At 39.4% G+C, this 288,358-nt stretch overlaps 9 protein-coding genes and 2 long non-coding RNA genes across 23 annotated transcripts; 4 read left to right on the forward strand and 7 right to left on the reverse strand.

The window, feature by feature from the left end:
* Positions 1-21,899: 21,899 nt before the first annotated feature.
* On the reverse strand, positions 21,900-102,067 carry LOC134814512 (uncharacterized). The gene is made up of 79 exons (XM_063822664.1): positions 102,017-102,067; positions 101,761-101,832; positions 101,392-101,477; positions 101,161-101,269; positions 100,929-101,049; positions 100,587-100,765; positions 100,247-100,343; positions 99,894-100,020; positions 99,495-99,572; positions 98,831-99,098; positions 97,349-97,431; positions 96,383-96,449; positions 95,318-95,468; positions 90,737-90,835; positions 90,220-90,305; positions 88,749-88,862; positions 82,947-83,045; positions 81,848-81,979; positions 80,691-80,810; positions 80,172-80,299; positions 79,848-80,016; positions 79,602-79,695; positions 79,120-79,252; positions 77,842-77,966; positions 77,642-77,713; positions 77,236-77,348; positions 72,503-72,679; positions 72,146-72,315; positions 71,555-71,647; positions 71,134-71,239; positions 70,735-70,837; positions 69,965-70,077; positions 69,568-69,674; positions 69,322-69,399; positions 69,050-69,143; positions 66,844-66,953; positions 65,812-65,971; positions 64,022-64,129; positions 63,551-63,682; positions 62,722-62,814; positions 58,006-58,164; positions 57,489-57,580; positions 57,225-57,317; positions 56,776-56,857; positions 56,469-56,528; positions 54,971-55,067; positions 54,170-54,268; positions 53,833-53,955; positions 52,681-52,844; positions 43,580-43,721; positions 43,284-43,391; positions 42,561-42,693; positions 40,493-40,652; positions 39,649-39,731; positions 39,210-39,354; positions 37,742-37,879; positions 37,497-37,618; positions 35,220-35,331; positions 34,944-35,016; positions 34,557-34,687; positions 33,910-34,023; positions 33,570-33,701; positions 33,322-33,419; positions 32,505-32,616; positions 32,268-32,357; positions 32,042-32,132; positions 30,920-31,054; positions 30,645-30,788; positions 30,181-30,290; positions 29,896-30,045; positions 28,115-28,212; positions 27,811-27,909; positions 27,524-27,662; positions 27,147-27,236; positions 26,639-26,775; positions 26,368-26,441; positions 25,720-25,838; positions 22,396-22,524; positions 21,900-22,260 (listed from the first exon to the last, which is right to left on the reverse strand). The coding sequence occupies exons 1-79, from the start codon at positions 102,054-102,056 to the stop codon at positions 22,100-22,102; spliced, it is 9,144 nt and encodes a 3,047-aa protein (XP_063678734.1). The 5' UTR covers positions 102,057-102,067; the 3' UTR covers positions 21,900-22,099.
* A 3,258-nt stretch (positions 102,068-105,325) lies between these two features.
* LOC134813725 (NECAP-like protein CG9132) lies at positions 105,326-144,169 on the forward strand. The gene is made up of 9 exons (XM_063821593.1): positions 105,326-105,329; positions 115,775-115,878; positions 119,506-119,606; positions 137,871-137,987; positions 138,921-139,002; positions 139,625-139,727; positions 139,991-140,171; positions 142,705-142,828; positions 142,985-144,169. Exons 2-9 carry the CDS (start codon positions 115,778-115,780, stop codon positions 143,037-143,039), a joined length of 864 nt encoding a protein of 287 aa, XP_063677663.1. The 5' UTR covers positions 105,326-105,329; positions 115,775-115,777; the 3' UTR covers positions 143,040-144,169.
* Positions 112,642-114,294, reverse strand: LOC134814092 (uncharacterized). Its single transcript, XR_010160095.1, has 2 exons — positions 113,592-114,294; positions 112,642-113,222 (listed from the first exon to the last, which is right to left on the reverse strand). It is a non-coding gene; the product is annotated as an uncharacterized LOC134814092 (long non-coding RNA).
* An 82-nt stretch (positions 144,170-144,251) lies between the features above and the next one.
* LOC134814012 (transcription initiation factor TFIID subunit 1-like) lies at positions 144,252-150,601 on the reverse strand. Its single transcript, XM_063821972.1, has 7 exons — positions 150,500-150,601; positions 150,079-150,281; positions 147,846-148,058; positions 146,495-146,728; positions 146,258-146,359; positions 145,810-146,033; positions 144,252-145,595 (listed from the first exon to the last, which is right to left on the reverse strand). Exons 1-7 carry the CDS (start codon positions 150,521-150,523, stop codon positions 144,544-144,546), a joined length of 2,052 nt encoding a protein of 683 aa, XP_063678042.1. The 5' UTR covers positions 150,524-150,601; the 3' UTR covers positions 144,252-144,543.
* Positions 150,602-155,928: 5,327 nt separating this feature from the next.
* Positions 155,929-163,298, reverse strand: LOC134814158 (uncharacterized). Of its 2 annotated transcripts, none has more exons than XM_063822196.1 (3): positions 163,185-163,298; positions 161,067-161,498; positions 155,929-156,175 (listed from the first exon to the last, which is right to left on the reverse strand). In XM_063822196.1, exons 1-3 carry the CDS (start codon positions 163,234-163,236, stop codon positions 156,048-156,050), a joined length of 612 nt encoding a protein of 203 aa, XP_063678266.1. In that variant the 5' UTR covers positions 163,237-163,298; the 3' UTR covers positions 155,929-156,047. The 2 variants fall into 2 exon arrangements, with proteins under 2 accessions (XP_063678266.1, XP_063678265.1); XM_063822195.1 differs by having other exon boundaries at positions 155,930-156,178.
* A 26,224-nt stretch (positions 163,299-189,522) lies between these two features.
* On the reverse strand, positions 189,523-192,959 carry LOC134814203 (uncharacterized). The gene is made up of 6 exons (XM_063822266.1): positions 192,847-192,959; positions 191,957-192,364; positions 191,353-191,480; positions 191,098-191,211; positions 190,752-190,922; positions 189,523-190,043 (listed from the first exon to the last, which is right to left on the reverse strand). Exons 1-6 carry the CDS (start codon positions 192,866-192,868, stop codon positions 189,921-189,923), a joined length of 966 nt encoding a protein of 321 aa, XP_063678336.1. The 5' UTR covers positions 192,869-192,959; the 3' UTR covers positions 189,523-189,920.
* A 2,241-nt stretch (positions 192,960-195,200) lies between these two features.
* LOC134813887 (glutamate carboxypeptidase 2-like) lies at positions 195,201-210,825 on the forward strand. The gene is made up of 19 exons (XM_063821785.1): positions 195,201-195,270; positions 202,171-202,276; positions 202,433-202,582; positions 202,776-202,893; positions 203,030-203,155; positions 203,367-203,547; positions 204,009-204,116; positions 204,357-204,466; positions 204,586-204,730; positions 204,911-205,002; positions 205,615-205,754; positions 205,892-205,975; positions 206,147-206,235; positions 207,613-207,724; positions 208,295-208,446; positions 208,584-208,671; positions 209,078-209,173; positions 209,795-209,909; positions 210,383-210,825. The coding sequence occupies exons 1-19, from the start codon at positions 195,219-195,221 to the stop codon at positions 210,461-210,463; spliced, it is 2,145 nt and encodes a 714-aa protein (XP_063677855.1). The 5' UTR covers positions 195,201-195,218; the 3' UTR covers positions 210,464-210,825.
* A 398-nt stretch (positions 210,826-211,223) lies between these two features.
* Positions 211,224-212,922, forward strand: LOC134814187 (uncharacterized). The gene is made up of 4 exons (XM_063822244.1): positions 211,224-211,367; positions 211,838-211,963; positions 212,139-212,181; positions 212,497-212,922. Exons 1-4 carry the CDS (start codon positions 211,340-211,342, stop codon positions 212,639-212,641), a joined length of 342 nt encoding a protein of 113 aa, XP_063678314.1. The 5' UTR covers positions 211,224-211,339; the 3' UTR covers positions 212,642-212,922.
* Positions 212,923-213,014: 92 nt separating this feature from the next.
* On the reverse strand, positions 213,015-214,598 carry LOC134814339 (ATP-binding cassette sub-family C member 4-like). Its single transcript, XM_063822437.1, has 3 exons — positions 214,540-214,598; positions 213,901-214,387; positions 213,015-213,698 (listed from the first exon to the last, which is right to left on the reverse strand). The coding sequence occupies exons 1-3, from the start codon at positions 214,596-214,598 to the stop codon at positions 213,387-213,389; spliced, it is 858 nt and encodes a 285-aa protein (XP_063678507.1). The 3' UTR covers positions 213,015-213,386.
* Positions 214,599-229,204: 14,606 nt separating this feature from the next.
* Positions 229,205-237,985, reverse strand: LOC134814094 (uncharacterized). 12 transcript variants are annotated; one of them, XM_063822112.1, is made up of 13 exons: positions 237,871-237,985; positions 235,835-236,317; positions 235,276-235,725; positions 234,781-234,933; positions 234,213-234,677; positions 233,853-234,005; positions 233,285-233,749; positions 232,925-233,077; positions 232,357-232,827; positions 232,032-232,109; positions 231,476-231,940; positions 230,725-230,809; positions 229,205-230,551 (listed from the first exon to the last, which is right to left on the reverse strand). In XM_063822112.1, exons 1-12 carry the CDS (start codon positions 237,956-237,958, stop codon positions 230,730-230,732), a joined length of 3,504 nt encoding a protein of 1,167 aa, XP_063678182.1. In that variant the 5' UTR covers positions 237,959-237,985; the 3' UTR covers positions 229,205-230,551; positions 230,725-230,729. The 12 variants fall into 12 exon arrangements, with proteins under 12 accessions (XP_063678182.1, XP_063678183.1, XP_063678184.1 ...); XM_063822113.1 differs by having other exon boundaries at positions 232,357-232,821; positions 233,285-233,755; XM_063822114.1 differs by having other exon boundaries at positions 231,476-231,934; positions 233,285-233,755.
* Positions 237,986-263,819: 25,834 nt separating this feature from the next.
* On the forward strand, positions 263,820-274,895 carry LOC134814188 (uncharacterized). Its single transcript, XR_010160113.1, has 3 exons — positions 263,820-263,845; positions 273,490-274,056; positions 274,215-274,895. It is a non-coding gene; the product is annotated as an uncharacterized LOC134814188 (long non-coding RNA).
* Positions 274,896-288,358: the final 13,463 nt, after the last annotated feature.

The raw sequence follows: 288,358 nt of genomic DNA on the forward strand, positions 1-288,358 counted from the left end.
TAATATGTTTGTTTGATAGATTAAAATGGATAAGGATACCTGGACTGAAATATCTGTCAAAAATTTGAGGAAGGGGGATATAAGAGTCACAAAATTTTAAGCCCATTTCCGTTCTTGTCGTTCATTCAAGAGTTGTCCATCTTCGCAAATAATTAACTATGAAAACAACCCAATACATTGTCCACCACATCACCCTCCGCTGACGACGATTAACACATGTTTATTGAAAGCTTCTACAAGTTAAACTATCGTACCACTTATATCTTTTTAACCCAACTCCATTCAGTAATAAGACTGCTTATGGCATTAAAAGTGATGCTGTACAATACACTTGGGCCGGATACTATCTACTCGTCGTTGCCTCATTTTTAATAGGAGACACAACCATTCTCATAGCATCATAGCTAACTCTAAATCAGTAAATTGACTACCAAAATTTTTCCCCTCAGTTATCAATTTATCAGGGGGGGGGGGGGCATAAGACCATAAATGGTGGATAAATCTGTAAATTGAGTAGCAAAATAGCATCATGTCCCCTCAAGATATAAGAAATGGGTTTGTTTTTGTAATTTATAGGAAGAGCAATATTGATTCTGTTACCCTCAAGTATGAGATCAAGTAGGATAACATGTAACAATGAAGAAAAAAGAAATGATGATGTGATACAACTTTAATGCACCACAATTATAGCTCTATTTCCTTTCAGTCGTTTTAAAAATAGTTATCGCAAATACTTGATTATGACAACAACCCTATATCATGATGAGTACGGTAACAAAACTGCTTATGGCATTAAAAGTGATGCTGTAAGATACACTTGGGCCGGATACTATCTATTCGTCATTGCTTCATCTTTAATAGGAGACACAACCATTCTCATAGCATCCATAAAGTACAAGGCCTTTAAACTTCACCGGGTCATCATTGTTGTCATCCAGCACATAGCAGTCTGTGACCTGATTGTATCTGCTACCTACGTTCTCCCAAAGTTGGTCTCTGTCATCTCTGATAAGTGGGTGCTAGGAAACTTCTTCTGCTACTTGTACTCCTATGCACAGTTCTATTCAAACATGACGAGTGTGTTTCTCATCTATGCCATGACAACTAGCAAGCTGCTCCTTCTGAAATATCCCCTCCAACTTGGAACAACCACTTTGAAGAAAGCACACTTGATCTGCGTGACATGCTGGTTGGCAGCTTTCATCTTACCTGTGACGCTCCTTCTCGTAGATAAACATGATGTTTTCTTTTCGTATTATATAGGGGCTATCAATGCGAATATGGTTTCTCGTCAGAGGTTTGGCACTATCTGAGGCCTTGTGTGGCAGTGCTATTTGGATTCATTCCAACATCCCTGGTTGTATTAACCACCATTTGTTTGCTGATTGAAGCCAAAAAAGTTGTTTCCCGGAGCAGAGAAAGTTTGAAGTGGCAGGGGATCGTGACAACAGTCCTTACAGCGACAGTTTTCTGCTTGTCCCTCCTACCATACGTTGCTTATTTGATCGGGGAATCTATCGTTGGTGTAGATGACAAGAGCAAGAGTTCATTCCGCACCACGTTTTATGAAGTTGCACTCTCACTCCTGTCTTTAAACACCATCAGCAACTTCTACATCTATAGTCTGACCGTGTCTAGCTTCAGATCATTTATCTGGTCGAAAATGCAGATGTCTTATCAGTACACTATCAACGTAACAACTTCTACAAGTCACGGTAATAAACAATTTAAGTAGAATATTAATATTATTGATGGTTATTTATCAACCATATTGTCCTGACAGCGGATTTTAATTGAATAGAGGTCGTTCACATATTACGACCCCCTCCCCCTCTGTAATTATTTTTACACATAGCTATTGTGTCAAAATGACACTAGTGTAATCATTTGGAAACCCCCTCCCCCGTGGCTGATTACGTAATATGTGTACATCCCCATAGCTCCGGATACTTTATATTAACAATGATGTATTTTGTACGGTTATTTTTTCAGGAGGAAGGGCGAGAACCGTACAGAACCAAGGAAGGGCGAGAACAGAAGCGACCACTGGAAACGTGAATGAAGGTAGTCAACATATATATCGTCTCGCTTTATATATAGTAAGATGAGCCGGGCAAATTTTTGAGATAGGCCTTTAAACATTTTTTATTCGAATTTGAAATTCGCGGACCTCAAAAAATGATCCCTACAACATATCCTGAAAGTATCAGGGTGATAGCTCAAAAAATATAGGAGAGGATAGATTTTTAGACTCGATGTTCAGGGCACGTGATCAAAAATCGCTCACGCAATAAAATTACACCCCGACCCACAATTACACCCCGACCCCGAGCCCGACCCCTAGCCCGAGCCCGAGCCCGACCCCGAGCCCGACCCTGACCCTGAGCCTTACATTAACCAATTAAGCTGATTGGTTAGTGGGAACTAAGTTCAATTGGGTTCAGTTGCCGGTCACCCTTTAAAATAGTTGTAATATTCCTGCTAGTAGAACTGTGATATAAGATCATTTTATACATTCCTAAGACCAGGCGAATTTGAAAACAATTTTCTCCCAACTGTGTTATCATATTATGATTTAAACCTGTTACTGCGTAGGAACCTACAAATCTGTAAATTGAGTAGCAAAACTGCTCTATGTCCCCTCAAGATATAAGAAATGGGTTAATCACAAGATGTATAGACCATTTCCGTCCTTGTCGCTCATTCAACAGTTGTTCATTTCTGCAAATACTTTATCATGCCAACAACCCAATATTATGATGATTACAGTAATAAGACTGCTTATGGCATTAAAAGTGATGCTGTAAGATACACTTGGGCCGGATACTATCTATTCGCCTTTGCCTCATCTATAATAGGAGACACAACCATTCTCATAGCATCCATAAAGTATAAGGCCTTTAAACTTCACCGGGTCATCATTGTCATCATCCAGCACATAGCATTCTGTGACCTGATTGTATCTGTTACCAACATTCTCCCAAACATGGTCTCTATCATCTCTGATAAGTGGGTGCTAGGAAACTTCTTCTGCTACTTGAACTCCTATACAACGTACTTTACCAACCTGACAGGTGTGTTTCTCATCTGTGCCATGACAACCTGCAAGCTGTTACTCTTAAAATATCCCCTCAAATTGGGAACAACCACTTCGAAGAAAGCACACAATTCTTATATGAGACACCTTTATGTAGTGTGTTAATATCATGTCATTGAGTTTTGTTCTTTACATATTTAATCACTATTCTGTATCGTTTTTAAAGTGTCTTACTATGTTTGAGTATAAAAGCTTTTCTATCGTAATCAATCTTCCAGTTAACAGAACTTCATCTTTAAAATTCGAGTAAGTTAAGGTCAATTACAATTCCGATTATGAAATTTCGTGTGATTTCATTTTGTGATTTTATTATTTTTTTATTATTGAAATCTACGGTAACTGTAGTTTTAATATGTGTTACAAACTATTGCCAATACTTAAATAAAAACTTAATTAAGTTCAATTTTTGTCAATTTCTATCTCTTCTCGCTCAGCCCTAATTTTGGTCCTCTGTCCTATGCCAAACTTAATTCAATATTTTGATCATATTAAAAACTGGAAATAACGACAATTTTGATCTTTATTCTTATTTTACTTGTTTACTCTTGTTATCCTACATCAGAAACCTGGAGGGATCTTTGACGGTCAACAACGGTAATATTTCAAAAAAATGAATCTTTTAAATAGTTGTAATATGCGTGTTCCTTTTAGTAGTTGTAATATAAGATCACTTTATACATTCCTAAGACCCGGCGAATTTGAAAACACTTTCCTCCCAAGTGTGTTATCATATTATGATTTAAACCTGTTACTGCGTAGGAACCTACAAATCTGTAAATTGGGTAGCAAAACTGCTCCATGTCCCCTCAGGATATAAGAAATGGGTTAATCACAAGATGTATAGACCATTTCTGTTCTTGTCGCTCATTCAATAGTTGTTCATTTCTGCAAATAATTTATCATGCCAACAACCCAATATTATGCCGAGTACAGTAACAAGACAGTGTATGGCATTGAAAGTGATGCTGTAAGATACACTTGGGCCGGATACTATCTATTCATCTTTGCCTCATCTATAATAGGAGACACAACCATTCTCATAGCATCCATAAAGTACAAGGCCTTTAAACTTCACCGAGTCATGGTTGTCGTCATCCAGCACATAGCATTCTGTGACCTGATTGTATCTGTTACCTACGTTCTCCCAAGGATGGTCTCTATTATCTCTGATAAGTGGGTGCTAGGAAACTTCTTCTGCTACTTGTACTCCTATGCACAGTTCTATTCAAACCTGACGAGTATGTTTCTCATCTGTGCCATGACAACCAGTAAGCTACTCCTTCTGAAATCTCCCCTTCAATTTGGAACAACCACATTGAAGAAAGCACACTTGATCTGCGTGACATGCTGGTTAGCAGCTTTCATCTTACCTGTGACGCTCCTTCTCGTAGATATACATGATGTTTTCTTTTCGTATAGGGGCTATCAATGCGAATATGGTTTCTCATCAGAGGTTTGGCACTATCTGAGGCCTTTTTTGGCAGTGCTATTTGGATTTATTCCAACATGCCTGGTTGTAATAACCACCATTTGTTTGCTGATTGAAGCCAAAAAAGTTGTTTCCCGGAGCAGAGAAAGTTTGAAGTGGCAGGGGATCGTGACAACAGTCCTTACAGCGACAGTTTTCTGCTTGTCCCTCCTACCATACGTTGCTTATTTGATCGGGGAATCTATCGTTGGTGTAGATGACAAGAGCAAGAGTTCATTCCACACCACGTTTTATGAAGTTGCACTCTCACTCCTGTCTTTAAACACCATCAGCAACTTCTACATCTATAGTCTGACCGTGTCTAGCTTCAGATCATTTATCTGGTCGAAAATGCAGATGTCTTATCAGTACACTATCAACGTAACAACTTCTACAAGTCACGGTAATAAACAATTTAAGTATGAATATTAATATTATTGATGGTTATTTATCAACCCTATTGTCCTGACAGCGGATTTTAATTGAATAGAGGTCGTTCACATATTACGACCCCCTCCCCCTCTGTAATTATTTTTACACATAGCTATTGTGTCAAAATGACACTAGTGTAATCATTTGGAAACCCCCTCCCCCGTGGCTGATTACGTAATATGTGTACATCCCCATAGCTCCGGATACTTTATATTAACAATGATGTATTTTGTACGGTTATTTTTTCAGGAGGAAGGGCGAGAACCGTACAGAACCAAGGAAGGGCGAGAACAGAAGCGACCACTGGAAACGTGAATGAAGGTAGTCAACATATATATCGTCTCGCTTTATATATAGTAAGATGAGCCGGGCAAATTTTTGAGATAGGCCTTTAAACATTTTTTATTCGAATTTGAAATTCGCGGACCTCAAAAAATGATCCCTACAACATATCCTGAAAGTATCAGGGTGATAGCTCAAAAAATATAGGAGAAGATAGATTTTTAGACTCGATGTTCAGGGCACGTGCTCAAAAATCGCTCACGCAATAAAATTACACCCCGAGCCCGAGCCCGAGCCCGAGCCCGACCCCGACCCTGACCCTGAGCCTTACATTAACCAATTAAGCTGATTGGTTAGTGGGAACTAAGTTCAATTGGGTTCAGTTGCCGGTCACCCTTTAAAATAGTTGTAATATTCCTGCTAGTAGAACTGTGATATAAGATCATTTTATACATTCCTAAGACCAGGCGAATTTGAAAACAATTTTCTCCCAAGTGTGTTATCATATTATGATTTAAACCTGTTACTGCGTAGGAACCTACAAATCTGTAAATTGAGTAGCAAAACTGCTCCATGTCCCCTCAAGATATAAGAAATGGGTTAATCACAAGATGTATAGACCATTTCCGTCCTTGTCGCTCATTCAACAGTTGTTCATTTCTGCAAATACTTTATCATGCCAACAACCCAATATTATGATGATTACAGTAATAAGACTGCTTATGGCATTAAAAGTGATGCTGTAAGATACACTTGGGCCGGATACTATCTATTCGCCTTTGCCTCATCTATAATAGGAGACACAACCATTCTCATAGCATCCATAAAGTATAAGGCCTTTAAACTTCACCGGGTCATCATTGTCATCATCCAGCACATAGCATTCTGTGACCTGATTGTATCTGTTACCAACGTTCTCCCAAACATGGTCTCTATCATCTCTGATAAGTGGGTGCTAGGAAACTTCTTCTGCTACTTGAACTCCTATACAACGTACTTTACCAACCTGACAGGTGTGTTTCTCATCTGTGCCATGACAACCTGCAAGCTGTTACTCTTAAAATATCCCCTCCAATTTGGAACAACCACTTCGAAGAAAGCACACTTGATCTGCTTGGCATGCTGGTTGGCAGCTTTCATGTTACCTGTGACGCTCCTTCTCGTAGATAAAGATGATGTTTCCTTTTCGTTTAGGGACTATGGATGCGATTATGGTTTCTCGTCAGAGGTTTGGCACTATCTGAGGCCTTTTGTGGCATTGCTATTTGGATTTACTCCAATATGCCTGGTTGTATTAACCACCCTTTGGTTGCTGATTGAAGCCAAAAAAGTCGTTTCCCGGAGCAGAGAAAGTTTGAAGTGGCAGGGGATCATGACAACAGTCCTTACAGCCACAGTCTTCTGCTTGTCTCTCCTACCATTCGTCGCTTACCGTGTTGGGGAATCTATCGTTAGTGTAGATGACAAGAGCAAGAGTTCATTCCACACTACGTTTTATAGAGTTGCACTCTCGCTCCTGTTTTTAAACACTATCAGCAACTTCTACATCTATAGTCTGACCGTGTCTAGCTTCAGAGCATTTATCTGGTTGAAAATGCAGATGTCTTATCAGTACACTATCAACGTTACAACTTCTACAAGTCATGGTAATACAAAATTAATGTATGAATATTAATACTATGGATATTTATTTATCAACCCTATTGTCCTGACAGCAGGTTTTTAATTGAATATGGGTCGTTCACATATTACGTAATCACTTTTTGGGCAATTTTCAACCCCCTCCCCCTCCCCACTCTGTTATCATTTTTACACCTAGCTATTCAAATTACACTCACGTATCTGCCAAAACCAACATGGCCCATGTGGAAGGGAGCCTTGACGTTGTTTATCACTCGGATATTTTATATTAACAATGAGGTTTTTTTGAACGGTTCTTTTTTTCAGGAGGAAGGACGAGAACAGAACCGGACGTTGGAAACGTGAATGAAGGGAGTCAAAAAACTCCAGTTTGATTGTGATACGGTGACCCAGAAAATTATTAGCGACATTAGAATACCATATTTGAAGAGACGTGTAGCAGAATGTACTAAATTTCAAAAACAATGTAAAATTTGATATCCGGAATGGTTGTAAAAAAATCGTAACTTAATTACAAAAAACATAAACTAATCTAGAGAAGTTTAAACTGCACCAATGTTTCGTGAACACTGTGTAAACGTTTTGATTGTTGTTTTACGTTGATTTACCTATTGGTGGTCAGATTGTGTCTTTCAAATTAAGCCCAAAAACAATTCTTATATGAGACACCTTTATGTAGTGTGTTAATATCACGTCATTGAGTTTTGTTCTTTACATATTTAATCACTATTCTGTATCGTTTTTAAAGTGTCTTACTATGTTTGAGTATAAAAGCTTTTCTATCGTAATCAATCTTCCAGTTAACAGAAATTCATCTTTAAAATTCGAGTAAGTTAAGGTCAATTACAATTCCGATTATGATATTTCGTGTGATTTCATTTTGTGATTTTATTATTTTTTATTATTGAAATCTACGGTAACAGTGTTACAAACTATTGCCAATACTTAAATAATACTTAAATAAAAAATTAATTAAGTTCAATTTTTGTCAATTTCTATCTCTTCTTGCTAAGCCCTAATTTTGGTCCTCTGTCCTATGCCAAACTTAATTCAATATTTTGATCATATTAAAAACTGGAAATAACGACAATTTTGATCTTTATTCTTATTTTACTTGTTTACTCTTGTTATCCTACATCAGAAACCTGAAGGGATCTTTGACGGTCAACAACGGTAATATTTCAAAAAAATGAATCTTTTAAATAGTTGTAATATGCGTGTTCCTTTTAGTAGTTGTAATATAAGATCACTTTATACATTCCTAAGACCCGGCGAATTTGAAAACACTTTCCTCCCAAGTGTGTTATCATATTATGAGTATTGCTGAAAGCACAGTGTAAGGCCTACACGGACCGCCTCTATGAACCTGTTACTGCGTAGGAACCTACAAATCTGTAAATTGAGTAGCAAAACTGCTCCATGTCCCCTCAAGATATAAGAAATGGGTTAATCACAAGATGTATAGACCATTTCTGTTCTTGTCGCTCATTCAATAGTTGTTCATTTCTGCAAATAATTTATCATGCCAACAACCCAATATTATGCCGAGTACGGTAACAAGACTGTGTATGGCATTGAAAGTGATGCTATAAGATACACTTGGGCCGGATACTATCTATTCATCTTTGCCTCATCTATAATAGGAGACACAACCATTCTCATAGCATCCATAAAGTACAAGGCCTTTAAACTTCACCGAGTCATGGTTGTCGTCATCCAGCACATAGCATTCTGTGACCTGATTGTATCTGTTACCTACGTTCTCCCAAGGATGGTCTCTATCATCTCTGATAAGTGGGTGCTAGGAAACTTCCTCTGCTACTTGTACTCCTATGCTCAGTTCTATTCAAACCTGACGAGTCTGTTTCTCATCTGTGCCATGACAACCAGTAAGCTACTCCTTCTGAAATATCCCCTCCAATTTGGAACAACCACTTTGAAGAAAGCACACTTGATCTGCGTGACATGCTGGTTATCAGCTTTCATCTTACCTGTGACGCTCCTTCTCGTAGATAAACATGATGTTTTCTTTTCGTATAGGGGCTATCAATGCGAATATGGTTTCTCATCAGAGGTTTGGCACTATCTGAGGCCTTTTTTGGCAGTGCTATTTGGATTTATTCCAACATGCCTGGTAGTAATAACCACCCTTTGTTTGCTTATTAAAGCCAGAAAAGTCGTTTCCCGGAGCAGGGAAAGTTTGAAGAGGCAGGGGATCGTGACAACAGTCCTTACAGCCACAGTCTTCTGCTTGTCCCTCCTACCATACGTTGTTTACAGTGTTCGGCAATCTGTCGTTAAAGTAGATGACAAGAGCAAGAGTTCATTCTACACCACGTTTTATAGAGTTTCACTCTCGCTCCTGTATTTAAACACCATCAGCAACTTCTACATCTATAGTCTGACCGTGTCTAGCTTCAGAGCATTTATCTGGTTGAAAATGCAGATGTCTTATCAGTACATTACCAACGTGGAAACTTCTACAAGTCATGGTATTTAATTATTGATATATGAATAATGAATATTAATACTATGGATATTTATTTATCAACCTTATTGTCCTGATAGCGGGTTTTTAATTGAATAGTGGTCGGTCACATATTAATTAATCACTTTTTGGCCAATTTTCAACCCCTCCCCCCTCTGAAATCATTTTACAGTATCAAAATTACACTCGCGTATCAACCAAAACCAACATGGCCCATGTGGAAGGGGGCCTTGACGTTGTTTACCACTTGGCCCTGCATCCGAAGCTGACGGTCGGCCTCCACTAATAGCTAGTGTGTCAAAATTACACGAGCGTAATCATTCGGAAAACCCCCTCCCCCTTGGCTGATAACGTAATATGTGAACAACCCTATAGCTACGGATATTTTATATTAACAATAAGGTATTTTGTACGGTTCTTTTTTTCAGGAGGAAGAACGAGAACCGTACAGAACCAAGGAAGGGCGAGAACAGAACCGGACGTTGGAAACGTGAATGAAGGGAATCAACAAACTTCAGTTTGATTGTGATACGGTGACCCAGAACATTGTTAGAGACATTAGAATACCATGTTTTTTTTTGTTTTAAGATACTTTTAGTATTATTAGCACAATATTGAATATACTCAATTTGAAAAACAAGTCTTCATCATTTCAAGAATGATGAATATTAATACTATCGATATTTATTTATCAACCTTATTGTCCTGACACAGGGATTTTATTCGAATAGCTACGGATATTTTACCACGAAAATAAGGTTTTTGTACAGTTTCTTTTTTCAGGAGGAAGGGCGAGTGGCAGAGCAAGCACAGGAGCGACCACTGTACGAAATTTTGATATCTGGAATGGTTGTAAACATATCGTAACTTAATTACAAAAAACAATAACTAATCTACAGATGTTTAAACTGCACCAATGTTTCGTGAACACTGTGTTAACGTATTAGTTGTTGTTCTACGTTGATTAACCGATTGGCAGTCAGATTGTGTCTTTGAAATTAAACCCAATAACAATTCTTATATGAGACCCCTTTATGTAGTGTGTTAGTATCACGTAACACGTTATTGAGTTTTGTTCTTTACATATTTAATCGCTATTGTTTATCGTTTTTAAGGTATCTTACTATGTTTGAGTATAGGAGCTTTTCTATTGTAATCAATATTCCAGTTAACAGAACTTCATCTTTAAAATTTGGGTTAGTTAAGGTCAATAACAATCCCGATTATAATTAGGATATTTCGTGTGATTTCATCTTGTGATCTTATTATTTTTTATTATTGAAATCTAACTGTAGTTTTAATATCTTTTTCAAACTATTGCCAATAATAGAATAAAAAACTTAATTAAGTTCAATTTTTGTCAATTTTTATCTCTTCTCGCTCAGCCCTAATTTTGGTCCTCTGTCCTATGCCAAACTTAATTCAATATTTTGATCATATCAAACAACAATTTTGATCTCTATTCTTATTTTACTTGTTTACTCTTGTTATCTAACCCAGAAAGCTTAAGGGATCTTTGACAGTCAACAACGGTAATAAAAGCTTACATGGTGGCATTTTTCAACGTTTTCTTATAAAAATGGTTCAATATGGCGTCGTATGTGAATAGAGTACGAATAAATCTACTTTCATACATATTTTCGTTATTTAATATTTTTTTCCATCGGAACAGCGGAAAAGTAAACAACCTTACAGATTATGACGCTCCTACCTGACACTTAAAACTATAATAAGTCACCCATCAAAATTCAATGACCAGCTTCATTACCAATTTCAGTGTTTCTTGTGAATTTGTTTTTGTAATTCTTAGGAAGAGCAATATTAATTCTGATACCCTCAAGTTTGAGATCTAGTAGGATAACAGTTAATTATGAAGAAAAAGAAATTATAATGAAATATATAATAGGTCTGATGCACAAAATTTATAGCTCATTTCCGTTCTTGTCGTTCATTCAATAGTTGTACATTTTCGAAAATACTTTATCATGCCAACAACCCAATATTATGATGATTACAGTAATAAGACTGCTCATGGCATTAAAAGTGATGCTGTAAGATACACTTGGGCCGGATACTATCTATTCGCTTTTGCCTCATCTATAATAGGAGACACAACCATTCTGATAGCATCCATAAAGTACAAAGCCTTTAAACTTCACCGAGTCATCATTGTCGTCATCCAGCACATGGCATTCTGTGACCTGATGGTATCTGCTACCGTCATTCTCCCAAAGATGGTCTCTGTCGTCTCTGATAAGTGGGTGCTAGGAAACTTCCTCTGCTACTTGTACTCCTATGCACAGTTCTTTTCATACCTGACGAGTATGTTTCTCATCTGTGCCATGACAACCAGCAAGCTACTCCTCCTGAAATATCCCTTCCAATTTGGAACAACCACTTTGAAGAAAGCACACTTGATCTGCGTGACATGCTGGTTGGCAGCTTTCATCTTACCTGTGACAATCCTTCTAGTAGATAAAGATGATGTTTTCTTTTCGTATAGGGGCTATCAATGCGAATATGGTTTCTCATTAGAGGTTTGGCACTATCTGAGGCCTTTTTTGGCAGTGCTATTTGGATTTATTCCAACATGCCTGGTTGTATTAACCACACTTTGTTTGCTGATTGAAGCCAGAAAAGTCGTTTCCCGGAGCAGAGAAAGTTTGAAGTGGCAGGGGATCGTGACAACAGTCCTTACAGCGACAGTCTTTTGCTTGTCTCTCCTACCATACGTTGCTTATATGGTTGGGGAATCTATCGTTAGTGTAGATGACAAGAGCAAGAGTTCATTCCACACCACGTTTTATAGAGTTGCCATCGCGTTCCAGTCTTTAAACACCATCAGCAACTTCTACATCTATAGTCTGACCGTGTCTAGCTTTAGAGCATTTATCTGGTTGAAAATGCAGATGTCTTATCAGTTCGTTATCAACGTAACAACTTCTACAAGTCATGGTAATAAAACATTTATGTATGAATATTAACACTATGGATATTTATTTATCAACCTTATTGTCCTGACATCGGGTTTTTAATTGAATAAGGGTCGTTCACATATTACGTAATCACTTTTTGGCCAATTTTCAGCCCCCTCCCCCTCTGTAATCATTTTTACACATAGCTATTGTGTCAAATTACACTAGCGTAATCATTTGGAAACCCCCTCCCCCTTGGCTGATTACGTAATATGTGAACAACCCCATAGCTACGGATATTTTATATTAACAACGAGGTTTTTTGTAAAGTTCTTTTTTTTCAGAAGACAGGGCGAGAACTGTACTGAACCGAGGAAGGGCGAGAACAGAACCGGACTTTGGAAATGTGAATGAAGGGAGTCAACAAACTCCAGTTTGATTGTGATACAGTCAACCAGAACATTGTTAGAGACACTAGAATACCATATTTAAAGATACTTTTAGTATTATTAGCACATAATACTCAATTTCAAAAACAAGTCTTGGTATTTAAATATTGTTTCATTTCAAGAATGATGAATATTAATACTATCGATATTTATTTATCAACCATAGTGTCCTGACACAGGGATTTTATTCGAATAGCTACGGATATTTTACCACGACAATAAGGTTTTTGTACAGTTTTTTTTCTTCAGGAGGAAGGGCGAGTGGCACAGCAAGCACAGAAGCGAACACTGGAAACATGAATGAAGGTAGTCAACAAACTCCAGTTTGATTGTGATACGGTGAACCAGAACATTGTTAGAGACATTAGAATACCATATTTAAAGAGACGTGTAGCACAATGTATGAAATTTCAAAAACAATGTCAAATTTGTTATCTGGAATGTTTGTAAACAAATCGTAACTTAATTACAAAAAACATAAACTAATCTACAGATGTTTAAACTGCACCAATGTTTTGTGAACACTGTGTTAATATTTTAGTTGTTGTTCTACGTTGATTAACCGATTGGCAGTCAGATTGTGTCTTTCAAATTAAGCCCAAAAACAATTCTTATATGATACCCCTTAATGTATTGTGTTAATATCACGTAAAACGTTATTGAGCTTTGTTCTTTACATATTTAATCACTATTGTTTATCGTTTTTAAGGTACCTAACTATGTTTACATAGAAAAGCTTTTCTATCGTAATTAATATTCTGGTTAACAGATCTTTATCTTTAAAATTTAAGTTAGTTAAGGTCAATTACAATTCCGATTATGATATTTCGTGTGATTTCATTTTGTGATTTTTTTATTTTTTATTATTGAAATCTAACTGTAGTTTAAATACGTTTTACAAACTATTGCCAATACTTGAATAAAAATTAATTAAGTTCAATTTTTGTCAATTTGTATTTCTTCTTGCTCAGCCCTAATTTTGGTCCTCTGTCCTATGCCACACTTAATTCAATATTTTGATCATATTAAAAACTGGAAATAACGACAATTTTGATCTTTATTCTTATTTTACTTGTTTACTCTTGTTATCCTACATCAGAAACCTGAAGGGATCTTTGACGGTCAACAACGGTAATATTTCAAAAAAATTAATCTTTTAAATAGTTGTAATATACGGGTTCCTGCTAGTAGTTGTAATATAAGATCATTTTATACATTCCTAAGACCTGACGAATTAGAAAACACTTTCCTCCCAAGTGTGTTATCATATTATGATTTAAACCTGTTACTGCGTAAGAACCTACAAATCTGTAAATTGAGTAGCAAAACTGCTCCATGTCCCCTCAGGATATAAGAAATGGGTTAATCACAAGATGTATAGACCATTTCTGTTCTTGTCGCTCATTCAATAGTTGTACATTTCTGCAAATACTTTATCATGCCAATAACCCAATATTATGATGATTACAGTAATAAGACTGCTTATGGCATTAAAAGTGATGCTGTAAGATACACTTGGACCGGATACTATCTATTCGCCTTTGCCTCATCTATAATAGGAGACACAACCATTCTCATAGCATCCATAAAGTATAAGGCCTTTAAACTTCACCGGGTCATCATTGTCATCATCCAGCACATAGCATTCTGTGACCTGATTGTATCTGTTACCAACATTCTCCCAAACATGGTCTCTATCATCTCTGATAAGTGGGTGCTAGGAAACTTCTTCTGCTACTTGAACTCCTATACAACGTACTTTACCAACCTGACAGGTGTGTTTCTCATCTGTGCCATGACAACCTGCAAGCTGTTACTCTTAAAATATCCCCTCAAATTGGGAACAACCACTTCGAAGAAAGCACACTTGATCTGCTTGGCATGCTGGTTGGCAGCTTTCATGTTACCTATGACACTCCTTCTCGTAGATAAAGATGATATTTCCTTTTCGTTTAGGGACTATGGATGCGATTATGGTTTCTCGTCAGAGGTTTGGCACTATCTGAGGCCCTTTGTGGCATTGCTATTTGGATTTACTCCAATATGCCTGGTTGTATTAACCACCCTTTGGTTGCTGATTGAAGCCAAAAAAGTCGTTTCCCGGAGCAGGGAAAGTTTGAAGTGGCAGGGGATCATGACAACAGTCCTTACAGCCACAGTCTTCTGCTTGTCTCTCCTACCATTCGTCGCTTACCGTGTTGGGGAATCTATCGTTAGTGTAGATGACAAGAGCAAGAGTTCATTCCACACCACGTTTTATAGAGTTGCACTCTCGCTCCTGTTTTTAAACACCATCAGCAACTTCTACATCTATAGTCTGACCGTGTCTAGCTTCAGAGCATTTATCTGGTTGAAAATGCAGATGTCTTATCAGTACACTATCAACGTTACAACTTCTACAAGTCATGGTAATACAAAATTAATTTATGAATATTAATAATATGGATATTCATTTATCAACCCTATTGTCCTGACAGCGGGTTTTTAATTGAATATGGGTCGTTCACATATTACGTAATCACTTTTTGGGCAATTTTCAACCCCCTCCCCCTCCCCACTCTGTTATCATTTTTACACCTAGCTATTCAAATTACACTCACGTATCTGCCAAAACCATCATGGCCCATGTGGAAGGGAGCCTTGACGTTGTTTATCACTCGGATCTTTTATATTAACAATGAGGTTTTTTTGAACGGTTCTTTTTTTCAGGAGGAAGGACGAGAACAGAACCGGACGTTGGAAACGTGAATAAAGGGAGTCAACAAACTCCAGTTTGATTGTGATACGGTGACCCAGAAAATTATTAGCGACATTAGAATACCATATTTGAAGAGACGTGTAGCAGAATGTACTAAATTTCAAAAACTATGTAAAATTTGATATCCGGAATGGTTGTAAAAAAATCGTAACTTAATTACAAAAAACATAAACTAATCTAGAGAAGTTTAAACTGCACCAATGTTTCGTGAACACTGTGTAAACGTTTTGATTGTTGTTTTACGTTGATTTACCTATTGGTGGTCAGATTGTGTCTTTCAAATTAAGCCCAAAAACAATTCTTATATGAGACACCTTTATGTAGTGTGTTAATATCACGTCATTGAGTTTTGTTCTTTACATATTTAATCACTATTCTGTATCGTTTTTAAAGTGTCTTACTAAGTTTGAGTATAAAAGCTTTTCTATCGTAATCAATCTTCCAGTTAACAGAACTTCATCTTTAAAATTCGAGTAAGTTAAGGTAAATTACAATTCTGATTATGATATTTCGTGTGATTTCATTTTGTGATTTTATTATTTTTTATTATTGAAATCTACGGTAACTGTAGTTTTAATATGTGTTACAAACTATTGCCAATACTTAAATAAAAAATTAATTAAGTTCAAATTTTGACGGTCAACAACGGTAATATTTCAAAAAAATGAATCTTTTAAATAGTTGTAATATATGGGTTCCTTTTAGTAGTTGTAATATAAGATCACTTTATACATTCCTAAGACCCGGCGAATTTGAAAACACTTTCCTCCCAAGTGTGTTATCATATTATGATTTAAACCTGTTACTGCGTAGGAACCTACAAATCTGTAAATTGAGTAGCAAAACTGCTCCATGTCCCCTCAGGATATAAGAAATGGGTTTATCACAAGATGTATAGACCATTTCTGTTCTTGTCGCTCATTCAATAGTTGTTCATTTCTGCAAATAATTTATCATGCCAACAACCCAATATTATGCCGAGTACAGTAACAAGACTGTGTATGGCATTGAAAGTGATGCTATAAGATACACTTGGGCCGGATACTATCTATTCATCTTTGCCTCATCTATAATAGGAGACACAACCATTCTCATAGCATCCATAAAGTACAAGGCCTTTAAACTTCACCGAGTCATGGTTGTCGTCATCCAGCACATAGCATTCTGTGACCTGATTGTATCTGTTACCTACGTTCTCCCAAGGATGGTCTCTATCATCTCTGATAAGTGGGTGCTAGGAAACTTCCTCTGCTACTTGTACTCCTATGCACAGTTCTATTCAAACCTGACGAGTATGTTTCTCATCTGTGCCATGACAACCAGTAAGCTACTCCTCCTGAAATATCCCCTCCAATTTGGAACAACCACTTCGAAGAAAGCACACTTGATCTGCGTGGCATGCTGGTTGGCAGCTTTCATCTTACCTGTGACGCTCCTTCTCGTAGATAAACATGATGTTTTCTTTTCGTATAGGGGCTATCAATGCGAATATGGTTTCTCATCAGAGGTTTGGCACTATCTGAGGCCTTTTTTGGCAGTGCTATTTGGATTTATTCCAACATGCCTGGTTGTAATAACCACCCTTTGTTTGCTGATTAAAGCCAGAAAGGTCGTTTCCCGGAGCAGAGAAAGTTTGAAGAGGCAGGGGATCGTGACAACAGTCCTTACAGCCACAGTCTTCTGCTTGTCCCTCCTACCATACGTTGTTTACAGTGTTCGGCAATCTGTCGTTAAAGTAGATGACAAGAGCAAGAGTTCATTCTACACCACGTTTTATAGAGTTTCACTCTCGCTCCTGTATTTAAACACCATCAGCAACTTCTACATCTATAGTCTGACCGTGTCTAGCTTCAGAGCATTTATCTGGTTGAAAATGCAGATGTCTTATCAGTACATTACCAACGTGGAAACTTCTACAAGTCATGGTATTTAATTATTGATATATGAATAATGAATATTAATACTATGGATATTTATTTATCAACCTTATTGTCCTGATAGCGGGTTTTTAATTGAATAGTGGTCGGTCACATATTAATTAATCACTTTTTGGCCAATTTTCAACCCCTCCCCCCTCTGAAATCATTTTACAGTATCAAAATTACACTCGCGTATCAGCCAAAACCAACATGGCCCATGTGGAAGGGGGCCTTGACGTTGTTTACCACTTGGCCCTGCATCCGAAGCAGGGACAAAAGGATTTCGCGGCGATTTTGGCCAAATTTCGCGATACCGCGAAATTTAACAGGCTATACATTAAACTATACATAAAATTTGTCGCGGAGAATGGAAATTTCGCGATTTCGTACATGCCGCGAAATCCTTTTGTCCCTGATCCGAAGCTGACGGTCGGCCTCCACTAATAGCTAGTGTGTCAAAATTACACGAGCGTAATCATTCGGAAAACCCCCTCCCCCTTGGCTGATAACGTAATATGTGAAGAACCCTATAGTTACGGATATTTTATATTAACAATAAGGTATTTTGTACGGTTCTTTTTTTCAGGAGGAAGAACGAGAACCGTACAGAACCAAGGAAGGGCGAGAACAGAACCGGACGTTGGAAACGTGAATGAAGGGAGTCAACAAACTTCAGTTTGATTGTGATACGGTGACCCAGAACATTGTTAGAGACATTAGAATACCATGTTTTTATTGTTTTAAGATACTTTTAGTATTATTAGCACAATATTGAATATACTCAATTTGAAAAACAAGTCTTCATCATTTCAAGAATGATGAATATTAATACTATCGATATTTATTTATCAACCTTATTGTCCTGACACAGGGATTTTATTCGAATAGCTACGGATATTTTACCACGAAAATAAGGTTTTTGTACAGTTTCTTTTTTCAGGAGGAAGGGCGAGTGGCACAGCAAGCACAGGAGCGAACACTGTACGAAATTTTGATATCTGGAATGGTTGTAAACATATCGTAACTTAATTACAAAAAACAATAACTAATCTACAGATGTTTAAACTGCACCAATGTTTCGTGAACACTGTGTTAACGTATTAGTTGTTGTTCTACGTTGATTAACCGATTGGCAGTCAGATTGTGTCTTTGAAATTAAACCCAATAACAATTCTTATATGAGACCCCTTTATGTAGTGTGTTAGTATCACGTAACACGTTATTGAGTTTTGTACTTTACATATTTAATCGCTATTGTTTATCGTTTTTAAGGTATCTTACTATGTTTGAGTATAGGAGCTTTTCTATTGTAATCAATATTCCAGTTAACAGAACTTCATCTTTAAAATTTGGGTTAGTTAAGGTCAATAACAATCCCGATTATGGTTAGGATATTTCGTGTGATTTCATCTTGTGATCTTATTATTTTTTATTATTGAAATCTAACTGTAGTTTTAATATCTTTTACAATTTACAAACTATTGCCAATACTAGAATAAAAAATTAATTAAGTTCAATTTTTGTCAATTTGCTGACAGCCCTAATTTTGGTCCTCTGTCCTATGCCAAACTTAATTCAATATTTTGATCATATTAAACAACAATTTTGATCTCTATTCTTATTTTACTTGTTTACTCTTGTTATCTAACCCAGAAAGCTTAAGGGATCTTTGACAGTCAACAACGGTAATAACAGCTTACATGGTGGCATTTTTCAACGATTTCTTATAAAAATGGTTCAATATGGCGTCGTATGTGAATACAGTACGAATAAATCTACTTTCATACATATTTTCGTTATTTAATCATTTTTTCCATCGGAACAGTGGAAAAGTAAACAACCTTACAGATTCTGACGCTCCAACCTGACACTTAAAACTATAATAAATCACCCATCAAAATTCAATGACCAGCTTCATTACCGATTTCAGTGTTTCTTGTGAATTTGTTTATTTAGAATTTACATAATGGAATGATGTCTATACGTGTAAATTCTAGCATGGCAAAAAGCCCTGCGTTTGGCGTTTGACCAGTGGACAAAAGTTCGCACATGACCTGTCACTGCGTGGGAACTGGGTACAACTGCCGAGTGCCGGTAGGCCTCTAAGTCTAGGGAACCTATAAATCTGTAAATTGAGTAGCAAAACTGCTCCATGTCCCCTCAGGATATAAGAAATGGGTTAATCACAAGATGTATAGCTCATTTCTGTTCTTGTCGCTCATTCAATAGTTGTTCATTTCTGCAAATAATTTATCATGCCAACAACCCAATATTATGCCGAATACGGTAACAAGACTGTGTATGGCATTGAAAGTGATGCTATAAGATACACTTGGGCCGGATACTATCTATTCATCTTTGCCTCATCTATAATAGGAGACACAACCATTCTCATAGCATCCATAAAGTACAAGGCCTTTAAACTTCACCGAGTCATGGTTGTCGTCATCCAGCACATGGCATTCTGTGACCTGATTGTATCTGCTACCAACGTTCTCCCAAGGATGGTCTCTGTCATCTCTGATAAGTGGGTGCTAGGAAACTTCTTCTGCTACTTGTACTCCTATGTAAGGTACTATACCTACGTGACGAGTATGTTTCTCATCTGTGCCATGACAACCAGCAAGCTGCTCCTCCTGAAATATCCCCTCAAATTTGGAACGACCACTTTGAAGAAAGCACACTTGATCTGCGAGGCATGCTGGTTGGCAGCTTCCATCGTACCTATGGCACACCTTCTCGTAGATAAAGATGATGTTTTCTTTTCGTATAGGGACTATGGATGCGATTATGGTTTCTCATCAGATATTTGGCACTATCTGAGGCCTTTTGTAGCATTGCTATTTGGATTTACTCCAATATGCCTGGTTGTATTAACCACCCTTTGGTTGCTGATTGAAGCCAAAAAAGTCGTTTCCCGGAGCAGAGAAAGTTTGAAGAGGCAGGGGATCGTGACAGCAATCCTTACAGCGACAGTTTTCTGCTTGTCCCTCCTACCATATGTTGCTTATTTGATCGGGGAATCTATCGTTAGTGTAAATGACAAGAGCAAGAGTTCATTCCACACCACGTTTTATAGAGTTGCAGTCTCGCTCCTGTCTTTAAACACCATCAGCAACTTCTACATCTATAGTCTGACCGTGTCTAGCTTCAGAGCATTTATCTGGTTGAAAATGCAGATGTCTTATCAGTTCATTATCAACGTAACAACTTCTACAAGTCATGGTAATAAAACATTTATGTATGAATATTAATACTATGGATATTTATCAACCTTATTGTGTCCTGACAGCGGGTTTTTAATTGAAATTAGCTACGGTTATTTTATTCTAACAAGGTGGTTTTTTGTACAGTTCTTTTTTCAGGAGGAAGGGCGAGAACCGTACAGAACCAAGGAAGGGCGAGAACAGAACCGGACGTTGGAAACGTGAATGAAGGGAGTCAACAAACTCCAGTTTGATTGTGATACGGTGACCCAGAACATTGTTAGAGACATTAGAATACCATATTTAAAGAGACGTGTAGCACAATGTACGAAATTTCAAAAAAAATGTCAAATTTAATATCTGGAATGGTTGTAAACATATCATAACTTAATTACAAAAACAATAAACTAATCTACAGATTTTTTAACTGCACCAATGTTTTGTGAACACGGTGTTAACGTTTTAGTTGTTGTTCTACGTTGATTAACCGATTAGCGGTCAGATTGTGTCTTTCAAATTAAGCCCAAAAACAATTCTTATATGAGACCCCTTTATGTATTGTGTTAATATCACGTATCACGTTATTGAGCTTTGTTCTTTAAATATTTAATCGCTATTGTTTATCGTTTTTAAGGTATCTTACTATGTTTGAGTATGAAAGCTTTTCTATCGTAATCAACATTCCAGTTAACAGAACTTCATCTTTAAAATTCGATTAAGTTAAGGTCAATTACCATTCCGATTATGATTAGGATATTTTGTGTGATTTCATTTTTGATTTTATTATTTTTTATTATTGAAATCTAACTGTAGTTTTAATATCTTTTACAATTTACAAACTATTGCCAATACTAGAATAAAAAATTAATTAAGTTCAATTTTTGTCAATTTGCTGACAGCCCTAATTTTGGTCCTCTGTCCTATGCCAAACTTAATTCAATATTTTGATCATATTAAAAACTGGAAATAACGACAATTCTGATCTTTATTCTTATTTTGCTTGTTTACCCTTGTTATCCTACATCAGAAACCTGAAGGGATCTTTGACTGTCAACAACTGTAATATTTCAAAAAAATGAATCTTTTAAATAGTTTTAATATACGGGTTCCTGCTAGTAGTTGTGATATAAGATCACTATTTATTTATACATTCCTAAAACCCGGAGAATTTGAAAACGGTTTTCCCTCAAGTGTGTTATCATATTATGATAATGGATACGCAATAATGTAATCACAATTTCATGAAGGTAGCAATTTCCAAATGATTTTTATTGAGTAATGACTAGCTTATGATTGATAATTTGTTGGGTCATAACGTCACAAATTGGGTATCATATTTTAGGGTTCAATTCCCAGGAGATAAAGATATCAGCCGAGGTCTCATTTTGTTGAGTAATAAATGAAATATGGATAATAGAAATCAAAGTGTTGCGCAACTCGAAATTTAATACCGTTTCTGAACGATGTGAAAGTCGAAAGCGACGATGCCGGTAACGTTGCCAATAGGAAGTACGGTTTGAGAAAGGACGTTGGTGACGTCAGTGGGGTCCAGTACCACGTGCAATAATTCCTGACCACGTGCTATGAGCAGTCTGTGATCTGGCTCTGCGGGGAGATGTTTCGTTGATAGTTGGGTCTAATAACATGTTATTATTGAAACTGATCGTAATTGTAATTGTAATTGTAATTGTAATTGTAATTGTAGTTGTAATTGTAATTGTGATTGTAGTTGTAACTAACCAATGCACGTGACCCCATCCTCGTTGAGCACAAAGTGAGAAGTACACCCGCACACTCTCGTCAGGTCTGGTTTTGCAAAACACAGATGTGTGCAGCCTCCGTTATTTGAGGTGCAGCCTGTCTTTATACCTGGTGTTGTTTAAAGTAAAAGTTATGAAAGTGGATAATAGTCACACTTTTTAAGAAACACCCTGTGCAGTGTACGTATATATAATACTGGTTTAAGATAAGGTGTTTTGTAGATTGTGAGCGGGTATATTTGAGAAGCTGGGAATATCAGGAGTCTGGACTCTGGAGCTGGGGAAGATGTTATTACCTGTTGGTTGCCGGGAGGAGTGCACAACTTTAATACCGTGATATTACCTGTTGGTTGTCGGGAGGAGTGCACAACTTTAATACCGTGATATTACCTGTTGGTTGCCGGGAGTAGTGCACAACTTTAATACCGTGTTATTACCTGTTGGTTGCCGGGAGTAGTGCACAACTTTAATACCGTGTTATTACCTGTTGGTTGCCGGGAGGAGTGCACAACTTTAATACCGTGATATTACCTGTTGGTTGCCGGGAGGAGTGCACAACTTTAATACCGTGTTATTACCTGTTGGTTGCCGGGAGGAGTGCACAACTTTAATACCGTGTTATTACCTGTTGGTTGCCGGGAGGAGTGCACAACTTTAATACCGTGATATTACCTGTTGGTTGCCGGGAGGAGTGCACAACTTTAATACCGTGATATTACCTGTTGGTTGCCGGGAGGAGTGCACAACTTTAATACCGTGTTATTACCTGTTGGTTGCCGGGAGGAGTGCACAACTTTAATACCGTGATATTACCTGTTGGTTGCCGGGAGGAGTGCACAACTTTAATACCGTGTTATTACCTGTTGGTTGCCGGGAGGAGTGCACAACTTTAATACCGTGTTATTACCTGTTGGTTGCCGGGAGTAGTGCACAACTTTAATACCGTGTTATTACCTGTTGGTTGCCGGGAGTAGTGCACAACTTTAATACCGTGATATTACCTGTTGGTTGCCGGGAGGAGTGCACAACTTTAATACCGTGATATTACCTGTTGGTTGCCGGGAGTAGTGCACAACTTTAATACCGTGTTATTACCTGTTGGTTGCCGGGAGTAGTGCACAACTTTAATACCGTGTTATTACCTGTTGGTTGCCGGGAGGAGTGCACAACTTTAATACCGTGTTATTACCTGTTGGTTGCCGGGAGGAGTGCACAACTTTAATACCGTGATATTACCTGTTGGTTGCCGGGAGGAGTGCACAACTTTAATACCGTGATATTACCTGTTGGTTGCCGGGAGGAGTGCACAACTTTAATACCGTGTTATTACCTGTTGGTTGCCGGGAGGAGTGCACAACTTTAATACCGTGATATTACCTGTTGGTTGCCGGGAGGAGTGCAAAACTTTAATACCGTGATATTACCTGTTGGTTGCCGGGAGGAGTGCACAACTTTAATACCGTGATATTACCTGTTGGTTGCCGGGAGGAGTGCACAACTTTAATACCGTGATATTACCTGTTGGTTGCCGGGAGGAGTGCACAACTTTAATACCGTGATATTACCTGTTGGTTGCCGGGAGGAGTGCACAACTTTAATACCGTGATATTACCTGTTGGTTGCCGGGAGTAGTGCACAACTTTAATACCGTGTTATTACCTGTTGGTTGCCGGGAGGAGTGCACAACTTTAATACCGTGATATTACCTGTTGGTTGCCGGGAGGAGTGCACAACTTTAATACCGTGTTATTACCTGTTGGTTGCCGGGAGTAGTGCACAACTTTAATACCGTGTTATTACCTGTTGGTTGCCGGGAGGAGTGCACAACTTTAATACCGTGTTATTACCTGTTGGTTGCCGGGAGTAGTGCACAACTTTAATACCGTGATATTACCTGTTGGTTGCCGGGAGGAGTGCACAACTTTAATACCGTGATATTACCTGTTGGTTGCCGGGAGGAGTGCACAACTTTAATACCGTGTTATTACCTGTTGGTTGCCGGGAGGAGTGCACAACTTTAATACCGTGTTATTACCTGTTGGTTGCCGGGAGGAGTGCACAACTTTAATACCGTGTTACTACCTATTGGTTGCCGGGAGTAGTGCACAACTTTAATACCGTGATATTACCTGTTGGTTGTCGGGAGGAGTGCACAACTTTAATACCGTGATATTACCTGTTGGTTGCCGGGAGGAGTGCACAACTTTAATACCGTGATATTACCTGTTGGTTGCCGGGAGTAGTGCACAACTTTAATACCGTGATATTACCTGTTGGTTGCCGGGAGGAGTGCACAACTTTAATACCGTGATATTACCTGTTGGTTGCCGGGAGGAGTGCACAACTTTAATACCGTGTTATTACCTGTTGGTTGCCGGGAGGAGTGCACAACTTTAATACCGTGATATTACCTGTTGGTTGCCGGGAGGAGTGCACAACTTTAATACCGTGATATTACCTGTTGGTTGCCGGGAGGAGTGCACAACTTTAATACCGTGTTATTACCTGTTGGTTGCCGGGAGGAGTGCACAACTTTAATACCGTGATATTACCTGTTGGTTGCCGGGAGTAGTGCACAACTTTAATACCGTGATATTACCTGTTGGTTGCCGGGAGTAGTGCACAACGTTTATACCGTGATATTACCTGTTGGTTGCCGGGAGGAGTGCACAACTTTAATACCGTGTTATTACCAGTTGGTTGCCGGGAGGAGTGCACAACTTTAATACCGTGATATTACCTGTTGGTTGCCGGGAGGAGTGCACAACTTTAATACCGTGATATTACCTGTTGGTTGCCGGGAGTAGTGCACAACTTTAATACCGTGATATTACCTGTTGGTTGCCGGGAGGAGTGCACAACTTTAATACCGTGTTATTACCTGTTGGTTGCCGGGAGGAGTGCACAACTTTAATACCGTGTTATTACCTGTTGGTTGCCGGGAGGAGTGCACAACTTTAATACCGTGTTATTACCTGTTGGTTGCCGGGAGTAGTGCACAACTTTAATACCGTGATATTACCTGTTGGTTGCCGGGAGGAGTGCACAACTTTAATACCGTGATATTACCTGTTGGTTGCCGGGAGGAGTGCACAACTTTAATACCGTGATATTACCTGTTGGTTGCCGGGAGGAGTGCACAACTTTAATACCGTGTTATTACCTGTTGGTTGCCGGGAGGAGTGCACAACTTTTATACCGTGTTATTACCTGTTGGTTGCCGGGAGGAGTGCACAACTTTAATACCGTGATATTACCTGTTGGTTGCCGGGAGGAGTGCACAACTTTAATACCGTGATATTACCTGTTGGTTGCCGGGAGGAGTGCACAACTTTAATACCGTGTTGTAACTCATCTTCAGTAGGAAGGAACATGTCGGGAGTTCCATCGGGGTAATCCCATGTCATCACACTCTTCTTATACCTGAAGAGGATAACACGTCATAGAAGTGCACTTGTCACGTGATGAGATGCACTTGTCACATGATGAGATGCACGTGTCACGTGATGAGATGCACGTGTCACGTGATGAGATGCACTTGTCACGTGATGAGATGCACGTGTCACGTTATGAGATGCACGTGTCACCAGATGAGATGCACGTGTCACGTGATGAGATGCACGTGTCACGTAATGATATGCACGTGTCACGTGATGAGATGCACGTGTCACGTGATGAGATGCGCGTGTCACGTGATGAGATGCACTTGTCACGGGATGAGATGCACGTGTCACGTGATGAGATGCACGTGTCACGTGATGAGATGCACGTGTCACGTTATGAGATGCACGTGTCACCAGATGAGATACACGTGTCACGTGATGAGATGCACGTGTCACGTGATGAGTCGCACGTGTCACGTGATGAGATGCACGTGTCACGTGATGAGATGCACGTGTCACGTGATGAGATGCACGTGTTAAGTTAATGTTTGATATCAAGATAAACTGACCAGTCGCTCCAGAATATGGTCCCCAGATATTGGTCGATCGAGAAGGGGTGTTCGACGTGTGTTGAGGACAAAATCTGAGGAATAATTCGTAAGTTCCAGCAAATCAATAGAAAATTAGCCCCGCGTATTACGACTTATAATAAAACATTTTAGATTTATATATAGATAATTTATATATAAGTTTATATATATAGATAATTGAACAGTACTTATATTGCTCTCCTCGAGATAAAATATTTTATCTGACAATGATAATTCAATGAGAATTTACCTGCATTTCTGTCCCATCAACATTCATCATTCCGATAAGATCTCTGCTGGCATCAACCCATATCAACTGACCAGTCTCCAAGTTAATACTGAGACTGTTTGGCCAGGCAAGTCCTTGTTGTGCTAACACCTCCATATCTGTGTGAGAGTTGAGGTTAAGTTGGAAACTTAGTCGAAGTGAAGAAGGAATAAAAACAATACCATAATCTAGTACAGACAGATCCGTGTGCAATAATACCAGTAATTGTTTACTTACAATTACAGTAATTGTTTACTTACAATTACAGTAATTTTTTACTTACAATTACAGTAATTTTTTACTTACAATTACAGTAATTGTTTACTTACAATTACAGTAATTGTTTACTTACAATTACAGTAATTGTTTACTTACAATTACAGTAATTGTTTACTTACAATTACAGTAATTGTTTACTTACAATTACAGTAATTGTTTACTTACAATTACAGTAATTGTTTACTTACAATTACAGTAATTGTTTACTTACTAGTTCCATCAAGCTCCATCTTCGCGATAAACGGGAAAGTTCCCCAGTCAGCCCAGTAGAGATAGCTATTTATGGGATCCACGCAAATACCTGATCATTAATTAATTAATTAATTAATAAATAATTTAATTAATTACTTATTTAATTAATTACTTAATTAAATATTTTGTACAAATTACAATTGAAGAGATGATGTACTATTTTTTGTGGTCGATTCAATTGTATTTGCTTATAAAAGGCAAGGAAATATTATGATTATACAGACTTCACCTCATTGTCTTTAAATTTTATTATTTTCTTTAATACTGTAATACAGAAACGGAAAAAATGTCAACAAGGTCTAATATAAACTAATTGTTACCGTGATTAACACTTACCCCTCGGTTTGCTGAGACGATCAATGTAGAAAGATCGGCGATATTCTCCGTCTAAGGTGGCCACTTCAAACCTGCTGGTGTACGAGTCTGACCAATACAGATTTCTGTTTATCCAGTCAACTGCCATTCCGTCAGGTGTCTAGTAAAAAAAGGATTTTATTTTTAAAAGTCAGTTATTTACTAGGTTAGTACGCGGTGGGGAAGGAGGTACTTGATTGATGATTGATTTATTTTGTAAGCCAAATTAAAGTAAACATACACACAAGGAAATATTCTACAATACTGACCACAAGTCCGTTCTCAACGACAACCTCTCTGTTCTCCCCCGTCATGTCCGATCTGTATATCTTGTTGTCCTTGACATCCGTCCAATAATACTTCTGATCCTGTGTTTGAGAGAATGTTAAGATTTGAAAAAGAGGTAATATTTAAAAAGAGGTAATATTTAAAAAGAGGTAATATTTCATGTGTTATTGATACTCCAGAAACACAGTCCATAGAACATAATATCCTTTATAATTAACATAAACAAATTTCGACAAATAACAAAGGATATTATAACCTAAAGAAAAGGAAAAGAGAAATATTGACCTGCAGGTCGTAATCCACGATAACAGCCTGAGTAAGACCACTGAGTACTTCTCGAGCTTGTCTGGTTTTTATGTTAACAGCCATTACCTTGTTCGTTCCTGTTCAATTCACAATGTTAGGTTAATTAATACAGGTGAGCTAACTTCATGCTAACTTCATAGAGAGCGAATCAACAGTTAATCGCATTTAAATTGCAAAGTCTCTACGGGTATATGCCTCACAGAATGGCCAAAAAAAAGGAAGGTCTCTCAAAATCACAAAACACACTTTATTTCAGTTTTTATCTCATAAGAAGCTAAGTTGACACTCATATTTTTCTTCCCGGGGGTTGATTTAATCTCATAACCATTTTTTCTTTGAGAAAAATTGGCCGGAAAATCTTCCTCCAAAAAAACATGCCTCACAGAATGGCCAAATCTCCACACGTTGTTAGAAAACCTATTAAGGAATGGGGTAATAACCTAAAACTCACGAAAAAACTGAGCTGTGAAAAATTATTTCACAAAAAAGAAAAAACGCCTCACAAAATGGCCAAAAAAAAATGAAAACGAGAAAATTTTATTTTTCTAAAACCTTTGGCTCTTGTTTCAGGCATGCTGCTGGTATTAGTATGCCTTGTTAACACCCCCATATAGGTGAAATTTCTTAGAACTGAATAAAAAGGGCATAATTTCCTACACCAAAAATGGCCATTTTGTTCATATTCCCTGATTTCATGATTTATAACCTTCATTCGGCTGTAAAAACACTCCATCTGGGGTGTTACTGTATGATAAATAGCTTGTGAATACTTTAGACTTATTGTTTCATTGAATAAAAGGAGTTTTAAATTTTGGCCATTTTGTGAGGCATATTTTGGCCATTTTGTGAGGCGTTTAGCCATTTTAGCATTTTTTTCCTTCCTATATTGAACATTGTTCGTTTTGTTTGATGAATACTATTCTTTAAACATCTTCTGTCATACTGGTGCCAGAAATTCTCACCAAAATGCAAACTTAGTTCAAAAATTTGAAAACAAATTTTGTGAGGCATATTTTGGCCATTTTGTGAGGCGTGTAGCTATTTTAGCATTTTTTTCTTCCTATAATGAACAATGTTCGTTTTCTTTGATGAATAATATTCTTTAAACATCTTCTGTCATACTGGTGCCAGATGTTCTCACCAAAATGTAAACTTAGTTCAAAAATTTGAAAACAAATTTTTCAGTGCTCAAAATTTCTACATAAACAGTCATATTTATGCCAGAAAATGTGGTCCTAGTTAATGATTTCACCACAGGAAGTGTTGCCAGAAGACTTTTGTTTCATATGGTATCCACAAAACCTACCAGTCTTATATAAAAAATTAGTTACAAAAACATTTACAAATTTGGCCATTCTGCGAGGCTAGCCATTCTGTGAGGCATTTACCCGTAAGTAATTTATTACATACATCATAATCAGTTTAAAAAATATAAACCCGATGGGTACTCCTAAAAAACATAACTTTTAGTTAGTTATGTTGTTATGTTGTTATGTTGTTATGTTGTTATGTTGTTATGTTGTTATGTTGTTATGTTGTTATGTTGTTATGTTGTTATGTTGTTATGTTGTTATTTTGTTATGTTGTTATGTTGTTTGTTATGCTGTTTTTTATGTTGTTTGTTATGTTATGTGTTATGTTGTTTGTTATGTTGTTTGTTATGTTGTTTGTTATGTTGTTTGTTATGCTGTTTTTTATGTTGTTAGTTCTTTTGTTATGTTGTTTTTATATTTGTTATGCTTGTTATGTTTGTTAGGTACCGGAAACAAGAAGAAGAGGGTCAGCTCCACAACTCTTCTGATCAGTACTGAGAGGAACTGTCCCCCCACAGCCACAAGCCGGGCTCTCGTCTGGTTTCCCGAAACAGAACTCTTCGCACCCATTGTTATCTCCCCCGCAACCGTTACCAGCTGTTGGGGGTTCAGAGTTACTATGGTAACCGTTGTAAGGATCAGTGTTGCACGTATCCATTCCTTCATTTCTTAAGAATTATGGGAAACAAACAAATACTATAGATAAACTGCCAACAGAACAGCGACTAGTACCTGCGAATTTTAGAGGGGTGTATAGTTTGATGTCAATGCTTTGACCCTGGACAACATTGCCGATGTTGATATTCACTACTCCTCCAGCGGGTTTAAACGTCCAAAGTCGCCTGCAAATGTGGAATACGGAGAAATACTTGCATTAAATACAACCTTTTTTTTATTAAAATTTCTGATTGTTTCTGAATAGACTCAGTGAAGACAGATTCTAATGGAAATAAATAAAATCCATTAGAATCTGTCTTCACTGAGTCTATTCAGAAACAATCAGAAATTTGAATAAAAAAACTATCAAATCATGAGACTCAAAAACACTACACGAATCCATCAGATTAAATACAACTGTTAAGACGTGTCAAATATAAGTGAACGGATTTCAGGCCAGAGTATCATGAATATGTGATGCTCAATTCTTTGATTATCTAATTTTTCTATAAATTGAGAATGATATCAAATCACAATACCCGTCAGTTTCAAGCCAGATAACGTGGTCACCGTACGCAGTTATTTTAGTAGGGTTGAAGACAGTAGTCATGAAGGAGACAGGGTCAGTCCTGTTCAGATCACCCGACATGATTTGGGTTGAGTCAGCTAGCGTCCAATATAACCTTGCGAAGGAGATCAGGATTGTTTAAAAATTGGAAATGTTGATCCATATTGACTATTTTAGATGGAAAACATATCTTTTAAATTTGCGAAGAACATATAAAATGATGTAGATTATAAGATAAGGACTGACTTGTTTGTGTCTGTGTCGAGAGCCAGGCCTTGTGGTTCAGCAGATAGAGTGTACAATGACACCCTGTTATCCCCGTCCAGATCAGCCATCTCTATCTCATACTCCTCCCCGTTATATGTAGTGTACACCAACAATCTAGCAGTATTATATTTAATAATTATTAATTTATATAATAATTAATTATTATATTTATTTATTTCATAATAATATCAACCATCTCTATCTCATACTCCTCCCCATTATATGTAGTGTACCCCAACAATCTAGCAGTATTATATTTAATAATTATTAATTTATATAATAATTATTATATTTAATAATAATATCAACCACCTCTATCTCATACTCCTCCCCGTTATATGTAGTGTACACCAACAATCTAGCAGTATTATATTTAATAATTATTAATTTATATAATAATTATTATATTTAACAATAATATCAGCCACCTCTATCTCATACTCCTCCCCGTTATATGTAGTGTACACCAACAATCTAGTAGTATTATATTTAATAATTATTAATTTATATAATAATTATTATATTTAATAATAATATCAGCCATCTCTATCTCATACTCCTCCCCATTATATGTAGTGTACACCAACAATCTAGCAGTATTATATTTAATAATTATTAATTTATATAATAATTATTATATTTAACAATAATATCAGCCATCTCTATCTCATACTCCTCCCCGTTATATGTAGTGTACACCAACAATCTAGCAGTATTATATTTAATAATTATTAAATATAATAAGTAATTATTATATTTAATAATAATATCAGCCATCTCTATCTCATACTCCTCCCCGTTATATGTAGTGTACACCAACAATCTAGTAGTATTATATTTAATAATTATTAATTTATATAATAATTATTATATTTAATAATAATATCAGCCATCTCTATCTCATACTTCTCATTATATGTAGTGTACACCAACAATCTAGCAGTACAAGGGTATTATAATTAATAATTACTTACTTGAAACTGGTTTAATGTTTTACTTTTATTAGAACAATATAGCTCGCATTGTTAATAAGTTAGTTGAAATACAAATAACCGCACTGAATCAAATATTTAATTTCAAGTGAATGGCCTAATGTATTACCCAGCACTAGGATGAACTTGTAGAAAACTGGCTCTGTTCAGTCCAAATGTTATGAGAATCTTGGACACTGCTTTTTTACTGCTAGCAACACCTGAACACATTGATATACATAGTTAAAGTGTAAATTTATAACTGGTGTAATATCTAAGCAATATTCCTGCAGCGAGGCACAGGCCACAAACATAAAATTTAAACTTTTTATACGTAAACTTTACGTAAACTTTACCAATTCTTGATCTTGCAGAGCCCTCGATGAAGTAAACATTGTCAGCAGCCCAGTCGTACGCTATACTCGTCACGTCAGTCACATTAGGATCTGAAATCACAACAAATGTTAGGTGTTTTAGTGGCTAATACTTCACTATTTCACTATTTCACTATTTCACTATTTCACTATTTCACTGTAATAAAGATCACTATTTCACTATAATAAGTTCGATAATATGATGCGGTTACCACCAACCTTTGTGGATTATATCGTTTCTGGAGGAATTGCCTCTGACAATAGCTTCCTTAACTGTGCTGTACCAGAATGTGTCCCTTCGATCATAGTCAAGGTCAAAATGTGACAACCCCTGAAATGAAAGTGTGTGCAAATTGGGATACCAAGCAAAGTTAGATGTCAAAATTAACACTACTACAATTATTATAACCATTACACAGGGTGTCCAGGTGATTTTGATAATGAAATCTATGAAATCTATGAAACTCAGAAAAGATCTATGAAATCTATGAATATTTCCATTCGAGCGAAGCAAGGTTTAATATTCTGCTCGAGGTCCCCGCTGGCGAAAATTCTGTTGTTTTTACCCTTTTTGTCCTATTTTTTAAAGCAATTTTTGGTTTTTTTTGTTGAAAAATCTGAAAATCTGATGTTTCTATTATATCAAAAATCCGTCCCAAAATCTATGAAATCTATGAAATCTATGAAATCTATGAAATCTATGAAATCTATGAAATCTATGAAATCTATGAAATCTATGAAATCTATGAAATCTATGAAATCTACGAAATCTACAAAATCTATGAAATCTATGAAATCTATGAAAACCGATGTACCCGGACACCTTGGGCTTGACTATTTTACACTACAATTTTTCATTTTTTTATGTATCGACCGGGACCGTTTGTTTTGGCCGGGACAGGGACTGGTAAAAGGGCGCCGGAACCGGAATGTTTGGGTTTCTAAAATTAAGTTGTTAAAGAATTTACAATCTTATTCAAAATTTTACTTCGGTTTATCCTGATTTAAGTTTCAGCAGGAAACTAATGAAACGTACCAGAAGTATAGGAACAGGCTGGCCACTCTCCGAGGTACTGTCAGTCTTGTAGTTGTAGAGATTACCATCCACACGTACCAGTAGGAAATCTTCTGACTCTGGGACAATTCTTTCGTTACTCCGAGAAGTAATCGTAATCTATTAGTTAACCATTTACCATAAAGTCTTTTTTTGTGAATTCATAAATGATAGTTGCTATAAAAACAGTGGTAACCAGTGGTAACTAGTGGTAACTAGTGATAACTAACCGATACAGTCCTTGCCGTTGGCAGCGAGGAAGTAACCCGAGTGACAGGAGCAAGAAACTCCCTGTTGAGCATCAGTAACAGTAACATTGCACACGTGACTACAGCCTCCGTTATCTACCATACATAACCCGTCTGTAATGATAAGGTAAGATAAGGTATATAAGGTAAGCTGGTATCTACTATACACAAGGAAATATTAGCTGGTATCTACCATACACAAGGAAAATATGAGCTGCGGTCTACCATTTCAAGATAAGATAAAATTTGAGATATTAGAAACGATTACTGTTTATCTTGTCTGATAGCAGCACGGATAACAAGTTGTCATGGTAACACTCACTGCATCCGTTAGTAAGGGGATCTTGAGGGTAACCATCAGGACAGAGACAGGACACAGTGGCCGCCTCACCAGGGATACAGAAGTAGGGACACTTCTGGCACGCCGCCAACTCTTCTGATTGTAGAATGAGAGGTGAGAACATTTGTAGAATTGGTTAGTAAATGTTCAATATTACACTCAATGAAGCATTATGTACGTTTAGGATGTAGTACTGCACCCTACTGAAGTACTAGGGTTTAAGGGGGAACCTCCCCCCCCCCCCCCATCCCTTAAACAAGCAATCGAGTTGTGACATTAACCTGAATGCGTGAGTTACGACTATCATATAGCGATAGCAGAAAATCGTTAAGAAATGGGAGCGAATTATTGAAATCTTCTCTTTACTTGTTCATTCCATAAATTTTCTGTCGTATTAGATACAAGAAAGACGCCACAAAATGAAGAATTCGTTATAATTTTGTATGAATGAAAAGCATTAATACCTTGATTTGAAGCAGCAACAGCAAGCTTAAGGGGGGAACCCCCTCCCCCCCCCCCCTTAAACAAGCAATCGAGTTGTGACATTAACGAGGGGAAGGTTAGTATATTACAAACCACCACTAATAAGAAGACTTTAAAGTACTATAACACCCATTCTGATAACATACCTTGATTTGAAGCAGCAACAGCAAGCTGCACAGTGAGAGGGGACCCGTTAGCACTTTTAAACAGGGCCTTTACAAGGTCACCTGTCTTTCTTATCCGATACACACCCTCACTTGTCCCTAACACTACAAACCTGTAATTTAGCACTCTCTAGTGGGTGAAACTACTATTTTAAATTATTTAACTCACTATCTAGTGACTACTTACGAAAGCAAGGGAGAGCTACAGGACAGTACTTTACTCGGGAATATTATGACTGGGATAAAGTGGTGGATTTTGGAAAATTCCGCCATATTTTTCCCGGTCATTAATCTTCCCAGTAATAAATTAACCCGCTATAATATTCCCGAGTAAGGTAAGCTATTTCACAAATAATCGAGCACACTAACTTTTGGGGGATGGTGATGGAGGAAATGGTAGAGTTGGTTATTGTTGAAGTGCTGATGTGGTCGATCTCTCTTCCTGACAAGTTAGAACTGTAAAATTAGCAATTTCTCTCAAATTGACAAGGGTTCTACCGGCCGATATTTTGAAATCATTTTCAATTCCAACATTTGGCTGAGTTCCAACTAAAACAATTTGAAGTCTGAACCTCTGAGTTTATTTGAGTAGTTCGGTAGATCTGTTAAGCTACTGAGTATGACAAGAGCTAAATCATATCTTACCTTCGAAGTCGAGCACTTTGATAACACCGAAACTCTGCACAACGTACAGTTTGTTATCTACTTTATCGACTGCCATACAGTTTATGGAGCCTCCATTGCGTTGTGTGAATATCTGAGGTAACTAGTGGTAACTAGCATAGTAACCTAGTAACTAGCATAGAAACCTGGTAACTAGCATGGTAACCTAGTAACTAGCATAGTAACCTAGTAACTAGCATAGCAACCTAGTAACTAGCATAGTAACCTAGTAACTAGCTTAGTAACCTAGTCACTAGCATAGAAACCTAGTAACATTGCGTTGTGTGAATATCTGAGGTAACTAGTGGTAACTAGCATAGTAACCTAGTAACTAGCTTAGTAACCTAGTAACTAGCATAGTAACCTAGTAACTGATGTCCTAGTAACTAGAGGAACCGAGTAACTTAGCTATAACCTAGTAACAGATGTTAGTTTAAACCTTTCAATTGAATTTTTGGGGAAAATAGTAAAATTTAAGTAACAGCATAAATAATCCCCTTTTAAATAGCTAGTTACCAGTAACTTTATGCAAGGTAAATTATTAACAAGCATGTAAACTCAGGTAACCTAGCATGTCCGAGTATAAATAAAGAACTGTATCTAGAATGTTTTAACTAAGTAATACATACTAACCTAGTAACTGCATGGTTTTACAGTAACTTAATGTAATAGAAACTTGCATAGGGAACCAGTAACCTTCACACTCAGACCTAGTACTAGTCATTTTCATGTTACGATTATTGGGGGGGCAAAAATCAGTAACCAAAATAATAATTTAACAAGTGCCAAACAGCTCCAAATTACATAGATGTCATATTGAAGATAAGGACGTTACGAAATAGTGTCAAATTCACCCACGTCGCCTAAGAATTTGTTATTTTAGACAACTTTTACAAAACAGTGAGTCGAGAAGGGAGCCGCTAAAGTGCCGGAATACAACCTGGCTGTTTTAGTTATGTTTAATACTAAAAAGGTATATCCAACATCATTGTAATGAGTTTAAGCAAACTTAGATAATTGCTTGAAAAACACGTTCAGGTAACTTCTACCACGGTTAAACTCGCTTTCCCTACACTCAGACCTGGAGTTTAGGCATTACCCTGAAGTGATAACGACTACTGGAGGTTCCCTCCGAGTACAGACAACCAACGGATAAAGTAAACTAGTGCATAATCAAGCCCGGAACTAAAACTTACGATGTCGATAATTGCAATGTGGCACGGCTATATGTAGGTCATAATAATGTAGTGTTCTATATGTCCGTTTAGATAATTTAATATCACTGTTCGAAAATTCACTGTTCCACAGAATGAAAAAACGTTCTAGAAATTCATAGAAAATTATTGTTGGGTCTAACGTTACTGCTGATTTCCAACGAATATTATGCAATTGATGTCTCAAAAATTGGAGTATATGGATTTTACTCTTTGCATGATAACAATACTCTTAATACATTCTTGAGATCCACTTCAAATAAATTTGATTACAACTGTAAATAATCTGAGAATCCAATTTGATTCACATCTCGCAAATACCAACTCTGCAGAAATCTAATCTATGGAAAACAACCTCATAATAGCATATTCTGAATAATTAGCAGAATACTCTTGCAGAACCCAAGATCTGATTTTGTCCCATTTCTAGAATAATCTGGCAAATTTTAGTCTTCCAGACCAACAATGCTTGGTAATATCTGCCGCAATATGGCAATCACATAGTATACCTATAAACTTAGTAGGATCCTAACACATATAACTAGATAAATCCATCAGCTTTGTGTGGAAATCTGTGAGTTATTCACTATAATGCGTTATTTAGCAATTGCGCTTAACTGACTGTTTTTGGGCTAGCCATAAGGCATACAATTTACTTATAACCGGCCATTATATTGATACAATCTATAAGATAGAAAGGTTATTAAAGTATAGAATACTACCCTATGGCTTATAGAAAAGGTAAAGCTTCAAATACTGATTGTTATGGCTTCGAGTAAGAATTATGAATTTTTAGTAGTTTGTAGCTAAAATAATCAACCATATGTAAAATTCCAATTTTCTCGAGTTATTGTGTAGTTACCGTAGGTCTTTTAAATTGTTTGAGTCTTATTTTTTGGTCAAGCAGTCTACAGAACACCTTTCAGACATATTTGGATGGTACTAACATGTCTAATATAGCCTGCCCCCCTATTCTGGCCCACTGTGTAATTGCACTGATACACCCAGGGTGGGATAGAAAGTAGTGTCAGAATATACTACCCACCGTGTCAGCAGCTAAGCCATATTCCATGTTCTTTTTCTTCACGACCAGTTGATCTGGGGTGTGTTCTACAAAGAACATGAGTCCGAGAGAGGGAGCCAACCGCAAATGTGACAGAGTCGAGCCTGGTCATGTTACTAGTTATGGTGTGTAAATACTAAATAGTCGTGTTATCCAACTTGTTGTGTCATGAACGGTAAGAAAACTTAGATAAGTTGTGATGAAAAAGCGGATAAACATTTCCTTACCAGGACTGGTGTAGATGGTAGCGTGGTATCCAGGCATGTAAACTTGGATTGTGTTGTAGGAATCACCACCTGAAGGTGACGTCACCACCCAGACCTGACCTGAGGTGTCCACCTCCACCGAGCTGACAGACACGTTCTCTGGGTAAAGTCACGTGTTAGATAATAATGTCACGTGTTAGATTATAATGTCACGTGTTCGATAATAATGTCACGTGTTAGATAATAATGTCACGTGTTCGATAATAATGTCACGTGTTCGATAATAATGTCACGTGTTCGATAATAATGTCACGTGTTAGATAATAATGTCACGTGTTAGATAATAATGTCACGTGTTAGATAATATAACGTGTTAGATAATTTCAAATAGAAAATATTTTCTGGGTCTACTGTTACTTTGTCTATGATTTCCAACACGTTTTATTATGACAAATCATTGGGCAGCAAACTAAGGAGTACTGAGTAGGGATCTTTAGACTCCCTTTCTGATACCAATCTCTGCAGAATACCAATCTCTGCAGAATACCAATCTCTGCAGAATACCAATCTCTGCAGAATACCAATCTCTGCAGAATACCAATCTCTGCAGAATTCCAATCTCTGCAGAATACCAATCTCTGCAGATTACCAATCTCTGCAGAATACCAATCTCTGCAGAATACCAATCTCTGCAGAATACCAATCTCTGCAGAATACCAATCTCTGCAGAATACCAATCTCTGCAGAATATCAATCTCTACAGAATATCAATCTCTGCAGATTACCAATCTCTGCAGAATACCAATCTCTGCAGAATACCAATCTCTGCAGAATACCAATCTCTGCAGAATACCAATCTCTGCAGAATACCAATCTCTGCAGAATACCAATCTCTGCAGAATTCCAATCTCTGCAGAATACCAATCTCTGCAGAATACCAATCTCTGCAGAATACCAATCTCTGCAGAATACCAATCTCTGCAGAATACCAATCTCTGCAGAATACCAATCTCTGCAGAATACCAATCTCTGCAGAATACCAATCTCTGCAGAATACCAATCTCTGCAGATTACCAATCTCTGCAGAATATCAATCTCTGCAGAATACCAATCTCTGCAGAATACCAATCTCTGCAGAATACCAATCTCTGCAGAATACCAATCTCTGCAGAATACCAATCTCTGCAGAATATCAATCTCTGCAGATTACCAATCTCTGCAGAATACCAATCTCTGCAGAATACCAATCTCTGCAGAATACCAATCTCTGCAGAATACCAATCTCTGCAGAATACCAATCTCTGCAGAATTCCAATCTCTGCAGAATACCAATCTCTGCAGAATTCCAATCTCTGCAGAATACCAATCTCTGCAGAATACCAATCTCTGCAGAATACCAATCTCTGCAGAATTCCAATCTCTGCAGAATACCAATCTCTGCAGAATATCAATCACAAATAAGTAATAATAATAATATCTTGTATCTAACCAGCAATAACTGTGGCAGCATCCTCATCAGATAGTGTCGTGTCGCTGTAAAGTGCACGTGTGACGTTATTCCACCAGTACACGTTATTTGCACGTGCAGCTATGAGGCTGAACCCTCCGGCTCTCCCTGGCAGCACGTTAAGGCCCTGGAAAGAGAGGTTAGCAAAAATGAGATAAGACATTATATTGATAAGCAGTTGAGATAAGAGAATGAGATAAGAGATTATATTGATAAGCAGTTGAGATAAGAGAATGAGATAAGAGATTATATTGATAAGCAGTTGAGATAAGAGAATGAGATAAGAGATTATATTGAAAAGCAGTTGTCAGAATACCTCCCTCTTGGTATAGAAGAAGGTGCAAGCTCAATATGGTGTTAAGTCCTATCGAAGTATACAAGTATGATATTTTATAGTGTAGACAGAAAGTAGAATCACTACCTCGATGGTAGCAGATATCTTGTCCTCTGAGTAGTATCTAGCTAGTCTACCGTACAGTGATATTACTACCTCGTAGTCCTCATCTGAAATATTATGTAGATTAGAACTGGGGGGGGGGGGGGGGATACTAGGTAGGGTTTATAGGAACTGTTATCATAATATCATACCTATGGAGTTAGTGTTAAGTTAGCATTAAGGGATGATGGGAAGGGGTGGGGCACAGTGGGGCACCACACTAAGAAGGGGGGACATAGTGGGGCACTACACTAAGAAGGGGGGACATAGTGGGGCACCACACTAAGAAGGGGGGATATAGTGGGGCACCACACTAAGAAGGGGGGACATAGTGATGTACCACACTAAGAAGGGGGGACATAGTGGGGCACCACACTAAGAAGGGGGGACATAGTGGGGCACCACACTAAGAAGGGGGGACATAGTGGGGCACCACACTAAGAAGGGGGGGGGGGCGGGGGCACAATGGGGCACCACACTAAGAAGGGGGGACATAGTGGGGCACCACACTAAGAAGGGGGGCATAGTGGGGCACCACACTAAGAAGTGGGGCACCACACTAAGAAGGGGGGACATAGTGGGGCACCACACTAAGAAGGGGGGACATAGTGGGGCACCACACTAAGAAGGGGGGGGGGGGCGGGGGCACAATGGGGCACCACACTAAGAAGGGGGGACATAGTGGGGCACCACACTAAGAAGGGGGGCATAGTGGGGCACCACACTAAGAAGTGGGGCACCACACTAAGAAGTGGGGTACCACACTAAGAAGGGGGGCGGGGGCACAATGGGGCACCACACTAAGAAGGGGGGATATATAAATACTCACGGAAACAAAGACCAGTAGTCTCATTGAAAGATAACATCTCATCACACAGACAGTGAGGAGTGTTGGAGACTGAGTCTGCGATACAGAGTCCGTTGTCACAGTAACCGGCTCTATCACATGCTGTGTTACCGTTATCACACTCCCAAACTACTTCCAGCACCTACAACATCTTGTTTAGATCTTTACATTTTAAACATTTTAAACATTTTGGTCCGGGGATATACTTTAATATATACTTTAATATATTTTAATATACTTTAATATACTTTAATATACCTATATTATCTCGAATCTCGATTCAAACTTTGGCCGTTTCATTTCTTTAAAGGCCTATAATGTATAGATTAGATTTGCCTTTCATGCAAAGTTAGTCTTGTTCAAAGATATTGATACTTGACCAATTTATGGGCCAAAATATATCAAATTTGGTGCATATTCCCAAATATGGGCATATGGTTTTTGATTCATAATTTAGCCATTTTTGTCCAGTCTCGATGAAAATTCAAATACAAGTTCAGGGGACCACTAGCTACAAGTAGAGCACCTTAAAGCGGGTTTTGGGCAGGGGTGTAGGAATGATTTTCTTCATGGGGGGGGGGGGGGGGGGGGGGGGGGGGGGGTGCAAATTCTAAATATTTTTTGGTGCTTCGCCACAGACTTAATTTTTTGGCGCTTCGTGAGAAAAATATTTTCGGCTCAGAATGATCAGGGTAGCATGAAACATGAGCAAAAGTAGTTTTCAAGAAAACTTTTTCAAGAAAATTTTTGACTTTGAAAATTTTTGAATTAAAAAATTTTCAGTAAAAAAAACCCGAACATTTTTTTTCCCAAAAATTTTTAGAAACCTAAATTAAAAAGTTGGCCCTTTTTGGCCCCTTGCCCAGATTTCATGGGGGGGGGGGGGTGGCGATGGCCCCCCTGCTCCCCCGCTTCCTACACCCCTGGTTTTGAGCATTTTTAGGTGGTTCTGCATAATTGGGCCAAAAAGGGACGAGATATGGGCGCGGCTGCCCTGTACGATTGATGGATATTATATCTAGCTAGCTACAGACCACTCATTTTTTTAGATTTTCTTTAAGAGAGGCTGGGCCTGGATGGCCCACGAGAGGATAGAAAGATGAACTAAGACAACATACGAATAGTCTCTAATTCTCACATCGGTCTTTCTGGTCGAGCTCCTTGGGCACAATTAGGCGTTAGGTGCGGTTTGGGAAATTGACAGTAGTGGTGATATGCTGGTTGTCAAATATTTCATTGACTGAGAGGTCCTGGAAATATTGCCCCCTTATTTGGGCGATAGCCGGGCACTGACCGAGAAAGTGTGAGACACCGCACATAGGACAAGCACTGATGCTTGATTTGCCAATGAAGTGAAGGTGTTTTTGAAGGCCACAATGTCCCGTGATAAGGTGCACTGCAGTTCTGTAATTTTGTCTGTTGTTGCTAAGTGTAGTGTTAAGGTTTTTGATGATGTTGACGTGTTTGCAGCCGAGTGTCGTTTTGGTGTGTCTGGTACCATCAGTTAACCACAGTTTCCTGATGCAGTCTGGTGACTTTGTCGTTGATCAGGCGTTTGATGAAGATTGTGAAATTGAAAACTTGAAAATGGACCCACATTCACTGGTTGTGCCAAGCTTCGCCAGTTCATCTGCTTTTTGTTTCCCCACAACCCGCTTAGTCATCGGCCACCGCCTAATAGCTAGTAAATAGCCATCAGCCGGCCAGTGACCACTTTTGAAGTTCCAGCTAGTGACCGCCTAGTAGCTACTTTTAATTTTAGTGACTACTAGCATTTGTGTTGCTAGTAGCTGGCTAGTGACCGCCTAATAACCCCTTAGTAGCCACTCTTAATTTAACAAAGAAGCTAGGTATATTAAAGTATATTAAAATGTAGATTTTTCCCCGATTTTGACCCGGGGATATACTTTAATATGGTTGCCCCCCCCCCCCCCCCCCCCCCCCCGGGAATTTTCTACTTTTCCTTTGCTAGCAGGACTAGCTAATAGCACTAATAGCTAGAAGGACTTGTTATTAATGCTATGGAAAGAAAGTAACAAATATTAGCTACCTGTCCTGGGGCACCAGTGCACTCTCCCACACTTCCATTTAGTGTGATATTACAGGTAGACGCCCCAACACACATTGTACTGATCTGTCCTGTGATGTCTTCTGTGCACGTGCTCGTACCAGTTCCGCACGTGCTGCAAAAAGAGAGATCAGTTTCAAGCATGAAGTGATCAGTTACAAACATGAAGAGATCAGTTACAAACATGAAGAGATCAGTTACAAGCATGAAGTGATCAGTTACAAACATGAAGTGATCAGTTACAAACATGAAGAGATCAGTTACAAACATGAAGAGATCAGTTACAAGCATGAAGTGATCAGTTACAAACATGAAGTGATCAGTTACAAACATGAAGTGATCAGTTACAAACATGAAGTGATCAGTTACAAACATGAAGTGATCAGTCACAAACGAGATAATATCTGGTACCATCTGATAATATTACTCAAATATTACTCAAATAATTTGCGGAGGAACTTGAATAAGTCAACTTATAAATTTGCGAACCTAAAAACTAGTGAGGCTTCAGGTTACCTGATATGGGGTGAGGTAAGGATGGTAGCAGTGACTCTAGTTAGTGGATAAGAGGTAAGTTACCTGATATGGGGTGAGGTAAGGATGGTAGCAGTGACTCTAGTTAGTGGATAAGAGGTAAGTTACCTGATATGGGGTGAGGTAAGGATGGTAGCAGTGACTCTAGTTAGTGGATAAGAGGTAAGTTACCTGATATGGGGTGAGGTAAGGATGGTAGCAGTGACTCTAGTTATAGTTCCTCCAGACACAGGACAAGAAAGCATTTTAGTGTCACTCGCACACGACCTTTCTAGTATCCTGAGATGTGACGTTTTGTAGTAACTGGGTACAATTGTAATATGTATAAGATATTAATTACACATATTACTTTTTAATTATATATAAAAGATTTGTTTGAATTTGAGAAGAAAAAGTTTGTTTAACGGAATTATGATCTAATATAAATAAAAATTATAAAGCCTTGCAGATAACCGAGTGATATTTACCCTTTAGGACGCTGATCTTTGTGCACCACCTTAATACCAGTTAACATACTCTCAAACTGTACAGTGAGCGTTCCAACCTTCTCTCCTGTGTACTTGTTCAAAGTCACTACATCGGAGGAGTCTATCACGTACAGTAGATCTCCTGGTAATATAACTAGAGTTACGAGCTATCACGTACAGTAGATCTCCTGGTAATATAACTAGAGTTACGAGCTATCACGTACAGTAGATCTCCTGGTAATATAACTAGAGTTACGAGCTATCACGTACAGTAGATCTCCTGGTAATATAACTAGAGTTACGAGCTATCACGTACAGTAGATCTCCTGGTAATATAACTAGAGTTACGAGCTATCACGTACAGTAGATCTCCTGGTAATATAACTAGAGTTACGAGCTATCAGATACAGTAGATCTCCTGGTAATATAACTAGAGTTACAAGCTATCACGTAGAGTAGATCTCCTGGTAATATAACTAGAGTTACGAGCTATCAGATACAGTAGATCTCCTGGTAATACAACTAGAGTTACGAGCTATCACGTACAGTAGATCTCCTGGTAATATAACTAGAGTTACGAGCTATCAGATACAGTAGATCTCCTGGTAATATAACTAGAGTTACGAGCTATCACGTACAGTAGATCTCCTGGTAATATAACTAGAGTTACGAGCTATCACGTACAGTAGATCTCCTGGTAATATAACTAGAGTTACGAGCTATCAGATACAGTAGATCTCCTGGTAATATAACTAGAGTTACGAGCTATCACGTACAGTAGATCTCCTGGTAATACAACTAGAGTTACGAGCTATCAGATACAGTAGATCTCCTGGTAATATAACTAGAGTTACGAGCTATCAGATACAGTAGATCTCCTGGTAATATAACTAGAGTTACGAGCTATCACGATACAGTAGATCTCCTGGTAATATAACTAGAGTTACGAGCTATCACGTACAGTAGATCTCCTGGTAATATAACTAGAGTTACGAGCTATCAGATACAGTAGATCTCCTGGTAATATAACTAGAGTTACGAGCTATCAGATACAGTAGATCTCCTGGTAATATAACTAGAGTTACGAGCTATCACGTACAGTAGATCTCCTGGTAATATAACTAGAGTTACGAGCTATCACGTACAGTAGATCTCCTGGTAATATAACTAGAGTTACGAGCTATCAGATACAGTAGATCTCCTGGTAATATAACTAGAGTTACGAGCTATCAGATACAGTAGATCTCCTGGTAATATAACTAGAGTTACGAGCTATCACGTACAGTAGATCTCCTGGTAATATAACTAGAGTTACGAGCTATCAGATACAGTAGATCTCCTGGTAATATAACTAGAGTTACGAGCTATCAGATACAGTAGATCTCCTGGTAATATAACTAGAGTTACGAGCTATCACGGTACAGTAGATCTCCTGGTAATATAACTAGAGTTACGAGCTATCACGTACAGTAGATCTCCTGGTAATATAACTAGAGTTACGAGCTATCACGTACAGTAGATCTCCTGGTAATATAACTAGAGTTACGAGCTATCACGTACAGTAGATCTCCTGGTAATATAACAAGAGTTACGAGCTATCACGTACAGTAGATCTCCTGGTAATATAACTAGAGTTACGAGCTATCACGTACAGTAGATCTCCTGGTAATATAACTAGAGTTATGAGCTATCACGTACAGTAGATCTCCTGGTAATATAACTAGAGTTACGAGCTATCACGTACAGTAGATCTCCTGGTATATAACTAGAGTTACGAGCTATCACGTACAGTAGATCTCCTGGTAATATAACTAGAGTTACGAGCTATCACGTACAGTAGATCTCCTGGTAATATAACTAGAGTTACGAGCTATCACGTACAGTAGATCTCCTGGTAATATAACTAGAGTTACGAGCTATCACGTACAGTAGATCTCCTGGTAATATAACTAGAGTTACGAGCTATCACGTACAGTAGATCTGCTGGTAATACGACTAGAGTTACGAGCTATCACGTACAGTAGATCTGCTGGTAATATAACTAGAGTTACGAGCTATCACGTACAGTAGATCTCCTGGTAATATAACTAGAGTTACGAGCTATCACGTACAGTAGATCTCCTGGTAATATAACTAGAGTTACGAGCTATCACGTACAGTAGATCTCCTGGTAATATAACTAGAGTTACGAGCTATCACGTACAGTAGATCTCCTGGTAATACAACTAGAGTTACGAGCTATCACGTACAGTAGATCTCCTGGTAATATAATTAGAGTTACGAGCTATCACGTACAGTAGATCTCCTGGTAATATAACTAGAGTTACGAGCTATCACGTACAGTAGATCTCCTGGTATACAACTAGAGTTACGAGCTATCACGTACAGTAGATCTCCTGGTAATATAATTAGAGTTACGAGCTATCACGTACAGTAGATCTCCTGGTAATATAATTAGAGTTACGAGCTATCACGTACAGTAGATCTCCTGGTAATATAACTAGAGTTACGAGCTATCACGTACAGTAGATCTCCTGGTAATATAACTAGAGTTACTATCACGTACAGTAGATCTCCTGGTAATATAACTAGAGTTACGAGCTATCAGATACAGTAGATCTCCTGGTAATATAACTAGAGTTACGAGCTATCAGATACAGTAGATCTCCTGGTAATATAACTAGAGTTACGAGCTATCACGTACAGTAGATCTCCTGGTAATATAACTAGAGTTACTATCACGTACAGTAGATCTCCTGGTAATATAACTAGAGTTACGAGCTATCAGATACAGTAGATCTCCTGGTAATATAACTAGAGTTACGAGCTATCAGATACAGTAGATCTCCTGGTAATATAACTAGAGTTACGAGCTATCACGTACAGTAGATCTCCTGGTAATATAACTAGAGTTACGAGCTATCAGATACAGTAGATCTCCTGGTAATATAACTAGAGTTACGAGCTATCAGATACAGTAGATCTCCTGGTAATATAACTAGAGTTACGAGCTATCAGATACAGTAGATCTCCTGGTAATATAACTAGAGTTACGAGCTATCAGATACAGTAGATCTCCTGGTAATATAACTAGAGTTACGAGCTATCACGTACAGTAGATCTCCTGGTAATATAACTAGAGTTACTATCACGTACAGTAGATCTCCTGGTAATATAACTAGAGTTACGAGCTATCAGATACAGTAGATCTCCTGGTAATATAACTAGAGTTACGAGCTATCAGATACAGTAGATCTCCTGGTAATATAACTAGAGTTACGAGCTATCAGATACAGTAGATCTCCTGGTAATATAACTAGAGTTACGAGCTATCAGATACAGTAGATCTCCTGGTAATATAACTAGAGTTACGAGCTATCACGTACAGTAGATCTCCTGGTAATATAACTAGAGTTACGAGCTATCAGATACAGTAGATCTCCTGGTAATATAACTAGAGTTACGAGCTATCACGTACAGTAGATCTCCTGGTAATATAACTAGAGTTACTATCACGTACAGTAGATCTCCTGGTAATATAACTAGAGTTACGAGCTATCAGATACAGTAGATCTCCTGGTAATATAACTAGAGTTACGAGCTATCACGTACAGTAGATCTCCTGGTAATATAACTAGAGTTACTATCACGTACAGTAGATCTCCTGGTAATATAACTAGAGTTACGAGCTATCAGATACAGTAGATCTCCTGGTAATATAACTAGAGTTACGAGCTATCAGATACAGTAGATCTCCTGGTAATATAACTAGAGTTACGAGCTATCAGATACAGTAGATCTCCTGGTAATATAACTAGAGTTACGAGCTATCACGTACAGTAGATCTCCTGGTAATATAACTAGAGTTACGAGCTATCAGATACAGTAGATCTCCTGGTAATATAACTAGAGTTACGAGCTATCAGATACAGTAGATCTCCTGGTAATATAACTAGAGTTACGAGCTATCACGTACAGTAGATCTCCTGGTAATACAACTAGAGTTACGAGCTATCACGTACAGTAGATCTCCTGGTAATATAACTAGAGTTACGAGCTATCACGTACAGTAGATCTCCTGGTAATATAACTAGAGTTACGAGCTATCAGATACAGTAGATCTCCTGGTAATATAACTAGAGTTACGAGCTATCACGTACAGTAGATCTCCTGGTAATATAACTAGAGTTACGAGCTATCACGTACAGTAGATCTCCTGGTAATATAACTAGAGTTACGAGCTATCACGTACAGTAGATCTCCTGGTAATACAACTAGAGTTACGAGCTATCACGTACAGTAGATCTCCTGGTAATAAACTAGAGTTACGAGCTATCACGTACAGTAGATCTCCTGGTAATATAACTAGAGTTACGAGCTATCACGTACAGTAGATCTCCTGGTAATATAACTAGAGTTACGAGCTATCACGTACAGTAGATCTCCTGGTAATATAACTAGAGTTACGAGCTATCACGTACAGTAGATCTCCTGGTAATATAACTAGAGTTACGAGCTATCACGTACAGTAGATCTCCTGGTAATATAACTAGAGTTACGAGCTATCAGATACAGTAGATCTCCTGGTAATATAACTAGAGTTACGAGCTATCAGATACAGTAGATCTCCTGGTAATATAACTAGAGTTACGAGCTATCAGATACAGTAGATCTCCTGGTAATATAACTAGAGTTACGAGCTATCAGATACAGTAGATCTCCTGGTAATATAACTAGAGTTACGAGCTATCAGATACAGTAGATCTCCTGGTAATATAACTAGAGTTACTATCAGATACAGTAGATCTCCTGGTAATATAACTAGAGTTACGAGCTATCAGATACAGTAGATCTCCTGGTAATATAACTAGAGTTACGAGCTATCAGATACAGTAGATCTCCTGGTAATATAACTAGAGTTACGAGCTATCACGTACAGTAGATCTCCTGGTAATATAACTAGAGTTACGAGCTATCACGTACAGTAGATCTCCTGGTAATATAACTAGAGTTACGAGCTATCAGATACAGTAGATCTCCTGGTAATATAACTAGAGTTACGAGCTATCACGTACAGTAGATCTCCTGGTAATATAACTAGAGTTACGAGCTATCACGATACAGTAGATCTCCTGGTAATATAACTAGAGTTACGAGCTATCAGATACAGTAGATCTCCTGGTAATATAACTAGAGTTACGAGCTATCACGTACAGTAGATCTCCTGGTAATATAACTAGAGTTACGAGCTATCACGTACAGTAGATCTCCTGGTAATATAACTAGAGTTACGAGCTATCACGTACAGTAGATCTCCTGGTAATATAACTAGAGTTACGAGCTATCACGATACAGTAGATCTCCTGGTAATATAACTAGAGTTACGCTATCAGATACAGTAGATCTCCTGGTAATATAACTAGAGTTACGAGCTATCAGATACAGTAGATCTCCTGGTAATATAACTAGAGTTACGAGCTATCAGATACAGTAGATCTCCTGGTAATACAACTAGAGTTACGAGCTATCAGATACAGTAGATCTCCTGGTAATATAACTAGAGTTACGAGCTATCAGATACAGTAGATCTCCTGGTAATATAACTAGAGTTACGAGCTATCAGATACAGTAGATCTCCTGGTAATATAACTAGAGTTACGAGCTATCAGATACAGTAGATCTCCTGGTAATATAACTAGAGTTACGAGCTATCACGATACAGTAGATCTCCTGGTAATATAACTAGAGTTACGAGCTATCAGTACAGTAGATCTCCTGGTAATATAACTAGAGTTAGCTATCAGATACAGTAGATCTCCTGGTAATATAACTAGAGTTACGAGCTATCAGATACAGTAGATCTCCTGGTAATATAACTAGAGTTACGAGCTATCACATACAGTAGATCTCCTGGTAATATAACTAGAGTTACTATCAGGTACAGTAGATCTCCTGGTAATATAACTAGAGTTACTATCAGATACAGTAGATCTCCTGGTAATATAACTAGAGTTACGAGCTATCACGTATAGTAGATCTCCTGGTAATATAACTAGAGTTACGAGCTATCACGTACAGTAGATCTCCTGGTAATATAACTAGAGTTACGAGCTATCAGATACAGTAGATCTCCTGGTAATATAACTAGAGTTACGAGCTATCACGTACAGTAGATCTCCTGGTAATACAACTAGAGTTACTATCAGATACAGTAGATCTCCTGGTAATATAACTAGAGTTACTATCAGGTACAGTAGATCTCCTGGTAATATAACTAGAGTTACTATCAGGTACAGTAGATCTCCTGGTAATATAACTAGAGTTACTATCAGATACAGTAGATCTCCTGGTAATATAACTAGAGTTACGAGCTATCACGTACAGTAGATCTCCTGGTAATATAACTAGAGTTACGAGCTATCACGTACAGTAGATCTCCTGGTAATATAACTAGAGTTACGAGCTATCACGTACAGTAGATCTCCTGGTAATATAACTAGAGTTACGAGCTATCACGTACAGTAGATCTCCTGGTAATATAACTAGAGTTACGAGCTATCAGATACAGTAGATCTCCTGGTAATATAACTAGAGTTACGAGCTATCACGTACAGTAGATCTCCTGGTAATATAACTAGAGTTACGAGCTATCACGTACAGTAGATCTCCTGGTAATACAACTAGAGTTACGAGCTATCACGTACAGTAGATCTCCTGGTAATACAACTAGAGTTACGAGCTATCAGATACAGTAGATCTCCTGGTAATATAACTAGAGTTACTATCAGATACAGTAGATCTCCTGGTAATATAACTAGAGTTACGAGCTATCAGATACAGTAGATCTCCTGGTAATATAACTAGAGTTACGAGCTATCAGATACAGTAGATCTCCTGGTAATACAACTAGAGTTACGAGCTATCAGATACAGTAGATCTCCTGGTAATATAAGTAGAGTTACGAGCTATCAGATACAGTAGATCTCCTGGTAATACAACTAGAGTTACGAACTATCAGATACAGTAGATCTCCTGGTAATATAACTAGAGTTACGAGCTATCAGATACAGTAGATCTCCTGGTAATATAACTAGAGTTACGAGCTATCACATACAGTAGATCTCCTGGTAATATAACTAGAGTTACTATCAGGTACAGTAGATCTCCTGGTAATATAACTAGAGTTACTATCAGATACAGTAGATCTCCTGGTAATATAACTAGAGTTACGAGCTATCAGATACAGTAGATCTCCTGGTAATATAACTAGAGTTACGAGCTATCACATACAGTAGATCTCCTGGTAATATAACTAGAGTTACTATCAGGTACAGTAGATCTCCTGGTAATATAACTAGAGTTACTATCAGATACAGTAGATCTCCTGGTAATATAACTAGAGTTACGAGCTATCACGTATAGTAGATCTCCTGGTAATATAACTAGAGTTACGAGCTATCACGTACAGTAGATCTCCTGGTAATATAACTAGAGTTACGAGCTATCAGATACAGTAGATCTCCTGGTAATATAACTAGAGTTACGAGCTATCACGTACAGTAGATCTCCTGGTAATATAACTAGAGTTACTATCAGATACAGTAGATCTCCTGGTAATATAACTAGAGTTACTATCAGATACAGTAGATCTCCTGGTAATATAACTAGAGTTACGAGCTATCACGTATAGTAGATCTCCTGGTAATATAACTAGAGTTACGAGCTATCACGTACAGTAGATCTCCTGGTAATATAACTAGAGTTACGAGCTATCAGATACAGTAGATCTCCTGGTAATATAACTAGAGTTACGAGCTATCACGTACAGTAGATCTCCTGGTAATACAACTAGAGTTACTATCAGATACAGTAGATCTCCTGGTAATACAACTAGAGTTACGAGCTATCACGTACAGTAGATCTCCTGGTAATATAACTAGAGTTACGAGCTATCAGATACAGTAGATCTCCTGGTAATATAACTAGAGTTACGAGCTATCAGATACAGTAGATCTCCTGGTAATATAAGTAGAGTTACGAGCTATCACGTACAGTAGATCTCCTGGTAATATAACTAGAGTTACGAGCTATCAGATACAGTAGATCTCCTGGTAATATAACTAGAGTTACTATCAGATACAGTAGATCTCCTGGTAATATAACTAGAGTTACGAGCTATCACGTACAGTAGATCTCCTGGTAATATAACTAGAGTTACGAGCTATCAGATACAGTAGATCTCCTGGTAATATAACTAGAGTTACGAGCTATCAGATACAGTAGATCTCCTGGTAATATAACTAGAGTTACGAGCTATCACGTACAGTAGATCTCCTGGTAATATAAGTAGAGTTACGAGCTATCAGATACAGTAGATCTCCTGGTAATATAACTAGAGTTACGAGCTATCAGATACAGTAGATCTCCTGGTAATATAACTAGAGTTACGAGCTATCACGTACAGTAGATCTCCTGGTAATATAACTAGAGTTACGAGCTATCACGTACAGTAGATCTCCTGGTAATATAACTAGAGTTACGAGCTATCAGATACAGTAGATCTCCTGGTAATATAACTAGAGTTACGAGCTATCACGTACAGTAGATCTCCTGGTAATCTAACTAGAGTTACGAGCTATCACGTACAGTAGATCTCCTGGTAATATAACTAGAGTTACGAGCTATCACGTACAGTAGATCTCCTGGTAATATAACTAGAGTTACGAGCTATCACGTACAGTAGATCTCCTGGTAATATAACTAGAGTTACGAGCTATCACGTACAGTAGATCTCCTGGTAATACAACTAGAGTTACGAGCTTTCTTTTGGTAATATAACTAGAGTTACGAGCTTTCTTTTGGAAATATAACTAGAGTTACGAACATTCTTTTGGAAATATAACTAGAGTTACGAGCTTTCTTTTGGAAATATAACTAGAGTTACGAGCTTTCTTTTGGAAATATAACTAGAGTTACGAACATTCTTTTGGTAATATCGCTTCAGTCACGAACATTTTTTGAGATCATTATATGACTCGATAGGTTTACAGTTTTTAAACCGATGAAGCTTAAATATGAAAATCTTGAAGAGTTTCACTCACCGGAGACGTCTATCTTAGTAGCAGCCATGTTGGTTGGTAACATAAAGTTCATAATCTCGTTACCATGGTTACTACCACCACTGATATCCAGAGCAGATATGAAGTAGTCACCACTCTCTTGGTAACTGTAGTACAAGACGGACTCTCTCACGTCCACCGCCAAACTACAGCGAGGAGGTTAAATTATAGTTGGTTACTAGGTCTAAACATTTCCGCTACAAAAACTAAGTTAACCAATAACAACAGTTGTCATATCGAATAAAATAATCCCACTCAAAGACTCAAGACATGAAATAACATAAAAACTCCACTCCGAGTGGTTTACAAAGAAGTTACCTCCTGGGTTCGACCACAGTGCGAGTAGTTAACTTGAGAGGAGTAACTTACCTCCTGGGTTCGACCACAGTGCGAGTAGTTAACTTGAGAGGAGTAACTTACCTCCTGGGTTCGACCACAGTGCGAGTAGTTAACTTGAGAGGAGTAACTTACCTCCTGGGTTCGACCACAGTGCGAGTAGTTAACTTGAGAGGAGTAACTTACCTCCTGGGTTCGACCACAGTGCGAGTAGTTAACTTGAGAGGAGTAACTTACCTCCTGGGTTCGACCACAGTGCGTGTAGTTAACTTGAGAGGAGTAACTTACCTCCTGGGTTCGACCACAGTGCGAGTAGTTAACTTGAGAGGAGTAACTTACCTCCTGGTTTCGACCACAGTGCGAGTAGTTAACTTGAGAGGAGTAACTTACCTCCTGGGTTCGACCACAGTGCGAGTAGTTAACTTGAGAGGAGTAACTTACCTCCTGGGTTCGACCACAGTGCGAGTAGTTAACTTGAGAGGAGTAACTTACCTCCTGGGTTCGACCACAGTGCGTGTAGTTAACTTGAGAGGAGTAACTTACCTCCTGGGTTCGACCACAGTGCGTGTAGTTAACTTGAGAGGAGTAACTTACCTCCTGGGTTCGACCACAGTGCGAGTAGTTAACTTGAGAGGAGTAACTTACCTCCTGGGTTCGACCACAGTGCGAGTAGTTAACTTGAGAGGAGTAACTTACCTCCTGGGTTCGACCACAGTGCGAGTAGTTAACTTGAGAGGAGTAACTTACCTCCTGGGTTCGACCACAGTGCGAGTAGTTAACTTGAGAGGAGTAACTTACCTCCTGGGTTCGACCACAGTGCGAGTAGTTAACTTGAGAGGAGTAGCCCCGAATCGGAGGAGAAGAGAGTACACTCCTCCCTTGTCTCCTCCGGTGTAATCAAACACTGTCCAATACACCTCTCTGACACGGAGAGATTAGATAATTGAGAGATTAGATAATTGGGTGATTAGCTAACTATGTTATCTTCTAGTCTAATTTTCAAATTTTATTTAAAAAATGTTTCTATTTAAAAAGTTTAATCAAACTTTATCAAGACAAGCTTATGGAGTTCCAACAAGGTGATATAATATCATGATCTGGAATATATTATATAATATAGATATATCAAGTTTACCCTCTATAAGGGTTGACAGCAAGACTTTCTGCGTTGCTCAATATTGTCTCTATATATCCAGTTTGTTCCACGTCCACATACACACTAACTCTGTGTAGCCTGGGATGTTGCTAGGTTACTAATGCGGTTACTAGGTTACTAATGCAGTTACTAACGCGGTTACTAATGCGGTTACTAGGTTACTAATGCAGTTACTAACGCGGTTACTAATGCAGTTACTAGGTTACTAATGCAGTTACTAACGCGGTTACTAATGCGGTTACTAATGCGGTTACTAGGTTACTAATGCAATTAGTAACGCGGTTACTAATGCGGTTACTAATGCGGTTAGTAATGCGGTTAGTAATGCGGTTAGTAATGCGGTTAGTAATGCGGTTACTAGAGCGATAATTAGGTTACTAGTGCGGTTACTAGGTTACTAACAACTTCGCAATATCATTAAAAACGGAGGTTTAAATCTGATTTTAAAGCAAACTCCCAATTATTACACCCCAGTTCCATGGCCGGATATTATGCCAAATTATTAGACGGAGATCGTCTACTGATATTTCTCCGGATATTTCTCCGGTTTGCAGTTCCACGACCGGAGACCATCTACGGTAATTTTGTTGATTCTGTATGAATTAATCTCCGAGAAATTCCCGGAGAGCTTCATCTCCGTCAAATACAGTAGACGGAGCCGGAGAATCATCTCCGGAGATGATCTACGGGAAATGGACCTCCGTCTAATAATTTGGAATAATATCCGTCCATGGAACTGGGGGGTTAGTATATCTCAGATGTAAACGTAATAAAACTGACCCGTCAAGAGAGGACACGAATATCCCCAACATAGAGTCCAGCCAGACGATTATCTTGTTAACCCAGTCATATCCTACACTCGTTATAATTCCACCACCTGACAAACATACACTTTAAGTCATAATGTAGTGTGTAGTAGTGGTATAGTAGTATGTAGCAGTGGTATAGTAGTATGTATCAGTCGTATAGTAGTATGTAGCAGTCGTATAGTAGTATGTAGCAGTCGTATAGTAGTATGAATCAGTCGTATAGTAGTATGTATCAGTCGTATAGTAGTATGTATCAGTCGTATAGTAGTATGTAGCAGTCGTATAGTATTATTTAGCAGTCGTATAGTAGTATGTATCAGTCGTATAGTAGTATGTATCAGTCGTATAGTAGTATGTATCAGTCGTATAGTAGTATGTATCAGTCGTATAGTAGTATGTAGTAGTTTTATGACGCATGAACGAGGAAAGTGGTTTTACACAAGTAACGAAATTCCACCTCATTTAACTAAACTAGAGAGGGAGAATAACAGATTCTGAAGAATCAAGTAGTATGTAGAGTAGTAGTAGTAATGCTAGTTATAGAGTCTAGACAGGGGAGCCCTCTATATAGTAGACTTAGTACAACTAATCAAACTCTCAGGAGAGTAGTGATCAGTCATTTCATTTGAATAATTAATCCCTTGAGAATTAAACAATTCTCTGTAAATTATTTGGCGGTCAGAAGAAAGCTAAGTAGGGGTGCGTTGCTTTAAATCATGGTTAGAGTAAAGATGGGATTGCAGTGGATTCAAAGATTAAATAATGGTTTTCAAGAGTGCTCGAAGATGAAATCAGTATAAGATATTGAATAAAATGGATCATGAAAAGAATAATCCAAAGCATTTAATTTAAAACATTTAAAAAAACATTTAATTTATTAAACATCGATAATCATGGCATGGATATTCTAAATTCGGATACGATAGATTACATTTTCATTTGTAAATGTAATCTATCGTTTTTTTTTCGTCTGTTTTAAATTCACAGCAGAAAACAACAAAAATAAAATTCAGCGAAGCAAATCAGCTTAATCTCAGATTCACAACAAAACTCCTGTTGGAGAAGAAACAAAAAACTAATTGAAACAGAATTAAGTGAGTGACTCCCAGGAGGTCTGGCAGTTTGCCAGGAGGTCTGGCAGTTTGCCAACAGGTCTGGCAGTTTGCCAGCAGGTAAACTGCAAAACCTGCTCAGAGCCACTCCTCTACCTTTTGAGAACAGGTAAAATGAGAAAACAACAAAGTTTCTAGTTATTAATCAGATAACACATGGAACTTAGATTAAAAGATTAAACAGGTAGCTGCTTATAATCTAGATGGCAGAATATGATGCTATGTGTAGTATAGCTGAAGTGATCAGCGTATAGCTTGTTCTAGCTGGTTCATAGCTTGTTCATAGCTTGTTCATAGCTTTATAACCAAGCGAGTACTAGAGAAGCAGATAATCGACACGGAAAACAGACAACCTACCAATGGTGAGAAACACTTGAGGATCAGAGCCGTCAAACAGGGCTCTCTTTAGCTGATACCCTGAGTTGTTACTCGTCGTCAAGACGACGCATATCCCACGTGATAATTTACCCCACGTGACAATCTTACACTGGTGATTGATGCATTTCTATCCTTACAATTACATCTACATTTACACTCTTTCTCCTATAATCCGGAAGCTTTTATCTAAAGATAACGTCAGGAAGTGGCGATCAAATATTCAGTATATCTGACGGGTAGTCATGTGATGAAACCAGTCATGTGATACTGATAACAAATATCATACCTTGTCTGATGAAGTCATGAGGTGAAGAACCGTCCACTCCGGCTGCACGTATCGCTCTGTAGTTTGGCTCTGCCCATATAATCTGGGGGTGTGATGTTTAAGATGTAGCAAGATAAAATGTTATCAATACTAATAATCTCAATGTGTGTGTCTGTCTGTGTGTCTGTCTGGTTTGTTGGAAATTTCCTAGCGGTTTACAATAAGATGTAGCAAGATAAAATATATTATGTAGTAATAATACAATGTGTTTTAGTTAGAGCAGCTCCTATCTTACTACTCAACTGATAAGGATATGAGAATTAACAGTAAGTTGCGGAAATACCGTTATAACAGAACAAGATAGTAGACATATTGAGCAAAGATAAGGATGAGAACTATCCATAAGTTGCGGAAATACCGTCATAATAGAACAAGATAGTAGACATATTGAACAAAGATAAGGGTGATACCTGGTCTGTAGGCATCATCTCTGACATGGCGGAGTCGGTGTCTCGAGTGTAGATGAAGTCAATGCTGGCTATCAGACTCTCATCCTGCACTATCTGAAGTGAAGGAGAAAATATTTAGGGGGGACTAATTAGGGTGGAGATTATCGGCTAAAACTTCTTTTTTCATATAACATATTTTCCACAACACTGAACTGCTAATTTAAAGATTCCTTAATAAAGTGACCCCCCACCCGGCCCCCCTAATAAAGTGAGCTGTAACAATACCTGGTCCATAAGAGTAGCAGTTTCTAAATCTCCTCCCAACTCGAAGAGTATCAGGCTGTTAGTAACTGATAGCAGCAGATGTTTGTGTTTTACTGTAACATGTGATCAGATAAGAAAGATCTGGAAATCCAGTGGAGTAACGATCTAAAGATTCATTATTATTAATTATTGTTAATAGTAACCTACTGAAAATGCAAACTTTTAGGATTAATTTAATGTCGAGTGTAGTTTGCTACCCCCACTCCCGCCCCGGAACTAAACTCACCACACTTGATACCGAGAGTTTGCTACCCCCCCCACCCCCCCCCCCCCCCCCAGAACTAATACTCACCACACTTGATGCCGAGAGCTGAGTCTGCTACACCCCCCCCCCCCCCCCCCAGAACTAAAACTCACCACACTTGATACCGAGAGTTTGCTACAACCCCCCACTCCCGCCCCAGAACTAAAACTCACCACACTTGATACCGAGAGTTTGCTACCCCCCCCCCCCTCCCGCCTCAGAACTAAAACTCACCACACTTGATGCCGAGAGGGTCCAGATCACCATCACAAGCGCAGCTCCTCCCGGTGGGGTTTACCAGGCACAGTCCCACACAATTCCCGTTATCTACACCACAGGGGGACAAGGTACCCGGACACAACCAGGTGTTGGCACCAGGTGAAGGGTACGCTTCTGAAACACAAGGATTTATATAGAGAAGATTTGTTCAAGGAGAAATGCAACAACTTGAATTCCGTTACGTATCATCATACAGCATTTCTTACTAATAGGTAGTAGTATAATTGCTTTTGCATCGTTTTATTGAGCTCGCTTATCAGCAAATTTATCTACTGAGCAAGCATTACCATCGGCTATCTCTGTGTGTATACATATTGTCTTGTATATACATTACTCCATGGTTACGAGTTCTGAGAATGATGGCAGTGAAAAAGTTAAGATTATCATCGGGAAGCTTATTGATAAAGCTGAAATGCACGTTAGACCGGTTATTTCTGCTTTTGATAATTCTCAGTCGTGTGCAGCTAACGCTAAGCGTTTTGATCGGTTTTCTCTCCCAATACTTGAAAATTGTGCGGAATTCTTAAGAATTTCTCTCGCTGACAAGGACAATTTCAAGATATTTACGAAGAAATCACTTATGGACCGTCTTTATTGTGGTTTCCAAGCTTTGATGCCCTCTAAATGTGCGGAATGTAGTGAGGACTATGTGATCGACCACGAGCCAGATGATGCACCATGTTTCACATGTTTTCGGTGTTTTAAAGGCTCGCACAGCTGTGAACGGAACACGCTACTTCATCAGACCATATCAGCGATGAACACTCCTTCCGGCTTTGTGTGGCTATGTGACACATGTTACAGTGCTGTTGATCCGATCGAGTCCAGAAAGACAAGATCACGACATACATCTGCTTCAGATAATAATAGGAGTGGAGCTCAATCCAACAATTCTATTGGAGGAGATTTTTCTAATATCATCACCCCCTCTGGAGATGGGATGTCCTCTACCCACAACCCCCAACAGCAATTCGTGTCTTTCTCTGAAGAGAATTCAAATCAAGGAACTGAAAGAATCTGCCAGAAGTTCTTGAGCTGGAACTGTCCGCACGGAATTAGCGGAAAGAAGACAGTGAATGGAAATTGTTGTCCCCTCAAACATCCCCGAGTTTGTAATCAGTATAGAGTGTCTGGGTTTACTGGTAAGAAGGGATGTATAAAGGGTAAAAACTGTGCATTTTTTCACCCTGATATTTGCAAGGTAGCACTCGAAAGAGGATCGTGTCTCAACAAAGAATGTTCCAAGTTTCACCCCCTTTCTTGTAGAAAGAAGAAAAAGGAAGAACCCACTCGGGACAGGAATCAGAGATCCGGTATGCAGACAACCTCTAACTATAAGTCTAACTCTTCTTCTAGTTCGAGTGGTTTTTTAGAGCTACGAGACTTGGTCACGGGGATGGCGGCCAAGTTAGCAGCTCTAGAAAAGAAAATGGATCAAAGTGCCCCGTCCTCAGTGTGCCACCCTCCAGCACAACCAGCGGGACAAATGTTCTACCCATCCCAAGCAGCTCCTGCGATGATGAGTTTAGGTGTTCCCAGGCTACCCCAGCACCAGACTCCCTTCTCTCTTCCCTCCTACTTCTAAACGCTAGGAGCTTAAACCCCTCCGCTAAGAGTGCCGGGAGGTGGAAGCTGCAGGACCTTATAGGTCACTTAGACGAGAAGCGACAGGACGGACACCTGTTTCCTTTTATCGCCATCACAGAATCCTGGCTGAAATCATACCACCATGATGCTCAGTTAGAGGTTCCAGGATACTCTCTATCTCGGTGTGATCGCAGTAAAAGGAGTGGTGGGGGAGTTATGCTGTACTCTCTATCTTCTATCCCAGTCTCCCTATCAGAGAGTTTTGATGATAGTGTTTGTCAGGGAATCATCAATCTCTACCCCTCTGCTAAACTCTGTGTTGCAGTGGCGTACAGACCTCCTGATGCAACGGCCGCCAGTTTCTCAAAACTATTGGACAGCTTTACTCATGTTATTGAGAACTGCGCTCCGAGCGACTACGACCTCTTCGTAACAGGGGACTTTAACTTACCACAGGTGGATTGGGAAACGCTCCAAATCCGAAGTGGGGGGACATCAGACTCCAATCTCTCCGCTCAGTGTTTGATACGGTTTATGTCCACTCACCTGCTCAGCCAGATGGTTACAACCCCGACCAGAGGGAGCAATGTGCTGGATCTGATAATGTGCAACAACGATCGGCTGGTGTGCGATGTAAGCTGCGAAGCTACAGAAATGTCCGATCACAACATGGTTAATGCTCTCCTCTCTTTTAACCCTGCATTACTCGAGGAAGCTAAGCTCACGTATCTGGACGAAATGAACTTTCGGGCTCTAGATTTTAACCATACTGATTTCGAGGAACTTAACGAAGCTCTCAGTAGTGTGGACTGGAAACAGGTTCGAGGTTCCACTACCTTTGAAGAATTTCCGATAAATTTTACACGTAAAGTGCTAAACGTTTGTCTTGAAAATGTCCCAAGGAAACGACCTCCTAAAGGAAAACCGAATGTCTACAACTCGCTGAGAAGGAAGAAGTCCAGACTCAAGAATCGTCTTTCAGCGGCAGAGTGCAGCGGCGACCATGCTCGAATGAAACAGCTTGAAGACGAAATCGGATTAATCAGCTTTGAGATTAAGGAAGCTATAGTACACCATTTTGATGAGGGCGAAAGGAGAGCGGTGAATAAGATAAAAGCTAATCCGAAATACTTTTATTCCTACGCGAAATCGTTCTCCAAAGTAAAGCAAAACATCACAACTCTTCTTAATAGTGAAAATAAGCTTGACACAGAGAAGAAGGATCTTGCGAACATCCTCCAGACTCAGTTTTGCTCAGTCTATAGTGACCCCAACTGCCCCTACAAATCCATGCCTGAATTTGCGGTGCCGCCCATTACTTGTCGAGATAAAGAACTTGTCCTCACTCTCGACCACGTAAAGGACGCTATATCGGAACTAAAGCTTGACTCTGCACCGGGACCCGATGGCATCCCCTCCATCCTGCTGAAAAGATGTACCTCTAGCTTAGCGGTCCCTATCTATCTCATCTGGACAGAATCTATGTCGTCTGGCATCGTCCCAAGCTACTACAAGACCGGATATGTCACTCCTCTCTTCAAGAAAGGTAGCAGATGTGAAGCTGTAAACTATAGACCTGTGACGCTGACTTCCCACGTAGTGAAGGTGTATGAAAGGGTCGTCAGAAAGCACATGACCCAGTACCTTGATTCTAATGATCTGTTATCGGACAAACAGCACGGATTCAGGTCAAATAGAAGCTGTCTCACCCAAATGTTGGAGCACTTTGACGACATATACGAAGGTTTCACGAAAGGAAATGACACCGATTCAATCTACCTCGACTTTGCAAAAGCTTTTGACAAAGTCGACTTGGATCTACTTCTTCTAAAGATGAAAAGATATGGATTCCAGGAGAAGCTCTTAAGATGGATTCAATCCTTCTTAACTGGTCGTGACCAAGTTGTTGTCGTGAACGGTGTGCATTCAGACAGCGCTAAGGTGTTAAGCGGGGTGCCTCAGGGCAGTGTTTTAGGTCCACTGTTCTTCCTGTTGTTCATCAACGACCTAGAGGACGTGGTTAAGCATTCTAGAGTGAGCTTCTTCGCAGACGATACTAGGGTTTCCAAGCAAATTAGCTGCCTTGAAGACTGCCAACTTCTTCAGACTGATCTTTACAGCATTATAGATTGGTCCCTATGTAACAACATGAAGTTACACGAGCAGAAGTTCGAACTCCTAAACCACCTACACAATAAGAGGAACTTATCAAGTGAACTTCCCTTCTACGTAGAAAGTCTCCTCTACAAGGTTTCTAGTGACGTCACTCTATATCCCGTAGAAAACGTTAGAGACCTTGGTGTAAAAGTGTCAAGCGATCTGAGCTGGTCTAAACACGTCGGGGATATGGTCACCAAAGCTAGAAGTAAACTGTCTTGGGTGTTCAGTGTGTTTAAGACACGGGATAAAGTGGTTATGATGACCCTCTACAAGTCTCTAGTCAGAAGCTTATTGGAGTACTGTTGTCCGCTGTGGGACCCAGTCAAGACGACAGAGATTCAGCTTTTGGAGGGGGTCCAGCGTACCTTTACAAGCCGCATTGGTGGTCTATACAGCTTAAACTACTGGGAGAGGCTAGCTCATTTGAAGTTAATGTCCCTGCAACGGAGAAGGGAGAGATACATCATCTTGATGATGTGGAAAACGTACCATAACGTTGTTCCAAATAGCTGTAGCATCGAGTTTGTGGAAACATCCAGATATGGCACTAAAGCAGTTGTTCCTTCTCTATCAAAGTCGAGTTCGATGAGAAACCAGACACTGTACGATAGCTCGTTCGCAGTAAAAGGATCCAAACTGTGGAATAAGGTGCCGAGTGAAGTGAAAGCCGAGAAAACGTTTGCCAGCTTCAAAGTCAGTTTGTCGAAGTTTCTTGCTTTGATACCGGATAACCCTCCGGTTTCCGGTTATACGTGCAGCTGGTCGAATTCCTTGGTAGACTACACGCCATCACGGTGGTCAGACATCTGATGACCCTTCCTGCTACGAGGATAAACCTTACCAAGTTACCAAGTTACCAAGTAAGTAATATTTCGGTAGAACTATTGCGGTAGAATAATTTAAACGCAACGAAAAATATCTAACCAGCGTGATTAATAGTATGAGCTAGGGATCCAGTGAGTTCAATGAGCTTGTGTTCACCGGACACTTTTCCTTTCCCAATAGTTAGAGTTTCACCTGGAGATGTTAAATATCAGGGTCTTGTAACTACTATATAATACACACACCAACAATACTTGTTGTTCACCCCCTAGTATAATACCTGTAAAATATCAGTTACTGTAAAATCAGCACAATATAGCGGCACAGATTTAGCTCAGCTCAGCACGATTAATAACACACTAGCGGCCCCCACCCCGCGCGGTGGGGTAGCACCCCCACACCACTATTGTTTTGTTAACAACTAGTTTAATTATCTGCCACTGAGGCTGCTTTTGTAGCATGATTAGAGACATCTCGATTCTCGAACGCGATCAGCAATAGGTAATCAGTTTGGTAGTTAATTTTCATCAGGCGATAAGAAATCAGAAATCAAGGAGGAAGAATTGTGCTCGAAGAAAGCGATTTTAGGAGGAAGCTAACATGCAGAGATAAGAAGATATGGTTTGGTAATTATGTTATAACAGTACTTATCGTCGATTTAAGTAATTATTTATCATGGGGGGTCGGTATTAACATTTTTTAGAACAAGAATCTTCTAATCTTATATCATTACTGATATAGTTTTTCTAAATTTCTGTTCTTTGGAGATAATCGTAGGTTATCTATTGCGGACTGAATAATTAATGTTAGCTGGGTTTTTTAGCCAGAAGATTGGCTTTTCACAAATAAATCAATCGGCAAAGGTGTCGAATCATTCTTGTGTTTAGAGACACGGCAGTAAAACACAAGGAAATGTTTTTTGAGGGCCTACTTTTCCCGTTGGGACACAGCGTCTGCAACCAGGATATCTCGTTAGCAACACTGGGAAACAACTCTCTGCCCGATCGCAGTGTGAACTTGTATAGCTTCTTTTGGTCCCGCTCATATGTGACCCCGCTGCAGTCTGTGGACGTGTGAATATGTGTTAAAGTGGTGTTAGTTAGTGATGTTAGGAGACAAAAGATATTTAAGAAATTTCACAAAATTGTAGCAAAGAGTTGAAACCATTAACCAACTAAAACGCATCTCAAATAAGCTATAACTTCTTTACGAGACATTACCAGTATAATTAATTAATTAATTATAATTACCAGTATAATTAATTACCAGTATAATTAATGACCAGTATAATTAATTACCTTTATTTATAATTATTAATTAATTAATTATAATTACCAGTATAATTAATTAATTAATTATAATTACCAGTATTTATAATTATTAATTAATTGATTATAATTACCAGTATAAGTCTGACAAGCGAGTTTAGCAGCCTCTAGGTTCCTGTATCCCCTCCTTTTCCCTGTAGTGTATCCAGCAAGATAGGTGGTGCCGTGTCGCGAGTAACATACTGTGAAGTTACTTTAGCATTCAGTTACCTTGGTTACTGGGCTGCTACTATGGTTACTGTTAAAGATATGTGGTGCCGTGCCGCGAGTAACATACTGTGAAGTTACTTTAGCATTCAGTTACCTTGGTTACTGGGCTGCTACTATGGTTACTGCAGCAAGATATGTGGTGCCGTGCCGCGAGTAACATACTGTGAAGTTACTTTAGCATTCAGTTACCTTGGTTACTGGGCTGCTACTATGGTTACTGTTAATCGTGCCGCGAGTAACATACTGTGAAGTTACTTTAGCATTCAGTTACCTTGGTTACTGGGCTGCTACTATGGTTACTGTGGTGCCGTGCCGCGAGTAACATACTGTGAAGTTACTTTAGCATTCAGTTACCTTGGTTACTGGGCTGCTACTATGGTTACTGTGGTGCCGTGCCGCGAGTAACATACTGTGAAGTTACTTTAGCATTCAGTTACCTTGGTTACTGGGCTGCTACTATGGTTACTGTGGTGCCGTGCCGCGAGTAACATACTGTGAAGTTACTTTAGCATTCAGTTACCTTGGTTACTGGGCTGCTACTATGGTTACTGTGGTGCCGTGCCGCGAGTAACATACTGTGAAGTTACTTTAGCATTCAGTTACCTTGGTTACTGGGCTGCTACTATGGTTACTGTTAATCGTTACTATGACTGTTTCTATGGTAACTTTTTATAAAGTTATAACTGATTAAGTTATCAACATCAATTTTTGTGTGATTTTGTGTGATACCGAGTAGAGATACACAGTTTTTAAGATGTTTCTCGTACATGTTAGATTAGTGCTATTATTAGACTGGGTACTGTCGTTAGAACAAGCAGGCTTGGGAGATAACTGTAAAACTCAATAACTCATGAGTTATTAGCTGCTGTTAGCCTTAATTAATAATTAGCGATGTTAGCCTTTAAAAATGCTGAAGCTGTTGGCCGTTGGTCGCTAGTTTATAAATATTAACCTTTCTAGTGGGAACGTACTAAGTAATCTTGGTAAGTGTTCGGCTTTTCAACCCCGACAATTCACTAGAGTATGAAAGTCGGGTCTCAAATTTGCAATTGATTAAGAACTGTTGAATAAGAATGAGAGAGTATTGATTGCAGTCAGACAAATAACATGAGTATTTAACTTACAGCGAAGGGTGTATGTAACCTGATAAGCTTAATGAAAAAAGAGCGGAGCAAACAAGCCATGCTTTATTGGAGAAATGTACCAATACAATTAAATTAAATAAATTAAATAAGTCGCTCCAGACTCAATATAAAACTGCGAAATACACTATTACACTGCATTTATAAACACTTTATAAACATTTATAAACTGCAGTTATTCTTACCCACAGCTTTACCAACCATCACTTGTTCAACTTACAACACGACAATCATATCGATAAACTTAGTATATAAATATACTTGGTAAATTAGTATTTAATTTACGTATGCATACTTGGTGTATGAATATTCTGATGAAAAACATTTAAATCGCTACTTCAGAATGTGGTCTGACGAACAGCTTCTCGACAAAAACAGCGCCCTAGTTAGAACACAAAGTAACACTGAACGTGAAAACACAACGTGACGTCATGACAACACCGCGTGAGTTCAACAAAACATCACGCGACGTCACCACAACCCCACGCGTTGCCAAGCCACGTGACACTTACCGCCATGCGTGATATAGAAGTATTTGACGTAGTCCATGTCGTTTCCCGGGTAGATCTGAGCGGGGAAGGTGACGGTGTTTTGTGGTTCGTTACTGTCCCGGTTAAAGAGCTGGAGCGAGCCTCCTGATATCACCAGTTGGAGGTGCTGCTCTACATTGTCCTGGGGGTGTTAGTGTTAGTGGTAGTGTTAGTGTTAGTGCTGCTCTACATTGTCCTGGGGGTGTTAGTGTTAGTGGTAGTGGTGTTAGTGGTGTTAGTGCTGCTCTACATTGTCCTGGGGGTGTTAGTGTTAGTGCTGCTCTACATTGTCCTGGGGGTGTTAGTGTTAGTGTTAGTGATGTTAGTGTTAGTGTTAGTGTTAGTGTTAGTGTTAGTGTTAGTGTTAGTGATGTTAGTGTTAGTGTTAGTGTTAGTGATGTTAGTGTTAGTGATGTTAGTGTTAGTGTTAGTGTTAGTGTTAGTGATGTTAGTGTTAGTGATGTTAGTGTTAGTGTTAGTGTTAGTGTTGTTAGTGTTAGTGATGTTAGTGTTAGTGTTAGTGTTAGTGATGTTAGTGTTAGTGATGTTAGTGTTAGTGTTAGTGTTAGTGTTAGTGATGTTAGTGTTAGTGATGTTAGTGTTAGTGTTAGTGTTAGTGTTGTTAGTGTTAGTGATGTTAGTGTTAGTGTTAGTGGTGTTAGTGATGTTAGTGATGTTAATGTTAGTGATGATAGTGTTAGTGTTAGTGTTAGTGGTGTTAGTTACTAGTTAGTGATGTTAATGTTAGTGATGTTAGTGTTAGTGTACATTGTCCTGGGGGTTTATTTTTAAATGCGCTGTTCAAAAAGAAAGGAATATGTTGTCTTTCCAGCAAATCATAAAGATAATTAACATTAATTGTTGACTCTACACTCTACAGGTACATTAACCCATAATAACACGACTTTAATGGAACACTCATAAAGATGTTACACTCACAGATGTAACACTAAAGTTGACATTAGCGGGGGACCTAATTAGTGACCTAATTACTAATAAAGATGTTAGACTCACAGATGTAACACTAAAGTTGACTTTAGCGGGGGACCCCTGGAACCCGATGTAGAAAGTGTTGTGTAGAATGTCGTGATCAGCAACTGGCTCTCCTTCACGGTAACAAGGTCCTGCAGAGATTACTATTAGTTTACTATTAGTTTACTATTAGTTTACTATTAGTTTACTATTAGTTTACTGTTAGTTTACTGTTAGTTTACTATTAGTTTACTGTTAGTTTACTATTAGTTTACTATTAGTTTACTGTTAGTTTACTATTAGTTTACTATTAGTTTACTATTAGTTTACTATTAGTTTTTACAGTTAGTTTACTATTAGTTTACTATTAGTTTACTGTTAGTTTACTATTAGTTTACTATTAGTTTACTGTTAGTTTACTGTTAGTTTACTATTAGTTTACTATTAGTTTACTATTAGTTTACTATTAGTTTACTGTTAGTTTACTATTAGTTTACTATTAGTTTACTATTAGTTTACTATTAGTTTACTATTAGTTTACTATTAGTTTACTGTTGGTTTACTATTAGTTTACTATTAGTTTACTATTAGTTTACTATTAGTTTACTGTTAGTTTACGATTAGTTTACTGTTAGTTTACTGTTAGTTTACTATTAGTTTACTATTAGTTTACTATTAGTTTACTATTAGTTTACTGTTAGTTTACTATTAGTTTACTATTAGTTTACTATTAGTTTACTATTAGTTTATTATTAGTTTATTATTAGTTTACTATTAGTTTACTATTAGTTTACTATTAGTTTACTATTAGTTTACTATTAGTTTACTATTAGTTTACTATTACTTTACTATTAGTTTACTATTAGTTTACTATTAGTTTACTATTAGTTTACACTTTACTATTAGTTTACTGTTAGTTTACTATTAGTTTACCATTAGTTTACTATTAGTTTATAGGTTACTATTAGTTTACTATTAGTTTATAGGTTACTATTACTATTGTCATTTGTAAGATAGTAATAAAGAAAATTTAGAGATTCACAAATAATCTAAAAGGAAACAAATAACCTAGTGACTGTTACCATGACATTTAATGACAACAACTAACCTGGTGACTGTTACCACGACAACAACTAACCTGGTGAGTGTAACCACGACAACAACTAACCTGGTGACTGTTACCACGACAACAACTAACCTGGTGACTGTTACCACGACAACAACTAACCTGGTGACTGTTACCACGACAACAACTAACCTGGTGACTGTTACCACGACAACAACTAACCTGGTGACTGTTACCACGACAACAACTAACCTGGTGACTGTTACCACGACAACAACTAACATGGTGACTGTTACCACGACAACAACTAACCTGGTGACTGTTACCACGACAACAACTAACCTGGTGACTGTTACCACGACAACAACTAACCTGGTGACTGTTACCACGACAACAACTAACCTGGTGACTGTTACCACGACAACAACTAACCTGGTGACTGTTACCACGACAACAACTAACCTGGTGACTGTAACCATTACAACAACTTACCTGGTGACTGTTACCACGACAACAACTAACCTGGTGACTATTACCACGACAACAACTAACCTGGTGACTGTTACCACGACAACAACTAACCTGGTGACTGTTACCACGACAACAACTAACCTGGTGACTATTACCACGACAACAACTAACCTGGTGACTGTTACCACGACAACAACTAACCTGGTGACTGTTACCATTACAACAACTAACCTGGTGACTGTTACCATTACAACAACTTACCTGGTGACTGTTACCACGACAACAACTAACCTGGTGACTATTACCACGACAACAACTAACCTGGTGACTGTTACCACGACAACAACTTACCTGGTGACTGTTACCACGACAACAACTTACCTGGTGACTGTAACCATTACAACAACTAACCTGGTGACTGTTACCATTACAACAACTTACCTGGTGACTGTTACCACGACAACAACTAACCTGGTGACTGTTACCACGACAACAACTAACCTGGTGACTGTTACCACAACAACAACTAACCTGGTGACTGTTACCAAGACAACAACTAACCTGGTGACTGTTACCAAGACAACAACTTACCTGGTGACTGTTACCACGACAACAACTAACCTGGTGACTGTTACCACGACAACAACTAACCTGGTGACTGTTACCACGACAACAACTAACCTGGTGACTGTTACCATTACAACAACTAACCTGGCATCTGATGATCTGGAGATAAGAATGTGAGATCCATGAGAGCCGTTCCGAAGGACATTAAACTTGTAATGTTTGTGCCGTTCTTGTTTCCCTGTGTGTGTGTTTGAGAACATTAATGTATTTGATATTTGTGGTTTGTATTGGGCAGTTTTCATGAGAGTCTTTCTCATGAAAACTGCTAGAATAGAATTCACAGTTGAAAGTTGTGTAATTAAGCTTCTAATTCGATAAAACACTACAAAATTACCTTTTTTTTATTATTAAATTACCTTTTTTATTGACTGTGAGGTCCAGTCGGTAAAGTACAAACTGTCGTCAAAATAGTGGAATCCGTAAGGGTGTTGAATCTGAAACAGTAGTTACTTCTTTACTGCTTTAGTTAACTTTAAATTTATTTCATTTATATTAATGCTTTCAAAGTATCAAAATTCACAAAAGAGCTGACAACTGTTTACAGTGATGGAAAACAATTAAAGATTAAAATGTAATCTAATATTGGAGATGTAACTACTGACGTTTTCAGAAGAAACAACTCTTCTGTCCTCTCCGTTTATTGATACACTCTCTATAGTATCCTCCAGTGCATCAACCCAGTACAGTTTCTTCGTCTCATAGTCCATGGCTGAAACGGAGTGATGTGAGATGGAGAAGGAGATTTAAAAGAGATAATTTAATTAAAGCAGTGAGTTATGAGTAATGCAAATCCTGTATCTGGTCTATAGATTAAGAGGTAGCCGATACGGTTTTACTTTTATCACCTCAAAACTCTATCAAATGCACGTGCAAAACTGGCAATAATGGTGTGACACTAACCAAGTAATGCACGTGCAAAACTGGTAATAATGTTGTGACACTAACCAAGTCCATTATAAAATGCACGTGCAAAACTGGTAATAATGTTGTGACACTAACCAAGTCCATTGGGCCAGCCTAGTCCCGTGGTAACCAGTAGAACCTGGTCAGTCCCGTCCATAGCAGCTCGTCCTACTGCAGCGTTAGTCCCCCAGTCAGTCCAGAACAGATACCTGGTCACAGGTAACACAGAGTTAACACACAGTTAACACACAGATAACACACAGTTAACACACAGTTAACACAGAGTTAACACACAGTTAACACACAGTTAACACACAGTTAACACACAGTTAACACACAGTTAACACACAGATAACACACAGTTAACATACAGTTAACACACAGTTAACACACAGTTAACACACAGTTAACACACAGTTAACATACAGTTAACACACAGTTAACACACAGATAACACACAGTTGACACACAGTTAACACACAGTTAACACACAGTTAACACACAGTTAACACACAGATAACACACAGTTAACATACAGTTAACACACAGTTAACACACAGTTAACACACAGTTAACATACAGTTAACATACAGTTAACACACAGTTAACACACAGTTAACACACAGTTAACACACAGATAACACACAGTTAACACACAGTTAACACACAGTTAACACACAGTTAACACACAGTTAACACACAGTTAACACACAGTTAACACACAGTTAACATACAGTTAACACACAGTTAACACGTCAGACCAGCCCGGAGAGGGGGGATAAGAGGGGGTGCGACTATTATAGGTCCTATATTTGATTCAGATTAATGATAATGATCATAAAACTAATGTGTTGTACAATAAATACCTGTCAAGAGGAGATACCAGAATTGCCCGGGGTCTGTCTAAACCGGTTATTTTCAGGGTAGCTTTGTTACTCCCGTCACTTGACTTTGCAACAAATATGTGATCTGAAAGGAATGTGATGGAGTTCAACCATCATTATTGATATGTTGTGCCTTGTGGGTATCTACCAATACGTTCCTTTTATAAGATGACGAGTGTTGCTATATTGTTTAGGCAGCAATATTACCTGGTAATATCCGTAAATATTAGTAATATTATTAGTAATTATTAGTAATACTATTAGTTAATATTAGTAAATATTAGTAAATATTGGTAATTATTAGTAATTATTAGTAATTGTTAGTAATATTATTAGTAATTACTAGTAATTATTAGTAATATTATTGGTAAATATTAGTACCTGGTCCGGTGTCTGTCCAGTAGATATTCCTAGCCACCCAATCTACTGCTATACCGTCTGGAACATGAAGATCAGACATAATCACCCTCATATCACTCCCATCCAACTAAAAGAGAAGCATTATTAAAGAGTACTTTAGTCAGTTTAAATATTCTTTAATTATTCGAGCTAAAAGAGAAGCATTATTAAAGAGTACTTTAGTCAGTTTAAATATTCTTTAATTATTCGAGCTAAAAGAGAAGCATTATTAAAGAGTACGTTAGTCAGTTTAAATATTCTTTAATTATTCGAGCTAATATTTGGATGGAAATTACTATTTTAGTGGTTGGCTGTAAGTGTAACTAGAACAATTATTTGATCTACGTTCAGTATTATCTAGATATCTCTACTTCTAATTTGAGAATATTCTTTATGTACTCACATTAGAAGAGGAGATAGTATCTTGCATAGAGTCGCTCCAGAACAATCGTCCTGCTCTGAAGTCTATATCCAGACTCACTCCACTTGATATCGCCTGGGATATTATTAGTAAATATTAGTAATATTATTAGTAAATATAATATTACAAATATTATATCTAAAGTCTATATCCAGACTTACTCCACTTGCGATTGTTTTACTGCGTTTTTACTTTTCCCAATCAAGTTAATCTATGTGAAATGTCCACAACTTTTCTATGGAGTGGAATAGTATCGAGTGATATCTTACTAACCGGTGAAATGTCCACAACTTTTCTATGGAGTGGAATAGTATCGAGTGATATCTTACTAACCGGTGAAATGTCCACAACTTTTCTATGGAGTGGAATAGTATCGAGTGATATCTTACTAACCGGTGAAATGTCCACAACTTTTCTATGGAGTGGAATAGTATCGAGTGATATCTTACTAACCGGTGAAATGTCCACAACTTTTCTATGGAGTGGAATAGTATCGAGTGATATCTTACTCACCGGTGAAATGTCCACAACTTTTCTATGGAGTGGAATAGTATCGAGTGATATCTTACTAACCGGTGAAATGTCCACAACTTTTCTATGGAGTGGAATAGTATCGAGTGATATCTTCTGAAGAGAGCTCCTCTCCAACACAAACATGGACAGTTCGCTCTCTACACAGAGTGAAGAGTTGTTAGGGTCGGGTTTGTACCAGTCTCTACATGCACACTCTACCTCTCCACCTTCTGCAGGGTTACATTGTTAACTAATGACATATTGTAACAATATTATTGTTATCTTGGAAGCAATATTGGAGACGTGTTAACTAATGATGAGGACTACAAGCATGTCATCTAGTTAAAGTAACATGTCTGATCTTTAAAGGATGGACCAGTAATAATAATAATACTGGTAACTGATTTAACAACTAACCAGATATACTGCAAGTGTGCTGGCAGCCCCCGTTATCATGCCCACAAGGGTCCTGGACACAGTCCCTCCCGTTCTCCTGAAGCTGGATGTTCTGGGGACACGCACACTGCACCCGCTCCGGGGTGTAAAAACAGAAGTGTGAACAGTTCCCGTTATTCGTACCACAGTCGTTGGTATCTGAGGGAGCGAGGTTGTTATTAGTGAGCTAAAAGGAGGAGATTTAGGCAATTCTGAGGGGGGGGGGTTATTATTAGTGAGCTAAAGGAGGAGATTCTGGCAATTCTTCCTTTCCTTTTATTATGGTTTTATTAAAATTGGAAGTGTTTTTTCATTCCCTGCGGCGCTTAATGCGTTTCTGACTTTAAATATTGTGTGGACAACTTTCTTTTGTAGATTTTGTGCACTCTGTAGCTGTGTATAACTTAAAGAGCGATTCTAGTCAGAGGTAAAACTAACCAGAGGTGAGGAGTAATTTAGCAAAACAGATGATACAAAGTATTATCATTAAAGTGAGGATTTTACGGTGAATAAACAACTGACAAACTGAAAAGCAATCTATTTGGTAGTAACACAACTATTTGGTAGTAACACAACTATTTGGTAGTAACACAACTATTCGGTAGTAACACAACTATTTGGTAGTAACACAACTGCTAGAAGGAGCGAAGGATCATGTACAGTAAACTAACAACATGAAATGGTAGCCTATATAATTATTACAAAGAGCATAAGTACACGTGCTATCTTATCAGTACACCCAGGGCTACAGGTGTGTCACTTCTGTCCTGTAACCACTCCTCTCAGTTATGTAACCACCCCGCTTTGTTCTGTCACACAGGACGGTTCATTGATGTTTTTAGAACCGCCCTGGGAGAAGTTAGACTGTGTAGTCTAATAGGTTATTTTCTAAGTTCTTTACTATTCTCTATTGCTTTATTTTGTTTAAAACTTAAAGGTTCTTGTTACAGTTCTATAATTTATGCGGTTAAAAGTAATATTAATACTGTGTGTACTGGTAATATGTTATTGTGTGGCTATGGTCTGCACTCTGCATAGTGCATCATTTTACAGGTTTCAGGAATCCCTACAATTTTTGTCTTGACAGTGACAATAATTTTACACCAAATTCGACCGGAAGCACTATTTAGGTGCGATGAAATAGCAAAATTTGCTCTATTTTCTGCATTTTTTGTGTCACTATGCAATAAAATGAGATACAGGATCGCAGAAACTACCGAATCTACACTACTACACATAGGATGTACGTTGAAGCCTCAGCAGCCCGGGAATTATATACAATAGAGATTTCATGGAAACAGCTAAGTGTGTTCACCGTAAATGTAGCCGAAACGTCTGTACAATACATGATGTATTTCGTTTTACAGTGAGTGGAGACTCTCATTTCGTCCCGACTCTATCTGTGGAACTAACCAATCAGAGCAATCTGTGGAACTAACCAATCAGAGCAATCTGTGGAACTAACCAATCAGAGCAATCTGTGGAACTAACCAATCAGAGCAATCTGTGGAACTAACCGATCAGAGCAATCTGTGGAACTAACCAATCAGAGCAATCTGTGGAACTAACCGATCAGAGCAATCTGTGGAACTAACCAATCAGAGCAATCTGTGGAACCAACCAATCAGAGCAATCTGTGGAACTAACCAATCAGAGCAATCTGTGGAACTAACCAATCAGAGCAATCTGTGGAACTAACCAATCAGAGCAATCTGTGGAACTAACCAATCAGAGCAATCTGTGGAACTAACCAATCAGAGCAATCTGTGGAACTAACCAATCAGAGCAATCTGCGGAACTAACCAATCAGAGCAATCTGTGGAACTAACCAATCAGAGCAATCTGTGGAACTAACCAATCAGAGCAATCTGTGGAACTAACCGATCAGAGCAATCTGTGGAACTAACCAATCAGAGCAATCTGTGGAACTAACCGATCAGAGCAATCTGTGGAACTAACCAATCAGAGCAATCTGTGGAACTAACCAATCAGAGCAATCTGTGGAACTAACCGATCAGAGCAATCTGTGGAACTAACCAATCAGAGCAATCTGTGGAACTAACCAATCAGAGCAATCTGTGGAACTAACCGATCAGAGCAATCTGTGGAACTAACCAATCAGAGCAATCTGCGGAACTAACCAATCAGAGCAATCTGTGGAACTAACCAATCAGAGCAATCTGCGGAACTAACCAATCAGAGCAATCTGTGGAACTAACCAATCAGAGCAATCTGTGGAACTAACCGATCAGAGCAATCTGTGGAACTAACCAATCAGAGCAATCTGTGGAACTAACCAATCAGAGCAATCTGTGGAACTAACCAATCAGAGCAATCTGTGGAACTAACCAATCAGAGCAATCTGTGGAACTAACCAATCAGAGCAATCTGTGGAACTAACCGATCAGAGCAATCTGTGGAACTAACCGATCAGAGCAATCTGTGGAACTAACCAATCAGAGCAATCTGTGGAACTAACCAATCAGAGCAATCTGTGGAACTAACCAATCAGAGCAATCTGTGGAACTAACCGATCAGAGCAATCTGTGGAACTAACCAATCAGAGCAATCTGTGGAACTAACCGATCAGAGCAATCTGTGGAACTAACCAATCAGAGCAATCTGTGGAACTAACCAATCAGAGCAATCTGTGGAACTAACCGATCAGAGCAATCTGTGGAACTAACCAATCAGAGCAATCTGTGGAACTAACCGATCAGAGCAATCTGTGGAACTAACCAATCAGAGCAATCTGTGGAACTAACCAATCAGAGCAATCTGTGGAACAAACCAATCAGAGCAATCTGTGGAACTAACCAATCAGAGCACTCTGTGGAACTAACCAATCAGAGCAATCTGTGGAACTAACCAATCAGAGCAATCTGTGGAACTAACCGATCAGAGCAATATGTGGAACTAACCAATCAGAGCAATCTGTGGAACTAACCAATCAGAGCAATCTGTGGAACTAACCAATCAGAGCAATCTGTGGAACTAACCGATCAGAGCAATCTGTGGAACTAACCAATCAGAGCAATCTGTGGAACTAACCGATCAGAGCAATATGTGGAACTAACCAATCAGAGCAATCTGTGGAACTAACCAATCAGAGCAATCTGTGGAACTAACCAATCAGAGCAATCTGTGGAACTAACCGATCAGAGCAATCTGTGGAACTAACCAATCAGAGCAATCTGTGGAACTAACCAATCAGAGCAATCTGTGGAACTAACCAATCAGAGCAATCTGTGGAACCAACCAATCAGAGCAATCTGTGGAACTAACCAATCAGAGCAATCTGTGGAACTAACCAATCAGAGCAATCTGTGGAACTAACCAATCAGAGCAATCTGTGGAACTAACCAATCAGAGCAATCTGTGGAACTAACCGATCAGAGCAATCTGTGGAACTAACCAATCAGAGCAATCTGTGGAACTAACCGATCAGAGCAATATGTGGAACTAACCAATCAGAGCAATCTGTGGAACTAACCAATCAGAGCAATCTGTGGAACTAACCAATCAGAGCAATCTGTGGAACTAACCAATCAGAGCAATCTGTGGAACAAACCAATCAGAGCAATCTGTGGAACTAACCAATCAGAGCACTCTGTGGAACTAACCAATCAGAGCAATCTGTGGAACTAACCAATCAGAGCAATCTGTGGAACTAACCAATCAGAGCAATCTGTGGAACCAACCAATCAGAGCAATCTGTGGAACTAACCAATCAGAGCAATCTGTGGAACTAACCAATCAGAGCAATCTGTGGAACTAACCAATCAGAGCAATCTGTGGAACTAACCAATCAGAGCAATCTGTGGAACTAACCAATCAGAGCAATCTGTGGAACTAACCAATCAGAGCAATCTGTGGAACTAACCAATCAGAGCAATCTGTGGAACTAACCAATCAGAGCAATCTGCGGAACTAACCAATCAGAGCAATCTGTGGAACTAACCAATCAGAGCAATCTGCGGAACTAACCAATCAGAGCAATTTGTGGAACTAACCAATCAGAGCAATCTGTGGAACTAACCAATCAGAGCAATCTGTGGAACTAACCAATCAGAGCAATCTGTGGAACTAACCGATCAGAGCAATCTGTGGAACTAACCAATCAGAGCAATCTGTGGAACTAACCAATCAGAGCAATCTGTGGAACAAACCAATCAGAGCAATCTGTGGAACTAACCAATCATAGCACTCTGTGGAACTAACCAATCAGAGCAATCTGTGGAACTAACCAATCAGAGCAATCTGTGGAACTAACCAATCAGAGCAATCTGTGGAACTAACCAATCAGAGCAATCTGTGGAACTAACCAATCAGAGCAATCTGTGGAACTAACCAATCAGAGCAATCTGTGGAACTAACCAATCAGAGCAATCTGTGGAACTAACCAATCAGAGCAATCTGTGGAACTAACCAATCAGAGCAATCTGTGGAACTAACCAATCAGAGCAATCTGCGGAACTAACCAATCAGAGCAATCTGTGGAACTAACCAATCAGAGCAATCTGTGGAACTAACCAATCAGAGCAATCTGTGGAACTAACCAATCAGAGCAATCTGTGGAACTAACCAATCAGAGCAATCTGTGAAACTAACCAATCAGAGCAATCTGTGGAACTAACCAATCAGAGCAATCTGCGGAACTAACCGATCAGAGCGATCTGCGGAACTAACCAATCAGAGCAATCTGTGGAACTAACCAATTTGTGTGGAGGCGGAGTACCAGTGAATATCAAAGGGTTGGTCCTGTGAGAACATTTGAGAAGCGTCCGAATACATTCTGTATCCTGTACTGTTCGTCTCTGTGTTAGACCTGCAATTCAACATATTACCATGTCTTATATTACCAGAATTTGTTATTCTTCTAGATGAAAAACTCGAATAGAACAGAGTAAACAACTTCATATAAAAAACAGTGGATAAGATAACGCTATTAGGTGAGAGGGGGATCGTTGATCGTTCAGGTGTTACTCAATCACTGACGGGGTTTCTTGATTACGCCAGTGTTATGTTGTAAAGCTACGATGAAGGGGTTCTAGAAGTGCCCAAAACGTGATCACGTGATACGTTGATGGTCTCCTGTAGGAATGTAATCCCTCTACTCACAATAAGACTTGCAGTATAGCCTTGTGTTTCCAGTCAGTTAGCAGTATCTTGTCTCCAGCTCCTTCACCAGCTCTGGGAAAGGTTTTCAGTCAACAAACATTTTCAGGAAAATTATAAACATATAAAATAGTAACCCTTGAAACGGAAATACGCTAAATTGAAGTGAAGGAAAGTGTAAGAATGTAAGAAGTGAGGGTAACCTGTCTCTGTAGAAGGTAAGTGCGAAGGAATGTGTAAGAGTGAAGGAGGTGAGCAGTTTTCTGTTTTTTCCGTCCGTGTCCACTCTCTCCAATACATCCTCTTTAGCGTCCACCCAGTATAGAACCTGTTGTAGCGCCATGTTAAGGACATAGTGATCACACTTACTCTAGTAGCAGGGGGGGTTGAGTACTAGAGTAATAATAATAATAGTGGTAATCACACTTACTCTAGTAGCAGGGAGGGGTTGAGTACTAGAGTAATAATGATGATAGTGGTAATCACACTGTTACCCTCATACTCATAATATTCCGTGGAAGTACTCATTTGTCCTGTCCACAAATTTACCAAAACATGATCTCAAATTTACCAAAATAAGACCTCAAATTTACCAAAACACGACCTCAAATTTACCAAAATAAGACCTCAAATTTACCAAAATAAGACCTCAAATTTACCAAAATAAGACCTCAAATTTACCAAAATAAGACCTGAAATTTACCAAAATAAGACCTCAAATTTACCAAAATATGACCTCAAATTTAACAAAATAAAACCTCAAATTTACCAAAATAAGACCTCAAATTTACCAAAACACGACCTCAAATTTACCAAAACACGACCTCAAATTTACCAAAATATGACCTCAAATTTACCAAAACACGACCTCAAATTTACCAAAACACGACCTCAAATTTACCAAAATATGACCTCAAATTTACCAAAACATGACCTCAAATTCATCAAAACCCGACATCAGATTTTGAAAATCCGACATAAAATCTACCAAAATTCAACCTCAAATTGACTAAAACCAGACTTTTTGAAACCCGAGGTCAGGCTCCTGTATGCCCCCCACGTGATGCCCATATAAGGAGTCCCAGGATACCTCCGAGATGACTATTATATGCTAAATTAGGATTGTGTGGTCGTTTTGTTGGCTACAAATTCACTGCATATTTATCATATCTTTCCATAAACCAGGTAACTGATTTACATGACTTATGTTTGGAACATTTATCTTGCAATATTCGTAGGCTCAGTCATTGTTCTATTCCCAGTAATTTACCTTTGTCTTGTATTTAAATCAGAAAAAATGGTGTTTATTGTTGTTGTTGTTGTTGTTGTATTCTCAGTGCTTTTGAGCTTTAAAAGGAATGGTGTTTGTTGTTGTTGTTGTTTTTGTATTCTCAGTGCTTTTGAGCTTTAAAAGGTTTACAGTATGTGGGCATATTATATATTCGTCACTTTCAACAGTTTTGTTGCGAAGGAGTAAGTACCTGGTTATCCCTGTCGATGGTGAGACCGTTGGGCCAGGAGATATTGCCGCTCTCTATTTGTGTAACATTGGAACCGTCTAACCAAGCCGAGTAGATCCCACTCTTAGAACCCCAGTCAGTGAAGTACATCTTACTGAGAAGTGAGGTGTTAGTAAGGTGTTAGTAAGGTGTTAGTGAGGTTTTAGTGAGGTGTTAGTGAGGTGTTAGTGAGGTGTTAGTGAAGTACATCTTACTGAGAGGTGAGGCGGTGTTAGCAGAGAAAGTTAGATTTAGGGTAGTAATACCTACAACTTAAATAGTGGAAAGCAATTTCCTGTAAAACCGATATATATATATTTCTTGAATTTTAGATGTTTAAACAAGTCAAAAATCAGATTAGTAGCCAGCAATCAGCATGAACGAAGAATTTTAGAGGAGCAATTAATCAATTGTAGTTGGAAAGCGAGTGAAGAGTGTCTCCTTGTCCCTGTGTGTTAACTTACCCTCTCTTGGGATCCAAAACCAAAGCTCTAGGTTTGTCTGTTTCCGCAAAAGAGTGGACAACTCTAGAGTAGCTGCCGTCCGATTTTGTCGCTCCTGTGGACATTTTCATCTTATTTGTATGATTTGGGGAGAATAGGACGATAACAATAACAGAACCGTTTTATTGAAGTGTAACCTCGTGATCTCCATCATTAGATAATATAGCTAAACATGGAGCCGAGATAAAAGTAATCAGGGGAACTCACCAATCATTTTAGTTCCCATATCAGTCCAGTACACAGTATCAGTAACCCAATCGTAGGCTATACCGTCAGGTGTCTGTAGTCCTTGGTCCACTATTTTAACAGATGAGTTACCGTCGATACTGGCAGCAAATATGGCATCAACCAGCGTGTCTGTCCAGAATATCCGACCCTGGGGAAAATGTGAAATTATCTGAGAGATGATTATAAAGTTTGCTAAAATTTTTTGACATGATTAGTGTTGCATTCGTTAAAATTTGATTGTTTGTGATTTAGAATGAATAGCCTGTTACTGATCAAACCAGTTAAATTAACCAAATAACTCACATTTTTACTGTCGAAGTCCAGGGCAACCACTTTACCCTGTACAGCAACTGATGTTTGCTGGTGCGCAGAATCTCCCAGCGGGGACACTTTCCAGATTTTATGTTTAGTGGCAAGTAACAGGTAACTCTCTGAAATTAATGAGTTCGTTCCAAGTACGATAGTTTATTTAGGTTATCATGCGACAGTTTCTCAGAATTTGTTTGAGCAGTTAAATGACTAAATATTAAGATCTAGGGGATGCGCATGTACGTAATTGAGCAGTTGCAAGGAGTACAGTTCATTATCACAACAGCGCATTAGTGATCTATATTTATGTTATTTTGTGCCAGATGTTCCCATATAATATACATTGCGCATCTTAAATGTGTTATACCCAATTCTTAAAGATCTCAGAAGATTAATATTAAACACTCACAACTTTTCAATACTGTAAATTGGCCAAAGCCCAAATGTATTAAATTTCTGTGAAATGTATTATATAACCTGTAATATAATCTGTGAAGTGGACTGCAGACTAACCTACACACTTCCCATTGACCTTTTCGTAGAAGTCATCACAGAGGCACACAGCCTGTCTATCCTCAGACAGGGTACACCTGTGCTCGCAGCCTCCGTTACCCTCCTCGCATGGTGACTTTTCTGTGGAATAAACTTTAAGTTATCATTTACGTAGCGTGTTGGTCAGGTTTATCAAATTTATCTCTGTCTGTAACAAACAAATTACGTTTTGCATAATTGCCCGCGCTTTCTCAAACTCCGATGAGTAATATGTCAAATGTAGTCAAAGTATTATGCAATATATCATTTAAACATTATCAGTAGAGACTACAGTATAAAACCGACTGTGTGTAATGTTGTGTGTATAAGTTGGAGCTTCACACCGCTTTTACACGCAGCCCCCTAAATAAACAAAGCACATGCACGTGACCTATCGACCTAATGACATGGACAAGCGCGAGGGTAATGCGCGCGTCAGCAAATGTTGTCAATGAACTTTACATTTGGGTAACAAAGAAAATATCGCGCGTTCCAGAAGACCAAGAAATAATTTCTCGAGCGAAGCATTTTTTAAATGCCTGATTTAGCGTTAAACTGCTTCTAAACTGTTCATAAGTGCTAAATAAGTGTACTAATGTATCGTAGCAGTGTTTGGAAGGACTGAAGCGGACTAGAACCCTTATAGAGGTTAATCCAAAGATACAGGCTCCAGAGGGCCAAAAAATTGAAAATTGTTTGGCTTTAAATCGTCAAGAAACAACAGATGTATTTTTGGAAATATTTCATGTAGGATTTCTCAAGGCTCCATCCTTTGGAATAGCCGATAATCATTTACCCCTTGTTTTTAGAAATGATGAAATACCTTCCTGGTTGATAGAACAGATGGAATTTATCAAAGTGAAATTCTAATTTGATACGTGTCCAACTAATTCTCATAACACTAGATTTGGAATATTTCTCTAAAACCTTTGCAGAATCGAAGATACTCCTGCAACAAAAATGCAAACAATGCAGAAATGGAATTTCTAGACACGTCAAGCCATACTTCTGACAAGTCCACAATTACACTTAACAGGCAAATCGTGCGACTTTACACCGACATGGGAAGGTAAAATCGTGTAACAAGGTACCGGCCAACAATGTTTCTAGACTTGAAGAACAAGCTAATGTGAACTAACCACATGTGTTACGATTGGTGGGATCTATATTCACTCCATCTGAACAGCCACAAGTATACAGCTGGGTGAGATCTCCGGTATTGTAACAGAAATGTGAACAGGGATTCTTTGGGGAACACGCGTTTGTAACTCCTGTAAATATGTAAATATTATGTAAATATTATGTAAATATTATGTAAATATTGTGTAAATAAGTTAGCATTATTTACTAAAAGTATTATTCAGTTTATTTTAAAGTTGAAATAAATTTAGCCGTATTGATAAATATTAATGTTGATACATTTTTCATACAGTGTGATGATACTTTGTGAGTGTGATGTGTGTGTGTGATGTGATAATTACTACTTTATTTTACTTTATCAAGATGCAGCTACTATAATACTGTGAGGTAATATTGACAACACGAACCTCATGTAGATCAGTATTCAGTAATTACATAATCATAAGATTGGCACAATGCCAAGTGAAGGAGGATATATTGTTCACTAAAATTAAAGTGCTTTGTGTTTGGATATTGATCTGCTGTATATTATGGAAACAAAGTAAGTTATGAGCTGTATATCATGGAAACAAAGTAAGTTATAAGCCACACCGAGTAATGTACTGAGCATAACAACTTTTTCTGTGTTGGTAACAAATGAAATGGAATGAAACATGAGATCTAAAGCAAAACTTAAGAATAAATTTCAAATTTGAAAGTATGTAGGTCACGCGGGGGTCGATATTAGAAGAGTAAAAACTACACTTAACAACTTTGGGCAGACGTTTGTCACATGAATGTCGTGGTATTCGTAAAATTGAGTCAAGAGTTGTTGTGCCGTGAATTTGAGTGCAAGTTGCATTGTTGCAAGTACCACTATTTTAATATCGACCCAAATTACTAAATATCCTTGCTTAATAAACACACTTAATACGGTACCACCCGTATTAACACTCAGAATTGAGTTGGATCATTTTCCGATACGAGATTGGGGACGGGTTCTATAAACAAACAGACGTGAGATCATATTTTAAACCAATCAAATGTTAAAATAGAGGTCTGAGCCCTAAATATCCTTGTTGTCAGCTTAATTGCTGTAAAAACAATAAGTAAACTCACCCAGAGTAAACGTTTCCCCGTAAGTAACGATGTCCATTATAATGCCAAAGCTGGTGACCACAGTTTCTGCTTCTGTACTGTTATCTATCGGAACCTTCCCTGAAAATAACTCATGTTATCCGATACAATTGTAGGCATATACATTTCAAAAATCCTGTATAAACATTCAGAATCACACAAATCAGAATAAACCGTTGACCCAAACTTTATGTTGAGTATTTGGCTCAGGTCTATCAGACCATGAAAATCATGTACATGTAATTAACATTATAATCCATAAACCTGTGGTGCCTCACAAATATAAACCCACGTACAAATATGATTTCTGACTACATTCCCAAACCTTTCAATGTGAAGATATCGGTGATTTAATGAACATGTGTAATTTAAGTTATGATTGATGTTTCAAGGATCAGATAGAAAATTCATTCGGCCAACTTCAAGTTTCCGATTACTTCAGTTCTGAACATCAGGTTGATCACAGGTTGATCACAGGTTGATCAAAGGTTGATCACAGGTTGATCAAAGGTTGATCACAGGTTGATCACAGGTTGATCACAGGTTGATCACAGGTTGATCACAGGTTGATCACAGGTTGATCACAGGTTGATCACAGGTTGATCACAGGTTGATCACAGGTTGATCACAGGTTGATCACAGGTTGATCACAGGTTGATCACAGGTTGATCACAGGTTGATCACATGTTGACCACAGGTTGAGCACAGGTTGATCACAGGTTGATCACAGGTTGATCACAGGTTGATCACAGGTTGATCACAGGTTGATCACAGGTTGATCACAGCTTGATCACAGGTTGATCACAGGTTGATCACAGGTTGATCACAGGTTGATCACAGGTTGATCACAGCTTGATCACAGCTTGATCACAGGTTGATCACAGGTTGATCACAGCTTGATCACAGCTTGATCACAGGTTGATCACAGGTTGATCACAGGTTGATCACAGGTTGATCACAGGTTGATCACAGGTTGATCACAGCTTGATCACAGCTTGATCACAGGTTGATCACAGCTTGATCACAGCTTGATCACAGCTTGATCACAGGTTGATCACAGGTTGATCACAGGTTGATCACAGTCCACCTTGAAGGAACAGGTCAAGCCACTACATAGTATGTTGGCACTTCTTCTCCTTACCCACATTTCTCCGTGATCGGAACAGGATCATTACTTAGAATCGATTCGACACTCATGACTCAGCAATATAATCATTATACCTTAACATGCCTTAATATATCTTAACATATCTAACATCTTACTCCATCCATTTCTCAAACCTACCAGAAGAAATCACTCGTATTGATAATTTGATAATTTGCCAAATGTAATTTCGACTTTACTGCACATACTATGAGGTTCACTAACTTAACTGCATCGCCGCCCCAAGTGTAGCCTCTAACTAGTGTTATTTCACACTAATCACACACTTATCACACACTAATCACACACTAATCACACACTTATCACACACTAATCACACACTGATCACACTAATAACCACGTAGTGCTCACACCATGTGATCACGTGACTCTACTACAATATGTAATATAAATCATCATCATGTCAAATTTGTTCAACTCATAGTGTAACATAAACATCATAGTATATCAATGTTATATAATCACATATGCAATGAAATAGCAACATATTTTGGAGCGCAGGCCAGTGCCTGGTGTATGTAAGTGTAATCTAGCACAGCTCGCCTTCTCGCCCCGTTACAATTACTTACAAACTATTTCAAAAGTATTCTCACCTCCTGACACCGCAGCGCACAATATTTGGTATTCCCTTGGTATTATATGTGTTCTATTACTTACAAACTATTTCAAAAGTATTCTCACCTGACACCGCACAATATTTGGTATTATATGTGTTCTATGGAGGGATTAGTAAATCAATGAGTGGGCTATAAGTGAGGTCATTGAAGCTCACCTTCACATTATCAGGTACATATTATAGTCTATAACTTATAGAATTCTGTGGAATATAACTGCACAATGTAGGATCCTTACAATGTAGGATGCTTATAATTTCTTAATATAATATTTCATATCCTACCCCTTTCACACGGATAAATTTTAAGCCAGTATTCTGACTCCCAAAAATGTCTTTTAAAGGGTCCTTAAAAACATCTGAATCTTTTGCGTTAGACCTTACTAACACCAAGATAAGCCCAGTCTAGATAAATTAGGATAAAACAGGCTTTCGTTAAAGTTGACAGCCACGCTTCACTTCACCAGGCAGTCAAGGTTATCTAATTTAGAATCTGTATATTGGGTATATGATAAGTGCTATACCAGCTTTAATTAGGTTTAGATGTATCATTGATAAAGGAAATCACGTGTGAGAAAGGAAAGCACGTGTGAGAAAGTGTGAAGCAAAAATACTTTCGAATGTGGCACCGTATTACGGGTGACATCATGCTGAGATAACAGTGTATGTAAGGTATGTAAGGTATGTAAGGTATGTAAGGTATGTAAGGTTTGTGTGGGGTGGTTTGTTGTGAACTTGAAATACCAGGCAACCACGTCACGTGACAGTTATATGCAGCTGGTTTGAATTAAACGAGAATAATCACAGCTCAAAGAATGAGTATTTATAAATAACCTTACAAATAAAGTTTAAACTAGTGAAGATATTTATCATCCCTCTCAAAAAATGAAATCCAATAAGATTTTCCGGTATATAATTAAACTAAGTTTTAGAAAAGCGCTGTTTTAGAAAAGGCCAGAGTTAGGTATCTGTAATTTGGTGTGTACGATATGTCATTAAATGTGCAGTAACTTAATTAGAAATGTAGGAGTTTGTGTTGTATGTTGAGGGTCTGCAACTTAATAACGTTATTATCGCTAACGTCACCGGATAATAATTGTTTTAGATGTAATGAAATTCCGACACCTCGAATCTGAATATTCTCTATCAAATGATCAGACTTTAAAAATATCACCATATAATATCGCTTCAAAAAAGAAGCCGCGAAATAAAGCCGGCTCTGACACAGACTTAAACTACACTTAACCTTCCTTTATATCTGTTCCATCTTGTACGAGTACAGAAAGCACTAAAGCAGACATGTTCCGTATAACAACCGGCCTATTATCAACACGCCAGGAGGACCCCATTATCCGGGACCTTGTCAAAGGGTCTGTCCCTTGCCCCCTGCCCCCTGCCCCCCTGCCCCCCTGCCCCCTGCCCCCCTGCCCCCTGCCCCCCTGCCCCCCTGCCCCCCCCTGCCCCCCTGCCCCCCTGCCCCCCTGTCTCCTGTCCCCTCACTGTTCGTGACTGCACTTGTGCTGTGTAGGAAGACTGTGTGTAAAACTGATTATGGAGGAGGATTTAAAGTTGGCCAAATATTGATTATGTAATATGTGAACGACCCCTAACACATTTATTTTCACATCAATAACCTTCAACCCCTGTCCCCCTGTCCCCCTGTCCCCCTGTCCCCCTGTCCCCCTGCCCCCCTGCCCCCCTGCCCCCCTGCCCCCTGCCCCCCTCCCCCCTCCCCCCCTGGGTAGAGGACCTCGTGCTCTTCATTAGACTGGTGTATTTAGTCGGGTAGTCTACGTGATGTACTCTGGCCCGGATATTTTTGGCTAGTCCTTATTAAAATATCTGAGTAAAGCGAGTAATGTCATATCCTTAAAGTCCTAAGAAGGAACACTGATCACCGGATACACATACTTCAAACCCTTTGGAGCGTTGCAGCCGAATAGGGACATTATATTGGCTTAAACTAGCTAATTAAAACTAGCTGGTTAATTGGCTAATCGTCTCCAGAGCTAATTAGATATTGAATAAGGTTCAATAATTTCGGTTACGTAATGGTTAAACTTACAATACACTCTGAAGCCAAGAGTTGACATAGCAACAAAGAGTAGTCCTCCAATCTTTTCAATCGAATTATCGGTACTCCTCTTAAATGCTTTAAGCAATAAACAATTGAATTTCCTGAATCATATCCGGCCCAATGCCACGACCAACGACCTCAACTTAAACTTGAAATATTTTCTGGCACTGAAAACTATATAGATGTTTGAAAATCATGCATGTTCATGCTTGGTTTCCGACAAAGTCCTATAATATATTAGCACCATCAGATTTCCGGCCATCGCAGGGATCACGGGACAATTAGTTTTAACTTATAGTGCGGAAATGTAGGATAATAATAGCCGGGCAAGTTGCCAGTTTTGCTGGGCCAGTTGCCAGTATTACAAGGTGATATATTTATTTTATTCAGATACCGTATGTATTACATCATCAGACCGTAGCACAGGTTTCCTTCTCCCCGTTCTTCACAAGGATGTATCATAATTAAGGGGCTATAGTGTAGACTGGACTAACGGTTGGGGGCTAGTTGTTAGTCACGTGGTTGCTATGCGGGTCACGTGGTTGCTATGGGGCTAATTCATTGGTTGCTGCAGGAGATGAGGAATGGTTGGTAGGCTGCCAGGGGGGTTTAATAGAGTCCTGCATAACCCTAATGTAGACAGGAAGGCGAACAAGGTGTTACTACACTCCTTACTTCTAATTCTAATTGCTACACACACGCCTACTATAATTACTATAATTACTACATTATACTACTATAATTACTATAATTAATATAATTACTACATTATACTACTCTAATTACTACATTATTATCCCCACCTTGGATCATAAAACCTACACTGAACTGAGGTGTACGTAGTTTTACAGCTGTGGTGGTGATTTGTCAGCGGGAAATCTAATACTCCCTCTCTTTCTAATACTCCCTCTCTTTCTAATACTCTTTCGTTTACAGTACACGATTAGAATATTACATTCCGACTATGGAGAAGACAGAACAGCGTTTTATTGAATGCAGTACGGCAGTGGTCTGAATAGAGGTGGTAGTGATACTGCTTATACTACTGGTAACTGGTTACTACTGGTAACTACTGGTAACTACTGGTAACTACTGGTGACTACTGGTAACTACTGGTAACTACTGGTAACTACTGGTAACTACTGGTACCTACTGGTAACTACTGGTAACTACTGGAGTACTGGTGACTACTGGTAACTACTGGTAACTACTGGTAACTACTGGTAACTACTGGTAACTGACACCATGTACTACTTGCACAGTCAAATCTTTACTTACCGCCTCACTCGGTTCACTACTAGTTCACTACTTTTTCATTGCTTTACCCATCAGATAATTGCTTAGTGTACAACCAACCACAAAACTCCAGTAACTAGAGCTTGACTGTGCCACGAGGAAAAGAAGCTTTTTAAGTGTATGATTTTGAGAAGAATTACGATGAAGACAAATTTGTAAGATCAATTCGGTAATTTTTTCAGAAGAGCTTTTATTTTTATTGTGAGCAGTAAACATGTGACTAGTAAGAGTTAAAGTTGTACTGCATTATGGGGTTCGTTATCTTATTATCATAGTTACAGTTACACAGTTAGCTTAATATCATAGGCTATTCCTGTGTTTATCTATAATATAAATAATATGTAAATTCTAACATTTTGAAAGATGATGGTGGTGTGTAATTTATTGAGCTTTTTCTTCATTTACAACCAGCGTGAGTTTTGAATTGAGTATGTTTCACAATCACTGTCATTAAATCTTAAGTAGTATAAAGGGTATCTAACGGTTACCAAGGTTACAAGGAAAAATAACAAGACCGGTAATCGTTTTCCCTTATTACTAAATTCCAGAAACCCCCAAACAACATACCAATTCTCTTCTTACTAATTAATTACTAATTACCAATTCTCTAATTACTAATTAATTACTAATTACCAATTCTCTTCTGCTGCCAGTCACTCCAATAGAAGTACCCATCTAGGATGGAGAGACTAAACCCCTGACTCCCGTAGAGTTGTATCACTTCTCTTACCACGCCGTCCTCATACCCTGAAAACATAACTGTTAAAATTCCCACACTTTTTTATAACATTTACTGATAACAGTCTTAAAGTTACTAATAAAAGTCCTAAATGTTACTGATAACAATCTGAAGTGGTTACCCTGACAACCCTAACAATCTGAAGTGGTTACCCTCATGCAATTAAACCGTACAAATAAATAACAACTAAAAGTAACCTGTAGTAACCTGTAGTAACCTGTAGTAATAACAACTAAAAGTAACCTGTAGTAACCTGTAGTAACCTGTAGTAATAACAACTAAAAGTAACCTGTAGTAACCTGTAGTAACCTGTAGTAATAACAACTAAAAGTAACCTGTAGTAACCTGTAGTAACCTGTAGTAACCTGTAGTAATAACAACTAAAAGTAACCTGTAGCTTTAGTAACCTGTAGTAACCTGTAGTAACCTGCAGTAATAACAACTAAAAGTAACCTGTAGTAACCTGTAGTAACCTGTAGTAACCTGTAGTAACCTGTAGTAACCTGCAGTAATAACAACTAAAAGTAACCTGTAGTAACCTGTAGTAACCTGTAGTAATAACAACTAAAAGTAACCAATAGTAACCTGTAGTAACCTGTAGTAACCTGTAGTAACCTGAAGTAACCTGTAGTAACCTGTAGTAACCTGTAGTAATAACAACTAAAAGTAACCTGTAGTAACCTGTAGTAACCTGTAGTGACCTGTAGTAACCTGCAGTAATAACAACTAAAAGTAACCTGTAGTAACCTGTAGTAACCTGTAGTAATAACAACTAAAAGTAACCTGTAGCTGAAGTAACCTGTAGTAACCTGTAGTAACCTGCAGTAATAACAACTAAAAGTAACCTGTAGTAACCTGTAGTAACCTGTAGTAACCTGTAGTAACCTGTAGTAATAACAACTAAAAGTAACCTGTACTAGTAACCTGTAGTAACCTGTAGTAATAACAACTAAAAGTAACCTGTAGTAACCTGTAGTAACCTGTAGTAATAACAACTAAAAGTAACCTGTAGTAACCTGTAGTAACCTGTAGTAACCTGTAGTAACCTGTAGTAACCTGTAGTAACCTGTAGTAACCTGTAGTAATAACAACTAAAAGTAACCTGTAGTAACCTGTAGTAACCTGTAGTAACCTGTAGTAACCTGTAGTAATAACGACTAAAAGTAACCTGTAGTAACCTGTAGTAACCTGTAGTAACCTGTAGTAATAACGACTAAAAGTAACCTGTAGTAACCTGTAGTAACCTGTAGTAACCTGTAGTAACCTGTAGTAATAACAACTAAAAGTAACCTGTAGTAACCTGTAGTAACCTGTAGTAACCTGTAGTAACCTGTAGTAACCTGTAGTAATAACAACTAAAGTAACCTGTAGCCATGATCTGATCGGTGTACGCGTCAATCCAATAGACTATCTTGTTAGGCATGTCCAGTGCAATTCCATTAGGTTGACTTCTGAAGAGGGTTTAGAGTTGTGAAATAAGGAGCCTCAGGGTGAACCCCTAGTATCATGACAGTCAGTCAGTTTAGATATAAACATGACATGAGCATGGGAAGTTACAGTACCATGCCTCATGATATAGCAGAGTAGCGGGGACAGCTAACAATAACCCTTAATTAATCTTTGTTTAATGTTAGTTCCTTAGAGTGCACTGAGACAATTAGTCTAAAGAAATACCAGTAACACCAGTAAAAGGGGGTTTCAGGGTTTCATTGAGGAGCACTAGTCACTACCCAGCACTAATTACTAATTACACTAATTGGGAGCACTGCCCAGCACTGACGCCTTTAAATCTTTAATCACAATCGATTTAGATTTGTAAGCTGAACAGTGAGGTATTATTATATTGTAAACTGTAAAGGGTGTATAAGATAGAGGACGTTACCCTGATTCGGTGAGGTTAGCTAGAACAGTGAGGTTGGCTCCAGATAGTTTAGACCGGATAATCCGAGCGCTAACTCCCCGGTCACTCCAGAATACGTACCTGTGTAATGTTATTAGGTGCAACAAATAAGTAACGGTAACTTTAGGTAACGCCAATAGATAACGGTAACTTTAGGTAACGCCAATACGGTAAGTAACGGTAACTTTTGGTAACGCCAATACGGTAAGTAACGGTAACTTTTGGTAACGCCAATAAATAACGGTAACTTTAGGTAACGCCAATACGGTGAATAACGGTAACTTTTGATTTCGCTTTAGATGTTTGTAAGGAAAACAAAAGAAAACAACAAATATAGTAAATAATAATTTATTGTACCTAATTTGTAGTGACCTTCAATTATAATCAATATGCTTTAGTAGTGTGCATGTAATTAGTAGTAACAATTAGTGTAATTAGTGTGTGTAATTAAGTTCTAAAGTTTTAAAAGCCTGTGTAGGTGTTACTTAATTACTTTCAGTACAGTTAACTCTATTCTGAAGCGTTAGGATGAGATAAAAGTGACAGTTATTTACAGAGTGTATAATAACGGTCTGTAGTTGGTATTACTTAAGAACAAATCATTTAGCTGTCTTAAGGGGGCCGGGGGGGGTCTTCATCAAAATTCTCTCGAAATTGATTTTATAGTTGTTTCTGATAGAGGGGAGTGATATCTATCAGCTGCTTTTGGTCCCATGGAAAAATATTGTTCCTAGCCAAAATTATCGCCAGTCAAAGGTCAGCACTTATGTGTAATTGTATTGCGCGAGCGATTTTCAATCGCGCGCCCTGAAAATCGAGTCTAAAAATCTATCTTCTCCTACATTTTTTGAGCAATCACCCTGAAACTTTCAGAATATGTTCTATGGATCATTTAGAAGATATCTGTCGAGCCGAATTTTGAGATAGGCCTTAGAAGATTTTTTATTCAATTTTGAAAATCTTGGACCTGGAAAAATCGTCAAAAAATGAGGTCCAAGATTTTCAAAATTAAATAAAAAATCTTCTAAGGCCTATCTCAAAATTCGGCTCGACAGATATCTTCTAAATGATCCATAGAACATATCCTGAAAGTTTCAGGGTGATTGCTCAAAAATGTAGGAGAAGATAGATTTTTAGACTCGATTTTCAGGGCGCGCGATTGAAAATCGCTCGCGCAATACAATTACACATAAGCGCTGACCTTTGACTGGCGATAATTTTGGCTAGGAACAATATTTTTCCATGGGACCAAAAGCAGCTGATAGATATCACTCCCCTCTATCAGAAACAACTATAAAATCAATTTCGAGATAATTTTGATGAAGACCCCCCCCCCCCCCCGGCCCCCTTAAGTTATTTGCTAACGTTTAACAGTGTTCACACACTATTTGGTTGAGTGAGATGGTTGCAAAGTGGACGTAACGTCACCATTCTTATTTATAAACCACTCAAAAGTTACGCAACATTGGAATGTGTTGCGCTGTAAATTACTGTTCCAAACACTAAACGTGTTGGCTTACAAACGTGGACAATAATATGCTTGTTTTGAAGTGTTTGATAGTAATTTGCTTGCGTCCTTTAAGTAGGTACTGTATAATGTGTTTTAGATGTTTTACACAAATGTTTATTAGAATAATATGCAATGGAGAGTTTAGAGAAGGTAGAGGAAGAAAAATAAACTAAATTAGGTGATCCCAATAAACCGCTCAGTTCAAATAAAGGTCTGTTGAAACATGCATGAATCTCTATCATCACTACATTTGTATCGGAGTTTATTTTCAACACTTCAATGTTTCGTCGCACGACATTCCTCATCGCTAATACACAAAAACATGCCAGCACGCAACAATAGAATATGTTGCACTGCTGCAGTGATTTAATTAGGAAAGTGCGGCAATTAATTAGCAGAATGATAGATGTAGCCCTACAAGATAATAGTATTTGTGATAACAATGTCTGGAGTTGTGAAGGGTATCTATTCCCTGAGGAATAGGTGGAGTCATTGTCGCGTTGTGTCTACTAAACATACGGTACTAACTACTGCAGTCAGCTATCTCATCATACAAACAATCACACATTTCAGAGGGGCGAGACAAAAAGTTCTTCTTTCTAAAGCCTAGTTATAGAGTCCTTCTTTCTAAAGCCTAGTTATAGAGTCCTTCTTTCTAAAGCCTAGTTATAGAGTCCTTCTTTCTAAAGCCTAGTTATAGAGTCTTTCCTTCTAAAGCCTAGTTATAGAGTCCTTCCTTTTAGTCTAAAGCCTAATTATAAAGTCCTTACTTCTGAAGCCTAATTATAAAGTCCTTCCTTCTAGTCTAAAGCCTAATTATAGAGTCCTTCCTTCTAAAGCCTAATTATAGAGTCCTTCCTTCTAGTCTAAAGCCTAATTATAGAGTCCTTCTAGTCTAAAGCCTAATTATAGAGTCCTTCCTTTCTGAAGCCTAATTATAGAGTCCTTCCTTCTAGTCTAAAGCCTAGTTATAGAGTCCTTCCTTCTAGTCTAAAGCCTAATTATATAGTCCTTCCTTCTAAAGCCTAATTATAGAGTCCTTCCTTCTAGTCTAAAGCCTAATTATAGAGTCCTTCTAGTCTAAAGCCTAATTATAGAGTCCTTCCTTTCTGAAGCCTAATTATAGAGTCCTTCCGTCTAGTCTAAAGCCTAGTTATAGAGTCCTTCCTTCTAGTCTAAAGCCTAATTATAGAGTCCTTCCTTCTAAAGCCTAATTATAGAGTCCTTCCTTCTAGTCTAAAGCCTAATCATAGAGCCCTTCCTTCTGAAGCCTAGTTATAGAGTCCTTCCTTCTAAAGCCTAGTTATAGAGTCCTTCCTTCTGAAGCCTAGTTTAAATAGAGTCTTTCCTTTTAGTCTAAAGCCTAATAATAGAGTCCTTCCTTCTAGTCTAAAGCCTAGTTATAGAGTCCTTCCTTCTAAAGCCTAATTATAGAGTCCTTTCTTCTAAAGCCTAGTTATAGAGTCCTTTCTTCTGAAGCCTAATTATAGAGTCTTTCCTTTAAGTCTAAAGCCTAATTATAGAGTCCTTCCTTCTAGTCTAAAGCCTAGTTATAGAGTCCTTCCTTCTAGTCTAAAGCCTAGTTATAGAGTCCTTCCTTCTAAAGCCTAATTATAGAGTCCTTCCTTCTAAAGCCTAGTTATAGAGTCTTTCCTTCTAAATCCTAGTTATAGAGTCTTTCCTTCTAGTCTAAAGCCTAGTTATAGAGTCCTTCCTTCTAAAGCCTAATTATAGAGTCCTTCCTTCTAAAGCCTAGTTATAGAGTCCTTCCTTCTAAAGCCTAGTTATAGAGTCCTTCCTTCTAAAGCCTAATTATAGAGTCTTTCCTTCTAGTCTAAAGCCTAGTTATAGAGTCCTTCCTTCTAAAGCCTAATTATAGAGTCCTTCCTTCTAAAGCCTAGTTATAGAGTCTTTCCTTCTAGTCTAAAGCCTAATTATAGAGTCCTTCCTTCTAAAGCCTAGTTATAGAGTCCTTCCTTCTAAAGCCTAGTTATAGAGTCCTTCCTTCTAAAGCCTAATTATAGAGTCCTTCCTTCTAAAGCTTAATTATAGAGTCCTCCCTTCTAGTCTAAAGCCTAGTTATAGAGTCCTTCCTTCTAAAGCCTAATTATAGAGTCCTTCCTTCTAAAGCCTAGTTATAGAGTCTTTCCTTCTAGTCTAAAGCCTAGTTATAGAGTCCTTCCTTCTAAAGCCTAATTATAGAGTCCTTCCTTCTAAAGCCTAGTTATAGAGTCTTTCCTTCTAGTCTAAAGCCTAGTTATACAGTCCTTCCTTCTAAAGCCTAATTATAGAGTCCTTCCTTCTAGTCTAAAGCCTAATTATAGAGTCTTTCCTTCTAGTCTAAAGCCTAATTATAGAGTCCTTCCTTCTAGTCTAAAGCCTAGTTATAGAGTCCTTCCTTCTAGTCTAAAGCCTAGTTATAGAGTCCTTCCTTCTAAAGCCTAATTATAGAGTCCTTCCTTCTAAAGCCTAGTTATAGAGTCTTTCCTTCTAAATCCTAGTTATAGAGTCTTTCCTTCTAGTCTAAAGCCTAGTTATAGAGTCCTTCCTTCTAAAGCCTAGTTATAGAGTCCTTCCTTCTAAAGCCTAATTATAGAGTCTTTCCTTCTAGTCTAAAGCCTAGTTATAGAGTCCTTCCTTCTAGTCTAAAGCTTACTGACTGAATTGTGTTATACTGCTATAATGACCAAACTGCTATATATATTATATAATGACCAAACTTACATTCTGATTGTGATAGAATAAGTCCTAATTCCAAAAGACAAAACTATAGTTATGTCTGTGAATCTTATGTTGCACGTACAATACGTTTATCATGTTGCACGTACAATACGTTTCTCATGTTGCACGTACAATACGTTTCTCATATTGCACTTACAATACGTTTCTTATGTTGCACGTGTAATACGTGTATCACATTGCACTTACAATACGTTTCTCATGTTGCACGTGTAATACGTTTCTCATGTTGCACGTGTAATACGTTTATCATGTTGCACTTACAATACGTTTCTCATGTTGCACGTGTAATACGTGTATCATATTGCACTTACCCGTTTATTGGGTCCACTTTGACACTCCTGGGACTGTCCCCGAATGTAGCGAGGGTCGCTATCTCACTTCCGTCGTTTGTGATAACTACCAGTGAGTTACTGATATCGTCAACAAAGTAGATGTACTTGCTTATCCAGTCTATACTCAAACCTGGGGTATTTAATATTTTATCACTATTCATTAAATAATTAATATCATTAAATGAATTTCATTTCTCAGTGGTGGCTCCACTCAAACCTGGGGTATTTAATATTTTATCACTATTCATTAAATAATTAATATCATTAAATGAATTTCATTTTGTTAACTCAAAAATGTTTTTCTAGCGAGTTATGTTGAATAAAACGTATGATAAATAACGAAAGAGGCAGTGTTAATGTATGCCATGGCAGTGTTAGCATAAAAGAAGTTTGAATCTTGAAACAAGAGCTTCTGAGTACTCCACGAAGAGTAGTAGTAGTAGTAAGTAGTAGCTAGTGCTGGTAATGTGTAGAGTAAAAGTAAGTGAGTAAAGAAAAAGGATTGTTTTCAAAGTAAAAGGATTGTTTTCAAAATATTACTGCTGTCTCACGAGTCATTATTAGGACTCACTCCAACGTATATTCAATACATTTTTCGGTACACTCATCATGGTCACACATTAAAACTTATGATTCCATCGTTTAACTCTAAGTTTGGTGAGCGAAGCTTCTCAGAGGTGGCTCCAAAGATCTACAACCGTCTGCCTACTACCATCACATCAGCTGAATCTCTGGAATCCTTTAAAGCATTTCTAAAAACTTTCTTATTCAAATTGTCTCAGCATGAACTTTGTCACTGACCGATTTTGGCCTATATTAGTTCTTCTTTAGTGTTAGTTCTTTAATTTTACACTTCACTCTTTGATTTTAGTATGATCGATATATTTTCAAGTATATGATAAGATGATAGCAGTCCTAACATTTATCATGATAGTGTCTGGGATGACTAGATGAAACACTGAGTTTAAGTGTATCTTAATAGTGGTGTTCTTAAACTTCAATTTATTATTATTATAAAGTAGGAAAATGTAGGTTAAAACTAACCTGAGGGTTGTCCAACATTTTCTCTGACTATAACAGGACTCGCTCCTGCTTCAACCTTCACTATTTGCTGAAATTATATTTATGCTTCACTATTTGCTGAAATAATATTTATCCGTTAAAATAACCTAAGCAATAAAATATGATATATTTTTCTTCAAATTGCAAACTTTAAATAAGTTTAAGTAATCATAATTTTAGTCCTTAACTTAATATAACTTAATATAAAGATTAATATAAATATTTCCTCATTTACCACATTGACTAACATGGTGTTGTGTCAGTCCCTAGGTGGATAGCCAGCAAAGAGGTAAGAATGTAAGGAATGTAACAACAATGTGAATAATGTGAATTATGATCCCACACGCCACCATCTGTTTAACAGAACAAATTCAGGCTCACTACACATGGTATCTAACAGATGTTTATGTAAAATAGCACAACAAAGTATACATAATTAGTTTATAAATAGTATATCATATTATATAATATGTAGAAATTGATTGATAGATTGGTGGAGCACCACCCGGACAATTAGGAGGTACTCGGCACTAAAATGTTAAATTGCAATCAATTTTAAGGTATACCCACATTATATGTTAATATAATAACACTACCAGGAAATCAAAATAATTCTTATCTCTCACATTAATTTAGAACAGTGACACAGGGTCTGAAAGGCACAGATACTATATCTAGTATATAGTTGGTTAGGCAGACTATCTAGTATATGTTATATAGTTGGTTAGGAAGACTATCTAGTATGTTATATAGTTGGTTAGGCAGACTATCTAACTTATTTTATATAGTTGGTTAGGCAGTCTATCTAACTTATGTTATATAGTTGGTTAGGCAGACTATTTACTTATTTTATATAGTTGGTTAGGCAGACTATCTACTTACAGAATATCTGATGTCACTCCAGTACACAGTGTTGTATATAGTTGGTTAGGCAGACTATTTACTTACAGAATATCTGATGTCACTCCAGTACACAGTGTCAGTCAACTGATCGTAGTCTATACCAACTCCTACTTGCATCAGATCGTCTCCTGGTTATGTGAACTTCAGTTAGATTATAAAAGTAAGGGGTAATGTGAACTTCAGTTAGATTATAAAAGTAAGGGGTAATGTGAACTTCAGTTAGATTATAAAAGTAAGGGGTAATGTGAACTTCAGTTAGATTATAAAAGACTCTATCACACGTAAGGGGAAAGATTGTTAATATTGATTACTGACTATACACTACCTTACAAGACTTTTTTATAACGTACGAAATGCGACGGTTTTCCCGAAATTTCGCCATATTTTCGGACCGCCAAAATTTCGGTCGTCGTAATAGAATCCGTCGCATTATTTTTAGCTTATTCCAATAATTGTGGCTTCATCGATTAATTTTGTTCTTAAAAAGTTGGTGATATGATGGTGGGACAAATAAACACAATATTCCATGATGAATTTAATGTCAAGTAATACGTTTTAAATTTACAATAAATTACATTTATGTGCTAACATAAACGTCTTATAAGAGACTAAGTCAAGATAAACAATTTAATACCAAACTCAATAAGTGAAACTGAAAGAGTCGAGCCGGACCCCTATTAGAGGAAGATGAAGAAATCAAGTTTCATTTTGTTTCAACATGATTTTACCGATTTTTAGAAAATTTTGAATTTCCTTTGTGTCAGAAAACAAAATGATGAAAAATACCCTTATTTTCTGTGACGTCCGAAATGTGACGGTTTTTGTTCAATTTCGCCATATTTTCGGACCGCCAAAATTTCGGTCGTCGCAAATTGGTCCGCCACAAAAATGTCTTGTAAGGTAGTAGAAAATACAACACGCGGTATTCCTTAATTTCAGTTTAAACATCTCTTTAATTAACAATTATTTCTCATCCACTGACTTTACTTCTACATTTCACACCGTTTACTATTGCAATCTCCTCTAGTGCTCCTTTATTCAGATATTTTGGCACTTTGCCAATGTTTGCGATAATGACCTCATAAGCGCAAATCCAGGCCATGTGTATAATAAAACATGGCCTCGATACATTGTTTATTGTATATTGTATACATTGTTTATTGTATAGGATGAACAATACCGCCCTTTAACTCGTGTATCGTGTATTTTTAAATTCTGTTTTGCATACTTTGTTTACGGACTGTCGGGACTGTAAGCTACGTAGCGTAACAGTAGGGGATTTTTAGAAGGCGGTTTATTCATGTTTACATTACTGCGGTTTAAGTGCACGTTTATCTTTTTGAAAACGCCATACGTACGCGATATCAAGTCACGCATTGAATACTAAACAAAAGGATAACAATAGAAATGAACAGCTGTAATATCACTAATGATTAATAATTAATAATCTCACCAAGTCCTAGAACAGGATAACAATAGAAATGAACAGCTGTAATATCACTAATAATTAATAATTAATTAACTCACCAAGTCCTAACACAGACTCCTGTTGAGACTCCAAGTCCACAATAACAACACTCAGCTGGTCAGTATAGAGCAGAGTCTGTGTACCCTTAGTGCACGTGCCAGTCTCCACATCCACATGGTTACCTTCCTGACACAGACACACTGGACTTGTGGTGCCGTTGTTAGAGCTGGTCACACAGAGGAACTCACAGGTTGTGCTGTCACATGGGTTAGGTTGCAGGGGGGTCAGCTGGTAACTGAATACTGATACTGCTGGGATGTCTTCTAGCTGGAGGGAATATTTGATTTTGTTTATCTGATTTTATTACGGGTTATTTGCTGATATATTAGATCATACAGTAGTGATCTTAGTTGAAGTTGGCCCCTGGTATGTGATTTAGAAGAAACTGGATGATGTATTGAACTGGACGTAAAGAAGTTGAGAGAGGTAAACTGACAATATCAAAGAGGCTTTAACTTAATTAATTAACTTAATTAATAATTTAACTTAATTAATAATTTAACTTAATTAATAATTTAGCTTAATTAATAATTTAATATTATTGAGAATGATATGCTTTTAAAAATAAAAACAAATTCACAAGAATATTTTATCCGATTAACATAATTTAAAAGACAATTATTTTAGTAAAAGCTCGCAATGAATAATGATCTTTTAAACTACCTCCAAGCCCATGAACTGTAGAGGCTGTTGGATTATCATTCCAGAGCTCTCAAATCGTGTTATCAGTACTCCATTCTCCTGCAGAAAATAAAAGTTGTTAGTTAAACTTAATTTCAAAGCTGTAGAATTTAGCATAAAGTATTCAGATATAAAGAAATGTATATCATGGATGTAAATTCCAGTATTTCTGCCTTTCACACCAGAGGTGGCCTTGAAACCCTATATGTAGTGACAATTAATAACAGTCCTGACACTGTTATTAAGAACTAAAACATAAAACGAAGGTGGTGTTAGTTCAGGTGGTGTTAGTTCAGGTGGTGTTAGTTCAGGTGGTGTTAGTTCAGGTGGTGTTAGTTCAGGTGGTGTTAGTTCAGGTAGTGTTAGTTCTCTAATTCTCACCTCTCCCCCAGAAGCAACATGAGCAGTAACAACTCCTCCATCAGGTAAACAAGCCAGGTAAGCCAGCTTGGTTACAGGTGGTCGTGATCCTGGTACTTGCATCTTACTTCCCACACAGTCCTCTGGTCTGTGGTATTTACTGGGTCATCTTATTGTTGAGCTACAGTTCATGAAATTTAATGACGGCTAGATGTACAACTATTATACAATGTACAATGTACAACTATGTACATCTATTATACAATGTACTATGTACTAATGTACAACTATCGAATAATATGTACATTTTTGTACAATCAAAACTTGGAAGTATTAAATGTAACACTGTATGTGATAGTTGTATGATAATGTACCCGCAGAATGGAGATATTGTCAGAATGGTATCAGGAGCGTTTGAATCTTCTCCCAGCGTCATAACAACCAGGTTACCAGTTGGGTTGAGCGATATCCCTGTAGAAAAGTTATACACAATGTATAATGTATAATGCATAATGTATAATGTATAATGCATAATGTATAGTTGAGCGATAACCGTGTATAAAAGTTATTGGAAAACCGAAAACTCTTACACAAACTTGGACATTTCATTGAGCAATACATTTTATTAGATTTATCGGTATCAATCATAGTTTGTGATTCCTGGGATTCTTTGCACAGACTGATACAACTGAAGAATAAAAAAAAGAAACTAACCAGACGGAAAGCTCAAGCCTGCAGCAACAACTGTAATTCCCGTACCATCTAGTCCAGCGAACATAACATTACCGCTGTAGGGCTCCGTCCAGAAGAACCCTCCCCTGGTTTGATCCACCACCAGATCAAACGGGAGGTTGTCAGGAGGACGGACTAGAAGTGTCCTTTTATTCGTACCACTGAGGATTGTTGTTATGTTAGCATCAACTCCTTCGTCTTTTATCTACAATTATAAACACAAAAGTGGCTTGTAAGTAGTAGATAGTAACTAATAAATCAAGTTTATAGAATTCAGAAAAGATTATCTTCTTATCCAGTAAGATATTTGTTGATGCAACTCACTCGGTGACGTATATGGTGGATATAGAGTGATCTGTCCAGTAAATGTTTCCCGTGGAGACGTCTATATCAATACCAGTGGGGTGGTGTATTGAGTTGGTGGAAACAAGTTCTTTTACAGGTCCTATTAGAAGATTTTCATTAGTTCTCAAATTATCCTCCAGTAGACCACATGTAAGGAGGTAATAACACAATTAATTCCAAGCTACAAAATATTGTAAAAAACGAAACTTACGGTCGTCATCAGAGCTGGTGAGCACTTTATAAATAGAGTCCTCAGTCGACAGATAAAGTAAGTTTGTCTTTGCGTTACTGGCCAACGAGATAAAACTTGTTCCCTCAAACTGAAAATATGGTTTCCTTTAATTTCGTTTTGATTTCAGGGCAACATCAGATGACCTGGTTCTGTAATTCCGATGCCACAAATATTGGAACTATAGATAGAGTTCAGCAATTATGTACATACCTTTAAGGAACTGAGGGTGCTGTCAATGCTTTCTGTGATAGGGAACTGGTATATTGATCCTTTCAGAGCTATGCTTAATTTCTCATCTGAAATATTCACTTATTTGTAAAATGGAAAATGTGTTATGGCTTTAGAATCATCAAGACACATAGCAGTCACACACAGTGCTAATCAGACTGATACCACGACATTATTTAGAGAATTAGGCATTATATGAGAACACGATTATATTGTAATAAACCAATACATTTGTGACTTCATATTCACAAATATGGATGAGGACTCAATGAACATGCATTAATTTTTGTGAATAATTCTTGTGGGAATAATTTGCAGTTCAAAACTTTACAGAATAATTGTAACACATACCACATGAAGCAAAACATGAGGTTGTTACACGTTCTGAGCATCTCAAGCAGCCGTCTTGCAATCTCACAATATCTGTTAAAGTTGAAATCATCAAATAGGATCAGAAATATTTTAGACTAGATAGGAACTGAAACATAAAATAGAAGCAGGCAGCATTTTGTGTTTCAGATATATTTCTGATCACTAAGGATCCGTGATTGGATAATGGTGTTATAAAAATATGGAATGTCAAATCTTTAAATTTAAAAGCACTCACCAAAGAGCTGAAATAGCAGAACAAAGACTGCTATGTTCATCTAAAAATATTCAATTTGTTAATTACAGAAACAAAAACAATAGTAAGGAAGGCTAGATAACACACAATTCTTTATTCTTTTTTTAAATCAAACAATATATTATATTATATTAAAGTCACTATTGTGACGGTACATTAGAACTAGACAGAAACAAAGTGTGAAGGGCCTGAACGGAACCCCTCGGTTTCAGTTCCTTGTTTAACACTGCTGTACAGCAAGAACATCCACCGGGTTCTCCAAGGATGGGCACATAGCTCACTTCACACAATGCTCTGTCAAATGTTGCTTATATACCAAGGATCTACAGGAAATATTTCCTTGTAAGTTTTAGAGGGCGATCTGTGAACAGACAACTACCTCATTCCCAACTATATGCAATAAATTAAAACACACAATTATCAACTCAGCAGTCTTATCAGTAAACATACATAGTATAGGTCAAACATGTACATTTTCATCTCATTATACAAATCACGGAGTAACAGAATAAATGAATTCCAAACGTCATTACGAAATCAAAGCTAGTTCAATACATCTAATTTTAAGCAAAACATATGTATGTATTAAGTCCTACAAAAAATTTGTTCTTCAAAATACGTGGCTTTCTCCTTATCTCATCTTAAAAGTGAAACATGCTAAATACACTTGAAATACATGCACGAGCGGTGATTGTTTCTGTAAGCATGTTAAATTCGGTTATAGTTAACTTTAATATTTTTTACAGAATTAAAATACCTCATATTTTTCAAACACCAAATCGCTGTTTGAATGTGGGACAATTTTGAAAAACTAAACTGAAGTAGTAGCAAAACTGCCCGTTTTGCTCTAAAAACACACTTTTTTGGAAATATTACTGGCGTATCCTCTAAGTTCACCTAATTTTTCCAAATTTTTGTTTCTACTTTAAGTGTTGGCACCAAACGTGAGATTCAGCTATCAGAAGTCTCATACAACCTCATCCCTGCCCCTATAATGGAGTAGATCATGTGTTTTGTTAAAATGTTAAAAGAAAATATTATTGGTAGCAATGAATTGTGCTCTGCCAATTGCAACACTAACAAGAATTTCGCCGCGGTTAAACCATGCACGATAAATTTTCCCTACGATGTACTTATACCATCAATTCTTTTGAGTGAAAAATGTGACTGGAAAAAAGTGCAACATATTTACATACTAGTTTTTTATAAATGAGTAGGATTCGTGCATGGTAAAAATTGACGATTTATTTGACCAATGCAGCGCAGAGCATCAACAATAAATTAATCCAGAAAATTGCGGAAAATAACTTTGCGAAGGAGGTATTTCACTGCAATTAATTAACACATGGCTAGCGTCGCGCACAGCATAACAGACGCTTCCTATACACTTAATTATAGGGGAGTGGTCTATATTGTGAAGGAGCAGACTTTTGTCATCACTGCAGGTCCATCGGGCCACCTCATATATCCAAACCCGATTACTTATTCCCTACGATCTTTTTACCTTCGGCAAGAGTAGGGAAAAAATTTGATTGTGCTCTGCCAATTGCATCACTTCATTTAATTGAATGTATATATACATATATACAGTATATATATATATATATATACTGTTTGACACACTTTTCAACTATTTCTATTTTTAAGCACCAGCCACCAAATGATAGCTGCCTCTGTTGTAAGGGTACCTTGGCCTTCTAAACCAACATGGTTGTGTAGTGTAAACCATAGTATCATACTATACTTTCCTATATTGTACTGTACTCAATGAAACAAGATTTTGTTTCAATGAAACCCACGACCCTCGGCCTGAGGTGGCAATTGGGTTATGACGGACTTAACTGTATGGGTCAACTACTGAAACTGTATTGTTTACTATCTTATTCATTATACTGGACATGAGATGACGAAGTATCTTAAGCAGCACTTTATACCCCCACTTAGAACTTGATTAGTCACGAACAATAGAATCATCAAAAACCAATACAATAAAACATCTTGATCAATAAATGCCTAGCAGCACCAGACAGCAGCCGTGTACCTTTTTCGACTCCGTGGATTCCCTGATGGACTTTTGTTTACTTTTGTTAATAATCGGGCCAACCTTTCTTTCTCGAAACATGTATCCTATTGTATTTCATTTTGTCATACGTTGTATGACCCGCCGCGCACGGAGTGCGCGGCTCCCCCTGTATCGTCAGGACGATAAAGTGAAACGACCGTTGGGGTCGCAACGTGATACAAATTTCATTATAATATTAAGATGTGAAGATATACTAGATATTACTACGAAATAGAGGTATACCAAATTGGCCCTTGATATTAACTATAACCGTGTTGATGGTTTTAAATTTTGTATGTTGTAAGTACTTTAGTTTGTGAAGCGTTTACTCCTCCCCTCAGCAAGACAGTTTAAGTTAGATTGTAGATTAATAATAATAATTGTCAAATGACGTTATATATTATATAACAGTTATAAATGTTCAATAGTTGTAGAGCGATTTCAAGAGTAGTGCCTAGTGGTCCACAGGGGTCCGAAAAAGCCGTACAGGCACTTGGGTCCTTATCCTTGTCCCTAATCTCAATTGGATTCGGTTTACACAAAACATGAACATTTAGACGTACACATTGACACGATATTTATTAGAAAGCAAAAAGTATAAAATAATACGTGCGTGCGCGGCTTGAGCCGCGCCGCATAAGAACGGATGCGTGCAGGGGCTGGAGTACGCTTGTATGTAGATTAATGAAATGTTGCATTGTAAATATTTAGAACTGACAATATATTATGATCTAATAGTAAATTCTACAAAGCTGGCTTTGGATTTAGGTAAGATTATAATTTATTTCAAAAAAACCACGGATAGTTTTAAATTTATTTCTATTTGTCGTATAATCATAAACAATTTAATCCTGTTTTCAAGAATGCGCGGCTTTGGCGGCCAATTATTGATTTATACATTAAATTGAATTTTAAATAGAAATGTGAATATATTAAAATTTAAAACTTTCAAAACGGAGGCTTATAAATATTATTATATTTGATATTATGATTGTAAAATAAAGGATAAAATTTTAAATTTGTTTCACTAAATGCTAAAAATAATTTGTTTCACTAATTTGCCATCATTGAGTAACGAATAGAAAGCACATTTCTTTACGATTTCCACTTATATCACTAAGACCTGTGATAATTTGACACACGCTGTAACCCCTTTTGAGCGCCGGCCGGCCGGCGTGCACGCTTCGCGTGCACGAGAGGTATACAACGTGTAGCAATAGTAAAAATAATTTGTTTCACTAATTTGCCATCATTGAGTAACGAACAGAAAGCACATTTCTTTACGATTTCCACTTATATCACTAAGACCTGTGATAATTTTGTAATGAACTTATTGTGTTATGTCATGAGTCATTAAAAAATAAATAAAAAGATAATCGGAAGAGCGGATGATCACATCAGAAATAAAATTATTAAGACTTTCTTACGTCTAGATATCATTTTTAAAACACGATTGGATATGCGAATCACGAATATTTTAATTGCAAGTAAAGTATTAATCATCACTTATACTACTTAATCGTTAGTAAACAGTTTAATGAACGCCAGAAGTAGCCACAGGATTTTTGCTCCAATTTTGATAAATATATATTTCGGTACTAAAAATTGTCCAAAAATGTAATTTAATGTGAAACAAAATTTAAAAATCTGAAAATTATGCAGGGCACATTTATTTTACCATCAACCATGGGCCTTGACAATTGTTAATGGTCTGGCCCGGCGCGCGCTACTCGATAGCACTTGCCATCGAGAAGAATGAAGAAAGCGTTGCGCGCTACTTCGAAGAAATTTAGACGAGTAACATCCATTGCATCAACCATGGGCCTACCCATAATGCATGCATACTACGTGACAGGCTTGTTTCCCAAACTACTGTAATACAAGCGCAAAAGGGCTTTGTACTACAATTATTTTAAATTTCAAAGTAGTTATATTTGGTTTGCGTATAAAAACGTAAATGTACGTTTGCTATACAAAGCAACGATCTGGAAGGGTTGATGCATAGGTGATTGACGATGTCAACCCATCGAGATCGATGCTCTGCGAAGCAGAGCAACGATCGACGAAACGAAGCAAGAATGCTAGTTTGCGCGGCGCGTCGAAGCGGCGAAGTCCCCCAAATGCATTGTCAATCAAATATACGTGTGTCATTTCAAACTTGGGGTGAAAATTATTGATTTTATTATAGTAGAAATATGATATTTTTAATTTACAACTTAAAATTTTTAAATAATATATTTAAAAATATTTGAACCCACGTGTACATGCCGCGAAAAGTTTGATAGACGTTGAATTATTTAAATTAATGGCATCGTGCACGAAAACATGAACAGATTAAAAAAGGTCTACAACGTGTATCATTGTTGATTGTAGCGCGCGATGCACTATTGTCACGAGTGCACAGCTCCCCCTGTATCATAAAAACGACCGTGGGTGTCAATATTACGAGGTGATACAAATAGAATACAAAGCCGCGCAGCGCGTCAAATAATTCTTTTAGCAACCAAATTCGGTAGATTGTAGATCGGCGAATTGTAGCGCGATGCACTACTGGGTCGCGCGCGCATCAAATAATGCTTCTCGCAACCACAGTGCACAGATCGTATGCAGATCGGCGAAATGCGAAGGATCGACATCGTGATTTAAATCGGCGAAATGCACCATTCCCAGCAAACCTTATGTCACTGGCTGGCCAGTGCACAGTGGTTGTAGGTTTATAACCTACCAGGACGCACGCCGAGTTGGACTGTAAAACATATATTTTACGAGTATCACCCATTAAGCCAATGGCCGTGTTACAGTTATAAGTAGTGCGCCATCGACAGTGAGCCGCGCTTGCCGACTGTAGGATGGTTTTTAAGCGCTAATTTCGGCCAGCACAAAATTCTTGAAACAAATGCGTATTGAGTAACCTTCCCTTGATCCAATTTTCAGAATGATCGAATTCCATGCTTCCAATAAAACTTTACTGCAGCTGGCGGGTTCGCTAGATTAGGTAGTGCGCCATCGACAGTGAGCCGCGCGTGCCGACTGTAGGATGGTTTTTTAGCGCTAATTTCGGCCAGCACAATTTTCTTCACACTAATAGATATTAAGTATTCTTCCCGACCTCCGATTGCAATAAAAATTGGAAAGCTTACTCATAGACTTACAATTCACCTAACCATGTGCTTTTGCGCCACTTCGGGCGCGCTTGTTTCACAAGTCAAGAAAAGCACCTATCCACGAACCCCGATGGGAAGGTTCGTGCGCTCGTGCGCAGTGCTGACAACAGCGTCTATGTAGCGCATGTAGTCTTGGTACTTCTCACTCTAGTATGCAGTAACCACTTTTCAGGTTTCTATAGTACATAGTGACAGTGTATAGGGGTTAATTAGGTATAAACTACAGTACAGCTGTACTTACACCTAAATTCACAAGCATGCAAGCTCAACTGGTCCAATGAGCGGGAAACGGAGGATGGTCAGCCCCCTGTCACCCGATCTTGAGGTGACGTACGACATCTCGTTTACGCAATCAATGTCTGAAAGGCTACACACGTCGCATATGAGGACAAAAGCGCGGGTAATTTTGGCACCACTGTAGAGTGGTGCCAAAATCGTTGGGTGGGTTTATGGCTAGAGCCCTTTTACCGCCGTGAGGCGGGCGCGCGCTACTGCAAGCGCAAGGGCTCTGGATAGAGCAAGACTTACAAGGAAGGTGTCCGAAAAGTTTAAAGCATATCTAACCATCAGACATTATGTTACAGCTAAAAGCAGCGTATTTTACCCCATTTTGATCACTATATCAACTCCGATATCCACCAAATTTTTCGGACAGTTGTGAAAGCCCTATTGGAAGGTCGTTGCCAATTTTCAAAATGATCTCATTCAAGGAACTGAAGATATATCCAAATAATACGACAAAAATCAACGAATTTGGTCAAATTTGGTCAAATTACGCAACTTTTATAGCAAATTTTGCTCCAAAAGCCGCGCACCATCAAATATGGCACCTAGGCGAAACTCACTGATCTTTTCAAAAAGGTACGACAAATTTGGTATTGTGAAATTCTCACAGTCTCTAGAAAACAATGGTACAAAAATTTTTAAAATCCGAGCAGGTTTATTTTTATAATGCACCCCCTAGCTAGATGGAGGTTTGCTCTATACATAACATGATACAGAGCCCTTCATTTTGCAAGTCATTATGCATAATTGAATTACATATATTCGTATGCGAAGCTTGGCTTATTGGACGAGAGCAACTGTTGGCACCGTTTCACTACAAATGGCAGAGTTTGATCAAAAACCTGGTTTCAGCTCCCCCTGTGGAGTGCTCATTGATAACAACTAAATTGTGAATGCTTTTGCGCGTAGTACGCATCGAGAATTTGGCAAAAACGATGTGACTATTTTAAAAAATTGTCACATCGTTGGGTTGATTTAATACAGTTGCAGAAAATTATTCAAACTTTTAGCAAAAAGGGCACATTTTGACCACCTTTTTGGATTTTTACCCGGGGGAAAATTAAGGGATTTGTTTTATTTTTATACCATCATGTGTTGCTGTATTTCAGTGCATCTATCTTCATGCAAATTTTGCTGATATGCCAACGAAATGAACTTTTCTGGCTTATTTTTTGGCCTATTTTGGGCCAAAAATACGTCTAGAAAGGTGTATCTGAAGTCCCTAGCGTATCGAGCAGAAAATGCCCGTTTCCTGCATGCTAGCTAATTCACTTTACAGTCGATTTTCGAGATTTTTCTAAAAGGCCGGGCCTCTAGTTGAATTTTTAAACTAACTTAAATCGATGTATTTTTGGACGCTGATTCAGGATCACCCCCATGACACAAGTAAAGCTGGTTAAAATGCTTCCCTGGCCTGGCGAGATATCGGCGAAAAACTGTCTCGATCACGCAATATGACCAAGTAAGGAAGTTGGTCTAATTTCTCGTTTAAAGGATGATTCTATATTGATGGTTGACTTATCGTACTTTAATGCAGGGCTTTTTGCCATATTGTCGCAGCCTCCGTAATTTATAGAAATCATGACATTATGTAAATTGTAAATCAGCAAATTCACAAGAAATACTGAAAGAGGTAATGGAGCTAAGCTAAGTTTGTATAAGGTTTTGATGGTTGACTTATTGTAGATTTAAATTGGATCGGCAGAAAGTTTTCTTGAGCAGCCGAATCTGTAAGGTTGTTTACTTTCCCACTGGTGAAAAACTTAATTATTATATTAAATCTATTTTTCAGTAAAATATTTAAAAACATTGAATGCAAAATTTTAAAAGTTACAAAAATCACAATCATATTGTGTTCTAAAGAATCCCTGAATATGGAGCAATAATTAAAATGGAGAGAAATAAACAAAAATTATGGACAAGAAGAACCAGAATTTTTAAAAATTATAAAAAGTTAGTGATCATAGCAAATTAGCAATAATAAGATCCGACAGGTTTATGTAAGAGTAATTATAAACTATAGTTTGCGCTTATTTTATTTAAAAATTAAGTTAAGATTCTTCATAACCATTCCAGATATCAAAATTAGACATTGCTTTTTGAAATTTCGTACATTGTGCTACACGTCTCTTTAAATATGGTATTCTAGTTTCTCTAACTATTTTTTCTAACAATGTTCTGGGTCAACGTATCACAATCAAACTGGTGTTTGTTGACTCCCTTCATTCACGTTTCCAGTGTTCGCTCCTGTGCTTGCTGTATTACTCGCCCTTCCTCCTGAAAAAAGAAACTGTACAAAAACCTCATTGTCGTGGTAAAATATCCGTAGCTATTCAATTAAAAACCCGCTGTCAGGACAATAAGGTTGATAAATAAATATCCATAGTATTAATATTCATACATTAATTTTGTATTACCATGACTTGTAGAAGTTGTAACGTTGATAGTGTACTGATAAGACATCTGCATTTTCAACCAGATAAATGATCTGAAGCTAGACACGGTCAGACTATAGATGTAGAAGTTGCTGATGTTTAAAGACAGGAGCGAGAAAGTAACTCTAGAAAACGTGGTGTGGAATGTACTCTTGCTCTTGTCATCTACACTAACGATAGATTCCCCAACACGGTAAGCGACGTATGGTAGTAGAGACAAGCAGAAGACTGTGGCTGTAAGGACTGTTGTCACGATCCCCTGCCACTTTAAACTTTCTCTTCTCCTGGAAACGACTTTTCTGGCTTCAATCAGCAAACAAAGGGTGGTTAATACAACCAGGCATATTGGAATAAAAGCGAATAGCACTGCCAAAAAAGGCCTCAGATAGTGCCAAACCTCTGATGAGAAACCATATTCGCATTGATAGCCCCTATACGAAAAGAAAACATCATCTTTATCTACAAGAAGGAGTGTCCCAGGTAAGATGAAAGCTGCCAACCAGCATGCCAAGCAGATCAAGTGTGCTTTCTTCGAAGTGGTTGTTCCAAATCTGAAGGGATATTTCAAGAGGAGCAGCTTGCTGGTTGTCATGGCACAGATGAGGAACACACTCGTAAGGTTTGAATAGTACCATGTATAGGATAACAAGTAGCAGAAGAAATTTCCTAGCACCCACTTATCAGAGATGATAGAGACCATCCTTGGGAGAACGTAGGTAGCAGATACAATCAGGTCACAGAATGCCATGTGCTGGATGACGACAACGATGACTCGGTGAAGTTTAAAGGCCTTGTACTTTATGGATCCTATGAGAATGGTTGTGTCTCCTATTAAAGATGAGGCAATGACGAATAGATAGTATCCGGCCCAAGTGTATCTTATAGCATCATTTTGAATACCATAAGCAGTCTTATTACTGTAATCATCATAATATTGGGTTGTTGGCATGATAAAGTATTTGCGAAAATGGACAACTATTGCATGAGCGACAAGAACGGAAATGAGCTATACATTTTGTGATTAATCCCATTTCTTATATCTTGAGGGGACATGGAGCAGTTTTGCTACTCAATTTAAAAATTCAGAGGTTCCCTAGAGGCCTTCCTACAATTGAGTCCAGTTCTCACGGTTTCTCTTTCTTTCATAATTACCATTATCCTATTTGATCTTCCACTTGCACTTGAGGTTATCCATTTCTTATATCTTAAGGGGACATGGAGTAATTTTGATACTCAATTTACAGATTTAGAGTTAGCCTTTTTGTAGGCTGGTCAAAAGGAAAAGGCAGGGCTTTTTGCCATGCTGCAGCCTCCTTAATCTAGAGACATCATTATTGTCAGTTTCGCAAACCGCACCAAACAACCAATTGTGCTAAGGAGCTGGATCTGACCGGAGTGATATAGACCATAATTATTACTCACGTATTGTCTTAGCTCATCTTTCTGTTACACAACAAACAAATTCACAAGAAATAATGAAATATGTAATGATATGAAGGTAATGATATGAACGTGGGCAGTGAATCTGAAGGATGATTTATTGTAGTTATATGTTTCAGATTGGAGCGTCAGAATGTTTTCTTCTGTAGCGAAATTTGTAAAGTTGTTTACTTTTCCACTGTTGGAAAACTAAATTATAAATCTTTAGTTTATGTACTATGCTTCATTTTATGGGTAATTTCGAATTTATTATAAAATTATTGTTATTTATTTTAAATTTAATTATTATAAATTGTGTCTAAGTTTGATACCAGTTAGACCCCAGCTAGAGGGCAGGTAACGCATCACAAAATGGAGAGAGATGGAGTCTTTGTTCTAGCTAAACGACACTTTCTGAGTATGTGAGGTAGGTAACAGAACTTGATGATTTATTTGGTAATTGTTGGGTCTTTATAGTTGGACCTTCTCTTGTCTTGCCACCAACAAATCATCTGATCTCATTAATGCTTGCCCTGCCAATGACAAGCTATGAATTGGCAGGGCCAGCCTGATTCTGTTAACTATTTTGTGTATGACATGATGCTGTTGTAAAACAATTTCATTATGAACTATGGGTTTACAAAGATTTGTCTTGTCTCGTGAGTTCACTGAACTATCTTAAATTGAACACTTGAACAAGATTATTCAGAAATAGATTATATATGTGCTCCTAAACTTCTGTCCTGTCTAAGATATATGTCATTGTGCAAGAACTCAACTTGTATTTTACTGCGGTCTGTCTGCAGTATGTATCGTTTAGCTAGAACAAAGACACTATCTTGTATTGCAAAACGTGAGAGGTCTGAGGTGCTAGCTAGAAGGCACATACTGCAGAACAATATGTCCTAGCTAGACGGCACGTAACGCATCTCGTAATTGATTACATGACGCGCTATGTGCCGTCCAGCTCTAGCTGGGTTCTAATGTTGTAGACTTAGTCTTATTTCAAGACCTCAATACCATCCCATATAAAAGGGATGACTGTGCATTGCAGATTCATAACCGTGATCTATTGCTTGTTAACAGATCTTGAATATGGATCAGTCTAATCTTGTTTTGGAACAAGATAGTTCTATGCAACAGAGGAATGGAATTTGTTCTATGCAATTATTATTGTCATTGAGCTGAGCGGTAAATTGTGATTATTTCAATAATCTAGAAAGAGTGAATAAGAAAACACTATTGAATTCAAACATGTGCATTTATTACTTCTCAATAAAAGGTACAACCATAATAATAATGCAATCATTCTGAAACACTTCATTCCACTATGTGTAAACAATAACAAGAAATAGTGTTTTATTAAGCACGAAAAAATTCAAACTTCCATCCTGTGCCTCTTAACTAAATCTTGGTTCATGAAATACCATCTGTCATTAGAAAAATACCAACTGAAATTCCACAAATAATACCACCTTAATATACAACTACAAACCAGGCAAACGATAGCTGTAGATACACGAAATAGCAGAATGTTTGTTTACCGAACATCCTACAGTCAGGTTGGTTGACATTTTCTTCAGAGCCTCAAGCGCAGAACCATAGATAGCGAAGTAACTATCGCAAGACCCACGAAACAAAATGTTGGTTTCATGTGTTTTTGATGATTTCTTCTCGAGTTTCCTCTCGACTATGGCTTGTCTTCTTCTTCTTCGAAAGGACACTAGACTACCTCCGGATTTGCTGTTGTTGGAAGCCCAATCTGTTCCATATTCATCCTCGTGTTTGGATTTTAAACACTTTTCTGTTTCTTCTTGGGTTTCCTGTAAAATGAACATTCGTTTGATTTTGTTATGATACACTTCAAACTAGTTTGGTTCGTGAAGAGTCCATGATAGTCGGGAATATGTTTCATGTCATCATCATATTTTTGTTAGCTGGACAATCCCTTATAAAATATGGACTAAATTTTTTTCATTTTTGTAAGATTAGGGATTGACTTCCAAAGATGTTGCTTACGATAAAAAGTTTGAAGATTGTTTCACACAGAACCTATCTGAGAAGAAATGACTAGTATTCTAAATTTCTTAAAATACTGTTAAATTTAGCACTAATAAAAACAATGTAAACTCACAGGGTCAATAGTTAAAATACTGTTAAATTTAGCACTAATAAAAACAATGTAAACTCACAGGGTCAATAGACTCGGGTCTTGTCGCCGTCAGGAGCAGTGCAACTAGTGACACAAAGAACAACATCTCCAATCTACTAAAGGAGAATTAGTGCCGCAACATTCAACAATGAGCTCTGTAATTTAGTGGTCCTAGTTTTATTTATAATAGCAATCTTGAGACTGAGCAATTATCTTTCACCTTGACAAAGTATACCAAGACTAAGCAAAACGTGAAACAATCAACCAATGATCATTCGAGTTGACTTGTCATATTGCAACCCCCTTCTAAGCTGTTCTTGAGGGACACAATTACAATTAGTACCGAGTTAACAATGAGCTGAGATGGAACGCCACTCTTTATATATATCATGTATCATAATTAGATTGGGGAGGGGGGCCGTCACAATTATTGCTTAATCTAACCCCAATTAGCTATTAGCGTGACGTGCCTAAATGTCTCAAGTATATGAGGTCCAACCTTCTCGACACGTCATACTTACTTCAGGTACCAAAACAGTTGCATCATTTCGCGTGCAATTAACAGTAGGGTATACAGAGTGGAGAAGCACTGACCTAGTCATGGATGACAGGAACCAGTGGTGCTCAAGTAACAAGTGAGGGACTGTTGTTATAACTTTTCCTTATCATCACGAGGAATGTTCTAGAGAACTCTAGAGATTACACTTTACAGAGTGGGACAGCCTCAGTTTACTCAGCCAAATTAGCTGGCTGATTATTTAGATTGTTTGAATCCTTATACCATGCCAGGGACAATAAATGTTCATGACAGTCTTACCTCACGTACCTATCACCTCAGTGACGACATGGTCATAACAACCGGGAATATTCTCGTTGATTATGATGAATATTTCTTATTTTTTCAAGACGACGATAATATTCGAATAACATATCTCCGACAGAATTCTATCTATAACAAATAAATGCAAGACAAAAATGATAAACTCCTGTCACAAAACTCGACAACCACGAGATTATCATTTAGACGGTTTCGATAGGGGCAAACAATAAATACAAGCATTTAGCAGATACTTTCCTAAGCATGTGAGATAAGGAGTAAGATTAATTTAAGTATGCAATTTAACAAGTTTTAAGAAGGTGACTTACAGCTAAATTTACCGATTACAATCCCTTTTTTAGTTTGAAATGTCATCGATTGTACAAGTTGAAAATTAATGTATGATAAAATATTCTTCGGATCAAATTAATTTTAATTATCTTATATTAACGAATTTATCAATTTTCAATGAAGGTCTCCTTCATAATATATACTGAAGAGTGAAGTGAAGTGAAGTGAAGTGAAGTGCTCATTTCCTTCAATAAACTTTGAGCTACAATGTTGCGATGTATTGCATTGATTTCCTTAGTTATGATCAGAAAAGGCTCTTCACTAACTTGCACTAACTTTGCAGACAAAACAACGCCAGCGCCGATAAGATTAACTACATGCGTTTGGGTATAAATAAATATAGTAAATAAATTCTCACGTCTATTGCACTCTTCGAACGAGAGATCAGTTCTCAAAGAAAACTTACGATAGACTCAGATTGAAAATATAATACTCACTCGATAGTATATTGTTCTATAGTTCCATTGATATTCATTTTAGACCGAAATAGTTTATATTTCTTTGTCTTACTACTCGGCTATTATGAAAAGAAGTGAGACAGAAGAAAAACCGACTGCCCGTAAAATTTCATTTATTAATCCAAATTCAGGATTGGTAACGAATTGTTAGCCTAATCATGTGCAGACGAAAATTGATCGAATTACGAAGCCTGTTCTGATGAGGTTTGATCAATTATCAGATAAAATTGATCAATCTTTAGAATATAAAAATTATCCAAATTCAATTTATCAAACCACTTGTAACTGACGGTCATTGATTTAACAATTTCGATTTTTATACTTCTCATCCATTAAAACATACTCAAACAACATTTCAAAACAACCTGGAACCACATATTATAATATTTAACCAAACCACACCAAAATGTAATCACAATGTGTCACAATGTGTAACAATGTGTAACAATGTGTAACAATGTGTAACAATGTGTAACAATGTGTAACAATGTGTAACAATGTGTAACAGTGTTTACCAATGTGTAACAATGTGTAACAATGTGTAACAATGTGTAACAATGTGTAACAATGTGTAACTAACCCTGCCTCCCTCTACCTAGCATGAGTTCCAACTTACCAGATGACTACGAGAGGATACTGCTGGTGAAACCTGTGGTGTCTGTTTACAAGATCCCTGCACGTGGAGCTAATCGCGGAGTCAGGTCTGTTAATTAATAATTAATTAATAATTAACGTGTATTGTTTGTCTTCTGATGGGGAGGCATATTACTATGACACGTGACAGGAATGAACCAATCAGCTTCCACTGTTAACCAATTAAACCCCAGAGTAACTGTCACGTGTTAAAAAATATGTCTCACCTCCCCAACACCTCCACATTAATTGTTTGTCTTGTGTTAGGTTTCATCGCTCTTCTTGTTTGTATTATAATACGACACACATAAGTTATGATCCGATTTGCTGCATCCTTTACATCTTCTATAGTTTCGGGGGGGGGGGGGGGGGGGGGGGGGGGGGGGGGTAATGACTTGGGGAATTACGTCAACGATTTTACCCCGAGTCCCCATGATTTTTAGTCCCCATTAGTCCCCAAAAGTCTCCATTAGTCCCCATTTAGATGATTTTTAGTCCCCATTAGTCCCCAAAAGTCTCCATTAGTCCCCATTTAGATTTATCCTACTCTTATCTTGGACAAAACATCTCGATCGTATCGTTATTAAACTAACTTGAAAACCATAAATAACTGTCAAAAATTCTGGGGACTTATGGGGACAAATGGTGAATTACGTCAACGAGTTGACCTCTAGTCCCCACGATTTTTAGTCCCCATTAGTCCCCAAAAGTCTCCATTAGTCATTACCCCCCCCCCCCCCCCCCCCCCCCCCCCCCCCCCATAGTTTCTTATAAACAATACGACAACAACACGTGACAGCAACACGTGACAACAACACGTGACAACAACACGTGACAATACAACAAATAAGGCCCTAATGGGGGCTTGATAGGTTATTTTAGAGGCTACATTCGAACGCTCTATACCGGCCACCGGCTTTACTATAAATAATGCACTCTTCGTTTCCCCTTAGGTATATAGATATTATATATAGATCATTTGGTGATTTATTGTACTCCGGAACCTTCCTGCTTTTATGAAGATTACATTTATTGAGGAAACTAGGGTTTGCATTATCGGTCCAAAATTTTTTATCGCCGATAACCGATAATAATTTTTCAATTATCGGCGATAACGATAATTATCGGCGATAAAATTTGGTCAGAACAATTAGCTTATTTTCCATCGATTCAGTGGCTTAATTAATCATACGTTCATGATTTATAACTTCCGTGATTGAGGGGCATGAATTCCCGAGATATCGTACACAAATTGTTTCGTTTGTTTGAAAGACCACGTGGGCCACCCATAAGGGCTTTGAAACCGGTTTATTTAATACAATATAATATAAACGTAAACTGCAATAATATCATAAAATTCCTGTCGATCCTAACTCAAATAATATAAACTGTTGTTAAAACAATAATACCACGTGTCACATTATTAAAATATATGATATAATTGTATATAATTGTAAACGCGTAATTTCAAAATAGTCAATTAATCGAAAGTGAAGTGGTAATAACAATCTCCCCCTATGACTCCATGATGGATATTAATCGTCATATATCTCCGGCAATTAAGGCCACTCCATTCGTCGAAAGTAAGAGAAAACCGAACTCCGTCTTTTTTCAACTTAACTAAATCCTGTTTAACTTCATCTTTAGCAGCTTCGTAGAATTCAGATACTTTACCACGAATAGTGTTAGGAGAGCTATGAGCGACAAGTTTCTTCTCCCGCATGGCATCTCTGATGAAACTGCTGGTTGCAATTTGATTAAAAGAAAGTCTGTCCACAGCCGCTAAACGGCTATACATTTCGGCTTGAGTTTTCTTTTCGATGTAAGATACTATTAGGGACTAATTTTTTTGGTCGCTTGACTTTGGGGGATGCCGAAGATTTATCATTATTAGCAGCTGCATTTTCTATACCGTGTTTAACTCTCAAGTGGTACCAAAGACTAGTGTAAGACCTTTTGGCTGTTGTGCTGAGAAAAGACTTGTCACATTGCATGCAGGCCACGTTGTCCCCCTCTTTTCTGAAATGTTTCCAGATCTCGTTGGTTGACATATCAAGATTAATTAGTTTTCCGAGACACAACAGAAAACAGATAACAACTGATACGTGTAACGTAATCAATCAACGATATAAGCAAATGAGCGACCCAGGCAAGTTAATCATCGGCATTTCTCAGGGGAGGGGCGTGGAGTGTGGACTGTGCAGGAGTGTATTGTGTTGTTATGGTGTGTACTGTGTCGGGTTCAAATTATTACCTTATACGGTTGTAACTGAATTGATAGCTTGAAGTGAACAGCTTATCTGTAATAGGGTGGGGCGAAACTACGGGATACTTATTACAGATTTACCGTTTAAACTTTAATTCCGTTGGATTCAAATATGCAACTATCCCATGAAATATGAATACTTTTACATAGTACATACCTTGTTTCACCAATATCTTATGATCAATCTAGTGAAAATGGGAGGTAAGAATCTGCGAGTTAGCTGTAAAGTCTCTAAAATTCCGAAATTATTTTTGAAAAGAAATTTCTGAAATTATCGGTTTATCGGTCAGAAATTATCGCCGATAACCGATAACGATTTTACTACGAATTATCGCCTATAATTTTATCGCCGATATTATCGATTGCAAACCCTAGAGGAAACGATGTAACAGAGTCGATATATTTTAATGTTGCCATGGGGTGACAAGTCCCCATACATCGTGGTCTGGTAGTTTCATTGCGTCCTAATATACATAATGTAGGTGTACAGAGGTTTGACTGTACAACAAATGTCATACACCGAGTTTCCTGACATTTCAATTATACAGGGTGGGCCAAAAGTCAGTGTGCAAACGTTGGGTCTTATACCTCCGCCGTGTTTTATATTTGAGAGCTGTTGCTTTGCAGATGGCATACTGTACTTACTGGTTCGAGGATTCCGTCGTCAAAATTTGAAAATTAGAATATTTTAGACCACGCCCATTCAATATTAAAACACCTATATTGTTTTCTCTGAACATGCTGAACGCCTTATTTTTTCAGAGACGGTAGATTATCAAATGTTGCATATGATCTGAAAACATGAGGCAAAACGGATTAGAAATGACGAAGTAATCAAGCATTTTGTGTATCTCGTTAACAATATTGACTGGGTGATTATGTGACACAGTGACACGACAACTTAATTGGGCACCCTTAACAATTCCCATAATGTTTAACGGGGTAGTTAACGGGGGCACCTTATCACGTGATTAGGTAAACCAATCACCTGATCACACGTAATGAATAAACTCGTTATGCTTCATATCTCGGTCATCTGAGAAGCTACAGTTCTAATTCTTTCAGGACAAACGTAATTCGAATGGCCAAACACAATTCAATAACATTTAGCTTGATCCGACTATCCAAACTATCAAATAAATGTGAAAATGAACCTCCATTTGAAAAAAATGAACGCGAATATTTTTCGAGTTGACAAATTCCTCGAACCAGTGGTGGTACTAAGTCATACCAGAAGGAAGTATTTCAATTGGGCACTCAGTGACTGAGCTATTAAGGCCAACGTTTGCACACTGACTTTTGGCCCACCCTGTATATCTAGAATTACCCTTATAGAAGGTCTTACAAATAGATGGGTAGGATGACTGGGGTATTATTATAATTTTAAAATATTATTTTTTATACATTTACATATAACTTTGTTTGGCAGGGCTGCAGACTGGAAGTTAGAGTTCCCAGACTGGAAAGGTAGGATGAGGATTGTAACGTTGGGGGAGAAATGTATTATCAGACTGGAGGATAGTAACAACGGTTAGTTATTTACATTTATTTATTTAGTTAAATCATAAGTTATTTATAAGTTGTTTATAAGTTATTTCATTAATCAAATAAATTGTTTATAAACTTATTTATCAACTTATTTATCAACTTATTTGTATTATTAATAAATACAAAAAATTTATTTGTATTGTAACTAGGCTAGGTGGCCTAGTGGTTAGAGCATCCGCCTTCTGCGCAGAAGGTTCAGGGTTCGAATCCCAGTGTCACTTAGTCTAGGGAGTAGCTAAGGATCCATTGGATCTATGTGATCTCCTCGGTCGACTCAGCCGAATGATAGGAAACTTAATTGAGGGTTAAATGAGGAGGGGTACCTGTTAAAAGTTCAAGAAACTTCCTAGGATACCCCTTCAGTGAATACTGTAAACATAGTGCTATTAACTATTAACTATATTAACTTATGAATTTATTTACGAAAAGCTGAGTCTCCGTTTAGTTGGAACTGTGCTATATATTTAAAGGTCAAATTTTTAAATTTATGAAACTTTGTTTCTTGATATTTAACGAATATTTGGTACTTTAAAGTTTCAAGCTGTGGATGTGCACTGTGTAGGCACATCACGCATGATACATATAATGCAGACACGACCCATATTTACACTACGCCCTAATTTCAAAATGTATCTACAGACGGACTTCGATTCCTTGAAAATAGACAAATGTATTAATACTATTAAATATATCACAATTGAACGTTGTAGATGATTAATACTTTGAGGAAAAGGTTCTACAGAATCAAAGGATAACTACACCCTACATTAAGATCATACCGTACCTTGTTAGACCCGTCCTGAATAATAATTATCGTTCAAAACTGCAGTCTCAAAATAATTCTACAACCACTGAATTCTCAGCTTGTATATATTTTGACTACTTCAATTCAATATTAACTCAATAATTAACTTAATTAATATTAACTCGCCGCCACCAAGGCTCATGAATAAACCACCTTTGTCGTATGTCCTCCAAAACGCAGGTCCTCAACCTCACCCCTCCCTCAGTCTCATCCTCCAATGTAACACACCTGTTAGTTGTAGTGTGCGTGATCTGTGCTGTGGTTACGTTGTATGCAAACATCTGGGTTGAATAGGGCTTTCTTTCTGTTAGAGATTGTTCATGACAAATGTATGCGATTATTTCTGAGTCGCTGTTCGTGTCTGGGGCATCTAAGCAGTATTTAGCCCCCACTCCGACGTGTATTGCACCGTTTTTAGAGAAACTCAATAAGTGTGTATCAAAAAAGTAGACATTTTCTTTTCTGCATGATGGCTCCGTACCTAGTTTACTTCTGACCACAGACAGACAGAATCTCTGAAGATACACTGATTGAATTTCGCCCACGTGCACATAACCGGGGGTATCATAAAACTTGTAATGGTGACTTGAATGAACATTTTTCAAATACCAATTATAGTCTCTGGGACACTTAGAGTATTCAAACGTCTGCTGCATTACTTGAGCTAATTTGAAAACAGGACCAAACGAAGCTTTGTCCAAGTAGATTGTATTGAGAAAGAACCTCTGCTCTGCAGGATCCTTGATAAAGTTCGTTATTTCTGCTAAACTCTCACCCTTGAGTCGGTTCATGAGATCGTTCGATTCTTTCGTGTATCTTTGAAGGGAAATGTCATTACCATTTGTATGAAGAACCTGAGAACAGGGGGGTACCCAAAGTCCATCACCACACAACCACACTCTCAGTGCTAACCTGTTATTTTCAATACCCCACGAAGTACTTACTATTGAGGCAGGATACAAGTCTACAAGAGTAGTTTTATACGCTGCAAGTGCACCTCCAGCTAAGGACGAAACAAGATATGGTTCGGTTACATTATCTTCCGGCGGTCCTGCAATGTAGAATTGCATATTTTCAAAGCCACCGGCCATTTGCATCCCATATGGCTGCACATTATTCATTCTTAGCTCTTCATAATCTTTTTCTCCCATCATGTGGACTAATGGGATTGCCACAGCTGCTGATTTATGTTTTAAAATGTCTAGCAGTGGTTGCAGCCATATTTCTGAGACCTCCATGTGACTGTCCAAGATAGCTATAACGTCACCTGTAGCCGCACGTATTCCTGCATAGCGTGCGTTAGCTATACCTACACTAACGTTGTTCCTAATCATACGCACGGGAATACCAAAAACCCTACAATATTCCAGTATCTCTAGACTGTCATCTTTATCACTACCATCATCTATCAACAGTATCTCATGCAGCAAATCAGATGGGGTCCTCTCAATGATGGTCGTTAAGGCTCGATACAGAAGCAGCAACAACTCGTTTTTGTAAGTAATCAGCACAGTGACACGTTCCGAGTAGGCCCTGTCTAAATAGTCCAGACATTTGATATTCGGAGGGGGTTTACTAGCTGGAAGTAGACCATGTTTTCCACCCCAGTGTAAGGCAATGTCCCTGTGGTAATAGTCCGAGAGAGATTTTAGTTCCTCTGGAGTGAGATTTTCCAACTGTTCAGTGTACTTGAATTCAATTTGACGCATAAGGCGGTACTTCTCTATCTGCATCTGGTTTGTGTCCCGAGGTAGTTGCTTGTGGTAGAATGCAGTACTGAAGTGTGTTACAGGAAGGTGTGTTAGGAAATAACACGTGATCAGAAACAGAAGGAGAATTGTCAGGACTGTTTTTGGTTTATATCTCACTGTCACTCTCATGACCTTATCTGGACCCTGATAAAATGTGCTAATATTAATGCCTTGTTTTAAACATTAATTATTATTTAATCTTAAAACCTTCAAAGTGTTTTGATACTGGTAGTCTCTGGCTGCAAAGCAAAAGCAAAAGCTGCAGAATTACGATACTCAAGATGACTCCCAAAAATATTTACTCTTAATCGAAAAAAAAACGAGTTTTAGTAACTATAAAAATATAGAAGTAAGCTATTTACTGCTCTTAAAAAGAAGCCCTTTTTACACTGCTAGATAGGTATAATGTGTTATACTGTAAACTGTTAGATAGATATATATGTGTGACCAAAGGAAGTGTAATCACACTAGTTTCTAGTTCTTCAACTTAGATGATTATTCTTCAATCAAGTGATTAAAAAGTTATCGCACCCTCATGGAAACTCAATACAAAGGATCAGAATCCCGAAATCTGCAATACCATGATCTTCTTACAACGTTACAACATGAAACAATGCAAATTGGTGAGGTAAAGTAGATGATAATAAGATAGTGCTGCTAGTGTGATTAGTAATCACCCTAGCAGCACCTGTAATCACCCTAGCAGCACCTGTAATCACCCTAGCAGCACCTGTAATTACCCTAGCAGCACCTGTAATCGCCCTAGCAGCACCTGTAATCACCCTAGCAGCACCTGTAATCACCCTAGCAGCACCTGTAATCACCCTAGCAGCACATGTAATCACCCTAGCAGCACCTGTAATTACCCTAGCAGCACCTGTAATCACCCTAGCAGCACCTGTAATCACCCTAGCAGCACCTGTAATCACCCTAGCAGCACCTGTAATCACCCTAGCAGCACCTGTAATCACCCTAGCAGCACCTGTAATCACCCTAGCAGCACCTGTAATTACGGAAAGGAGAAGATAAAGTCTGGCTTACATGACATTATTATATCCAGAACAATCTAAAAGCTCACCAAATAAATAATGAGCTTCAGATGATCTAACTCATGTAACAAGTCAAACAAACAGGGTGGTGACTACTGACAAACAAACAGGGTGGTGACTGGTCTCACTAAAACAAACAGGGTGGTGACTACTGACAAACAAACAGGGTGGTGACTGGTCTCACTAAAACAAACAGGATGGTGACTGGTCTAACTAAAACAAACAGGGTGGTGACTGGTCTAACTAAAACAAACAGGGTGGTGACTGGTCTCACTAAAACAAACAGGGTGTTGACTGGTCTCACTAAAACAAACAGGCTGGTGACTGGTCTCATTAAAACAAACAGGGTGGTGACTGGTCTCACTAAAAACAAACAGGGTGGTGACTAGTCGCACTAAAACAAACAGGCTGGTGACTGGTCTCATTGAAACAAACAGGGTGGTGACTGGTCTCACTAAAACAAACAGGGTGGTGACTGGTCTCACTAAAACAAACAGGGTGGTGACTGGTCTCACTAAAACAAACAGGGTGGTGACTGGTCTCACTAAAACAAACAGGGTGGTGACTGGTCTCACTAAAACAAACAGGGTGGTGACTGGTCTCACTAAAACAAACAGGGTGTTGACTGGTCTCACTAAAACAAACAGGCTGGTGACTGGTCTCATTAAAACAAACAGGGTGGTGACTGGTCTCATTGAAACAAACAGGGTAGTGACTGGTCTAACTAAAACAAACAGGGTGGTGACTAGTCTCACTAAAACAAACAGGGTGGTGACTGGTCTCACTAAAACAAACAGGGTGGTGACTGGTCTCACTAAAACAAACAGGGTGGTGACTGGTCTCACTAAAACAAACAGGGTGGTGACTTGTCTCACTAAAACAAACAGGGTGGTGACTGGTCTCACTAAAACAAACAGGGTGGTGACTGGTCTCACTAAAACAAACAGGGTGGTGACTGGTCTCACTAAAACAAACAGGGTGGTGACTGGTCTCACTAAAACAAACAGGGTGGTGACTGGTCTCACTAAAACAAACAGGGTGGTGACTGGTCTCACTAAAACAAACAGGGTGGTGACTGGTCTCACTAAAACAAACAGGGTGGTGACTGGTCTCACTAAAACAAACAGGGTGGTGACTGGTCTCACTAAAACAAACAGGGTGGTGACTGGTCTCACTAAAACAAACAGGGTGGTGACTGGTCTCATTAAAACGAACAGGGTGGTGACTGGTCTCATTAAAAACAAACAGTGTGGTGACTGGTCTAACTAAAACAAACAGGGTGGTGACTGGTCTCACTAAAACAAACAGGGTGGTGACTGGTCTCACTAAAACAAACAGGGTGGTGACTGGTCTCATTAAAACAAACAGGGTGGTGACTGGTCTCATTGAAACAAACAGGGTGGTGACTGGTCTCATTGAAACAAACAGGGTGGTGACTGGTCTCACTAAAACAAACAGGGTGGTGACTGGTCTCACTAAAACAAACAGGGTGGTGACTGGTCTCATTAAAACAAACAGGGTGGTGACTGGTCTCATTGAAACAAACAGGGTGGTGACTGGTCTCACTAAAACAAACAGGGTGGTGACTGGTCTCACTAAAACAAACAGGGTGGTGACTGGTCTCATTGAAACAAACAGTGTGGTGACTGGTCTCACTAAAACAAACAGGGTGGTGACTGGTCTCATTGAAACAAACAGGGTGGTGACTGGTCTCATTAAAACAAACAGTGTGGTGACTGGTCTCACTAAAAACAAACAGGGTGGTGACTGGTCTCACTAAAAACAAACAGGGTGGTGACTGGTCTCATTAAAACAAACAGGGTGGTGACTGGTCTCACTAAAAACAAACAGGGTGGTGACTGGTCTCACTAAAAACAAACAGGGTGGTGACTGGTCTCATTAAAACAAACAGGGTGGTGACTGGTCTCATTGAAACAAACAGGGTGGTGACTGGTCTCATTGAAACAAACAGTGTGGTGACTGGTCTAACTAAAACAAACAGGGTGGTGACTGGTCTCATTAAAACAAACAGGGTGGTGACTGGTCTCATTAAAACAAACAGGGTGGTGACTGGTCTCATTGAAACAAACAGGGTGGTGACTGGTCTCATTGAAACAAACAGGGTGGTGACTGGTCTCATTGAAACAAACAGTGTGGTGACTGGTCTAACTAAAACAAACAGGGTGGTGACTGGTCTCACTAAAACAAACAGGGTGGTGACTGGTCTCACTAAAACAAACAGGGTGGTGACTGGTCTCATTGAAACAAACAGTGTGGTGACTGGTCTCACTAAAACAAACAGTGTGGTGACTGGTCTCACTAAAACAAACAGTGTGGTGACTGGTCTCACTAAAACAAACAGTGTGGTGACTGGTCTCACTAAAACAAACAGGGTGGTGACTGGTCTCACTAAAACAAACAGGGTGGTGACTGGTCTCACTAAAACAAACAGGGTGGTGACTGGTCTCACTAAAACAAACAGGGTGGTGACTGGTCTCATTGAAACAAACAGTTTGGTGACTGGTCTCATTGAAACAAACAGTTTGGTGACTGGTCTCATTAAAACAAACAGTGTGGTGACTGGTCTCACTAAAACAAACAGTATGGTGACTGGTCTCATTAAAACAAACAGGGTGGTGACTGGTCTCATTGAAACAAACAGGGTAGTGACTGGTCTCACTAAAAACAAACAGGGTGTTGACTGGTCTCACTAAAACAAACAGGGTGGTGACTGGTCTCACTAAAACAAACAGGGTGGTGACTGGTCTCATTGAAACAAACAGGGTGGTGACTGGTCTCACTAAAACAAACAGGGTGGTGACTGGTCTCACTAAAACAAACAGGGTGTTGACTGGTCTCACTAAAAACAAACAGGGTGGTGACTGGTCTCACTAAAACAAACAGGGTGGTGACTGGTCTCACTAAAACAAACAGGGTGGTGACTTGTCTCACTAAAACAAACAGGGTGGTGACTGGTCTCATTAAAACAAACAGGGTGGTGACTGGTCTCACTAAAACAAACAGGGTGGTGACTGGTCTCATTGAAACAAACAGGGTGGTGACTGGTCTCATTGAAACAAACAGGGTGGTGACTGGTCTCACTAAAACAAACAGGGTGGTGACTGGTCTCATTAAAACAAACAGGGTGGTGACTGGTCTCACTAAAACAAACAGGGTGGTGACTGGTCTTACTAAAACAAACAGGGTGGTGACTGGTCTCACTAAAACAAACAGGGTGGTGACTGGTCTCACTGAAACAAACAGGGTGGTGACTGGTCTCATTGAAACAAACAGGGTGGTGACTGGTCTCATTAAAACAAACAGGGTGGTGACTGGTCTCATTAAAACAGACAGGGTGGTGACTGGTCTCACTAAAACAAACAGGGTGGTGACTGGTCTCACTAAAACAAGCAGTGTGGTGACTGGTCTAACTAAAACAAACAGGGTGGTGACTGGTCTAACTAAAACAAACAGGGTGGTGACTGGTCTCATTGAAACAAACAGGGTGGTGACTGGTCTCATTAAAACAAACAGGGTGGTGACTGGTCTCACTAAAAACAAACAGGGTGGTGACTGGTCTCACTAAAACAAACAGGGTGGTGACTGGTCTCACTAAAAACAAACAGGGTGGTGACTGGTCTAACTAAAACAAACATGGTGGTGACTGGTCTCACTAAAACAAACAGGGTGGTGACTGGTCTCATTGAAACAAACAGGGTGGTGACTGGTCTAACTAAAAACAAACAGGGTGGTGACTGGTCTCACTAAAACAAACAGGGTGGTGACTGGTCTCATTGAAACAAACAGGGTGGTGACTGGTCTCACTAAAAACAAACAGGGTGGTGACTGGTCTCACTAAAACAAACAGGATGGTGACTGGTCTCACTAAAACAAACAGGGTGGTGACTGGTCTCATTGAAACAAACAGGGTGGTGACTGGTCTCACTAAAACAAACAGGGTGGTGACTGGTCTCACTAAAACAAACAGGGTGGTGACTGGTCTCATTGAAACAAACAGGGTGGTGACTGGTCTCGCTAAAACAAACAGGGTGGTGACTGGTCTCACTAAAACAAACAGGGTGGTGACTGGTCTCACTAAAACAAACAGGTTGGTGACTGGTCTCACTAAAACAAACAGGGTGGTGACTGGTCTCATTGAAACAAACAGGGTGGTGACTGGTCTCACTAAAACAAACAGGGTGGTGACTGGTCTCACTAAAACAAACAGGGTGGTGACTGGTCTCACTAAAACAAACAGGGTGGTGACTGGTCTCATTGAAACAAACAGGGTGGTGACTGGTCTCACTAAAACAAACAGGGTGGTGACTGGTCTCATTGAAACAAACAGGGTGGTGACTGGTCTCACTAAAACAAACAGGGTGGTGACTGGTCTCACTAAAACAAACAGGGTTGTGACTGGTCTCACTAAAACAAACAGGGTGGTGACTGGTCTCATTGAAACAAACAGGGTGGTGACTGGTCTCACTAAAACAAACAGGGTGGTGACTGGTCTCACTAAAACAAACAGGTTGGTGACTGGTCTCACTAAAACAAACAGGGTGGTGACTGGTCTCATTGAAACAAACAGGGTGGTGACTGGTCCCATTAAAACAAACAGGGTGGTGACTGGTCTCACTAAAACAAACAGGGTGGTGACTGGTCTCACTAAAACAAACAGGGTGTTGACTGGTCTCACTAAAACAAACAGGGTGGTGACTGGTCTCACTAAAAACAAACAGGGTGGTGACTGGTCTCACTAAAACAAACAGGGTGGTGACTGGTCTCATTGAAACAAACAGGGTGGTGACTGGTCTCACTAAAACAAACAGGGTGGTGACTGGTCTCACTAAAACAAACAGGGTGGTGACTGGTCTCATTGAAACAAACAGGGTGGTGACTGGTCTCACTAAAACAAACAGGGTGGTGACTGGTCTCACTAAAACAAACAGGTTGGTGACTGGTCTCACTAAAACAAACAGGGTGGTGACTGGTCTCATTGAAACAAACAGGCTGGTGACTGGTCTCATTGAAACAAACAGGGTGGTGACTGGTCTCACTAAAACAAACAGGGTGGTGACTGGTCTCACTAAAACAAACAGGGTGGTGACTGGTCTCACTAAAACAAACAGGGTGGTGACTGGTCTCACTAAAACAAACAGGGTGTTGACTGGTCTCACTAAAACAAACAGGGTGGTGACTGGTCTCACTAAAAACAAACAGGGTGGTGACTGGTCTCACTAAAACAAACAGGGTGGTGACTGGTCTCATTGAAACAAACAGGGTGGTGACTGGTCTCACTAAAACAAACAGGATGGTGACTGGTCTCACTAAAACAAACAGGGTGGTGACTGGTCTCACTAAAACAAACGGTGTGGTGACTGGTCTCACTAAAACAAACAGGGTGGTGACTGGTCTCGCTAAAACAAACAGGGTGGTGACTGGTCTCATTAAAACAAACAGGGTGGTGACTGGTCTCACTAAAACAAACAGGGTGGTGTCGGGTCTCACTAAAAACAAACAGGGTGCTGACTGGTCTCACTAAAACAAACAGGGTGGTGACTGGTCTCATTAAAACAAACAGGGTGGTGACTGGTCTAACTAAAACAAACAGGGTGTTGACTGGTCTCACTAAAACAAACAGGGTGGTGACTGGTCTCACTAAAAACAAACAGGGTGGTGACTGGTCTCACTAAAACAAGCAGGGTGGTGACTTGTCTCACTAAAAACAAACAGGGTGGTGACTGGTCTCACTAAAAACAAACAGGGTGGTGACTGGCTCACTAAAACAAACATGGTGGTAACTACTGAGTCACTGACTGGTCTAACTAAAACATGAACTCATCAAATTGTCTTCTTATCTCGGTCAACAGAGCTTTGTGTCACACCAGAATATGTGCTCATCAATTTACTTACTTTAAGTTTAGTTTATTCAAAAGAGAAAGTGAGCTTTTTCTCTTGTTCACCCCAACATAGGACTCAGGACTTACACATTTGAATATATTATGCCAGTCTAGAAAAATTAATTCTCAACAAAAAAACTTTTCTGATGAGGTTCAGAAGTGTTGGAGAAGGAATTCAAATCATTTGCCAAAAACATAATAAACTTTTAAAAATATATGGTAACCTTCAACTCTACCGCTGAGTCAGGCAACCAATAAGACAGAGCACATTAATTAATATAATAAATATAACTATCAACAACTATTATGATGCCAAAATGAATCATTATAACAAACTGCAAACGAAGGTAGAAACTGTACGCTGTAAAGTAAACGCAGTCCACTGTTAATAAGAAGCTGTGGGCTGTAAAGTAAACACAGACCACTCATTGTCTGATAGTACGAGTATTGTCACTTTGTTACTACTCCCTGTTTGAAGAGGTCTCCAGACATTACACATCATGTCGTTGTGCTTTAGTATTGTCAGTTTTCCTTCTACTTATTCTCATTTCATTATTTTATGTGGTGAGGAATAGTACAATTAAATGTACAGTTGAACAATACCTACCCGTCTACTTAATTCTGAAGTTAACACACAAGAAACCTATAAATATTATTATACAGTGTTCAACTTTTATTCTGTATTTTTCTTCTGTATTTTTCAATTATTTAAAAATTATAAGGGAGTCTTTGGAACATTTTTTGAACATTTAAAATATAATTTGGAACATTGGATTACGATAACATTACAATAGCGTTATGTGGTGGACCACCAAATAAAGACGCCCTACAGTTTTTAAATATATCAAACGCGCTTAAGTTATTGCTTTTCAACGAGCTTGGACAGTATTTATGTGTTAAGCCAGGTATACTTTCATCAGCACGATTTTCAAAACTTTTGATCGTGTATCTAACGTGACTTAACCCCAATAGGTCAACAACACAATTTAGACAAGATCTGTAGAAGCAAAATAAGTCTCTGAATTGAAAACAATGACGATTACATCACTCTTTGATTTTCTTTCAGTTAAAAAAACTGTCCATAAATCATAATTAGGATAACAATCTTGAAAATAAACAATCTTGAAAATAAACAATCTTGAAAATAAATAATCTTGAAAATAAACAATCTTGAAAATGAACAATCTTGAAAATAAACAATCTTAAAATTTCTTTAGTCTTAGATAATATTGCAATTGTTTATATTATTGACCTACTCTCAGCAACCACAGTATGAATTATAGGCTGGTATAATTATTGAGGTTCATTGTTGACCCGCCTCCACCAGGGCTCATGAATCAACCACCTTTGCCGTCTTTCCTCCACAGCACATTCCTTCAACACCACCGGCCCTCCAGTAGATTCTCCCTCCAGTGTTATACATTTGTTAGTGGAAGTGTTCTTGATCTGTTTGGTGGTCTCATCGTATTCAAACTTCTGAGGTCCCATGGGCTTCCTTTCTGGTAGATAGTTTTCATGACAAATGTATGCTATTATTTCAGAGTCGCTTTTTGTATTTAAACAATGTGTAGCGCCCTGAAAGGCGGTGACGTGGATTGCACCGTTTTTAGAGAAACTCAGTAAATGTTTATCGAAAAAGTACACATTTTCTTTTCTGCATGATAGCTCTGTTACTAATTTCCTATCAACAACAGACAGACAGAATCTCTTAAGATACGCTGATTGAATTTCGCCCACGTGCACATAACCGGGGGTATCATAAAACTTGTAATGGTGACTTGAATGAACATTCTTCAAATACCAGTCATAGTCTCTGGGACACTTAGAGTATTCAAACGTCTGCTGCATTATTTTAGCTAAATCGAAAACAGGATTAAACGAACTTTCGCCCAAATAAGTTGTATTGAGAAAGAACCTCTGCTCTGCTGGATCCCTGATAAAGTTAGTTATTTCTGCATAATTTTCGTCCTCCAACTTTTTAATGAGACCATTCGATTCTTTCATGTATCTTTGAAGGGAAATGTCATTACCATTTGTATGAAGAACCTGAGAACAGGGGGGTACCCAAAGTCCATCACCACACAACCACACTCTCAGTGATAACCTGTTATTTTCAATACCCCACGAAGTACTAACTATTGAGGCAGGATACAAGTCTACAAGAGTAGTTTTATACGCTGCAAGTGCACCTCCCGCTAGGGAGGCGGTTAAATAAGGTTCAGTAACATTATCCTCCGGGGGTCCTGTGAAATAGAACTGTATCATTCCCAGTCCACTGGTCATCTGGATTCCGTACGGCTGCACTACGTCCTGGTGTTGCTCCTCATAATCTTTTTCTCCCATCATGTGGACTAATGGGATTGCCACAGCTGCTGGTTTATGTTTTAAAATGTCTAGCAGTGGTTGCAGCCATATTTCTGAGACCTCCATGTGACTGTCTAATATAGCTATAACATCACCTGTGGCCGCACGTATTCCTGCATAGCGTGCGTTAGCTATACCTACACTAACGTTTTTCCTAATCATACGCACGGGAATACCAACAACCCTACAATATTCCAGTATCTCTAGACTGTCATCTTTATCGCTACCATCATCTATCAACAGTATCTCATGCAGCAAATCAGATGGGGTCCTCTCAATGATGGTCGTTAAGGCTCGATACAGAAGCAGCAACAACTCGTTTTTGTAAGTAATCAGCACAGTGACACGTTCCGAGTAGGCCCTGTCTAAATAGTCCAGACATTTGATATTTGGAGGGGGTTTACTAGCTGGAAGTAGACCATGTTTTCCACCCCAGTGTAAGGCAATGTCCCTGTGGTAATAGTCCGAGAGAGATTTGATTTCCTTTGGAGTGAGATTTTCCAACTGTTCATTGTACTTGAATTCAGTTTGACGCATAAGGCGGTACTTTTCTATCTGGTTTGTGTCCCGAGGTAGTTGCTTGTGGTAGAATGCAGTACTGAGTTGGGTAACAGGAAGGTGTGTTAGGAAATAACACGTAATCAGGATAAGAAGGAGAATTGTCAGCATTATTCTCGGTTTGTATCTCAGTGTCACTCTCATGACCTTATCTGAAGTAAAAGTGTTAGTTTGAATTAAAATACTAAATACGCTGAATTTTGTGGTCACTGTATCAATATGAAAACGTAGAGAGTGATGGATTTTAAATTACAATTTCAATGTAGATGGTCCAATTCTCAACAGCTAATACAATACACTATACAGTTATGCTGGAGAAATGCTTTAAGCTGTTGCCGGGGGAAATTCAGCAAGCTTTAAATAAGGTGTCAACGATAAAACTGGAGTAAGCTGGCTAAATAGTGCAGTGGTTAATTATCACAAACATGCGGTAAGTTATTACAAATATGCGGTACAATATGTCGTACGTGCATGTTGCATACTCCTAGTACTTACAATAATCAATCGTGAATACTTAAGAATGTGACTCGAACAACCTACACGGAATAAACACGTATTTCAAGGTGATGTCCAACCAATGAACCATTTGATGTTTAAAATTCTTTACAGTTGCAGTATAGAAATTGTATAATGTAACAAAGTAAAAAGGATACGAATAGTGCAAATAAACAGGTGAACAAGTGACAGTAGTACGAGTAGGAAACAGGTAAACGTTTGCAACGCCTCGCTGAACGTAGCGTAATTAGTAATTACATTCCACAGCTTGGTTATCTAGACAATTACAAAATTGTAGACGGTAACTCTGAAAGTTACGCGATATTAATTTCTTAATTATGATAATTACTTAATCATGTCAAGCAGCAGAGCAGTTTAATCGTTCAAAGTTCACCGGCAAATCTAAAACAATCCTGTCGTGACGTCACAGTATTACTGTGACGTCACAATATTGGAAACAAAGTAAACAACACTGAGATTAAGAAATAACAAATAAAAACAACAACCAGCTTCTCAGTACAATTCCAGGAAACATTTGGCAGCACTAGGTTTTGGATCATACCATTTGTGAAGAATCACCGCACTTAGATCTCGCCGTGTTTGGTCGGTTTTGGAATTAGGGAGCAAACTTGTCACATAGATCCAGGATCGAGACCAGATATACACTATGCACTATACAGGGTGGCCCAAAGTGAACGGCCACCCTGTTTACCGGACAATTAGGCTGGGTGCTAGGATATGGGACACACTTGAAACTACCACCCCCCCCCACCCCCCCCCCCCCCCCCCCCTAAGAAAACTAGAGAATCAAAAAATCTGCCTAAAGAGATTTTAGCAGAGTGTGAATCATCATTCATTGTGCTCCTGCTGTAGACTCGTAATAATCATTATTCTACACTTATCTCATGATGACACAGATTACTTAGTACTAACTGACAGCTCCTTTACTAATACAATACGTATCACATATCATAGCATCAACAGATCATAGCATCTTATTGACTTAAAAATAAGGAATTTAAAGAAAGCACGTACTTTAGAATATGTTTCTATAGTAATAGTAGTAGTTACTATTATTAACATAGTGGCTTTAAGTTGTATTTATAAATGAGTGATGGTATAGTTTAAACTACTACATAAATCATAATATTTATATTGTTTATAATATCCGAACTCAAGTAGTCTGGAAATTGACTTCATAGTAGACGATTTTACTTCCACTCAGTTTTTTAAACCAGGACCAAGGGCAGAATCCCTTCCCTCCGTCCCTCCCCTTTCCTCCGTCCCTTCCCTTCCCTCCGTCCCTCCCCTTCCCTCCGTCCCTCCCCTTCCCTCCGTCCCTCCCCTTCCCTCCGTCCATCCCCTTCCTCCTCTTCCCTCCGTCCCCTCTCCCTTCCCTCCGTCCCTCCCTTTCCCTCCGTCCTTCCCCTTCCCTCCGTCCCTCCCCTTCCCTCCGTCCCTCATCTTCCCTCCGTCCCTCTCCTTCCCTCCGTCCCTCCCCATCCCTCCGTCCCTCCCCTTCCCTCCGTCCCTCCTCTTCCCTCCGTCCCTCCTCTTCCCTCCGTCCCTCCCCTTCCCTCCGTCCCTCCTCTTCCCTCCGTCCCTCTCCTTCCCTCCGTCCCTCCCACTCCCCCCTTCCCTCCCCTTCCCTCCGTCCCTCCTCTTCCCTCCGTCCCTCCCCTTCCCTCCGTCCTCCCCTTCCCTCCGTCCCTTCCCCTTCCCTCCGTCCCTCCCCTTCCCTCCGTCCCTCCCCTTCCCTCCGTCCCTCCTCTTCCCTCCGTCCCTCCCCTTCCCTCCGTCCCTTCCCTTCCCTCCGTCCCTCCTCTTCCCTCCGTCCCTCCCACTCCCCCCTTCCCTCCGTCCCTCCTCTTCCCTCCGTCCCTCTCCTTCCCTCCGTCCCTCCCCTTCCCTCCGTCCCTCCCCTTCCCTCCGTCCCTCCCCTTCCCTCCGTCCCTCCCCTTCCCTCCGTCCCCTCCTCTTCCCTCCGTCCCTCCCCTTCCCTCCGTCCCTCCTCTTCCCTCCGTCCCTCCTCTTCCCTCCGTCCCTCCCACTCCCCCCCTTCCCTCCGTCCTTCCTCTTCCCTCCGTCCCTCCCCTTCCCTCCGTCCCTCCCCTTCCCTCCTCTTCCCTCCGTCCCTCTCCTTCCCTCCGTCCCTCCCCTTCCCTCCGTCCCTCCCCTTCCCTCCGTCCTCCCCTTCCCTCCGTCCCTCCCCTTCCCTCCGTCCCTCCCCTTCCCTCCGTCCCTCCTCTTCCCTCCGTCCCTCCTCTTCCCTCCGTCCCTCCTCTTCCCTCCGTCCCTCCCACTCCCCCCTTCCCTCCGTCCCTCCTCTTCCCTCCGTCCCTCCCCTTCCCTCCGTCCCTCTCCTTCCCTCCTCTTCCCTCCGTCCCTCCCACTCCCCCCCTTCCCTCCGTCCCTCCTCTTCCCTCCGTCCCTCTCCTTCCCTCCGTCCCTCCCCTTCCCTCCGTCCCTCCCCTTCCCTCCGTCCCTCCCCTTCCCTCCGTCCCTCCCACTCCCCCCCTTCCCTCCGTCCCTCCTCTTCCCTCCGTCCCTCTCCTTCCCTCCGTCCCTCCCCTTCCCTCCTCTTCCCTCCGTCCCTCCCACTCCCCCCCTTCCCTCCGTCCCTCCTCTTCCCTCCGTCCCTCTCCTTCCCTCCGTCCCTCCCCTTCCCTCCGTCCCTCCCCTTCCCTCCGTCCCTCCCACTCCCCCCCTTCCCTCCGTCCCTCCCCTTCCCTCCGTCCCTCCCTCCTCTTCCCTCCGTCCCTCCCACTCCCCCCTTCCCTCCGTCCCTCCTCTTCCCTCCGTCCCCTCCTTCCCTCCGTCCCTCCCCTTCCCTCCGTCCCTCCCCTTCCCTCCGTCCCTCCCCTTCCCTCCGTCCCTCCTCTTCCCTCCGTCCCTCCTCTCCTCCGTCCCCCCTTCCCTCCGTCCCTCCTCTTCCCTCCGTCCCTCTCCTTCCCTCCGTCCCTCCCCTTCCCTCCGTCCCTCCCCTTCCCTCCGTCCCTCCTCTTCCCTCCGTCCCTCCCCTTCCCTCCGTCCCTCCTCTTCCCTCCGTCCCTCCCCTTCCCTCCGTCCCTCCCCTTCCCTCCGTCCCTCCCCTTCCCTCCGTCCCTCCCACTCCCCCCTTCCCTCCGTCCCTCTTGTTTACTTGTGTTTACTTGTGTTTACTTGTGTTTACTTGTGTTTACTTGTGTTTACTTGTGTTTACTTGTGTTTACTTGTGTTTACTATTAAATCATGTTTACTTGTGCCTGCTCTAACCAGTCTGAGCCTCTCCCGAGCCTAAACATTATTTGTCGCCATAGTTTTTATTTAGGCTCATTGATGTGTAATTACTTACTTACTTAAGGTATTTAAATTCACTGTTCGTCATAGAATTCAAACGTAATTAGTTTTTACGAATATGATATCGTCTGTCTTTACCTTCGTAGGCAACAACAAGTCGTTTGTCTCCATTGTGAAAGCATCTTATTAAAACTATTTGTTACTTTTACAAAGAATTACAAGAGTAATTATATCACAATGGTTAGTAGTTCATCTAATTAATACTTCAACTAATTGATAGTGCAGCCCACTATTGATCTCAGCTTTAATTAAGTTCTTTAAATTTATAGCCCCCTTTTCTTTGACAAGGTATCACAACAACTAGACTTAGTCTCAATATTGTTCTAGACGGAACAAGTTTGATAAAACACATCATTATTCTCGTAACCCAAAAGGTATCCTAACATCCGATTCGTAATCTCAAGCCGCAATTAATCTTAAAAAGGCTCATATCAGAGAGTTAGGATTTCCAGATTTTATTGAGCTTGTGTAAGTCATTACTACTGTGTAAGTCATTACCCTCTCTGATCTCCCTGTATGTGTTCTAGGTACAGTGTACAGTGTACAGTGTACAGTGTGCAGTGTGCACAGTACAGTGTGCACAGTACAGTGTGCACAGTACAGTGTGCACAGTACAGTGTGCACAGTACAGTGTGCACAGTACAGTGTGCACAGTACAGTGTGCACAGTACAGTGTGCACAGTACAGTGTGCACAGTACAGTGTGCACAGTACAGTGTGCAACACAATATATTCTCTCAGAATTATGACGTATCGTTCTAAAGGTATGACTCAGGCTAAATTTCCATATTTGAAATAACGTCACCCTGATATTGGAGTCACGTTAACACCTCCTGATCATTGAGTAGAACTTGTTGTAAACTTGATGATGTACGTGTCTGACCTATAATTGCAGTGCATCATTTAAATGTTGCGTAATAAAAGGTTACTAGCTACCAGTCACCAAGGTTACTAGCTACCAGTCACCAAGGTTACTAGCTACCAGTCACCAAGGTTACTAGCTACCAGTCACCAAGGTTACTAGCTACCAGTCACCAAGGTTACTAGCTACCAGTCACCAAGGTTACTAGCTAGCAGTCACCAAGGTTACTAGCTACCAGTCACCATGGTTACTAGCTACCAGTCACCAAGGTAACTAGCTACCAGTCACCAAGGTAACTAGCTACCAGTCACCAAGGTTACTAGCTACCAGTCACCAAGGTAACTAGCTACCAGTCACCAAGGTTACTAGCTAGCAGTCACCAAGGTAACTAGCTACCAGTCACCAAGGTTACTAGCTACCAGTCACCAAGGTTACTAGCTACCAGTCACCAAGGTAACTAGCTACCGGTCACCAAGGTAACTAGCTACCAGTCACCAAGGTAACTAGCTACCGGTCACCAAGGTTACTAGCTACCAGTCACCAAGGTAACTAGCTACCAGTCACCAAGGTTACTAGCTACCAGTCACCAAGGTTACTAGCTACCAGTCACCAAGGTTACTAGCTACCAGTCACCAAGGTAACTAGCTACCAGTCACCAAGGTTACTAGCTACCAGTCACCAAGGTTACTAGCTACCAGTCACCAAGGTTACTAGCTACCAGTCACCATGGTTACTAGCTACCAGTCACCAAGGTAACTAGCTACCAGTCACCAAGGTTACTAGCTACCAGTCACCAAGGTTACTAGCTACCAGTCACCAAGGTTACTAGCTACCAGTCACCAAGGTTACTAGCTACCAGTCACCAAGGTTACTAGCTACCAGTCACCAAGGTTACTAGCTACCAGTCACCAAGGTTACTAGCTACCAGTCACCAAGGTTACTAGCTACCAGTCACCAAGGTTACTAGCTACCAGTCACCAACAAGCCCCGTTCATTTATAACGTATTGTAAAATCTGCAACTATCCAACACATTTTACAGTCGAAAGAATATAAAATCTTAAAATATTTGTAAATTCTTCGGGTAAACAATCCCCTGACGGTAAATAAAATCGTTAATTCTCAGGTAAACTATTCGGAGAATGTCCTATAGACGACTGGCCGAGTGTAACAGCAGTAGAAGCGGTCCTTGATAGCAGCAGATATTTCGTTTTGCGGCTGGTTGATCCTATGGATACTAGCGGTGAGTAGCTAATCTATCCATTACTTAATCCAGTAATTAACTAATTAACTAATTAGCTAATTATAAGAAGATTATTTACAAATTATTCTAGTTTTTAACTGTCACGGATTAAAATGAAGACTATTGAGTATTGCTGAGGAGCAGGTTTATATTGCCATGTGAAATATCACAGTTACTATTATCTAGTGATTATTATTATCTATAATGTAAGTTAGTTTTGGGATTTGTAGGCGTGTAGGAGTATTAAACCGGTTTTAAGGTTCCAACTTTACAACTTACTGTGGGATCCAATCAAATTCGAGGATTAATGTCAGGTGTAAGATAACACTCATTGCAGGCATGTCATTAAGCTAACCACTAATCGTATATAATGTATTGTTAGTAAAAACAATCAACTTTCTGGAGTACAACATACCATGATAATATGTTAAGTATAACAATTCATTTGGCAAGTAGGGGTTTAAATTTCGGAGTCTTTTCAATATATTTTTATTGTGCCTGCAGCTACAATGTTAAATTGCATTATATGCTTTGTGTAGGAGCGCATGTCGTTTTCAAATAACAAAAGTATTGTCAAATATGTAGCTTACATATTTGGGGAACCTATTTCTATAAATGATTCGAGGACCTTTGAGTCGTACTGGGAAAATCAGGCAGCTAAATTACCTTAATCAAGGCTAATGTTTAAGAGTTTATACAAAACATGTGATTTATTTTTAGATCGCATATTTTTCTGTTGTGTATATAATATTATGACTGATAAATCACGTTTTCAATCAAGAATGCAGTCGCAGCTCTGAACTTTACCGATACTGCCATCCAAGTTTGAAATGTTGCTTGTCTGTTAATTCTATTATTTCAATATTGCATGATATTCCAATCCTTGTCATATTTTTCAACCAATATTCTTATACGGATATTTTCACATTTCAGGGCGACATGCTTTTATAGGTGTAGGATTTGCAGATAGAGGCGACTCATTCGATTTCAACGTAGCTATCTCAGATCATTTTAAGTAAGTCAACTTTATTACCTTCCAAATAAACGACTAGCGTGGTTACATAACGCGTCGGACTGGTTTTAAGGACTTTATTTTTAATGCTCAATATCAGCTAATCATGATGTGCCCACAAAATGGTCGACAATGAATAGGATCGTAGTCGTAGCGCGCTACTACTCTACTATTACAAAAGTGTCCAAGTTCTCGCGCGCACAAGCGATCACGGACCAGCTAGCTAGATCAGCCATAGGACCTCAAATAGGATGGGCGATATCAGATTAAACCACGCTAGAACTGCTGTATCACGTACGCTGCGGCCTGTGCGTGCTTATTCTGTACTTACTCTGTGGCAGGGTGATGCAACAAACACGCGAGGGCTCGTCCAATTTCTAGCTACATGCTATGCTGCTCCGGCCTCTCACCACACAATTATAAGTCCCTGAGGATACAGTTTGTTTGTTATCATACGCAAGTCTAAAAGTCAATAGTGGTCATTGCACGATAATCACCAACTTTTGTAGTGAATCTGAGATTTAACTGACATGAGTGTTGTAAGTTTAACTTAAAATCTGGTTGAACTGACACCAGTAACCACTGAACACGTCAGAAATGTTGTTGACAAACCTCTTAATCTTAGGTGGCTAAAACAAAGCAAAGAAATCGAGAAAGAAGACCAGAACCCTAAGCCAGTAGTGGACTTGTCCTTGAAAGCAGGGCAAACGATCACTATCAATTTGAAGGTAAGATTTTAAGATAATTTTTCTGACTAGATGCAGACTAATTGAAACAATTCGGAGTAAATTGAATTTAACTTGTATTGTGAAATTTTGAGGAGTTTTATTTTTACTTTATCTCTGCCATTTTAATCATAGACATTTTCAGTTTTCGCCGTGGCGAAAATTGCGAGAATATTTCATCATTTTTCTCAAAATGCTGAAGTGAATAAAACACATTTAATCGCACACACAAAATATCGGAGCTATAAAAATAATACTCCTGCCAGAACAAGAGCGGTATAGACCCGGACAGAGTCGAGAGAAGGGGTTCTGATCAGAAACCCCGACCCAGTGGCGGCGGTGGCGGCGGCGGCGGCGGCTTTACCGGCTTCCTGCCCCCTCCTCCCGGCTCACTTAACACCAGGGTTCCCCTTCCCGGGGTTAAAGCTACCAGCAAACAGGAACTCGGTGAGCTGGGAACTTTCACTATCAAATGTTAATTAACATGATATTTAAAATATGCCTAAAATCTAGTGGGCGGTATAATGCCTTTATGTTTATATTTATAATGGATATAATTACAACTTTAAGAGCTGAAAATATTTGTACCTGAAGCCTTCAGGCTAGGACACAGGTGCTATTTACCTGAAGCCTTCAGGCTAGGACACAGGTGCTATTTCCTGAAGCCTTCAGGCTAGGACACAGGTGCTATTTACCTGAAGCCTACAGGCTAGGACACAGGTGCTATTTACCTGAAGCCTTCAGGCTAGGACACAGGTGCTATTTACCTGAAGCCTTCAGGCTAGGACACAGGTGCTATTTCCTGAAGCCTTCAGGCTAGGACACAGGTGCTATTTACCTGAAGCCTTCAGGCTAGGACACAGGTGCTATTTACCTGAAGCCTTCAGGCTAGGACACAGGTGCTATTTACCTGAAGCCTTCAGGCTAGGACACAGGTGCTATTTCCTGAAGCCTACAGGCTAGGACACAGGTGCTATTTACCTGAAGCCTACAGGCTAGGACACAGGTGCTATTTACCTGAAGCCTTCAGGCTAGGACACAGGTGCTATTTACCTGAAGCCTTCAGGCTAGGACACAGGTGCTATTTACCTGAAGCCTTCAGGCTAGGACACAGGTGCTATTTACCTGAAGCCTTCAGGCTAGGACACAGGTGCTATTTACCTGAAGCCTTCAGGCTAGGACACAGGTGCTATTTCCTGAAGCCTTCAGGCTAGGACACAGGTGCTATTTACCTGAAGCCTTCAGGCTAGGACACAGGTGCTATTTACCTGAAGCCTTCAGGCTAGGACACAGGTGCTATTTACCTGAAGCCTTCAGGCTAGGACACAGGTGCTATTTACCTGAAGCCTACAGGCTAGGACACAGGTGCTATTTACCTGAAGCCTTCAGGCTAGGACACAGGTGCTATTTACCTGAAGCCTTCAGGCTAGGACACAGGTGCTATTTACCTGAAGCCTTCAGGCTAGGACACAGGTGCTATTTCCTGAAGCCTACAGGCTAGGACACAGGTGCTATTTACCTGAAGCCTACAGGCTAGGACACAGGTGCTATTTACCTGAAGCCTTCAGGCTAGGACACAGGTGCTATTTACCTGAAGCCTTCAGGCTAGGACACAGGTGCTATTTACCTGAAGCCTTCAGGCTAGGACACAGGTGCTATTTACCTGAAGCCTTCAGGCTAGGACACAGGTGCTATTTCCTGAAGCCTACAGGCTAGGACACAGGTGCTATTTACCTGAAGCCTTCAGGCTAGGACACAGGTGCTATTTACCTGAAGCCTTCAGGCTAGGACACAGGTGCTATTTACCTGAAGCCTTCAGGCTAGGACACAGGTGCTATTTCCTGAAGCCTACAGGCTAGGACACAGGTGCTATTTACCTGAAGCCTTCAGGCTAGGACACAGGTGCTATTTACCTGAAGCCTTCAGGCTAGGACACAGGTGCTATTTACCTGAAGCCTTCAGGCTAGGACACAGGTGCTATTTACCTGAAGCCTTCAGGCTAGGACACAGGTGCTATTTACCTGAAGCCTTCAGGCTAGGACACAGGTGCTATTTCCTGAAGCCTTCAGGCTAGGACACAGGTGCTATTTACCTGAAGCCTACAGGCTAGGACACAGGTGCTATTTACCTGAAGCCTACAGGCTAGGACACAGGTGCTATTTACCTGAAGCCTTCAGGCTAGGACACAGGTGCTATTTACCTGAAGCCTTCAGGCTAGGACACAGGTGCTATTTACCTGAAGCCTACAGGCTAGGACACAGGTGCTATTTACCTGAAGCCTTCAGGCTAGGACACAGGTGCTATTTACCTGAAGCCTACAGGCTAGGACACAGGTGCTATTTACCTGAAGCCTACAGGCTAGGACACAGGTGCTATTTACCTGAAGCCTTCAGGCTAGGACACAGGTGCTATTTACCTGAAGCCTTCAGGCTAGGACACAGGTGCTATTTACCTGAAGCCTTCAGGCTAGGACACAGGTGCTATTTACCTGAAGCCTACAGGCTAGGACACAGGTGCTATTTACCTGAAGCCTTCAGGCTAGGACACAGGTGCTATTTACCTGAAGCCTACAGGCTAGGACACAGGTGCTATTTACCTGAAGCCTACAGGCTAGGACACAGGTGCTATTTACCTGAAGCCTTCAGGCTAGGACACAGGTGCTATTTACCTGAAGCCTTCAGGCTAGGACACAGGTGCTATTTACCTGAAGCCTTCAGGCTAGGACACAGGTGCTATTTACCTGAAGCCTTCAGGCTAGGACACAGGTGCTATTTACCTGAAGCCTTCAGGCTAGGACACAGGTGCTATTTACCTGAAGCCTTCAGGCTAGGACACAGGTGCTATTTACCTGAAGCCTACAGGCTAGGACACAGGTGCTATTTACCTGAAGCCTTCAGGCTAGGACACAGGTGCTATTTACCTGAAGCCTACAGGCTAGGACACAGGTGCTATTTCACTTTTTACATTTTTGGCTCCACAGGACCCTTGTTCAGAGCAGGTGGTACTCCCATGCCTCATGATGTTCCTGCTCCTTCACCTGTAGGCTTTAGACAGGAGCCTACAACCGAGAACTTGCTTGACGATGATTGGGGCGCCTTTTCATCGTAAGTACAACTACATACATTGACAATTATTGTTACAATTGATGTAACAGTGGACATTGATTTATAACTAGTTTGGGTGAAATATGAGCGGCGAATAATAATAATAGTTTTTGAAAAGCTGTTTATTATAAACAATCTTTATGCCCAATTTTTCAGATCCACGAAAGAAGGCAACAGCTCAAATCAGAACAACTGGGTTTCTTTCTCATAAAACAGCACAGACTTTCCTTTTTGTTTGCAAAATGTACAAATAGCACCTCGTAATGTGTGCATAATGTAAGCATAATTAATACATTGTTTATACACATAATGTAAGCATAATTAATGAATTGTTTATGCATTATAAGTTCCTTATAGTTCTTACTTATATTTGCATTCGATTTCTCTGCGCAAAGATATTTAAATATTTTAAATAATGCAATCTTGTTTATACACGCCTAATACATATCGCTTTTATGTTAAAGTATTGTAAATGTAATGTAACTTAATGTCACATTCATAGTTATTTTTCGGATGATTCAGTTTGATAGGATAATATGATTGATAATATAAATCAATTTTAATTTCTAACCTGAAACAACGCTAAAAAGTGCTCCAGTTTTTGTTTTAGTAAGATACCATTGCTATATAGAATGTTACATTTCGTTTATTTTTTGAAAACACCAAGATTGTAAATTGTAATTAGAACTCTTTTCACTGAGTTGAACTCAGGCGGTTTTAATGGGCAATTAGTTAATTAGTTAACTTGTTGGTTAATGTTTTTATGATTGTTCTTTTAATTGTGTTCAGGGAACCAATTTTGTTTTCAACTGGTCATGTCGTACTTTCGGAAGATTTTAGAAAGATGATTATCAATGATCGGTTTCGTGTCAAAATTTGAAAGCTTCTTGTATATGGGAGACATGGAGGTATTATGAATGTTACTTATACATTATAAATACTGTTCTTTTCTGGCTTATTGAGATACCATTTCGTTAGGATAAGATCGAAGAATCACATTATCAGGTGATTAAGAATTTTCGTCATACCATTTGCATTCTCACTTCTGCTTGTAGCTTGTCACATCCTATCTGTCCCCTCCGGCTTCAGACACTTCTACTTGAAGGGACTTATAACATGTGACAAGTCACGAGCTGTTTAGTCAAGTCTTGTTTTTGTTGTCTGCAGTCATGTTTTGCACGTGCGCGCGCGTTTGTGGAAGATGATGCAGAAGTTAGATCATACTTAAAATTTAAATGCTATCCCTCCGCGTTGATGATAGTTTTTACATTATGAAAATATGTTGAGACATTGATAATAAAGTTATCTATACAATTAGAAATTCAGTTCAGATTTCGTCGAGATGTTTGTTTTCATTGTTAATCAAGGGAATGCAAATATTTTGACAAGCATTGCCAGTGATGAGTCAATTAAAAAACGTAAAGGGGGTATAAAGGCTTGCCAACACTGATAGTATCAATAAAAGTCATATATCATCACAATACCTACAACAAATATTATAAACAAATAGTAAGCAAATACCACAATATAAAGCCGTAGTACATACATAATCATATGACATTACAGTGGAGCTAACACAGTGTAATTTCCTCCAGTCTGCGCCGTGTACGTTTATATAGGCGCGCGGCGCAGACTGGACGAAATTACACTGTGTAAGCTCGATCCAGTGTAATTTAATATGTATGTACTACGGCTTTATGATCACTGGAAGTACTTTAACTCCCCGGAAGGTTTTCTTCCTCACTAGACATGTCCAAAGTGGTTGTGTTAATCTCGGAGGTTACTGAAGGGAGTGTGGTGGAATTGAAGGAAGAGGAGGAGGAAGCTAGTGATTGGTTCACCATACTAGCTTTTGATTGGTCCGTTATCACATCAGGACTAGCTTTTGATTGGTCCATTATCACATCAGGATTAGCTTTTGATTGGTTCATTAAATCAGGTTTTGTACTTGTGATTGGTTCTTCATATTTCGGCTCATACACATTGGGTTGAGTGATGAATATAGACTCCGAAGTGCCGATAACAATTTCGTCGTCGGATGATTTGTTCTCGTGGACTGATGATTGTGCGCTGTTGTAGTTACGATTATTTAGATTGTTAATATTGTGGTGTATTTGTTGCTCGTATACATTCTCAGAAATGCAGGAGCCTATGCTGGAGGGCGTGGTCGAACAGAACAGGCTGTCGATCCGGCGAACCAGGGATTCTCTTTTGTCAAGATCTGGGGTGTTTTCTCTGCCGAACACTTGTTTAGAGGGGTCTATATTTTGAGGGAACTTTTCGTTTTCTAGATCGACTTTTTTATTTTGAGATGATTTTGATGGATTTTCTGTGGCGTTGCTTACATCTTCGATTTCACTTGAGACATGATGCTTTGCGTTATGTTCGTAAACAGATATCATACCACAATCCGGTTCTATTTCATGATTATTACCATCATTTGAAGTTATATTGTGTTTGAAATTTGGAGAACGGGATATCACAATGAGCGATGATTCTGTGTCCGAATCAGAAGATGATTTTATTTCATCACTCGCTGACGAGTTTTCTTTTGGTGTCTCTTTTTCTCTTCTATTATGGTTAACAGACTGCTTGAAAGTGTGAACGCTCATGTTCACTACAGCGTTTTGTTCCCTTTCTGGATCCGAGGTGAAGAGTTGAGAAACCGGGCTAGCTATTGGATTTATTCCTAAATTGCCAGATTTTCTTAGTGATTGAAGAACTTCTAATATTGATCCTTGCTCTGCATCAAGTCGTCTCTTTGACCCTGAAATTACTCTAATTCTACTTTACTCATCGTTTTTCAAACAAATTAAAATAAAAGACGAAATGTTAAATGTCATGCATTGAATATAGAAATATCGTTGTAATTTTGAATTATCAAATAAGTACACCATACACTGAGAAAAGTAGTTGACTATTATTAACAATAATGCAATGGTTACATGATCTAATTCCAGGGATCAGAGCTCAAAACCCACCTGTAACCCTACGACCTGTCACGTGATCTCCTGTCACGTTATCTCCTGTCACGTGGTCTCCTGTCACGTGATCTCCTGTCACGTTATCTCCTGTCACGTGGTCTCCTGTCACGTGATCTCCTGTCACGTGATCTGTTTTGTCAAACTGACCCCCAGACTCTTGCAAAGTATACGGAGCTACTGCTCTAGTGCTTCTCCCTGGTTTGTGTGTCAATTGTTCCGCCCTGGTCGAATTGTCGGGATTAAACTGGATTTAACAATTATTATTAGCCGTGTTCTATAACTATTAAAGTATAAGATATTGATAAAATACGTTTCTGAAATAAACACACGAAAATTGACATTGCTAATAATAATATGCTGGATAGCAGTATAGTAAAGTAATTTCTATTCTTGCCCTAACTAGAGTATCTAGTATCTACATTTCGGTTGTACAATCGTTATTTACACATGAGTGAGACGACATTCGTTTTCTCCCAATTTTCGGTTCATTTTTGCCCATTTTCTTGTTCTGTATGATTCTGATGGTATCGTATTAGATAAAGAACTCCTGAAAAATGGGTCATATAATAATTGTGTCATACTCTAAATTATTAATCTAACTAAAATATGAACTGAAATTAAGACCGGGATGGCACATTTCCAATAATTGTAATCTTAAGTTTAAAGCATTCATGCTACAAACCCTTCTTTAACCCCAGCTGCTTCACCCCTTTCACTGGCGACACACGCAACTAAATTGGCAACTTCTAGTTCCACCTGCTTAAATTCACTTTCACTTTCACTTTCAGTCGACATCAAGTTGTCAGTGATAGTGGTGCTGCTATAAGATTCAGCCCCACTCGAGGAGGATGCTCCTGTACTTTTAACGTACGCTCTGACAGCTTCTGATTTAGCTGGTTTCGTCGGAGAATTCTCTCTGTTAAAATATGTTAAAATATGTTAAGATATGTTAAAATATGTGAAGGATGCACTGGTTAAGTTGTAAGTTATCCAAAATGCAAAATAATTGGGACGAAATATCAAATAGGCGAACTTTTAACTCTTTCCTTGTTTTAAGTTCACAATACATGATAATATGAACTTAAAGTTAAAAGGTTTATTAACTGGGAACAATTATTCATTTATATAATCCATGCTCGATCAGTACCTGCATGATAAATCATCAGCTGAGGTCCTTTTGGTTGACCCTATATGTTTTAAAGTTATCTTTAGTAATTGCATATTAGTAATAATGCATATTAGTAATAATTGCATATTAGTAATAAATAAAAATACTATTTTACCTTTATCACGTGAAATGTTGTGCTGTCACGTGAACTGTATTATCTAAACCTTAGCATTGTTCTTTTCAGGGCCTTTTTCGGTTCTCCACGGTCGACACTGATTAACCTGCACTAACTTTAACCTGCACTTACTTTAACCTGCACTTACTTTAACCTGTACTAACTTTAACCTGCACTTACTTTAACCTGCACTTACTTTAACCTGCACTTACTTTAACCTGCACTTACTTTAACCTGCACTTACTTTAACCTGCACTTACTTTAACCTGCACTTACTTTAACCTGCACTTACTTTAACCTGCACTTACTTTAACCTGCACATACTTTAACCTGCACTTACTTTAACTTGCACTTACTTTAACCTGCACTTGCTTTAACCTGCACTTGCTTTAACCTGCACTTGCTTTAACCTGCACTTGCTTTAACCTGCACTTACTTTAACCTGCACTTACTTTAACCTGCACTTACTTTAACCTGCACTTACTTTAACCTGCACTTACTTTAACCTGCACTTACTTTAACCTGCACTTACTTTAACCTGCACTTACTTTAACCTGCACTTACTTTAACCTGCACTTACTTTAACCTGCACTTACTTTAACCTGCACTTACTTTAACCTGCACTTACTTTAACCTGCACTTACTTTAACCTGCACTTACTTTAACCTGCACTTACTTTAACCTGCACTTACTTTAACCTGCACTTACTTTAACCTGCTAAAAGATATAAATATTGTCACGTGATAATACCTCTGATCGTGGTTCTGAGACTTTAGATCGTGGATAGCAATGTTCACAGCCCGTTGCCTGGTTTGTCTGTTACCAGTGGTCGGTCTTGAGTTACCAGTGGTCGGTCTTGAGTTACCATTTTGGCTGCTGTTTGATCTTCTCATGGCGTTATTGTGTTTGGGTCTTTGTGGTACTCGTTGCATTACATGACGTTGTGTACTTTCACCGTTTATCCTGCGTAAAAACGTTCGTATCAATAATCCAAAGGTGGCTCATAAATTATGAATACCGAATATAAGAATTGATTTCGTATTGGGTAACTGAATACTATAATTGATGATTCGGTTACCCCAATTTTCACAGTCCACACTGTGCCTACAAAACGATGATATAAAAACAATATCATTAAACATCTCGATCTTATCTAGCTTATAGAAAGTGCCTCGCACGGTAGCAGCAACCTTTATTTTGTACCTGTTTATAGAACGGTAGCAGCAACCTTTATTTTGTACCTGTTTATAGAACGGTAGCAACAACCTTTATTTTGTACCTGTTTATAGAACGGTAGCAGCAACCTTTATTTTGTACCTGTTTATAGAACGGTAGCAGCAACCTTTATTTTGTACCTGTTTATAGAACGGTAGCAACAACCTTTATTTTGTACCTGTTTATAGAACGGTAGCAGCAACCTTTATTTTGTACCTGATTATATTGGGGTAAGGAGCTGGAACGGTAACAACAACCTTTATTTTGTACCTGTTTATATTGGGATAAGGAGCTGGAACGGTAGCAGCAACCTTTATTTTGTACCTGTTTATATTGGGATAAGGAGCTGGAACGGTAACAACAACCTTTATTTTGTACCTGTTTATATTGGGATAAGGAGCTGGAACGGTAGCAGCAACCTTTATTTTGTACCTGTTTATATTGGGATAAGGAGCTGGAACGGTAACAACAACCTTTATTTTGTACCTGTTTATATTGGGATAAGGAGCTGGAACGGTAGCAGCAACCTTTATTTTGTACCTGTTTATATTGGGATAAGGAGCTGGAACGGTAACAACAACCTTTATTTTGTACCTGTTTATATTATAGAGCTTTCATCCAAATAATTATATATTATATCAAAATCTACGAGGCACAAGTAGTCTCTATTCTACTCTACAACTGCAACTCCTGGGCTGCACCACTAGCTTCGTTGAATGAACTTGATATTGCTCATCGCAAACACCTCCGAAGAATCCTCAACATCAGATGGCCTACTGGGGTTATTTCTAATGAGGCACTCTATGCTCGTTGTTATGTCACTCCCTTGTCTGTGAGAGTCTCTAAGTTTCGATGGAGAATGTTAGGACATATCTTAAGAGGACAGGAAGACTCACCAGCATACACCTCTATGTTATTTGCTATAAATTCTGATATTTTTATGGAAGGGAGACGGGGTAGACCATGTTTAAACTTATTAGATGTTATTAGAAAAGACTTGACTAGTAGAAATCTTGATATTAGACTTAAGAATTTGACTGATTTCGAAGACCTTAGATTTTTGGCTTTAGATAGGGAGGAGTGGAAGAAGTTAGAAGATGGTTGATGTTTTTTGTTTTCTTTTTTATGCGTTTTGATATCTATAAGGTGCCTAGGATGCTCTTTTAAAGAGATATTTCGTACTTTGAAAGATTTACTACTACTACTTATATTATATTGGGATAAGGAGCTGGAACGGTAGCAGCAACCTTTATTTTGTACCTGTTTATAGTGGGATAAGGAGCTGGAACGGTAGCAGCAACCTTTATTTTGTACCTGTTTATAGAACGGTAGCAGCAACCTTTATTTTGTACCTGTTTATAGAACGGTAGCAGCAACCTTTATTTTGTACCTGTTTATATTGGGATAAGGAGCTGGAACGGTAACAACAACCTTTATTTTGTACCTGTTTATATTGGGATAAGGAGCTGGAACGGTAACAACAACCTTTATTTTGTACCTGTTTATATTGGGATAAGGAGCTGGAACGGTAGCAGCAACCTTTATTTTGTACCTGTTTATATTGGGATAAGGAGCTGGAACGGTAACAACGACCTTTATTTTGTACCTGTTTATATTGGGATAAGGAGCTGGAACGGTAGCAGCAACCTTCATTTTGTACCTGTTTATATTGGGATAAGGAGCTGGAACGGTAACAACAACCTTTATTTTGTACCTGTTTATATTGGGATAAGGAGCTGGAACGGTAGCAGCAACCTTTATTTTGTACCTGTTTATAGTGGGATAAGGAGCTGGATCTCTTGTCGAAACTGGAAGTATCGTTTTCCTGTTACTGGATTTCTTAGTCTCCATACCAAAGATGGAGAGGAAGCAGAGTTTAAAGGAGGAAGCTACTTCGTATAACCAACAATAGTACGCGACTGATATTATCAGGGCAAAGCAGGCCAAGCTGATTACAATCACCGCTCCCATCTGAGGGTGAAAATTCAATCTTTATCACGATCTACTAACAACTCTCTCTCTCTCCCTCTCTTCAATCTTTATCACGATCTACTTACAGCGATTTATTCTATGCAGGAGGTTTTTAATTTCATGTCATGAAACAGAACAAATATAATTGCAATTTCACCCTTAAGTCATATAATTAATCGAATTAACTTCACCATGCTGCTTGAAATGAAATCACTTACAAAGCTCCAGTCGAAATCCTCCATAACTTCCCAGTTGCAACCGATCCCCCAAATAATATGAACTGTAAGCTGGACAGCTAGAAAGTGACACTACTGACTACTGAGCTGCATGTAGTTGTACAAGTGTAGATTGTCTCTCACAAGGACCTCATCTAACCGAGCCGTCACGTGGTACAATGAGCGATCACCTGATAGGCTGTGTGCTTGAGAGATGTGTGCAGATTTTGTGAGCTTGTACATCACAACATTATTGAATATCAATGTACAAATATAAATCCAATCTAGATATTGTGAGCATTTTATGTTCACATGGAGAAGCATTTACATTTGCATGATTTTCCAGATCCAGCAGTTTATTCTCATGACAGTCTGACGGCAATTATAATAGTTCAAGAATTGAACTCTGTAGATTAGTTTGGGAATAAATCCGATTTAATATTGGAGGACTCGACGAGTGCCGCGCAAACTTAGCATGCAGATACGGAAGTCAATGGAAGCATTTTAATTTGATATTGATAAAAGAGTCTTTTAAAAGACACAGTCTTGTCTCAGTCTGTGGTATGCTGTTTTCTCGAGCGTGCTAAATCACTACAGTCGATCTTCGAGATTGTTTTAAAAGGGCCCGCTACAGTTGAAAACAACTTGAATCGATCCCAGAAAACCTTACCGCCTGCTGGGCTTGCTAGAGGTGATAGATTTTCAACAACACGTTTGGCGTCGCGCGTCACATCAAGTTTACCTTTCGCACGCTGCATTGAGCCTAGTAGTCATGACAACGACATATTTACTTCGCAAAGTTTAAAAGCTGTGATATTTTATTTAGCCCAAAATCAAACTTTTTGGTTTAATTCAAAATCTAAGTTGTCCCAAATTGTGCTCCTGGGGAGCCAACTTTAAATTTACGAGACGGACATTTTGTTGAAAACCGGAAGGTTCTATTTATTTTACTTTTGGAGATATACCCCAGCCGGTAGGGTTTCCTGGACCTAACCTACGCGCGTTTAAAATAATTTGCGCTTTCATTTTAAAACGTTCACTTTGACAAACCATAACTCTCCACCAATCAAGTCAAATTTCAATTTTAAAATATCAAAAGAAAGTAGAGAATTTCGCCAACATGAAAGGGGACTCCTGATCCTGGATGGGCAGGTAAAAACGCGATCTTCAGCCTCAAAATCTACTTTTAAAACTTCATACATTTTCCGCCGAAATTATAATTCTTATATCGCAAAACATCCCCCTACCTCCCTGCACCTCCCCCTCCCCCCCCCCCTTCTCACCCCCCCTTCCTGCTGCTTTCTTCTGCAGCTGAACTATAAACTCTCAGCTCTATCACACACCCAGAAAACCTTACCGCCTGCTGGGCTTGCTAGAGGTGATAGATTTTCAACAGCACGTTTGGCGTCGCGCGTCACATCAAGTTTACCTTTCGCACGCTGCATTGAGCCTAGTAGTCATGACAACGACATATTTACTTCGCAAAGTTTAAAAGCTGTGATATTTTATTTAGCCCAAAATCAAACTTTTTGGTTTAATTCAAAATCTAAGTTGTCCCAAATTGTGCTCCTGGGGAGCCAACTTTAAATTTACGAGACGGACATTTTGTTGAAAACCGGAAGGTTCTATTTATTTTACTTTTGGAGATATACCCCAGCCGGTAGGGTTTCCTGGGCCGAACCTACGCGCGTTTAAAATAACTTGCGCTTTCATTTTAAAACGTTCACTTTGACAAACCATAACTCTCCACCAATCAAGTCAAATTTCAATTTTGAAATATCAAAAGAAAGTAGAGAATTTTGCCAACATGAAAGGGGACTCCTGATCCTGGATGGGCAGGTAAAAACGCGATCTTCAGCCTCAAAATCTACTTTTAAAACTTCATACATTTTCCGCCGAAATTATAATTATTATATCGCAAAACATCCCCCTACCTCCCTGCACCTCCCCCCCTTCTCACCCCCCCCCCTTCCTGCTGCTTTCTTCTGCAGCTGAACTATAAACTCTCAGCTCTATCACACACCCAGAAAACCTTACCGCCTGCTGGGCTTGCTAGAGGTGATAGATTTTCAACAACACGTTTGGCGTCGCGCGTCACATCAAGTTTACCTTTCGCACGCTGCATTGAGCCTAGTAGTCATGACAACGACATTACTTCGCAAAGTTTAAAAGCTGTGATATTTTATTTAGCCCAAAATCAAACTTTTTGGTTTAATTCAAAATCTAAGTTGTCCCAAATTGTGCTCCTGGGGAGCCAACTTTAAATTTACGAGACGGACATTTTGTTGAAAACCGGAAGGTTAGTGTGTGTAGCTTACGTTGCAATTATCGAGCTCCCTTATCTTTTGTAACTTAGCGATAAGTTCAGTTTGCTGTTACCGCGTAGTTAGCCTTTGCGTGTGTAATTGTACATTATTATACAAGTACACCATGGAGGATGATCTGAATTTGACCCGATCTCAGAAGAAAATCAAGGATTTCAACTACGAAGAAAAGGAAGATGTAGAGGGCTGTGCTGAAAGATGGTTCACTTCGATGGCAAGAGAACTGAAATTAGAAAACTTCGAAATTCGTGGAAATATGGACCAGGAAATACTCATGTCTCCGTCTATCTATAAAAGGTATATGGCAAACTGGGTTATGCAAGCAGCAGACCTCGTACGACGGCAGAGTAGTCAGATGAGCGCTATGATGGAAATCGTTGAGTGCCTCAAGACGGAAGCACTAGCAGACAAGGAAAAGATGGTCAGGTTGCAGGACCAGTTGCTAGTGCAGAAGGACGAACAACTACAGTTGTTTAAGACGTCAGTTGAAGAGACAGTACAAACAACGGTGGAGACAGGAATTAAGAGCTACAGTGCAGCTGTACAAAAGAACAGCACAAGTGGCGCGGTCTGCAACAGCAAAATTCTGAAGAATGTAATGAAGAGTGTGGCTGCAGAGGAGGACAGGAGCAAGAATCTGATAGTGTTTGGTCTGAAAGAAGAGGATGAAGAACAGCTACCAGCTCTGGTAACCGCACTATTGGAGGAGATCGGGGAGAAACCTCATTTTGAAGCGACTAGAGTCGGCTGGAAGAGGCCAGGTACGGCTATCCGACCAGTCAAGATCACCGTCCCAAGCTCAACAGCAGTTCATCAGATTCTGATGAAAACAGGGAGACTGAAGATGGCTGATGCACACAAAAATGTATGGATCTGTCCTGATAGATCCAGTGAAGAGCGTGCAGCAAGGAAGAACGTGGTAACTGACCTGAAGAAGAAGAGGGCTGAACAGACTCATCTCGACCACTACATCCGTAACGGGAAGGTCTGTAGCCGGGTTAAGAAGACACCATGATGACGTAATTCATGTTTCTCGGACACCACCGATCAGTATAATATGTACTTGTAGGGGTATTTTAAGAGTTAACGGACGTTATCTGTATTTGAGAGACAATTATATTATATACATACATTATTATTTGATTGTTTCACACTTTTCACATTTCATAATTTTATTACTAGGTGGAGGTGATGTTATTGAGACTTTGGGCGGCCAAAAAACTCTTGTTCTGAAAGTTGTCCTCTGTACTTGTTTCACTGACCCACGCTTTTTAGCATTTATACATTTCGGCCCATTTTATATGTTTGTTCGAATTGCTGTACATTTGTATACTTGCTATTTTGTAAAAGTTTCAAATCAAATCATTTATTTTACTTTTGGAGATATACCCCAGCCGGTAGGGTTTCCTGGGCCGAACCTACGCGCGTTTAAAATAATTTGCGCTTTCATTTTAAAACGTTCACTTTGACAAACCATAACTCTCCACCAATCAAGTCAAATTTCAATTTTGAAATATCGAAAGAAAGTAGAGAATTTTGCCAACATGAAAGGGGACTCCTGATCCTGGATGGGCAGGTAAAAACGCGATCTTCAGCCTCAAAATCTACTTTTAAAACTTCATACATTTTCCGCCGAAATTATAATTCTTATATCGCAAAACATCCCCCTACCTCCCTGCACCTCCCCCCCCCCTTCTCACCCCCCTTCCTGCTGCTTTCTTCTGCAGTTGAACTATAAACTCTCAGCTCTATCACACACCCAGAAAACCTTACCGCCTGCTGGGCTTGCTAGAGGTGATAGATTTTCAACAGCACGTTTGGCGTCGCGCGTCACATCAAGTTTACCTTTCGCACGCTGCATTGAGCCTAGTAGTCATGACAACGACATTACTTCGCAAAGTTTAAAAGCTGTGATATTTTATTTAGCCCAAAATCAAACTTTTTGGTTTAATTCAAAATCTAAGTTGTCCCAAATTGTGCTCCTGGGGAGCCAACTTTAAATTTACGAGACGGACATTTTGTTGAAAACCGGAAGGTTCTATTTATTTTACTTTTGGAGATATACCCAGCCGGTAGGGTTTCCTGGGCCGAACCTACGCGCGTTTAAAATAATTTGCGCTTTCATTTTAAAACGTTCACTTTGACAAACCATAATCTCTCCACCAATCAAGTCAATTTCAATTTAAAACATCAAAAGAAAGTAGAGAATTTTCGCCAACATGAAAGGGGACTCCAGATCCTGGATGGGCAGGTAAAAACGCGATTCTTCAGCCTAAAAACTACTTTTAAAAACTTCATACATTTTTCGCCGAATTATAATTCTTATAACGCAAAAACATCCCCCTAACTCCCTGCACCTCCCCCCCCCTCTCTTCTCACCCCCCTCGGCTGCTTCTTCTGCAGCTGAACTATAACTCTCAGCTCTATCACACACCCAAGAAAACCTTAACCTCCTGCTGGCTTGCTAGAGGTGATAGAATTTTCAACAGCACGGTAGGGGGGTGGGGGGGCTGGGCGGGGGGGTGTCGTCGTGTTCAACGGAAATCAAGTTTATACAGTTTTATATGATATGAGGATTGTGAAATTTGGTTATTTATAGTATGTTGGTATGGTAGTGTGAAGGATTTGGGGTTGTGAGGGTGAGGGGGTGGGGAAATTTTTTGATGGAATTTAGGGGGGGGTGTGTTTTGGATTTTGAGTTGGGGGGGGAAATTTTGGGGGGGGGAGAAAGGGGGTGTATTATGTTTGGGTTTAGAGTGGTTTAGTTATGGGGGGGGTTTAAGTTGGTTATTATTTTTTAATTTTATAGTTTTTGGAAGACAGGTAGATATTCCCCCACCGGTGGTTTTTCCTGGTAGCAAACATGCATAACAATTTAACTTGCCAAATAAAAAAGCTTTGTTCACGTTTCTAGTCCTGACACAAAAGTCAGGATCGGGGAAAAAAAAATATATTACAATAAATATAATAATATTCTGAAAAAAACATACAATGAATTATTCAATAATTACTGAATCGCAGTCTCTTTCTTTTAAATTTTATTGAAACATTTAAGTTGCGAAAATATTTAAAAATGTTAAATATCAAAAATTAATTAAAAGGTATAAATTTATAGATTCGTCCGTTTTTTTAAGTTGTTATTTTTTTCTATCACATCCCGATAAAACACCATGTTAATATATTGTTTTGTACCGTAGAACCATTCCAGTCCACAACAACAAACAAGTTTAGATTCTCATATCAACAGCAAACAGGAGAACGACGAGGAAAATTAAGCTGACTTTCAGGGCTGCTGCATCAGAGTAGTTCTGGTTGTCTCCCTGTTCACTTTCATTTTCTTCTTCACTTGTATCTTCTTCTGAAGGGGAAATTTAATTTAGTAAAAGATACCTTCATTCTGGAAAGATATCGGCATGATCTATTTTATATGGCTTTGACTAATTATTGCAAGACCACGAAAAGACACAAATCTCATATTCATATTTAGGAACTATAAACAAGTAATTACAACTATTCGATTATCCTAGTTCGCTTGACTCCCGTACGTTAAACTGTTCATTTGTCTTTCGATGTTAACAAATTTAATTAAATGGGTAAGATAAAATCGAGTGCAACCGTCAAAATACTGGCACTGAAAAATTATTCATCATCCTGATGGACGATTCTTCTATTCATAGGTGGAGCCTGATATAATAAAGTTTTTAGGACACAGTAGAAAATAGGTATCAGATTCAGAGTGTGCGACAAAGTTGACCAAATCTTGCCTTATAACCGTCGAACTCGAATCCCTGCTCTTTAACCAATGATGTTTTATGATTGTTAAATTGATCTAATTAGTAACCAGAACCTACTACATTTCAGAATAAGGAATACTATACAGTTAACTATAGGCAGCTACTACCTGGGGACCTCAGGCTATCATTTTCATAAACGAATAGAGATTAGGCGGAATGACAGGCTGAGCGCGGCCCAGTAAAGGCAGCTATAGTTAACAGATTCAAAAAAATGCAAACTTGTAGTTGTAACATTATAGTGCATAACAACAATAAAGTTTCTGTGTTGAGAACTTCTGAACATGCTTGGTTAATATTTTTGTATATGTACAAATAATCTCAACTTCAAATGAACATGTCCATTAATAAAAATAGAAAGTCCTGGCTACCTGGCAGTTTTTCACGAAACTACCGAAAATCCCCCCTCCACCCTTCGATGAACATCATAACTTATTTTGTATATCTACTCGACTGAAAAATTGTCTTTGGCGAGTATGATCCGTGTTTCCAGTGTCAGATGTAACGATGTCATTATGTCATACTCATAGTATTATGTTGCAATCTGTAAATTATATAATTAATAATAAAGAAACATGTTCTAGTATTGTACAGGAACTGAATGATTGAACTTTCTAAACTAAATTCACTGGATCCTATGATAAGTTTAATTTTGTTTTAACAGTAGGATGTAACAAGTTATCTTAGATATAATAATAAAGTTAAAACAGCAGAGCATCATTTATGGGCAGTTATAAATACCCACCAAGTCTTAAGAAACCGCATCAGAACATCTAGATTAATCCATGATAACTGTCGTAGTAATTTAAGCAATGTGTTTTACTCATTATCATTTTTTATTTATGGTTCTGAGATAAAATTTGACATTTGATTTTTACGATTCTATGTAGTATAACAGATCAAGTCTGTTACGATCCTATTTACGACTAGCCAGGTGTGGCTAGGGTGAAGGCGATATAAATATCCTGGTCCACGAGACAATAATTGAACTATTTCACAGCCTACAAGCTACGGGACAGGTCACGTGGTGTGCTTTCATCATGACAAAAGGAGAGAAGGAACTCATAAAGTGGAAAATAGAGTGTACTGTGTAGAGACGATAAATTATATATAGGCCTTATCAGGAACATTGATGCTGAAAGTCCTTCTGGTAACAACTGTCGAGAAATGACCAGAGCAATCACAGGAATTACTATCTCATGTTCGAGAAAAGGAATATCAACCAGATGAAGGAGACAATTCACCGAGCTGAGGCAGAAAGGAACACGTGATATCGATTGTCGAGGGAGGAGCTGATTGGAGAGAAAACAGGAGTGATAATTATGGGCCTAACCGAAAGACATGGATGATTTAAGACCTTCAGTCACCAGGGTTAACGCTAAAAATACGCCTCATCAACAAACTATAATGAAGCACAATGCACATGCTTTTATACTGTGTAAACTCTGCAAAATAAATCTTGAACCATAACAGTTTTGAGTTTGTTTGGTAAAATACCTAATTACTGCTTATTTTCAAGATATTTTATAAAAACATCAGTTTTCAATTGATAATTGTTTCAACCTTTAGTAACTGAAAATGGCTTGTCTCCATCATGTCTACTACAAAATTGAAAATATACAAGATTTATAAATTATACTTATAGTTTGCTATTTTGTAATCCGCTATCGCCAATATGATTATAACTCTGCCTTCATTGAAAGAGTGTGATTCTATCTCATTCGGAGAACAGTAATTGATAAAATTATGACCACCTTATTAAGTTATAAATAACAATATGCTAACTATCCTATATCCCATATCCTAGTGTTATATTAGGTAGGTTATGGAACTGCTGGAGCAACGAGTGCCGAAGGCACGACTTCCGACAGCTGTTCCACAACTTACTTATGGTACAGCACATCAAGATAGATAAGGCTACAATTTGCGACAAAAAAAACAAATTTGGAGTTAATTAACAATTTAAAAAACACTTTTTTATATTTTCTTCCGTAACGCTGACCAATCAGAGACGATCCACATGGCCTATAGCATGATCAGTCTTGCGTGTCACGTGAAAGATTTCCTCTATTTCATTGGATGCTTACTTGTGGGCACGTGTAAAACCGGTTTTTAGTTACTCAATAAGTTGTTTGTATACTCCAAACAACTTATTGAGTAACGCATTTTTTGGCAGATCTTTAAATTGAGTTTAGAGGTGAGATTGAGAGGATGAGCGTGCAAGGACCCGGTCCGATTATATGGTTAATGTCAGTCTGCGACCCAAGACATTTATACTGGACCTCCAGGAATCATTATTTCAATAAAGCACCGCTATAATCTAATTTGATAATTGGAGAAGCAAGAAATAGACAAACCAACTCGGTCTTAACCTAAATGATTAGTTTGTGCAATTAACTATTGAGAGGAGATTTAGAGGATGAGCGTGCAAGGACCCGGTCCTATTTGATCGTTTTGTGCCAGGAATTTTCATTTATTTTGATGTCTCATCACTTATGTCTCGTGACTGCGCTCCTGTGTATGGTCCTCTTAATTATGTCAGTTTCCGTTACACCTGCATCAAACAGTGTGTTGATAGTTCTTGTTCTTAAGGAATGATTAGTCGCCTTAATTATTAGGAGTGAAAAAAGCGCTTTATTTAAATCCGCTTTACCAGGTAGTTTTGATAAATAAAACTTGAATATATTTTCAAATTATTGTTGGTGATAATTTCCTGTTCAAATTTATGAAAGTAGTTCCTTTTTCAGATGATTCTTCTTAAGCGGTTACATGCTGGTATGGAGTGTCTTCTCAGGGAGAATCAGTGCGGATTTAGACAGAACCGCTCATGTATTGATCAGATTTATTCTCTCCGAACTATTATTCATAACTGTCTTGAGTTTAACATTCCTCTTTACATTAATTTTGTGGATTTCAAGGCAGCGTTCGATTCTATCAGAAGGGACTTTATTTGGTGCAGTATGAGACACTATGGGCTGCCTGAAAAATATGTCAGAATATTTCAGTAATTTTTTGGGGGTACCATGAGTGCCGTGAGGGTTAATGGGGAGCTGACAGACTGGTTTGATGTTAACTCAGGCACAGGTCAGGGTGACATTCAAGCACCTCCTGTCTTTAATTTCTGCCTAAACTTTTCTGCATTTCTGGCTGAGACCAACAAGATCATCAGTCAAGGCGCAGTGCTGCAGAAAGAGATGAAGACGGTCGAGGAAAAGGTCATTCTGGACACCGATTATGCTGATGACATGGCTATTATGGACAACTCAGGGGAAGGCCTACAGGAGTCAACTGACCTATTAGTTCATTACAGCTCCTACGCTGGGCTCAGAATAAATGCAAAGAAGACCCAATGCATGGCTGTAAGCAAGTGCGCCTCCCAGCGACCTTTCATCAATGATGATTGTATTGAGCTGTCGGTTGAGGGTGAACCCGTCGAGCAGGTTAGCAACTTTGTCTACCTGGTTGCAACTATCAGTGGGGATGGGACAATCAACAGAGACCTGGATGTCCGTATCCAAAAGGCTAATGGCGCCTTTCATCAGCTCTGGAACATTTGGAATAGCAGAACTATAAAGACTCCAACCAAGATCAGGATCTATAGGGCTGCTGTCCTCACCATCTTGTTGTATGTAGCTGAAGTCTGGAACACCACCAAAAAGCAGATGAAACGCTTCGAGGTTTTCCATCAAACCTCCTTGAGAAGGATCCTTAGGATTAAATGGTTCTTTCATGTGACCAACGACGAAGTTCTTAGGAGGGCTGGTATCAAGTCTGTTGAGGCTACGTTGGTATGGACATGTAGTTAGAATGCCAGACTCTAGACTACCGAGGTTTCTGTTGAATTGGAAGCCAAATTATGGAAAGAGGTCAAGGGGCAGACCCCGTAAGAACTGGAAGTCTTGCGTACTCGAAGATGCTGCTAAGTTTACAGGTGTTGAAAACATCGACAACAACACGACAGAAGCTTTGGCTACCAACCGAGTACAGTGGAGACATATGTTACGCCGCCAACGCGATGTGTGTGATGCAGGCCACTCCAACGACTAGGAGGAGACCTTACCATGTAACATGTAACATGTAACATGTAACATGTATGTAGTTCCTTTCCGATCTACTCTAATTTAAAACGTTTAAAATGATACTTCATACTTGACCCGTGCTGTTCTCTAGAACTATAAGGATGTGAATCTTATCTCACATAAATATTCAGAAAAACCGGTTTTACTCTGAGACGCTTGTGAATGGCCATTGCAGCAGAGTACGCTGTGTCACGGGGGCATGTCTCGTGACTACGTCACTCGACTACCACGTGCTTGCATAATGTTAAATAACACACTTGAAATTTTAGACAGAAAACACGTAATCACGAGCTTACGAGAAGATCAGCAAGGTGGTTTATTTATAAATAAAAGTTATTGTTACTTTGTTAAACCAATGCTTGTTTTTATTAGTCACCTGGTAATTGTAATTGTGTTCCGTAGTAATCAGATGCTGTGTCGTCGGAATCGAACCATATCTTTGTCACGTCCCTGTTCCAGATAGTTCTCCACTTACTGTCACTACACGTTGATTCAGAGAGCAGTTTGTTAAGCACCTCCACCTCGTTACAGTGTATCACTACTCTACTGGTTAGAGTGATGCGCCACACCTTGTCAGCAGTAGAGGGGAGATTAACAGGGAAGTCAGTCCCGGATGTGCAGTAGCCGAGCTCGTATTGTGGAGTAGAGGTGAAGTAGAGCGCGAATCCTCCTGCATATTTCTCCTCAGCAGAGTAGAAGTCCACATACACCTGATCGTCACTCCCCAGCACACTATCAGTCCTAATTTCTAAAGGTGTCGACTCAAGATCCCACTCTATTTCCACGGCACGTTTGACTGGAAACTCACCTGTTAATTGTATGTTTAACTTGACTATAAAGGAATTGTAAGAATGTCGCCCATAGTTTATTCTCAGAATTTAAGGGCCCGACCATATATACTATGACTGTTGTCACCATGACTGTTGTCATGGTGCGGTCAGATGTAATGACCATAGGTACGTAGTGTGTTATTTATAGGGCGTGCCAAGGATACGTGACAACTCCTCAGGCACGTCGCGCGTGGCTTTTCAAAAGCCGTGCCTAGCCAAAAATCCGTGCCTGACGTGACTGCAGGCACAGTCTATTCAGTACTCGTGCCAACTGTCATGGATAACGTGACGTCACGATTACCTAATAAGGTCTATATTTTGCGTGATATGGATATTGGCAGCGCAGAGTGCAAATATAGTACTATAGTACAGCTACAGATCGTCTGAAAAATCGATCTACGGACACAAAAAGCTCCCAAAGGATTTATGACGTTATTAGGCTGACTAACTGTTCCAAAATTTTCCACATGTCTTATAATTTTCCACATGTCTTATAATTGCTACTTTTACCACTTTTTACCACCTTTCTTGTTTGTCAAATATCTTCAGCTATGAACATCGTAGAAGGTTACAAATTAATCGAGGGTGTTTATCTTATCGACGAGAAGAACTTTTGTCCGAAAAATGTTCACGTCAGACAATCAGATAATTTTATAATTACTAATTAGCTAATTATCTAATTAACAAAAATTATAAAAACGTTTACGTATTGGCTCGAGAATATTTCAAAAATTGTTCACTTAGACATTTTTTGAGACTTGACAAAATTTTGAAAATTTTAAAATGTAATTTTTTATAAGTTTTTTCGAAGCTCAGACCATTACATGGTTTGGTTGCCGAACCGCATCATACCAAATTGGTCCCCATTGGGAATCAAACCCCAGTCGTCCGCGTGAGAAGCAAATGTATTAAAACCACTAAACCACCCGGCCGACGTGACAGCACTCACTTTTTACTATTCTATCCCAATTGTCAAAGTATTTTTACTTGATAAACAGGAATTAAACATTAAACAGGAATTAAACAGGAATTAAACATGAAATGAACAAAGAGAACACTAACGAACTCGTCTTGGATATCTCAATCATTAGAGTTTAGCTAGAGCTCACTTTCTTTTCAGGAAAACTGTAATTTGAAAGGCCAATTATTAAATTAAATCACTTTGCACTATAATTTGACTTGATCCAATTATTTCGAATAAGTAATAACTAAAATATGCGATATTGAACTATATTGATTCGAAAAAAAATTGAAATAATTTAATTAGATTTGATGTACACGCCGATAAAGTTATGACAGTAAGTCGTTTTCATAAAAAGTGGGGAAATTTGGTTTTCATATCATGAATACCAACTAGTAATTACTAATTTTGATACATCCCCAGTTGTGAGGTGAGGATGGTAGTAGGTTTCATTTTTATTATAATCGAAAAATTGGTTGCTACTTGGATAATAAGCAAATTAATCAATTAGCTTATTATTCAATCAGTGGTTGTACTTTTATAGCAATTGCTTAGTAATCGATTAGTAAGTCTTATCAGAAAAAGTATTTAAATAATAAATCAATTGTTAACTGAAACGTTTGGGACTTGGGCGGTAACGTTTAGCCTCCCGTGTCCATAATTATAATATGACTAGTAAAGATTTTACCATATAAAATGTTACCTTTGACTGATGACCACAGTAGGATCGTCAAAATGATGATCGTTATCGTCATGACGTTTTACCACTCACTTACAACTTGATAAAAATGAAACAACTAATATTTTATCATTATTTATAATTCATAATGTACTTATTATTTTATACACTAGTATAAGAATAATAAAAAGTTATGTTTAATCATTTATATCAGGGAAAATCTTAACATATTTCTGGAAATTTTAGTATATTTTAAGTCGATTCTCCCGTTCAATTTCGGGTCTAAGATCGTCAAACTAGTGCAGAATTAAGCAAGTTAAGTAGTTTTTATAAGTATTAAATTGAATGTGCTTTTTATAAAAAATAAATATACTTAAAATGTGTGCATATTTTAATATTTCATCCCTAGCTTAGCAGACGTAAATAAAACAACGTAAATAAAACAACGTAAATAAAACAACGTAAATAAAGCAACGTAAATAAAGCAACGTAAATAAAACAACGTAAATAAAACAACGTAAATAAAGCAACGTAAATAAAACAACGTAAATAAAACAACGTAAATAAAACAACGTAAATAAAACAACGTATATAAAACAACTTAAATAAAATAACGTAAATAAAACAAAGTAAATAAAGAACGTAAATAAAAAACGTAAATAAAACAACGTCAATAAAACAATGTAAATATAGGAGGCCCAGCTGCAGAAAATCCTGTCTATGTCGCGTAAGATCATATTTCCAAGCCAAATGATCCATAAGGTGGAATTTGCAAAAACGATTTTATGGTTAATGTCAGTCTGCGACCCAAGACATTTATACTGGACCTCCAGGGATCATTATTTCAATAAAGTACCGCTATAATCTAATTTGATAATTGGAGAAGCAAGAAATAGACAAACAAACTCGGTCTTAACCTCAATGATTAGTTTGTGCAAGGGCCGTCAATAATAATAATATAGTGGAAAATGAACATATATGCAACAATAAAAATGCAAATTCGATAAATCTTGGAATTTTTATTTAAAAATAAAGTTGCGGCGAATTACTCATTATAATTGTTAGGCTGCAGGCTTTGCTACCCTGTACTCATAGAATAATCCATAACCTTCTAGAATGTTCTGAAATATTTATTTTACTTTTAGTTCAGGAACGGTCATCAAAATGAGTTTGTAACAAGGTCGATTATATTTTGTTAAATTTCTAGCTTTCTCTCAGAAAATGAATTTGGCTTTCTATGGGAGGTAATTAGAATTATTACACTTTCTTCACATTCTCAGATTCAAATAAAAAGCATGCGAGATCACCTGGTCAAATGACCGGGAAACGGAGAACATGACGCTCTGGTGACGTTATAGTCACGTGACCTCCGACCCGATCAATTGGGTTCTGTCTTGGTCAGCTCCCTGTTACCTGACCTTAATTGAGGTGACGTACGACACTTCGTTAATTCTATAAATGTCTGGAAAGCTGCAAAATTTCACATGCCCAGCACTTAAGATTCTTAAGGAGTTGTGCAAGATGACAATTCATAGAAGCATAGAGGCCGCAGAATTATGAAGACTACCAGATCCTCGTGGAACTTCAGCGATCCATGATATCACGACAGGCCATACTATAATACAAGTACTACTGGCAGCTGCTGATTTTAGATTTTAGATTTTAGATTTCAGATTTCAAATTTCAGATTTCAGATTTCAGATTTCAAATTTCAGATTTCAGATTTCAGATTTCAGATTTCAGATTTCAGATTTCAGATTTTATAGATTTCAGATTTCAGATTTCAGATTTCAGATTTCAGATTTCAGATTTCAGATTTCAGATTTCAGATTTCAGATTTCAGATTTCAGATTTCAGATTTCAGATTTCAGATTTCAGATTTCAGATTTCAGATTTCAGATTTCAGATTTCAGATTTCAGATTTCAGATTTCAGATGGCTGCATCATGCATCAGGTATTTACTCTCATTGCAACTTCCTTTTCTTTTCTTCTTATTCAGGGATATTAGATAGTGATGTTATTTATTATATCGCAACATTATGGTTGTGTACTGACAGCTGATCAACTCACCTACTTATCAATCCAACTCTGTTTGTTATTCGTCACTGATTGGGTGACGTGATCTGCAGATCACCGTGAGACCCCGGATCTCATGGGACCTAGTGGTTGGTGTTAAGCACACGTGCAGCATTTAGAAGTTAATTGGAAGTAACAATTATATTCTTATAAATCAAGAGGCTTGCATATAATGAACATATTGACACGGGTGCAGAGTTGAGTCTGTACGGAACCTAGTAGTTTCAGATCCTTGTTTAACTTGCCGTACAGCAAGGTCATCCACTACTTTAGCCCGGCGAGGCACATAACTCCCTCTAATTATATTCTTATAGCTGCCAGATCAAAGTTAAATTTAAAATATCTGTGCACGAGACCGACTGGCGTGCGAATAGAATTTTTATTGATAACAGTAAATTATTCGCAAATAAACTCAGCAGACCCAGAATTCTCTCGCACTAAATTAGATGGAATTAAACTGGAATTAAACTTGAAATTACCAAGGAGAACACTAACGGACTCGTTTTGGCTATACATCAATTCATAAATAAGTTCATATATAAAACAAAAGCCGAATAAAAGTATGAAAATAAAATCTTAAAATTTAACCGCGTTACAATATCACGAAGTGGAAATAAAATCAAATATAATAATTTAAATGCTAATAGAAATTCTGGATGAAGCATGAAGTCTCCGGTAAAATTTGTTGCGTTTGTGTTAAGATTTTGGATTTGATTAAAATGAATAAGTTCTTTACAATTATCTATAATGTAATTTGATAACCGGTATTGTAAACCAGTATTTTAATGTAACTGCCAGTATTTTAATGTAACTGCTATTTTTTATTTGCAATGATGCAAGTGCGAAGAACACTGCCATCTCCACGGAACTACCGCTGTAAAGACTCACTACAAAAGGCGAGCGCACCATCTACTCGGGGCCTTTTTCCAGTCATCGGGTTGTGCTCCGCTTGTTCTCTCTCTCTCTCTCTCTCTCTCTCTCTCTCTCTCTCTCTCTCTCTCTCTCTCTCTCTCTCTCTCTCTCTCTCTCTCTCTCTCTCTCTCTCTCTCTCTCTCTCTCTCTCTCTCTCTCTCTCTCTCTCTCTCTCTCTCTCTCTCTCTCTCTCTCTCTCTCTCTCTCTCTCTCTCTCTCTCTCTCTCTCTCTCTCTCTCTCTCTCTCTCTCTCTCTCTCTCTCTCTCTCTCTCTCTCTCTCTCTCGCTCTCTCTCTCTCGCTCTCTCTCTCGCTCTCTCTCTCTCGCTCTCTCTCTCAGTCTCTCGCTCTCTCTCTCTCTCTCTCTCTCTCTCTCTATCTCTCTCTCTCTCTCTCTCTCTCTCCGTATTATTTTCATCCCTTCAACCGTACCAATATGATGATGTTAAGATTAGTTCATACTATTTAGCTCTATAGGTCAAAGTTCTGTCCTAACCAGTAGTCCCTATTAATCGCCTTCCATCCTCATACAACCGCCGCCACCTTACTTAGGGTAAACGGACTTTCGCTATGATAATTTATTCATGTTGTTGTTCACATTGAATACACTATATTACCATATCCTTTTTTTACTTGTTTTACTTGGTTATCTTCCAGATATAAATTCACCAACATTTTTTAAGTCGATAATTGCAATAGAAGTTCCTTTCCTAAAATGTATCTTGTACTATAGGGCCTGTCATGATATCATGGATCGCTTAAGTTCCACGAGGATCTGGTAGTCCTCATAATTCTGCGGCCTCTATGGATCGTCATCTCGCACAACTCTTTAAGAACCTTGTGAGTTTGGCATGTGAAAATTAGCAGCCTTCCAGACATGTATTGGGTTAGCAAGGTGTCGTACGTCACCTCAAGATCGGGTGACAGATTGGATCTGAGGTCACGTGATTATGAGCCTGAGGTCACGTGACTATGACGTCACCAGAGCTTTCAAGCTCTCTTTGACTTTGTTCCATATCCAATACTTAATGCTTACTTTATGCTTACAAGCACTAACAGATGTTTTTCGCCAATCTACTTTAAGTTCATACCAGCGATCAAATTTTTAAACATTTTTAAAAAATGTGACAATGACTAGTGTATGTAGTACAACTACAAAGATGCTGATATCCTGGTACGCACAAAACATCTACTTTGGTAATATTTTCAGATAAATTTCTATTTGATCTTCACAGTTTGAAGCTTTTGCGACTAGCGATGTAGCAGGACTAGCGATGTAGTAATTATTCTACTAATAATATTCATCCTGTTTATTTCAATATAATTTGTCTCAATATTTAGACATTAAACGGAGAATTGTTTGATGCTAATACTAATGTCATAAGTCTGATAAAAATAAAAATTGTGACGCGCCTTGTGATTAATTTATCAGAATCTCATGATATCACGATCTGAGGCTAAGGGGCTGAGTCAGAGCCTAGAGGTTCACTGGGACCGGGGGAAGAAAGCCTTGTGCAAAATGATCTAACACTGTGGGTGGATATCTTCATAGCTATTGTGAATAAAGTAATTCTTGTATAATAGCTGTGCAACTGATTAGTGTCTGATGGAGGGCGAGGGGGTCTTAAACGGCTGAAAGTTGGGTTATATTGAAACATGTGGCACTTGCGGCACTCACATGTGGCACTTGTGGCACTATCATATGTAGCATGTGGCACTCACATGTGGCACTTGCAGCACTCATGTGGCACTTGCGGCACTATATGTAGCATGCGGCACTAGTGGCACTCACATGTGGAACTTGCGGCACTATCATATGTAGCATGCGGCACTAGTGGCACTCACATGTGGCACTTGCAGCACTATCATATATAACATGCAGCACTAGTGGCACTCACATGTGGCACTTACGGCTCCAATATGCTGCATAGTTAGGTACAATACTGCTTTTTTTGCAAGAATCATCAACTGAACTGGTTGCAACTTCAACTTTAAGTTATAAAATTGATTTTTACGATAATATCGTGAAATCTAATTCTGCCCCATTCATACTGCAATTCAGCAATCATAAATAACGCTAAAGACGATATTAATTTGTTTAATGATTGCAATCATAGTATGGCTTGTTAAGCTTGAATTGATCAGTGTTCTTATTATATATATCATGTCCGTCCAAGTTAAAGTCTGTTGAATTTTTTCAAAAATGTTTCCAATTCGAACTTTTTGTCTAGAATATGACAACTATGAGAACTTTATTGTACCGTAAGTTAACGACGGAAAGGTTCTGAGGTTCTCGTTGGTCTGCCGGAGGCACAGAAAACTTTTCTAGTATATGATGTTTTCAAGGGTGACTTGACGGAAAAAGTCAACGAAATTATGGCACTCAACAACATAGTTCATGAGTGAAGTATAAGTAAAACTCTTTGTTCATTTAGACTTAATCACACTGAGGTTAAAACATTCTGAAACATTATAAACATTAGTATTAAAATAACTGAAACAAATAAACAAGAAATATAACAATCTCCCCGAATAAATAAACACAATAGTCGGATCCCAACCGTTCTAAAAGGCTATCTCGTTAGCTTTTCGTGTTAAAAGCGATTTCTCAACGGTTATCACCTCTCTAGATGATTCTTAAAACATTTGGACTTCATTGCATTTTTGAAATAAATGCAATGAGGGCGTTTTCGGCCACACCCCTTTTCAGGGTTTCGCGGTCACTCGAATTTTTGTATTTCAGCCCAGGAAGGTCTTAAAGACTATTCCGATACACCAAAATGTGCCTAATAGCCACATTTATATACAACTTATGAAGCAACATATACCTTTAAATGCTTCGTTTCGAAAATATGGCCGAAAAACGGTTTTTGGCTTGACGCAGTTCATAATTTCCGTCATTTTTGGCATTTTCGCCTAGGAAGGTCGCAGAGACTATTCTGATACACTAAAATGTACATAATAGCCACATTTATATACAACTTATGAAGCAACATATACCCTAAAAGGCTTACTTTCGGAAATGTGGCTGAAAAACGAATTTTTGCCGAGCGAACAATGACATTATTCACAAATGGGCTATTGGACTGTTAACTAAAAAGGTCTTAAAGAAGATTCATGATGAACATAGCATTTGTCACAAGATGTAAGATGACTCACTTTGTGTCCAGAAACACCTACAAAAATTGGAGAATGATCTACTTTATTGGGCATCTCTCTTAATGCTTTAATGGGCCAGGACAGCAGCATATTTGTGTCTTACGAAAGGGCAATTTTTCAAAATTACGGTTTCTTAAGGTCAAAGGATCGGGTGCTAACAGCAAATTGTTCGCAATTGCCGACATATGTACATCATATACTCAAAAACGCTCACTTTAGGAGTCGTTAGTAAATAACTACTACATGATTTGTGACAACCCCAACAATTTTTCCTTGGCACCAATTTGAATAAAATGTGTTGACCAAAATTCAACTTCAAACTTTTTATTTATATTCATGCCATGAAACCATGATATATGTACCAAGAATACCGCACCTAAAATAAATCGGCACTGGATCCGGGCCAGATTGTTGCTTGACAGCTGACCAGTACCCCACTTTAAGTGCCTCGACCAATGTTGATCTGTAATTCCTGGATTGAGATCTGTTGGCCGCAGTTTAATTTAGTTAATTTCCTATAATACCGCAGTGGTATGGTTCTCACTTCAGAATGACCCCATATTCTTTTTTTTGGTCGCATAGATTTTCCCATTGTATGATAATGCGTGTCATTCCCTCGTTTTTTAATCAAGTGGTGACTGGCTAGTTCTTCTGTTATTACAGCTGCCTCGAGATCTTATCTGGGGCATGGGCACTAACTAAGAACATTAGAACTGTAATTCTAGAACCTCATATTACGGTTACTTGGCAGAATAGCATTAGCAGGGTTCGAGATTTGACTGAGGGCATTCAGGTAACATACCAGGTTCATATCACCAGCTGAGGTGGATCTTAATTTCGGCATGCAATGCCTTTAAATAAGTTATAAGCTTATAGTAGGATCACGGGGTTTATATAATAGAAGGTCTCGAGATGCTGATTTAGCTATTTAGGTTTCACATGTGAAATTTTTCCAGCTTTGGGTAAAGTGGATTTTAGAGCGGGGAGGGGGTCTAAATGACCAAAATCTGAACGATCTCTTACTTACGGGGCACTAGTACTACGGGACAAGGGACGGATATCGGGCCTAGTAGCTGTTTTTTAATGAGAGGCTGGGGTATGGACCTAGATGGTCAACGTGAGGATAGCATGAGGATTTAGGATGCTCTGCCTGCCTTTCGTGGGGTCTTGTAACCCCGAAAGCTGGTATATCTTATCTAAATTAACCTTGGTTAAATCCCGTGCTGTTTCGAATATATCATTAGATTTATAGGTCCAATATCAAGCAAAAAGTCTGATCTCCGGTACTGATGTTACACTTACATGATCTCCGACGCAATGATCTCCGAAGTCCGATCTTAAAGTTGGATCTCAGAGCCAAAAAGAGGAACCTACGCCTTGGTTCCTCTCTTTGAGAGTCAAACAGGAAATTCGGTGTTATCAACTCAAACTCGGATTCGTAGCACAATTGAAAAACCAAACAATAAAAATCTGAATGAATTTCCCGAAATCCTAAAATTAATATCAGGTTGTATTCGATTCAGTGGCCCAAACTCCAGTTTGGGCTTACGAGACTTAAGTTCAAGTCGCTGAACACTTTGATTAAGCATAATCCTTGTCTAGTTGGAGTTTTCGCACATCATGCATCTACTAATCACTCCTAAACTGAGAGTTTTAGAGTCGAATCTCGAACCCTGCCATTCAGTCAAGTAATCTTAATCTGAAGTTCTAGAATTACAGTTCTAGTGTTCTAGTACTAATGCATTAGTGCCCTAGATAAGATCTCGAGGCAGCTGTAATAACAAAAGAGCTAGCTAGTAACCACTTGATTAAAAAACGAGGGAATGACACACATTATCATACGATGGGAAAATCTATGCGAACCAAACCACTGCGGTATTACTATTTAAATGGTAAATGAGCTAAATTAAACTGCAGCCAACAGATCTCAATCCAGCCATTACAGACCAATATTGGTCGAGGCAGTGAAGTCAATTATAATTATAAAGTGGGGAACTGGTCAGCGGTCAAGCAACAATATGGTTTTATGGAATAAATAAATTAAAAGTTGAATTTTGGTCATTACATTTTTGGCTAAATTGGTGCCAATGAAAAATTGTTGGAGTTTTCACAAATCAAACTTATTTACTAATCACTCCTAAAGTGAACGTTTTTGAGTATATGATGTGCATGAGTCGGCAATTGCAAATAATTTGCTGTTAGCAACTGACCCTTTGACCTTTACTTTGACCTTTACTAAAGAAACCGTAATTTAGAAAAATTGCCCTTTCGTAAGACACAAATATGCTGCTGTCCTGGCCCATTAAGAGAGATGCCCAATAAAGTAGATTATTCTACAATTTTTGTGAGTGTTTCTGGACACAAAGTGAGTCATCTTACATCTTGTGACAAATGCTATATTCCTCATGAGTCTTCTTTAAGACCTTTAGTTAACAGTCCAATAGCCCATTTGTGAATAATGTCATTGTTCGCTCAGCAAAAATTCGTTTTTCAGCCACATTTCCGAAAGTAAGCCTTTTAGGGTATATGTTGCTTCATAAGTTGTATATAAATGTGGCCATTATGTACATTTTAATATATCAGAATAGTCTCTACGACTTTCCTAGGCGGAAATGCCAAAAATCACGGAAATTATGAACTGCGTCAAGCCAAAAACCGTTTTTTGGCCATAATTCCGAAACGAAGAATTTTAAGGTATATGTTGCTTCATAAGTTGTATATAAATGTGGCTATTAGGCACATTTTGGTGTATCGGAATAGTCTTTAAGACCTTCCTGGGCTGAAATACAAAAATTCGAGTGACCGCGAAACCCTGAAAAAGGGTGTGGCCGAAAACGCCCTCATTGCATTTATTTCAAAAATGCAATGAAGTCCAAATGTTTTAAGAATCATCTAGAGAGGTGATAACCGTTGAAAAATCGCTTTTAACACGAAAAGCTAACGAGATTCCGTTTCGTCCCTGACTACAACTACAAAATCAAGATCGAAAAGTGATCCCGTGCGCGTGCGCGCGCAAAGTTTAAAACAGAAGTGCTTACAAAAACTTTGACCTAAGATGGCGTCCTAGAGTAGACCCTTTCAAAGTGCCAATTTAAAATGTGCACGGCACAAAATATAAATTACCTTCCTAACACAGGTTCTAAGAATAATGCCGATTTCCCTACTCGGGTAAAAATTCAATTAAACCTCCGACAGGCTAAATATAATAAATACGTCAGTCACGCTCTAATGAACGGAATACAAAACAATCAGAATTCAATTCTAATAAAGAGAAAAACATCTACTTCGGAAATACCCAATTCAGGTGAATATGAAACATGAATGTGAAACATAAGTATGAAACGTAAATATGAAAACCGTGAATATGAAATGTTTACTGATAGCCAGAGTTACTAGACGTGCTATCAGGTGATGGATACAACACTGTGGGAGTTCTGTCTCTACCAGATCTACGCAGTCTTATAGGATTGTCAATAGTTTTGGTTACAGCCTCATTATTACTTTCGTTTTCATTTATCACATTATCTGAAGGCACAATACTGTCATGAACATCGGAAGTCACAATATTGTCATAAGCATTAGGCCGGGAATCATCACCAATAGGAGCTAGGTGTTTATTGGAGACCGTCAGCTCTACCCCTTCTCCAGTTCTGACATGACTGGTGTTAGGATTGACGTCCAGAAGCTCCACTTCTTCTACGAGAGGATCGTACTTTGATCGATTGGTGTGACGTTTCATTAGTGCTTTAGAGTTATCTGTTAGCCACCCAGGAAGAGAGCTACCAGTTGTTGATTTACGAGGAAAATTAAACACACGTTCGTGAGGGGTATCGTTAGTTGCAGTGCAGAGGAGGGACCGTATAGAATGTAAAGCATCAGTAATCACCTGCTCCCAAAGTTTTAGTGGAAGTTTTCTCGTCCTTAAGGCTAATTGTACAGCCTTCCACACTGTTCCATTGTATTTCTCCACTTGACCGTTTCCTTGGGGATTAAAACGTGAAGAACGGCTTGTAGCAATGCCTTTTTCTAGTAGCCATTTCTTGAGTTCTGCAGACATGAACCCACTACCCTGATCGGAGTGAATGAAGGACGGCATGCCAAATACTCCAAAGATTGACGTTAGACAGCTTTTGACAGAATCGGTGGAAGTGTCGGTACAGGGAAAAGCAAAGGGATAGCGAGAATATTCATCTACGATAGTGAGGATGAATTTGTTTTTCGTGTTTGTTGGGAGTGGTCCCTTGAAATCCAGGTTCAAACGCTCAAATGGGGCCGTAGCTTTTATAAGATGCTGGGGCTGTTGAGGTTTAAAATAGCGTGGCTTAACCTCGGCACAATCCCTGCAGGATCTTGTCATTTTCTTAATATCTTCCACAGAGAAAGGAAGATTCCGAGAGCGAACAAAGTGAGACATACGCGTTACTCCTGGATGGCAAAGCTGATCATGTAAGGCTTTTAGACTAGTGATCGCTGAGCAATGAGGATACACTAATCGAGATAAAGCATCGGCTGGAAGGTTATCTTTTCCAGGCCTGTGCATAATGTCAAATGCATAAGGCGAAAGCTCAATCCTCCAACGGGCTATTTTATCGTTCTTAATTTTACCATGGTTTAAGAGACCGAACATGAAGGAAACTGACTGTTGATCCGTGATGACAGTGAATTGGGACCCTAGGAGGTAGTGTTTCCATTTATGAATTGCCTCCACGATAGCGTAAGCTTCTTTCTCTACTGAGTGATGATTGCGCTCTGATGAGTTAAGAGTTCTGGAAAAGAATGCAATCGGTCGAGTGGATTGACAGAGAGTAGCGCCAATTGCATAGTCTGATGCATCCGTTTCTAGAGTAAAAGGAAGATTAGGATCAGGCGTGGCCAGGACAGCTTTGGCAATTTCAGATTTTAACAGTTGAAATGCTTTTATCTGTTTGTCATTGAGAGGAAATGAAGTGACATGAGACAGGGGGTGAATCTTGTCTGAAAAGTTCTTGACCCACCTAGAGTAATGAGCGAACAAGCCAAGTACACTCTTTAGGGATTTGTCATTGTTGGGTGCAGGCATACCCAGGAGAGGTTGTATTCTGTCAGGATCGGGCTTTATGGAATTATGACTAACAAGATATCCAAGAAGCTTAATCGAAGTGACCCCGGACACTGTTTTACTATCATTAAATTCAAGATTGTACTTAGCAGCAGCTGTAAGGAATTCTGCTAGGTTATTATCATGCTCCTCCTTAGTCATGCCTACGATGGTGATATTATCAACATATACGTATACACCAGATAGGTGTTCTGCAGCTATGATATCGTTGACAGTTCTTTGAAAGGCAGACACTCCGTTAGTCACCCCGAAAGGGATAAACATGAAACAGTAGAGCTTACCATCAGCTTCGAAAGCGGTATATTCTTGCTCGTCTTCGGCAATAGGGACCTGGTGGTAAGCAGATGAGAGATCAAGTGTACTGTAGTACTTGCGCTTTGAGATATCTTCTACCATCTCGTCGATTCGAGGGACTGGATAAGCATCCAATTTAGTAAATCTGTTTATCGTTTGGGAGTAATCGATGACAAGGCGTTTCTTGTGATTCTCATTCCCTTGGTGGACCAGGACCTGGGCTCTCCATGGAGACTCGCACTCTTTAATGATTCCTGCTTCTAGCAGCTTTTTAACCTCGACTCTGATAAATGTTTTATCAATGTTAGAATATCTCCTTGATTTGATACTTATAGGGTGGCTGTCTCCCTCTAATTGTCCAAAGAGCTTAGGTGTTTTGATGAGACAAGCAGCTGCAGATACAATAGTAGGAGGTTTGTGGCCTCCAAACTCCAATGTCACGGATTTGTAATCAGAAAGGATATCTAGTCCTATGATCATATCAGCACATAAGTCCTTCATTACCACAATCGTTTGATTTGGTAATAATTCACCATGAACATCTACTGTACAGTGACCGACAGGATGAGAGATGTGGGATGAAGAGGCCATACTGACAGGTGCATGGTCTCCGCGATTAATGTCCCATTGATGCTTCCGGACACTGGCATTACTGAGAAAAGTTGCTGAACTTCCAGAATCTACCAAGGCATCAAGCTCTCTTCCATTGACAAGGACTCTGGTAATACTCTTGGCGAAGCTGCAAGATAATGGTTGTGAAGAGCCGATGATGTCCCGTTTTGGGATTGAGAGCTACTGTGAGGGACTGCTGATGATGTCATATTCTGAGAGCTACGATATTGATTGTTACGTCGATTCTTGCCGCGGGCACTGCCGCCCTGAACTTGAGATTGGCGACCGGCTTTGCAGACTTTCTGGAAATGTCCCTGAATTCCACAACCGTTGCAGTTAGAGTTAAAAGCAGGACAGGCCTGTCTGTTTGTGTGCGGTTTGGGCCCACCGCAGAAATAACAGGAGAATTGAAATGGGGCAGCTGCTACGAAGTTGTCATCATGGTTAGCACACCCTTCTGAATCTGACACTGATTCATTGTTATTAACAATTGCGTTGAGAGATGAACTTTGGTTGACATAAGATTGGGCCTGAACCTTTGCTGCCTCTAGCCCTCTAGCTAAGGAATAGATGTCTGACAATGCAGTCTTCTCGCTTTCCAATACCCGTTGACGTATACCAGGAGACTGTAGGCCAGCTATAAATGCCTCTCTTATGGCTTCATTTTGGTGTGTAGCCTCATTTACTGCACCGAAAACGCAGTCTTTGGCTAAAAATTTGAGTTTTTGGTAATAGGCGTCCACTGTATTGGAGTCTTGCTTGCAAGTGTTAAGCAGGTGTCGTGCAAAAATGACGTTCCTCTTAGGATTGAAGACACTCTCCAATGCTGCAATTGAGGCTGTGTAATCAGCTGTCTCCGAAATATGAGCATAGATCTCCGTGCTTACATAGTTTACGAGTAGGTCCTGTTTGTTAGCCTCCGTAATGCTAGTGATTGATCCAATGAACTTCACGAACCTAGCTTTCCAGTGCTCCCACTCCTTGGAACTGTTGGCAGCAGAGGGGTCGGCGCTAAAAGTCTCAGGACGCAGTAGTTTGTCCATAGTTGTTACCTCAGTGTGATTAAATGAAGTATAAGTAAAACTCTTTGTTCATTTAGACTTAATCACACTGAGGTTAAAACATTCTGAAACATTATAAACATTAGTATTAAAATAACTGAAACAAATAAACAAGAAATATAACAATGAGCTAGTCATGACAAACTTGTTTCACATTTCAGCCTCTAAATATTACGGTAAATCGTGTTGCCAAGATTATTGTCCGACATTGTTATAGTTCATATTACTCAGGGGAGGTAATGTAGTTCTTAGTAAAATTCTTGACCGTATTATTTTCATCCCTTCAACCGTACCAATATGATGATGTTAAGATTAGTTCATACTATTTAGCTCTATAGATCAAAGTTCTGTCCTAACCAGTAACCAGTAGTCCATATTAATCGCCTTCCATCCTCGTACAACCACCGCCGCCGCCTTACTTAGGGTAAACGGACTTTCGCTATGATAATTTATTCATGTTGTTGTTCACATTGAATACACTATGTTACCATATCCTTTTTTACTTGTTTTACTTGGTTATCTTCAGAAACCGAGTAAGGTTGAGAAGCCTCCTTAAAGTTTATTTGGGTTAGAAACGACATCTGGGTCCCTACCCTCGCACAAGATTATTCTCAATTTTCTTGTTGTGTTCCACAACTATACTTCTGTATACTTCAGTGATTGGGCTGATGACTCCAGTGAAAGGGCTGGTGACTCTAGTGAAAGTGCTGGTGACGATGAGAAAGACCATAAACCAGGGATTCCTTCGGGAGCATGTAAGATTATATCCAAAGTTTGTTCGCCAATGGGGTGTGTCTGGGTGTCAAAGATCTTCAAGGTGGGTGCTACTTGTGATGAACTCTAGAAGGATGGGGTGGTAATACTCGGTCTGGCCGTCTGGAAGCCCATAGAATTCCAGTTCAGAAACCGAGTAAGGAGGTCCGGCTACTGATGAGAAGCCTCCTTAAAGTTTATTTGGGTTAGAAACGACATCTGGGTCCCTACCCTCGCACAAGATTATTCTCAATTTTCTTGTTGTGTTCCACAACTATACTTCTGTATACTTCAGTGATTGGGCTGATGACTCCAGTGAAAGGGCTGGTGACTCTAGTGAAAGTGCTGGTGACGATGAGAAAGACCATAAACCAGGGATTCCTTCGGGAGCATGTAAGATTATATCCAAAGTTTGTTCGCCAATGGGGTGTGTCTGGGTGTCAAAGATCTTCAAGGTGGGTGCTACTTGTGATGAACTCTAGAAGGATGGGGTGGTAATACTCGGTCTGGCCGTCTGGAAGCCCATAGAATTCCAGTTCAGAAACCGAGTAAGGAGGTCCGGCTACTGATGAGAAGCCTCCTTAAAGTTTATTTGGGTTAGAAACGACATCTGGGTCCCTACCCTCGCACAAGATTATTCTCAATTTTCTTGTTGTGTTCCACAAATAAAATTCACCAACATTTTTTAAGTCGATATTTGCAATTGAATTTCCTTTCCTAAAATGTATCTTGTACTATAAGGCCTGTCATGATATCATGGATCGCTTAAGTTCCACGAGGATCTGGTAGTCCTCATAATTCTGCGGCCTCTATGGATCGTCATCTCGCACAACTCTTTAAGAACCTTGTGAGTTTGGCATGTGAAAATTAGCAGCCTTCCAGACATGTATTGGGTTAGCAAGGTGTCGTACGTCACCTCAAGATCGGGTGACAGGGGGCTGACCAGGCCAGAACCCAATTGATTGGGTCTGAGGTCACGTGATTATGAGCCTGAGGTCACGAGACTATGACGTCATCAGAGCTTTCAAGCTCTCTTTGACTTTGTTCCATATCCAATACTTAATGCTTACATTATGCTTACAAGCACTAACAGAAGTTTTTCGCCAATCTACTTTAAGTTCATACCAGCGATCAAATTTTTAAACATTTTTAAAAAATGTGACAATGACTAGTGTATGTAGTACAACTACAAAGATGCTGATATCCTGGTACGCACAAAACATCTACTTTGGCAATATTTTCAGATAAATTTCTATTTGATCTTCACAGTTTGAAGCTTTTGCGACTAGCGATGTAGCAGGACTAGCGATGTAGTAATTATTCTACTAATAATATTCATCCTGTTTATTTCAATATAATTTGTCTCAAGAAATTATATTTAGACATTAAACGGAGAATTGTTTGATGCTAATACTAATGTCATAAGTCTGATAAAAATAAAAATTGTGACGCGCCTTGTGATTGATTTATCAGAATCTCATGATGTCACGATCTGAGGCTAAGGGGCTGAGTCAGAGCCTAGAGGTTCACTGGGACCGGGGGAAGAAAGCCTTGTGCAAAATGATCTAACACTGTGGGTGGATATCTTCATAGCCCCTATCAAGATTCTAAAAAAAGTGCGATGAGATTGGATTTTGACACTAAAAGTGCGATTTTCACGTGTCGCTCGATGTTTATTTCTCAGAATTGTAAGTATGTCACTGTAATTGGATCCATAAATAACGAAAAATTTACGTGCGTATTTTTATGAATTATATAATGTTACATATTGTAATCATGGTAAGCCTGTCGTAGCACGATGGTTTAGGGCGCGATCGTCAAGCAGTAGACTCAGGTTCGAGTCTCGTCAGCGGTCATTCTTTTGGCAATTATTAATTATTTTACTAAAATTATCATTAGAGCACCTTGTAATATACGTTATCCGATAGATTATACTGTTCGTACTTCATCTAGAGAAGACTGGCATTTAAGGATTTGTCCGGGGAAGGCCTCGTTCACACTGGAACATGTCAAATTATTGTAAACGAAGTTATCTGGTAATGTTTGTTTTGTTTATGGCTAGAATTTAGAATGGAATCAATGTGATGAGGATCCAGAGTCAATTACCTGCTAGGATTAATAAGTCAGTTCTCCAGTTGAAGAGACCCTTTCTCAAACTTTTAATGAAGAAATATTCACTATGCCTATGGCAGTATCAAGTATATTCTAAGAAAGATGGAGTAGACTGTAGCCAGGAATAGTACCTTGAGATTTAGACCGTTACCGGACCTCCTTTAATGGTAACCATGGTAACTATAGTAACCACTGTGAATCTTGATCTTATAACAACTAGTATCCTTTAAGACTTAGACAGTACAGTGAATAAACACACTGAAAAGCGATGAAAATGCAAGCGCGCGACCGAATATGTAGTGCTGAAAGAGGGTGCCGAAATCTCGCGGAAAATCTCACGATATCGTGAGCCTAGCTATGAGATTTAAACGAAACTCGCAAAAATCTGGCAAAAATCTCGCGCGCGTTACGTCGAAGTTTTCACGATATAAACAAGTGATAAAATACACGTTAAGAGTTTAAAATACATGTTAAGTTCCTAATTCCCTCAACTTTTAAGTTAAACTTTTTCTGTTTCCTCATTTATTTACAAATTTTGTGCGATGAGTCTGGCTCGCAATCTCGCATAAATCTTGACCTGGGCTTCATAGCTATTGTGAATAACGTAATTCTTGTATAATAGCTGTGCAACTAGGGGGTGCACCATAAAAATAAACTTGCTCGGATTTTTAAAATTTTTGTACCATTGTTTTCTAGAGACTGTGAGAATTTTCACAATACCAAATTTGTCATACCTTTTTGGAAAGATCAGTGAGTTTTGCCTAGATGCCATATTTGATGGTGCGCGGCTTTTGGAGCAAAATTAGCTGTAAAAGTCGCGTAATTTGACCAAATTTGACCAAATTCGTTGATTTTTGTCGTATTATTTGGATATATCTTCAGTTCCTTGAATGAGATCATTCTGAAAATTGGCAACGACCTTCCAATAGGGCTTTCACAACTGTCCGAAAAATTTGGTGGATATCGGAGTTGATGTAGTGATAAAAATGGGGCGAAATACGCTGATTTTAGCTGTAACATAATGTCTGATGGTTGGATTAGGCAGTGCGCCATCGACAATAAGACGCGCGCGCTGACCATTGAATGGTTTTTTAGCTCTTATTTCGGCCAGCACATTATTTTGGAAACAATCGAAAAGTTATAATACTTCCCATATAACAATTTTGTTGACATTTGGTCAGCTTACGTAAGTACGTAAACACTTATGTTCTACTGAACCTAATTTAGTTTGAGCAATTTTGATGCTCAGAATTTGAGTTATCAACGAATTTATACATACTTTGTCATTTTTAGACCTCTTAATCAAGGCCAATCTCTCCCAACTAAGTTAGGTTCGGTAGTTAAGTATGATTGGAAGGTTCTGACAAATTTTCAGCATGATTCATGTTCAGGAACCGAATATATGACAGAATAATACGACAAAAATCAACGAATTTCGTCAAATTACGCGACTTTTACACCTAATTTTGCTCCAAAAGCCGCGCACCATCAAATATGGCACCTAGGCGAAACTCACTGATCATTCCAAAAAGGTACGATAAATTTGGTACTGTGAAAATTCTCACAGTCTCTAGAAAACGATGGTACAAAAATTTTGAAAATCCGAGCAAGTTTATTTTATCGTGCACCGCCTAGTTGGATATGCTTTAAACTTTTCGGACACTTTCCTTGTAAGTCTATGAGTAAGCTTACCAATTTTTGTTGCAATCAGAGGTCTGGAAGAATACTTAATATCTATTTGTTTGAAGAAAATTGTGCTGGCCGAAATTAGCGCTAAAAAACCATCCTACAGTCGGCACGCGCGGCTCACTGTCCACTGTCGATGGCACACTACCTAGTTTGACGTTGCCATTTTGGATTTGCCAATGTAATATACCGCTCCTACTATATCGCTCCTACTAAATCGCTCGCCCAAATTTTAAGAAAATTCTTGTGAAAAGGCCCTTAGGGTGTGAAATTGATCTGAATCGGTGTATTTTTGGACGCTGATTCCGAATCACCCCACATGACGTAGGGTAAAATGCTCCCACGGAGAGTTATGGGCAAAAAACCCGAGCGTGCTAAATCACTCTACAGTCGATCTTCGAGATTGTTCTAAAAGGGCCCCCGACAGTTGAAACCAACTTCAATCGATGTATTTTCGGACGCTGATTCCGAATCACCCCTTATGACATAGGGCCGGGTTAAAATGTTCCCCTGACGAAATATTGGCGAAAAACTGTCTCGATCACGTGATATGACCATATAAGGAAGTTAGTCTAATTTCTCGTTAGGGTTAGGGTTTCAGCATATGCTTTTGTTAAGGATTGGGTTACTGTAGGAGGTGCACCATAAAAATAAACTTGCTCGGATTTTAAAAATTTTTGTACCATTGTTTTCTAGAGACTGTGAGAATTTTCACAATACCAAATTTGTCATACCTTTTTGGAAAGATCAGTGAGTTTTGCCTAGGTGCCATATTTGATGGTGCGCGGCTTTTGGAGCAAAATTAGCTGTAAAAATCGCGTAATTTGACCAAATTTGACCAAATTCGTAGATTTTTGTCGTATTATTTGGATATATCTTCAGTTCCTTGAATGAGATCATTCTGAAAATTGGTGACGATCTTCCAAATCCAATAGGGCTAATTTTACAACTGTCCGAAAAATTTGGTGGATATCGGAGTTGATATAGTGATCAAAATGGGGAAAAATACGCTGCTTTTAGCTGTAACATAATGTTTGATGGTTGGATATGCTTTAAACTTTTCGGACACATTTCTTGTAAGTCTATGAGTAAGCTTACCAATTTTTGTTGCAATCGGAGGTCGGGAAGAATACTTAATATCTATTTGTTTGAAGAAAATTGTGCTGGCCGAAATTAGCACTAAAAAACCATCCCACAGTCGGCACGCGCGGCTCACTGTCGATGGCGCACTACCTAGAGTTAGGGTTAGGGTTGGGATCAGATGAGAGGGTTAGGGTTTCGAATAGTCGTTCAGGATCAGCTAGAGAACGGGTTGAAAAAGTCACGTGACAGTCGAGTGTAGAGTGATTAATCATCATCCCAAAAAACCGTTTTGGTCACGTGACAGGCTAGTAAAACATGAATTCGATTGTTCAGGGCTCGGGTTAGGGTTGTGGTAAGGGTTATGGTTAGCTTCGGGGTTATGGTTAGGGTTAGGGTTGGCCGGTTGGGATTAGGGTTTATGTAAAACCGTTTTGTACGGCTGCAAAACCATAAAAACTAAAGTCACGTGAAATTTTTGGGCGAGCGAATTAGTAAAAGCCGTATTATACATGACAGCATGCAATATGTTCAAACTTTTAAAGATATCCCAGGAAAAGTTACCGGCTGGTGGTGGTACTAGAGTTGGTTTAATTTAAACAGACGGCTTGACCTCGCGCGCGACAACAAGCATGATTTGCACGCGTGGCGCATTCCAATGTTCAGGCAGCTACCACGTGACACAATTCAGCCAACCAGAGTACAGGAATCCGCAAAGTTAAAGTTGCAAACTTTTGATCTGCCCGAAAGGGGACTTTTCTGGAGATTTTGAGATAACTCAACAATTACGTTGTGTTGAATTTTCCTCCTGGAGAGGTAACGTTACTTTTAAAAGAGGAACATGTTACAAAAAACCGGAAGTCTCCAACTCTTTTACTTTCAAAGTTAAGCCCCATCCGGTCAGGGTTCCTGGGTGCAGCTGGCTGACGCCGAGTAGGGTGTTTTGGCCGTTCTAACTTAAGACTTTTATGAATTAAAGCAGCCGTATTGATTTTCCAAACCTACAACTTTCAAGGGCTAGAATTCGCTGTATTTTGCCGTTAAAACACAACTTGTACTGTTTAACTTCATGATTGGGCCGTAATTCAAAAGCAAATTGGCAAGAAGTGGTGCTCACGGTCTCACTTAACGTCACTTATCGCTCAGTTAAGAGCGACCATGGTCTTGAGCGACAGACAGCCTGCAGGCATATGATCCGAATACGAAATATCCTTGTGTTCGGCATTTGATAGCCCTAATTGGTTACTTCGTACCCAGGAAAAGTTACCGGCTGGTGGTGGTACTAGAGTTGGTTTAATTTAAACAGACGGCTTGACCTCGCGCGCGACAACAAGCATGATTTGCACGCGTGGCGCATTCCAATGTTCAGGCAGCTACCACGTGACACAATTCAGCCAACCAGAGTGCAGGAATCCGCAAAGTTAAAGTTGCAAACTTTTGATCTGCCCGAAAGGGGACTTTTCTGGAGATTTTGAGATAACTCAACAATTTCGTTGTGTTGAATTTTCCTCCTGGAGAGGTAACGTTACTTTTAAAAGAGGAACATGTTACAAAAAACCGGAAGTCTCCAACTCTTTTACTTTCAAAGTTAAGCCCCATCCGGTCAGGGTTCCTGGGATGTATTTTCGGACGCTGATTCCCAGCGACATTACACCGAAAGAGACAGTATAAAGCTAACAGTGGAGGGAGAACCTGTTGAACAGGTCAGCAACTTTGTTTATCTTGGTGCCAACATTAGTGGGGATGGTACCATTGACCGAGATCTTGACATCAGGATCCAGCGTGCTAATGGCGCGTTCCATCAGCTTTGGAAGATATGGAACAGTCGAACTATAAGAACGCCCACCAAGATCCGTATCTACAAGGCTGCTGTTATTACTATTCTGTTATATGGAGCTGAAGTGTGGAACACAACTGCAAAGAAGCAGATGAAACGGTTTGAGGTCTTCCATCTGACCTCCCTGAGAAGAATCTTGAAGATAAAGTGGTTCTTCCATGTCTCCAATGAAGAAGTTCTCAGGCGTGCTGGAATTAAGTCTATCGAAACTTTCATCGGTGCGGCTAGACTAAGGTGGTAGTGAGGTACGGACATGTTGTCAGAATGCCAGAGACGCGGTTTCCCAATTTCTTACTGGATTGGAAACCAAACTATGGAAAGGGACTGAGAGGACGACCCCGCAAAGGCTGGATGGCCTGTGTACTCGAGGATGCGGCTGAATTTACAGGTGTCGATAACATCAGCAGAGATGCAGTAAAACAGTTGGCTCTAAACTCTAAAGCGAGTGGAATGGAGGAACATGTTACGCCGTAGAAGAGATGTGTGTGATGCAGGCCACTCCAACGACTAGGAGGAGACCTCTTCATGTAGCATGTATGTATGATTCCGAATCACCCCCCATGACATTGGGTTAAAATGCTCCCCTGGCGAGATATTGGCGAAAAACTGTCTCAATCACGTGATACGACCGTATAACTATAAGGAAGTTAGTCTAATTTCTCGTTATTAGGGTTAGCTGGTTTCAGCATACGCTTTTGTTAAGGATTGGGTTAGGGTCGGTTAGGGTTGGGATCAGATAAGAGGGTTAGGGTTTCGAATAGTCGTTCAAGGCCAGCTAGAAAACGGGTTGAAAAAGTCACGTGACAGTCGAGTGTAGAGTGAATAATCATCATCCCTGTCTTCTAGCAAAGGTGGTAACTGCTAATAGTAATACATTCCTTACCGAGGGATTTGGGTAGGCAGTTGATCTCCGCTCTGGGTTCGAAACCCACAAAAGATAAAAGGCATTACAATGACAAGCTTGTCTGTGTGGGAGACCGCCACAGTCATGGTCTGTTTTAGACATTGTCTTCCATGCCAGGTAGGTGAGAACGAAATCGTATTTACCTCCTTCTATATATATTATAGGCAGACTCCGATCTATTCGGGAGGAGTCTTAGGAAGATTTGGAAAATAAGACGGGATTCTTTATATATTTAAATATTAATTTTATAACTTGTAAGCATTACGTTGTGGCTGATAGTGTCAGTAGGACATATGGCAACTTATAGAACTACATCGCAGTACTAGTATGTAATACTATATGACATGACTACTTGACTAGTTCTATATATTAGATAGTAGACTATAATACAATTTAAACAAAGCCCGCCTTCCAATGAGGCAGAAAGCAATGATAAGCCTAAGGACAATATTTGATATTGAGTAGGTGTGCTGTTCGATTAACCTGTTTGACAGGGCTAATCCAGAGACCCAACTATTGATGATGAGGGCCCCTCCTTGAGGGCGGGAGAACTAAAGTGCTCTGGTGAAAATGACGATACCAGTTTATAGTTTAGTAAGTCAATTCATATCGGATGTCGGTGGACAGATCGGTTGATAAGACTAATCCAGAAGCAGGATACAGAAAAGAGGAGACTGAAGAGGCTGTGAAGATGGTGGAAGGTTGACGACTTCACGGCTAATAACGTTGTGAACTTAATCTAGTAGGATGAACCATGATAAGCATGTCAGAACTACACTCCCTGCCATGAGATGTGATCGCTAAATTAAAGTCTAAGTGATATATCAATTTAGTGATGTACTATGATGTCGGTCCGTTAGTAGTGGGCACAGAATTCCATCGTCCATCAGTCAATTTCTACATTTACCATTAAACTGCTTTCTTTGATCCTTGCTGTGGTTATTGAAGCGCTTCAATGATCATTATAATGGGTTAAAAATACCAATATCAAAAATATTGATATTTGACTAATTTATGGGCCAAAATCGATCAAATTAGGTGCGTATGCACTCCGTTATTTTTTGTCCAATCTTGATGACATTTCATATACGAGTTCAGGGGACTACTAGCTACAAGTAGAGCACCTTAAATCTGGGTATTACGCATGTTTAGGGTATTTGGCTAAATTAGGCCTAATTTGGACCAAATATGGGCGTGGCTGCCCCGCGGGCACCGTTTGGCGGTTGGGGTCCGGGACCCCCTCAAAAGTTCGGTCACCGGCGCGGTTCTAGTTTGTTGGCCAACTGCTATCTCGAAACCAAGTTTCGCAAAAAAAATCCACCCCCCCCCCCCCCCCCTTAACTTGGGTACAATTATTAGACTGGAATCTGATTTACGTTTAGGTTTTATTCTCTCCTAATCAGTGCACAGGAGTGGCTTCCTGGGGTTACACCTCAGACTCCAGCTCTGGGACTAATCACATAGAATATAAATAAAGCACGGAGTGATAGAATTATCCTTGAAATGGGGCTTCTGGTGGAGCACTGTGTGTCGTGTATGTGCCATTGTCCAGGTTCAATGGCTTCACATGTTATGAAGTATAAACTATGTACCAAAGTAACAATGGTTTTAAAAATACATCTTACTATATATATTATATAAAGCGAGACGATAGTTTTCCGTGCCATTTTACTGACACCACGGCATCAACTTTAACGCGACTTTCCGCAAAAACCGTAAAAGATATACAACAGCGATCGCGTCTGTATTCTGTAACTAAACAAAGTTATATAATAATAGTTAATAGTACTATGTACAGTATGCACTGAAGGGGTATCCTAGGAAGTTTCTTGCACTTTTATCAGGTATACCCTTCCTCATTTAACTGGGGTTTGAACACTGGACCTTCTGCGCAGAAGGCAGATGCTCTAACCACTTACCACTAGGCCACCTAACCCCTAAGGCTATAGCTATTATAGCTATTTTTTTGTTAAATTACTACCAAATCCAAATATAGCCAAATTGGTAAGATTTGTTTAAAAGCTGAAGCGTTTGAAGGGGGTCTAGCCTTTGCATATTTTTGTCCATTTAATTATAAGACCCAAGTTAAGTGTAGGAAGTTGATGATATACTTCTCTGTAAAGCCAAAGGAGTATAATTTTGCTTGAAACATGGTTGAATATTATCTGTTGCAATAGTAGGGCAACAGTTTTTAGATTACAGCTGAGGTTATATGGAAATGCCGACAAGAATTTTGTCATGACTAAAACTGACGCTCAGAATTCCAACAGAGGTTAACTTTAAGGCAGTTAAAACTCAGCATTTAGTTTCGGTGGCACTTTAAAGTTTTTACGCAGCCGTTTTAATTGTAAAGATTTTCTTGGTTGATTTGATATTTTCAAGGTAAAACACAGCAAACTAAATTAAGATATCGTGATAGAAAACGGAACGTCAATATTGTGCTTGAACCCAAAACTCATTTTATCAATTTAAATTTTGTATTCATGAATACCAGATGTTTCCAACCTTTTAAGGATATTACTTATAACATGGGGATAACGGTCCTAAAGATCAAAACCCTGCAGAGTCACTTTATGTTACATGATCTTAATAGTATCCATTCAAAATAACTGTAAGTAAGCTCTAAACTTGCAAGTATTTTCAATTTTGACCTCTCGTTAATATTTGTCGTTTTCCCATGTGTTAGGCCATTCCTCCATGCTTCCCGTAAATAATTTGTAGTATTTAACATTCCAATGATTCTCAAATACCTTCTTCATCTGCCACTCTCTACCGTATCTCAGCTTTTCGTAAGCATCGTCGATAACAGTTGTATCATCATTGTTAATGTGCAAATTTAAAACATGGAATTTAGGACACCAGACAACTTTCTTGCTAGCAGCTTTCAATCTCAAGAAAAAATCCTGATGTTCGTGTACTTTTAGCTCCTTGCTCCAACCACCAACTTCAAGAATATCTTTTGTCTTTGCCATGAAACTGTTACTGGTCAGATCGCATCGCAAACAATCTGGAAAGAAAGGCAAACTCTGGTTAGCAATCCTGCAGGATCTCGAATAATGGTTAAGAGTTGGTTTTGATTGGTCACAACCAAATTCCATAAACCCAGGCCAGTCCATCGAGTCGGCTCTCCCACCCACTAAAGATAAGTCAGTTGTATCGAGTAGTTCTACGATTTTAGCGGCGTCCCACGATTCTGTGACCACATTGTCGTCGTCCATGTTTACAAAGTATTTTGTCGTTACCATGTTAACTCCTATCATTCTGCCTTCACTAATTCCAAGATCCCTACTTTCATTTATAACGTAATTTATATTTGGGAATCGGGAAATTTTGGCCACGATATCCGAGGGATGCGGGTTGGGGCCATCATCGATCACTATCATCGGAAGATCCTGATTGAGTACTGTTTTTATTGATTCTGCAAGTCTGAGAACCAGGAGAGGTCTCCGTGCTGTCTTCACCACCACAGTTACACATTCAGATAATATTTTGCATATTTCAACTTGTATCTCAGGTAAGAGCTTAGCCATTGGTGGTCGGTTATTGGATGGCGAATCACAAGACTTATCTCCAGACGGCATTAAAAGCGCTGCTCTGTCACGTAGAAATGCACTTTCCTCAAGGAGATCAATCTGCGATGCATCTTTTTTACATTTTTTAGTCAGAACTATTTTCTTTCCCAACCATATGCCTCCACCTCCTTCGGGAGCAATGCAGAGTACTCCACGACCATCTGCTTGATCATCCCTGTAGATGAGTCTACCTTTTTCTAAGTTCAAACTGATTGCTTGTGTACAATCTAGCAGTGTCAGACTGTCACCAGAGGTAGAGTTGTTGAATCCCGCCAAACCGACACAAAGTGAAAATTCTACAGATCTCAGAAATCCGTTGATGTGGTAGAAAGCTTGTTGTTTAACCGGATTACAAAAAGACAGTGTAAGTCTCTTTAATTTGGAAATGCCAACACACAAGCCTTTGTCGGGAAATTGGAGACGATATTTCAATTTGTGAGAAAAGCTTGCTGATTGCTTTACTTTGTCGCTCGGTGAGACAGTTTTAGAAGTAGTGGCAGTAGTATTAGCTATATTATCGGTTTGGGAAGTGGTAGTGGTAGTTATAGTAATCGCTTTAAACTCATGTTGCTTCCTAATAACAGCCGCTGCCGAATTGTTTGAAACTTCCTTCAAGGCATTCTCTATGACACCTGCGCTACTGTTAGATCCTTCACTTCCTCCCAATGAACGCAACTGATGGGATTGTAGTTCCGACACTGCTTGGACAGAGTCCACATCAGTTGATAAGGACACGTGTGCTCCTTTGTCACGTTGGATAAGACTTTGGCAAAATAAAAATACGAGAAAAGACAAATAGGTTACGATAAGTATGTATCCAAGTTTTGAACTAAGATTATGGCATCCACGTTCCATATTAGCAACGTCAAATATCACAATCACTGAAAACACAATTTCGTAATGGTTAATGCTATGTAATTTTATTGTTCAAATAAGTGCACCACCTCCGGTGGGGACGGTATAATAAATAATATACACATAATAATTAATAAATAATACCACATGGAATTGGAGAACAAGCATGTCATCGACAGTGAGTCCCTACTGATATCATGAGAATAACTCTACCATTAATCACGGTCAACAATTTTCTGGATATTCTCTGATGGTTAAAGATCAAACAGAGTCCCTGGGGTCTTGAACATTCATGGTCATTGGCAATGATTATTGTTTACATGGTTATAAATCTGACAAATAAAAAAGCTGGTTTTTAAAAATATTTCTATGAAATAACTAAATTCAGCATGTGGTCGTAACCGTAAAACATTTACTTATTCAAAACAAACGACACAAAAACTTTAATAAATTTAATAACTCTTACTGTGATCGTCTGAAGATTAAATCTAATAAAATAGTAAAGCTTAAGTCAGATCAGAAAAATACTAAAATTGATCACCCCTTAAATTCGAAACTGCTTCTTGATGTTTGGGTACTTCAAGTTTTTGGTTAGATAAAACATAAACTTCGTGTAGGATTAAAAACTCCAATTTAAGTCAAGTATTTATCATGTGATGGGGAAAAATCTTGGTCTGTGATCATATCGATACATTTCTATTTATTCACACATTATATTCATTCAAGTTTATATTGTCCAAAAGTAGCTGTTCACATCACGACAAGGTTTTGAAAGTCCACACTAATGAGGATGGTTCCAATTTCCTCTCCTCTCCACTTTAGGTGCACAATTTGGTTCATCGTGTTGTCCTCCTCCGCAAGATCAAAGTAACCCTGAAATGAAAAATATGGTGTACACGATATAATTTTATCTTTTACATCCTAATATAAACCTGCAGACTATGCCAACTTAATTTGGATCCAAGTCACGTCTGCCGCTTAGGTTTCAAAACTTTAAATGAGTTAAATGGTAATTATAGGTAGAAACTAGAAACCCTTGAAGATGCCCCCCGATCACCTTGTTATCAATTCTCGGTTTAACGGACCGTTATTAACGGTTGTTTAAGAATCGGCGGTGCAAATGAACTCAAGGTTCCAAACTTAATCAAGTTAATATCTCCAGGCTGTTTATTGAGTTAGCCACGGCAGAAATAAACGAAAAAGTCACGTTTGATAGAAATTAATCAAGTTTCCAAATTAACATCGTTTGTACGTCTTCCCTTGTTCACTATAAGTAGCAGTCTTTTACGTTCAATGTTCATGTTCCATTCTCCTAATGCCAAACGCTGTTTAATTTGAGATAACAGCCTTTTTTCAGTGAACTAATTATAGATAATGAAGCACCAATCATGAAATAATGTTCCTCACATACGATCTTGCAATCTCTGCGTTTAATTTATCCCTTTCCCTCTCCTTCCCCCATCCCCTTGTACTTACGTGTCCCTCTCCTTCACCCTTGTACTTACGTGTCCCTCTCCTTCCCCCATCCCCTTGTACTTACGTGTCCCTCTCCTTCCCCCATCCCCTTGTAGTTGTACTTACGTGTCCTAACAAATCGTCATCGCTCATGTGATCCTTATCCTTCAGATGAAACTTAAGTTTGATACATTTAGGATTTCTTTCTGTTTTGATGTAGAACGATTCCTCCACCGATGCTGTCGTCATGTTCGTTTTTGGTTTTGTTGCCCCTAATAACACTTGATTTGCTCTAACCTGAAGGTGGTGAAATTAAATGCCGGCCTGCCAGATATAAATTACAACGAATATTCTTCACGTTCAAAAGCTCAAAGTCAATATTGCATTGTACAGAAATTGCAGTATGCGCACAGCTGTAGCGTTTTCAAATATATCTACTAACAAATCTTTTAAAAGCCAACAAAATACCCACCTCCACGAACGGGTCTATTTCTGATCCGATATCAGTGGATCGTTCAATATTATTAATGGTGTGGATGACAATTCTCATAACAGTGTCGAACTTCTTGTCTTCACTCAACTCAACCTGTGTGATATTTATTTCAATTGGTTGCAAAATTTAAAGTTAATGTTTAACAGTACGTCGACATTCATTTCATCTCAAACATTAAAAAGTTACGATAAAGGACTGAAAGGTTTTTTGCTCTCCGAGAACAGTTCTGCTTACCCCATCCTCCTCGGAGCAGTTGTCCTGGTCCACTTCAGGTTCAGGTGTAGGTTCACCTCTACTAACCTCCTGTAGGTCAACATACCCAGTCTTCTCCTTCAACGCTTCAGCTCCTGTCAGTTCAGCGTCTGAAATTAAAGGAAAGTGAGCAATTCAATTAAAGAAAAGTTCATATTTGAGACGTCTGAAATGGGTTTAAGTTACAAGTTTGGGTGCCAGATATAATAAAATTTAGGAAAGCCAGGAAATTAAGTAATACAAGTGCGAAGTTCCAGAGAAATAATGGGTTTAGAGACTAAAACTCAGCTAGCTGCAGCGGACAATGACGATAATATTGTCAGTGATATTGATATCGCTTTGGTTGATCTCCGATCACTTATTGAATCGGGGGATGGGAAGGGGGGGATTTTTTTTAGCTGTAAATTTAACATGCTCTGCAGACAAGGACATATTATCTTGTAATCATATATTATAGCTTTAACCCCACAACGCATTAATTCTTAAACAATTAGCACATTATCAATTAGTAGAGAGGTGAAATAAGGAGTAAGAATACGTGCATACGTGCATGCAAATTAACCAGCATTTAACTAATATAAACTACCGATATCAGACAGGGGGTTATCTATAGGAGGTTCACTTGGAGCTGGATCAGGTACTGAAGCCACATCATCAGAGCTTGTTGAAATCACGCTGCTGGAAATCACGCTGCTGGTCCGTGATTTAGGAACAGTTGCTAAATCTAACAGTGTAGCCTTGACTTCAACCGGGCCTGAAGTGTACTGTTTATCCGTTCCACTGTCAACTTTGTCTTCTATTATTGGATTTGCATCGTCGCGTGCGTCTTCACCAGTTTGTATTTCTTGGTACCCACTTTTATTAACAATAATGTCCCCATTTGCATCTGCATCACAATCGTTGTGAATAGAGTTCACATCACCGTCTTTTCCATCACAGCATATTTGACTATTCTCGTCTCCTTTTTCTGCGAGCTGTTCTTGCTTATGTTTCCCTAAATAGGAGCTTTCAGCACAGCATTGATGCTTTAGGGCTCGTTCAATGACTAAAGCTAGGACCGGAGAAAGAATTGTACTCGAAATTACAGAAACAAACTTTTGTTATAATAATAATTAACAGGGATGCTACCGTTATTTTCATGTCTTTTGACAAAAGTGCTTAATGTTTACTCATTAATAAATGACTACCGACCTCCAATTTAGATGATAATTTATATTGATAAAGGCTAATCGTTGTAATTGTAAAGGGGTGATTTAAAGCGTTGGCTATATTTCAAATTTTCGGATTGTTCGTAAAGAACATTTTTTCGCTCGGTCAAAATCGGCAAGTATAAACATATCCCTAACAATTTGGTAACAATTGAGAAGTCCCGCAGCTGAAAAAGTGCTTCTTTTCGGCCCGGCCAAAATAAAAGTTAATCAAAAGCAAAATCAAGGCAGATTCTCAGATTCTCAGATTCAAACTTAAAATGCTTACCTTGAGAATTGGAGTTTCCCATACTTTCAGCGAGGTCGGAATCTTTTGGAGAGGTACGAAAAGGTCCACAAAAAAGAGGTATGAAAATACGTCGAGGAACACTAATGTAAAATCGCCATCAAAACCCTTTTTATCTTCTGTCTGTAATCAAAGATAAGGCACTGTAACGTAAACCGGGCATGAAGTCAGTATCAGAGTTGATAAAGCCAAGCTAATAATGCTTGGGAATTTTAACTCGGATAGTAGAATCATTAGGTATATAATACGCAGTTCCGAGCTGCTTCATAGCGATAAGCTCGTCACAAAAGCCCTTCTCATGTTAAAAATAGATTACCACGAGGAGAAGCTGTTAATTTAATTTTCACTGCCAGCTTGCCAGCTTGTGGGATGAATGACTTTAGAACTTACTTTTTTACTCGTTTTATCTTTGAATTTGTAATTGTACTGCTTATCTTTTTGCGATAACTAAAATATGTGAGCAGTGCTGAGTTCTATCGCGGTTTTTAATCGTGGGTGATAATCTAGGGATGTCTAGAAAAGTTCCTTTAGATAACTTTTTCCTTATCTAATACTCAAAATATCCGTCGGTAAAGTAAGTGCCAATGTAGATACAAAATTGTAGAGTGCACTGTGGGTGCCAATATTTCAATAATGAATAAACCAGAAAACTTTGATATTACTAAAATGAATGATTATTATTCACCAAAAAATGAGAACACATCCTTCATCAAAATTGAAAAGCAGCCTCTAAGCTGAAAGTTTTGACTCGACGTTTAACAAAATATTTAACAAATAAAAAAATCTTAAGTGGATTAAAGTGTAACAGAATCTGATGAGAGACATATCTAAGTACTATAGCTACCACACACAACTGACCACTATACTAAAGTTAGTGCCTAATGTTTTACTGTCAATGAATAATGAACAACAGCAGCTGTCTCGTGGTTATCATACGATTCTAAAGAAACGACAAGAAACTGATAAAACTCACACAAACAGTAGTTCTCAAACACAGTGCTACTTAATCCAGTGTTTGTAAATATAATTCACACTAAGAAGTTATCAGAACACAGAGAGGGACATCCTAGTAGAGCAGTGACAAATAAGAGCAGAACAATTAAGCAGAATAATTAAGTAGACGGGGCAGTATGTCACACTGTAGTGTGTAGAATTAAGACAAAAGGTAAATGCCAATAACTTCTTATTTACTATTTAGCTACAGTATAGAGACGTAAGGTCTGTTTTGTGTTGTTAAATATAGGTTGAGCTAAAGACTCCATATCATTGTTAAAGTGCATTAATAAGTAAGTTTTTACAAGGCTCTATCTCACTCCAAGGTTTTAATTATCTAACACGCTTCTTGTACATAACGTGATTAAGTTACAGCAGGGGGCAGGGACACCAGACACCTTACACAATATCATTAATTATTCCTATTAATTATTTCTATTAATACAATACGACCACTGGTAATAAGTAACATATGTTACATGGTCCCCAACTTTCACCAGACAGATAACAAGATGCATTGGAATAAGTACTTAAATTGTCTTATTTCCGTTGCGTTTAAAATAAAACACAAATCTTGATATCGATCGATAAGTTAATAAATATTTAGAGCTACAAAAAACTACACGAAGTTAACTAATTAACAAATTGTTTAAGCATCATATAGAGAGGTGATAACCGTCGATAAATCACTTTTAACACGAAAAGCTAACGAAATGGCCTTTTAGAACGGTCTGGATCCGACTACACATGAAGTAAACTCTACCAGTAACTGCAAACCTTTAGAAAACACGTAATATTACCACTATTCTAGGAGTAATATTGACACGTCCTTACGACGCCCCTGCTGCGAATGTGAAACTCTCCCATGTCCCCTTACTAAACAACCACGTGTCCCCACGTGTCCCCCACGTGTCCCCCACGTACCCCCACATTGTCTGTACAATGACCCACCACCACTCATTTCTGTTCGTCCACTCTGTTCTGATTGGCTACTTGACATTTCTCTGAGCTGTAATTGGCTAATGAATGGATTGGAAGGTCACGTGTTCTGTTTTTCACAGAAGGGAGTGACCATATGGCAGCACTGCGATATTGATCTCGTCTTCAATGTCGGTCTTGACGTTATAGCTGTAGAATTAGGTCATCAAGTTACTGTAAAATGTGTATTTACTAAAGGATATGCGAGTGATAGATCCTTATTGAAGGATCACATGTTCAGGTGTTCAGTAAACGAGCCATTTAACTTCGGGACTTTTCACACACCTCAACTACATAAGCAGGGCCGGGCTAGGGCCTAGGTTAATTGTATTTCAGTATTACACAAAATAATAACAGGAAATCATATAATTTAGGTGTTAAACATGGAGAAATCCTCCCAAACTCTCCTGGTAGTGGTATTGCTGGTGGTGGCAGGTGGGTGAATAGTGCTTTTTTATACAGTTTAATTTAAATTTATACTGTTTATTAGCCGGTTATTAGCCGGTTATTAGCCGGTTATCAGCCGATTATTAGCCGGTTATTAGCCGGTTATTAGCCGGTTATTAGCCGGTTATTAGCCGGTTATTAGCCAGGTTATTAGCCGGTTATTAGCCGGTTATTAGCCGGTTATTAGCCAGGTTATTAGCCGGTTATTAGCCGGTTATTAGCCGGTTATTAGCCGGTTATTAGCCGGTTATCAGCCGATTATTAGCCGGTTATTAGCCAGGTTATTAGCCGATTATTAGCCGGTTATTAGCCGGTTATTAGCCAGGTTATTAGCCGGTTATTAGCCAGGTTATTAGCCAGTTATTAGCCAGGTTATTAGCCAGGTTATTAGCCGGTTTATTAGCCGGTAATTAGCCGGTTATTAGCCGGTTATTAGCCGGTTGTTAGCCAGTTAATAGCCGGTTATTAGCCAGGTTATTAGCCAGTTATTAGCCAGGTTAATAGCAGGTTATTATCCGGTTATCAGCCGGTTTATTAGCCGGTTAATAGCCGGTTTATTAGCCGGTTATCAGCCGATTATTAGCCGGTTATTAGCCGGTTATTAGCCGGTTATTAGCCGGTTATTAGCCGGTTATTAGCCAGGTTATTAGCCGGTTATTAGCCGGTTATTAGCCGGTTATTAGCCAGGTTATTAGCCGGTTATTAGCCGGTTATTAGCCGGTTATTAGCCGGTTATTAGCCGGTTATCAGCCGATTATTAGCCGGTTATTAGCCAGGTTATTAGCCGATTATTAGCCGGTTATTAGCCGGTTATTAGCCAGGTTATTAGCCGGTTATTAGCCAGGTTATTAGCCAGTTATTAGCCAGGTTATTAGCCAGGTTATTAGCCGGTTTATTAGCCGGTAATTAGCCGGTTATTAGCCGGTTATTAGCCGGTTGTTAGCCAGTTAATAGCCGGTTATTAGCCAGGTTATTAGCCAGTTATTAGCCAGGTTATTAGCCGGTTATTAGCCAGGTTATTAGCCGGTTATTAGCCGGTTATTAGCCGGTTATTAGCCGGTTATTAGCCGGTTATCAGCCGATTATTAGCCGGTTATTAGCCAGGTTATTAGCCGATTATTAGCCGGTTATTAGCCGGTTATTAGCCAGGTTATTAGCCGGTTATTAGCCGGTTATTAGCCAGGTTATTAGCCGGTTATTAGCCAGGTTATCAGCCGATTATTAGCCGGTTATTAGCCAGGTTATTAGCCGATTATTAGCCGGTTATTAGCCGGTTATTAGCCAGGTTATTAGCCGGTTATTAGCCGGTTATTAGCCAGGTTATTAGCCGGTTATTAGCCGGTTATTAGCCGGTTATTAGCCAGGTTATTAGCCGGTTATTAGCCAGGTTATTAGCCGGTTATCAGCCTGTTATTAGCCGGTTATTAGCCAGGTTATTAGCCGGTTATTAGCCAGGTTATTAGCCGGTTATTAGCCAGGTTATTAGCCAGTTTATTAGCCGGTTATTAGCCAGGTTATTAGCCGGTTATTAGCCAGGTTATTAGCCGGTTATCAGCCTGTTATTAGCCGGTTATTAGCCAGGTTATTAGCCGGTTATTAGCCAGGTTATTAGCCGGTTATCAGCCTGTTATTAGCCGGTTATTAGCCAGGTTATTAGCCGGTTATTAGCCAGGTTATTAGCCGGTTATTAGCCAGGTTATTAGCCAGTTTATTAGCCGGTTAATATCCGGTTTATTAGCAGGTTATTAGCCGGTTATCAGCCGGTTGTTAGCCGGTTATTAGCCAGGTTATTAGCCGGTTATTAGCCGGTTATTAGCCGGTTATTAGCCAGGTTATTAGCCGGTTATTAGCCCGGTTAATAGCCGGTTTATTAGCCGGTTATCAGCCGATTATTAGCCGGTTATTAGCCGGTTATTAGCCGGTTATTAGCCGGTTATTAGCCGGTTATTAGCCAGGTTATTAGCCGGTTATTAGCCGGTTATTAGCCGGTTATTAGCCAGGTTATTAGCCGGTTATTAGCCGGTTATTAGCCGGTTATTAGCCGGTTATTAGCCGGTTATCAGCCGATTATTAGCCGGTTATTAGCCAGGTTATTAGCCGATTATTAGCCGGTTATTAGCCAGGTTATTAGCCAGTTTATTAGCCGGTTAATATCCGGTTTATTAGCAGGTTATTAGCCGGTTATCAGCCGGTTGTTAGCCGGTTATTAGCCAGGTTATTAGCCGGTTATTAGCCGGTTATTAGCCGGTTATTAGCCGGTTATTAGCCGGTTATTAGCCCGGTTAATAGCCGGTTTATTAGCCGGTTATCAGCCGATTATTAGCCGGTTATTAGCCGGTTATTAGCCGGTTATTAGCCGGTTATTAGCCGGTTATTAGCCAGGTTATTAGCCGGTTATTAGCCGGTTATTAGCCGGTTATTAGCCAGGTTATTAGCCGGTTATTAGCCGGTTATTAGCCGGTTATTAGCCGGTTATTAGCCGGTTATCAGCCGATTATTAGCCGGTTATTAGCCAGGTTATTAGCCGATTATTAGCCGGTTATTAGCTAGGTTATTAGCCAGGTTATTAGCCGGTTATTAGCCGGTTAATATCCGGTTATTAGCCGGTTATTAGCCGGTTATTAGCCGTTTATTATCCGGTTATCAGCCGGTTATTAGCCAGGTTATTAGCCGGTTATTAGCCAGGTTATTAGCCGGTTATTAGCCGGTTATTAGCCAGGTTATTAGCCGGTTATTAGCCAGGTTATTAGCCAGTTATTAGCCAGGTTATTAGCCAGGTTATTAGCCGGTTATTAGCCGGTAATTAGCCGGTTATTAGCCGGTTATTAGCCGGTTTATTATCCGGTTATCAGCCGGTTATTAGCCGGTTATTAGCCGGTTTATTAGCCGGTTAATAGCCGGTTTATTAGCCGGTTATTAGCCAGGTTATTAGCCGGTTATTAGCCAGGTTATTAGCCGGTTATTAGCCGGTTTATTAGCCGGTTATTAGCCAGGTTATTAGCCGGTTATTAGCCAGGTTATTAGCCGGTTATTAGCCGGTTGTTAGCCGGCTATTAGCCGGTCATTAGCCGGTTATTAGCCAGTTATTAGCCGGTTATTAGCCGGTTATTAGCCAGGTTATTAGCCGGTTATTAGCCGGTTTATTAGCCGGTTATTAGCCAGGTTATTAGCCGGTTATTAGCCGGTTGTTAGCCAGTTATAAGCCGGTTATTAGCCGGTTATTAGCCGGTTTATTATCCGGTTATTAGCCGGTTATTAGCCGGTTTATTATCCGGTTATTAGCCGGTTATTAGCCGGTTTATTAGCCAGGTTATTAGCCGGTTATTAGCCGGTTAATAGCCAGGTTATTAGCCGGTTATTAGCCGGTTTATTATCCGGTTATTAGCCGGTTATTAGCCGGTTTATTAGCCGGTTTATTAGCCGGTTAATATCCGGTTTATTAGCCGGTTATTAGCCGGTTATTAGCCGGTTTATTAGCCGGTTATTAGCCGGTTATTAGCCGGTTATTAGCCGGTTATTAGCCGGTTATTAGCCAGGTTATTAGCCGGTTATTAGCCGGTTATTAGCCAGGTTATTAGCCGGTTATCAGCCGGTTGTTAGCCGGTTATTAGCCGGTTATTAGCCGGTTATTAGCCAGGTTATTAGCCGGTTATTAGCCGGTTATTAGCCAGGTTATTAGCCGGTTATTAGCCGGTTTATTATCCGGTTATCAGCCGGTTATTAGCCGGTTATTAGCCGGTTTATTAGCCGGTTAATATCCGGTTTATTAGCCGGTTATTAGCCGGTTATTAGCCGGTTATTAGCCGGTTATTAGCCGGTTATTAGCCGGTTATTAGCCGGTTATTAGCCGGTTATTAGCCAGGTTATTAGCCGGTTATCAGCCGGTTGTTAGCCGGTTATTAGCCGGTTATTAGCCGGTTTATTAGCCGGTTTATTAGCCGGTTAATATCCGGTTTATTAGCCGGTTATTAGCCGGTTATTAGCCGGTTTATTAGCCGGTTATTAGCCGGTTATTAGCCGGTTATTAGCCGGTTATTAGCCGGTTATTAGCCAGGTTATTAGCCGGTTATTAGCCGGTTATTAGCCAGGTTATTAGCCGGTTATCAGCCGGTTGTTAGCCGGTTATTAGCCGGTTATTAGCCGGTTTATTATCCGGTTATCAGCCGGTTATTAGCCGGTTATTAGCCGGTTTATTAGCCGGTTAATATCCGGTTTATTAGCCGGTTATTAGCCGGTTATTAGCCGGTTTATTAGCCGGTTATTAGCCGGTTATTAGCCGGTTATTAGCCGGTTATTAGCCGGTTATTAGCCGGTTATTAGCCAGGTTATTAGCCGGTTATTAGCCGGTTTATTATCCGGTTATCAGCCGGTTATTAGCCGGTTATTAGCCGGTTTATTAGCCGGTTAATATCCGGTTTATTAGCCGGTTATTAGCCGGTTATTAGCCGGTTTATTAGCCGGTTATTAGCCGGTTATTAGCCGGTTATTAGCCGGTTATTAGCCGGTTATTAGCCAGGTTATTAGCCGGTTATCAGCCGGTTGTTAGCCGGTTATTAGCCGGTTATTAGCCGGTTATTAGCCAGGTTATTAGCCGGTTATTAGCCGGTTATTAGCCGGTTATTAGCCAGGTTATTAGCCGGTTATCAGCCGGTTGTTAGCCAGGTTATTAGCCGGTTATTAGCCAGGTTATTAGCCGGTTATTAGCCGGTTATTAGCCAGGTTATTAGCCGGTTATTAGCCGGTTTATTATCCGGTTATCAGCCGGTTATTAGCCGGTTATTAGCCGGTTTATTAGCCGGTTAATATCCGGTTTATTAGCCGGTTATTAGCCGGTTATTAGCCGGTTTATTAGCCGGTTATTAGCCGGTTATTAGCCGGTTATTAGCCGGTTATTAGCCGGTTATTAGCCAGGTTATTAGCCGGTTATCAGCCGGTTGTTAGCCGGTTATTAGCCGGTTATTAGCCGGTTATTAGCCAGGTTATTAGCCGGTTATTAGCCGGTTATTAGCCGGTTATTAGCCAGGTTATTAGCCGGTTATCAGCCGGTTGTTAGCCAGGTTATTAGCCGGTTATTAGCCGGTTATTAGCCGGTTATTAGCCGGTTATTAGCCGGTTATTAGCCGGTTATTAGCCGGTTATTAGCCGGTTATCAGCCGGTTATTAGCCGGTTATTAGCCAGGTTATTAGCCGGTTATCAGCCGGTTGTTAGCCGGTTATTAGCCGGTTATTAGCCAGGTTATTAGCCGGTTATTAGCCGGTTATTAGCCGGTTTTTGGCAAGTTTGTTAGCCGGTTATTAGCCGGTTATCAGCCGATTATTAGCCGGTTATTAGCCGGTTATTAGCCGGTTATTAGCCGGTTATTAGCCGGTTATTAGCCAGGTTATTAGCCGGTTATTAGCCGGTTATTAGCCGGTTATTAGCCAGGTTATTAGCCGGTTATTAGCCGGTTATTAGCCGGTTATTAGCCGGTTATTAGCCGGTTATCAGCCGATTATTAGCCGGTTATTAGCCAGGTTATTAGCCGATTATTAGCCGGTTATTAGCCGGTTATTAGCCAGGTTATTAGCCGGTTATTAGCCGGTTATTAGCCAGGTTATTAGCCGGTTATTAGCCAGGTTATTAGCCAGTTATTAGCCAGGTTATTAGCCAGGTTATTAGCCGGTTTATTAGCCGGTAATTAGCCGGTTATTAGCCGGTTATTAGCCGGTTTATTATCCGGTTATCAGCCGGTTATTAGCCGGTTATTAGCCGGTTTATTAGCCGGTTAATAGCCGGTTTATTAGCCGGTTATTAGCCAGGTTATTAGCCGGTTATTAGCCAGGTTATTAGCCGGTTATTAGCCGGTTTATTAGCCGGTTATTAGCCAGGTTATTAGCCGGTTATTAGCCAGGTTATTAGCCGGTTATTAGCCGGTTGTTAGCCAGTTATCAGCCGGTTATTAGCCGGTTATTAGCCGGTTTATTATCCGGTTATTAGCCGGTTATTAGCCGGTTTATTATCCGGTTATTAGCCGGTTATTAGCCGGTTTATTAGCCAGGTTATTAGCCGGTTATTAGCCGGTTAATAGCCAGGTTATTAGCCGGTTATTAGCCGGTTTATTATCCGGTTATTAGCCGGTTATTAGCCGGTTTATTAGCCGGTTTATTAGCCGGTTAATATCCGGTTTATTAGCCGGTTATTAGCCGGTTATTAGCCGGTTTATTAGCCGGTTATTAGCCGGTTATTAGCCGGTTATTAGCCGGTTATTAGCCGGTTATTAGCCAGGTTATTAGCCGGTTATTAGCCGGTTATTAGCCAGGTTATTAGCCGGTTATCAGCCGGTTGTTAGCCGGTTATTAGCCGGTTATTAGCCGGTTATTAGCCAGGTTATTAGCCGGTTATCAGCCGGTTATTAGCCGGTTATTAGCCAGGTTATTAGCCGGTTATTAGCCGGTTATTAGCCAGGTTATTAGCCGGTTATTAGCCGGTTTATTAGCCGGTTGTTAGCCGGTTATTAGCCGGTTTATTAGCCGGTTATTAGCCGGTTTATTATCCGGTTATTAGCCGGTTTATTATCAGGTTATTAGCCGGTTATTAGCCGGTTATTTAGCCAGGTTATTAGCCGGTTTATTAGCCGGTTAATATCCGGTTTATTAGCCGGTTATTAGCCGGTTATTAGCCGGTTTATTAGCCGGTTATTAGCCGGTTGTTAGCCGGCTATTAGCCGGTCATTAGCCGGTTATTAGCCGGTTATTTAGCCAGGTTATTAGCCGGTTATAGGCCGGTTATTAGCTAGGTTATTAGCCATGAGCCTATTTAACTGACTTTGGAGCACGTCCCACAATATAATACGTAAACATGGCAGTGATGGCACTTGTAGATATTTTGAAACATTTAGCGTTTTTCAGGGCAGATTGACAGTAGGAACCTCGGTGAGGTTGATTTGTCAAATGAAGAGGCAATGTCTCAACTTCTAGACCAAATTGATGCTACAAGAATAGGCAACTTCATTGAGTGAGTATTTAGTTACAATAAACGAGAGCAAGCATGTCATTACATACATTACAAGCATGTCATTACATACATTACAAGCATGTCATTACATACATTGTCATCACAAATGACCAAATTTGTATGGTTTGCAAATCAGTTCAGATTCCAAATGTTCAGGAATATGACACTGCATCCAAGAAACACTCAAAGTGACTGGATGGGGGAGAAAGAAGAAACGGTGAAACAAATGTTCAAGGATTTTGGGATGGATGTTATTACGAAGAAATACAAAGTCCTTCAGTGTTTCCCTAAAGATGTCGATCCATCGTTAGTATTTCTATCTTATACAATTTCGCGATCTTTACAATGTTCTATACACAAAACGTTGAGATAAGTTACTTTCTCATTAAAACACAAATTTTGTGTTTTAACAGTCACATTCACAGAACAGCACCAGAAATTACCACTGCTAAAGTCGAACTGGTATTTGATTTAAATATAAAGCTTGTTACCCCTACAGATTGACGGAGGTTCTAAATGCAGCAGGAGACGTTGTGGAAACTTACAGAGAGGACGGTAACAAAGCAGAACGTATTCTTCCAGCTTTTAATGCTTGGTCGAAAAGTGGAACAGTCGAGGTTAGAATTCGATATACTTTATTTTCGTGAAATGTAAACTAAATTTCATTTTAAATTAATAATTCATAAATTTGATATTTTAACATGTGAAGTGTTGGGAAATGGGAATAGGATTTAAAATAGAAACCAAATCTAGGGAGAGCCAGTTTACGTGAACTATGGAAGAAAAGAAGACTATGACTACCTTACCAAGGATTTAGGCATGGATCTTACTGGAAAAATAGCTATTGCTAGATATGGAAAGATATATCGAGGAGATAAGGTAAATTTATCTCAAAGAAAATCATATTTTTTCGGGGAGTAATATTTTTGCCATAATACTTCTTGACCGCAATAAAGTCATACGAAGTTGAATATACAGCTTTAATGCATAAAACCATGATATGCCCAACAAGCTTAAACAGCCAAGCATAGTAACAGTAACCATAGTAACACTAACAGTAACCAAGCCCTAAAGCCACTTTTCATCCCAGTCCAAGTTTGCAAAACAGAATGGTATGATAGGAGTCATAATCTACATGGACGCGAAGGACTACGCCCCTGAGGGTGTTGATAGGATGCCAGATGGTCCAGCACTACCGGAAACAGGAATACAGCGGGGAACTCTAAAGGATGGACTGGGGGATCCCTCCACTTACCTCTATCCTTCAACAAGTAAATACTAGTTATATTAGTTTCTACTAGTTAGATGTCACGTCTTTGTGGGTACTTCAACTGATCATGTCCATTCCGTGTTTACTCTTGAACAGAATCCTCAAATCCTGACCTGCTGATAAAATTTTCAACATTCTTTTAATAAATAAAACGATCAGATAACTGTGTATAATCTGTATATAACGGAAAATTCTGCAAAATCGAACAATTCAATCGTAAATGCTAGCCAGTTAACTTTAACCCTAAACGTGACCCATCTTGTACCTTTAGGTTAAATAATTGCAATTATCCAAATAATTCTCGTGTCACGTGTCAGAGCTATTGTTAACTAACTTCCCTCAGAGCCAGGCTGTTAAATTTGCCAAATTTTCGTCAAAAAGTACGGCGTCTTTAGAGTTCTCAAAAAGTACGCATTTAATTCGAATAATACGTTTAGTGCGAATTTAACAGCATTCCCTCAGAGTACGCGTACCACGACTCACCTGAAGAGTACCAAAGCAGACTCCCTGGCATTGTTGTCATGCCAATCAACTTTAAAAATGCTCTGCCCCTTCTTGCCAGTCTTGATGGTATGTGTTTGATCTTTAAGTGTGGATTGTGATACTGATTATAAGATACAAATACAATAAACATTTTTGTGATAGTTGTTAATTTTACGGACCTATTTCAAACACTACTTTCGTGGAGTTGAGAAGTTTTAAAAATCCAGGTCAATAATTTTATAAATTGCTAAATTATATTTATCGTTTGATGATCAATTATCGCTGAATTAACATGGATGTATGATTTGTAAACTCGAGTTCCTATAGGAGATGAAGTTAAGGATGAGTGGCAAGGAGCTGGGAGTGAAACTCTTTTGAAATACAAATATGGACCTGGATTCAAAAATGGTTCCAACAAGAAAAAACTTAGGATAACGGTAAATTTTAAACCTTTTTCGAGTAATATTGAAAGTGATTTGCGAGGGATATGAAGAAAGTTATAAAAATGTGAATACAATTTAGTTGACAACAAGAATAAATAAAATCATTATGGCAGGTAAACCTGGAATACAGGATGGTTGAGATAGAAAACATATTTGGAGTTATAAAAGGGCAACAAGAACCAGACAGGTGGGTCATGATGGGAAATCACAGGGACACTTGGGTGCACGGCGCCGTGGATGCTACAACTGGACTTGCCGGTGAGATTGTGATCCAGAAAGTTAGAAAATAAAGGGAACCAATGATTATCTTGTGCCAAGAATTTAATTCGAAAGAAATTGATTAAGCATCGCCTAACGAATGTCAAATATTATCGACATGAATTGGGTTAGACAAATACAAATGATTGAGCCAGTTAATAATTGTTACCCCTTTCTCAGCACTGAATGAGATTGGACACGGACTGTTCAAACTAAGGGAACAAGGATGGAAGCCAAGGAGAACCATTGTACTGGCTAGTTGGGGAGCTGAGGTATTATTGTATAACAGCCCCCCCCCCCCCTTCTATTTTATCTTCTCCCTCCCCCATTTTATCTTCTCCCCCCCCCACCCACCCCCCCCCCCCCCAAGGAGAACCATTTTACTGGCTAGTTGGGGAGCTGAGGTATTATTGTATAACAGCCCCCCCCCCCTTCTATTTTATCTTCTCCCTCCCCCATTTTATCTTCTCCCCCCCCCCCACCCACCCCCCCCCCCTCCCCCAAGGAGAACCATTGTACTGGCTAGTTGGGGAGCTGAGGTATTATTGTATAACAGCCCCCCCCCCTCTATTTTATCTTCTCCCTTCTCCATTTTATCTTCTCTCTCGCCCCCCCCCTCCCCCCTCCCCCCCCCAGAAGAACAATTGTACTGGCTAGTTGGGGAGCTGAGGTATTATTGTCCCGATGTTCTTGTAATTCTAATTATTTGTATGCTTTAAAAAATCATGCAATATTATGTCTGCATGCAGCATTCATATTATTAAAAATATAATATAGTTAGAAAAATATTACAAAAGTTCTTATAATAAGTTGGTTGAATGGATATGATTTGGCAAGATTGTTATGAAAGTTTTTAGTCTGAAAACTGACGATAATTCGTGTAGGAGCAAGGTATAATCGGGAGTACAGAGTTTGTCGAGGACTACATGACACTTCTCCAAGAGAAGATGGTTGCTTACATCAATGTTGATGTAGCAGCTTCTGATCAGAAGTACTTCAAACCTTCAGCCACGCCTAACTTCAGGTAATCTTGAGGTTTTGTTTACACATTCAGGAATCTCCTCTAAAACGAAATATATTATATGTATATATCTATTTTTAGTATCAGCATTTTGTTTCATCTTTTAAATCACAATTTTAACTGTTGATGGGTGTTTGCAGGCCGCTTCTGGAGAGGGCAGCTAAACAGGCAGGTGCACCTCTTGACAGTACATACGGCACCTTTTACGAGCAATGGGACACATTGTAAGTTCTTTAGATTAATGGATGCTTTCTGATTTCTTAAGAACGAGGAAAATGTATGCGATATAAGAACCCTAATCCCAATGCTAATATTGTAAATTAAGTAATATTCAATATAATTAAGTAATATTAAGTAATATTAAGTAATATTTCAAATTAAGTAATATTGTGCAGAACAAAAGAAGAACACCCTGAGTTAACTGCCCCAAAGATCGGAGATTTGGGTTCTGGTTCGGACTACGCTGCCTTTATCAACATGGCAGGTCACATAATCAATTATTATATTTATATCTTTATACAGACTTTATACATACTTGAGGTACCTAGTGGCTAGTATATATATATAGTAGGAACCCTCACAAGCTTTTGTTAACTCCCTGTTCTGAGTATACCGTACTGGTTATACAGTACAGTATACTGGTACTGGTGCAGTATACTGGTACTGGTACAGTATACTGGTATTGTTACAGTATACTGGTACTGGTACAGTATACTGGTATTGGTACAGTATACTGGTACTGGTTATACAGTACAGTATACTGGTACTGGTACAGTATACTGGTACTGGTACAGTATACTGGTACTGGTACAGTATACTGGTACTGGTACAGTATACTGGTATTGGTACAGTATACTGGTACTGGTTATACAGTACAGTATACTGGTACTGGTGCAGTATACTGGTACTGGTACAGTATACTGGTACTGGTACAGTATACTGGTACTGGTACAGTATACTGGTATTGGTACAGTATACTGGTACTGGTTATACAGTACAGTATACTGGTACTGGTACAGTATACTGGTACTGGTACAGTATACTGGTACTGGTTATACAGTACAGTATACTGGTACTGGTACAGTATACTGGTACTGGTACAGTATACTGGTACTGGTACAGTATACTGGTACTGGTACAGTATACTGGTACTGGTTATACAGTACAGTATACTGGTACTGGTACAGTATACTGGTACTGGTACAGTATACTGGTACTGGTACAGTATACTGGTACTGGTACAGTATACTGGTACTGGTACAGTATACTGGTACTGGTACAGTATACTGGTACTGGTACAGTATACTGGTACTGGTACAGTATACTGGTACTGGTACAGTATACTGGTACTGGTACAGTATACTGGTACTGGTACAGTATACTGGTACTGGTACAGTATACTGGTACTGGTACAGTATACTGGTACTGGTTATACAGTACAGTATACTGGTACTGGTTATACAGTACAGTATACTGGTACTGGTTATACAGTACAGTATACTGGTACTGGTACAGTATACTGGTACTGGTACAGTATACTGGTACTGGTTATACAGTACAGTATACTGGTATTGGTACAGTATACTGGTACTGGTTATACAGTACAGTATACTGGTACTGGTACAGTATACTGGTACTGGTACAGTATACTGGTACTGGTTATACAGTACAGTATACTGGTACTGGTACAGTATACTGGTACTGTTACAGTATACTGGTACTGGTTAGGTTTTGTTGGAGAACATTTTTCTAGTTCTAAATAGTTCCACACATTTATAGCTCAACAAATATCAACAAATATTACCAAATTTCTAAATCCCTCGGTTCCGTGTTTCTTTACTTACTAACTGTGTTGTTTCAGGAGTATCCTGCATCGATCTGACGATAGTGGGACCCTACTACACGTATCACACAGAGTACGATAACTATCACTACCTCAGCAACTATGCTGATCCTGGAATGAAGGGAACTAAGTGAGTTGCATTGCCCCCCCCCTCCATTTTATCTTCTATCCCCCCCCCCATTTTATCTTCTATCCCCCCCATTTTATCCTCCCCCCCCCCCATTTTATCTTCTCTCCCGCACCCCCCTCCCCCCATTTTATCTTCTCCCCCCCCCCCCCATTTTATCTTCTCTCCCGCATCCCCCCCCCCATTTTATCTTCTCCCCCCCCCCCATTTTATGTTCTCCCCCCCCCCCATTTTATGTTCTCTCCCGCACCCCCCCCCCCCCATTTTATCTTCTCTCCCGCCCCCCCCCCCTATTTTATCTTCTCTTCCCGCCCCCCCCCCATTTTATCTTCTCTCTCACCCCCCCCCCCATTTAATCTTCTCCCCCCCCATTTTATCTTCTCTCCCCCCCCCCCCAATTTATCTTCTCCCCCCCCCCCCCCATTTTATCTTCTCTCCCCCCCCCATTTTATCTTCTCTCCCACCCCCCCCCCCCCCCCATTTTATCTTCTCTCCCCCCCCCCCATTTTATTTTCGATTTTGACCGGGATTAAGCGTGATTCCGGTCGAGCCTTCATCATGACCACGTTACAGAGCAGTAGCTGAAGTAGCAGCAGTGATCCTGCTTGAACTTGCTTCTGAGAAGCTTGTTCCTCTGGATGCTTCATCTTACAGTAACTACGTGAATAATAAGATCAGCTCCAGTACTTTGGAGGAGGACCTGGCTGCCAATGATATTGATTATGGTACATAAAATTTGGATTCCACGCACTAGATGAAGTTTTGCATGAATCATTTATTATATCGTGAATAATAATTAATAAATGGCTCGATCAGTTAATGTATGCGACTAAAAGCCCACATAATAATTTATCAAATTCAGGTATTCTTAAAAAATCTCTTGCAAAGTTTGTTGAAAATGCTCGAGAATACGAAGACTCCAGGTCAAAGTTGCTTGAAGACAAATCCAGGTTATTTATTTAAATCTCTTGATCGTGCAATAATCATGCAAAAGTTTAAATAACCGGTTGTTAAATACCACGGCTATTAATATCGCCGGAAAGATTATTTAACTAATGTTATAACGTACTGGCATCATTTCTCCGGAAATATACTGAAATCATGGCACGGCAAATTAGAGTTTTTAACTAATTACAACACTACAAATCTATTACATTTATTGTAATTGAGGACGATACAGAAGGAATGTATTTAATGTAGTTATTGAGGAGTCCTAACTCTCCTCACGTCCTTAAATGGAGTTTTCATTTTACCATATATGTATTTATCACGGCTATTAATATCGCCGGAAAGATCATTTAACTGATGTTATAACTAGATATACTGAAATCATTATATAGAGGTTCCTCATCACAGAAAGCAGATGGATATGCGACGATTCAACGATCAGATGTTGCAGATGGAACGTAGCTTCATCTACCCGCCTGGACTCCCTAATCGCCCTCAAAACAGGTTATTAATTGATTAATCAATTAATTAATGATCAGTTAATTAACGATTCGATTGAAGAGGGTCCATAGATATTGCCAACTGTTTACCTATCAAGACTCTCATTTATTGATCAGTTTTAAGATGATGTATTATTTGAAGGTCACGACTCACTCAACATGAATAAACTGAGAAAAATCGCGTTTTAAACCTTTTTCTCGGTGCAAAAGTGGGCACAAAACCACTGCACAACTATTCAGGCACATTATGATTACACAACTATTCAGGCACATTCTGATTACACAACTATTCAGGCACATTCTGATTACAAAACTATTCAGGCACATTCTGATTACACAACTATTCAGGCACATTCTGATTACACAACTTTTCAGGCACATTCTGATTACACAATTATTCAGGCACATTCTGATTACACAACTATTCAGGCACATTCTGATTACAAAACTATTCAGGCACATTCTGATTACACAACTATTCAGGCACATTCTGATTACACAACTTTTCAGGCACATTCTGATTACACAACTATTCAGGCACATTCTGATTACACAACTATTCAGGCACATTCTGATTACACATTACACAACTATTCAGGCACATTCTGATTGCACAACTATTCAGGCACATTCTGATTGCACCAAGTATACTGAACTCCTACAGTGGATCAGTATTCCCAGGCCTGTTTGACTCCCTCACGTTAGCTAAAGAAATAGACACTGATGAGAACTGGAATCAGGTAATAATTGTGGCTATATTAATGATTGCAAGTAATCCTGTCAATATCTAATCTCCAACATGATTTGGAGAGAAAACAGCACTGCCAGCGACAGCACTGCCAGCGACAGCACTGCCAGCGACAGCACTGCCAGCAACAGCACTGCCAGCTACAGCACTGCCAGCGACAGCACTGCCAGCGACAGCACTGCCAGCGACAGCACTGCCAGCTACAGCACTGCCAGCAACAGCACTGCCAGCAACAGCACTGCCAGCGACAGCACTGCCAGCGACAGCACTGCCAGCTACAGCACTGCCAGCAACAGCACTGCCAGCAACAGATTTCAAATTATTGTAATCGCATCACTGCCGTAGAATGTGACCATAATGGCTCAATTTTCTTTACGATATGAGGCAATTTTAATCACACTTCTTTTAGGTAAAGAAACAGTTGACTATTGCAATATGAGGAAATTTTAATCACACTTCTTTTAGGTAAAGAAACAGTTGACTATTGCAGCGTGGGTAACGAAGGCAGCCGCTCGTTCCCTATCCTCTGAAGTGTTCCCCAACTAAAGAACCCCTTTTACACATCTCATCCTATAGATATTTTTTAAATATTACCCTTGCGAAGCATATCTTCGCAGAAGTTGTAAAACTGATGCTTGACTAACATTCGATACCTCGCATTTAAATTTAAGTCATGCCTAGCATTAAATTACACAAGTTTAGAAACTCGTTGTGGATCACACTATCACATGGAATAATTCAGTTTAAAGAACATTTCTTATAACTTTTTTTATAATAAAGAAAGCTATATTTTCGTACGTATGTATTATTATTTTATTAACTATGAACTCATCTTTTATAATTTTATGCATTATAGCTGTATTTAAATGAAATAATCTAATTTCGGTAGTGGTTAGACAATCACGGAGAAAAACTTTTGTCTCAATTATCTTCCTTGAAAATTACTTCGAACTAGTAATCAGAAATTACCTCGACCCATTCAGAACTTATTGATCATTACTTCAATGTTTTTTCTGCCTGAGCACAATTATAATTCAAATGAAACAACATAGATATGGCTATCACTGCTGAGCAAAAGACTGAGATAGCATATTTTAGTATAACAACACCCCATAGCTGTTTAAGTTTCTGCTTGATATTGTTTTAAAATTAAAACAGTGCGTTGAGTTCAGCTTGTTGTAGAGCTGAGTTTACTGAAATTTGTGCACTACAGGAAAGTTCGATTATCAGATTTGCTGCGAGAAATGCGAAGAATTTAAACACTATTTTAAAGGCATAAGTAAAACAATCGCCTTTCGTGGGCTCGTTGCATGCGAGGCGATTATGGTTTAACTATTTAGTGCTGCATTTTTAGAATATCATTCGCAGTTTTTAGTTTACCGTGTTAGTTCAAATACTCCCTTGCTCAAGTGTAAACCAAACATGTCGGTTCTCGTTAACGAACCATCGGGTAAGAACCACTAATGAAGATTATATACTATATAGTATATAACTATTCATTGAACAGTTCACCACAAGCGGCCTCACCAATCGCGTCGAGGACGCGAAATTCCCAGATTAAATTGAAAGTCGGATTCAAATTGAAGAGCAGTGATCAATAGATGCATGTCTAGGAAGATGTAGTTACATAAATCATAATGGCAATTGGCAGACCGTTTTACAAAAACCGAGGGTTCAATAACAAATATGAATTGAATAAGTAAAGTTAATTCTAGATTACTTGTCAAACCACTTTTACTCGATGAATGTTAATTCACTTCCAAGCTAGCGAGATTCTCGAGCCAAAACCACTATGCTGCATATGAACCTGATAGTGATAATACTATCAATACAGCGATCTTGTCAACATTAATAATAATATTACCTTTGCATATCTTGCTTGACTTAATTACCGTTAAAAAGGGCTTCATTTCTCTGCAGGAAAAGTTTCTCCCCCAATGACGGCCCTCCCTGGCCCTCACTACAGAAATAATCCTCACCCAAAAGCTGACTTCTTGCTGTGGAGACACCCAAGAAAACAGTGGCCAATGAAGGAGGCTGAGAAAAGTATTAATACTTATTAAATTGTAGTAGCTTTTTGTAGATATGCTTTATGCTGAAGGTCTTGTCAATAAAATTATTTCATAATAATAATAATATATTCCCTGATCGTTTCACAAAATAACAATGACTGCTCAAAGTTGTGACTGAAATGTACATATTATCATGAATCTTTATACAGAACCTGCGGAGCCAGCTAAAGATGGAGCCCTGGCCAAACTCAAGTAAGTTTTAGGAATTATGCAGTAGTATTCCTGTGGAGTTTGGCTGTATGTGAACATGGTGTTAACATGTTAACTGTATGTTAACTGTATGTTAACATGTTAACTGTATGTTTACATGGTGTTAACATGTTAACTGTATGTTAACTGTATGTTAACATGTTAACTGTATGTTAACATGGTGTTAACATGGTGTTAACATGGTAACTGTATGTTAACATGGTGGGGGTTTGACTGTTTACTATTAACTCTTTGTGAGGGCGTATACACTGTGTCGACCGTAAATCACAGAGTGTCTAATATAAACCTAATCTTCAGAGCGGCAGAAAGGGTAGAACTGGCTAAAGCTCTTAAAGAGGCTAAAAGCAGCGGGGTGTTCCACCAAGGTGCCATATTCTGCCAACCTAAAGCAGATAAAGGTCGCCACTGGTCAATCCACCCAGAATGGCCACTTGTTGATTGATTTTCTAATTTTTTGCAATTTTAGTTTGTTTAAAAACGGCCGATAAAAAATGTAAATTCATTCCTTAAACAAATTTATTTAAAAACTTTATTAGGCGATTAAATTTACTTTGTCAGACAAAGTCGAATAGCTTTTAATTATAGGCTTAATAATGGCCATTTTGATGTTTTGTATTGGTCTGATTCAGTGATAAATTATTTATGCAATATTATGAGATTTATGAAATTAATTTAAGGCTATTTCTATGATTATCGAATTATCGAATTGTCGAATAACGGTAATTTTGTTTATTCGAATCAAAAGAAAACAGAAGGTTTAGAATCTGGCTAACTATAATTGATCATACATCATTGTAACAAACGTTAAAGTCAGCATACAAAAATAATGAAAACTGTCGTGCACATATCATGTAATCAGTCGAGGAGGCGCCCCAAAATAAGACGCTGCGTGATTAAGTTTTAAGTTTATGGAAAGAGGATTATGTCTTGATTATCTGATATGTGACCGATTCCTAGGGGTATTGGGCAGCCGGAAGTGATCTGATATGAGGGACAACGGCAAATATTCTTCCCTCCGGCCCTAATACCTCAAAAATCAAATATGATAATCACAAAAAAATAATTTATACAAACAGTTTTAAACAACCATAAAATATGATCAATTAAAATTAAAAAATCAAAAAATGTTTAATCAAAAATAATAAGCGATAAAACTTAATAGAACTGTTTGTAACAGATATCAAGATCTAAATGGGAACATCGGTAAAAGCATCTGAATCTACGTAACTTGCTTGATTACTATCTGATTTGTTATTAAAACTAGAATTTGCTTGTTCCACCAGTACATCAAACATACCAGTCTCCTTAACTAGGTCATAGAAAATGCTGTCAGAGTTTTTAAGCAGGACCGCAGGATGATCAAACTCAACTAGTAACCCAGAGTCCATGACCATCACTCGGTCGCTGTCGATGATAGTGTTAATTCTGTGGGCGATGGTAAGCACAGTGCAGTCCGAGAACTTGTCCCGGAGTGTTGATTGGATCAGTTGATCTGGTTTCTGCAAATTAATGTGCATATCAGAAGTTTTAGGGGAAATTCAGTTTAAATATAAAAGCCAATTTCTGTTTACAAGATAGTCAAATAAAATTTATCAAATATTTTTACAACCAATTGGAGAATTGTGCAATCACTTTCACTTTCACTTCCATTTTCACCCTATTCTAACGACACAATTAGTATAACACAGCTGGACCTCTTACCTCATCAACATTTGCAGTAGCTTCATCAATAACCAGGATCTTTTTATCCCTCAGGAGTGCCCTAGCAAGACACAACAGTTGTCTCTGACCAGCAGACAAGTTCCCACCTCCCTCCTGGACCATCATCTCCAGACCCCCGGTCTGTGCTGCAACGTACACCTTCAGCTCCACCTTCTCCAGTACATCCCACAACTGTTCCGAGGTGAACTCAGAGAACGGGTCCAGGTTTATCCGCAGAGTCTCCGAGAAGAGCAGACTCTCCTGTGGGATTATATACACACCAGCCCCCTCTAGAGTCACAGTCGCCTTTTTACTCTCCCCAAACAGGAACACGTCCTCCTCCCTGGCCCTCTCTGTCTCCAACACCTCCTGCGCCCTCTGTTCTGCGCAGGTAAGGACCCCACACACGTCCCACCTCTTACTGGAAGTAGTGTAACACCAGGCAGCTGGTTCATTATCAGGGTTCCTGCAGTAGTTCTCCTCTAGACTGGGGTATTTTTCGGGAGTCCTAGTGTGTTTGTGTGGTGTATGGGCTGCCCAGGCTTGATATGTCAGTCCCCCTCGTGTAGTGCTCTTCGTTCCTCGGTAGTCCCCCTCGTGTAGTGCTCTTCGTTCCTCGGTAGTCCGTCTGCTCTTGACATGTCAGTCCGCCTCGTGTAGTGCTCTTCGTTCCTCGGTAGTCCGTCTGCTCTTGACATGTCAGTCCCCCTCGTGTAGTGCTCTTCCTTCCTCGGTAGTCCGTCTGCTCTTGACATGTCAGTCCCCCTCGTGTAGTGCTCTTCCTTCCTCGGTAGTCCGCCTCGTGTAGTGCTCTTCGTTCCTCGGTAGTCCGTCTGCTCTTGACATGTCAGTCCCCCTCGTGTAGTGCTCTTCGTTCCTCGGTAGTCCGTCTGCTCTTGACATGTCAGTCCGCCTCGTGTAGTGCTCTTCGTTCCTCGGTAGTCCGTCTGCTCTTGACATGTCAGTCCGCCTCGTGTAGTGCTCTTCCTTCCTCGGTAGTCCGTCTGCTCTTGACATGTCAGTCCCCCTCGTGTAGTGCTCTTCCTTCCTCGGTAGTCCGTCTGCTCTTGACATGTCAGTCCGCCTCGTGTAGTGCTCTTCCTTCCTCGGTAGTCCGTCTGCTCTTGACATGTCAGTCCCCCTCGTGTAGTGCTCTTCCTTCCTCGGTAGTCCGTCTGCTCTTGACATGTCAGTCCCCCTCGTGTAGTGCTCTTCCTTCCTCGGTAGTCCGCCTCGTGTAGTGCTCTTCGTTCCTCGGTAGTCCGTCTGCTCTTGACATGTCAGTCCCCCTCGTGTAGTGCTCTTCGTTCCTCGGTAGTCCGTCTGCTCTTGACATGTCAGTCCCCCTCGTGTAGTGCTCTTCCTTCCTCGGTAGTCCGCCTCGTGTGGTGCTCTTCGTTCCTCGGTAGTCCGTCTGCTCTTGACATGTCAGTCTGCCTCGTGTAGTGCTCTTCGTTCCTCGGTAGTCCGTCTGCTCTTGACATGTCAGTCCGCCTCGTGTAGTGCTCTTCGTTCCTCGGTAGTCCGTCTGCTCTTGACATGTCAGTCCGCCTCGTGTAGTGCTCTTCGTTCCTCGGTAGTCCGTCTGCTCTTGACATGTCAGTCCGCCTCGTGTAGTGCTCTTCGTTCCTCGGTAGTCCGTCTGCTCTTGACATGTCAGTCCGCCTCGTGTAATGCTCTTCGTTCCTCGGTAGTCCGTCTGCTCTTGACATGTCAGTCCGCCTCGTGTAGTGCTCTTCGTTCCTCGGTAGTCCGTCTGCTCTTGACATGTCAGTCCGCCTCGTGTAGTGCTCTTCGTTCCTCGGTAGTCCGTCTGCTCTTGACATGTCAGTCCGCCTCGTGTAGTGCTCTTCGTTCCTCGGTAGTCCGTCTGCTCTTGACATGTCAGTCCGCCTCGTGTAGTGCTCTTCGTTCCTCGGTAGTCCGTCTGCTCTTGACATGTCAGTCCGCCTCGTGTAGTGCTCTTCGTTCCTCGGTAGTCCGTCTGTCTTGACATGTCAGTCCGCCTCGTGTAGTGCTCTTCGTTCCTCGGTAGTCCGCCTCGTGTAGTGCTCTTCGTTCCTCGGTAGTCCGTCTGCTCTTGACATGTCAGTCCGCCTCGTGTAGTGCTCTTCGTTCCTCGGTAGTCCGTCTGCTCTTGACATGTCAGTCCGCCTCGTGTAGTGCTCTTCGTTCCTCGGTAGTCCGTCTGCTCTTGACATGTCAGTCCGCCTCGTGTAGTGCTCTTCGTTCCTCGGTAGTCCGTCTGCTCTTGACATGTCAGTCCGCCTCGTGTAGTGCTCTTCGTTCCTCGGTAGTCCGTCTGCTCTTGACATGTCAGTCCGCCTCGTGTAGTGCTCTTCGTTCCTCGGTAGTCCGTCTGCTCTTGACATGTCAGTCCGCCTCGTGTAGTGCTCTTCGTTCCTCGGTAGTCCGTCTGCTCTTGACATGTCAGTCCGCCTCGTGTAGTGCTCTTCGTTCCTCGGTAGTCCGTCTGCTCTTGACATGTCAGTCCGCCTCGTGTAGTGCTCTTCGTTCCTCGGTAGTCCGTCTGCTCTTGACATGTCAGTCCGCCTCGTGTAGTGCTCTTCGTTCCTCGGTAGTCCGTCTGCTCTTGACATGTCAGTCCGCCTCGTGTAGTGCTCTTCGTTCCTCGGTAGTCCGTCTGCTCTTGACATGTCAGTCCGCCTCGTGTAGTGCTCTTCGTTCCTCGGTAGTCCGTCTGCTCTTGACATGTCAGTCCGCCTCGTGTAGTGCTCTTCGTTCCTCGGTAGTCCGTCTGCTCTTGACATGTCAGTCCGCCTCGTGTAGTGCTCTTCGTTCCTCGGTAGTCCGTCTGCTCTTGACATGTCAGTCCGCCTCGTGTAGTGCTCTTCGTTCCTCGGTAGTCCGTCTGCTCTTGACATGTCAGTCCGCCTCGTGTAGTGCTCTTCGTTCCTCGGTAGTCCGTCTGCTCTTGACATGTCAGTCCGCCTCGTGTAGTGCTCTTCGTTCCTCGGTAGTCCGTCTGCTCTTGACATGTCAGTCCGCCTCGTGTAGTGCTCTTCGTTCCTCGGTAGTCCGTCTGCTCTTGACATGTCAGTCCGCCTCGTGTAGTGCTCTTCGTTCCTCGGTAGTCCGTCTGCTCTTGACATGTCAGTCCGCCTCGTGTAGTGCTCTTCGTTCCTCGGTAGTCCGTCTGCTCTTGACATGTCAGTCCGCCTCGTGTAGTGCTCTTCGTTCCTCGGTAGTCCGTCTGCTCTTGACATGTCAGTCCGCCTCGTGTAGTGCTCTTCGTTCCTCGGTAGTCCGTCTGCTCTTGACATGTCAGTCCGCCTCGTGTAGTGCTCTTCGTTCCTCGGTAGTCCGTCTGCTCTTGACATGTCAGTCCGCCTCGTGTAGTGCTCTTCGTTCCTCGGTAGTCCGTCTGCTCTTGACATGTCAGTCCGCCTCGTGTAGTGCTCTTCGTTCCTCGGTAGTCCGTCTGCTCTTGACATGTCAGTCCGCCTCGTGTAGTGCTCTTCGTTCCTCGGTAGTCCGTCTGCTCTTGACATGTCAGTCCGCCTCGTGTAGTGCTCTTCGTTCCTCGGTAGTCCGTCTGCTCTTGACATGTCAGTCCGCCTCGTGTAGTGCTCTTCGTTCCTCGGTAGTCCGTCTGCTCTTGACATGTCAGTCCGCCTCGTGTAGTGCTCTTCGTTCCTCGGTAGTCCGTCTGCTCTTGACATGTCAGTCCGCCTCGTGTAGTGCTCTTCGTTCCTCGGTAGTCCGTCTGCTCTTGACATGTCAGTCCGCCTCGTGTAGTGCTCTTCGTTCCTCGGTAGTCCGTCTGCTCTTGACATGTCAGTCCGCCTCGTGTAGTGCTCTTCGTTCCTCGGTAGTCCGTCTGCTCTTGACATGTCAGTCCGCCTCGTGTAGTGCTCTTCGTTCCTCGGTAGTCCGTCTGCTCTTGACATGTCAGTCCGCCTCGTGTAGTGCTCTTCGTTCCTCGGTAGTCCGTCTGCTCTTGACATGTCAGTCCGCCTCGTGTAGTGCTCTTCGTTCCTCGGTAGTCCGTTTGCTCTTGACATGTCAGTCCGCCTCGTGTAGTGCTCTTCGTTCCTCGGTAGTCCGTCTGCTCTTGACATGTCAGTCCGCCTCGTGTAGTGCTCTTCGTTCCTCGGTAGTCCGTCTGCTCTTGACATGTCAGTCCGCCTCGTGTAGTGCTCTTCGTTCCTCGGTAGTCCGTCTGCTCTTGACATGTCAGTCCGCCTCGTGTAGTGCTCTTCGTTCCTCGGTAGTCCGTCTGCTCTTGACATGTCAGTCCCCCTCGTGTAGTGCTCTTCGTTCCTCTGTAGTCCGTCTGCTCTTGACATGTCAGTCCGCCTCGTGTAGTGCTCTTCGTTCCTCGGTAGTCCGTCTGCTCTTGACATGTCAGTCCCCCTCGTGTAGTGCTCTTCGTTCCTCGGTAGTCCGTCTGCTCTTGACATGTCAGTCCCCCTCGTGTAGTGCTCTTCGTTCCTCGGTAGTCCGTCTGCTCTTGACATGTCAGTCCGCCTGACATGTCCGTCTGCTCTTGACATGTCAGTCCGCCTGACATGTCAAGAGCAGACGGACTCTTCGTTCCTCGGTAGTCCGTCTGCTCTTGACATGTCAGTCCGCCTCGTGTAGTGCTCTTCGTTCCTCGGTAGTCCGTCTGCTCTTGACATGTCAGTCCGCCTCGTGTAGTGCTCTTCGTTCCTCGGTAGTCCGTCTGCTCTTGACATGTCAGTCCCCCTCGTGTAGTGCTCTTCGTTCCTCGGTAGTCCGTCTGCTCTTGACATGTCAGTCCGCCTCGTGTAGTGCTCTTCGTTCCTCGGTAGTCCGTCTGCTCTTGACATGTCAGTCCGCCTCGTGTAGTGCTCTTCGTTCCTCGGTAGTCCGTCTGCTCTTGACATGTCAGTCCGCCTCGTGTAGTGCTCTTCGTTCCTCGGTAGTCCGTCTGCTCTTGACATGTCAGTCCGCCTCGTGTAGTGCTCTTCGTTCCTCGGTAGTCCGTCTGCTCTTGACATGTCAGTCCGCCTCGTGTAGTGCTCTTCGTTCCTCGGTAGTCCGTCTGCTCTTGACATGTCAGTCCGCCTCGTGTAGTGCTCTTCGTTCCTCGGTAGTCCGTCTGCTCTTGACATGTCAGTCCGCCTCGTGTAGTGCTCTTCGTTCCTCGGTAGTCCGTCTGCTCTTGACATGTCAGTCCGCCTCGTGTAGTGCTCTTCGTTCCTCGGTAGTCCGTCTGCTCTTGACATGTCAGTCCCCCTCGTGTAGTGCTCTTCGTTCCTCGGTAGTCCGTCTGCTCTTGACATGTCAGTCCGCCTCGTGTAGTGCTCTTCGTTCCTCGGTAGTCCGTCTGCTCTTGACATGTCAGTCCCCCTCGTGTAGTGCTCTTCGTTCCTCGGTAGTCCGTCTGCTCTTGACATGTCAGTCCGCCTCGTGTAGTGCTCTTCGTTCCTCGGTAGTCCGTCTGCTCTTGACATGTCAGTCCCCCTCGTGTAGTGCTCTTCGTTCCTCGGTAGTCCGTCTGCTCTTGACATGTCAGTCTGCCTCGTGTAGTGCTCTTCGTTCCTCGGTAGTCCGTCTGCTCTTGACATGTCAGTCCCCCTCGTGTAGTGCTCTTCGTTCCTCGGTAGTCCGTCTGCTCTTGACATGTCAGTCCGCCTCGTGTAGTGCTCTTCGTTCCTCGGTAGTCCGTCTGCTCTTGACATGTCAGTCCACCTCGTGTAGTGCTCTTCGTTCCTCGGTAGTCCGTCTGCGCTTGACATGTCAGTCCGCCTCGTGTAGTGCTCTTCGTTCCTCGGTAGTCCGTCTGCTCTTGACATGTCAGTCCGCCTCGTGTAGTGCTCTTCGTTCCTCGGTAGTCCGTCTGCTCTTGACATGTCAGTCCGCCTCGTGTAGTGCTCTTCGTTCCTCGGTAGTCCGTCTGCTCTTGACATGTCAGTCCCCCTCGTGTAGTGCTCTTCGTTCCTCGGTAGTCCGTCTGCTCTTGACATGTCAGTCCGCCTCGTGTAGTGCTCTTCGTTCCTCGGTAGTCCGTCTGCTCTTGACATGTCAGTCCGCCTCGTGTAGTGCTCTTCGTTCCTCGGTAGTCCGTCTGCTCTTGACATGTCAGTCCGCCTCGTGTAGTGCTCTTCGTTCCTCGGTAGTCCGTCTGCTCTTGACATGTCAGTCCGCCTCGTGTAGTGCTCTTCGTTCCTCGGTAGTCCGTCTGCTTTCCATCCGAACATGTCTGGGTTGGGTTCGCTGTGTAGCTGATAGCAGCTAGAGTCAGGGTTATTATACCAATTCTCAACATGTTAACTTAAATAGAAATATTTCCTGTTCTAAGGCAACTGAAGTGAACGTAAAGTGAACTGTTTGCCTATAAGGCAAAACGTTAAGGACGACAACCGCTGTTCACTACAAAACCTTCGGTTGTAACAAAAGGCCAGCTTAAATGAAGCATTGTCAGTGGGTGTCTAACAAAGCTAACTTAACAATTTGCTCTCTTGTTAGCGGTCAGGTTATCGTCCGCCGCGTCGACAGTCTTGGTTTCTGTTTTGTTCACAATAGCTACCTTTATGGTTACTGTAGTGCCAACAAGGGTCCGTTTTAAACTATTGTTTTTGGATAGAATGGTTAACACATTTATTATAGCAAGGTCATTGCTTTACCAACACATTTAGTTTTATATACAGCTTATTGGAACGAAGCCAATCTAATTCTTATCCATCTTATGGGCCCTAATATTGGGGATCATATTGTCTATGGAAGGGGTAGCAGAGTACTAGATTTACACTTTTACATATTATTATCTTACTTATAATTCAGAGAATTATTTCTGTAGAATGTATGTATGTACGACCGCCCACGTGCAAATCAGACGATAAATAGGAAGTTGCGTAGTAGGCTATCCATTATCGGTATGAAATCTTTTATCTAGATAAACAGATAAAAATTTAGGTTTTATCTAGATAAAACCGATAAAACCGATAATTTTTCTGCTGAAGGCCAAAGCCAAAATGTTTTCCAAATTTCACAAAAACTGATTGTGGACTTTTATTACTGTTTACCAGTAATCTTGCTAAAGTACAACTTCCTTTCTTTTGAAAATATTAGAGCATCAGTTTTCTTCTCCGGGGAACAATAGTGTACCAGTTCTCTTCAAAACAGTAGACCAACGGTTTGTCTTCTCCTAAGAACAGTAGTGTACCAGTTCTCTTCAAAACAGTAGATCACCGGTTTCCTTCTCCTAAAAACAGTAGTGTACCAGTTCTCTACAAAACAGTAGACCAAGGGTTTCCTTCTCCTGAGAACAGTAAGTAGTACCGCACTAGTTCTCTTCAAAACAGTAGACCAACGGTTTCCTTCTCCTGAGAACAGTAATGATATTCGCTGCGATTGAAAGTACCAGATTTTAATTGGAAACAGTGCAAATAGATGACAATAGAGATACAATCAAACAAGAAAAAAAGAAGAAAAAAAGAAGAAAAAAAGAAGAAAAAAATAATGAACTGCTCTGTGAATTTAGACGAGACACCGATTGTCACTCAGTGCACTTTCCTTTTTATTTCACTATCGGGATTATTCTAATGAGATTATTATTGCTTAGATTGAATCGTTAATGAATTTGTCTCTCGCAATTGTTATGGTCGTTCTCAAATGTCAGCTTATCTCAAACTCTCTTTAATGGTCCAGTGTTGTAATATATAAAGGTGTATAATGGTGTTATTATATACCCTTCCTCTTCTAATGGGCTTATAAATGAGCTTATCTCATTTAACCAATAATTGATCGAGGAATCATTCAATTAAATTGAATTTCCGTCTTGTTAAATTGAGGGGTAATATTGCATGATCTTCATTACTTGCCCCTAATCTAGTGGTTTGAGAGGTAATAGTCTCTCTGTCTAAAGCTGTGAAGCAAAATGAAACGAGCTAAATCTAATCTCTTATCAATTACTCAAGCAGATAAGCTTGTAATTCTATTTACTAATACTATTTACTATACGTTATTTTAGTGTCAGATATTAATGAACTAATTTAAAAAGATCTTGCTTTATTTTATCTATCCCCATTAATCCTGATTGCATAGAAATAATAAACTTGGTTACTTGACAGCGGGAGGATAATATGTAATATTTGTTTTGACACGTGACTCTGGCATTTAAGGCAGTATCGAGATAGCCCGATACTGCCGCATGGCAGTATCGAGATAGCCCGACCACGGTCCGCGGACCACGGTCCGCGGACCACTGTCTGCGGACCGTGGTCCGCGGACCGTGGTCGGGCTATCTCGATACTGCCCTCTGTTCCAATGGTGACATCAATGGTCTCCGATAGTTTTTGGATCAGTTTGATGCGGGTCACCGAGTTGCTGTACATGTTCTTAAGGCAAGCGAAGAAGTTCCCTCCGATACCAAGGTGATTGAGCTTATACATGAGTGCTTCTCTGCACACCGTATCGAACGCTTTCCGGTAGTCAACAAAACAAGCAAACACTCTCTTTTTGAGCTTTTTCGTGTATTTCTCAATGATTGTGGTAATTGTAAGGATGTGATCCGAGCACTGTGCACCAGCTCTGAAGCCAAGTTGGTGGGGGAAATCGGGGCAGATAACTTTGCGGAAGTCGATAAGTCTTTCAAGGAGAAGAGAAGCAAATAGCTTCCCTAGACAGCTTCCAACAGTTATCGCCCTGTAGTTGTCAGGGTTCTGTTTGTTGCCCTTCTTGTGGAGAGGGGTGGTTATCGAACAATTCCATGGGTAAGTCCCCTGTTCCAGGCAGCCGTTGAACAACTTGAGAAGAACTTTCCTTAGGCAAAGTTTGGAGTTCTTGAGCATCTCGTTCGATATTAGGTCCAGTGATACGCTCTTGTTGTTTTTGAGTTTGTTGATCACCTTTTCAAGCTCTTGTAGAGTGAACTCCATGTTAAGATTTTCCACTTCAGTTGGTAGGTCAGGGTGGCTGCTCCCATCATTGCTTGCGTTGTGGGCTTGAAGTTCACGGTGGGATGGATCCTTGCACTTTTGGTTGTAGAGGTCGTTGAAGAATTTGTGAAAAGCAAATAGATCGTACAGATCGAATGTCTCAGGATCTCTACAGGAGGACGAGAGATCTTTCAGAGCAGACCAGTTAATGTCATTGCCATTGTTTATTTTCTCGTTCAGTTGAAAGAGATATGCGCCTTTTTTGGATCGAACTTGAGCCCTGTATTCCTTTTTTCGGAGGTAAAACTTAGCACGAGTAGGTTCCACTAACATGGGATCAATGTAGGGGTTGTTCTTTACTCTTTCGATCGTGCAGACTTGACGTTTTGCCTTTCTGCAGTCCCAATCGAACCATTTGTTTTTGTTAGTGTGAAGACGGCCACTTTTTTGGGTAGTGACCTGGCTGGCTAGGTTAATGTAGGTTGTAATCACAGAGTCATTGTATTTTCGAATGTCTTCGGGGCAGGTGATGTCATTTGCTAGGAGCGATTCGACCTTCTGCATGAATTGGGCATCATTCTGGGCCGACTTGAACTTTTCTGATGTACCAAACCCAGTGCTAGTGTCTTTGGTCCACTTGAAGGGCTTCGGCACTGGTGCTAGTTTCCGTTCACGTTCTTTATAGAGGTTGTCATCAAGAAGATTCACCCCATGGTTTGTGGTGAGGGCGGTTGATATCGGTCTGTGGTCTGAGTAAGGTGTGATATCGCCCACATAAAAGGACCTTAGGACCTAACCCGATGGTGGATATCTCGTGAGACACAGATGTAATCAACAGTGCTGGCTCCGTGACGTTGAATGCATGTATGGCTACCGAAAATGTCTCCAATAGTCCTTCCATTGAGAATTATCATCCCTGCTGTTTGGAGAAGCTCAATGAACGGTTTGCCATTCGAATTCAAAGTTCGGTCCTGATTGTTCCTTGGTGTCAAGGCTGTTATGAATTGAGGAGGGTCGAGATCGACATGTATATTCCTAGATTCGCAGGGAATAAGAAAATCTTTCAGAGTACCGGTCCGTGCGTTCATATCCCCAAGTATGGCGGCATCTTCTGTGTCGGGAATCCTGGATAGGCACTCCTCAAGTTGTTCGCAAGTAGTGATGTATTCCTCGGTATTCGAACGTATACGTTTTTTATACGAACCGTGTGCTGGCGAGTCGTATACATTGATAAGGTTTAGGTCCTTGCCAAGATTAAAGTATTTGGCTCTTAGCTTGACGATGAGTATGTCGTCACAATCTGGAACGTGGACTCTAACAGCTCCAGCTGCTAGGTGTTTATGAATCGCCGTGCATACACCGCCTGAGTTTGTTCCTGTCCTGTTAGCATTGAAGCATTTGAAGCCACGTAAAGAAACTTGCCCTTTAGTTTCTTGCAAGCAGATAACGTCGTGATCCTGTTAAGGAGCTTCTGAACTTCATCGATTTCAAATTTGATACCTTCAAACTTGTCACGCTGATGGTTGATGTTCCAGCTCATCAGCCTAAGGCAATTGCGTGTGTCCCGGTTTTTACTCATCTTTGAAACGGTTCGAGCTGCGTTTTTGACGAGGATTTCCATCGTGGCTCTGGTGAGGAATGCGCATCGTCTTCTTAAGTCCTTCACGAAGGCTGACGTAAAGCATTTTTTCACCTCTGTCTTTTAGGGTAAATCCAGTGTTGATAGAATAACTGTTCTGGTTGCCAACCCGGTCGTTAGCAAACGTGAATATGCGTGTACGAGCGGTTTCGCTATGTCTGTGGAACCAGCTAACATTGCTTTTCGTTGTTAACAGCTTTGATTCGCTCGTTAATTTTCTTGTCATTAGAGGTTGGAATGAAAAGGGAGAAACATATCTGAGCTTTGCAGGTCTCCAGGAGATACTCTGCGAGTTCGTGGATAGCTCCAGATGGGATACATTTCCTCTTCGTAAGGTCGTTGATACCCAGGTGAACGTAAATGCAGTCTGGTCGTAGCTTATTCAACTTCTGGTTGAGCTGTTTTCGTTTCTTTGCTAGGTTTTCGAGACTTGATGCCCCGAATTGGTGCACATTGAATTGAGAACTGAAACTACGTGGATTGAACATGTCAAAGTTACTATCGTGTATGAGAAGTACCGTGTGCCTACGATAGATATGAGAGTTCCTGGTTCCAGTTCCTGTGCCTGGTCCGACTTCCCGAGATTGTGAAGTTGAGGATGGTACATGATCTTCACGCCGATGATGCATGCGGCTATCATTTAGAGAATTGTCTAGGCGCTCTTCTTGAGCTTGTTCGTTCAGGACAGTTGTCATGCGGCTACCATTTTGAGACCCGTCTTGTCTCAACTATATATAAATGTAGTTACAAATTTATAATCTACTAAGACTTGCGCCGATTTTAATTTATTGATCCACTGTCGTAAACAATTTCAATGTTTAAAACAAATATTACTAGGCAGCATTCGTCGTTCATGATCATATTGACCATTGTTAATGATCTGGCCCGGCGCGCGCTACTTCGTAGCACTTGCCGTCGGGCCATAACATTTCGAGAAGAAAGCGGCGCGCGCTACTTCGAAGAAATTTAGACAGTAACATCCGTCAAATGATCATATAGCTTAGCCATATGTATACGCGTACTGTGTATATGCGTACTGCGTGACGTGCTTGTTTCGCGCGCTACTGCAAGCGAAAGGGTTCTGTTTAGAGCAATATTCGTCGCTCAACTTGCTTATTGCTTTATTTTCAGAGAACTTCGCTGGTAGTAGGTAGTGCGCCATCGACAGTGAGCCGCGCGTGCCGACTGTAGGATGGTTTTTTAGCGCTAATTTCGGCCAGCACAATTTTCTTCAAACAAATTGACGGATGTTACTCGTCTAAATTTCTTCGAAGTAGCTTAACGGGTAATACTCGTAAAATATCTGTTTGACCGTCGACGAGTCCAACTCGGCGCGCGCATCCTGGTAGGTTATTAACCTACAACGAAGTAGCGCGCATCGCTTTCTTCTCGAAATATTGTCCCGATTGCACGTGCTACGAAGGCCAGACCATTAACAATGGTCAACAAACAAATAAATATTAAGTACCCTTCCCGACCTCCGATTGCAACAAAAATTGGTAAGCTTACTCATAGACTTACAAGGAAAGTGTCCGAAAAATTTAAAGCATATCCAACCATCAAACATTATGTTACAGCTAAAAGCAGCGTATTTGCCCCATTTTGATCATTATGTATATCAATTATCAACTCCAATATCCACCAAATTTTTCGGACAGTTGTGAAAGCCCTATCGGAAGGTCGTCGCCAATTTTCAAAATGATCTCATTCAAGGAACCGAAGATATATCCGAATAATACGACAAAAATCAACAAATTTGGTCAAATTATGCGACTTTTACAGCGAATTTTTCTCCAAATGCAAAAGCTGTGCATCAAATATGGCACCTAGGCGAAACTCACTGATCTTTCCAAAACACAGGAGGAGCAAAGTTCCAATTCGCTCATCCTGACTACAAGGACACACTGATAATGAGTAGTCTTGGCACTTCTCCCTCCAGTAACCGCTTTTCAGGTCTTTTCAGTTAAGACAGCTAATGTATAAGGGCTGACACACGCTAGACACAGGCTCGTGATAAGACAGAGTTAGGGATTTCAACTCTATAGCTCTGACTACGAGGACACACTGATAGGGACAATTCCGGGCACTTCTTCCTCCAGTAACCACTTTTCAGGTCTTCTCAGCTAGACAGCTAAAGGCTCATCTTGGGGCCATCACATTTAACCTAGGGGACCGGGTTAGCTTTGCCACACTATTCATTGGAGTGTGACTGGACGCTTTACATTCATCTAGTAGCAGCAGAGTTTGACTAACACCCTTACTGGTTCTAATCAGTTTCTACAGCGGAAGATCTCAACGCTCGAAACAGTTCATCTCGGACATCCTGCAGAGATGCTTTATCACAGCCTGTCCCATTGCGCAGGGAACCCTTAGATCTACAGTACCCTGGTGGACAGCACAGCTCACTAAAGCATAGCGGACCTTTTTAGTTCTGAGACGCAAAGCTAACCGGACCAGGAATAAACATCAATGCAATGCTTCGGGGATGCAAATAGGACATACAACTTTAGGATTTGGTTTTGGATCGGACACTCAAAACAACGATAGAGGAGCGGTCTACACGCTCACAGGCTACCATGTCTCGTGTAACCCCAGGATTAAGCACCCTCACAGACTACCACGTCTCGTGTAACCCTAGGACTCTAACACTTAACAGACTCTAACACGCTCACAGGCTTCCACGTCTCGTGTACCCTAGGATTTGGTTTTTGGATCGGACACTCAAAACAACGACAGAAGAGTGGTCTACAGTGACGTTACAGGAACATTGCATACTCCTACGAGTTGCATGTAGCAGGCCATGACCGTCCCTGGAAGTCCCCATGTCTCCTCATCGTTAACCCGTAAGGGGTTGCACCAGGGGCGGTGGTAACAGAACTTCAAGACTCTCGGAGTCTGTTGTCGATATCTATGTATAATATATTTATGGTATATAACTTGGGAGTCTCTCTCTCTCTCTAGCAGCAGGAGTTGGAGAACGGGGACGCGTTGTGAAAGCCACCGCAAGGAAGGCTTGCAGTCGACGCCGACCAATTAAAAGAAAGAACTTAGATGTTCCAGGACATGAAGGAGTATACGGTAACGAACTAGCGGACGAATTCGTAAGAGACGATCATTTCAACAACATCCCCATGCATAGGACCAGAACCCTTCCTCCCAATTAGGCCACACTCAGTGAGAAAGGAAAAATGTACCTCCACAAAATATATAAATCCAGGAACTTTAATTTTTCTGGAACTCACATCAGATGGCTAACATGGCCGCTGTCAGTATAGATCACAGCCCACTAGTTTACTTTCAGAACGTGGCGAACAACGTCAACTTCGAGACGCAAGATTGTGAACACTTTTCAGGAGAAGCAGGAACTTCCCAGCACCTCTCTGCAAGTGCATCCAGATCATGACGCTCAGAATGAGGATAATTGGTCAACCCCTATGGAGGATCTTAACAACAGTAAACTCAACCATATCTTCAAATTTGTGGAACAGTCGACAAGGCTTGATAGGGAAAGCCCTTTTGGGTAACTTCCTTGGATTTTTCACCAAGAACTTTCGCTAAATCCCACACTAGGAACTCAACCTAGGCTTGTCATATGTTGTATGACCCGCGGCTCCCCCTGTATCGTCACTATAGTGAAACGACCGTGGGGGTCGCAACGTGATACAAACCTAGGCCTATCTCTGCATAGAGACATATCTCCCAGGCTTTGACCTAGCTCGGAAGTCCCTTGTCTGTCCGCAGAAGTACTACAACGGAAGGGGGTTTGCTCTGAGCCAGGTAGCGACAGCTTCAAGACTCCAGGGGTCTGTCGCATTGATATTTATTGTTTTATGATTTCGTATATACCTTGGGAGTCCTGGCGTGCAGCTAGCAGGAGTTGCATTTTGTGGGCACGGCGAGAATACGAGAGAGAGAGAGAGATAGAGAGAGAGAGAGAGAGAGAGAGAGAGAGAGAGAGAGAGAGAGAGAGAGATAGATAGATAGAGAGAGAGAGAGAGAGAGAGAGAGAGAGAGAGAGAGAGAGAGAGAGAGAGAGAGAGAGAGAGAGAGAGAGAGAGAGAGAGAGAGAGAGAGAGAGAGAGAGAGAGAGAGAGAGAGAGAGAGAGAGAGAGAGCTGATCACTGCTGCTAACTGCTGCTATGGACTCGCGCGCGACAGCAGCAGTTAGCAGTAGTGAGCAGCAGTGAGCAGCAGTGAGCAGCAGTGAGCAGCAGTTAGCAGCAGTTTCTTTGCACTATAGTCCCCTGTGTAAGACGCGCGCTGACCATTGAGTGGTTTTTAGCTCGTATTTTGGCCAGCACAATATTTCGAAAACAATCAAAAAGTTATAATACTTCCCATGTAATAATTTTGTTGAAATTTGGTCAGCATACGTAAACACTTATGTTTTACTAAACTTAAATTAGTTTGAGCAATTTCGATGGTCAGAATTTGAGTTATCAACGAATTTACACCTATTTTGTCATTTTTAGACCTCTTAATTCTCTTAATCAATGCCGATCTCTCCCAACTAATTTAGGTTCAGTAGTTTAGTATGGTTAAAAGCATGATTCATGTTCAGGAACCGAAGATATGACCGGATAATACGACAAAAATCAACGAATTTCGTCAAATTAAGCAACTTTTACAATTAATTTTATTTTGCTCCAAAAGCCGCGCACCATCAAATATGGCACTTAGGCGAAATTCGCTGATATAATCAGTTTTAGGAATTGTATTTGTTTAGTACTTCGAATCGAGAAGGTATTATAATTGGATTTAGTTTTAGGGGACTGCAAGTGATACAAGTTTAATATAATAACTATTAACTATAAATAAAGGGCTTTTACTAATTCGCTCGCCCAAAAATTATCACGTGTTTTTGGTTTTTACGGTTTTTCAGCCGAACAAAGCGGTTTTACATAAACCCTGATCCGGATCCCAACTCTGATCTAACCCTAACCATATATACATATAATAACCCCAAAGCTATACACAACCCTAACCGGAGCCCTAAACAATCGAATTCGTGTTTAACTAGCCTGTCACGTGACCAAAACAGTTTTTTGCCCATAACTCTCAGGGCCGGGAAGCATTTTAATTTTAAATCATTGGGGTGGTTCGGCGTCCAAAAATACACTGACCAAAAGTACTTTCATATCCTCAAGGCCTTTTTACAAGAATTTTCTTAATAAAGTTTGGGCAAACGATTTAAGGCCAGGGGAGCGTAACTAAAGTGAGTTCGATCAAGACAAGATTATGTTCCGTGCACTCAAACAATATCAGCTCGATCAAATTTGAAATTTGTTATTTTTCCCGTAACGGGCTTTCATGCTTTGATAAAATTCATAAATCTAAATTACTGCACGAGAAAGTTTGATTAAAATTCCTGCAGGATGAATCGATCTACAGTTCACAATACTATTATCATGATCAATTATCAAAAGAGTCCGACTGATTCGAAATACCGGTCAATACCATTCAAAGTTAATCAGCCGTGATGCATAAAATATCAATAATTTAACTTTATTCTAGAGGGACTTTTCCGTGAACATAAAGGTGCTAACTCCGTGGGAGGTTCCTTACTGATTAAATTTAAAGAGCTAGGTTCTCGGTCTTACCGCTAATTAACGACCATATTAAATGTTAGTCATTTGGACTTTTGGAAAATATTGGAATCAGAACGGATAATAAAATCAAGATCATAAAGTCAGGAATCATAAAATTCCGGATATAAAATACCCGGATCATAAAATCAGGAAGGTAAAGTGTAAAGGCCCCGACTTTATGATTATATTAATGCAGATAGTGGTTCTAATGTGTTAGTGGTTCTAAGGTGTGAGGATTCATAATGATTAATGCAAATAGTGGTTCTTATGTAACTGACAGACAGGTACAGAAGCCTACAATCTACATCGACAATTTTAACATTGAAACATTTAAACAGAAATATTTAAAGAAAAGTCAAAGTGTAACTCAATCGTCCATAGCTAATAAGATGTGACCACCGCTGAGATCAGAGTAGTACCACATGCAAGATCAAGCTCGCGAACATTGACAACTTCTAATTGGACACTCTGCATGTACTGTCCCTAACTAGTATGCAAAATGGAAATTTAAAAGTCTATGCTGTTATCAGAACTTTTCGTGAATCGTGCGGTTCGTCCTGAAATAAATTAGATTTTTAGATAAAATAGCTATCCGATCCGATGTTATGTTTGAACTATTGGGATAAAACATAAAAGCCTTTACAAAGCTGAGTCATTAATATGATTGGAATTTAACCAAATTTTCTAATTAATTAACAAAAAATAATGGTCATAATTAAATAAAAATTACCATAACTAGAAGAGCATAATGTAGCAGACGAAGATTGCAGCTAGGTATTGATAAGCAGATCTAGATCGCAAACTGGCAGTGTTTCCTGAAATGTTGATATGAAGATTATATTGGATCGATTTGGAAAGGATGCAATTATACAAAACATACCAAATACCTTACACAGGACTTTATTTGAACGAACACCATTTGGGAGCGCTACTTTTTAATTTTGCCTTCTGTTAATTTCTGTCGTCGGATTATAAACTATATCATCATTTTATTGCTTAACGACTGCTTTTCTTGCTTATTAGTATTACAGTTACAATTACTGTACTAAAAAAATCTATCAAAAATTATTTACTAAATTGTAAATAAAATTGGAAAAAAACGCCCAAAAATATTTTCTGATTTTTAATGGTTTTGAATGCCTTCGAACGTTAGTTGTAATGTCCATTTAAAATTATATCCGCTCTCGCAGTATCCAGTAATTGTCCGATCAGGTATATCAAAGCGCTCCTACTTCACACTAATAAATACTATACACTAAATCACTAAGGTATTAGGTTAGGGTTGGGATCAGATTAGAGGGTTAGGGTTTCGAATAGGCATTCAATTTAGAGCCACCTAGAGGACGTGTTAAAAAATTTACGTGACAGTCGAGTGTATAGTGATTAATCGTCATTCTTTTGGTGAGGCATATAGGGACGAATAGTTAATATATACATTATACTGGCTACATATCAGTATTTCTTATCTTCGGATTCCGTACTTGAGAATGCCCACTTTTTTACTCCGTCGTCACCGGCAAAGTTAATCCAGTCTTTTTTTCTTTCCCACATTTCTCTCCAATACGACTTTCCTGTGCAGACTGCGTTGGAAGGTTCGAAAGTGATCAGTAACTCATCGTTGCAAGTGATATTCAAACCCATATATCCGTGCGTTTCTACTTTGAAGATCCTAAAACCATCATCATCTTTAACGGGCAAATCAACAGGAAGGTCTAAATTTGCTTCGTCGGAGTCGTATTTTGTCATACAACTAAGGAAATTATATTTTGGTGGATCTGAGAACAGTAATTTGAAACCCCCTGCATTCATGTACTCTGCATTGTCCCTATAGTTGATTCTCAAAACTTTGCGACTTCCAATCGTCAGATCAGTCTTCATATAAACATCCGCTTGATTGGGAATTTCAATCCATTGTTCGAAATACCTGTCCCTCCATTGATCTGAAACTGTGGTGTTTAAAAGACATATGACAATTATAAATGGTACTTCTAAGTTCTCAGTCGAGTAGAAAAAAAAATAAAATCGAGCTTATATTACCTGGAAAACTATCATCTTCCCCATCGTCCACAGCATCAATTACGTCTGGAAGAAGACCACCATCGGAATTACCGTTGCCTGAAATGAATTAGGAATTGGTCACTTTGTCAAACAAAACAAAGTTAATAAACTAAATTAAAGCAATTTTGTGAACAGGTTCACAATGACGTGGTTCAAGGTGATGTTAAGTATAACTGACTGAACTAAAGTTAATTCAATCTGACATCAAATTTTAAATGCAGTTGCAGTTAGGTATTGATAAGCAGGTCTAGATCGCAAACTGGTAGCGTTTCCTGAAAATTTGGTAAATATCAGTATTTCTTACCTTCGGATTCCGAACTTGAGAATTTGTACTTTGTTACTCCGTCGTCAAAGCTAAAGTTTATCACCTCTTTGTTGTTTTCCCACGTATCTCTCCAAAACGCGTGCCATCCCGTGCACACTGCGTTGGAAGGTTCGAAAGTGATCAGTAACTCATCGTTACAACTGATCTTCAAACCATTTGTTTCGTGCGTTTCTAATTTGAAGATCCTAAAGCCACCATCATCTTCAGCGGGCAAATCAACAGGAAGGTCTAAATTTGCTTCGGTTAATTCTGTACAATAGAGGAAACCATATTTTGGTGGATCTGAGAACAGTAATTTGAAAGCCCCTGCCTTTTCGCCGGCACTGTTTTCATAGTTGATTCTCAAAACTTTGCGACTTCCAATCGTCAGATCAGTCTTCATATAAACATCCGCTCGATTGGGAATTTCAATATCTCCCATGAACGGTTTTTCCTTCCATTGATCTGAAACTGTGATGTTTAAAAGACATATGACAGTTAAAAATTGTACTTCTCAGCCGAGTAGAAAATATTGCAGAATCTAGCTTATAAGCTAGATAAATATTACCTGTAATACTATTATCATCCACATCGCCCATATCATCAATCGCATCGTTCACAACATCAACTGCATCGTCCACAACATCAACTGCATCGTCCACGGCATCAACCGCATCGTCCACAGCATCGTCTGCAGCATCGTCTGCTGCATCAACCAAATCTGGAAGAAAACCACCATTGGAATTATCATTGCCGGAAATGAATTAGGAATTGGTTCAAGGTGATGTTAAGTATAACTGACTGAACTAAAGTTAATTCAATCTGACATCAAATTTTAAATGTAGTTGCAGTTAGGTATTGATAAGCAGGTCTAGATCGCAAACTGGTAGCGTTTCCTGAAAAGTTAGTAAATATCAGTATTTCTTACCTTCGGATTCCGAACTTGAGAATTTGTACTTTGTTACTCCGTCGTCAAAGCTAAAGTTTATCACCTCTTTGTTGTTTTCCCACGTATCTCTCCAAAACGCGTGCCATCCCGTGCACACTGCGTTGGAAGGTTCGAAAGTGATCAGTAACTCATCGTTACAACTGATCTTCAAACCATTTGTTTCGTGCGTTTCTAATTTGAAGATCCTAAAGCCATCATCATCTTCAGCGGGCAAATCAACAGGAAGGTCTAAATTTGCTTCGGTTAATTCTGTACAATAGAGGAAACCATATTTTGGTGGATCTGAGAACAGTAATTTGAAACCCCCTGCCTTTTCGCCGGCACTGTTTTCATAGTTGATTCTCAAAACTTTGCGACTTCCAATCGTCAGATCAGTCTTCATATAAACATCCGCTTGATTGGGAATTTCAATATCTCCCATGAACGGTTTTTCCTTCCATTGATCTGAAACTGTGATGTTTAAAAGACATATGACAGTTAAAAATTGTACTTCTCAGCCGAGTAGAAAATATTGCAGAATCTAGCTTATAAGCTAGATAAATATTACCTGTAATACTATTATCATCCACATCGCCCATATCATCAATCGCATCGTTCACAACATCAACTGCATCGTCCACAACATCAACTGCATCGTCCACGGCATCAACCGCATCGTCCACAGCATCGTCTGCAGCATCGTCTGCTGCATCAACCAAATCTGGAAGAAAACCACCATTGGAATTATCATTGCCGGAAATGAATTAGGAATTGGTTCAAGGTGATGTTAAGTATAACTGACTGAACTAAAGTTAATTCAATCTGACATCAAATTTTAAATGTAGTTGCAGTTAGGTATTGATAAGCAGGTCTAGATCGCAAACTGGTAGCGTTTCCTGAAAAGTTAGTAAATATCAGTATTTCTTACCTTCGGATTCCGAACTTGAGAATTTGTACTTTGTTACTCCGTCGTCAAAGCTAAAGTTTATCACCTCTTTGTTGTTTTCCCACGTATCTCTCCAAAACGCGTGCCATCCCGTGCACACTGCGTTGGAAGGTTCGAAAGTGATCAGTAACTCATCGTTACAACTGATCTTCAAACCATTTGTTTCGTGCGTTTCTAATTTGAAGATCCTAAAGCCATCATCATCTTCAGCGGGCAAATCAACAGGAAGGTCTAAATTTGCTTCGGTTAATTCTGTACAATAGAGGAAACCATATTTTGGTGGATCTGAGAACAGTAATTTGAAACCCCCTGCCTTTTCGCCGGCACTGTTTTCATAGTTGATTCTCAAAACTTTGCGACTTCCAATCGTCAGATCAGTCTTCATATAAACATCCGCTTGATTGGGAATTTCAATATCTCCCATGAACGGTTTTTCCTTCCATTGATCTGAAACTGTGATGTTTAAAAGACATATGACAGTTAAAAATTGTACTTCTCAGCCGAGTAGAAAATATTGCAGAATCTAGCTTATAAGCTAGATAAATATTACCTGTAATACTATTATCATCCACATCGCCCATATCATCAATCGCATCGTTCACAACATCAACTGCATCGTCCACAACATCAACTGCATCGTCCACGGCATCAACCGCATCGTCCACAGCATCGTCTGCAGCATCGTCTGCTGCATCAACCAAATCTGGAAGAAAACCACCATTGAAATTACCATTTACCCCCTTTACTTTTATACCCCCTTTACTATTATACCCCCTTTACTATTATACCCCTCATTGCCGGAAATGAATTAGGAACTGGTTGATTTGTCAAACAAAACAAAGTTAATAAACTAAATTAAAGCAATTTTGTGTACAGGTTCACAATGACGTGGTTCAAGGTGATGTTAAGTATAACTGACTGAACTAAAGTTAATTCAATCTGACATCAAATTTTAAATGCAGTTGCAGTTAGGTATTGATAAGCAGGTCTAGATCGCAAACTGGTAGCGTTTCCTGAAAATTTGGTAAATATCAGTATTTCTTACCTTTGGATTCCGTACTTGAAAATTTGTACTTTGTTACTCCGTAGTCAGACTGAAAGTCTATCCTTTCTTTGTTGGATACCCATATCATTCTCCAAAAACTAAATCCTGTGCACATTGCGTCTGAAGGTTCGAAAGTGATCAGCAACTCATCGTTGCAACTGATCTTCAAACCCATTGCTCCGTGCGTTTCTACTTTGAAGATCCTAAAACCATCATCATCTTTAGCGGGCAAATCAACCCGAAGGCGTCGATTTGTTGTACAAGAGAGGAATTCATATTTTGGTGGATTTGAGAACTGTAATTTGAAACCCCCTGCATTTTTGCCGGCATTGTTGTTATAGTTTATTACCAAATTGATGCCACTTCCGATCGTCTTATCAGTCTTCAGATAAACAACTCCTTCGGGAATTTCAATATCCTCCGGCCAGAGCGGTTTGTCCTTCCATTGCTCTGAAAATGTGGTGTTTAAAAGACATATGACATTGACAGTTAAAAATTGTACTTCTCAGCCAAGTAGAAAATATTGCAGAATCTAGCTTATAAGCTAGATAAATATTACCTGCACTGGAGCCTGCGGATTCCAAACTTGAGATTTTGAACACGTTTACTCCTCTGTCAAAGTCAAAGTTTATCAGCTCTTTGTTTTTTTCCCACGTATTTACCCACAATGTCGACCATCCCGTGCACGCTGCGTCTGAAGGTTCGAAAGTGATCAGCAACTCATCGTTGCAACTGATCTTCAAACCCATTGCTCCGTGCGTTTCTACTTTGAAGATCCTATAGCCATAATCATCTTTAGCGGGCAAATCAGCAGGAAGGTCTTGACTTGGATTCAAAAAGTCCGTACATTTAAGGAAACCATACTTTGGTGGAGATGAGAATCTTAATACGAAAGATCCTGTCGTGTCACCGGCATTGTTTTTATAGTTGATTCTCAAATCTGTGCCACTTCCAATCGTCAGATCAGTCTTCATATAAACATTCTTTTGGTTGGGAAGGTTGATATCTGTCAACGGTGTTGACGGTGTCTCGTGCCATTCATCTGAAATATTGGTGTTTTTAAGACACATGCCAAAAACATGTTGACACCTAGCCTAGTCAGTGCGATATTTATAGTGAAGGAATAAAGATATCCACCCAACTTGTGTTTATTTGTGGTTATAAACTGATTTATGAATAAATATACCACGAAATACAGAATATACACATATATAACATAATTGTGTATAAATAATTGTGCAATAAGCATTTTAAAAGTTAAGCCGCGCCGCCCTTCGTGTGTTCGTCGTTATTTTATTTTTAACAGGTTTTGAATTGTTTAATTTGTAGAGTCCTTTTTATTTTTGTAGGTGATAAATCACTTTACACTAAAATAACATGTTCTCTAGATTAAAATGGCCCTGGATAGAAAGATTTTGAGATTATGCAAAACCCTAAACCTCTGATCTACTCTGACCCCAACGTAACCCTAACTCTAACCCTAACACAATCCGTATTTGAAGCATATGCTAAAACCCTAACGAGAAATTCGACCAACTTCCTTATAGTTATATGATCATGTCACGCGAGATCGGCGATAGCGCAATAAAGGATATAGATTAAAGGTCATTATAATTGGTACGCTAAATTTTTATACTTCATTTGTCATTGTATAAAATTGTATAAAATTTGATTCTTATTCCGCAAAATATTAATTAAAGTGCATATTAGTAGAGGCTCTTACGGGCAAAAAGACGTGTTTTCTGCTACGAGTTTAGAGACCTAACCGCTAATTGGACACAATAGTATGATGTCTAAGGATCGATAATATGTTAAGAAATATAAATTTGGCCTTATTAGTCACGTGCTATACCAATGCGCCTTTTAAACTTTGACAGTCTATTACTCTAAGGCAAATAAAGTAATTATATTCATATTTTGTCAGCAATAAGATCACATTATTTTCTATTTAGTGTGAAAATATGAGCTAGAACGGACATAATCTCGCTGAGTTATAGCTGTTTGACATTTATGATGAACGCGCGGGTGCCAATTGATAACAACTAAATGCTTTTGCGCGTAGTGCGCGTCGAAAATTTGGCAAAAACGCTTGCGGAGTGACAATATTCAAACTTCGATAAAGTATATGAAGTGGGTACTTCTCGGAAAGGAAAAATTTAGGCAAACACGATGTGACTATTTTTGGGTTGATTTAATGCAACTGCAAAAAATTATTCAAACTTCAAGCAAAAAAAGTCAAATTTTTACCACTTTTTTGGATTTTTACCCCCAAAAAAATAGAGGGATTTTTCAAATTTTTATATCATCTTGTGCGGCTGTGTTTTAGCTATCTCCATGCAAGTTTTGCCGACATGCCAACAAAATTAAGTTGTTCAAAATATCAAAAAACATGGTTTTTTGGCCTATTTTTTGTCCAAAAATCGGTTTTTTGCAATTTTACCCCCAAAAAGTCAGTCCAAATATCTTAAAACCACTTTTAATCGATTCTACGGTCAAAAATACGTCTAGTAAGGTGTATCTGGGGTCCCTAGCGTATCGAGCAGACAATGCCCGTAAGAGCCTCTACTATATGTCGTATATATGTCATATTTTAACTTGGTTCGACTGTGATGGGATCCGCTCGCGCTGCATCACTGACAACCAGACAGAAAGCTGCGAAAACCAAAAACGAGAGGCTCTGCATCTTTATGTCGTCATGAGCCTACTGAAAAAGAAGAGGAATAAATACGAATTCATATTTTAAATTTACCTTTTATATTGGGTCAGACATTAACGAGGATTTCAAAGGATTTCAAGGATTTCAAGGATTTCAAAATAAAATGATCATTACAATAAACATTGTGTCGGATCTAAAATTTAAAAATAAAGATAAAATGAAAGGCACTATCCGTCGCGGAGTCGAGTCCGCGGCGGAGCCGCCGGACTCCGAGCGGACTCCGAGCGGACTCCGGCGGAGCCGCCGGACTCCGAGCGGACTCCGGCGGTGCTCCGCCAAAATGTATTTACAGTGGACTCGAGTACATTTTGGCGGACTCCGAGCGGAGCCGAGCGGACTCCGAGCGGACTTTAAAGTCCGCCGCGGACTCCGAGCGGCTCCGCGGCGGCTCGGCGGAGTGTCCGCCGCGGACTAAGCCACTAGGCGGACTCCGGTCCGCCGCGGACTCCGGCGGAGTGCTTGGCGGACTCCGCCGGACCTCTCCGCCAGACTTGAATCCGGCGGAGTCCGGCGGAGCTTGGCGGAGTCCGCCAGCTCGGCGGACTCCGCTCGGAGTCCGCCAAGCACTCCGCCGGAGTCCGCGGCGGACTCCGAGGTAATAATACATATATTATTACCTCGGAGCGGTAATCGGAACCCCTAGGTTCAAGGAGGAATATCATGTCAAAAAGAAAGTAGAGAAATGGGTAAAGGACAGTGGCGTAACGTTGCCTGTTGGCGCCCCCCTGCCGAAAAGGCGCCCCCCTGTTGGCGCCCCCTCTCCTTTTGGTGCCCCTCCCTAAAATTGAACAAATTAGGCGATTTAAGAGGATACGCCGGTAAAATCTCTAAAAAAGTGTGTATCTAGAGCAAAACGCGCAGTTTTGCTAGTACTTTAGTTAAGTTTTCGAAATTGTCCCACATTCAAACGACGATTTGGCGCCCCCCTAAGACGGCGCCCCCCTGCACAGCGGGGTCAGCAGGGCCCTTCGTTACGCCACTGGTAAAGGATATAGAGAAACTTTTTACTTTTGCTGCCGATGAGCCACAGGCAGCGTTAGCTGCATACACTAAAGGAGTAAATTGCAGATGGCAATACCTTCAAAGAACTGTTCCCAACATAGCAGAACTATTCAGACCACTAGAGAGTGTTTTAAGACACAAACTGATACCAGCACTCGTGGGCAGATAAGTATAATGAATAAATTGTGTAGAAATTAATAAATGTGACTGTGAGTGTGACATTGTGACATGTACATTTGCATTTGCAATTTGGGTACGTGGGCCGGCTCGATCCACGTGCGCGGCGCCCCCGCGCCCATTATGCTTACATCTCCAATTTCAATTGCAGTGTGGTGCTTGCGTGGCGCGGCGGGTCGGGTACTCATGTACTTGATTATTGAGAGTACCCCATCTTATGAACGATAGATGAACTAACAATATATTTTGAAGTTTTTTTTTGAAGTATATTATATGTATTGATTATTCTGTGGCAAATAAAATTCTCTTTTTCTTAAATTCTCTTTTTCTTAATTCTTGTTCATTGAAATATTACCGCCAGCGAGAAGCCGCAGCTGCGACTGCAAGCCGTGTTACCCACTTCCCTGTACTGTATTGTGATCAGCATGAGTTTAATCAAAGTAATGTGTATCACTCGCTTCACTCGATCCGAAATTAAAGTATATAATCCTACAACGCTAAGCTAGTAATAAAGTTTTATGAAAGCACTCTGGCCAAGTCAGTGGATTCTTTTTACCTAATTTTACCTCATCCCATTAAGGAACGCGCGCTGGGTAAGAAGAAACCTAGCCAGAGTGGAAGTCGGCGCCCTCATTAAATTTTTGGAGAAAATCGCTCGCCAAAATTTGTTGGACCAGGACGATGTCCTAGCCTGGCAGCTCATTGCGCGGCGCGTCGCAACGAGTTTCGTTGTTCGTCGACGTGCGACGAGCAACGAGAAAATTTGTGCGGCGCGTCGAGTGGCACATCTTAACGGGGGATACGCGTATAAATTTCGATCGCTGACGTACAGCGAGCAGCACAGCTGCGAATGGCGTCAGCTAGTAGGATTTCATCCTACAAGGCACATCGCGTTTACCTAGCTAACCAGGTCATTTCCGCCTCCGGCGGTCGCGTGCTACTGCAAGCGAGAGGGCTATAGTTAGAGCAACACATCGCGCCACAAGCCAAATATTTATCAACATCTTGACTAGCTACGCGGTCCTTTTCCGCATGCGCTCGCGCTGTGCTCAAAAATTGACGTCGTCAATCAATCAACATCAAGATTTTAGTTTTACATTTGACCTTTATGTCAAAAATTTTTGAATTTTCAATCGGTGGTCGATGTTACCTGAGGACCTCAGGCTTCGTCCTTACTTCGTTACAGGACGATCGGAGCTCGAAGAGCGTAGAGAGTGCTGGCTGGCGTCGTCCTGTGATGGTCGACGTATTTTTGCTTGCTAAAAACGCTTCCCCATATGAGATAATATGACAAAAATTGTTTTGGTCACGTGACCAGTCAATGACATTGATATTTCGCTGCGGACGGTTTGGTGGAGGGTTAGGGTCAACGTTTATACATTATAGGGTCAAAGTTAGGACTAGAGTTGTACACTATTGACATTGTGAGGGTAATGGTTAAGGTTTATCACTAGCGACCTTTTCATCTGACCACAATATTGCAAAATGCTATGTTGTATGTCACGTGACAAATTTAGCCGAGGGTCGGAAGACGGAGGTCGGAAGTCAGTGGACTCTGTTGGAATCCGGCGGACTCCGAGCGGAGTCCGCCGAGCTGGCGGACTCCGCCAAGCTCCGCCGGACTCCACTGGATTCAAGTCTGGCGGAGAGGTCCGGCGGAGTCCGCCAAGCACTCCGCCGGAGTCCGCGGCGGACCGGAGTCCGCCTAGTGGCTTAGTCCGCGGCGGACACTCCACCGAGCCGCCGCGGAGCCGCTCGGAGTCCGCGGCGGACTTTAAAGTCCGCTCGGAGTCCGCTCGGCTCCGCTCGGAGTCCGCCAAAATGTACTCGAGTCCACTGTAAATACATTTTGGCGGAGCACCGCCGGAGTCCGCTCGGAGTCCGGCGGCTCCGCCGGAGTCCGCTCGGAGTCCGCTCGGAGTCCGGCGGCTCCGCCGCGGACTCGACTCCGCGACGGATAGTGCCCTTGACAGTCAAAAACGAAAAAACCGAAACCTGTCCTGAAAAATGCACGGTTGACGGTTATAGTCTAAAGAGTTTAAATACCGAGCTATTCTAATATGGAATGTTCATGACGCGAACAACCAGTCCTTTGGGTCCATGCTTAAGATCCACACATAAATTCCACACTAAATCAAAAGTGTGAAACGCACACGAAAAATAACACACTGTCGGATCCACGTTTCGCATGTTGATTCCATGAGTCATGGTGTTAGTCCTTCCTTTTCTTTTCTGTCACAACGATGTAATTTAAATTTTGAATTATGGGTTTTGGTCAAATTATTACCTATTTAATTCCAGGGTTGTGAAATACGTGTTTTACGTTTTTTTGAATTGGAGCGTTTTTACGTTTTTTTAACAGGTTTTTGCGTATTCATTTAAAAAACGTTGTGATTTATACGGAAATTTACAATGTTTTGACGGTCACCGACTACCAGTAAACAAACCAGCGAAGTACGAACACTGAGGCCTGGGCCACAATCACATAAGCAGATTGCAGTCTTCAGGAACACTGTACATTCCTATTAAAACTGCAAAGTATCGAAACGATCCATCACATATCCTCATTACTCACTTTATTATTGTAGTTAAGCGAACATTCCAGACTCTGCTATATTATACCGTCAGATTATATGTGTAGCAGCTAAGCAAACGTGCGAGACTGAGACGCGCACTTATACATCCAGCAATAACTCATAAATTAAATCCCAGCCGTACATTCACTTCTTGTATAAGTCGCAATGACTACTATGTCGGCTCTCTCACTCTCTGCTCCGTACTTTCACCTTCGATACTGTAATCCTGCCGCTCTCTGTGTTTATTTGGTGCCGTGATATGATTGTGATACGCATTCAATCTTTTCAATTTTGAAGCAGTCCCAGCTTGAAATTTGATATGCTACAGCGCTACACAGAACAATATAGAAATTTCTATAACTTAAATGATAAATTAGTGCATATTAAGATGTTTCATATTTGATATTTCCAGAAAGTATAACCAAAACTCTATTTAACATCTGATGTTGCTCTCTTAGAAGTTAGTACTTTAGTAGGTGGCATGGTCATAATCTCATTTCTTGCTTACTGATAGAAAGATGAAACTGCAGCTGATTCCCACCCCTCTTAGTAATTCGCGTTACATGTACAGCAAATTAGAAAGCAAGAGTATTCAACATTCAACACAACTGGCAAGTTTGATTGGTCATACCGCTACATTTTGAATTTCCACGTGAGTCGGCTTGATTAGATTATGCGAACGTTTTTTTCTCGTTTTTTGAAAAAAATAGAAAAAAGGACGTTTTTAACGATTTTTGAGTTTACCATTTACGTTTTTCACAACCCTGTTTAATTCGCCTTTTTGACACCTGGAGGGTTCCGTACCATTTTACTGACACCACAGCATCAACTTTAACGCGACTTTCCGCAAAAACCGTAAAAGATATACAATTGAAACGTTTTTGACTGGGTCAAATGCTTTAATGGCCTCCAAATCAGCATGAAAAAATAAAAATTGGCCAAGAAATAGGAGTTTTAGACCCCAAAATTTGGACCCCAAGTGGCGTCAAAAACGCGAATTAAATTTTTTTAGTCTCTTGAGTCTTGACACCATTTTAGGGATTATACGGGTTCCTGCTAGTATTAATAAGGGACAAGCACGAGTTACCTCAAATAAGTGCGAATAATTGATAATGCAAATTCATCGTGTAGCACGATTATTTCGAACTGTATCAGTATGTACGTGGGCCTCCTGTGCATTGTAAATGCAAAAGTGTAAAATGGACGAAAAAAATGTTATTTCTTGCTTACGTAAAATGCACATAACTCCTGAAATATCAAATATTTTGAAATAAATTTTACAGGATCGTAATAAGCTTAGTCAAACGCAACTTTTGGTATCAAAATCATAATTTTAATATTAACAAAATACCAATCATACAAGCCTGGTTCGAGAACATGCAACTTGTACCTGACATGACAGAAAAGCTCGTCATCATCAAAAGCTCCAAATCCATCAACAGCAGGACCGAAAAAATCTCAAAATACAGGCACTCAAGGAAATTCCTAATAATGCACTACAAAATTTTGAAAAATGCCCAGCAAAATCAAATTTCAGAATTTGACCGCCAAATTCCACTCCAAAACTTAAGGTCGACATGCAATTCTACGATGATTCTGAAACCAAAGCTTCATGAACGAGGTAAACGAGCAAAAAAGGATAGGGATCTGAGATAGGCTATAACATTTTTAGGATTTCGATTTGTGATTATAAAGGCTTTAGATTTTCTATAATTTAAATTAACGTTGTCCATTGTAATTGTTAATCTAATGGACTACTTCGAAGAAATTTAGACGAGCAAGTTGCTCGTCTAAATTTCTTCGAAGTAGTCCATTAGATTAACAATTACAGCAACATCCATCAATAATTAACGTCGGAAGTAAGGTAAAATAAACGTTGAATTTTATAATAATGGTGGTTATATTTTAGCAAAGGTTAATTGCATCGTTGCTTATATTAATTATTATTAGCAACATCAAGAAATTGCACGTGCGCGAGCAAGAACAAACTAAATTAGCAAGTACGCACGTTGCCATGCTTTGTGCAATACGTCATAGACATAACTTCATAACTAGCTCACATTTACGCTCACGCTATGACTATATTCATAACTTTGGTTGTGATTGATATTTTTCGATGCGGTGGAAAGTATCGTTTAGGGAATCTGAATACTTTCAACTTTGTCGTCATTGTGAAATAAAATTCATTATTTCTGCAATATAACTATAACAGAGCTATATGATGAATAAAAATTAAAACATAACTGATTTTTAAAATTTCCTCGTACAAAGGATAATGATTAATCACTCTACAATCGACTGTCACGTGACTTATTCAACCCGTCCTCTAGCTGGCGTCCGAAAATACATCGATAGAAGTTGGTTTCAACTGTGATCGTGGGCCATTTTAGAACAATTTAGAATTAGAAGATCGAGTGTAAAGTGATTTAGCACGCTCGTCGAACAAAGCTTTCGACTAGCGGGTTTCTAGTCTATACTATATTTTAAACTTAAACGAAATCCCCCCGGCAACGGGGACATTGAAGAATAAACACTGAAAATCAACCTAAAAATGACTTCATACATATGTTGCGTATCACAAACATCAGCGATATAATTACTATTTTCCGCTTTCGCGCGCGAAAAGTGGCACTGGCATGCAACGTATGTCAAAAAATTACCCTCCGGTGTCGCTGTCACCAATTTCAGCTCGCAAATGCAATGGAGTTGAAACCTGGCCATTTTTAGCAGGGTTGTAAAAAAGGATTAGGATATAGCATTCTTAGAATTTTCAATTTTGTATGATTAGAAAACCCATGGTTACAGGGAGGAAGCTCTTCAGTAATCTCATTATGTAAAATCCGGATTGGAATATTATTTATGAGTCGCATAGTTGAAATGTTTTCTTGGGTAAATTTATATTGATCCCGTTTGAAAAGGCTCTTATCAAGGAAGGAATTATCATAGCTATTTTATAATTCTAGTCATAAAAATTAGTTTCCTCACTGCCGTTTCTAGTCACTTATTTGACGTATTGATTTAGCATTGATTCCGTAAAATCAGTACCACTATCGTAATATTCTAAATCAGTACCACTATCGTAATATTGTAATATTGTAGACTACGTTACGATTCTATCTACACACAGAGCTGTATAGTTCTTGATAGGTAGGTCTAACAAGTTTTCTTTTTCTTCTTTACGCTTTCTCATCACACAGTTTATTCCTCATTGATTCACACGCACACACATTAGCATTTCATACATATTCTTAGACTGTACAAGCTATTCTATACACCATACTATACACTCTTATCTATTTAATATCTTACTTAATTATTCACAGATATCTGGTATTTACACATCTTACACATCTTGAACAATGGTTGAACCTAGTTTTAAATCACAATGCTCAAGCCTCGGGTGGTCTTATGCTCCTAGAAATTTTTTCATTTGTCCTGTATGTGACAAACCAGTACATACAAAATGCCTTAAAGGTTATCTTGGTTGTATTACATGCTGTCTAAACCTAATACCTGGCTATAGAGTAACTTCCTACGAACTCAATGAAAATTACAATACAATAACCCCCACTTTTAACCCCTATATTCGTTATCACGTACTGAATCAAATAGGCGAACTTACTGATGAAATAGATTCCAGCGAAATCGATCTCAACAATTGTATATCGGAGATATTGCTTAGCTGTAAGTACCAACACCCTGATAATATCAAGACCCCTAGCAATAGCGAAATTAAGATACGTTCGTTAAACGTTAGATCACTCGTGAAGAATATCTCAAATTTAAGAAAAGAAATATAAACATTCTCCAAATTTGACTTCATCTGCCTCAATGAAACCAACTGTAAAATTTCTAATCTTCCTAATGGTCTGAACGACATTGAAATCGAACAGTTTTACGAGCCCTTTATCAAAGAACCTGCACGTAAATCTGGAAAAGGAGGCGGTCTTGCGCTCTATATTAACAAACGCGTTTGTGATTATGATAAAATACAGGAACTCGAACTCAATCTGAGTCCAGAAAAAGTTAATTGCGGAGAATTTCAATTGCTTAAAATCAACAATTTTAAAAACGGAAATAAGACAAAAATCATCGTAAATTTCTACCGCTCGCCATCCACAAGCCCTAAAAAATTCCTTGAAAAGTTTGAAAACGTGCTCAGGGGTCTTGATAGACACTCCAGAAAGCAGAAAGTCTTCCTGGGTGATGCAAATATTGATCTTATAAAATACGATACCGACGCTTACAGCCAGGATCTTATAAGCTTACTAGAAAAATATGGGTTTGCCCAGACTGTCTCCAAGCCTACCAGGGTAACTGACCACAGTGCAACGCTTATTGATCACGTGTATACTAATCACGTGACCAACGTTATTAGTTGTAATGTCGTGACATTGGATATGTTAGATCATCTCGCGGTTAGCACGACCATTAGTTTAGGAGCCACACCTAGTTTAAACGAGCGATTCCGTAGTCAATGTGTAAAGAACAACAACACTAGCTTGAAATTAGAAGCTAAAGCACCTTCTACCTATCAAAGCCCGCCTAAACATTTTCCAAAGCCTTATCTAATCCCATCTAAATTTCTGTTCTTTAGTGTGGGGATTTGCCTCAAAATGTCACATTGAATCTCTGTTCACCAAGCAAAAGCAGGGAATTAGAGCTGTTATGTCAGGATATGTAAATTACAGATATAAAGACGGCAATCTCCCGGAGCACACAAAAAGTGCGTTTAGATTGCATAATATCCTAACAGTCCATAGCGTCATTGTAAAAAACGCTCTTATTCTACTACACAAAGTAAGGAACATGCCAAGCCTTCTCCCTAAATCCATCAAAGAACTTTTCCCTCACGATATTCCCACCTATAATTCCACATACGAACATAACCTTTCTTGGTTCACAACTTACAACGGCCCAACATTTAGAAATACTCTTTTCATCAAAGGACCCATGCTCTCTATTACAAAACAAAGTAAGGATATAACTATTCCAAGTTCTACCTTTTCAATTGAAATCCTTAAAAATTCAGCTAAGCGCGAACTCCTCAAGCTGCAAAGCTCAGGAGACGATGAAAATTGGCCAAATTTCTTACTTTATAGTATACCTGGGCTAAGAAAGTCTCAAAGAGAAGGGCGCTCGCAAATAGACTACAGCACCGAGTTAGTAAGCGACAACACGTAAAGAAAGATCACTTGCGACAAATGACCATGATCTTTTATCAACAACATAGCATTTTAATTTCACTGCCATGATGCAATGCCGAATAACCATCTGCCGCGCAAAACTTTTTATCTATTATTATTAAATAGTAATTAGCATGTTTACAAATTACGACTCCGAACAGTTTTGCAGACCGTTAGTTATATAGTACTTTTAGTAGGGCACTTATTTTAATATATTCTATTTTACATTATTATATTTTAGTGTGACTTCTATAATTATTTCATTTATCATGTAATAACCATTGATTAATAAATTGCGGCACACGCCACCCTCCACCGTGGGGTTTCATACCAAAAAACCGTACTATTTTAAGCCACTTTCTATTTCTGTAGACTGCCGTTTTTCAACCCTATCTCTTCAGCTAGAACCATGTTGTCCTCAGCCACATATAGGATCAGGTTGTCCTCAGCCACGTATAGGATCAGGTTGTCCTCAGCCACAAATAGGATCAGGTTGTCCTCAGCCACGTATATGATCAGTTTGTCCTCAGCCACGAATAGGATCAGGTTGTCCTTAGCCACGTATAAAATCAGGTTGTCCTTAGCCACGTATAGGATCAGGTTGTCCTCAGTCACGTATAGGATCAGGTTGTCCTCAGTGACGTATATGATCAAGTTGTCCTCAGCCACGTATAGGATCAGGTTGTCCTCAGCCACGTATAGGATCAGGTTGTCCTCAACCACGTATAGGATCAGGTTTTCCTCAGCCACATATAGGATCAGGTTGTCCTCAGCCACGTATAGGATCAGGTTGTCCTCAGCCACGTATAAGATCAGGTTGTCCTCAGCCAAGAATAGGATCAGGTTGTCCTCAGCCACATATAGGATCAGGTTGTCCTCAGCCACATATAGGATCAGGTTGTCCTCAGCCACGTATAGGATCAGGTTGTCCTCAGCCACGTATAGGATCAGGTTGTCCTCAGACACATATAGGATCAGGTTGTCCTCAGCCACATATAGGATCAGGTTGTCCTCAGCTACGTATAGGATCAGGTTGTCCTCAGCCAAGTATAGGATCAGGTTGCCTCAGCCACAAATAGGAGCAGGTTGTCCTGAGCCATGTATATGATCAGTTTGTCCTCAGCCACGAATAGGATCAGGTTGTCCTCAGCCACGTATAAAATCAGGTTGTCCTTAGCCACGTATAGAATCAGGTTGTCCTCAGCCACATATAGGATCAGGTTGTCCTCAGCCACGTATAGGATCAGGTTGTCCTCAGCCACGTATAGGATCAGGTTGTCCTCAGCCACGTATAGGATCAGGTTGTCCTCAGCCACGTATAGGATCAGGTTGTCCTCAGCCACGTATAGTATCAGGTTGTCCTCAGCCACATATAGGATCAGGTTGTCCTTATCCAAATATAGGATCAGGTTGTCCTCAGCCACGTATAGCATCAGGTTGTCCTTATCCACATATAGGATCAAGTTGTCCTCAGTCACGTATAGGATCAGGTTGTCCTCAGCCACGTATAATGTCAGGTTGTCCTTATCCACATATAGAATAAGGTTGTCCTCAGACACGTATAGGATCAGGTTGTCCTCAGCCACATATAGGATAAGGTTGTCGTCAGCCACATATAGGATCAGGTTGTCCTCAGCCACGTATAGGATCAGGTTGTCCTCAGCCACGTATAGGATCAGGTTGTCCTCAGCCACGTATAGGATCAGGTTGTCCTCAGCCACGTATAGGATCAGGTTGTCCTCAGCCACGTATAGGATCAGGTTGTCCTCAGCCACGTGTAGGATCAGGTTGTCCTCAGCCACATATAGGATCAGGTTGTCCTCAGCCACGTATAGGATCAGGTTGTCCTCAGCCACATATAGGATCAGGTTGTCCTCAGCCACGTATAGGACCAGGTTGTCCTCAGCCACATATAGGATCAGGTTGTCCTCAGCCAGGTATAGGATTAGGTTTTCCTCAGCCACATATAAGATCAGGGTTGTCCTCAGCCACGTATAGGATCAGGTTGTCCTCAGTCACGTATAGGATCAGGTTGTCCTCAGTCACATATAGGATCAGGTTGTCCTCAGCCACGTATAGGATCAGGTTGTCCTCAGCCAATTATAGGATCAGGTTGTCCTTATCCAAATATAGAATAAGGTTGTCCTCAGCCACGTATAGGATCAGGTTGTCCTCAGCCACATATAGGATCAGGTTGTCCTCAGCCACAGATAGGATCAGGTTGTCCTCAGCCACGTATAGGATCAGGTTGTCCTCAGCCACGTATAGGATCACGTTGTCCTCAGCCACGTATAGGATCACGTTGTCCTCAGCCACGTATAGGATCAGGTTGTCCTCAGCCACATATAGGATCAGGTTGTCCTCAGCCACATATAGGATCAGGTTGTACTCAGCCACGTATAGGATCAGGTTGTCCTCAGCCAATTATAGGATTAGGTTTTCCTTAGCCACATATAAGATCAGGTTGTCCTCAGCCACGTATAGGATCAGGTTGTCCTCAGCCACGTATAGGATCAGGCTGTCCTCAGCCACATATAGGATCAGGTTGTCCTCAGCCACGTATAGGATCAGGTTGTCCTCAGCCAATTATAGGATCAGGTTGTCCTTATCCACATATAGAATGAGGTTGTCCTAAGCCACGTATAGGATCTGGTTGTCCTCAGCCACATATAGGATCAGGTTGTCCTCAGCCACATATAGGATCAGGTTGTCCTCAGCCACGTATAGGATCAGGTTGTCCTCTGCCAAGTATAGGATTAGGTTTTCCTCAGCCACATATAAGATCAGGTTGTCCTCAGCCACGTATAGGATCAGGTTGTCCTCAGCCACGTATAGGATCAGGTTGTCCTCAGCCACATATAGGATCAGGTTGTCCTCAGCCACGTATAGGATCAGGTTGTCCTCAGCCACGTATAGGAGCAGGTTTTCATCAACCACATATAGGATCAGGTTGTCCTCAGCCACGTATAGGATCAGGTTGTCCTCAGCCACGTATAGGATCAGGTTTTCCTCAGCCACATATAGGATCAGGTTGTCCTCAGCCACGTATAGGATCAGGTTGTCCTCAGCCACATATTTTTTTTATCTAAACACTTATTTTACTTCGGTGTATTCCAACAGCCACAATGTTACACAAGTGCAACCAGCCAATTACAGGAAGCCGAAGGATCTTTTTGGCCAGTGACGGTTAAGGTAGTGTGTACCATACTTTCTTCGTCCGAGACTTTGCTGCAATGTGCAGCTCCTCATTTAACCCTCACACCCGATTTCTCGAGTATTCGGCTGAGTAGACCGGGGGGCTGCATAGACCACTCATGATCCTTAGCTGAACGTCGACGACGCTCACCCCACGACCAGGCAGTCAGTGGGTTTCGAACTCGCAACCTAACGATTGTAAGACAGGCGTTCTAACCAACTGCGCTACCTGGCCGTTAATATATATATATATAGGATCAGGTTGTCCTCAGCCACGTATAGGATCAGGTTGTCCTCAGCCACGTATAGGATCAGGTTGTCCTCAGCCACGTATAGGATCAGGTTTTCCTCAGCCACATATAGCATCAGGTTGTCCTCAGCCACGTATAGGATCAGGTTGTCCTCAGCCACGTATAGGATCAGGTTGTCCTCAGCCACGTATAGGATCAGGTTGTCCTCAGCCACGTATAGGATCAGGTTGTCCTCAGCCACGTATAGGATCAGGTTGTCCTCAGCCACGTGTAGGATCAAGTTGTCCTCAGCCACATATAGGATCAGGTTGTCCTCAGCCACGTATAGGATCAGGTTGTCCTCAGCCACATATAGGATCAGGTTGTCCTCAGCCACGTATAGGATCAGGTTGTCCTCAGCCACATATAGGATCAGGTTGTCCTCAGCCAGGTATAGGATTAGGTTTTCCTCAGCCACATATAAGATCGGGTTGTCCTCAGCCACGTATAGGATCAGGTTGTCCTCAGCCACGTATAGGATCAGGTTGTCCTCAGCCACATATAGGATCAGGTTGTCCTCAGCCACGTATAGGATCAGGTTGTCCTCAGCCAATTATAGGATCAGGTTGTCCTTATCCAAATATAGAATAAGGTTGTCCTCAGCCACGTATAGGATCAGGTTGTCCTCAGCCACATATAGGATCAGGTTGTCCTCAGCCACAGATAGGATCAGGTTGTCCTCAGCCACGTATAGGATCAGGTTGTCCTCAGCCACGTATAGGATCACGTTGTCCTCAGCCACGTATAGGATCACGTTGTCCTCAGCCACGTATAGGATCAGGTTGTCCTCAGCCACATATAGGATCAGGTTGTCCTCAGCCACATATAGGATCAGGTTGTACTCAGCCACGTATAGGATCAGGTTGTCCTCAGCCAATTATAGGATTAGGTTTTCCTCAGCCACATATAGGATCAGGTTGTCCTCAGCCACATATAGGATCAGGTTGTCCTCAGCCACGTATAGGATCAGGTTGTCCTCAGCCACATATAGGATCAGGTTGTCCTCAGCCACGTATAGGATCAGGTTGTCCTCAGCCAATTATAGGATCAGGTTGTCCTTATCCACATATAGAATGAGGTTGTCCTCAGCCACGAATAGGATCAGGTTGTCCTCAGCCACATATAGGATCAGGTTGTCCTCAGCCACATATAGGATCAGGTTGTCCTCAGCCACGTATAGGATCAGGTTGTCCTCTGCCAAGTATAGGATTAGGTTTTCCTCAGCCACATATAGGATCAGGTTGTCCTCAGCCACGTATAGGATCAGGTTGTCCTCAGCCACGTATAGGATCAGGTTGTCCTCAGCCACGTATAGGATCAGGTTGTCCTCAGCCACGTATAGGATCAGGTTGTCCTCAGCCACGTATAGGATCAGGTTGTCCTCAGCCACGTATAGGATCAGGTTGTCCTCAGCCACGTATAGGATCAGGTTGTCCTCAGCCACGTACTAGGATCAGGTTGTCCTCAGCCACGTATAGGATCAGGTTGTCCTCAGCCACGTATAGGATCAGGTTGTCCTCAGCCACGTATAGGATCAGGTTGTCCTCAGCCACGTATAGGATCAGGTTGTCCTCAGCCACGTACTAGGATCAGGTTGTCCTCAGCCACGTATAGGATCAGGTTGTCCTCAGCCACGTATAGGATCAGGTTGTCCTCAGCCACGTACCTATAGGATCAGGTTGTCCTCAGCCACGTATAGGATCAGGTTGTCCTCAGCCACGTATAGGATCAGGTTGTCCTCAGCCACGTATAGGATCAGGTTGCCTGGGCCTGTTGACCTGTGTCTACTTTGCAGCTACCAGGGTCTGATTCTTACGACTTGCTACCAGGCAGCACGTGATCAGACGATTTGTTATTCCACTTCCTATTGATGGATAGAAGTTTCGATCACCTTATATATAGTCACGATCGTATTGTTAATGATAGTGACCATGATATCCGTAAAATATTCCAAGATATATTTAGATTTAGAATTTCCAGCACCTTACTCGATGACTATAAATGACTGTATATTAATTATTGCATAGAGTCTTCAAACGTCTAATAGTAATTCCGAAATATAACCACGCGAGATTACTCGTCACCTATTATGAATTAATAATAATAATTGATATGATAAATCTCCTTAAATGAATAAGGAAGGCCTTTAAACTTGTGTTCTTGCTCATTCATACGAATCCATGCTTGCTTACATAAATGTAGCGTGCGAAAACATATGGTTGATATGCAATATGTTACAGGCCCATCTTACTAAATATAAAGCGAGACAATATATATTATATAATTATATATACGAGGAACTTTTTTAAATCAGTTATGTTTTAATTTCTTTTCATCATCTAGCTCTGTTATACTGTAGAAAGTATGGCTTTTATTTGGCAACGTCGACAACGTTGCTATAGTATTTGGATTCCCTAAACGATACATTTTACCGTATCTGTTCATAAACACTAACAGATTAAAGCTGCGGCGGAATGACAGTCTGAGGGTGGCCCAGTAAATAAATAATTGCACGAACCAAAACCTTTTGATTCGAACTTACTGATCAAATATTTACCACAAAATAATGACTGTTATATTCAAATACACGACAGTAATCACAGTTGAAGAGGACATCGCAAGATTCGTTTGATATAATTATATTCAGTATTTGATCATACTTGCTCATGCTGCATATCCCATTTCAAATTTAACTAACCTACAACAAAATTACAATGAGTATAATAATTACAATTAAATTATTAAAATTAAAGTATTATATATGTCCTTAGTCTGTTTATTCGAATATCTGTTTAATTATTTAATACAAAAAGAGTTGAAATAATCGATCACAATTCTCGAAAATTGCAACAGAAAGTCGCATCACAATTTTAACTTTTTAAGTCCTTCCCCAGAAAGAGAAACACTCAGAGCTAAGTCCAAACATCAGACCAAGAGACCCGACACGTGTGGCCCCACTCATGACTATAGTGAGCAGTATTGATACAATTTTCTGGGACAGGCACCATTAACTTATAAAGTATTAAGGTATCCTGGATCATCGACAATTTAACCTCATTAATTCCGTTATCAGATTAAAAATATAGCACCAGAGCAATAGCCGGTTTCGTTCCGACCGGAAAATGTTATTATTATTAATGATTATCTATATCTATTTAAGGGTCAATTTTTAAAGAATATTCAGTACAAATATAAGGGACGAACAAATCTGGGCTGGTTAGATAATAGATCACGATCTAGTCACGATAACGATCACGAAAATATTTTCACATAATTTATAAACTAACTGTCGTACTAGTATAGCGATGCTGCAGTCAAGCATTTCAGATGGCTAGGTTGGTGGTACAGCAGGCCGATAGTGTTGGTGGAGTGTTTTTGTAAGCTTATAATAATTATGGTCGTGAGACGTAAAAGTGGGACAAAAGCTGGCGATTTGTTTTATAATTAGAATGACTCAGTATGGCGGCCGAGATGGCTCACCTAAATTTTCACTGAAAATTTGTAATTTAAAAATTAATTATACAATTAATCACAAAATAAAAACGATTTTAAATTTGATTTCTAAAATTATTTTAAAATTTAAATAAAAAACGATTTTCATATTGAAATTAAAAACAATTCTCATTTTGAAAACGGTTTTGATTTCGATTTTGATTTTGATTTTGATTTAAATTTTGATTTTGATTTTGATTTTGAAAACGATATTGATTTTGACTTTAAAAACGATATCGATTTTGATTTTAAAAACGATATTGGTTTTGATTTTAAAAACGATATTGATTTTGATTTTGAAAACGATATTGATTTTGATTTTGAAAACGGTATCTATTTTGATTTTGAAAACGATATTGATTTTGATTTTGAAAACGTTTTTGATTTTGAAAACGGTTTTGATTTTGAAAACGATTTGCACGTACGTTTATATAGGTGAGCCATCTCGGCCACGCGCAAAAAAAACCATTTTCAAATTTGAAAATGAAAATGATTTTGTTTTGCGCGTGGCCGAGATGGCTCACCTATATGTACGTACGTGCTGCGCCACGTTAATGATTTTAAAACGTATGCGCGTTCCATATTGACCGCTTTTACATATTCTGCATCAGAAATTGCCATATAACACGTGGGAATATGGCTATAAATATATTTTGCACTATAGATTTTGGAAAGTGCTTATTAACCCGATAAACTCAGTGAATGTCCTTGCTGAACGGTCTGTGAAACAAGGAACTGAAACTGAGGGGTCCCGTGCAGTGCACTATAATAGTGCAAATTACATTTATAAATGGCAAATTCCTTATATGTTTAATGTTGCGGTCACGAGTCATCTCTGCTACCTATTTACCGTGCCTCCCGATTTATCATACGCAGTGGTTTTTTACCGCATGAAATTCACATTAGACCATGCATGCATCTCCCTTTCCCCGACAAGCACGGCTAATCGGGAGATAACTATAACACTAGTTACCATCAGCCATACTCTATGATCCCAATAAATTTCATGAGCGTTATCGTTCATTCACTACCCGAATAAACGGTACATCAGCGCAATATATATATATATATTTTTTAAATATATTCTATTTAATTTGACCAATTTTACTTTTGATATAACAGCACCTTTAAACTTAGATTAGAATGAACAACACCTTCATTATTAGGACAAAATAAATCATAAATAGTATTTAACAGAATATCAAAACAAACACACTTCTCCGTGCATTTTGGGTGCGCTGCAGACTATATGTCAAAAATAACATAATTGGTACGATTTGGGAGCAACACGGCTCTAGGCAACTCTGTTGAAACTTTGAAAGGATAAGTGAAACGATACGAATTTGGATTAAATTTAGATCAAAACCGACATTACGGCACGTATTGACCTCACTTCAGGTCTCATTATACCTCTGTGTAAGGCCAATACGTGCCGTAATGTCGGTTTTGATCTAGTTTTAACAGAGCTGCCTAGAGCCGCGATGCTCCATAATTGTACCAATTATGTATCTAACTCACGCTTGGCCCTCCATGAACATTACACATATATTTCAAAATCCAACCCTGCTAAAAGGAATTTAGTTTGCGTTATATATTAAAAGTGGATTGATTTTTTAGGAGTACCAATTTTAAATTAATTAATAGTAGATTTAATAACACACTCAAAGGTTAAAGATAACCAAATCACAATTTAGATCGGTGATTTGAACGTAGAGTACCATTTAAATTACTTAAATTAAAATGAATACTTAAAATAGTCAAATAGTTCCACAGCCGCTTGCTGATTATTACAAAACTGGCTTCTCGAAATCTTTTTAAAAAACACTGTTTGCAAAGTGCTACTACTGTCTTCGACTTCTGACGTCGGTTCGCACCAGGGTATAATGGCGTCTTAAATCTGCTATCTCAAGATCCTGAAAACATTAACCATACGTAATTATATTGAAACTATATTTTTTATAATTGACCTGGCCCACAGATGCAACAATCAACAATTAACAACTCGAAAATATATGTCAAGAAATTAAGAGAAATCCGATAAATGTGGATTACACGGTTATCGCACGGTTACCTCTTTGTAATACTGGATCAATGATGCCTCAACAATCTCGGATTGAAACGTAAGACCAATGCTGGTATTTTCAAGCTCCGAATGTGCGGTCACCAAGTCTTTTTCCTCCTGGCTTAAATGGATGCCACACTCCTGTGAAAAAAGATAATATTAAAGCCATAATATAACCGTTAAAGTCCTCTCTATGATATATATTATGTGCACTATTACTGTAATTTCATTCCTCGAACTAAGCTGAATCTCAAACACTAACCATGCCACTTATTAACAGCGATTGTTCAATTTATACTTTTATACAACTAATTTACATTTAATGCAACTGTTATTTTCCACCTGAAGTTAAAAGATTATAACCAAACCTTTATTAACACGGCAAAGAAGATAATGCAATGTTAATAAACAAAAATCTGCCATATATTCTACGGCTCAAATACTCAAAAATCGGCCAAATTTGCTGTTATTATATTGGACTGATCATATAAGCTGTGTTATTCGTTATTGTTGTGGTCGTTCATCCCTGATCCCACCACGTGGTATTCTTCCGGTTATAGTCATTCTCCGCTCATGCTAAGTTATAAGTAATTGGTTATCTTTTGCAACTGTTAACAATTGTCAATATGGTTGAATTGATTCATGGATATAGCAATATATTATATAACAATTGAATATGCCATACAATATATGTACCTCGATATACCACTTTCATGATCTCATCATGCAGTGCAGTGTGCCGTGTTCATAGGCAAACTTAAGTAAATAGTACATTTATCGTTTCCCCTGTCAAGCACGGTATATCAAGGATTTAATGTATAGAATATCCCAAAGAGTACCTATATCGGCCATATCGGCTTGGCATCTAGGAACATATATAAGCTTCGATATTACACGCTATCTTGTTGTCCAACATTGTATCACACTACACTACACTACACTACACTACACTACACTACACTACACTACACTACACTACACTACACTACACTACACTACACTACACTACACTACACTACACTACACTACACTACACTACACTACACTATTTAAGAAATTATAAAATAATTAATAAGGTCATAAACCGATTCGGTTCAGTACAGTTCTATAACGTTGGTATTATAGTATAATATACAATCAAACCTCCATTGACCAGGCCCCAATTTAACAGAATCCCCAATTTGGCACTTTTATTCATTTACTCAAAACCACGGTGAATTGAGGTTTGACTGTATTATATGGCATCGTTCGCTAGTATTTAAACATAGAAATATAGCGTCCCAAAAAATTTATAGATTCAGCTAACACTGGATTTATAGATTCAGCTAACACTGGATCTAATTTAGGAGTTCATTAGATAAACCATATCACGATATCACGATTAGGTTAGACTGTCTATGCTTTTTGGGACCCTATAGTTCATTCATTAAAAAACCACCCACCCCAAGCCACGTGGAGGCCGATCTACCGTTTGGGGCTCACGGCTAATCTTGGTGGTGGTGGTGGTGGTTGTGGTGGTAAAAGAGCATACAAAGCCCATTTTTAACAACTTGAAGATTCTTGACTCGGTTAGTAAACATGCAAGCTTGGGAAATCCAATCAACTCCGACAACTAGGAACCAATCATGACATATCCCCGACAACTAGGAACCTCTGGAGATACAGCAACTGGGACAAAGGCGAGAAACACAACCAGCCTTGCGGCTCTAGCAAACTTCTTATCAGAATAATATAAAACTTTAAACTTCTTCGAAATGTTCCTCTGAACAGCTTGACAGAGATGGAAGTAGCAATTGCTAATCTCCCACCCTGGCAAACTGTTCTGAATCGCATTCATGACCGCTTTCTCAAAATCAATCATTATTGTACCAGTTTGTGGTGGTGGTGGTGGTTGTGGTGGTAAAAGAGCATACAAAGCCCATTTTTAACAACTTGAAGATTCTTGACTCGGTTAGTAAACATGCAAGCTTGGGAAATCCAATCAACTCCGACAACTAGGAACCAATCATGACATATCCCCGACAACTAGGAACCTCTGGAGATACAGCAACTGGGACAAAGGCGAGAAACACAACCAGCCTTGCGGCTCTAGCAAACTTCTTATCAGAATAATATAAAACTTTAAACTTCTTCGAAATGTTCCTCTGAACAGCTTGACAGAGATGGAAGTAGCAATTGCTAATCTCCCACCCTGGCAAACTGTTCTGAATCGCATTCATGACCGCTTTCTCAAAATCAATCATTATTGTACCAGTTTGTGGTGGTGGTGGTGGTTGTGGTGGTAAAAGAGCATACAAAGCCCATTTTTAACAACTTGAAGATTCTTGACTCGGTTAGTAAAGCGAAGTTCTAAGTTTAAGAAAAAAACTGTACATTTATATTAATATATTTTCTGGCTCTGCCACATCGTCAAAACTTGATACATCTGATATTGCAATTTCAATTTCAAATGGTTTACAGCTTCACTTATATCATAAATAAATAAATATAAAGTTTACATGAACTTGAAGTGACCTGAAGAGTGAAGGAGCCTCTACAAGATTCATGATCTCTTAACGGGTGCCCTTCATAATATTCAGTACACCTGCCCTGAGCTAGCTCCATACATCATAAACATATATCGAAAACCTGCAAGACTGGTAATAGCAAGGACAGATGAGGAGATCTTAAGTGAAGAGGGTGTTACACAAGGGGACAATTATAGTGCAGGGACAATAGTGCAATGGCCAAGTATTCCTGCTCTCTCATGCCACTAGTCCAAAATGTGTCATCAACGGGTATAGCCATAGGAAAAGATGACGACATCTCCAACATTGCTAAGAGGGAGCCTCAACTAGCATATGCTAGGTACATCCATGGACTTTCTAAGCGGTGGAACTATGTCTGTCGCACAACTCCAGACATAAGCAACAGATGGAAAGTAGGAGTCACCTTTATTCCAGCAGTATTAGACCGAATATTTAATTGCCCTGATATAACACAGAAGATCTTTGCCTTACCCTGCAGAGATGTGGGCCTGAGTATATACGATCTGAGCCAGACAGCTGATCTTAAGTATGAATACTCACTCTTTGCCACAGAGAATCTTACTGATGCAATCTTAAATCAAGTATCAGAACATACAGAGAATCATCAGAAGGCTGTTGAAGTAAAAGCTGAAATTTCGAGAATAACACAGCAGTTCTACAAGCAGAAACGTGAGGAAGTTCTACCAGAGCTTAACCAGATACAGAAGCTTCAGCTTGATCTTGCAACAGAAAAGGGGGCAAGTTGCTGGTTAACATCACTCCCACTGCAGTCTTATGGATACTCATTCAACAAAAAGGAATTTAATGATGCTTTGGCCAAAGATATAATCTAAAAATCAAGGATACTTCAAGAAAGTGTGTCTGTGGAGAAACCAATACTATCAATCATCTCATCTGCAAGTATGCAAGAAAGGTGGTTATGTAAACCTGAGACACAATTCCCTCAGAGATGTCATAGCTGAACTGATGCAGAATGCGGGATGCAGAGATGTATGTGTGGAACCACCGTTGTTGCCAGTCAAGTTACCACCAGGTGCAAACACAGCAGAAGTAGCACGCTTAGATGTTAGTGCTAGAAGTGTTTTGAGCCCGTAAGAGAGCATTTTTTGATATTAGGGTCTTCCATGCCCCTGCACCCTCTAATCAAGCTTTGAACACTATAGCCAACATGTACAAGAGCCATGAGAAATGAAAGAAGACTGCGTTTAACGCCCAAGTGTTGGAGATCAAGAGAGGTACGTTTGCACCAGTGGTTTTATCTACAACTTGTGGTATGGGGACGGAAGCCCAAGTTCTTACAAAAAGACTTGCAGAAAAAATGTCTACAAAATCTGGAATGAGATATTCAGATACCATCACTTTCTAAGGAAGAGGATCTGCTTTGATCTCTTATGAACCACAATCATTGCTCTACGTGGACATCATGGAAAACGAAGAAGTGCTCCAGATGAAATAGAAGCACTGGATATCGATTGATGAGTAGCTCTTTACCAAAATTATGAGTGAATATCCCTCAAAAAGGAGCCAATCACTCATGGTGTATTCAAATCAAGAGTAAAAAAAGTTATTCTCTCATCCCAGGGTAAAGGTGACAAGAATATCTGGGCCCCTTTGGCAAACTTCCTGAACTCAGGCAGCTTGAACGACTAAATTTGAAAAGCAAAACTTCATGTCTGAATGAATTATTAGAACCATATAAAAGTAAAGTGAAGTAAAGTACAAATTATGACATAACATCATCACACATGTCTACAAAGTATCAAATCACTATATGGAAAAATATAAATATCTTACCACCAAAATTAATAAATTATTAACTACAACTTTATTAAAAAATTTCAAATAAGTTCAAAAAGCATCCCCAAAAGATAACCCTATTCATACTTCCCAGTGGAATAAAGATTTATAAATCGCTTTTTTGCCACAAAAGGGTGGAAATAAAGATAATCGTTATGCTTCTCTTTATTACTAACATAGCTAGGTCCTTCAATTCTCCCTAATACTTCATTTGAAACATTCCAAAAATGTGAATCATTAGAAATATCCTTAGCAATCATATCTTTTTAAACCCTTCTAATTTAATCTTAAAACTTAAAACAGTCACCGAGTTCTTAACATCTGGAGGAAGTTTGTTCCAGTAAGGAATAACTCGCTCTGGAAGAAATGAACTTTGGAGATTCCTAATCTTTGCCATACTCTTACAACATCTGTTGGATGATACAAGATTAAGACCAGATCTGCTCACTTTGAACAAATCTGAGCCGTACTCGGTTAAACCATTAATAACCTTAAAAGCTTCAATAAGGTCCCGACGTATTCACCGCTCTGCCAGGGTTGTCAAATTGAGAATTTCCAGTATACGGTTGTAAGGAAGAGTACCCACCTCATTAATAAGACGGGTAAACCGCCTCTGGACGCTCTCCAGCTCCAAAACAATCCCCAAACTTCCATGAGCCGCAACTGGATTCCACAATTGGTCACAATACTCTAAATGAGGTCTTATTAAAGCTTTATAGATGGTTATCATAACTCCTTTTTCCCTTATTACTAAATTTCTTATAATCCAACATATCATACGATTTGCTTTAGAAATGCATGCTTTTATCTGCTCATTCCAAAGCAAGGAGTTATGGGTAATAACCCCCAAGGGTTTTACACCCTGGAGCCAAATCCAACGCTAATCACAACACCCCAGCAAAGATGTACAGCAAGCATGAGAGAGAGAAAGAAAGGAAATATGGAGACCGCTGTGTACAGATTGAAAAAGGAACCTGCAATGGCCTTGTATTCTCGACCACCGGAGGTATGGGCCCACAGGCTACCATGTTCCTTAAACGAGTAGCAACACTTCTGGCAGCCAAGACCAGCCAGGACAAAAGCCTCATTATGGCAAATCTCAGACGTCGTTTGCAGTTTGAGCTACTTAAGACAGTATTGATTGCAGTGAGAGGACACAGAGGACGGTATTATGAGAAAGCAATACCTGTTGACGAACTGGACCTAAATCTTGCACACACCACCAACGATGAAGACAGGGGTGATGATGTTGATGATGAAGATGATGAAGTTGATGATGAGGCTGAGAATGTAGAGGAAGAGGTTTCAGAAGAGTGAGCTGAAAAGAAGACAAGTTTCTATTCTAATTTATTGATTATTATATTTATTGCAATAAACATATAATATTCATTACTCCAGGAGTGATGACAGGATATAGAAAAAAATAACCCCCAGTCTTTTTCCTGAGCAGATGCTTCAAGTTTTACACCATTAACAAAATTTAAGTTAGGATTATTATTAAGATTAACATGAACTACTTTACATTTGGCAGGATTGAACTTTAAAAGCCAAATACTCTCCCAAACTTCCAATTCTGCAATATCATCAGCAACACTCTTATGTTTAGCCGCATTACCAATCAGCTTAAGATCATCAGCAAATAATTTTATTTTATTCTTAACTCAATGAAACAAGAAATTCAATGAAACAAGAAATTTAATTTTAGCACATTTTTACAGAATAAAAAGATGTAAAACAATTCATAAAATATAATGCCCATTTGGTGTATGACTTTTTGTCCTTGACTGCTAGTTTGGTTTTGGAAGGTATATATCAGGTAAATCATTTATATACAGCAAAAATAAGAGAAGATGATTGGACTGAGTTTCCCCGGGTAAAATCGCAAGTCATACACCAAATGGGCATTATATTTTATGAATTGTTTTACATCTTTTTATTCTGTAAAATGTGCTAAAATTAAATTTCTTGTTTCATTGAAATTTCTTGTTTCATTGCAAAAAACTGATTTTTGGGCCAAAAAACCATGTTTTTTGAACTTTTGAGCAAGTTAATTTCGTTGAAGTATCACCAAAATTTGCATAACGATAGCTCGAACATAACCGCACAAAATGATACTAAAATAAAAGAAATCGTTTCATTTTTCCTTGGGTAAAAATCAAAAAAAGTGGTCAAATTTTAGGCTTTTTGCGCGCATTTTATTTTTCGTACTTAGCTGCTGTATTTTGAAATTTTTAAACCATGTATCTTGTAATTACATTTAGTTTAAATATATTAGATACAATTATGAGCAAAAAATTAATTTTAAGTGGAACCAAAATTTAAGGTGCGCCGCGCAAAGTTTAGAAAATTCACATTGAAAATCGAGCGCTTACACAAATACTGTCATATTTTCAAAAGAATACATAATAGTTTTTTGCGTTATTGTTGCATTTCGTAACCCCTTTGCACTCTCTTTGGTTACTTTTCTGACGTTTAATTTTATTACTTGTTGTTTTTATGTATTCTCATTGATGTGGAGTACCCATTCATACTTTTTCACATCGTTTTATCATATACTTTTTCCTTTAAGGTCTGCTCCTTTTGTGACATTTTATTACAAAATAAAATTATTTGCTGATGATCTTAAGCTGATTGGTAATGCGGCTAAACATAAGAGTGTTGCTGATGATATTGCAGAATTGGAAGTTTGGGAGAGTATTTGGCTTTTAAAGTTCAATCCTGCCAAATGTAAAGTAGTTCATGTTAATCTTAATAATAATCCTAACTTAAATTTTGTTAATGGTGTTATGTCATAATTTGTACTTTACTTCACTTTACTTTTATATGGTTCTAATAATTCATTCAGACATGAAGTTTTGCTTTTCAAATTTAGTCGTTCAAGCTGCCTGAGTTCAGGAAGTTTGCCAAAGGGGCCCAGATATTCTTGTCACCTTTACCCTGGGATGAGAGAATAACTTTTTTTACTCTTGATTTGAATACACCATGAGTGATTGGCTCCTTTTTGAGGGATATTCACTCATAATTTTGGTAAAGAGCTACTAATCAATCGATATCCAGTGCTTCTATTTCATCTGGAGCACTTCTTCGTTTTCCATGATGTCCACGTAGAGCAATGATTGTGGTTCATAAGAGATCAAAGCAGATCCTCTTCCTTAGAAAGTGATGGTATCTGAATATCTCATTCCAGAATTTTGTAGACATTTTTTCTGCAAGTCTTTTTGTAAGAACTTGGGCTTCCGTCCCCATACCACAAGTTGTAGATAAAACCACTGGTGCAAACGTACCTCTCTTGATCTCCAACACTTGGGCGTTAAACGCAGTCTTCTTTCATTTCTCATGGCTCTTGTACATGTTCTGTAAATGCGCAGGGCACCTTCAAGCTTAAATTATTCACCATACTGAGGCAGTCAACCAACGCGCGGCTTTATTTTTATGATATGATATGTTTTGATTGTTATTAATAAATACCAAAATTTAAATTTGTTTTACTAAAAAATTTGTTTTACTGTTTTAATACTTTCAACACTACTATATAACAAATAATTTGAGGTATGTGACATGTACAAGTAGTGGAGAAGTAGTGGAATCGTAGACAAGCTATAACGTAGACTCTGACCAGACAAGGCCTCCAGACCAGTCACTGAAGACCTTTCTTCACTTCTCATCTATATCTTTAAAGGGAGTCCGACCCACAAGTCGGAACCTCTCCGGTGGGTTATATCTTTCTCAATTTTGTTTCGACATCTCTGGATTGACGTACACCTTGGAAAACGTTTTGAATGGCTACTTCTAATTCTAAATCCCTGATTCTATCTGAATTAACTTCTCCTCAGCTTGATAGGGTTTTGTACAAATTCCAGCTGATTGCTCCGGATGGGTATGACGAGGATGGAAAACGTGAACAGCAGCAAAGTCTTCATACGAGGAATTGGGGACCAGGCTAATGAGAACATTTTGGCTATATTCAGTAACAAAGGTACATTTGTCGATTTTGAGTCAGTTGATGGAAAGGTAAAAGGAATTTTTGCTAAATCAGAATCTGGTAAGGTGATGTATCCATGTTCTGTTTGCTGTAAAGAGGTTACAGATAGGTCAGATACATCAGGTCTTGGTATTGAATGTAGTGGATGTGGGTGGTATTTTCACACTAGCTGCACATACAAGCCTGTTAGTCTTGACCTTTTTAAAGCTCTTAAGGACTCTCCAAGCTACATCAAGGTGCTGTGCCCCCCATGCAACTCCGTGTATGGTAGTGCTCTCTCCAAGCTGAAGCGTGTGGAGCATAAATTGGATGCTATGGCTGTGAAGGTTAACAGTGTAGAAACTAAGGTAAAACAGGCGGCCACTAAAGTACCCTACAGTGCTGCTGTTTCAAATGGTATCTCCAAAAACAGTCCTATCCCACAAAAGGTCATGGAGGGTTTGAAATCTATATCAAAAGCTAAACAGGAGTCTGATGATGTTGAGCGACTCAAACGTACCAGAGTTGTTATCCGACCAGAAGATACTAACATAAGGACTAGTCGTGATATACGTAAGGCTTTCAATCAGCATTACAAAGGCATGGTGATCAAACATTGTAGGCTAACGGCATCAGGATCCATCACATTTGAGTTTGAAGATGAAAACACAGCAAACAATGTGCAGTCTAACTGGGAAACAAGTCATTTTGGTGGTAATAAAGGTATGAAAATACCAGGAGACTATAACACTGTGGCCATGGTTAAGCATGTGTATGATGATCACAACGAGGATGACATGAAAAATGAGATTATGCAAAACTACTCTGGTATTGTCACAAAATGCGAATTTCAACGGAAAAGGTCTGATAAATCATTCAATGGAATGATCAAACTTGAATTTTCGTCTCGAGAAGAAATGATGAAGGTAGTCAAAGATAAGATACAGTTTTGTCATCAGCGCTATATTGTTGAAGAGTACAAAAGAAGGTCCAGGGTTATCAAGTGCAACAAGTGCCAAGGTTGGGGACATATTCACCGGTATTGCACCAAGCCAGCTAAGTGTGGAAAATGTGCAGAAAATCATGAAAGCAATAGCTGTTCAATAACCAGTGGGTTCAAGTGTGCACATTGCAACAAAGATCACCAAGCAGGATCATTTGATTGTGCAGTGTACAAAGAGAAATTGGTTAAATTCTCTCATGATGCATTATGATCGATTATAACACTTCAAGTAGAAATGCCCAAAATAGCACAGTGTTTGGTAAATTATGCACAATCAACATCTGCGGACTATCCCAAAGAAGCAACATGATGCTAAGCAAGTATGCGTTTGACAACGACATCCTTCTATTTGGTGTGCAGGAGACAGGTGCTGGAAGCCAATGGAAATCATTAACAAACATGAAAACTTTTGAAGATACAAATAATAATAGCAACAAAGGCTGTGCAATCATGGTTAGACAAGAGATCATGTTCACACAGCTTCCTGTTATCTCAAACATTTCATCAAATATTGACTCAGTTTGGGGAATGTTATCTTGGAACGGCAAAAGATACATAATTGGCAACCTCTATTTGAAACTGGACTACTTATCAGGTGTGAAAGAGATGTTGGTTATGCTTGATAAGGCTCATGAAATGAGCAAGCTTCACAAGTGTACAGGTGTGATTGCTATGGGGGATTTTAATGCTCGCCACTTTATCTGGAATGATACTGTGGTAAATAAGTATGGAAAATATATTGAAGAACATCTAGACTGGTCCAAGTTCTGTGTCCATGCACCTTCGTCAAGCACGTTCTTGGCAAGGAATGGGAGCAGCCATATTGACTTTTTCATCACATCCACACAGCTCGATAAGTATATAGATCATCCAATTGCAGATCACTTTGCTAACTTGTATAGTGGGGCTCCTTTGAGAGGTCACGTTCCAGTATCAATCAATGTTCAATCACAACCTGTGGCAATCAGGTCAGAGAATGTTCAGAAGTATAACCTTCAGTCAATGGACTGGTTTAACTGGACTAGAGACATCGAGATTGACTTGACACTCGAAAAAACCGATAGCTTAGCAACTGATGGGACTATCAAGGAATGGCTGGAAGTTATTAACACAGCTATTGATGTTTCTACAAAAGAAAACTGCCAAATGAAATGTGTCTCCAAACACAGTAAACCTTACTGGACCCCCAAGCTATCTGTGCTTTCTGGGAAACTAAGATTCGACCTCAAATCGTATTTAACCAGAAATACGGACACTGCATTTGAAGCAATGCAGACCTCAAAGAAGGAATTTGAAGAAGCAAGAAAGCAGGCATGTCAGCAGTTTATCCTTCGAAAGACAAATGACCTGAACACCTCTCAGGCAAAAAAGTTCTGGAAAGAGTTCAATAAGCTCTTCAAACCCCCATCTGATCAAATGGTTGAAGCTCTTATCTCAGAGGATGGAACTATCCTCACAGAAAATGCTGACATAGAGAAGGAAATGTTTGGAACGTTTTTTCAGGCTAAACACATAGTTCATAATATCGATCAATTTGATGATGTTTTCTATCAGGAAATGAACAACCTGTATGACGACATCAAAAACAGCAATTTCCAGCCCAGTGAGGATATGGCAGATAGATTTACAAGCAGCTCCGCCCTTTACTGCCCGGTTACACCATGGGAGATCACTGCTACTCTGAAAGGTATTCACTCTACAGCCGCTAGTTTTGATAATCATGAAGTACATCAGTCTATGCTAAAGAAACTAGGTCCAAATGCAATTCATGCACTAAGCAGGCTCTTCACACTCTGCTTGCGCAATGGACTTTGGTTGTGGAACGACTCTAAGATCGTGTTCCTCAAAAAAGATGGAAAGTCCTCATATTCCAAAGCAGGTGCATACAGGCCAATTTCAATCTCCTCGTATGTAGGCAAACTGCTTGAACGAATCTTGGCACAACGACTTGAGGTATATCTAAAGAAAGTGGGAATTATTGATGTAAATCAGGAAGGTTTCTCCAAAGGCAAAAACACTATCAGATACCTCAATAGGCTGACTGCGGGTATTAAAGGTGATATTATGAAGAAGCTTACGGTACTTTGTTTGTTCATTGACTTCGAAAAAGCTTTTGATTCAGTGTGGAAAAAAGGTCTAATTGTTAAGCTCTGGAGAGCTGGTGTTCATGGCTGCTATCTTAAAACTATAGACAGCTTTCTGTTTAGTCGTACAGTTTGCCTTCTAATAAATGGATTTCTCGGCCCAGTTAGAGACTGCCTGGACTATGGGTTACCACAAGGATCTGTGCTGTCCCCTATTTTGTTCAAATTCTTCATTATGGATATCGAGGCTGTCTGTTCAGTGTACCAACAGATTAGTGTCTTGAAGTTTGCTGATGATGGGACAGTTAAAGTGGTTGGCAGGGACTTAGAGGAGTGTCTTTTCTATCTCAACCTGGCTATGGACAGCATTGAATATTGGACATCTTGTTGGCGCCTGGTTATAAACTGTGATGCAAATAAGACTGAGATTATATGCTTCAACTCATATGATCAAGCCGGAATCCCAACCTCATTCAACCTAGGAGGGAAACTAATTCATCTAACAGATCAAACGAAAGTTCTGGGTGTCATACTAGACAGTAAGTTGACCTTCAAACAGCACAGCAAGCATGTCTACAATAATCTAGTCTACCGCTGGGTTTGTATGAGTCGTTATGCAAACAGAAACTGGGGCATGAACCAAGCAGTGCTAGTTAGAGTTGCCAAAACCATTCTCTTCTCAACACTGTTCTATGGATCTATTATATGGATGAAAAATTCAAATATGACAGACATAAACAAACTGTGGTACAGAGTGTCTAAAGCTGCAGTCGGGGCTGTTTTCAATGTACACGGGGCCATTCTTGAAGTCATTCTGGGTGTACCACCACTCCAAACAATGGGGAGAGTAATTTCGATCAAACATTACCTTAAGGTTCTCCATGACTCAGACGACATTCATTTTGACTTCGTGAGAACTCAACTAGATGAAATGAACCCAACAGTACTCTTCCATCTCCGAGACGTGCAGAAATTCTTAATATGGAAAGTAGAACATTTCAGCACTGAAGGTCAGACCTGTGACTTAACCCAGAGAAATCTAGAACAAGTTCTGTTACTACCCAAAAAGATTTATAAGTACACTAAAGGAATGATGCAGCAATTCACAGAGCTTCTTTGGCAAGAGAGCTTACAAAACCTACTACTGACGGAAGGATGGTCTGAAATTCCAAGAGTCTCCTGCAACCCCCTTCCTATCCCCTTTGGAGTGAGCCGCGAAGTGGAAGTATTAGTTATGAGTCTCATGTACAAGAACAATCTACTGAACTCGTTTCTCTTCCGAGTTGACAGAGCAGTGGCCTCTCCGCTATGCATCTGTGGCTCGGATGAGCAAACAGCACTGCACCTACTATCAAGTTGTGAGCTTGTGGACGCGAATCTACAATGTCAAGCTGAACGAATCATCACCCTGTGTAACAGCGGTAGGTCCATGGTCGATCTAGCAGCTGAGCAGGGCTCCATCATACTGAACTGTTCAAGGGACGAAATGTTTAGGGATGGCAGGGACTTAGAGGAGTGTCTTTTCTATCTCAACCTGGCTATGGACAGCATTGAATATTGGACATCTTGTTGGCGCCTGGTTATAAACTGTGATGCAAATAAGACTGAGATTATATGCTTCAACTCATATGATCAAGCCGGAATCCCAACCTCATTCAACCTAGGAGGGAAACTAATTCATCTAACAGATCAAACGAAAGTTCTGGGTGTCATACTAGACAGTAAGTTGACCTTCAAACAGCACAGCAAGCATGTCTACAATAATCTAGTCTACCGCTGGGTTTGTATGAGTCGTTATGCAAACAGAAACTGGGGCATGAACCAAGCAGTGCTAGTTAGAGTTGCCAAAACCATTCTCTTCTCAACACTGTTCTATGGATCTATTATATGGATGAAAAATTCAAATATGACAGACATAAACAAACTGTGGTACAGAGTGTCTAAAGCTGCAGTCGGGGCTGTTTTCAATGTACACGGGGCCATTCTTGAAGTCATTCTGGGTGTACCACCACTCCAAACAATGGGGAGAGTAATTTCGATCAAACATTACCTTAAGGTTCTCCATGACTCAGACGACATTCATTTTGACTTCGTGAGAACTCAACTAGATGAAATGAACCCAACAGTACTCTTCCATCTCCGAGACGTGCAGAAATTCTTAATATGGAAAGTAGAACATTTCAGCACTGAAGGTCAGACCTGTGACTTAACCCAGAGAAATCTAGAACAAGTTCTGTTACTACCCAAAAAGATTTATAAGTACACTAAAGGAATGATGCAGCAATTCACAGAGCTTCTTTGGCAAGAGAGCTTACAAAACCTACTACTGACGGAAGGATGGTCTGAAATTCCAAGAGTCTCCTGCAACCCCCTTCCTATCCCCTTTGGAGTGAGCCGCGAAGTGGAAGTATTAGTTATGAGTCTCATGTACAAGAACAATCTACTGAACTCGTTTCTCTTCCGAGTTGACAGAGCAGTGGCCTCTCCGCTATGCATCTGTGGCTCGGATGAGCAAACAGCACTGCACCTACTATCAAGTTGTGAGCTTGTGGACGCGAATCTACAATGTCAAGCTGAACGAATCATCACCCTGTGTAACAGCGGTAGGTCCATGGTCGATCTAGCAGCTGAGCAGGGCTCCATCATACTGAACTGTTCAAGGGACGAAATGTTTATAAGTGTGTGTGTTGAAATTGTAGAAAGCGAGGGGCTACATCTTAAGCGAAAGATTAATCTTTCGAAAAGATAAGGGTTTATTATAGCATCTAATTTTGCTAATTTTGCTACTACTATGATAAAGAATGAAATACCAAGTATATTGAAGTGTAGTAAAGTGTTATTGGACTTTGCTTATTTGAAAACAAACACCTTTAAATTAAATATTGTTTTAATAACAGGGGAATGAGTTTTTCTATTTGAGCTGTTTAGTTCAAAGAAAAGCAGATATATGGACTGCTTTAAAACTTTTATTTTGGAAAAAGTTTGTTTCAGTAACCATTGAGAACCAGTGGCCTTTTGTAACTGCATCTTTAACCTCAGTTTCACTTTGAAACGTCAAGTGACTGGTAAAGTCAAATATTCTGTTCTATGAACATTTATTCTAGTATTTTGAAGTGTAGAAATTGTTAAGATCTTTAATTTTGTACTAAATTACTGATGTTTTATAACGTTTTAACGGGGTGTAATTTTGTTAGGTAGGTATTTAAAATTATTAGTCTTTTGGAAATTGAAGTTTTGATCTTTACTATTTATTGTTAATAGAATGCTCATTGTAGCCAGTTATTTTAAGATTTTCATCATCATCATGTACATGTTGGCTATAGTGTTCAAAGCTTGATTAGAGGGTGCAGGGGCATGGAAGACCCTAATATCAAAAAATGCTCTCTTACGGGCTCAAAACACTTCTAGCACTAACATCTAAGCGTGCTACTTCTGCTGTGTTTGCACCTGGTGGTAACTTGACTGGCAACAACGGTGGTTCCACACATACATCTCTGCATCCCGCATTCTGCATCAGTTCAGCTATGACATCTCTGAGGGAATTGTGTCTCAGGTTTACATAACCACCTTTCTTGCATACTTGCAGATGAGATGATTGATAGTATTGGTTTCTCCACAGACACACTTTCTTGAAGTATCCTTGATTTTTAGATTATATCTTTGGCCAAAGCATCATTAAATTCCTTTTTGTTGAATGAGTATCCATAAGACTGCAGTGGGAGTGATGTTAACCAGCAACTTGCCCCCTTTTCTGTTGCAAGATCAAGCTGAAGCTTCTGTATCTGGTTAAGCTCTGGTAGAACTTCCTCACGTTTCTGCTTGTAGAACTGCTGTCTTCTTCTCGAAATTTCAGCTTTTACTTCAACAGCCTTTTGATGATTCTCTGTATGTTCTGATACTTGATTTAAGATTGCATCAGTAAGATTCTCTGTGGCAAAGAGTGAGTATTCATACTTAAGATCAGCTGTCTGGCTCAGATCGTATATACTCAGGCCCACATCTCTGCAGGGTAAGGCAAAGATCTTCTGTGTTATATCAGGGCAATTAAATATTCGGTCTAATACTGCTGGAATAAAGGTGACTCCTACTTTCCATCTGTTGCTTATGTCTGGAGTTGTGCGACAGACATAGTTCCACCGCTTAGAAAGTCCATGGATGTACCTAGCATATGCTAGTTGAGGCTCCCTCTTAGCAATGTTGGAGATGTCGTCATCTTTTCCTATGGCTATACCCGTTGATGACACATTTTGGACTAGTGGCATGAGAGAGCAGGAATACTTGGCCATTGCACTATTGTCCCTGCACTATAATTGTCCCCTTGTGTAACACCCTCTTCACTTAAGATCTCCTCATCTGTCCTTGCTATTACCAGTCTTGCAGGTTTTCGATATATGTTTATGATGTATGGAGCTAGCTCAGGGCAGGTGTACTGAATATTATGAAGGGCACCCGTTAAGAGATCATGAATCTTGTAGAGGCTCCTTCACTCTTCAGGTCACTTCAAGTTCATGTAAACTTTATATTTATTTATTTATGATATAAGTGAAGCTGTAAACCATTTGAAATTGAAATTGCAATATCAGATGTATCAAGTTTTGACGATGTGGCAGAGCCAGAAAATATATTAATATAAATGTACAGTTTTTTTCTTAAACTTAGAACTTCGCTTTACTAACCGAGTCAAGAATCTTCAAGTTGTTAAAAATGGGCTTTGTATGCTCTTTTACCACCACAACCACCACCACCACCACAAACTGGTACAATAATGATTGATTTTGAGAAAGCGGTCATGAATGCGATTCAGAACAGTTTGCCAGGGTGGGAGATTAGCAATTGCTACTTCCATCTCTGTCAAGCTGTTCAGAGGAACATTTCGAAGAAGTTTAAAGTTTTATATTATTCTGATAAGAAGTTTGCTAGAGCCGCAAGGCTGGTTGTGTTTCTCGCCTTTGTCCCAGTTGCTGTATCTCCAGAGGTTCCTAGTTGTCGGGGATATGTCATGATTGGTTCCTAGTTGTCGGAGTTGATTGGATTTCCCAAGCTTGCATGTTTACTAACCGAGTCAAGAATCTTCAAGTTGTTAAAAATGGGCTTTGTATGCTCTTTTACCACCACAACCACCACCACCACCACCAAGATTAGCCGTGAGCCCCAAACGGTAGATCGGCCTCCACGTGGCTTGGGGTGGGTGGTTTTTTAATGAATGAACTATAGGGTCCCAAAAAGCATAGACAGTCTAACCTAATCGTGATATCGTGATATGGTTTATCTAATGAACTCCTAAATTAGATCCAGTGTTAGCTGAATCTATAAATCCAGTGTTAGCTGAATCTATAAATTTTTTGGGACGCTATATTTCTATGTTTAAATACTAGCGAACGATGCCATATAATACAGTCAAACCTCAATTCACCGTGGTTTTGAGTAAATGAATAAAAGTGCCAAATTGGGGATTCTGTTAAATTGGGGCCTGGTCAATGGAGGTTTGATTGTATATTATACTATAATACCAACGTTATAGAACTGTACTGAACCGAATCGGTTTATGACCTTATTAATTATTTTATAATTTCTTAAATAGTGTAGTGTAGTGTAGTGTAGTGTAGTGTAGTGTAGTGTAGTGTAGTGTAGTGTAGTGTAGTGTAGTGTAGTGTAGTGTAGTGTAGTGTAGTGTAGTGTAGTGTAGTGTAGTGTAGTGTAGTGTAGTGTAGTGTAGTGTAGTGTAGTGTAGTGTAGTGTAGTGTAGTGTAGTGTAGTGTAGTGTAGTGTAGTGTAGTGTAGTGTAGTGTAGTGTAGTGTGATACAATGTTGGACAACAAGATAGCGTGTAATATCGAAGCTTATATATGTTCCTAGATGCCAAGCCGATATGGCCGATATAGGTACTCTTTGGGATATTCTATACATTAAATCCTTGATATACCGTGCTTGACAGGGGAAACGATAAATGTACTATTTACTTAAGTTTGCCTATGAACACGGCACACTGCACTGCATGATGAGATCATGAAAGTGGTATATCGAGGTACATATATTGTATGGCATATTCAATTGTTATATAATATATTGCTATATCCATGAATCAATTCAACCATATTGACAATTGTTAACAGTTGCAAAAGATAACCAATTACTTATAACTTAGCATGAGCGGAGAATGACTATAACCGGAAGAATACCACGTGGTGGGATCAGGGATGAACGACCACAACAATAACGAATAACACAGCTTATATGATCAGTCCAATATAATAACAGCAAATTTGGCCGATTTTTGAGTATTTGAGCCGTAGAATATATGGCAGATTTTTGTTTATTAACATTGCATTATCTTCTTTGCCGTGTTAATAAAGGTTTGGTTATAATCTTTTAACTTCAGGTGGAAAATAACAGTTGCATTAAATGTAAATTAGTTGTATAAAAGTATAAATTGAACAATCGCTGTTAATAAGTGGCATGGTTAGTGTTTGAGATTCAGCTTAGTTCGAGGAATGAAATTACAGTAATAGTGCACATAATATATATCATAGAGAGGACTTTAACGGTTATATTATGGCTTTAATATTATCTTTTTTCACAGGAGTGTGGCATCCATTTAAGCCAGGAGGAAAAAGACTTGGTGACCGCACATTCGGAGCTTGAAAATACCAGCATTGGTCTTACGTTTCAATCCGAGATTGTTGAGGCATCATTGATCCAGTATTACAAAGAGGTAACCGTGCGATAACCGTGTAATCCACATTTATCGGATTTCTCTTAATTTCTTGACATATATTTTCGAGTTGTTAATTGTTGATTGTTGCATCTGTGGGCCAGGTCAATTATAAAAAATATAGTTTCAATATAATTACGTATGGTTAATGTTTTCAGGATCTTGAGATAGCAGATTTAAGACGCCATTATACCCTGGTGCGAACCGACGTCAGAAGTCGAAGACAGTAGTAGCACTTTGCAAACAGTGTTTTTTAAAAAGATTTCGAGAAGCCAGTTTTGTAATAATCAGCAAGCGGCTGTGGAACTATTTGACTATTTTAAGTATTCATTTTAATTTAAGTAATTTAAATGGTACTCTACGTTCAAATCACCGATCTAAATTGTGATTTGGTTATCTTTAACCTTTGAGTGTGTTATTAAATCTACTATTAATTAATTTAAAATTGGTACTCCTAAAAAATCAATCCACTTTTAATATATAACGCAAACTAAATTCCTTTTAGCAGGGTTGGATTTTGAAATATATGTGTAATGTTCATGGAGGGCCAAGCGTGAGTTAGATACATAATTGGTACAATTATGGAGCATCGCGGCTCTAGGCAGCTCTGTTAAAACTAGATCAAAACCGACATTACGGCACGTATTGGCCTTACACAGAGGTATAATGAGACCTGAAGTGAGGTCAATACGTGCCGTAATGTCGGTTTTGATCTAAATTTAATCCAAATTCGTATCGTTTCACTTATCCTTTCAAAGTTTCAACAGAGTTGCCTAGAGCCGTGTTGCTCCCAAATCGTACCAATTATGTTATTTTTGACATATAGTCTGCAGCGCACCCAAAATGCACGGAGAAGTGTGTTTGTTTTGATATTCTGTTAAATACTATTTGGACACGTTCATTTGAGTTTGAGGATATTGGTAAATATAAGTGACCCTATTAAATGGCACAGTGTAGTTGAAATTGTCACACTATGAAATTACATAAACCCTTGATGGTTAGGATAATCGTATCATCCTCTAGGCTAACTTTGTCACATAACGATATCTTAATCAGGTGATAAGATATCGCTTAAATAAGGCCGGCACGGAAATGGTTACATTGTCACACTATAAACATGTGACGGAGTAAATATGGACCCCTTGCTGCCGTTTTTGACCAAATTTTTGAGTGTCCAGTTGATTGGATGGGTACATATGACCATTACCTACATATTTGACGACTTTTTTCGTTAGATGGTGCACTCAGGTTTACTCTGTCACACATTAAAGAAAATATGTGATGAATGTTTAGGGCACCCTGATAAGCAATGCTGAGTAGTGTAGGTTTATTTGATGGCATGAAAGTGCTGGGGAATTGTTATTAATTTAATGTGTAAGGAACATTCGTGTGTTAATACTGTGTTACTTTCGTGTGTTAATACTGAGTTACATTCGTGTGTTAAACTGAGTTACTTTCGTGTGTTAATACTGAGTTACTTTCGTGTGTTAATACGAGTTTACATTTCGGTGTGTTTAATACTGCTGAGTTACTTCGTGTGTTAATTACGGAGTTACTCGTGAGTTATTACTGAGTTACTTTCGTGTGTTAATACTGATTACTATGTTACTTTTTGGAGTTACTAAGTTACTTCGTGGATTACTTTAATACTTTCGTGAGTTACTAAGTTACTTTTGTGAGTTACTAAAGTTACTTTTGTGATTCTAATTACTTTTGTGAGTTACTCAAGTTACTTTAGTGAGTTACCTAAGTTACTTTTTGTGAGTTACTAAGTTACTTTCGTGAGTTACTAAGTTACTTTCGAGAGTTACTAAGTTCCTTTCGTGAGTTACTAAGTTACATTTTCGGTGGGCTACTCTAAGTTACTAATATGATAATATTTTTTATGAAGCATACAGTAAACTCGTTTTACCTAGGTACGTTAACAATCGAGAGAAAGCACAGACAGAGAAGTTGGTACCCCACGTGTTTTGAAGTCCCTCCTTGAACAAGGTGGAAAAGGGACCGGGTATCACTATTGCGGGAGGAAAGGGAAAAAAACCAACACATTCCTGATAGTGACGGTATGTTGGTATTATCATATACCCTAATACCTAAAACTCTCAATAGTAAAAGATTAAAAACTCCGAATGACTCCCGATGTGACGATTAAGACAAAGTTTGAGAAGTTCTTGATATAGATAAGCTATTTGACTCCTGATACAATGATACAATGAGAACGAGTAAACAGGGGGGGGGGTCCAAGGGGAACTTTGGGGAACTTGGGATAGTCCCCCAAGATTTTCTGAAGTTCCCCAAAAAAATGTTCCCCAAAATCCCCAAAGTTTCCCCAAAATTCCCAAAAATAATTTAAAATTATTCAAAATTATTCAAAATTATTCAAAATTTCTCTAATATACATAATACCCATTAATGTTAACATGTAGATGTTAATTATAAGGTATATCTTAACTTACTTAGTTGATACATTGCAGCATGATAATTTGTTTGGCATTATAATTTTTTGTGGGAACTTTGGGGAATTAGGGGAACTTTCTGAAGTTCTCCAAAAAAAATTCCCCCAAAATTCCCCCAAAATTATTTGTTTCATTGATAATTTTTTGTGGACTTGGGAAGTCCCCCAGGTTTCCATGAAGTTCCCCAAAAAAAGATGCCCCCAAACTCCCCAAAGTTCCCCTTGGGACCCCCCCCCCCCCCCCCCCTATAACAATTATAACAATTAAATGCAGGTATTTACATAACTAAGATAATTAGTGTGGAGCCTGCTGATAAAAGACGGAACTCTTTTCAAGTCGGTTGATATAATATTATTATGGATCTACTTTTAGTAATATTATTTTTTATTAATTGTACAGAGCAACACCTTACATACTACATATAAATACTAATTAAAATTAGCTAATATAAAGATGTTATTATATTCATTCCAATCATTGTTACCCAATTATAATAACCATCGTCATATTTTGTGCATCACAAGGCATTAATTGCTCTGGAAAACATTGTTTTCAGACTTGAAATAATGAAACATTCGTTTAATGTATATATAAATACATTAAACGAATTTCCTTTAGTTTTATAAACAAACCCTAATTTTATTTTCAGTAAATAACGTAAATATAGAGGAAGTAACGCACGAGACGGCAGTTTAGGCACTCAAAGGAGCGAGATAACGTGATTCTTGTTATAGCGCAGAACAAAGCCTGAAGTGTACCCGGAAAGTGCAGTTATTTTAGACTTATTACAGCTATTTAGTTAAGTATTTAAATACTTGATTCAGGAATCTAAACCTAATTTAATTTTAAATTTGTTGTTGTTTAACAACAAATGTTAATACCTGTCCATGCTAAGGGAGCCCTGGATGTTTCGATCAAGTTATTAATAGCTTGTCTGAAAGAGCCGTTTGTTTTGTCCCTTCCCCCGCCACACACTGGCCCTCCCCCGGCCACACCCGCCCTCCCCCGGCCACACCCGGCCATCACCCGGCCACACACTGGCCCCCCCCGCCCCCGGCCACACCGGCCCCCTTTCTAATCCCCCCTCCATTAGATAGTTCAGAATGTCTGAATATTCAATCTAATTAAACCATCCTGTATAATGGCTGGTTTGTTTCCATCGAAATTCAAAGTGTATCTTAATAAATAATATGCATATCTAGTTTCAAACTGCGTACAGTACTGATTAAATAAATACTTCCTCTCTCGTGAAAATACAAAGTTACATTATCTTCATACAGAATCAACACGAAAACAGTTGCCAAAAGTTCCCGTCCTCAAAGTTTTTCAATTTTCAGAGCCATTTACTGTTACGGTACCTATAATTTACTATGTAACCGTATATTGTATAATAAACAATTGTACTGCAGAAAGAATATATAAATGTACTAGGAGTACGCTGGCTGCATACATTTTAAAGATTAGGTTTCAGAACGCTAATTCTAAGAAAGAAAAACCCCGCTCAACCATTATCAGTTTAATCCTTTTCGTTTAATTTTGAGTTTCTACTCACTTACTTTCCTTACTTACTACTTACTTACTTACTTACTTACTTACTTACTTACTTACTAGTTACTTACAGGGTTTATATCGTTAAGGAGTCAAGTGACGTTTAACAATAAACATGTAAAAATAAACACGCCCTCTATGAAATTTAAACTTCCTAGCACTCACTCTTGGCCTCTGCCAAGATAATTATGACTAAATTTCTATCTCCCTCTCGTAATTCAGTAAAACCCATTCTCGCGGAGATTTACGTCCGTTTAAATAAGTAAGATTTTTCTTTGTATCCCCGAACGGTCCAGGCTGTGTGTGTTGTTGGGTTAGTTTGCTATAAATTCTAGGATGTCCATCAGTGGGCAGATTGGCCCCTAATTATGTTTAACTAATAATATAACGTAATTACCTTTTTGTTTTTAAAACACCAAAAACAAAGAAAGGTGCAGGTATAGAATAGACTTCCTATTAATTTACAGAGTTGAGTAAGTTAATACTTAATGTCAAGCTCGAGCCTTACTTTATCGTTACAATAAATACTTAATTAATAATTACATAAATGTGTACTAACAGTCTCAACTACTCAGACCTACTTCTAATTTATCTACGTCACGCACTTACATCATGTCTTACATAGAGACTAGTCTATAGCTGTAGTACAGTAGCTTCCTGTTGCCTGTTGTATTACAGATTATCCTCTCCACAGCCAGATTACCATGTCACTGTATTACTGCTCGGCTCTCTCTGCTGTTTTTATACACATATTTTGGATTAGTAATCTCTTTGAAAGTCAATAGTCTGTATAAATAGTCTATAATAGTCTATAAATAAGTATCTGGGATAGTTTGTGTTACGTTTAGTAGTGATCGTAAATAGTAATGCGGAGCTCTCCTGACTCTGATACTCGTACTCTGTTACTCTGTACTCCCTGTACTCTGTACTCTGTACTCGTACTCTGTACTCTGTACTCTGTACTCTGTACTCTGTACTCTGTACTCTGTTCTTTGTACTCTGTACTCTGTACACGCTATTTTGTACATCTTATTCTTTACTCGTTATTCTGTGCAGCTAACGAGTAATACAAGTGATATAATAGTAAAAGTGTAAATTATATATCATCAGTATTCATCATAATACATAGCCAATAGTTATGTCATCATATTTTGTATAACTAGTTTTACCTGCATAAATAACTGTTGCTTTTAGCCGATAGCAAGCTCAGCGGTCCACACTCGTCTTTACTCGACCATCAGAAATCATTGCTTTAATAATAATCATCTCATATATTCTGTATTCTGTACACATATTATATATATAATGATATTTTATGCACATTTAATCATACTGTCGGGAACTCAACAGTCTATCCATCGCTACGATAAATATTGTTAAATCCACTATAATAACTTCGTCTGGTATTTTCGAGCTGAGTCTTCTTATGTCGTTACTCGAATGATAAATAATTGTTAATTTTATCTGTATGATTCCATTCACTTTGATATTAGAGCTTGTCGATACAAATTAAAACAAGGCCTTCATTTTATGAAGGCAGAGGGCAGGGTTTGGATATAATAAGCTTTTACCCTTTTAAAACGTTTCCAATTTCCATCACGTTCACATAATCTCAATAAATGTAAAAGATTTGTAGTGCTGAAATTAATTTAAAACTACAAATATGTTTGATCTGTACAGTTTTTATCTTTACATCTTAATTTTGTATAGTTCGCCATTAGTTATGCAGTAATTCCGTCCTCTGTCCCTGTATTCCAGTCTCTCCTCATTAATTGAACATTAATTAAGTGAATTAACGCAGGGATGTATAACGTTGAGATAACAGGATTATGTAATCATCAGTGATTAAATTAACTCCTGTGTTAGTCACACTGAACTACAATTTAATAAATTGAATGAATATTCTAGAATAAATAACATGACCTTCTATGAAATATGTTGGATAATATTCAATTTAATTTATTTAATAATCATCGAAAGTTTAAATTACTTTGCATGACTAATAATTTAATCCACATTCACAACACAACGACAAGATCACAATGTCTGGTGTTTGTAGCGCAACTTTACAGTAGGCTTAAAGTACACATTACATACCACAATAATATTATAATGACATAACTAATAAACCTAAAATACCACACACGATAACGAGACAATGTCTTCCCTAAGTGAGTATGGAATTATTTGAATTTTAACCTCCGTTTGTTTTAATGTTTTTTGGTGATTTTCATCATGTTGATTTTTGTTTTCTATTTCTGTGATTAAGTTTCAAAGGTAGTTTTATTTTTTAATATTGGTCGTTTAGTTCTCACGTGACAGCTATCGACCAATCAGAACTGGGCATGTGACATTTCTTAGCCGATCAAATGTTAAGACTGACAACTCATAACCAATCACCTGTCAGCAAGGTCCAATCAACTACAAAACAATCGCTTTCGTTTCACCTCTTAGCCATTTAAATTCCATTAGATATGATCATATCCCCTCTCTGTATTAGAATAATCTGTATCGTTCGAAGGAATGGATATTTTCATTTTTGTTCACCGCTCTTTGTTCAATATGTAATCTGAATCTATCATATATATGCGTTTTGATTTAATAATAAAAACATACGTTTCACTGTACCTACGTATACACATTTTGTTTGAAATTTGATACATAATTAGCACCCTCTATAGTATAAAAACTAAACTTGACAATATATAATGTTATACAAAGAACACTGGAAGACTGTGTTGCAGTACACATAAAAATATACATTCTATGTATTTGAAAGTGTAGAAATTATACATCACTTAAATATTTGGTAACTTATACTCGAAACATTTTATAGTTAGTCAGAATGCAGTTGTAATCATTGTCTTTTCAGTGTTAAGCTGAGAAAATTTTGTGAATCCATATCACAGAAAATATAAAATTGTTAAAACAAATTAATGAATAATGTAATTTTAATAACCCAGGAATTTAAGCTAGTCCCCCCTCTGTAATTAAGCTGATGATGTCGTTGTTTACACGACACAGAAGAGTGTGAATACCCCTGTCTCGCAAATACTCCCCCATTTTAAAGGTGTGGTTTAAATTGGGGGAATTTAATTTAAAAATGGAAACTTGAATCTTGACAAATCTTCAATAAATTTGAATTTAAAAGAAAAAGTAAAAAATAGTATCATATCTCTCATTTTAAAGGTGTGGTTATTGTGACGCTTGTTGGGTAGGGCGACATGTTATCTTGAGGCTAATATAACTAGCTAAAAGATAACAAACAAAAAGATAAATAAAAATAATAAACTTGTTTTTTATTACTTAAGAATATGACTGTTTTTATAGCCCCTCTGTGGAACTAGTTACTAATATAAATTCCAGATAATATCAAACCTACGTTATCACTGACCTTATATGCTAAGTCGTGAAGGAAGGCATGTGTTTGGTTTATAATTACTCATTATCTTAATTATAAAATATTCCATTTCTCTTTCACAGTTGTAATCATAATCACCACAACTTAACTCAGCCTTCAAGAGAAGCTAGACGTGTTACGTTAGAACAGGGCCCAGGTTGGTTCTGTTTGGAAATATTTTTACAATTTTGCTGGTAATATTTCCAGTTTTGTACAATTAGGATAGTAGATAATTTGTTAATTCTATGTCGCCCATCTAATGGTCCCTTTAACATTAGCTCCAATTATTATATCAGTTATTGTTCAATTATTGTCAAGTATTGTTCAATTAATGTTCTCAAAGGAAGCAAAGGATCCACATTGACCCACAAGAATATAACTTCTTCAACTGTACAAAACAGTGTTCTATCACAAATATTATGATGACGTCACGACTCTCCTAGTTTCCTCGCTTTTGTGTTTTAGTGAAGTAAGTATCTCCTTATATGGTCATATTAATAGTCAGGTAATTATCCCTGAGAGTCAAGTACCCGCCGCGCCTACTTTATGATGTAAACCTACATCAACCTGCTGTCTCCCATAATTTCGTCACAAGTTACTTGTCAGTTCTCCTTAGATGGGCATATTCTAAAAACAACTCCTTATATGGGCATGATCAGATATGACGCACTGCAGATCCTCATAATGGTGTGACGATAAGCTACGATACAAAACACTTTACTTAGTTTACTGATAAATGGTCCTTATTTGGTTGAAATGTAGAATTGAGTGTTTATGATGGAACGGGAAATTAACTGATGAACGGGAGTTACTGATTCGATTTCCAACAGCGACGTCAAAGAAAGCGGCAGTACTATTGGAAAACAACAGCCCTCGTATCTAACTATATTCTATAGCAAGTACACACGTACTTAAGAATAAAGATCTGCAAATTAATCGATATAAATGTTAAAAATAGTATTTCCCCCACCGTCATTTAATTGGCTTGGTAAGTGATCGACTAATCTGCTTCAAGCCAATTAACCATTTTACTCCGTCTATGTTACCGTTATTTGCCTTTAATATACGCTTGCGCTTAGTCCGTATCGTAAACAGGAAAAGAGATCCCTTTCCTTTTTCAATTTCACCATGCTGTAGAGTGTAGAGTATAGTCCAGAACTGTGAGCAAAGGAGGTGTACTACTACCTTAATTAGAGTGTGCCGTTCTTTTAGTCTGTCCAGTGTTCCTAATGTGTAAAGGTATGAGGGTATGAACGTAATTGTCCTGTAAAATGAGTTGCGACGTCTTCAGGAACTATGAACCACTTGTGGGTATTTACGATTTACGTTGTCCATTGTTGTTGTAATATAACAGCCTGTTGTAGCTTCAAGCTTGTATTCTTTACTTAGAACTATGATTGCGGATTGTTAGATAGTTGCAATAACAGAACAGTCGTACAGTTCTAGAACTGGCGTTTCAATTGTAGAACTTTCCGTAAAAGACCTACAGAGCTGTATGAACTGTTAAGTAGAATTGTAGAATTGTAGGATTGTACAACCAGTAGGATTGTAGGATTTTACAACCATGAGAATTGTAGGTTGTACAACCATGTAGGGATTGTACAACCATGTATGAATTGTAGGATGTACAACCATGTAGATTTAGGATGTACAACATTAGATTGTAGATTGTACAACCATTGTAGATTGTACATTGTAGAACCATGTTCTTGTCTACAACACTGTCCATGTGGAGATATTCTGGTTGTTTTTTCCACGTAAGATTCAGAGTTGTAGCTGATTCTCATTTTTAAGACTGTCTGAAGTATTCAAGCCGAATTTAACTTTCAAACGCTTTAACTTTATTTTAACTTTATTTTAAACCTTATTTTAATCCTATTTCACTTTATTCCTGGCTTTCCTGAAATTATTCTTTCTTGGTCACCATATTACATACTCTGATTTTGATTGATGTAATGTAATGTATACTATTCTACCCCAATTTCGATAATTAAATTATTCAATGATTACAAATTCAGTTAGTTTAAGAGTCCACAGTGGGTATCTGCTTAACCACTAGTAGTTAAACGTAATTACCCTAGTTTAATTAATTATGACTAATTACTGATGGGAGTATTGCTTCAGGGTCTAGGGTTTAACATAGTCCGGGGAGATATACATGGAGTTATTTATGTATCGTTTTGTGCTGCCTGAGAGGGTGGCTGATGTGAGTGGAAGTTGAAGATGGGAGATCATATCCATTCAGGTAATTAGTTTAATTAGTGATTAGTTAATTGGTAAATTTAGCTGGTTAAGTTATTATGTTAAGTAGATAATTAGTTATCAGTTGGTTAGCCTCTGAGGAACTGCTACTATTTGAATAAGTCTTATACTAATTTGTAAACTTACTTTTTAAATAAATTTTCATATTTTTTAGTTAAACGACGAAGATATGACCTGACGCTTAACGCACGAAACAGCAGCAAATAAGCTGAAAGCTTCCGGAAGTCAAGTCGATCTGATGGTCAAATGATATACAAAACGTATTTAAAAACTGTAGGGCGTCTTTATTTGGTGGTCCACCACATAACGCTATTGTAATGTTATCGTAATCCAATGTTCCAAATTATATTTTAAATGTTCAAAAAATGTTCCAAAGACTCCCTTATAATTTGTAAATAATTGAAAAATACAGAAGAAAAATACAGAATAAAAGTTGAACACTGTATAATATTATTTATAGGTTTCTTGTGTGTTAACTTCAGAATTAAGTAGACGGGTAGGTATTGTTCAACTGTACATTTAATTGTACTATTCCTCACCACATAAAATAATGAAATGAGAATAAGTAGAAGGAAAACTGACAATACTAAAGCACAATGACATGATGTGTCTGGAGACCTCTTCAAACAGGGAGTAGTAACAAAGTGACAATACTCGTACTATCAGACAATGAGTGGTCTGCGTTTACTTTACAGCGTACAGTTTCTACCTTCGTTTGCAGTTTGTTCTAATGATTCATTTTGGCATCATAATAGTTGTTGATAGTTATATTTATTATATTAATTAATATGCTCTGTCTTATTGGTTGCCTGACTCAGCGGTAGAGTTGAAGGTTACCATATATTTTTAAAAGTTTATTATGTTTAAAAGGCAAATGATTTGAATTCCTTCGCCAACACTTCTGAACCTCATCAGAAAAGTTTTTTTGTTGAGAATTAATTTTTCTAGACTGGCATAATATATTCAAATGTGTAAGTCCTGAGTCCTATGTTGGGGTGAACAAGAGAAAAAGCTCACTTTCTCTTTTGAATAAACTAAACTTAAAGTAAGTAAATTGATGAGCACATATTCTGGTGTGACACAAAGCTCTGTTGACCGAGATAAGAAGACAATTTGATGAGTTCATGTTTTAGTTAGACCAGTCAGTGACTCAGTAGTTACCACCATGTTTGTTTTAGTGAGACCAGTCACCACCCTGTTTGTTTTTAGTGAGACCAGTCACCACCCTGTTTGTTTTAGTGAGACCAGTCACCACCCTGTTTGATTTAGTGAGATCAGTCACCACGCTGTTTGTTTTAGTGAGACCAGTCACCACCCTGTTTGTTTTTAGTGAGACCAGTCACCACCCTGTTTGTTTTAGTGAGACCAGTCACCACCCTGTTTGTTTTAATGAGACCAGTCACCACCCTGTTTGTTTTAGTGAGACCAGTCACCACCCTGATTGTTTTTAGTGAGACCAGTCACCACCCTGTTTGTTTTAGTGAGACCAGTCACCACCCTGTTTGTTTTAGTGAGACCAGTCACCACCCTGTTTGTTTAAGTGAGACCAGTCACCACCCTGTTTGTTTTTAGTGAGACCAGTCACCACCCTGTTTGTTTTTAGTGAGACCAGTCACCACCCTGTTTGTTTTTAGTGAGACCAGTCACCACCCTGTTTGTTTTAGTGAGAGGGGTAAGACCAGTCACCACCCTGTTTGTTTTAGTGAGACCAGTCACCACCCTGTTTGTTTTAATGAGACCAGTCACCACCCTGTTTGTTTTAGTGAGACCAGTCACCACCCTGTTTGTTTTAATGAGACCAGTCACCACCCTGTTTGTTTTTAATGAGACCAGTCACCACCCTGTTTGTTTTAGTGAGACCAGTCACCACCCTGTTTGTTTTAATGAGACCAGTCACCACCCTCATTGTTTTAGTGAGACCAGTCACCACCCTGTTTGTTTTAGTGAGACCAGTCACCACCCTGTTTGTTTTAGTGAGACCAGTCACCACCCTGTTTGTTTTTAGTGAGACCAGTCACCACCCTGTTTGTTTTAGTGAGACCAGTCACCACCCTGTTTGTTTTAGTGAGACCAATCACCACCCTGTTTGTTTTAGTGAGACCAGTCACTACCCTGTTTGTTTTAGTTAGACCAGTCACCACCCTGTTTGTTTTTAGTGAGACCAGTCACCACCCTGTTTGTTTTAGTGAGACCAGTCACCACCCTGTTTGTTTTAGTGAGACCAGTCACCACCCTGTTTGTTTTAGTGAGACCAGTCACCACCCTGTTTGTTTTAATGAGACCAGTCACCACCCTGTTTGTTTTAGTGAGACCAGTCAACACCCTGTTTGTTTTTAGTGAGACCAGTCACCACCCTGTTTGTTTTAGTGAGACCAGTCACCACCCTGTTTGTTTTAGTGAGACCAGTCACCACCCTGTTTGTTTTAGTGAGACCAGTCACCACCCTGTTTGTTTAAGTGAGACCAGTCACCACCCTGTTTGTTTTTAGTGAGACCAGTCACCACCCTGTTTGTTTCAATGAGACCAGTCACCACCCTGTTTGTTTTAGTTAAACCAGTCACCACCCTGTTTGTTTCAATGAGACCAGTCACCACCCTGTTTGTTTTAGTGAGACCAGTCACCATCCTGTTTGTTTTAGTGAGACCAGTCACCACCCTGTTTGTTTTAGTGAGACCAGTCACCACCCTGTTTGTTTCAGTGAGACCAGTCACCACCCTGTTTGTTTTAGTGAGACCAGTCACCACCCTGTTTGTTTTAGTGAGACCAGTCAACACCCTGTTTGTTTTAGTGAGACCAGTCACCACCCTGTTTGTTTTAGTGAGACCAGTCACCACACTGTTTGTTTCAATGAGACCAGTCACCACCCTGTTTGTTTTAGTGAGACCAGTCACCACCCTGTTTGTTTTAGTGAGACCAGTCACCACCCTGTTTGTTCTAGCGAGACCAGTCACCACCCTGTTTGTTTTAGTGAGACCAGTCACCACCCTGTTTGTTTTAATGAGACCAGTCACCACCCTGTTTGTTTCAATGAGACCAGTCACCACTCTGTTTGTTTTAGTGAGACCAGTCACCACCCTGTTTGTTTTAGTGAGACCAGTCACCACCCTGTTTGTTTGACTTGTTACATGAGTTAGATCATCTGAAGCTCATTATTTATTTGGTGAGCTTTTAGATTGTTCTGGATATAATAATGTCATGTAAGCCAGACTTTATCCTCTCCTCTCCGTAATTACAGGTGCTGCTAGGGTGATTACAGGTGCTGCTAGGGTGATTACAGGTGCTGCTAGGGTGATTACAGGTGCTGCTAGGGTGATTACAGGTGCTGCTAGGGTGATTACAGGTGCTGCTAGGGTGATTACAGGTGCTGCTAGGGTGATAACAGGTGCTGCTAGGGTGATTACAGGTGCTGCTAGGGTGATTACAGGTGCTGCTAGGGTGATTACAGGTGCTGCTAGGGTGATTACAGGTGCTGCTAGGGTGATAACAGGTGCTGCTAGGGTGATTACAGGTGCTGCTAGGGTGATTACAGGTGCTGCTAGGGTGATTACAGGTGCTGCTAGGGTGATAACAGGTGCTGCTAGGGTGATAACAGGTGCTGCTAGGGTGATTACAGGTGCTGCTAGGGTGATTACAGGTGCTGCTAGGGTGATTACAGGTGCTGCTAGGGTGATAACAGGTGCTGCTAGGGTGATTACAGGTGCTGCTAGGGTGATTACAGGTGCTGCTAGGGTGATTACAGGTGCTGCTAGGGTGATTACAGGTGCTGCTAGGGTGATTACAGGTGCTGCTAGGGTGATTACAGGTGCTGCTAGGGTGATTACAGGTGCTGCTAGGGTGATTACAGGTGCTGCTAGGGTGATTACAGGTGCTGCTAGGGTGATTACAGGTGCTGCTAGGGTGATTACAGGTGCTGCTAGGGTGATTACTAATCACACTAGCAGCACTATCTTATTATCATCTATTTTACCTCGCCAATTTGTATTGTTTCATGTTGGGGGGGGGGTCCAAGGGGAACTTTGGGGAGTTTTGGGGAACTTTTTTTTGGGGAACTTCAGGAAACCTGGGGGACTTTCCCAAAGTTCCCCAAAAAATTATCAATGAAACAAATAATTTTGGGGAATTTTGGGGAACTTTTTTTTGGGGAACTTCAGAAAGTCCCCCAAAATTCCCCAAAGTTCCCCAAAGTTCCCCAAAAAAATTAACATGCCAAAAAAATTATCATGCTGCAAGTATCAACAAGTAAGTTAAGATTATACCTTATAATAACATACATGTTAACATTAATGGGTATTAATGTATATTAGAGAAATTTTGAATAATTTTGAATAATTTTGAATAATTTTGGGGAATTTTGGGGAACTTTGGGGAGTTTTGGGGAACTTTTTTTTGGGGAACTTCAGAAATCTTGGGGGACTTTCCCAAAGTTCCCCAAAATTCCCCTTGGACCCCCCCCCCCATGTTGTAACGTTGTAAGAAGATCATGGTATTGCAGATTTCGGGATTCTGATCCTTTGTATTGAGTTTCCATGAGGGTGCGATAACTTTTTAATCACTTGATTGAAGAATAATCATCTAAGTTGAAGAACTAGAAACTAGTGTGATTACACTTCCTTTGGTCACACATATTATATATATC

This window comes from Bolinopsis microptera, chromosome 4 (genome assembly GCF_026151205.1).
Source record: "Bolinopsis microptera isolate Bmic1 chromosome 4, MBARI_Bmic_1.0, whole genome shotgun sequence".
Taxonomy (NCBI): domain Eukaryota; kingdom Metazoa; phylum Ctenophora; class Tentaculata; order Lobata; family Bolinopsidae; genus Bolinopsis; species Bolinopsis microptera.

Coding starts and splice junctions, on each gene's coding strand:
- LOC134814339 (XM_063822437.1), bottom strand. CDS start 214,598: ATGTCAAGAGCAGACGGACTACCGAGGAACGAAGAGCACTACACGAGG. Junction 214,388..214,539: donor TACACGAGGCGGACTGACAT/GTCAAGAGCAGA, acceptor AAAATACCCCAG/TCTAGAGGAGAACTACTGCA. Junction 213,699..213,900: donor CTACTGCAAATGTTGATGAG/GTAAGAGGTCCA, acceptor ATTAATTTGCAG/AAACCAGATCAACTGATCCA.
- LOC134813887 (XM_063821785.1), top strand. CDS start 195,219: ATGGAGAAATCCTCCCAAACTCTCCTGGTAGTGGTATTGCTGGTGGTG. Junction 203,156..203,366: donor AGATATATCGAGGAGATAAG/GTAAATTTATCT, acceptor TTTTCATCCCAG/TCCAAGTTTGCAAAACAGAA. Junction 204,467..204,585: donor AGAAAAAACTTAGGATAACG/GTAAATTTTAAA, acceptor TCATTATGGCAG/GTAAACCTGGAATACAGGAT.
- LOC134814512 (XM_063822664.1), bottom strand. CDS start 102,056: ATGAACATAGCAGTCTTTGTTCTGCTATTTCAGCTCTTTG. Junction 64,130..65,811: donor CTTCTATATCACGCATGGCG/GTAAGTGTCACG, acceptor GTAACTTCACAG/TATGTTACTCGCGACACGGC. Junction 32,133..32,267: donor CTCTGCAAGATCAAGAATTG/GTAAAGTTTACG, acceptor CAATGTGTTCAG/GTGTTGCTAGCAGTAAAAAA.
- LOC134814012 (XM_063821972.1), bottom strand. CDS start 150,523: ATGGAGGATTTCGACTGGAGCTTT. Junction 146,360..146,494: donor GCAGCTGGGGTTAAAGAAGG/GTTTGTAGCATG, acceptor CCCATTTTTCAG/GAGTTCTTTATCTAATACGA. Junction 145,596..145,809: donor GACAGGTCGTAGGGTTACAG/GTGGGTTTTGAG, acceptor GAGTAATTTCAG/GGTCAAAGAGACGACTTGAT.
- LOC134814203 (XM_063822266.1), bottom strand. CDS start 192,868: ATGGGAAACTCCAATTCTCAAG. Junction 191,481..191,956: donor TAACCCCCTGTCTGATATCG/GTAGTTTATATT, acceptor CTTTAATTTCAG/ACGCTGAACTGACAGGAGCT. Junction 191,212..191,352: donor ACTGCTCCGAGGAGGATGGG/GTAAGCAGAACT, acceptor AATATCACACAG/GTTGAGTTGAGTGAAGACAA.
- LOC134813725 (XM_063821593.1), top strand. CDS start 115,778: ATGAGTTCCAACTTACCAGATGACTACGAGAGGATACTGCTGGTGAAA. Junction 137,988..138,920: donor TGATCCTATGGATACTAGCG/GTGAGTAGCTAA, acceptor TTCACATTTCAG/GGCGACATGCTTTTATAGGT. Junction 140,172..142,704: donor TACCAGCAAACAGGAACTCG/GTGAGCTGGGAA, acceptor TTGGCTCCACAG/GACCCTTGTTCAGAGCAGGT.
- LOC134814158 (XM_063822195.1), bottom strand. CDS start 163,236: ATGACGATAACGATCATCATTTTGACGATCCTACTGTGGTCATCAGTC. Junction 161,499..163,184: donor ACTGTGGTCATCAGTCAAAG/GTAACATTTTAT, acceptor TACAATTAACAG/GTGAGTTTCCAGTCAAACGT. Junction 156,179..161,066: donor AACACAATTACAATTACCAG/GTGACTAATAAA, acceptor TTTCCCCTTCAG/AAGAAGATACAAGTGAAGAA.
- LOC134814094 (XM_063822111.1), bottom strand. CDS start 237,958: ATGCAGAGCCTCTCGTTTTTGGTTTTCGCAGCTTTCTGTCTGGTTGTC. Junction 234,678..234,780: donor GGATGATAATAGTATTACAG/GTAATATTTATC, acceptor TCACAGTTTCAG/ATCAATGGAAGGAAAAACCG. Junction 231,941..232,031: donor GGAAGATGATAGTTTTCCAG/GTAATATAAGCT, acceptor TAAACACCACAG/TTTCAGATCAATGGAGGGAC.
- LOC134814187 (XM_063822244.1), top strand. CDS start 211,340: ATGTCGGTTCTCGTTAACGAACCATCGG. Junction 211,964..212,138: donor AATGAAGGAGGCTGAGAAAA/GTATTAATACTT, acceptor ATCTTTATACAG/AACCTGCGGAGCCAGCTAAA. Junction 212,182..212,496: donor GGAGCCCTGGCCAAACTCAA/GTAAGTTTTAGG, acceptor CCTAATCTTCAG/AGCGGCAGAAAGGGTAGAAC.